General features: G+C 38.0%; 1 protein-coding gene across 23 annotated transcripts; it reads left to right on the forward strand.

Annotated features, from left to right (window-relative positions):
- Positions 1 to 24,690: 24,690 nt before the first annotated feature.
- Positions 24,691 to 237,973, forward strand: Baz2b (bromodomain adjacent to zinc finger domain 2B). Of its 23 annotated transcripts, none has more exons than XM_051184605.1 (38): positions 24,691 to 24,834; positions 72,468 to 72,510; positions 132,387 to 132,530; positions 136,599 to 136,649; positions 153,985 to 154,173; positions 159,115 to 159,279; positions 160,256 to 160,449; positions 167,500 to 167,712; positions 168,297 to 168,692; positions 172,910 to 173,507; positions 175,473 to 175,760; positions 176,801 to 176,861; positions 177,582 to 177,690; positions 188,912 to 189,122; positions 193,910 to 194,002; positions 194,113 to 194,174; positions 199,540 to 199,605; positions 201,327 to 201,392; positions 202,927 to 202,971; positions 203,207 to 203,239; positions 204,471 to 204,536; positions 206,864 to 207,004; positions 210,047 to 210,301; positions 211,184 to 211,398; positions 212,637 to 212,711; positions 214,086 to 214,329; positions 217,316 to 217,378; positions 218,418 to 218,562; positions 222,289 to 222,941; positions 223,451 to 223,724; positions 223,899 to 224,054; positions 224,835 to 224,995; positions 228,993 to 229,303; positions 229,723 to 229,858; positions 233,213 to 233,359; positions 236,557 to 236,822; positions 236,921 to 237,064; positions 237,690 to 237,973. In XM_051184605.1, exons 3-38 carry the CDS (start codon positions 132,389 to 132,391, stop codon positions 237,841 to 237,843), a joined length of 6,588 nt encoding a protein of 2,195 aa, XP_051040562.1. In that variant the 5' UTR covers positions 24,691 to 24,834; positions 72,468 to 72,510; positions 132,387 to 132,388; the 3' UTR covers positions 237,844 to 237,973. The 23 variants fall into 23 exon arrangements, with proteins under 23 accessions (XP_051040562.1, XP_051040574.1, XP_051040566.1 ...); XM_051184617.1 differs by having other exon boundaries at positions 228,993 to 229,198; XM_051184609.1 differs by having other exon boundaries at positions 159,121 to 159,279.
- Positions 237,974 to 247,146: the final 9,173 nt, after the last annotated feature.

Here is a 247,146-nt window from a genome sequence, read left to right on the forward strand (position 1 = left end):
ACAGTTTTTTTTTCCTCAGAAAAATGTAGATGCCAGAAGACAATAGACCATCATCTTAAAAGCTGCCAGAATAGATAAGTTATCCCTGGAGTCCAGTCTGTGTCCAATGGTAGTATCCTTCAGGAATAATGACAGAATTAAGACAATTTTATAAATGGAAAACTAAGAAAAGTTTGTCTTCAGCAGACCTGTGCTACCTGAAAGGATAATGGAAGTTCCTCGTGTGAAAAGGAGAGGATATTAACAGAAACGCTTGGATCCTCGGGAGCAAATGAAGGACAGCAGACATGGTAAATATCTGGTTAAATAAAAGACTTTTTATCTTTCTATGTTCTTTTAAAAGATATATGCATCATTAAAGCATAATAGCGCTCTGGAATTTTCAATGTAATTATTACCTAAATATATAATAAAGATAATACATAAAACAGCTATAAGAAGTTGGGTGTGGTGGTTCATACCTCTAACCCAGCACTCAGGAGACAGACACAGGAGGATCTCTGGGAGTTTGATGCAGGCCTGGTCTATGTATTGAGTTCCAGGACAGCCAAGACTACACAGTGAGACCTTGTCTCAAAACAAAACAAACAACCCCCCCCCAAACAAACAAACAACCACAATAAAAAAAACTGCTGTTAAGTCAGAAGAAAGTATACCATATTGGAGAAAGTAAGAAGAGAGATCTATACATTTTCATGATGGTATCCATATTTTATATTAAAAGGACAGTGTTTCATTTGAGCTCTGAAAGAATGAGACACAGGGACTGGAGAGATGACTCAATGGTTAATAGCATTTGCTATTTTTTCAGAGGACCCAGGTTGGGTTCCCAGCACTCACATGGTGGCTCACAGCCATTGGTAACTCTAGTTCTAGGAAATCTATGCCTTCTTCTGACCTCCATGAACATGCACAGTCATGAATGTGGTAAGCATACATATATGTATCATACACACAAAATAAATCAAAACATTTTTTAAAGACCTTAGAGAAACTACTAAATAATACAAAGAACTATAGTTAATGAAGCAATGAGAATGTTAGAATGAGCTGGGCATTCAGAGAGTCAGAGGCAGGAGGATTGCTGAGTTCAAGGGCCAGTCTGGTCTACAGTTCCAGACATACAGGACAGTTACACAGAGAAGCCCTGTCTCAAAAAAGAAAAAAATCCAAAAAATATTTGAATTATCTTTTAAAATGGTATGAGGAGGAAGAACAATTACAACAAAGATTTAAAAAAGAATAGAACCAAATGGTAAAATTACATTAAATATTATATATTATATAGAGAAATTGTCAGCACAGATATGAAGAACATCAGACTGTACTTTCTGTAAGAATTAGTGTGAGGGCTGGAGAGATGGCTCAGAGGTTAAGAGCACTGACTGCTCTTTCAGAGGTCTAGAAGTCAATTCCCAGCAACCACATGTTAACTCACAACCATCTATAATAAGATCCAGTGCCCTCTTCTGATGTGCAGACAAACATGCAGATAGAATACTATATACAGGGGCTGGAGAGATGTCTCAGAGGTTAAGAGCATTGGCTGTTCTTCCAGAGGACACAGGTTCAATTCCCAGCACACATGGCAGGTCACAACTGTCTGTAATTCTGGTCTCAGGGGATCTGACACTTCCATACCAATGCAAATATAATAAAGTTAAATAAATTATTAAAAAAGAACACTATATATATGTATATATATAATAAATAAATCTTAATAAATCTTAAAAAAAAGAATTAGTATGAACCAGCTGGTGGAGGGTGGAGGTGGCATTGACAGCCCCAGCTTTAATTCCAGCACTCAGGAGGCAGATGCAGGTTGATCTCTGTGAGTTCAAGGCCAGCCTTGTCTACAGAGTGAGTTCCAGGACATATTTCAAAGCAACAGAGAAACCCTCGAAAAATAAAAACAAACAAAAAGAAAACAAAAAACCAGACTATGTTCTCTTAATGTAATAACAGTAAATGTATCCAACAATAGTGTTATAAAATATAGCAAATATTTTTAAATGTAACAACATATTCCTAAAGAAATTAGTGAAAAAAGGAAAATTAGAAAATACTTCTAGCCAGAGGACATGAAAATACAGTGCACCAAAATTTTGAGAAGCGAGGCAATGTTTGCCGCTGACAAAGGTCTATTTACTTACATTAGGAAAGAAGGAAGCTGGTTGTGTAGCTGAGTATGCTCAGCATTTTCTAGAACCTGGGTTAGATCCCTCTCAGAAAATAAAATTAAAAATGTCTAAAATAGACAGTCCAAAATTAAATCATAAGAAGCTACATGAGAAAAGACAAAGCACATCCAATAATGAAAGACAGAGAAGAGCAGACATCAGCTATCCAAAACCAGAAAGTAAATAACCCAAAGTCGGACTCTTTGAAAAAACAAAACTTCTGAGCCACATATGATCACACGTGTAACCCAGTCTGGTGAGACTGGGGCAGGAGAGACCAGCCTGAACTATGGGGAAACCCTTCTTCAGAAAAGCAAAAACATGCAACAAAAAACATAAGCAAAACCTTCACAGTATTGGCCAAAAATAATCCTAATTTCTTCTCTCTCTTTCTCACCTTCCCTCCCTTTCTCTCTTTCTTTCTCTCTTTTTTTTCAAGACAGGGTTTCTCTGTGTAGCTTTGAAGCATTTCCTGGAGCTAGCTCTTGTAGATGAGGCTGGCCTCGAACTCAAAGAGATCTGCCTGCCTCTGCCTCCCAAGTACTAGGATTAAAGGCCTGTGCCACCAACACTCTGCTTGAAAACTACTAATTTCAGATGTTCACAACCATTTTAGAAAACAGAAGTGCTTGAAAACACAGTGGAGTATAAAGTTAGTTATAACATCAAAACCTTACAGACATTGCCAAAACAATTACTTCAGGGTAGTATCTGTTATGCCGAAATATAAAATAGTACATAGTGCAGTATCTGTCATGCAGAAATATAAAATAGATCAACCTAAGTATAGATCATGAGCACAGTGGACTTAGTACAGCAATGTAAGGTTCAAAGTCAGCATGCAACACTGCTGATAAAACTTTATGCTAAAAGAAAGACTACATGATTTCAAAATGTGCAAAAATGACTGACAAATATTTAACATATGTTTGTAATAAAAACATGATATATCAGAAATACAAAAACTTTCTTCCTCTTCTTTGAAAACCCTCAGTTAATATCATACAGTTAGAAAAAGACCAAAGATAATAAACATGGAAAGAGTGACTAATGTTACTACTCACATTTACTGTTGGACAAATTAATATTGATACACTGGAAGATCACAAATGAGGAAGTAACATCATGGCTTTTCAAATGATGTTTTACTAAAAAAAAAAAAAAAAAAACTTAAATAACCTACAAAATAAATACTATAACAAATGAGAGAATTAATACAATGGGTATAAGATTAAGATTTAAAATTTTTATTTTGTTTTTCGAGACAGGGTCTCTCTGTATTGCTTTGGAGCCTGTACTGGAACTAGCTCCGTAGACCAGGCTGGCCTTGAACTCACAGAGATCCTCCTGCCTATGTATGCTTCCCGAGTGCTGGGATTAAAGGCATGTGCCACCAACGCCCAGCTCATTTGTATTTTTTATACACTGGTAGCAACCCTTTTTTTTTTTTTTTTTTTCAGGTGAGAGGTCCTGGGGATTGAATCCAAGCTCTCATATGCATACTAAGTGTATGCTATATTCCAACTGCTAGATTTTGTTTTTTAAAATTTTGCTAGATAAATAGTTTTTAAGAATAAGACAAAAGCATGCTTGCTACCTGAAAAATTTGAACCATTGGTCACAGACTTTTACTGTATGTGCTGCTGAAGAGAGCATAAGTAGAAATTTTTAAATAACTTGAAATAGCAGATACAATACAAACTACATTTATGTGTTACAATACTCAAGATTCTTGAGATGCTACTTCTAACCATATTGATCACTATAACAAAAACAGTTTCAAAATTCCAGTAGGGGATTTGAGAGAACATGATAACCGGATCAAAAATGAATCTGGAAATTAAAGACCAAAACCAAGAGTAGGCTATGCACTTTTTAAATCATATGTGCACATGTAATGATTTGTCACCAAGGGTGCCTAGGTAATTCATTGAGGACATAAGTAGAGTCTCTTCGATAAATGTTGTTGACACAAACTGTCCAGTCCACACAGCATAAAAAATAGCTTTTCCCTCACTGAGTGAACAGAAATGCAAACATAGACTTAAAATTTAAACTTAACATCTCCTAAGTTAAAACAAACAAAGTGCTGGACAGTGGTGGTGCACACCTTTAATTCCAGCACTCAGGAGGCAGAGGCAAGAAGATCTCTGAGTTTGAGACCATCCTAGTCTACAAAGTGAGTTCCAGGACCATCAGGGCTACACAGAGAAACCCTGTCTCTAAAAACTAAACAAAAACAATAAAAAGATACCTGACAAAAACAACTTAAGGGGAATAATTATTTTTTCAGTTTTCCTTTTTTAAATTTAATTTAAATTTTTTTTTAATTTGTTCAGTCTTCAAGCATTTAGTACATGAGGTTGCTTGGCCCCATGGATTTGGGCAGAATGTCACAACCTTAGGAATATAGTTGATGAAGACTTTTACCCTGTGGTAGACAGAATGCAAAGAGAAGGAGCCCAGGACAAGATGTATACTCCAAGGACACACCACCAGTGACCTACTTCCTCCAGCTAGTTCCTACCTGAGTTTCAGGAACCTTGCAAGAGTAGAACCAGCTGCAGATCAACCCTTAATATATAATATAGAAAGCTGTTGGGAGATACTTCATATCAAAGTATAATGAAACTTAAAACAGGTATGTAAATCTTTTTTGTTTGTTTGTTGTTTGTTTTTCAAGACAGGGTTTCTCTGTAGCTTTGGAGCCTGTCCTGAACTTGCTCTGTAGATCAGGCTGGCTTCAAAGTCACAGAGATCCACCAGCCTCTGGCTTCTGGGTGCTGGGATTAAAGGCATGTGCCACCAATAACAGGCTAGTTGTGTAAATTCTTGTACAGCCACACTCTTCATAGTAGCCACAAGACGAAAACAAGCTACATACCCTTTACTACATGAATATGTGAACAAATGGTGATGTGTTCATATGGTAAAATAGTAGTCAGCAAACAGAAAAGGAAGAAATGCTGATAAGTGCCACAACACAAAAGAGCCTTGATAATATCATGCTAAGTGAAAGAAGCAAGATATGAAAGGCCACAATTGTTAGCTCTGTTTACATAAAGTATACAGAATAAGTACAAAATAGATCGGCAATTTCCAGTTTTTAGGAAAAGAATGAATAACATATCTGTTTCATAGGTATGATATTTATCTATATTATAATAAAATGTTTGTTATTATGATTGCTAGTACATTATAAATGTATTAGATGTCACCAACTTGTTCTCTTTAAAACAGTCTATTTAATTTTTACCTGTGTGTGCACATGTGTTCTTGTGTTTGGCCCTGCATATCTAAACACAGAGCCTATGTACACTAAAATGTGTGTTCTCCCACTGAGATGTATCCCCAAGCCTAACATGGATTATTTTATATTGCATGAATTCCTACATTAAAATGCACTCAGAAAGACAAGCTCACAAGGACACACCTTTGCAGTGAACTAGATATAATTTAGAAGCCCAGTTACCCTTGCAGAGGAACTGAAATATTTGTTTGCTGCTGACAGGAATATAAAATTTTAAAATCACTTCAGTAAACAGCTTGTCAATTACATAAAAAAATTGGATGTAGGCCTGAGGAGATGGCTCAGTATGTAACATACTCAGTATGAAACAACATACACCCACCCCCCACCCCCCTCCCCCCCACACACACTTGAGAAACAACTAACAATAACAAAAATACTGGCTCAGTGCATCTATTCCCAGCCTGGAGGGTGGGGATGGGTAAGTACAGGGGGTTTTCCACTGACTAATCACTAAGCTCTAGGTTCAGTAAGAGACACTGTCTCAAAAAAAAAAAAAGGTGGAGAGTGATTGAGGGAGATATATGTGACATTAACCACTGACCTTCACATGTACATACACATACGTGCACATGCACCCATCTACAGATGCACAGACACATGTAAACATGCACCCCAGATTTCAACACAAATAAACCACATGACCCCCAGCCATTCTTCTTTTAGAAATTTGCCCATGAATAAAGAGTGTTTGTCCATGCAGACTCCTGTAACTGTAATACAGTGATTTACATAGAAGCTTTATACTTTCTCAAATTGGGAACATTTAAACTGTTTAGTAGTGAGTACATGAATAAAGAAATTATAGACAAACCCGTGCAATACAAACTTGATACAATAACGTTGAAGCATAAAACAATTCTGCTAAATGGAGAAACCCACCCGTTTTTATTGTATGATTTCATTCCTAAATAATGTGTGTCTGTAATTCCAGCACAATAATCCTGCTGCAGAAAACATAACTGACTAAATGACTAAATAAATACTTTTTGAAAACAGAGAGTAGCCCAGCATTTGAGGTACACACCTTTAATCCCAGTATCAGGAGTCAGAGGCAGGCAGATTTTTGTGAGTTTGGGGCCATTATGGTCTACAAAGCAAGTTCCAGGATAGTCAAAGCTACACAGAGAAGTCCTGTCTTAAAAAAAAAAAAAAAAAAAAAAAAAAAAACTTAAAAAAAAAAAAAAAGGTAAGTGAAACACATTCATTCTACTTGCTGTATCCATATGTCAAAACAGGCTACTTTCTTATCATTATTGATCTGTTTTTTTGGTTTGTTTAAGAAAGTGTCTCATGGAACCCAGGCTAGTCTTGAACTCATTATACAGTCAAAATGAACCTTGAACTCTTAATTCTACTGTTTGTACTTTGCAAGTGCTGGCATTACAGGCATGTTCTTCCATGTCCACCTCATAATGTTAATTTAAAATTAAATATTAGAGAAGATATGGAGTAATTGAAACCACCAAACAATACTCACTGGAGTAAAAATGTATAATTGCCTTGTACAATCAATTTTGCCATCCCTTAAAAGACTAGCCATAGGGTTATCATATAATCCATCAATTTTATAGTTAAATGTATAGTTAAGAAAATGAAAATGTGACTGGGCATGGAGGTTCCATGCCTTTAATCCCAGCACTTTGGAGGCAGAGGCAGGAGAATCTGTGAGTTCAGTGCTAGCCTGAGCCACAAAGAGACTGTCTCAGAACAACAACAACAAAACACCCAAAATGAAAAAGTAACAATATAATATTCATAGCAGAATAGTTTGTAATGGACAAAAGGTAGGAACAATCTAAGTATTACCAAATGAAGAAAAAAAAATAAATGTGTTCTACACATACATGAGGATGAATTAAGAACTGATAAAAAAAAAAAAAAAAAAGCAGTAGTGGCAAGCACTCAGCACTCAGCATTCAGAAGGCGGAGGCAGGCAGATCTCTGTGAGTTCGAGGCCAGCCTGGTCTACCTGGTCTACAGAGCAAGTTTCAGGACAGCCATGGCTACATAATGAAACTCTGCCTTGAGAAAAATAAATGAATGAAGCAACTGACTATTCTGCTTCACAACAAAACATTGAGAAAATTATCATTCCTTAAAAACAACCATAGTTGGAGCAATTATGTTGGGAGTCTATGGTATACTTACGTCTGTTCCCAGGAACCTAGTGAACCAGATGTGAGCTGTAGACATATAAGTGCTACAGCTGAGCAAGTGCTCAGGGGTGGGGTACTTGCTAAGCCTGTGTCAGGGTCTGACCAGTTCCTAAGGCCAGCTAAGAACAGGATGAAGGGTCTTCTTTTGGTCTGAGTGTCATCGTCTTCTCCAGGCTCATGTATTGGTGTGCAGTTAGTGAGAGGTGGAACTTTCCAGAAGCAATTACATCATAATGGCTCACTTAATGAATGGATTGATCCAATAATGGACTTAAAGTTTGATGGTATTGAGAGGTAGGGCCTGATTGCAGGACGGGGATCACTGGATTTTGAAGGCAATTTCTTTTCTTTTTTTCTTTCTTTCTTTCTTTCTTTCTTTTTTTCTTTTCTTTTTTTTTTTTTTTTTTTTTTTTTTTTGTCTCTTCCTTTCCATGTACCTCTCTTTGCTTCTCAGTATTAGAAGGTGAACAACTTTGCACACCTTCTAAATGCTCTGTATTGACTGAAAATACCAAAATGACCTGTACGTGTTGAAAAAAAGACCTCTAATCCCAGCACCTGGGAGGTGAAGCAGGAGTATCTCAGGTTCATGGGCAGCCTGGGCTATGTAGTGAGAGCTTGTCTCAACAAATCAACAACAAATAGTGCCACTAAAACAAAAAACATTCACCAAAACAATAAAAACACATTTTATAGATAAAAAATTTTATGATGAATAAGCTACATTGCACTAATTAAAAGGCAAAAATAATATATTCTTACCAATCCTGTTAGCTGATCTTACAAATGTACTTGGGAAAAGAGAAATACACAAAAATCTACAGTACTGAAAAGAGTAAACAAAGGGTATGGGAGCTCAGCAAAGGAGTGCCTGTAAGAATGCAGCAAGGATTTTCACTAAGGAGAAAGAAGGTAGAGTAAGAAGTGTAAATCACATGTTCCTTAGGGACACAAACAGTTCTAGTCATTAGATAAAGGATGATTTGCAGTTGGTGAGGTGACTCAGTAGGTAAAGGTGTTTGCCACCAAGCCTGATGACTTGAGTTCAATTCCTAGTTCTCAATGGTGGAAAGAGGGAACTGACCTCTGCAAGCTGTCACTGTCCTGTGACAATACATATGTGCTACACACACACACACACACACACACACAATAAATTAAGTTAAATGGTAATGTAAACTCTTTTTTTAAAGGACCAACATTTTCTTGTGCTCCTAGTACTCTGTCTGATTGAAATGAGTTTTGCATTATGCATAAAGGTTCCTAAATGTCCCATTAGTCCCTTCTCAGATAGCTATTACATGCAGCAGCCCATTCTCACTTTTCTATATTCATACTCTATATTCGTAAGAGCAATGATGAAATAAGTAATTACATACTTGAGTATTATTTATTAGAGGAGCTTATAGGCTGGGAGTCTGACTATTGCAACAATGGTTATTTTCTGACAGAAAGACAAGAATTCAGTAGTTTTTCAGTCCATGAAACTGTATATCTCAGTTTGTCTTTGACTTATTTTGGAATCTCAAAGAGGTGGATCTGTACTGGTTTGAATCAAAATGGCCCCCATAGGCTCATATAGTCACACCATTAGGAAGCGTGGCCTTGTTGAATAGAGTAGTTATGGCCTTGTTGGAGGAAGTGCATCACTGCAGTGGGCTTTGAAGCTTCATATGCTTAAGCCAGGCCTAGTGGTTCTCCCTGCAGCATGCTTATCCTAATGTGTAACTCTCTGCTACCTCTCCAGTACCTTGTCTGCATGCTGCCATGCTTCATGCCATGACAACATGGATTAAGCATCTGAACGATAAGCCAGATCAAGAGTTGCTATGATTATGGCATCTCTTCAAGGTAATAGAAACTCTGACTTAGACAGGGTCCTAATACCAGGGAAGGAATGCCTCAGCAGCAGGGTAGATGAACTTGCCAGTGAGAATGTGGGCAAGCAAAATGCAGAAGCTTCTTCCAATGCCCTGTTATATGGGCTGTCACCAGAAGGTGTGGCCCAGATATAGGATGGGTTTTCCCACTTAAAATAATCCAATTAAGAAAAGTCCCCACAGGTTCACAGACACACTGTAGCAAGTGCTCAGCCCTTGGGTTTCAGTTGATTCAGGTGTAGTTGACAACCAAGACTAGCCAAAATATTAGATACAGTTTGAATCCCTTAAGCAGGACCATCCAGGTCAGTTGGGTAACCTGGAGGGTTGGGCCCACATGATGAAAGGAAAGAACCTATCCCTGCAAATTGTCCTCTGGCCTATACACATATGCCACAGTATGATCACCTACAAATATGTATACACCAATAAAGAATAAATGGAATTTAAAAAACATCTAAAAATCTGGTGTCTGATGGGAGATGTCATTCTGTAAATATGCTTCTCTTATTGGGTGATGAATAAAGCACTGTTGGCCAATAGAAAAGCAAGATAGGTGGGACTAGGAGAGATGGAAGATTCTGGGAAATGTAGTAGAGTCATGATGTGATCTCAGGAGGAGAGGAAGCGAGTCTGGCATTCTTGGTACGATAAGACCATATAGAAATACACATATTAGTAACTATGGCTTAATAATGTATACAGAGCTAGCCAATGACCAGGCTGAACTCTTAACTCACAGATTATCTGCCTGCCTCTGCCTCCCAAGTGCTGAGATTAAAGGCATGTGCCACCACTCCAAGGCCTGAAATATGATTTTAAAAAATAATTATCATGATCTCTTTTTTTTTTCAAAATGAAGGAGTAGGCTAGTCCCCAGAAAACTTCTATATACTTACTAGGGTTTGTAAGAATGTACCCAGGTAGTGTTTCTTTGTCTTAAATCTTCGAGGAAAAAGAGAGGATGGAGCCAACTGGGTTTTCCTTCAGGCCCTAGGTATGCCTCTCTCCACTAAAGGAGCTAGATCTAGGGAGTTGTGGGTTTGGGTTCCCCTGAAAATATTTCTTGTATTGCTACGATCTGTTCCATGAATCTGGCGAAGGCCTAGAAATTGAAATAAAGAGACAAGACAGCAGGTCATTCGTTCAATGGCAATGTTGGAACGCCGAATGCCGTTTATTGAGGGGATGGAAAGGGCTTAAATACTGACTGACAGCACAAAGGAAAATTACAGGATTTTTAGGTTTAGCTCCTCCCCTCGAGGTGTGTGGTATCACGAGGTGTGTACCAACAACAGCCTTGGGGCAAGGAGTTCCAGTCAACAGCTTCAGGCTTGCTCAAGGTGCCTCAGGGGTCCATGCAGGGCCCTAAATTTCCTACCTCACCTTTTGGACAACTTCTCTGCCTAGGAGGTAGAATTAAAGTTTCTGGAGTAAGCTGTAATTATAGATAGCTTGGGTTTATGAATCCATGTGGCATTTTTGACATAAAACAGGTTTATCATCACTCAAAGCAAAGAAAGCTTGCACATAAGAAACCTCAGATCTTCCCCTTCCTGACAGCAAAACAAGTATAATTGTAAAATAATATGATGTTTAATGCTTCCCTCATGGGGCCACTTTTCTCCATCTGCCAACTGATATTCAGGCCAAACTTGATGGGAGAAAAATATCTAGGAGGTGAGGGTTTGGGGTCAGTAGTAAGTATTCTCAAGGATACACTGCAAAGGAGAACTCGGGGTTGTTCATCAGTAAAATAGCAAAAGAGAAAACACATCCTTGATTTCTTTTCTATTAGTTGCATCCCTTCACTTCCCTCATTTTTAACCACAAGAGGGCCTTCTCCTTTGTCTTTAGAGACCTCATTAGGGGTCCTAGGCTTGGGATTGCTGCTGGCCTTGTCCTGCTGAAGGTCAGAAGGCATGGGCCTTATGCTCAGATTTTCTAATTATATCTGGGTGAAAGTATCCTTTAAAATGTCCTGGGCCAGATGGTTGTTGGTAGCGCACACCTTTAGTTCCAGCACTCAAGAGGCAGAAACAGGTGGATCTCTTGTGAGTTTGAGACCATCCTGGTCTACAGAGATAGTGCCAGGATAGGCTACAATGCTACACAAAGAAACCCTGTCTTGAAAACAAAAATAAAAAAAAAAAAAAAAAAAAAAAAAAAAATGTCCTGAGCCAGTAAAAAGGATCTCTGTAGGAGGCTCTTCAGGATTACTCCTAGCAAGGAGGGGCATTTGGCCTAAGAGATGTTCAAATGGGAAGTCAGTCTTTAAGAGTTGAAGAGGGACAAACATTTGTTGTGACATTTTGTTTATGATCTAACAAATAAAACTTGCCTGAGGATCACAGCGAAGAGTTAACCACACTAGTTAGCCATAAAAGCCAGGCACTGGGGGCACTCAGCTTTAATCCCAGCACTCAGAAGACAGAGGCAGACAGATCCCTGTGAGTTCAAGACCACCCTGGGTTACATGAGATTGAATCTTTGTAAAAGAGAAACAGAGCTCACACAAAGGTGATCATAGCACTTGGGATCACAGTGCCTTTAATCCTAGCAGTAGGGAGGTAGAAACAGGAGTGATATGGCTGGGAGGAGAGAGGAATATAAGGCAGGAGGAAACAAGAGATAAGCAATGTGAGGGAGCAGTCTGAGGAGCAGTGTAGTCTGAGGATGCAGTCTGAAGACAGGATCGCCTCTTTGGTTTGAGCATTGGTAGAGGTAAGAACTCTAGTGTGGATGGCTGCTTTGCTTCTCCAATTCTTCAGTTTCACCCCCTGATAGCTGACTCTGAGTTTTTATTATTAAGACCAATTCGAATTCAATCTACACATGAATATCAAGTTAAAAAAAGGAAGAAAAGAAAAAGAAGTGCCACTCCCAGAAACTTGTGAGTGTAGGGCAGAAGCCTGCCTTATCTTCCCTGGTCCACATTATGCCATTATATAGTAGAGGGTCCCAGCTAAGATTTGGAGTCCCCATTGGCAGAGCAGCAAGTGGGTAAGTAGTGCATTTTCCTTTGAAGTCTGAGGGTAGATCTGGCCATTCTGCCTGTCTGAATGAATTAATGGGACCCAGAGTCAGATTTCCTCCCTATAAGTTTGGGCCTGATAGTTGTCCTGTTTTCCATTGCCCTTGGAACAGGAGGGAGCGTTTGGGTGTTTCCCATCAAGAATCTTTTGAGGAATTCAATTCCTTCGATTCTTTCCTATTGTTAGAGATTTTTTCCTGCCAAGCATCTACTGTTTCATATTGTAAATTGCTGTGAGCATTGTCTACCCTGTAGGACTCCACAGGTAATTCATCTGAGCTTATGCAGGCCATCCAGGACAGAGGGATTTGACTTGTGCCCCAGGGGAGAGCCCTTCAGAAGGAGAGTGACCTCCCCTCAAATGCCCATTCAGGCAGCCATGGATGGCCTTTCACCAGGGAACTTTCAGGATTGCGTCCAATTATTGAAACTTAGGGAGATCCTGCAAGCTTTTATCAGTCAGGAGAGACTTCAAATGTTAGACAAAGAGTTGAGAGAATGCTTTTATTATAAGGGAAAGCCCCTGCTCACTGGTGATCACAGGCATTCTCGGCACTGGACTTCCACCAAGTTTGGGGAGCACATCTCGTGGGCACACTTAGTCTTTTATTGGGGAGAAAGGGTAACCTGTAAAGAGGATCTCTGGTGCAAAAGTGGAGCCTACTGTCTGCCTAGTAGCTGGGGCTCTTAAACTGGAGAAAGAGGTGGGTAGGAAGGAGATTAAAAAGTTTCTTTTTTGGAGCCTGCTGTTGGCCATTTCTAGGGGTAACCAAGGCATATTAAGTTAAAGATCCTTGGATGATATAGACATCTCTCCTGGCCTATATACCATTACTGGGAGTTGATAGCACAGAGAAGACAACAATCCAGAGAACAAATTATTTTTAGGAGATAATTTCCTTTAGGTTTTGTAATTGTCAGACCAAACTGGAGGGGCTTTACAAGATGTCAAAGCCATGGTTAACAACAGGGAGTTTTCATCCCTTTCTCTTAACAAATGAAGAAAGGTACAAGTCTAGTTCTGAAATCTTTTCTTCCTTGGGAGTGGAAATCTTAGGCGCATGATGTAGGAAGGCCAGATGCACTATGTGTGTCTCTTAAATTAGAAACTGGAAAACGTGTAGGGCTATCATTTTAGTGTGGCTATTGGAGTATGGAAGCTGTACATTTACAGACAGGTTAAAAGTGAAAGAACTGCTGGGCGGTGGTGGCTCACACCTTTAATTCCAGCACTTGGGAGGCAGAGGCAGCTGGATCTCTGTGAGTTCGAGGCCAGCCTGGTCTACAGAGCTAGTTCCAGGACAACTAAGACTACACAGAGAAACCCTGTCTCAAAAACAAACAACAACAAAAGAGTAGGTATGAGGGGTGGAAGAGTCCTTACCAGTTGGTTAGGTTGACTTAAGTGTGGCTTAAACTGAGCATTCCATTGGCTTTTCTTACTCTAATGGAGCAATTGAGGTTTGTTGTATGGCTTTTGTACCTCTTCCTGTGTCTGACTTGTAATGTTAATGAACATACAGCAGGAAGTACTAACAAGGACACAGCCTCTGCTCACTTAGAAAGGACCCAGGGCAAAGTGGTTGTCCAAAGTTCATTAATCAATCACATGACCTGCAGTGCTTTGAAGTCACTACCTGAAGGTTCATATAATGGCATCGACGCCGTGACAGTCTGTGACGACCAGCATCGTATGCTGTTCCTCCAACTGTCCCACTCAGTGGCATGGGGTGGATTACAACTCTGTTTATTCCAAAAAGATGGGGGAGTAGTAGTGAGAATTGGGGCTTATAAATAATTATGCTCTCATGTAAACTTTATATACCCCAACCTTACCCTGGCTGGAATTGATTAAGAAACATCAAGGTCATTTGAAGCAGAAGAAGCCATTCTCTAGAACTAAGTTTCACTTGGAGATAAGGTGGGCTTTTGAGAGAAGATAAGGAATCCAGGAACAGGCTGCTGAGAGTGTGCCTTGATGAGGGGCTATGGTTTTGGTCCAGTTGAGCCACCTGTTAGGGGCTTCTCAGTGTAATGTAAGTATGTTTTGATACAGGACAGTGTAATGGGAAGCTTGATCACACATACCTGGGTACCGTGAAGGGAAGAAATATGTAACACATCTGAGAATTATGGGATTCCTGAGGACTTCGTATATGAGAAGGGCTCAGGTCTCCTGGTGTTGTCTGTGTAACATGAGCTCTTTTACATTAATGGGTCTCTAGTGATACTGAAGTTAGCTCCAACATTAGCATCTGAAATAGAGTGTTTAAGTTGGAAACAAAAGGAACCCTTATCCCCTTTGTTGGTATAAGGGATAGTGTATCATTATTATGAGGAAAGTTTGCTTGACTACTGTCCAAGAAGACATCTCTTATGGTTTGCAAGGGTTCCAAGAACAGATGGCCAGATTCCCAGTTGTGGTTGCTGGTTGTGTTATAGGTGTGGATTTGAGTCCCAGGGTACCCATTGGAGTTTCCAGGCTCTTGTGTCTAAGGACAAAGAATTGCACCAGAGACATGATTAGAAGAAGAAATAGAGACAGTTTATTAAGAAAGGAACACACTCCGGAGAAATGGGAGTGAGCTAGTAAGTTGAAAAGAAACCTGTTCAAAAGACCACAACCCCTTATAGGTCATTTATATAGCACTACCGGTCCTGTGTTTGTGTACTGTAGGCCTTTCTAAAGTTTATTGTCGCTTGTATGTAGCCCAGGTTGTGGAGGGTTTCCAGTCTTTCTCTGCCAATTGTTTTCTTTTTCTTTCATGTTAATGATGGTGTCTCTTTTTCCAACCTCAAAAAAACTGGTCATATTTGGCCCCTAAGTATAGTTTGGGAAAGGAGGACACAGATATTACTCCTTTGCCTTTGTGTTTGGAAGACCTGGGGTAACATGAATAAGTAAAACATTAGTTGAGAAACCTTAATGAAAGGGGTCATGAGTGTAGACTGGGCAAGGTGGGCAATAGGAAAATCAGTTAAAGCACCAGAAACAAGTCAAGTTGTCAGCAGTGATGATACAAGGACTTCCAGCTGGGTGCTGTTGAAAACATCTGCATTCTAAATGTTTGCTTTTATGGTCCTTCATAAAGAGAAGGCTTAGATATCTAAAGTTATAGGTCCTGGCAGAGGTGTTTTCTGTTCTCTGAGACCCTCAAAGAGATAGGTTTTATTTTAGAAAGGCAAATCCAGACACTTTCCACTTAACTTGACAACAGAGACTGTATTTAAAGAACCTGGTATGGCTGGGCAGTATGGCTCATGCCTTTCATCCCAGCAGGATGGTGGTGGTCCATGAGAAACCCTGTCTCGAAAAACCAAAACCCAAACAAACAACAAAACCATCCAACAAACCTGGTATGGCCCTATACATCAGGGTTATCAGAAGATGTGACTTTTCTCTGTTGAAGATCTAAATCAGAAGTTCCTGAGGAGCTGTTTATAGCCTTGCAAAAGTAGTCTGAGTGAAGGCTATTTGCCATTTCTCACTTAAGTAGGTATATCTCCTTTGGACTGAATTAAAATCAGTAGCAGACTTTCTTCTTTTTTTCTCTCTCTACCTCCCTCTTCTTCCTCTCTCCTCTTCTGTTCTCTGGTTCTCTGTGTGTGTGTCTGTCTCCCTCTTTCTGGTTTTTGGAGACAGGGTTTTTCTTTGTAGCCCTGGCTGTCCTGGAACTTACTATGTAGAGCAGTTTGACCTCAAACTCACAGAGATCCACCTGCCTCTGCTTCCCAAGTGTTGGAATTAAAGGCATGCACCACCACTGTCCTGCTCTGTTTATTTGTTCATCCTGCCTGTCCCGTCTGTTCCCCCCCACCCCCTGTCCCCCAGACAAGGTTTTACTATGTAACCCTGGTTAGCCTGGCACTCAGTCACCTGAGTACTATCTTCCTGTTTCAGATTCCTAAATGTTGGGATTACGGGTGTGAGTATGGACCTTCTTTCCATATTATATTGTAGCTCCCTGAATCTTTCCTAGATTCTCTTCCATAATTGCCAATCTCTTGGTTCTCTTGGTCAAAAAGTAAACATTTACTTTTTGTCATTTTGTAAATGTTTACTTTTTGACTCAGCATATCAAAAAAGCTAAATTGTAAGGGATCTTTAGGAGCTCTTATTCTGGGAAGGGCTGTGGGTAGCAATTATAGCCAGGACTAGAAGCTCACTGACAAGGTCTTTTAAAGTGTATGATTAGCTTTTTCCATGCTGAAGGTGACAAGTGATACCAAGTGCAGTGGCGCCTGTCCTGTTACAGTTTCTGTTGGGAAGGAAGATTGCTCAACACTCTATAGGAATGATCTCTTTCAGTAACAGCCTTAGAAACTTCATGTACCTCTTCAGTTCTGTAGAACTCAGTCTACCAGGTGAAGGTGCCTGTGAAGTATAACTGTGTACATATAGCCTTGCACTATTTGAAAGTATTAGAATGATTAGGAGGTGTGGCCTTGTTGGAGGAAGTGTGTCATGGGGTTGGGAAGTGGAGGGTAGGGTTTGAGGTTTCAAAAGCCCATGTCAAGCTCAAAGTCTCTTTCTTTCCACTGCCCCAGTCCCTGCCTGCATGCTGCCATCCTCCCCTCCATGATAATGGACTAAACCTCTGAACTGTAAGCCAGCCCCAAATTCAGTGCTTTCTCTTATGTCATGTGGTCACATTGTCTCTTTAGGAAGTGTCTAAGGCATTTGTTTTGTTTACAAATAACCTCAAGTACAGGGACCACAGAGGAATAAGAAATGATGAGTTCTGAAGTTTGTTTGTAAGATATTGACTTTTAAGTTTGAAAATACTAGTTTTTTTAGTAGTAAATTTAGTAAACATCTTACAAGGATTGTGAAAATTTTAGCATTTCAATAGCTAACCCTAGTTTCCATAGAAGATTGCTTTAGTAAACATAATTAATGTCTATGTATATACTATAAAATTGCTTAAAATTTGTCTTCTAATGTTACTTGTATTTTCAAAGTTTATTGTAATGAACCAATAAGGTTTTCATGTTTACCACATAAAGAGAATGGCATTATAGTGCCTTTACGCTGTCCACCTTAAAACTCACAGATACACTGTGGGGGCACACTGACCTGGAACTGTTAGTTTAGGCCAGTGATATTTTAATTTTTCAATGATATTTTTAAACTTCTTTGAAAATCTATTCTATTTTGTAATGTGATATATATGTATATGTTTATACACGAACACAGACTTATATGCATATACATTTATGCAATTTCAGATTTGCCTTTCTGTCAACATATATTAGGGAATTATTTTCTTTATTTACCAATTCTTAAAATAATGACTTGGGGCTGGGCTTTGTAATGGAAGAGCACTTCCGTATTATGCATATGAAGCTGTAAATGCTGTAGACTCCACCCCCAGCATTGCAAAAGAAAATCAGTGGGCTGCTCTTTCAAAAGACCACATGACAGGTCACAACTGTCTGTAACTGCAGTCCCAAGGGATTTAACACCCTCTTCTGCCCTTCTCTGGTACCAGGCACAACTTTGGTGCACAGACATACATTCAGGCAAAACACCCATACACATAAAAGAAGCAAACAGATAAAAGAACAGCAACAACAAAACCCTAAGGAACAAATAATCACTGGTTCCTCTTATACTTGCGTTAGAAATGTCCCCTTAGGCTCATGTGTTTGAACTGTTGGTGTCCAGCTAGCAGAGTGTTTTAGGAGACTGTACTCTTAGGAGGTGGTGCCAGTTTGAAGAAGTAGGTCTCTTGGTGGCAGGCCGTGAGTGTTATATCCTGGTGCTACTTCCTGTCCTCTCCTTGCTTCCTGCTCTGCTGAAGTGCCTGCAGCTACCATGTACTCTGGCCTCTACCATGCCTTCCCTGCCATGCTAGACAGGCTGTGTCTTCATCCAGAGCCAAAGCCCACTTCCTGATGTTGCCTCTTGCCAGGAATTTGATCAGTGCAACAGAAGTAACTAATAGAGACCTTTCCCTAGCTAAAAATCTGAGTTGCTTTTTTTTTTTTTTTTAATATTATGATTTGTTCTAGTACAGTTAATTTTAACTATGCACATTATTTTCTGTGGCCAATGGGACATTGGTCCCATCAAATTGGCTTCCAAGTCCTTTTGACAATTGTTAATGGTTTCCATACTTAGTATGGCAGGATATTCCAAATTCGTCCTAAGTATTTCTTCTCTCTCTCTCTCTCTCTCTCTCTCTCTCTCTCTCTCTCTCTCTCTCTCTCTCCCTCCCTCTCCCTCTCCCTCTCCCTCTCTCTCTCTGTCTCTCTCGTTTGTTTGTTTTTCGAGACAGGGTTTTCCTGTAGCTTTGGAGCCTGCCCTGGAACTCCCTCTGTAGACCGGGCTGGCCTCGAACTCACAGAGATCTGCTTGCCTCTTCTTCCCGAGTGCTGGCATTTAAGCCGTGCACCACTACCACCCAGTCATCCTAAGTATTTTGCCCCAAACTTGGAATTAGCTCTTACTCCTGGGAATTCTCATAGGCAGATGTTTTTTAAAACGAGAGTGAGTACTATGCGTGTGTGCTGGTTGAATTCTCACCAGTCCTTGCTTCTAGATATTTTCAGTGGGCAATGCTAAGAAATAGTTTTAAATATAACTATAGAATGAGTTCATTTTACTGTATAACTGTTTTTCATGTTTCTCATTTGTACCACACCAAAAGTTAAATTTTCCCTGAACACCAATTCATTTGTTTACTTATTTTCTATGCTTGAAGAACCCCTCTGGACAGCAGTGATATTGTTACTGATAACAGAGTTGTTTCTGTTGTTTCCTTGAAATTCTTTCTTTTAGGTATTGCAGGAGGATTGTATTGTTAGAGAAGATGACTCAGTTTTGTTTTCTTGGTGGCTGCTGCGAACTGGATGTAGGCTTTCTCACATGTTGAGCATATGTTCCACATTGAGCCACACCCCCAACTCTCATTATAATTATTTAAAAAGGATACGGCTCATTCTTCTCTATACAGAGCTGTGCCACCAAACACAAATTCATTAGTTCATGTGGGTGTTTTAAGTACTCGAGTCTTTTAGAATATTTTATATAGTTTGCCGACCATGTCTACTGAACAGATTTTATAAGAAAGTCACAAACGAATTCTGTTTCTCTCATTGCCCTGCTCATTGCCCACATTCTCTCATAGGTAACTTGCTGTTGTTTTAATGTATCATCTCACTTGACAAAAACCTAGGTAAAATACAGATTGTAGATAATGTACACGTCTTTCCTCTAACCTGCTTCATTTAAATGCTGTATTATCCTAAATTTACAAAACAATATTAAGCACAAGCACTCCCTTTCATGGTCATTATCATTCCTGTGCATAGTATTCTGCTGTGTGGGTGTGCCATGAGTCACTCATCCATTATCCTACAGCAGACACTTGGTTTATTCCTAAGCTTTTTCTATAATGAGAATGCTTCTCTGAATAATTTCCTATATACCTATTTTCATCATTTTGAGTCAGATTTTTGAAAGTGAGATTTTACTATCCCAGAAGTACATACATATATAACTTTGTTAGAAACTGTCAAATTCTCCCATGTTGGGATTTTCTTTTCCATTTTGTATTCCAGTAAGCTAAATGTAAAAATGGGATGTGGGCTACTCCATTTCTCATAAGAGCTGTTCAGTGAAAGTTAGATTTTTGCCAAACTACTGGATGAGAAATGTAATTTTTTTTTTGTTTGTTTGAGACAGGGTTCCTCTGTTTTCCTTTGGACCCTGTCCTGGAACTAGCTCTGTAGACCAGGCTGGCCTCAAACTCACAAAGATCTGCCTGCCTCTGCTTCCCAAGTTCTGGGATTAAAGGCGTGTGCCACCAACGCCCAGCTTCAAATGTCATCTTTGATAAAGCTTTTGAAAGTCTTGTAGTCAGAACTATAACTCCATTTTTATTCTCATAAAACTTTGTCATTTGTGTCTTTATAAAATGGTTTGTCTCCCAGGCATTCCACACTTACAACATCAAACAGAAAGTGAATTCTTCATATTTCTGCAGCTTCTAGCACAGTGCATAGTATACAGCAAGCACTCAAATGTTTGTTCAATGAGTGAAAACAAATAAAGCTTCATTAGTGATTGAGACAGAATCAAGATATGACTTTGGACAGCTCAGCACACTATATAGAGCAGTGGTTCTCAAGCTTCTTGATGCTTCCTTTGACCTTTAATACAGTTCCTCATAAAATTATTTTGTTGAATCTGGCAGTGGTGATGCAGGGAGATCTCTGTGAGTTCCTGGTCTACAAGAGCTAGTTCCAGCACCAGCTCCAAAGAAATATAGAGAAACCCTGTCTCAAAAAATAAAATCCTTTATTTTATTATTTATCATCTATCTATCTTTTCATTTTTGTTTTTTGAGTCAGGGTTTCTCTGTATAGTTTTGGAGCCTGTCCTATAGACCAGGCTAGCTTTGAAGTCAGAGAGCCTCCTGCCTCTGCCTCTGGAGTGCTGGGATTAAAGGAGTGTACAACAATTGCCTGGCTTATTGGCTTATTTTGCTACTTTTATGAGTAGTAAAGTAAATATCTGATATTCTACCCCAGAGAGGTCATAACCCACAGGCTGGGAACCTCTGCTGTAGTGTTTTTCTTTGCTCAAACAGAATTCTTACTTGTTTGAGAACCACTGACAATATTTATTCACAGTAGTAAATTGGATCTCTCCATGTCTCTGTCTGCCTAGGTCCTAAAAACAGATGCTGCTTTATGGAAACAAGTACCATGCACTAGTTCACAGTAGTGGCATAATTAGTCTGTAGGGCAGGCAGATTGTACATACAAGTTCAGAATTATCATAAGATTAGGAAAGATGGCGCCATCATTAAATCCTCTCACAACTGTGCACATGGTTTAGGGCTAAACTTGAGCAGAAGACAAAGTGCTGTGGAAGCTGACTTATTGTATACCTAATTTTATTTGATTTTTCTCAGCTCTATGAACTAATCAATGGTTGAATTTGTAAACATGAAAAAGGAACCACATGATCTCAACAAGACATGAAGCATAGCTTTGTAAGGTGTCAAGTACTTGGAGTAATAGTAATGCACCTTACGATTCCTATTACATCATTACTTTAAACTATCAGTTTAAAAATAGAGGCTAAGTTCCGGTGTGGTGGCCCACATCTTTAATTCTCACACTCAGAGGCTGAGGCAGGTGGATCACTGTGAGTTTCAAACAATCAAAACAAAAAATATATATAGGTTATGTTGGATAAGTAATTCATTTCAATGACCAAATAATATGAAAGGCCCAAAATGTATTTTAATATTAAAATGTTTTTTACTATTGATATGAAAATATAGAAATTTGTTTATAATAATTTTGGGTGTCATTTACTGATTTCCATCAAACTTTGTCTTTGAAAATGCCACAAAAATATTTTCAAGATTAGACAGAAAACTCTTGATAAGTTTTCAAATGTTCTGAGTAGACATTAAAAGTAAAATTCTTCACTATAACACTTTACTCTTGTGTTCAAATCTTTTCTGGATGACAAGGCTCATTTTACTTTTTGTTGCTGGTGGCATCAACTTAAATTGCATGTACATACTTTTAAGACATTTTGAACTCTGATTCCATAATCATCCAAAGGAATGATACTCTTTTACAGTAACTAATTGATTATATGTATATTTATTAGCTATGTTTCCACAATTTATTATTAAAAAAGTTACTATACTTTCCCCCCATGAGTTTTTCTTCCCTAAAAGCCAAGCAATGTAAATTACATATCCTTATGAAACCCATTATTTGGGGACCAACTTAGCACCTATAGACCAAATTTTACTTTAAGTAGACTAACACTCTGGGCTGTATAAGTCATGGTCCACCACTCCTCTGAATTTAAGGAGAACTGCATCCTGAGTCAACTCAGTAAACGAAGACAACTGGAAATCATCCTAAACCGATGTTAACTAGGCAAAGTGTCAGTAACATTTACTAAAATAGCAACATTGAACTTTATGTACAGAAATATTGCTAAATTCCATTTGAGTAATGACCACCATCCCAGAATAATACAAGAACTTGTATGAATTTGATTTAGGATCATAGTCCACGTATTTACATTTATTCTGCTTTTCATGTGGACATTATTAGTAAATTTTGAAATGGTGGGATTGTTGACCTAGTCATACATGTCTAAAGCTTGGCCTCCGAGTTAATTAAATATGAGTTAATAATATATTGTAAGGAAATTATTGTCTTTATTACAGTTATTAGGTAGTTACTGAAATTATAGTTGGAAATGAATGCAGGGCATGGAAAACTCAGGATTAAATTATGCATTTGAACCTTAGGCCAGCTTTTACTATAGAGACAGTTTTCTGCTAAAAGAGAAATTGTATGTCATTGAAATTAAATGCTTTTCTGGGGATGGAAGATTCCAGTTTTTAATGAAATTACTGAGTGTGGTGTAGTGAAATGATTAAAATCTGTATTCCGGGAATGTGGCAGGGAAAAAAAATCAATAAGTGCTAGCACAGCTTTGCTGCTCAATGTGAATCCTAGGATTGAAATAAACTACTACAAAAATAATAATTAAAAACATATCAGCACATTAATTTATTTAGCATCAGTCTCCCGAGACATCATCTTCACTAATTTTTAGCATACATTACTATGTAATGAGCAGCGTCTTTTCAGATGCCCCTATTAGACAGGCAGTATCTCTGCCCCTCCCCCAGGCTCCTGCCTGCAATCATTGTACTTGCGCTTATTATGTTACAAATGACCGAGGTAAGGCTGACATTCTCCGCGCTTGCAGAAAGACCTAGTCTGCCAGCTTTTTTTCTTCCTAATGAAGGAGCTTTGTGAAATCTCCCCATGTGTTAATACTAATGAAGATCCTCCAGCACAATTAAAATCACAGCCAGTGGTTGAGGAGGAAACATAAAACAATAGCATCTTTTAAGATACATCTAGCCACATATGTATGCATAAAATAATATATGGTCAAATTATTCTCCAATAACTAAATTTTTACTTGGTCTTCTTCCTGAAAACCAAATTACCTAATTTGAAATTATATAAACTTCAAGACTTTATTGTGTTCTTAAGGGAGTAAAACACCTTAATGAATATTTTTTAAAAATTACCTTTCTTGCCGGGTAATAAAGTGTATCATGGTTATGAATTTTTTAAATCGTTTTTAGTAGGCTGCTGGTACACTGTTGAAGAGGACGGGCTGCACTTTACCTTTGGTTTAATTTGATTGGTTGAAGGGAATTGGGGAGTGGAAGGTTAAAAACTCAATCAGCTCGCTGAAATTCTGGGGATCAGATAGTACACAGCGTGTTTAGTTGGTAATGGGCAACTGGTCTTTTAAAGTGTTTTTAGTTCTTACAGTTAAACTAGTTCTTTGTTTTGTATTTTTCCCCTAACAGAAACTAGAAAAAAAAAATTGAGATTACGGCTTACAATTTATACCAGTAACTGCAAAAGAACTTTCTGTTTGAATGTCTTTAATTTGAATCTTAATTTTGACTCAAAGCATAAATATTACAACCAGTTTAACTCCATGGAAAAACAGTGGTATACCTTGAGATCGCCTTGCGCTCTGGTTTTTGAGTCCTAGCATGCACAAATTCTTGGCACATTAATTTAGCTTGTAGGCTCAACATAATTTCTAGTTTACAAACATAAAAGTTGGTGGAGATGGCTAATCTATGTTCCTTAATGTCGGTTTACGTTTTTTAAAAAAAATTTAAATATTCAATTCTGCCCCCTCCCCCTTTGAAAAGCAAAACAAAACATTTAAGTTTCTTAACTTTTTCCTGGGACCAGGAGCGGTGCAAACTCAAAAGATACAGTATTCTTGGAATGAAGAAGCAGCCCCCTCCCTTGGCTCCTTTTAGAGCTGATAGGTCATTTATTATTGGAACTGAAATGGTATAAACAATTCTCTCGCTCTTTTTCCCCTTGTTAACAGCAACTTTCATTGTTAGAGAGAGGAGAGAGAGAGAAGCCTTGTTGGTTGACGTCACTTGGTTCATGAAGCCTTCGCCTAGAAGTGAAGCTGCTGAACAAACCTTGAGAAGAATCATCTGCTTCAATCTGCTGCTGGATAGGAACTAATCAGAGAGCGAGCGGCGGAAGACGGGGACGGAGGGAACCAGGGCTTTCGCGATCACGGATCTCACCTCCACTCCAACTCCCTAGACTTTCTTGCAGAAATTATAAGAGAAATAAGGAGGCGGTGGGGATTCCGAAAAGCTTAATCTGCACCCGGGAAGGGCGAAAATCCCTTCCACCGCAACTCAGTTCGAAAGTGAAGGTGAGTTTGAGAGCCAGGGTGCGGGGGTGCGGGAGAGGTGGGATCCGGGCGGAGAGCGGCGGCTGCGGGCTGGAGCCTTCCCGAGGCGCCCGCCGCTGTTTACCCGCGCCGCCTGGTGTGTCCCTTTGTTGTGCGGGCAGCGACGCCGCGGTGGCTCTGGGGTCCCGAGTAGAGTTCCGGGCGTTGGGCGCAGGGCGCAGGGACCTGGTCCCGGGCGGGGTGGGGGTGCGGGCTCGGCGGAACGGAAACTTTGCTGGGAGTGCGGGCGCGGGACCGGGCGGCCGGGCCTCGTCCCTCCATTGTGCCAGCCGCCCTCGCCGCCGGCCTCGCGGCGTTCTCCTGCCCGGCCCGCTGCGACGCCCCGCGGGGCGGTTGGCGAGGCCAGGGCCCTGCCCGCCTCCGCCCCCGGCCCGCAGCCTCGCGCCCGCGCCGCCGGCCCGCGCCAGGCCGCCGGGTCTCCGGAGCCGGGTGGGGGTGGGGCTGCGGCCCCGGGCGCCGGGAACCTGGCAGACCGGGTCGAGCGGGCTCCCCGCGTCCCGGGTCCCCGGCGGCCTGGCCAGCAGGTCCCGCCGCGGCGGGCTGGCCTCCCTGCACTCGGTCCCCGCGCCCTCCCCCGCGACGCCCCACTCCCCTCCCCTAAAGTAGTTCGGCGAACCCCAGAATTGGGATCTGGGAAGGCTAGGAAGTGTGCGGAGACTCGGAGCCGGCCCTGGGGGTGGGGGCTGGCTCCTCTGCCCCTCTCCCTCCTCGGTATTTATCTTTTGTGTGTTGTTTCCTTGTAAAGAGAGAAGCAGCTGCAGCCCGTGGCCGAGTTGTTGAAATTTATCCCTTTGTGTATATTACAATATCCTCCATTTTTCCCCCTGTCCTCTAAACAACAAGCGTTTCGCCATCTTGGGCAATTTTTATTCCCAAGTCTGTCTCTCTCTCTTTTAATTTTTGAGGAAGGTAAAGAAGCCATAGAAATGCAAACAGTGTGTCTGGATAAGGCTCAAAGTTTAGGAACGGTTCAGGGGGCCATGTGACGTCATGTAAACTTTATCAAGAAAATTTCCCCAAAGTGTGTGTGTGTGTGTGTGTTTTGTTTTGTGTTTTCCTCATTTTTTTCTCGTTTTATGGAATCGTGTAACTTAGAGCCTACTGATAAATTATTGGTTTATTTTTTTTATTTTGCATTCAGAACGCATCGCAAAATCCGTACATTAAATGTTTGGTAGCAATAGGAAGATTATTTTTAAAAATTATCGGAACTTTTATTGTGCCACTTAATATTCACCTAATTCTGAGCATTCAGATTTTATTTAAATTGTCAAATGTGTTTGTACCAATATATTTCTTTTCTTATGTGGTATCATAGATTTAACAAATTTAGTTTAGTTGATATTTACGTATCTTGGGTTATGTACCTTCCCTTTTGTAATTGTACTAATCTTTCGTGTTTTTGTTTTTGTTTTTTTTTTTTTAATTTTAAAAGACCTATTCAGAATATCATGAGACTCTTGATGCTTTTAGTAGTAAATATTAAAGTCAAAAATGTTAGCAAAAAAACCGTAGTTTAGCATATAAAAGGCAGAATTAACTTTAAAAGATAATTTGTACTCTTTTCCTGTAAACTTTATCAACCATCATAAAAATGATTAAAAAGTACTATTAAATTTTCTCTAAAATAGTTTTTCACCTTACAAAAAAAAGTTGAGCTGGTCACATGACCTCACTTAATGATACACTCAGTGAGGAGTATATAAATAGGCACAGTAAATTGAATGGGAAAGTGTAATTCTGTCTCCAGTAGTCATTTTCAGTCAGCATATTTACATCTCTTCTAACAAGGACATGAAACTGTCTGTATTTAATTTGCATTCCCTTTGTCTTCTGTGTTGGGGAAAAAACATTGCTACAGTGAACTTAAAAAAAAAGCTAATAGAAAAAATTCTAAATGCATTAAGATTTTCTAATGTGTGAAATTTTACATTGTGAATGGTATGTTTTACATTTCTGTAACTATATTCTTTGCTGTCTTCTGTTACTTATCCAGAAATTTGCTATATGTAAAATGTTACATAGAAATCTTGACTGAATTGAATGTCTGCTATTTAATGAATTGTAGGTAGGTGAAAAATGTTTAAATAGTTAAAAGCACATAGAACAGATGGTTCTAAATTATACATGCAACAAAGGACCAGAAGATTTGGCAGATTATAAATGGAAGCAACAGAGGATAAGCAGTTTAAGAAAATGGTAGTTAAGTACGGTGATGTCTCACACCTATTGTAAACACTGCGGCACAATCAATAATTTAGATGGCATTACAAATTTGTGTGCTTCAGTAGAAAAGTAAGATTTTACAAGTATTTGAAGCAAATGTTAAATGTAAAATTTTCTAAAGCTACGATGACAAAGAATTTTTTTTTTAGGATATCAGATTGTATGCTTTTAAAACAAGAATTTATAAGAACTTACTATGTTCATATAATGGTTTCCAGAGAAATAAGGATAGGTACATATTTTTAAATCTAGATAATAGTATCTGCACTGTTGTGGGTTAAACTAATAACATTGACTATGTTAGCTTGTGCATTCACTTTTTTTACTAGTGAAAAATGGTATCTTAGCTGCTCAGTCTTGGGAAATGCATTGAGTACAATGCTGTCTGCTCTCATTTACTAAACAGTATGGAGTGAAGGGATGTGTTTTAATTTTGATATTTGAATTTTTTTGTACATATACTGACTTGACGAATATAGTTTGCTATTTATAAATGTAAATATTTTGTGTAATGCTGCTCTTTTTGGAAGAATGTAAGTGTATTTTTTGCTTTTCCAGAAAACAGAATATTCCAGAATATTTTAAAAAGTATTGAACTTTGCAGAAATTTGTTTTTAGCCACACATTTAAAATACATATAAGCTGTAATGGAAAGCTTGGGTTTCTGATTCTATTTCCCTTTCTCTATTTCTTTGTTTGCATGTTTGTTATAGAATTGCAGTGTAAAGGAGCAGATGTTTTGCCAAACATCCTGATGTGTTGCTTTTTCTTATGGGAGTGCATAGCTGCTCCTTCTGATGCATCAACTTGACAGCTGGTTGATTTCATGGAGCTGCTAAGAAGCCATTAGTGGTGTCATTGAATTGAAACAGAGCAGTCACTCCCAGCTTGAACTGCAATTGTTAATGTCTTTGTTGCTACTTTTGTGTTACTATACAAGATGTGGGATACCACAGTTGCACTGAATGAAGTTCAAGGTTTTTGTCTTATCTCCTTGAATTAGTGGAAGGTGGTGCATTAGACCTTGGTGACTCATAGATTTAAAGTTTTCATGAAAGAAAGGGTGAGTGTTTGAACTAGTCCTTCTTAGAAACTACTAAAAATAGAAACAGCATAGTACAAACAAAATCATAAGGTGGTATTGACCCCTGTAAGGAATTATGTAATCAGGGTTCAGTGGTTTTTAATATACTTAATTTCCTGAGGGATTAATCAAATTGTCTAGTAAGTATTTTAGGAGGTTTTTTAATTACATAAAATTAAATATTTTGAGTACTAAAGTCTTAAAACATTGTGGTTTATTTAGTAAATATTGGCTCATTTGGCTTAATGTTTCTTTAAACTTTTACTGTGGGAAATGATTAGAAAAGAAATAATTATTGGCAAATAGACCATTTTGCTTGTAATTTTCTGATGAGGCCAAAATGCTGTTTAAAAATTCATAATGTTGTTCTAAATTATTCTCCTAGTAGTTATTTAATGATTTTCTTAAGCTAAAATCATGTTTTTATTGTAGAAATACCATTGTTTGTTAAGAGGCAAGGTCCTTAACTGTAGCTCTTGCCAGCTTTCATTGAAGTCTATCCTTGGCTTCCCGAGGGCTGGCATCACATGCTTGTATCATTTCTACCTGTAGCTTCAGTTCTTCTAGAACTCAGTATTCCAACCATGTCTTTATCCTAGTGGTGCCTGAGCTTTGTACTTTTTAAAAATTATTTGCACTATTTTGTAGGAGGAGAAATAAGATGGAGAAAAGGGTAAGAATAAATACAAATGGTCTCAGTAGATAGCAGTATATACTGTAAAAAACTGGAAAGAAAACAAAACTTTAGGATGACACGGTGCCTGAATGCAGTGTATTTATTATTTTGTCAAGAACTTTTTTAGTCTCAGTATTTTTTCAAAGTTTTAGATCTTAAAATAGAAAAAAAATTTAACAACTCTTCAAAGAGCATAGCTTCCTTTAAAAAAATACTTAAAATGCAAAAGTGATCATTGGAATATGTAATTTGCTGAAATAAGTTTTATTGAAGAAGCTTTCCTTATAATATGAGCAAATTTTCAGTTTGTATAAGATACCCCTGACTGATTCTGGGATTATTTCTGGAATCATGAATGTATGGAGTCTTTGATTTTAGGGAAGTCAGGCATTACTGTCATTAAAGCTAGATGTTGTATTGAGACAATGCAACATTTGAGCCTTTTCATATTGTAGCCATAAAATTTCTTAAAAAGAAAGTCATTCTACTGCCTTAGACTGTGTGTGACTCATTTTTGAGAAAGATTTATTTGTATTATTTTAAATTGTGTGTGTGTGTGCGTTCGTGCATGTGTGTTGTGGGCATGATGGACAGGTTTTGTGTGAATTAGTACAGGTGCTCCCAGTGGCTGGAAGAGTCAGAGAAGCCAGATGTCCTGGAGCTGGAGTACAGGTTTTGTGAGCCACCTAATGTGAGTGCTGGGAACTGAACTCATGTCCTCTGAATAGCTGAGACATCTCTCCAGCTCTGTGACTTAACTTTGAAGAAACATAAGTCTTTGTATCAAGGCAGATAGTTACACAAACTAAATTAGGTAAATAAACTATTAATTTTAAAGAAGCATGGAAGTTTAGCTCAGTGTTAGAGGCAGTATAGTAGTTCCAGTAGATGCCCTGCTATTTCAGTAGAATTTTCAGCATGTTGTTAAGGGAGGGCAATGGTGGACCAGTCTGTATGAGTTTGAACTTGAATTCACATGTTTTTCTGTTGCCCATGTGACTTTGAAACTATGACTAGCTGGGTATGATGGCACACATCTTTAATCTCAGTACTTGGGAAGCAGAGGAAGGCAGACCTCTGAATTTGAGGTCAGCTTGGTCAACAGAGCGAGTTCTGTAGGACAGCCAAAAAGCTAGTGCTACAGAGAAACCCTGTCTTGAAAAAGCAAAAGAAAGAAAGAAACTATGATTAATAAATACATTTATTTCATTTGCAAAAACAGAGACTGTTATAAAATATTGGGAACAGTTGCTGAAAGTAGGGAAATTAAATGAATATATATGATTTTTAAATCTGCCCTGAGTGTTGTTTGATTTGTAATAACTCAGAGATTGAGATGTACAATACTTATTAATAGTCCAGATAAATTAAACTTACAATATGTTATTCATTATGAAGTCTTTGTTGTCAGTTAAGCATCCAGTTCTTAAAATTAATAGGCTTTTATGAGAGTATAAAGTGAAATAGTTTTATCACACATACTTTGTTTTTGTTACATAGTTTTGAAAATAGTTCTTACATAAAATTTGGCATGTAATTTGGCCTCTGAATGATTTTCATTCAAATAAAAATTGCTTGGCAATGAGGATAATAACTATGAAGGTAAGGTGACGATATGAACCCTTAATTTTGTTTGTGTAATGATAAGTGTAATAGTGTAAGAAAGTATAATAATAAGTGTAATAAGTAATAATGTAAGAAAGAGGCGCATATGGTTTGAAGACAGTTTCTGCCCTGGTACCTTCCTATATGTCTACATAATTATGTATTTTTTTTCCCCCTCTTTCTGTTTTCTCCTCTTAACACTTTTCTACAAACATGCACTCATTAATCAAAGACCGTGCACTCCTGCTGAGGGCAGAGAGGTTCATCAAATTGGCAGTCAGCTTGGTGTAAAGAACGGTGTACTGAAGCTCTTAACTCACTGGGACATAAATAAATCTAAGGTCTTTGTATGCAAACCCTGGAGGTTAATACTGTATAATTCAATGTCCTGTCTTTGTTTTTATGATTGATGTTTTTAAATGTTTCAAGCTTAGTGCAAGTCTTCTAGTGGATCAGGTCTGCCTATCTGATTGGCTATAGTGAGAAAGCATTAGGTTGTCAGAGGACTTCGGAGTATGCTGCAGAGATTTTGATTTTTCCCCCTGCAAGATCATTGTCATATTGCATGAGCTGTTATAGGAATGTACTGATGATTGACATTCCCTGCTGTGATAATGGACCCAGTGCATGAAATGCCAATAGTTTGGTTCTATTTGTTCGGAAGCTTACTGCTATTTGTATCCTTAACAGAGCTAACATGGAGAACAAGCAGAACTACTGGGATTTCTCTGCAGAAACAGTGCTGGGATTTGACTTTAACATGAATTGGTTGCATATTCATAATTTAAGAACAGCTGGTTACAGCAAGCACATAGTCATTTGCAAGCTATTATAAACCATTCCACTCACATGGAGCCTGTGCTTGGTGATTTTTTTTTTTTTATTGATCTACCTGCATTTAAAATCTAGTCACTGCTGCTATAGAAACTCTTCATTTTAGCTGTGCTTGCAACACAGAACAGCTTCAATTTTAAATAATCTACTTAAGTTGGATTTTGAATAAAACAAAGGACCTTAGAATAAAACAAGTATAAAAGGTTGTATCTTATCTGCAAAATATTTAATCTTGACTAAAAACCCAGTCAGTCACCTAACAAAACCTAAACTATACAACCATTACAATTTTTGGACAGTAAGATTTTATAATTTTGTTCAGATAAATATCTGAATTGTCTTTAGTTGAGAATTTAATTATTAATTATATTTTACTAGTTAAATATAATTTGAGAAACAATAGATTGATATTAATTACTTTGTAAAATAATGTCTTATGTAGAAAAGATGTAGTACTTTTAGCTTATGGCTAGTGTAAAAACCAGATAGAGAGATGACAGGACTTTGCAACTGGATTAGAATAATGTAAAAACTATATAGCCACCCCGGTTTTTGCAAGTACTCAGATAAGTAAGTTTTTCTGTATTGAGGGTATCTTACACATTTTAAAAGGTACCCATTTATCCAGCTATCATAGCTTCCTCAGTATTCCAAGCTTCCAGTAAGAGTAGGGGAGAACTGGGAAATGCTATTTTATATACCCTTTTAGGAATGACAGGGAAGAACACATTTCTTTGTATATGTGGTATCATGATTATGCTGGTATCCAGAGCCATCATCTACACAGCATGGTAGACACTTGTGCTTGCCTGTGTTTGTCCCTATACTGGAATGATGAAGTAGTTCTCACACCTCAAGGTTGAGAAATAGTCCTAAGAGTGCATTTTGCTCTTTCTTGGCTTCACAAATGACTGGATATGTTGGTAATATAACAGAATATATGGCCAGTTTTAATCCGGTTGATAGTAGGTTGTCCTTTTTTCTAAATAATAAATTCAAAGGGTATTAAAGGACAAGGTGTTACATTTTAGTTTTTGGTTGCAGAGGATCACGATTTTGTGTACTTAAACTGCCATTATTTAGATTAGTCATTTTGTGAACTATTCTAATGTCCTTTCCCCTTGGACGACTGTCCATTCAGATAGTTCTCTGTTCCACAGAATTTCATCAAAGAATAAACAGAGGAAATAAAATGATTTTGTTGTTGTTTTGTTTTGCCCTGGGGATTGAACCCAGGGCCCCAGGTGAAGTAAAGGCTCAGTAAGCCTGGCTTGCTTTACCAAAATGGATAGCTGGGTGAAATTAGAGGTGGCATACGCCTCTAATCCCAGCACAGATGCAGGGGCAGAGGGATCTTCAACTCCTAGGACAGCCAGGGCTATACACCCTGTCTTAAAAAACAAAACAACAACAGAAGACATTAAGATGGAGAATGTTCCTTAGTATTTCACTAAAATGAAGGATTGGGATTTTGCCTTCCAGTTCTTATCACACAGGTAATTGAATGGAGAGAAGAAGCATGCGGTAAATCAGTAAAGCATAAATTTTAGCATTTGTTTGAAAAATGAGTGGACTCAACATCAGCCACAAGAAAAATTTTAGATACTTAATGTACTTTTATTGTTGTAGTAATAACAGAGGGAAGAGAGGCAGTGACATTAATTCTCCATGTTTATTTGAACCCTTAGTCTAAGCATGCATTTGGAGAGCTGTGGATAAAAGTTTAATGTAAGTTCAGAGTAGAAGCCAGGGAGATATCTAAGGGAGTGAAAATGCTTGCTGTGTATGTCTGACCATCTCAGTGGGGACTGAATTCTGATCTATGCCATGTAAAAAGCATGATACAGTGTCCTACAGCCAGACAGGTCGTGGAGACTAGAGAATTGGCCAGAAGAATGAGGATACAGCTGAGTGACAGAAACAATAGACCCTGCCTCAAGAACAAGGTGGAAGGAGGGAACTAGCTCCTCCAAGTTGCTGCTGACCTCACATTGATGCAGTGGCACACATTTGACTACATTCATACACCCAATAAATCTTTCTGATTTTTGGTTTTCTGTGTAGCCCTGGCTATTCTGGAGCTCACTACTTAGACCAGGTTGGCATTGAATTCAGAGATCCACCTGCTTCTGCCTCTCCCAAGTGCTGGGATTAGAGGTGTGCAACACTACTGGTTGATTACACACAATAAATCTTTGAAAGATCAAAACAGGAGAGAGGTGGCTTCTGCTTGGAGTAATTAAGTCTCTTTGTTTGGGTAGCACTGAATTAGTCAAGAAAACTGAATGAATTTTTAGTACTCTGTGGTAAGGAGGGATCCAACAAACAAATGACAGTAGGAGCTGAGCCTCTGTTTAAGCCCGTTAAAGCTATCCCACTGGGAACCTTGGAAGGGTTCTGCAACTTATTTTGAGATGATCTCAAACCCTTTTCACCAGAAAGATGATATCATGGGAACTTTTCCTTCCTCCCTTGCTTTCAGAGTTGACTGGCTTTCTCTGAAGAAAGTGGGTTAATGAGTCAGGCTATTCAGTGGTAGGCTTGGCTTGACTCTGCAGACCAGGTTAAAAGCCTCTGAGCAGCAGCCTTTTCTGGTTAGAGGTATTTTGGCCTTTTTATGATTATTATGATTTTGTTCTCTGTGTTTGTGATTTTTTTTTCTTTCTCATCTGCTATTCATATCTGCTATGAACAGGCAGCATAGTGAAGAATGGCGACTTAATTCTAAGAGAATTTGATAGCACTAACTTGAGAAACATTTCTCTTTCTTTTAGGAAGACCAGCTGAGCAGCCCATCATAGCTACCTATAAGGACAAAAGGCAACAATGCATATCCCTTACTTTCATTAGCGCCAATATGGAGTTTCAGTAAAACCAGAAATCTCATTACAAATAGAGATCATAAGGGCCAGAGAGATGGCTGAAGGTGCCTGTCATTAAGCCTGATGACCTTAGTTTGATCCTCAGAACTGACTTCAAAGTTGTCCTTTGACCTCTACCTATGTACATATATACAATGTACATATATACAATGTACATATATATATGTACATTCATACAAAATAAAATAGGTAACATAATAAAAATTTAAGATAGCATTGAGAACAAAAGGAGTAATCAAATACTTTTCACACACAAAGGTGTGAAAAGGTCTTGTGTATAGTCTTGGTGGTCGGTAGAGGAGAGGAGAATGGAGCATGGGTGGTGGGACGACAGCTGTCTTCAGCCCTTCCTTCCAAAAGGCCTCTCAGTAGGTGTACTTGCCAAAACTAGTAAACTGCAGGAGTGTTTGGGAGCATAGGCAAATGTTTCTATATTATGTGGGAAATGGGAGGTAGGAAAAAAGGCCCAATAGAATGTGTCTAGAACATCACGTTTTAATTTTTGGTAGTTCAGGCTAGTCTAAAATTTGCCATTTTTCTGCCTCACCCTTGAGTATAGAGCTTTTTTTTTTTTTCAGATGAAGTATGTAAGGACTTCAGTATCTTGCATTTGAGCTTTTCATTTTAATCTGAGAAACCTTTGTGAAATTTTTCATCGTCATACAAATTTTCAGGTTTTTTTTTTAAAGAAATGGATATGTTCATGTGTTTGTATATTTGAGTATATGTACACATGTACCACACGTGGAGGCCAGAGAACAAACACAAACGTCTCATATCTTGACCAACACACGCATAGCCTAGCACAGTTTAGCATATGAAGACAGGAGCTCTTGTTTGCTGCTCCAAGTGCTAGGCTAGCCTGCTCCAAGCTTCCAGGAGGTGCTGGAGTCCAACTCTTAGCTGCCCATGGGAGCGCTAGGACCAGAGAATACTGTGAATAGGGCAGCAAGAACTGGAATATAAAGTCACTTGGAAAAGAATAAACACAGTAAAGAGACTATTGCAGTTATGATACTGGATACTCAGCCTTAATCCCAGATACACTTAGTGAATCTACTGAGGAAATTCCCAGTTCAGACATACATAATTGACAGGTGTGAAGTATACTTATTAGAAAGATCTGTATTGGAATTAACAGGTTTGTTTTCACTTAATTTTTTTTTATTAATATGAGTTCTATAAAACTCATAAACATGTATGAAGTTTAATGATCTTCATACATGTATATGATACACCTTGATCATCTCACCATGTATATTACCCTCATCATTCTGACCTCCCGCTGGCTCTTTCCCTCTCACACACACTCAGTCCCCTTCTGCTTCCATGCCTTACTTAAGGTAAGGAGCGCCCAGAAGTTACTCTTCAGGTCATGCTGTCCTCAGATTTGCAGTCCTCCTGTTTACTGGCATTACATAGGCATGCATCATTCACAGTTGTGTCTCATGTCTTGTTTTTGTCTAGATTCTGTATATGAATTACAATATGATAATTCTTCTGAATATAGTTTATTTAGCTTAATATAGACTCAGTTCTATTCACTTTTCTGTAAATGGCATGATTTTGTTCTTTATGTAACTAAATACATCAGTGTGTATGTGTGTGTGTGTGTGTGTGTGCGCACACGCACGCACGCACGCGCGCGTGTGTGTACGTGTACGGGGGTGGGGAACAGAGGACAGCCATGGATGCTATTTCTCAAGCATTGTTCACCTTATTTTATGAAAAAAGATCTTTCACTGGGACCCGTGGCTCAACAACAGACTAGACTGCCTGGTCAGTGAGTCCAAGGGTTCTGCCTGCCTCTGGCTCTCTAGTGTTGTGCTACTGGCACACACTGTCATAACCAGCTTTTCATGCTGGTTCTAGGTCCTCATGCATGTAGGGCCAGTATTTTACCATCTGAATTGTCCCCACAGCTCCTTTTTGTCCGTCTATTAATTGTGTTATCCTTTTTCTAATACTCTTCTTTTTATTAAATACTTAATATTCTAATGTGCATATGAGTTTGGATTCATCCCCCCCCCCTTTCCTCCAATTCCTCTCCTATACTCCTCCAATTTCCTCGAAACACTTTATGTGGTCTCTCTCTCTCTCTCTCTCTCTCTTTTTTTTTTTTAAATGAATACCGACTGTGTTTATTTACTTCTGCCTGTATGTATGTGGGTGTGGAACTATTCATAGAAACATTGGTAGGCTCTCAGGGATTATATCATCCAGAAAAAGCAACTTTTCCTCCCATTAACTAGTAGTCATTGACTTCCAGTGGCCCCTCTGGGTGGGGAGGGGGGAGTCAGCTTGATAAGCCCTTCCTCCAACCATGCTGGGATTTTGGCTGGTTTAAATCATGTGTAGGTCTGGTGCATGCAGCCCGGGTCTCTATGAATTCAAGTGTGCCACTGTGCTGTCAAGTCCTACAAAACTGTTTCTCTAGAACATCCACTCTCTGACTCCTCCAATCATTCTGTCCCCCATTCTAAGATGATATCTGAACCTTGTGGGTAGAGTGGGCTATAGACATTCTGTTGAGAGCCGAGAGTCCAGTCTCATTTTCTGTACACTGACTAGTTTTTCTCTTTATACATTGTTATCTGCTATAAAAAGCAGCTTCTCTGATGACTGCTAAGACACAACAACTGTGTATTCAAGAGCTTAGGGACAGTTTGCTACTGTGTCCATTTAGCAGGGTGGGAGTTCTAGGGTCTCCCTATGGTCTATAGCTGTGGGGTTTAGCCTGTTATGGAGTGGGCTTCATCTTATGGAGTGGCCTTTTCTGAATTCCTTATGTATTGTGGTTACTAATTCCCAGCCAGGTAAGTAGTTGACAAGGAGTCTCTCATATTTTGTGGCTCAGTCTCTTCTGTTGATTGGTTTCTTTACTATGCAGAATTATTTTTAATTTGATGGATCTCCAATGCTAATTTTTATTATTTCCAGAACTGTTGGAGTCATTTATAAAGCAGTTGTTTTCCTGTAGTAGCTTCAAAGCTCCAGCTTTATGTTAAGGTTGCTAAGGTTGTTATGTTTTGAATTGATTTTTGTTCATGGAGGAGGGCAGTAGGAACCTGATTTCATTTGTTTTTATGTGGATATCAATCTTTTCCAGCACCAGTTTTCTCCCTGACACAGGGTTTCTCTGTGTAGCTCAGTAGACCAGGCTGGCCTCAAAATCAGAGATTGCCTGCTTCTGCCTCTCAAGAGCTGGGATTAAAGGCGTGTGTCACCACCCATTGCCTGTGTCCAGTACCCATTGTTAAAAGCTCTCCACCATGTGTCTAACATGTTTTGTGAAGAAAATGGCTGTAGCTATGAGTTTCTTTGTCCTCTGCTGTATTCTGCTGGGTCTGTATTTCTGTATCTGTACCATGCTCCCATTGTTACTATGCATGTAGCATAATATGAAATCAGGGATTATGATAACTGCAGCGTGATTCTTTATGTTCACGATTACTTTGGCTATTTGGGACCTTTTGTGCTTCTGTATGATTATTAAGACTTTTTTCTATTTCTACAAGAGATGTCATTAGTGTTTTGATGGGATTGCAATGTTTCTATAGATCACCTTTGGTAATATGGCAATTTTTTGCAATATTAATTCTGCCTGCACATGATTATGTTAGGTCCTTTCATCCTGTGGTGATTTCTTTGTTTTCTTTCAGTGTTCTAGAATTTTCATTTTCAGTGCCTTTTATCTGCTTGGTTATATTTGTTTCTAGTTTTCTTGAGGCTAAAGTAAATAGGATCATTTTCCTGAGTTCTTTCTTGGCATGCTCAGTATTGCTATATAGAAAAGGTATTGATTCTTCTATGTTGACTTTGTATTCTCTTACTTTGCTGAAAGTTATTTCTGAAATCCAAGAGTTTTCTGGTGGAGTCTTCAGAGACTTTTTATTTTAGTATGGAACACTCATGCAAATAGGGATAATTTGATTTATTCCTTTATTTATTTGTATCCCCTTTGCCTCTTCTTCTTGCTTTATTGCTCTAAAACAGTAACACCTATGTAGACTAAGAATGGCAAGAATAGATCCTTTTCTTGTTTTGAATTAAGAATTTTCACCCTGGTTATGGTGGCCCACACCTTTAATCCCAGCACTTGAGAGGCAGCTAGATCTTTGTGAGTTCAAGGCCAGCCTGGTCTACAAAATGAGTTCCAGGACAGCTAGGGTGGTTACACAGAGAAACGCTGTCTTGAAAAATCAAAAAAACAAAAAAACTTTATTTTTTTATATGACTTTTATGATGTTGACATAATATTCCTATATTCTTCGTAGATTTTTTTCTTAACTATTAAAAGCTATGGAATTTTATTGAAGCCTTTTCTGTATTTATAAGATGATTGTGTGATTTTTTTTTTTTTTATATCACTGGAATAAAAACCACCTGGCTCACTTTTTAAATTTAATTTTGGCATTTTTCCATTTGGTAAATGTGTATGGTATGTGTGTGTGGGGGGGGGGGTGAGGGACACATGCCAGGGTGCATGTATGGAGATCTGAGGACAGTTTGTGGGTGTCCATTCTCTCCTTCACTAAGTGGATTCCAGAGATTGAATTTAGGCCTCCAGGCTTTGGAACAAATGTCTTTACCTGAAAAGTCATCGAACTGTTCCCATTTGTCTTTTTTTCATGAACTGGCCTTGTTTTTATGAGTAGATGATTAACAGTAAATTTTTCTTGTGAGGTGCTGTTTTCTTTAAGTCGTATTTGCTGTAAAATTTCAGAAATTTGGGGTCGAAAAGATGGTTTAGTGGTTTAGAGTCCTCACTGCTCTTGCAGAGGACCAGGCTCTCACAGCTGCCTGTAACTCCAGTTCCAGGGATCTGATGCAGTCAGTCCTCTGGTCTTTGCAGGCACCTGTGTATATGTGGTGCACACACATACACACTAAAAGTTCCTTACAAGATTTCAGAAATTTTTTCACTTGTGGGATTGATTTTTTTTTTTTTTTTTTTTTTTTGTGTGTGTGTGTGTGTGTGTGTGTGTGTGTGTGTGTGTGTGCGCGCAATGGGATTGAATCAAGATCTTTGAACATGTGTTGCATGTGTTGTTGGTCTGGGCTACATCCTCGACTTATCAAATCTTGTAAAATGATCTCTTTTTGGACTAGATTATGCTTTCTTGTTAGAAAGATGCTTTGGAGTATAGATTGTCATCATAGGTATATTTGCTTATAAATTGAATAAATTTACTATATTCTAGCAATTGATTTGTGGCTATACTATACACACAGAATAGCCACAAGTATAAGACAGGATAGGATAGGTGTGATACATAATGCGTTGAGACAGTAAGAGAGTTTGCAAAGTTTGTTGTTGCTTTTGGACAGGATCTCTTTGTGTAGCCATGCCTATTCTCTCTCTCTCTTCACCATGTGGGTCCTAAGGATCAGAATTAGGTCAACAGCTTTGGCAACAAGTGGCTTTACTCACTGAGCCATCTCACCAGTACAACTAGAAGGTGTTTTTGTTTGTTTGGTTTGGTTTATTCAGAGGCAGGGTTTCTCTGTGTAGCCTTGGCTGTCATGGAACTTACTTTGTAGACCAGGCTAGCCTTGAATTGAGAGATCTGCCTCCCTCCCAAGTGCTGGGATTAAAGGTGTGTGCCACCACACCCAGCAACTAGAAATACTTTAAATTCTTGGGTTCCCCTCCCCTCCCATAATCTTTAAAGTCCTTTTTTTCTTTTTCTTTCTTTCTTTCTTTCTTTCTTTCTTTCTTTCTTTCTTTCTTTCTTCCTCTTCTTTTTTTTTAATGAAAATTGTCTTAAGTTATTTTAACTTAAAAATTTACCTCATATATTTTGATTCTAGGCGAGTAGGAACACCTCTTGGGTTTCTGTGTAGTATGACCCATACTTTTTGCATCAATAGCTCTTGTATGCATATGAAACATAAGCTGTTTGACATTCAACTCTGTAGTGGTTGTGGTCTCAGTCTACACATGGTACATTCACAGCACAATTTTCTCTAAATCATGATAAGATTTGGCCTCCATGATTTGATTTCATCTGACACTAAAAGCTGCCTTTACTATTCCAATTTTACAAAATATTATTTTATTTATTATTATTTTATGTCTATATGTGTGTACTAACTACATGCAGTGCATGTGTGGAAGCCAGAGAACAATTTTTAGAAGTTGATTTTTCTCCTTCCATTTTAACAGTGGAACTCAGGTCATTAACCTAGGGGTTCTACCTACTGAATTATCTCACCAGGTCCAATATATCACTTTTGAATGTAGACTTTAACTTCCCAAGAACATTAAAAACATTTTTTTTTTCTAGATTTTGCTGCTTTAGCCCAGTTTTATTGTTTGGTTGTCCATGTGAATCTCAGAAATGCCATTTCTTAGTAATGAACTTCAGACATGTAAGCTTTAAGGAGAGCGTTGGCAAGATATATCAGTTGGTAACAGCACTTGTTGCTGTGCAGGCAAGAGGACCTGAGTTCAAATCCCCAGAGCCTGCTAAAAAGTGAGGCATGATCACAATGTGCCTTTTAACTCTAGTGCTGGGGTAGATGGAGATGGAGGGTCTCCAGGGCTCATGGCGGCTCAAAACCATCTGTAACTCTTGTTCTGTTGGCACCAGGCATTTTACACAAATAAACATTCAGGGAAAACATTTAGACACGGAAAATTATAATGAATCTTGCAAAAGAAAAAAAAAAATCCTATTCTAAGTTCAAAGCCTAAGTAGATGCTGTTTTTAAAGATAGGCAGTTTTATGCCAGGCCTTGGTGGCATAGGACTTTAATCCCTGCACCACCACCACTACCACCCAGCTCAAGACAAAGGTTTTAAGCTGATACAATAACTGTTTGTTTGTTTTTTTGTGTGTTTGTTTTTCAAGATAAGGTTTCTTTGTGTAGCCCTGGCTGTCCTGGAACTCACTCTGTATACCTTGAACTTGTAGAGATCCACCTGCCTTTGCCTCCTGAGTGCTGGGGCTAAAGGTGTGCGCTGCCACTGTGTGAGTTCCTTTAGGATTAGAAGACTGGATGTGGCCCCTTTCATTCTCTGTTTTCTCTGAACTTCACTGTTTGTTTATAGAGACGCTCTGGCTAAGTGTTCCTGGCTGGCCTCAAACTTGCTGTTCTACCCCCTCAGTCTCTTTTGTGCTAGGATTGCAATCAAGAGTCACCATGTCCAGCTTTACATGCTTTCATAATGCTTCATCTGGTTGACTTGGCCAGCTAGACTAGCTTCTTGGTTTGTTGGGTCAAATTTCAGACATACTCTTGGCCTAAGTTATTTGCATTCACTGTTCTTTCATTGCCTTTAAGCCCTTGCTCATATATCCTTCAGTGTGACTTTCCCTTAACAAAAATTTCAGAGTCTCCATCTTGCTTGCCTCTGTGCCTTTTTCCACTTTAATTTTTCCCCAAATATATTGTGCTTGTCTGTTTCCATAAAGAAGGCAAAATTTTCTTTTGTCACATAATAGTTTTCATACATTTTTTAATGGAATAAATGAGTCAAATCTTACTAATTTTTTTTTTAATTGTTTTTTTGAAACCAGGTCTCTCTATATAGCCTGACTATCTTGGAACTCAATATGTAGAACAAGCTGGTCTCTAACTCAGATCCGCCTGCCTCTGCCTCCTGAGTGCTGGGATTAAAGGTGTGGATCGCCAAGCCCAGCCAGTAAAATCTCTTATTATCTTTATTTTACTTGATACTATCCTAGGGAATCTTCTCCTATTTCATTAGACACTATCTAGCTAGGCTAGCCTGGAGCTCAGTATCTCTCAGCCTCAGCCTCCTCAGTGCTGACATTACAAGAATGTATCACTCTGGCCAGCAATGCTAAGATTCTTTGTTTGTTTGTTTTTGAGACAAGGTTTCTCTGTAGCTTTGGATCCTGCCCTGGAACTCACTCTGTAGATTAGGCTGGCCTCCTAAGCACTGGGATTAAAGGTATATGCTACTACCACCTGGCTAATGCTATAACTCTTAGTGTGTGCGTGTGCGTGTGTGTGGTTTTTTGAGACAGGGTTTCTCTGTGGTTTTGAAGGCTGCCCTGGAACTAGCTCTTGTAGACCAGGCTAGTCTCAAACTTACAGAGATCCACCTGCCACAGTGACAAAGGCTGTGTTTTTGTTTTTGTTTTGTTTTGCCTTTTTTTTTTCCCCTTCAGTCTGTTCCTTCAGTGTTTAGCACATGTGGTTTGCATTGTACATCTGCAGTTTATGAGAGAATATACTTTTGTTTTATACACATCAGTCATAACAACTTGTCGGAATTTTTTTCTTTTATGTGTTTAAGTGTTTTTGGTATTGTTGCTATATATTCTATGTAATTGTACTTAATATGTTGAGTTTTCAAATTAGGTGGTTCATGAGAAAATTAGATAATATTGAAAAATTCTCTTAGATTGAAGTTTAGTTATTTAACTATTTTTATGAGTATATTCATTTTGCTGATTGTTTCTTGTTACAAATAAGAATTAATAGGTGTCTTAGGAAGTCTTTATTCCCGTCAATCACAGTTCCAGTCATAAGGAATGCAGATAATAGGCTACATATGTAGCTCAGTGGTATAAGTCTAGCCTAACAAGAAAAGACTTAGATTTCATCTCCAGGACTTCAGCGGAGAAAGAAAATGTAAGTGAATGTTTACAGTGCATTTACTCCTTGTTCTTATTACAAAAGTTGCATTTTTATTGGAATACTCAATCAAATATATCCATTGATGAAGTCAACTGCTGTTGCTGAATTGTTTTTACTAGTGTGCTAGGCTAGGGATGTCTTTGTAAGTTATGTGCTTGCTGCAAACATAGCCTATGTGGGTGGCTGTGTCTGGAATCTCACAGCTGGGAGGTGGGGGTGTGAGCATCTCTTGGGTTCACTGGCCCTCCATTCTAGCCAGTGTGTGAGCTCCAGCTTCATAAAAAGACCTTGTGTCAACTAATGAGGTGAGAAGGATGGAGGAAGTGACATTGACCTCTGACCACACATATCTTAATGGGTGTGTGCACGCACATCAAGTTTACCATAGGTCCTTTTACACTTTAAAAATTTGGATAATATATGTATTAATTTGTAGTGTATTTTTTCTACTTGTGTTACAAAATGTCAGTATGTTTAAAAACAATTTCCTCATAAAAGTACACAGTAGCACATAAATATTTTTTGAGCATTCCTTTATAGAGAGCCATTAAATTTGTCTCTACGTTTGGGAAACCAGAGGCTAATACAGAATTAAATATGTTCTTTTTTGTGCATTATGGTCCTCCAAAGAGGATAAATGGTACATATAATTTTCTGAGCATATTTCACCATAGGAACCTCCCCTCCTTTAATGGACTGTGTAATCTTTACAAAGAACAGACTGTACCATTGATATACCCCCTCCCAAGACAGGGTTTCTCTGTGTAGCCCTGACTGTCCTGGAACTCACTTTGTAGACCATGCTAGCCTTGAACTTCCAGAGATGCCTGCCTGTTTCAGGAGTGCTGAGACGAAAGGTATACACCACGACACACACCTTTACAAGTAGGAGCTGTCATCAATAATTTTACCTATGAGAGTAAGACCAAGTTAGTAGAAAGAGCCATATTCCTGGCATCCTGAAAACTGTTCTTTTTAAACCTTTATTACATTTGTTTGTTTATGTTTGTGGAGCTTGAGGGAGTAGGTGTATCTTCATGTGCAGTGGCACATGTATGCACTTCAGAGGACAGCTTTCAGGAGCCCATCTCTCTTTCCACCATGTGAATGAGTGCCAGGGCCAGATGCAAAACATCAAGTTTGAATGTTGGGTAATAAGGAACTTAGAACCCAAATGTCCTCCTTGTTGGTTTTGGTCTATTCCAATTTTTGTTTTATCTTGTTCATTAGAGATCTAGAGTTCATATTTTTCATTTTATAGTTTAATATTTTTTTGTGTTTTTTGTAGTTTTTTGTTTGTTTGTTTTTTCGAGAAAGGGTTTCTCTGCCTGCCACTGCCTCCTGAGTGCTGGGATCAAAGGCGTGTGCCACCATTGCCAGGCTACTTTAAGATCTTTAGACACAGAGAAGTTCAGTAATTAATTAATTAGTGACAAATCTTTTTCTTCTTTAAACAGTAATTTTACATATTTTATTTTGGGCTTTGTGGTATTTGCCAGTTGGTGAGGCAGATTGCTAAGCCTTGACAACTTAATGAACTGTCTATTCTATTTACTTTTATTTTAGTGCATGATTCTGTCTAGAATAAGCAGTTGGCTACTGTCTGCTGGATTAAATTCACTTCTATTTTTCCTTATTTTTATTTGAACTATTCATTCTGTGAATTCTCAGTTTTTGTTGGTGTGTGTGTGTGTGTGTGTGTGTGTGTGTGTGTGTGTGTGTGTATTTGAGGTCTGAGGCAGGGTCTTGCTGGATAGCCAGGTGGCCTTGAACTTGAGACCTCCTCCTAGTCCCATCTCCTGAGTGTTTAGATTAAAGGCTTGAGCCATTTGCTTGTCCGTTGCACCTTTCCACTTTTCCCCCTGCCATTATTTCTGTAGGTCTTCAGTTCTAACTAATAGCTAGCTGTGTAGTGAAAAGTATTCTTGAGTTCATTGCCTTCCAGAATTCATGCTGAAGTTATAAATGCAGGTAAAAGTAAATCATAAATATATAGAGAATATGAACTAAGATGCTAATTTAATTTAAATTTAAAGAGCAGTACAAGATACATATTGCGGTTAAATACAGATCAAGATAAACAAATAAGCAGAATAGATGCTTATTCAGGAGAAATAACTTACAACCTAGACAGATGAACACCAGCAAGTTCCACCGGATGCTCTCCTCTCCCTGTCCGGCCAGCAAGAGACCATTTCCTGGCCTCCTCCTCAGACCTCCTTCCACAGGTCACTTCTGCCCCTGGCTCCACCTCCAGTGGGCGTGGTCAGTGCCACAGATAACAAAAGTTTTAACATTAATTCAATAACTATATAGTTTATATCCAAAGGAAAAATTTAAAAATCCCAATGGTTTAGTCTTGCCCGAAGCAGCAAAGCTATTTGCAATTCTTACTTACTTTTATAAAGATCTATACTGATAGTTTGGATACTTGACACACTAATGCTAGAGTAAAACATAAAATCAAATTAAATGATTTTCAGTAGTTTTTTTCATTTTTCTTTTTAATGTACTCTTTCTCTGTCTCCCCCCTCTTTTTTTTTTTTTTTTTTTTTTTTTTTAAAGTATGAGTGTTCTGCCTACATGTATGCCTGCAGGCCATGGTTGTGAGCACCCATATGATTGCTGGGTATTGAACTCAGAACCTCTAGAAGAGTAGCCAGTGCTCTTAACCACTGAGCCATCTCTCCAGCCCCCAGTAGTTTATTTTTAATGTTCAAGATTAGGTGGGGTACAGAGTCCCTAAACCATATGTCAGTCAACATTCATTTTTGGTTAATTTTTTTAGTTTCATTGCCAAGTCATGCATGGTATTGATTAAGCTTCTAAGAATAATCAAAATACTGAAATACTCAAAGTCAATCATGGAGATACATTATCTCCCTGTAGATTATTTTGAAACAGAAAGTGATGTCCATAGGGAGACATAGCTTTCTCCTGTTTAGATCTTTTGACATTCATTTTCTTAATTTATTTCTCAATTTTAGAGGCATTGAGATTTATTATAGTTACTTAGGATATTTTAAGTAAATGCAAAGTGACAGGAAGCTCTCTAAGTGCCTGAATTCTATCCATGACACTGTACTAAAAATCCCGATGGCTGTGAGTATAGCTAGGTTGTAGGGCACTTGCCAACCAGACTTTCTTGGAGCTCTAGGTTCTATCCTGAGCACTGAAGAGAGGGGGCAGGGAGAGAGGAAAGAAGGGAGGGAGGGAAGGAGGGAAGGCAGGGAGGGAGAGAAAAAGAGCTGTGTTTGATAGTAAGACTTATATATAACATGATGGATTATGGAAATGCTGGCTACATGGGGCTAGAGAGACAGCTGCCAGTAGACTTGCCTTGTGAGCACAAGGACAGAGGCTCCGCCCCTAGAACCCATGTCGAAATGCCAAATGTGGTGTATGCACCTGCAGTCCCAGCACTAGGGAGGCCTCCATAGGAGGTCACCTGGGACTTGACCAGCACTTCCTGCCTAATTGGTGAGCTCCAGGCCAGTGAGAGACTTTTTCCTCAAAGGAGATGGATGACGTCCTGAAGGAAGACACTGAAGGTGGTCCTTTGGTCTCCAGATGCACATGTACAGACATGTATATACAACTACACATACATATTCACATATACACACACTCAAATATACGCATACAGGATTTAACAAAAAAGCAAAAGGAGCATACCAGGGATGTGTTATATTAAGATAAATAGGAATGATTTCCATAATAATTATGTAGACATATAAACTACTGTGGGAACTCTGTTAGGGACAGATGAGCAGGTCTTGTAGGTAAGATGGGAGTCTGGATGAATCTTGAAATTACGTTCACTGTTTTATCCAGTTGTGGCTTAGGCAGGTGTTTAAGGATGGAAGTCTGCATTCTACTGTAGCTTGTCTTGTACATCCTTGCTGTGCTGTCAGGTAGTTCTTAGGAAAGGACGTATGGCTAGCTGTGTGAGAAAATTTTAGTTCTCATGTGAGCTTTCTTTGCAGAAATTGGCATATTGATGCCCTCCTTTTGTGTTACTGTTTATAAAGGAAATGACTCCTCCCACCTGACTTTCACACAATGCTGTGGGAATTGGCATATAGCTAAATTGTACAGTGGGTTTAAAATATCTAGAACAGCCGGGTGGGTCTACACCTTTAATCCCAGTACTTGTGAGGCAGAGGCAGGTGGATCTCTGTGAGTTCGAGACCAGCATGGTCTGCAGAGCTAGTTCCAGGACAGGCTCCAAAGCCACAGAGAAACCCTGTCTTAGAAAAAAAAAATAAAATTCTAGAACTGCTACAGACATGTACATTTTCTTTACTTTGTGACGCATTGACTTAACCTAGAGGCCTAGGTGCATCTAGGCTACCTTTATTGTGGAAGTATTCCCAGCTTTTAAAGTGTACCAAGCAGATTCACAGGCTCTTCATGGTCCTTTCTTAATTGCTACTCCTTCTCCTTTAAAAAAAGAAAAATTATTTTTATTTTATGTGCATTGGTATTTTGCTTGCGTGTATGTCTATACAAAGGTGTTGTATCCCCTGGAACTGCAGTTACAGACAGTTGTGAGCTGCCATGTGGGTGCTGGGAATTGAACCCAGGTCCTCCAGAAGAATGGCCAGTGCTTTTAATCACTGAGCCATCACTGTAGCCCTTCTAAATTGCTTCTTGATCATCTTGTTATTCCTCAGTAGCACATGATTCACTGCTAACTCTGTGGACTTTGCTTTTGCTTATAGACTGCCATCTTTACACACTTATTTCAGCAAGTTTTTGGTTCATATATTTTTGCATGTTTTGATCATTTCGTAAGATTGCAGAATTTATCTAAAGTTTAATTAGGACTGGGTTAAATGTACAAATTTTGCTTTGTACTACTGTGTTATTTAGTTTGTAACAATAAAATAGTCTTAGGTCATCTGGGCGCTGGTGGTGCACACCTTTAATTCCAACCCTCGGGAGGTAGAAGCAGGCAGATTTCTGTGAGTTCAAGGCCAGCCTGGTCTAGAATGAGTTCCGGGACAGCAAGGGCTACACAGAAAAACCCTGTCTTGATCTCCCCAACCCCTACCCCCAAAACTATTACGTCTTCGTTATTTTCCAGGTATTGTCATTGTTTCATGCTTCTTTATCATTGTGTGTGTGCATATACATGTGTGCACACATAATGTATACATGTGGAGGGCAGAGGACAACTTTTTCTTCTGTGTTTAGGTGGCATCCAGGGATTTAGCTGAGGACCAGGTTTTCATGAGAAGTGCTTTTACCTGCTGAACCACCTTGTCAGCCCCATGTCATACCTTTTAATGACAGAATTTTTGTTCGGCTTCCTTTTTTTCATGTGAGTGTGGGGAGGTTAACTCGCCTGCAGATAAGAGTATATAGGCCATGGAATAGTTTGAATGACAATGGCACCATAGGCATATATGTTTGAGTAATTGGGCCCCATTTGGTGGAACTGTTTGGAAAGCAGTAGGAGGTGTGACCTTGTTGGAGGATATGTGTCACCAGGGTGGGTTGTGAGACTTCAGAAGCAAGCCTCTTGCCATCCCCAGTGTGCTCTCTGCCTTCTTGTGGTTTGAGATGTAAGCCCTAACTTAACTGTTCCTGCCACCAGGAGCCTTTGCTCTGCCATTGTGGACTTGAACCCTCTGAAAGTGTAAGCCCAGTTAAATGCTCCTTTTAATAAGTTGCCTTGGTCGTGGTGTTTTATCGCAGCAATAGAAAAGTAATACAGACCTAAGAATATGCTTATGAATACTCTTCAGCTTTCTGCCTCTTTATCTGCAGTCCTTGTTGGTATAATTCTATAGTTGTGAAGTAACTCCTCAGAAGATTGACATATATTTGTATTTCTTCTCTTTTTCTCTTCCTTCCTTCCTTCCTTCCTTCCTTCCTTTCTTTCTTTCTTTCTTTTTTTTTTTTTTTTTTTTTTTTTTTTTTGAGACAGGATTTCTCTGTGGCTTTTGAGCCTGTCCTGGAACTAGCTCTTGTAGACTAGGCTGGTCTCAAACTCACAGAGATCCACCTGCCTCTGCCTCCCGAGTGCTGGGACTAAAGGTGTGCACCACTACTGCCCGGCCATAACTATTTTTTAATTTTAAGTTTTAGGTTTATTTTTCATTTTAAAATTGTGTGTTGGTGTGTGTCTAGGCACACATAAGTTTGGGTACACTCAGGGACCGGAAAAGGATGTTAGATTCCTTGAAGCTGGAGTTATAGGTGATTGTAAATTGCCATGTGGGTGCTGGAAACTGGACCTGTTTCAATTTGTAGCATCCACATTGCACCTTATATCCATTTGTCCCTCCAGGGAATCCAATTCCTCTGAAGGCACAGACATATATGCAGTCAGAACATCCATACAGATAAACTAGAATAATAAAAGTAAATTTAAAAATAAGAGGAAAATATGTGGTAGGTACATTTATGTTCGCTGTATTATTCACACACAAATATATATTTGCAATGTCTTTGCAAGAACAGCAATAAGAATAAACTGTAAGCACTAATCAGAATAAAGTTAGAGATAAATGCTAAGAAACTGCTAGGTTCATTTTCTTCCAGCCAAGCTTCTGCAACAGTGAATGTTTTGGATCCACAGCAAGGGGAAGACTGGCAGGCCATCCCTTTTTGGCTCCATGATAATGATAGTGGTGCGAGCTAAAACTTGTCAGTCAAGAGCTTTCCCAGAAGATGCGGAGCTGATGTCTGTTATATTGGGCAATACCTACTACTTGCCTTCCTATCGATTTTCATGTGTGTGCTCCCAAACAGTGTGCTTGTTTTTCAAATCGCCATTTAATTCAGAATCTTCTTACACAGTACACTTTTACAAGTGAAACATATATTTTTTGCAGAATGGTACAAAATGCAGTGCCAAAGCATATGTGGTGCCATGAGGTGGCTAGGCAATATTGCAGAAATAAATGTATTGATTTAGATCTTCAGGATAGTGCTGGAGGTTTGCTTTTTGCTTCCTCCCTCCCTCCCTCCCTCCCCTTCCTTCTTTTCTTCTTCTTCTTCTTTTTTTTTTCTTTTTGAGACAATCACTGGTTGTCCTGGAACTCACTCTGTAGATCAGACTGACCTGGAACTCACAGAGATCTACCTGGCACTGGCTCCCAAGCGCTGGGAATTAAGGCGTGCGTCACCATTGCCTGGCTCAAGTCAAATGTTTTATAAACATACAATATTAAGTACAGTATGGGGAATCTAGAATAAGTAATTTTATAGTTTAATGTTGTTTCTGAGAACCTTTGTTAAAAGCTTAAAAGACATTGCAAATATATATGTGTGTGTGAATAATACAGCGAACGTAAATGTACCTACCACATATTTTCCTCCTATTTTTAAATTTACTTTTATTATTCTAGTTTATCTGTATGGATGTTCTGACTGCAGAGGGATTGGATTCCCTGGAACTGGAGGGACAAATAGATGTAAGGTGCAATGTGGATGCTACAAATTGAAACTGGGTCTTTTGTAAGAGCAGCAAATAATACTCTTAACTGAGTGAATCTCTCCTAATCCATTTCATCTTTTTTTTTTTTTTAATAAATAACAAATAGAGTTGACCTTAGATACCACCTTCTCAGTCTCCTGAGATATCTATTAATTGCTTTGATGCAAGTATTTCTGCATCCTTGTACTACATGAGTAAATAATCTGCAGGATTACTTGGCATATGGTAAAACTGTACAAGTTGAATATCTCTTATACAAGTGCAAATATTTCAGATTCCTTTTACTTTTACATTTTAATGCGTCTAGCTATATACAATGAACTGTCAGGTTCAGGACCCAGCTCTAAGCCTGGAATGCATTTATGTTTCTGCTATACCTTAATCACATAAACTTAAGATAGTATGTATACAGTTGTTTGGTTTTTTGTTTGTTTTTTCCAAATGCCTACATTTTGATTCCAACCTGTTACATAAAGTCAGTCAGGTGTAGAATTAACAATTTGTGGATTCACACTGATGCTCAAATGTTCTAGAATTGGGAGCATTTCAGATTTTGGTTTTTTTAAAGATAGGGGATGCTTACTTTGTATAGCATTTTATTGTCTGCACTATTTCCACCTTACCCTTTTCATAGTCTTTGCTCTTCATATTTATGTAGTTTATGGCTGGTGATTTTTCACTATTATGGTGTGTCTTATTCACTGTTTTATTTCTCTGAAGATGCACTATGACCAAGGCCACTCTAAAGAAAGAAAGCATTTAATTAGGGACTTGCTTACAGTTTCAGAGGCTTAGTTCATTATCATCATGGCAGAAAGCATGCCAGGTGGCAAGAAGGCAAGTAAGTGAGCAATACATCCTGTTCTGTAAGCATAGAGGTGGTGGTTGGTAGGGGAAAAGAGGAGGGGAGGGGAGGGGAGGAAAGGAGAGGGGGCTTAGCATAGGCTTTTGAAACTTCAGAGCCCATCCCCAGTGACACAAGGAGAGGGGGCTTAGCATAGGCTTTTGAAACTTCAGAGCCCATCCCCAGTGACACACTTCCTCCTTCTAATCCTTTTGAACAGTTACACCTCTGGTGAGTAAGCATTCAAGCATATGATTCTACTGGGGGTCATTTTTATATAAACCACCATATGGTGAAAGGGATATTCTTTTTTAAAAATTCATAAAATATGTATTGATCATGTTTTTCCCTTCCCCCAATTTATCCCAGATCCTCCCCATCCAATTTTATGTTCTTTTTCTTTAAAAAAAGAACAAAGAAAAAAAAAAAAAAAAAAGGCAAGAACGACCCCCCCCCCCATACATTCAAAGTAAAATAGGTTGGTGGTGGCAGTGATGGTGTACGTCTTTATTCCCAGCACTTGGGAGGCAGAGGAAGTCGGATCTCTGAGTTTTATGCCAGTATGGTCTACCAAGTGAAAGCCAGGCTGTTACACAGAGAACCCTGTCTTTAAAACAAACAAACAAACAAACGTCTACAAAAAATATCATTCAATGCATTTCGTGTTGGCAACTACTTCTAGGCATGGGATGCCCTGCAGTATGGTTGATATACCCAGTGACACTCCATTGGAAAAAACAGACATTTTTTTTGCCAGTGTGTGTCAGTTGTAGGTAGCTCTTGGTTAGGGGTGGAACCCCATGGCTACACCCCCATCTCAGTGCAGGGACCCTATCTGGCTTGAACCTGTATAGGTCTTGTGTGTATTGCCATAGTCTCTCAGTTTATATGTGCATGAGACCTGATGAGTTTGGAAAAGGGATATTATTGAACTTGTCTTTTGCAATAACTAAAGGGTATTTATCGCAAATTTAGTTTGTACCCTGCAATGATTTGCTGTTGACAAGTTGATTTCTTCAATAGTTGAGCAGTTAACTATTTATTAAAAGTACATGAAAGTTTTAATTTCTTTTTGGTTTTTTTTGAGACAAGGTTTCTCTGTGTAGCCCTTGCTGTCCTATAACTTGCTCTGTAGACCAAGCTGGCCTCGAACTCAAAGATAGGCCTGCCTCTGCCTCCCTAGTGCTGGGATTAAAGGTGTGCAACACCACCATCTGACCAAGTTTTAATTTCTGAAGGAATCCTAAATGAATAATTTAATAATATTAAAATTATTAAAATTTGAATTTGATTACAAACTGGGAGCTGATTATTTTTATTTCTCATCACCTGATTATCTTTCATATATTTAGTAATTTATTTGACAACTGTTTGCTCACATGCTCTTGATCTATATTTTTCAGTTGGTTTGTTTCTCGTATAGTAGAATATTCATTGGAGAAGTCTTTTCTCATATCATGTTCTTTCATTTTGTTTAGAGTGTTTTTGTTGTATGTTAGTTTTATTCCATTAGGTTCAGTGAATGGCTTGGTGGCTAAAAGCACTGGCCCTGAGATATGATGGCTTGAGTTTGATTTCTAGTACTCAGGGTAGAAAGGGAGAATTAACTTGGGAAAGTTGTCCTCTGACCTCCAGTACAGACCAAACTCATACTTGTGTGTCTTTGTCTCTGTTTCCATCTCTCTCTCTCTCTCTCTCTCTCTCTCTCTCACACACACACACACACACACACACACACACCCACACACACACACCCACACACTCTTAAACATTACAATTATTCATTTAGTTAAAGTTACAAGTTTTTACTATGATAATGCTTACACACATGGGGGCTTCATACATTAGTTATGATTTTTATGTTTTGTTTTTAAAATATTTATTAGTTTGCGAGTAAACAAAAATCTTAATGGCTTGAAACAATGATTTTATTATATGTCATGGTTTCTAGGTGTTAGGAATTCAGAGCTGGCCTTGCAAGGCTGCTTTGTGTCTGTTCTGCAGAGCTCAGATTGGGGTGGGGTGGCGGGTGGACAGCTGTGTCACGTGGTCGATGCTGGTGTGATTAGACTTCAGCTGGGCTTCCAGCCAGAAATCCTACATACTTGTCCATATTGAGTAGCAAGTCAAAGGCCATGCTGAACAGAATTGATGGTAATAAACACGTAGTTTTTTTTTTTTTCTTGCCCATAATGGGAAAGCTCCTTAAATTCATCATTCATGACTGCTAATATGTTGTCACATTGAGTTTCCTGCTCCTAATCCTACTCGCCTCCTTTCTGTTACCCTAAATTGGATAAGAATTTTTAATCACGACTTGAATTTTTGCATATTTTGAAAGGATAATATAATTTTCCCACTTCCATTCATTAATGTGATCAGGGTTTATAGTTTTAAAAACATATTTGTCCTTGAATTCTTCTAGTAATGTTTTCATATTTTGATGGATTTGACCTACCAAAATAGTTAGGTTTTATAACTAAAATTGAATTTGATTTGAAATTGTCCTAGCTTAATACAATGTCTTGCCTTTGCTTTTTCTCTTTTTATAATAATTCCAAAAGAATGATAGAGAAAAGAAAGAAAAAAGAACACATATAACAGAAAATGATGGTAAATTAAATCCAACTGTATCTCCAGTTAAATAAAATGTTAATGTCTTACATTTACCAATTAAGAGGAAATTGATTGTCAACTTGGATGAAATATAAGACATAACTTTGTGTTATCAAAAAAGAAGCCCATTGAAAATATCAAATATAAGTAGACTGAAAGTAAAGACTTCAAGATATGCTCTGCACGTATTAGTAACAGGAAACATGAGTGGCGGTGGTAATTTCAGACAAAGCAGACATTAGAATATTACAATAGAAGATACGCATTAATGATAATGAATACCATCAGAAATTTCCAAGAAATGACACATGTACTTACAAAGTATATAAAATCATCAACTGTCTTAGTAAACTAAAAGTCTGACCTAAAATGGATAATTTCCAAGAAATATATAAGAATATAAGTAAGCAAAATTATTTCAGGATTTAAAATCCCTATTAAATGCATAACCACTAAATAACTGGAGCAGGAGGTGTGGCCAACTCATGGTAGAGCTTTTCATGCATGTACAAGGCTCTGGGTTCAGTTCCCAGCACTGAAAGAAAAGTGATGTAATCAAGGCTGTACAGGTTAACAAAATAAACACCACCAATTTGTATCTGTTACTTTTCACTCTTAATTCTCTAGTTGTATAATATCAACTGTGTCCTGCCATGAAAATCATTTCTGACAGTCTAAGTTTAGGTCTCTTTCTAAAAAGTCTGCCTCCAACACAGGTGTCAGCCACAAATGGACATCTTGTGCCATTTCATTTCTACATGGATGGCTACCATTGCAGGTTCCCAAAATCTCCTCGTATTCCATTATTTGATAGATCTACACATTGCATTTTGGAAGGTGCTATAGTTATTGGCAGTATTTTGAACGGATATAAGTGAACATCTAGATGAAGAGGTATATAGGGCCCAGTCCAAAAGGGTCTTCAGCACAGGGGCCTCTCCTCTCCATGGAGTCAAGGTGTGCTTCCCTCTCAGTAATGGATCTTTTACCGATGGAGAAGCTCCCTGGCTTCCTTCCTTTGGTTTTTAAATGTGTTTCATTGCGCAAGCATAACTGGTTAAATTATGAGCTCCCAATCCAGTCCCCCTTCAGTCTCCTGCTGTTGGCCTTTCCAGAGTCTCACCACATTGTGACAGCATTAGCCCTTCCACCCTGTAAAAGATTAAGTCATCTCAAGGTTGCAAAAGATGATAGATGTGAGGGTTTTAGGAGCTATCGGTTAGAAACAGAGGCCAAAGACTTCTGGGTAACATCTCGTGCATCCCGTTTTTCCAGATTCCTCCAGCTTAAAGCGCTGAGTGTGCCAGGGGTTTTATAGCAGGCGCTGAACTCTGTCCATAGCAAGATAATTCTTACTACTGAGGAACCTGGGAGTCTAATGAAAGGGAACAAACCGGCTTCACTATTAGTGGGTTTGTTTTTGTTTGCTGGCTTTGATGCTGGGGCTGGAACCCAAGCCTTGGGCATAGAAGACAAGCACCTTATTGCTGAGCTATATTCCCACCATTTAAAGGAAAATAAAACAAATTGTTAAAGGAACATTCTAGCTGGGCTTGGTGATAAATCCCTTATTTAGTGATAATACTAATATTTAGTGGTTGGAGGCAGAATATTATGAGTTTGAGTAAAGCCAGTTCTACATAGTAAGACTATCTCAAAAATGAAAACAGAAACGAGTAGAAAGTTCTGATAACATTAAATTAGTGACTCAGTGGTTATGTTGGGTCAGCCAGGACACAGGAGATGCAGTCAAGTGTAGCTGGGGTCAGAGGCTGCAAGGCAGAGGTTAAAGAGATTTTTCTGGAGGACACTGCTCTTCACAGAGGGAGGAAATGGTGGGGGAAGAGGGGAGAGGGAAATAGAATGTTCTGGGATATAGATGGCAGGAAAAGGTCAGTAAAGGTAGGGGAAGTCACTCCTAGGGTAGATTTTCAAATTGAGTACACCCTACTTTTTGTCTCTTACCGTTTCTGTATAGTGGAATTTCATTAAAATACTGGATTGAAACTGTCAGTTTTGAAGAATGAAATTGTGTTTTAAATAAGAGGACTCTGAAGTTTTATTTAAACCAAGGATAAGAGTCCATTTCCACACATTGGGTTACACCACAGAGGAAACTATTGACAACATCCTGCATGTTAGACAGCATACATAGAGTTTCTATTTGTATTTTAATGTATTGAGTTAACATTTCGATGTAGGCAGACAAATAGAAACATCTCCTAAGTGAATTGACTGCTAATAATGGTCATTTTTAAAAATAGACATTAAAAAAAAAATAGTAGATCTGCCTGCCTCTGTCTCCTGATTGCTGTGATTAAAGACTTGTGCTACCACAGTGCAGCCCTGCTTTCCTTTATAGTAAGTCCTCTCTCAATTATTTTAGAAACTGAAGGTGGCTATTTTTTTTTTTTTCTGGAGAATCCCAGCTTTTTTGTTCATTTAGTTTACTAGCAATTTGAAGACAGTAGTAGCCTTCTTTTCACTTCTTCATCTCCTTATACTTAGATGGGGAAAGGCTTTATATCATGTAAGTATATAATGTTTCTGTGGCATGGATAGTATAATAAATACATGTGAAATTAGAGGTCAAGACATAATAAGGGTGGGTGGAGAGATGGCTCAGTGGCTGAGAGCATTAAGAGGGCTTCCTGCTCAATTATGAGGACCAATGTTTGGATCCCAGCTCTCATATTAAGTGCTTATGACTGTCTATAATTCCAGCTTCAAAGGATCTAATGTTGTCTTCTGACCTCCCTGGGTACCTAAACATAGGGCATCCATCACATAGACACAAACCCATAAATAAAATAAAAATAAATCTTTAAGAAAAAGATATAATATGACTAGGTGGTTGTAGTCAGAGTTTCTTGTCAGATTTTCTTTGGACTGCCAACTGGCAAATAATGACGTGGAGTCTTATTAATGAAAGCTTGTGCTCAACTAGCTCTTAAAACTTAAACTAACCCATTTCCATTAACCTACTTTTTGCTACATGGCTCTTTACCTCTCTTCTGTATGTCCTACTCTCTCCCTGTCTTAATGGCTTAGTCCTGAGTGCCTCAGATTCTTCCCAAGTTCTTTTCTATGGAAGTCCCTCCTATTCTCTTCTGCATGGTTTTTGGCTATTCCACTCTTCAATGAAACAATCAGAAGGTGCCTTAGGCAGAGGCACATCTTCACAGTATACAAAATGATTGTCCCACAACAGGCAGTGATGGCTCATGCCTTTGATTCCACTACTTGAGAGGCAGAGGCAGGTGGATCTCTTGAGTTTGAGGCCAGCCTGGTCTACAGAGTGAGTTCCAGGACGGCCAGGGCTGCACAGAAAAATTCTGTCTCAAACAACAACAAAACAAAAAGAAAAAAGACAGACAGAAAGACAGACAAAAAGAAAAAAGACAGAAAGAAAGAAAGGAAGGAAGGAAGGAAGGAAGGAAGGAAGGAAGGAAGGAAGGAAAGAGAGAGAAGGGAAAAAAAAGACACAATAGAGAAGAAAAGATATGGCCAGTATGATGCCACATGACTGTAATTACAGCAGTTGGGAGACTGAGGCAGGAGGATTGTCATGAGTTTGAGGCCAGTCTAGGCTGCACAGCAAGATTGTCTCAGCAGACAAAAAGATTAGTTTGCTGTGCAGAATTTGACATTGGTGTGTTCTTGAATAAATGCTGCTTATGCATCTAATGGTAGACTAGGTGCAGGTAATATGGGGACATCATAGAAACATGCATGTGATTGAACATTCTAAGTGGGATAAGAAAACTCACGTGTTTATTTACAACGACAGCAGTGAATTTAAAATGACATCTAGTAAAGTTTAGATACTCATCTAAAAGTGTCAACCCGTCATTATCTCTCCTCTTCTGTCATAAATCAAATCATATAATTTTAAATTCTACTCTTAGAGCAATTAGGACACTCAGAAATCAAAGTAAGAACTTTTAAACTCATCAGTCTGCATGGAGAATTCTTTCTCATACATGACAGCTTAATTCACTCAGCTAACTTACAGTTAGCTTTATATAAATAAAAGTGTTTTCAGATTTATCAGCATTTTTTTGCCCTCTTTCATTATGTGAGGATGAATAAATGATGCTATTGTTTCTCAATCTGTAAACTGATTTTGGTAGTTTCTCATGTGATGCAGGCTATTTTAATATCTATTTTCTTACTGACAGTTTTAAGTTTCTGTTGAGTGCTAAACAATATGCCTTTCTGAAAATATCCTTTGATCCATAGGGCAATAGATCTTATGTGTGAGGGGAAGAGAATTCACCAGGGGCAATACAAAGAGAAGGGGACTGGACTGCTTTAGAGATGTGTTTCTTTTGGTGAGGAGTAGTGATACATATTCTGGAATTAGCCATGATGGTTACACATGAATGTGTATAACTGAATCACACTTTGAACTGATTAAAAGTTGAATTTTTATCTCAGTAAAAGGCCCTGTAATTTTAAAAATTGAGTATTTCAGATCTTATTGATTTATAGTGATGGGCATAATAGCTGCTAACATGCTCAAGCATTTGACTTACTGACAGAAGTTGTTCTTCAGAATGCATGACTGTATCTTGTGCTTTTAAGATGATTTTCCCTCATGAACATTGTAGATAACATTAAAATTAAAACTGAAGACAGCTCTTATTTTTTATTGATTATAGTAAATATAAAAGCACATGCCACTCTCCAAGTCATAAGTTATTGTAACATTGTCTTTGATTACAAAATTATGGGCTTTATTTTATTTTCAACTTACTCAGTTCTCCTTTTATTTTGTATATTATATTGCATATTATATTCCTTTATAAAATATCTCCCATCAGATAGACTAAGGCAAATTGTAAAGAATAGACTAAGGCAAATTATAAAGATACACCAAATGCAAAAGGGTCTTTTAATTACAAGGAAAACATTTCCCTGTAATTTTAGTAGTGTGCCTAAATTAATTCTATACCAATGTGTAATTAATTGATAGTTTTTATAACTTAACTGTTTTTTGAGACAAGAAAACATGGTGGGGATCATGGGTAGAGGAAAAGGAGCTTGGAAGATGATGAAGACTTGCATGAATGATGGATGAACCGTTTCCTCTTTGAGTGTTTGATGATTTACAGAGTAAGGGGACGAGGAAAATCGAAATGTAGAAATGGGTCAATAAGAGGAGCACAAAGAAGGAGGATTGTGGAGATGCTTCTTATTCTTAATTGCTGCCATCACTCTTTGTCTAGTGTTGATCCTATTTAAATCCCACTGTATGCAATCAAATAAAAGCTGTGCATGGCATTATTTTTATTCTCCACAGCTGCATGCAAGTCGTTTAGAAGGGCATTGTTGTCGTATCATGAGATACATCATTACACAATATTTTCAACATGACAGCCTCTATTATAAGATAATGTTTCTAAAGAAATTTTAATTTAGTTATCTATATGTGGTATATTCTCTCCAGATTCTCGATAGTTTTCAAATAACCCTTTTAACTATTATATCTTATGTTCATTTATTTTATAATAGTAAGAAAAATTTTATGCATTTGTTAGGTATTTATTAATAATTAATCATGCTTCTGTAGTTTTTGCATTTTCCCTGTAGATCAGATGTGCTGTCCTGGTCTTCTAAATGCAGGCCTTTTAGATCATTCCCTTTTGCAGGTTACAGTCCCACCTGTGTGCCCTTCATGGGAAAATCCCTTGCAGAGTTTCGTGTATGCTGCTTCATCCTTATCTTTTCTGCTTTGTTTACCGTGCTCATTCTTTGTCCTCTTGATTCCAGGAAAAACTATGGTCATGGGTGCCATTAAAATTTACCTTGCTAAATTCAGCCGTCAGGTGTTTTCCTAGCCGCATTTTTAAAAAACAAGTTTGTCAAGCTGCTTTTCCTGTAAGTCTTCATTTTATTATTTAGCTTTATGAAAACTAGAGTCTTGATTTCTTACTCCATCCCCAGGAGCATCATTTCCAGTGCTGTGATGCTCCTCCAGTATTCTTCATCTTATTGTTGGACAATGTAATTCACTCAGTTCTTACCCCTTTCCTCCAGTTCTGACCATTGAGCCCTGAGCCTCATACATGTGCTTAAGTTATTCTGGTCTATGAGCCCTTCATTTTGTCTGTCAGCAACCAGGTCCCTGCCATTTGTCAACATCAGAGATAGTTCTGTGAGAGACATTTTCTGTGTCCCTTAGTCTGTGTTTTGGTTTTTCTCTTCCACCCCCACCCCCAACTCCAAGGTTATTTGACAGTGGTTAGTGATTTTGAAAGAAAAAAAAAGACAAGCTCAGACCTTACCACTCTTAGTGAGAACATCCTATGTGGCTTCCAGTGTCTTTGGGAATCTATTCCAAACTATTTACTGTGGCTTTCCAGGCCTTCTGTGATCTCTGCTTGCTTTTCCTACCCTTGGTTTGTGTATTTGTTTGTTTTAAACACCAAGATTTCCCACTTGAAAGTCTTGGCAGTTGTTAGTCTCCTCACCTGGAGTATTCCTTCTGACTTCATTCTCAGGATGCTTCATTGTCATCCCGAGATGACATCTCTGACCTTGCTCTTCAGTATTATAACTATAAATTCTGTGAAGATAGACACTTGTCTTGTACACTGTTCCAGTTCCAGGTCTAGAAAGTACTCAGTAAAGTTAGGGGTGGTGGTGCACACCTGCAATCCCAGCACGCACAACGATTGTGTTTCAACATTTACTTGGCACATATTTGTCTCAAAACAAAAAGAAACACCCAACAAATATCTACTACACCAAAGACAAAGAATTATTTGATTGTTTCCAGGAGCAAATGAATAAATTAGAAAATTGTCTTAGTTTGCTTTCAATTACTATGATAAACACCAAGATGAAAAGCAACTTAAGGAGGAAAGTATTAGTTTTGTGTTAAAATTCCAGGGAAAAGTTCATTGCTGAAGTACATCGGGGCAGAAAACTGGAGGCAGAAACCGAAGCAGAACCATTGAGGAGTGCTGCTTACTGGCTTGCTTCCTGTGACTTGCTTAGTTTGCTTCCTTTTATAACCCAGAACCACCTGTCGAGAGGTGGCAAGGCAGGCTAGTTCCTCCCACACCCACATCTATCATTAATCAAGAAAATATCTCCAACAGATCTGCCTAATGGCTAGTCTGTTTGAGTTAATCCTCAAATGATGTTCCTTCTTCCCAGATAACTAGTTTGTGTCAGGTGGACAAAAAATTAACCACCACAATTGATTCCTTGGCCCTCTTACACACAAATGCATCACTGTTGAACATAATCTTTTCATACGTATTTGACCCCAGTATTCTGCCCATCTATTTCTGCCCTCTTAAGCCCATGCAACTTATCTGGAAGGCTCAGGCTGACTCCATTTACTAATGGCCTCTTCTGACCCTGCCTTATGGTGCCAAGCCTCAGCTACTCTCTATGATGCCCTCAAATCCAGCACAGTGTGGAAGACGCTTACCCAGTACCACGCTTGGCTGCTAGCTTGAGATTCAGCCATGCCCTCCCCTGTCCTTCCCTACTCCATCCTGATTCTGTGTGCTGATATTGAAGAAATACTTCCCAGAAGATTTCACCTCACCGATTCTAATTTATTAGTGATCACAGCTGGTTTTTCAGCTCCAGCTAACCATCCTCTGTTGTCCTAGGGAAGGAGTTTTCACCTCGGTGCTGCTGGATGCCTGTTAACCATAGCTGATTCTTCAGCCCCGATTAACCAGAAACTATGGATTCTTAATTCAAATGTATCACATGGGTCCCCACTAGAGTCTACTTCCTTTTGAAACAAGCCAGCTCTACCTCATCTCTAGTATTTCTTTCAGCACTTTTATCTTCTCAGCTCCCACAAAACTGCGCATTAATGGAGTGTTCAATGATTTTTCCAGCTCAAAGTTTCAAACACTTTCACAAGATGGTCAGGTTTGTCACAGCAGCACCCCAGTCCTGGTACCAGTTTCTGACCTAGTTTGCTTCCCATTGTTGCCACACACTGCATGACCAAAAGTGACTTGGGGAGGGAAGTGTTTATTTCATGTTACAGTGATAGGAAGAGGGCACAAACTCAAGGCAGGAAGTGAAGCAGAACCACAGAGGATGCTGCTGCCTGCTTTGCTTCCCCTGGCTTGCTAAGTTTGCCATCTTCTACAATTGAGGACCACCTGCCTTGAGTGGCACTGCCCACAATGGGCTTGGTTCACCCACATTCGTCATAATCAAGAAAATGCCCCCACAGACTTGTCTAACCAGATCCTAACCTGATGTTTCCTTTAATTTGTGTAAAGTTGAAAAAAAAAAAAAAAAAGTAGCATAATGGTTTCTCATATATATCCTGATTTTCATACATTAAAATGTGTGTTATAACACATTAAATTTAATATTTTAGGTTGGGTGGTGGTGGTGCACACCTTTAATCCCACCACTTGCTAGGCAGAGACAGGTGGATCTCTGTGAATTCCAAGCCAGACTGCTCTACAGAGTGAGGTTCAGGACTGGCTCCAAAGCTACACAGAAACCCTGTCTTGAAAAGTCAAAAGAAAAAAAAAAATAAATAAAATTAGCCATTTAAATATGTATTAGTGATTTTAAGCATATTCCTATATCTGCACAACCAGTTACCCCTGTTTTTTCCCAGGACATTTTCATATTCTCAGCTGAAATTCTGTACCCATTAAATATATCCAGCTGTTTATTTTCAGTATCTATGAGTTTGACTTTCATAGTACGCTTGTCTTTTGGGACTGGCTTATTCCAGTGGTCGTAATGTCGTTAAGGTTCACCTACATTTTTGTTGTTGGTTGTGTTTTATTTAGTAGCATGTTTCATCAGGTACACAGCAATTAATTGCATGTAGGTACACAGTTCTTTCATCTGTTTAACTCAATTTTTATAATTCTGGTTAACTAAATTTCACAATTTCCCTGTGAAGCTAGTAATTCTAATATAGTAAACTGAAGTACTGATAGACAAACTTGAACAGGAGTCTACTCATAAGTAAGGACCAGAGTTACATAGTTCCTTGTTAGCCAGAAGCGTTAAGTGTGAGTTCTTATATAGCATAGCATCATTCTAAAAGTCCTAAGTGGAGAAAGAGAAAACCCAAGCCTGTAGAAGTAATAATTGTTTAATATTCCCAATTAATCATAACAATTAATTTTAATAGAAAAATGTTTAAATGTCCCACAATCTAGTTCAGCTTAGTTCTAAGTGTATATTTCTTTGACCCATGTGTTGTTACATTGCATAATTGCCTTACTAGTCCTCCTAGCCACCTTCTGAAGTAGATTTTTCATTGAAGTTGGAATAGCATCATTTCATTTTCTTAGCTATGGTACTTAAGTCTTTATAAAATTGTGAGCATATGTTTGCCTTGTTTCTGGCTTCTACTGTTATTGCCTAAGATGTTTAGTTCTGAGGGCCTTGTGCATGGGAGGCAAGTACTCTGTTCCTGAGCTAGCCTTCCAGCTGGGGGTCTTATAAACGGAAATAACTGTAGACCTGATATCTGTTGAAGGGACTATGATGAGTTTAGTTTGTTAAAATAAATGGATTTTTCATATTCAGATATTGTGATTTAATTTAAAGTGGTTCTTGGATTATAAAGTTTCTGTGTTGCTACAATTTGAATTCCCTGAAGAACCTGTTGTTATAGAAATAAAGGTATAGCTGAAACAGCATATACTTGTCCTCAAATGAAATGCTCATTACTTCACCCAAGCGATTGGCTCACATTTGGATGTAACCTCTGCAGTGTTTCGGCACCCCTTGGCAGTGCTCCCACCTCCTTCCTCTAACGGATGTCCATTTGTGCTCACAAGTGGAACTGTGAACAAGGGAGTCAAGGTTTTTGGGACGTGCTAGTTTGTGTTGAAAGAACAGAGTGGAAAAGTTTGGGAAGGCAGGCAGTTTGTATGCACTTTTTAAAGAAGGTTGCCAGTTCAGCAGACAGTTCTGCCTTGTGTGTTTTATGAACAAGAGAAGGAAGCTGTCATTTGACTTCTAGCCAAAAGTATTGTGCAGCAACTGAGGGGAACTGTATTCTAGAGAGGCTTTGGCCACATAAAGCAGAAGGTAAAGATATGTACTTGAAGATTCTGATACATTTTGAGAGAGTGCTGTGTGTGTATGTCCCAAAAGAGTAGTGAGAGAGATTTTTTTTTTTTCATACAGTTTAGCAATTTGAGGATAGAACCAATAGTTTTATTCAAAGCAAATTGCTTAGTTTGAAGAAGTGGTCAAGAAAAACCACCTCTGTTGCTATATCTTTCACTTCTGGAGGAAGCAGATGTGTTTCCCACATTAAGCCCCTCTTAAGTCTGGATGTCAGCAACATTTGTTGCTTAGATTTGGTCTCAGATCCCACAAGTTAAGGACTCATTGCCACAATATTGCCTCCTCTTCAGATGCCAAATTCTGATCAATAAGCAGTGAATTAGGGGTTCTCCTTATGTATGGTTCATGTAATTTGAAGGAATGATTTACAGAACTCAGAATCATTTTACTTACATTTGCCAGCTTTTTAGAAAAATATTTATGTGTAAGTACATGAGTCTGTGTGTGTATGTGTGTGTGTGTTTGGGGAGAGAGGATACCTTCGGAGATCAGAAGAGAGTTTTGGGTTCCCAGGAGCTGAGTTATTATAGGTGCTTGTAAGTCACCTAATGTGAATGCTTGGAATAGAACTCCAGCATCCTGCTGGGCAGCAAGCACTCTTAACCACTAAGCCATCCTGCCCAGTCTATGTTTGCCAGTTTTTATAAAAGATTGTTTTAAGGGATGCAGATAGTCTGTCAAAGGAAAAGGTGATGGGAGATGCCATTATGTATATGTTTCTCATACTGGTTAATGAATAAAACACTGTTGGCCAATAGGAAAGGAAGATAGGAGGGACTAGGAGACAAGGAGGAAAGAGGAAGTAGTAAGGAGGAGTCAAGATGGAGAGTCTGGAGAAAGCAGAATGCCGGTCAGCTCCCTGGTAAGAGAAGACCACGTGGAAATACATAGAAATGGGTTAATATTTAAAAGACAGAGCTAGCCGATAAGAAACAAGTAACTGGTCAACAGAATTATATCAAATACAGAGTCTCTGTGTATTAATTGGGGCTTGCGCAGCGGCGGCACAAGACCAGGCGGCAGGAGGAAAAACTTTACTCCTTACAAAAAAGGTGCATGGGACAATGTTTTGTGCATGTCTAAAAGTGTTTGTTTCTCCTTGGAGTAAGGGCTGAAGTACCCTCCTGGTGACTTTATTTAGAAGTGAATCAAATCATGTAAGTCACATTGAGTAATCCCTGGAGCATTTAATCTCTAGCACCCACATTTTACTCCCTGAGATTAGTGAGTGAGCTAAAAGTTCAGACTCTTGTTCTTTGACCTCTCTGGCGACTGGCCCCATTCATTCTGAGGCTATCTTTGGTGCTCTGCCCAGCCCTCTAATTAGCATAAACTCAAAAATGATTAACAGAGGCTAGTAATGAACAAGAAAAGACTGGAACGTTTATGAATTTTGAGATTTTTAAAGAATGGGGAGAATAGCAAGTATATTTGTCATTTTACCAGTGAGAATTAGAATCTTGATAATGCATTGATTTTCATTTTTAAAGAGATTATATTTATGCTTCTCTATTTTTCCACCTTTGATTTTACTACTGAAGAATTTTTATTCTTAAGAAAACAGTCTCAGGTTGTAATTTGACAATCTGGGAGTGGTTAAATAAGACTATCATTTGATTTATTTGTAGATTTTTCAAGAAAGGCTAGCTTTTTGAACAGCTCCAAATAGTTGTATTTATTTATTTATTTATTTATTTATTTATTTATTTATTTGGAGACAAGGTTTCTCTGTGTAACAGTCCTGGCTGTCCTCCAAATAGTGGTCCCTATCTATCTGTCTGTCTGTCTGTCTATCTATCTATCTATCTATCTATCTATCTATCTATCTATCTGGAGACAAGGTTTCTCTGTGTAACAGTCCTGGCTGTCCTTCAAATAGTGATCCTTATTTATTTATTTATTTATTTATTTATTTATTTATTTATTTATTTGGAGACAAGGTTTCTCTGTGTAACAGTCCTGGTTTCTCTGTGTAACAGTCCTGGCTGTCCTTCAAATAGTGATCATTCATTCATTCATTCATTCATTCATTCATTCATTTATTTATTTATTTGGAGACAAGGTTTCTCTGTGTAACAGTCCTGGCTGTCCTGGAATGCACTTTGTAGACCAGGCTGGCCTGGAACTCCCAGAGATCCTCTCCTTGACTCAGTCTCCCGGGCGCTGGGATTAAAGGTGTGCCACCACTGCTGGGCTATAATCAGGGACAGATGCTGAATTAGAGGTCTAGTTATCCCGTTATAAAAGCCCACAGGGATCTCCAAAGCCATAGAATACCCAACACATATTGATATTCTTGCTTTTGTTGATAAGGAATTGTCAACTGGCTGCTCTTGCAGAGGATCTGGATTGTGTTCCTAGCATACACGATGGCTCACAAACATCTATAACTCCAGTTCCTAGAGTTCTGACACTCATTTGACCTCCATGGGTACCAGGCATACAGACACATGCAGTCAAAATAATCTTACATGTTTAAAAAAATGATAACTTTGTATTGTTTTAACTCACAGATTCAGTAATTCACAGCTTTAAGGCATATTCTCTTATTGATTTTATTGTAGTTTAACAGGTATTCACTTGCAACATCAGGAATCTTTGAAAGTGTTGCCTTTACACCCTCTGTGAATCTTAAGGAGAAATCCTATTTTAATTTTGCCCTTTCTTGTTAAATCACCCAGTACATTCTTGTACTATAGTGCAGGCTTAGAATTAGAACCCTACTCATGCAACCTGGCTATTTCCCTTCTCTTTCTATTTTGGATGTGTTAATGGTTCTGTTTGTTTTGTAAATTAGGAAGGCAGCTCCAGCTCTTTAAATAAGGCCCCCACCCCCACCAGCAGATGCTCTGTATTAAAAAGTAGGCATCAGAAACTGGAGGCTTTCTAGTCAGACTCCAAGTGCCTTAACCCTGGACCAGTTCATCCAAATTAGGTACATGCATCTTGTCTTCTTTCACGTTTGTCTTGGATCTTGTCATTACTGCAGAGCCATTAGAACCTCTTGATTCTGAGTGCAGCTTGCTTCATGAATTCTTTGTTCACATGGCTTCTGTTAATGCTTTACAAAATAGTCTATTTTTATTTTGTTTATGTTTGGTGCTGGAATTGAATGTGTGGTCTCATGTATGCTTAGCTCTGTCTACCTCATGAGTAAGCCTACCACTGACTTCCACTGATACAATAGCCCTAATAACTTTCATTTTATGCTTGTTTTCTTCTTACCCACATGCTAATCTTGCAGTTAAAGCTCTGCCTGAAGTGGGTGAGTCGGAAAGCTGTAGTCCTAGCTCTTGGAAAGCTGAAGATGGTTGAGTTCAAGGCCAGCTTGCGTTATATAGGGTAATTGTCCCTAACAATAAAAACCCACAAAACTAACAACTAATCTCCAACTTTGTCTTGCTGTTAAAGCTGCTTACTTTTTTTCTGCTATTATTATACAGAAACAGGAAGTATTTTCTAGCAATTGAGGTTCCCAATAGCCAAAAAACTATTCAAAGTGTTACTAAAATCACCTTATTGCTTTCTGTTGAGATTTTAGACCTTAGCATTGCTTAGAGAGGTAAAGAATTACATATAGCAAGTTCACCTAGCTGAATACAGTAAAGTGAACTGAAATTTAAGTGTCATGCAACAGTGTTGCAATCTGAAGAATTTTAAAACACAGTTCAACCTGGGTGTGGTGGCATACTTTTCTGTCATCCCAGCAATTAGGAAGATCACTTGAGCCTTTGCTAGTTTGGCAACATATTGAGGTGCCCATCCTCAAAATTAAAACAAACAGCAACAAAAAGCCTTGGTACTCCAAAACAAAGAATGTTTCCTTTATAGGCACTATTTTATATTATGGATTCCTTGACAAAAATACATGTTTTATTTTTTCCCCTAAAGGTAAACTCGATAATTGTTTGAAGATAAGATAGTTCCTTTTTTGGAGCATGGAGACTTGGCTCAAAGTTTTAAGAGTACTTGCTGCTCTTACAGAGGACCTGGGTTCAGTTCCCATCACCCAGTGGGTGGTTCACAACTGCCCCAGAGTCCAGTTCTGACCTAGTGGGTACCCGAATGCTCATGATATACATACATTCAGGTACTTACACATACACATGGATTAAGCACAAATAAAAATTTAAAAAGATAAAGTCGTTTTTTCTAAATTTGGAACTATTGTACTGAAGTGAACAAATTCTATCCCATAGAGTGCTTTTTCTCTGCCTTATTAGAAATGGGGAAATTTGTTAGTTCTGGAGCTTGAGCTCAGTGCATTGTTTTTATTGAGCATATACTGAGACTTGCCCTCAGTGCCTAGAAGAAATAAAAGTGCAAATGATTAAGAACATGATTTTAATTTGATATTGGTATGCTATTAATAGATTCAGAAATGCATTATTATTATTCCTCAGAAATAAGTGATTATTTGTATCTCTTCTGGGATTCAAAAACAGACTGTATACATGTTAGGCAAACATACAACTACAGAGGTATTTTCAGCCATAGTTTTCTTCATTTAATAACTACCTCTTAGAGTGTATAACACAGGAAAGCAAAACAAAACAAACAAACAAAAAACAGTAACTATTGCTAACTATTGTGATCAATGTTTATTTTCGTGTTGAATTGGTTGGTGAATAAAATAAGTAGGTTTATTTCTTTCAGTCCTTTCAGTAGACATAGATAGTCTTTATATATATGGTTACAGAACATTGTCAAGTTCAAGTTAAGATAGCATACTAAAACTGATTACATGGGAAAGGCCTGGGCAGGTGAGATGGTTTAGTGGGTAAACATGCTTGCTGCTAAAACTAATGACCTAAATTCAGTTTCCAGATTGGTAGAAGGAGAGAACTGATTGATGTCCAAAAATTGTTCTCTGACTTCCACACATATGCTGTAACCACCCCCCCCCACACAATGATATTATATAAAACATTCTTAAGAATGTCCTTCTGATTTGAGGCAGAGCAAGAGAAAATGAGTGGGGTGGTAGTGGTGCAGTCTTTAATCCCAGCACTCAGGAGGCAGATGCAGTCCTATCTCTGTGAGTTCAAGGCCAGCCTGGTCTACAGAGTGAGTTCCAGGACAGCCACACTGTTATATAGAGAAACCTTGTCTGAAAACAAAGCAAAACGAGTAAGCTGAAAGAGTAAAGATGAAGGTGGTACATGCTAATTTCTTGAAAGTTGCTCATTATGTTATAACAAAAAAAATGTTCTCTCATATCTGTAGGTGGGGACATTGGTATGTATTTTCCGAAGCTAAGCATAGTTAAAGGATCTCTGTGTATACTATAATGGTGACTTGTAGAGCAATGGTACATAACCAATATATTAGTTGAATTATATTTTCATAAAATCAAACATTAATTTTTATATGTGTAAATTGAATACATTTGCAAGTTTTAACATGATTTAAAAGAGTTATCTATTGCTTATGAAAGCCACTTGATTTTTATGGAAAGTTTTAGTATTTGGCTTTATTATCTGGAGTCAGTTCAGTTATGCACAGTTTTTTTTCTCCCATGCAATTACCCGTTAAGTTGTGTGTAAAAAAATTGCTACGACCAGGGAGGAATGATTTAACTTATTTATAATACTATGAGCTTAGCATTTTAGTAAAGCATATATATTTAACTATATATTTTAAATAAAGTATGTATATTTTAATACAGTCATAATTTATTAAAAATAAAAATGGAGCATGTTATCTTTATCCAGTTATGAATATTCTTTCAATCTGTTTACACTAATTTTAATACCTCTTCAAAATTACAGAATTTTTCTTGAAATTACAAAATTACAGTAATTTTCTTGAACTGACTCTTACCACTTACTGTATTGATTAAGGGGAGACCATATTGTTTCATGGGTACAGAAGAAGGATACCATGTCTACTGAACTCCCTGGAAGTACAGAGAGAAATGATGAATACCTGCTTGTTTTATTCATCACCTAGTTCAATATGGAAACAAATGTTTACACCTGAAATTCATTCCAAATAGTAGTCACCTTTTCTATTTGAAAGGCATGGTGTTCCTTGGGGGCAGTCCTTTGAGTACAGACAGTACAGTGATGTGTTCCATCTGTGAAGCCTCTTTTGATATGCTTTGTTGGTATAAGGTGGTTTAGAGGGAAATGTGTTCATTCCCTGACTCCTGTCTACATTGCTTGAAGCTACTCAGTCCTCTCTGCTCATCAGAGATGGCTCTTCACTTGTCTTTGCAGTCTTTCGCATTTTTCTGTTGGAGTCAGCAAGCCTAATGATGCCCTTCTTTGTCACTCATGAGCCTCATGTACAAAAATCCCTCAAATTCCGCTTCATATTCTGCCCTTTCTCCAGTCACCTTAGTGACACATCTTCACTCTTGATTTGAGCTATAATTTCATATCATTGATTTTCAAATCCTGGGTTATTTAAAAAACAATTAAGTAAGGGCTGGAGAGATGATTCAGAGGTTAAAAGCACTGGCTGCTCTTCTAGAGGACCTGAGTTCAATTCCTAGCAACCACATGGTGCCTCACAGCCTTCTATAATGAGATCTAGTGCCCTCTTTTGGTGTGGAGGTGTACATGCAGGCAGAACACTGCATACATAATAAATAAATAAATCTTTAAAAATATTTTTAAGTAAACTTTTGTAACAAAGGCTTACAAGGAATAAAAATGCTACATACTAAAATTAATCATACTCAAAAGTGTAGACAGCTTAATGAACTTCTATATTGAAATGGAAGCTATGACTGTTTTGCCTGTATGTATGCCTGTGTACCACATGCGTACATGATGCCCACAGAGGTCATGAGAGTGTATCAGATGCCCTGAAACTGGAGTTATGGGGGGTTTTGAGCTGCCTTGTAGGTGCTGGGAACTGAACCTGCATCCTCTGGGAAAGTGGTGCCAGCGCTCTAACTGGTGAGCCGTCTCCCCAGCCTGTTTGTTTTATTACCTGGCTGAAGTGAGAGGATCCATTTTCTAACACTGTAGAGATCAGTTCTTCAGGTCAAGGGACTGGCAAATGTCAAGGTTTTGAAATGAGACGTTTCTTATGTTTGGGGGTGTGTCACTCATGGTCATTGTGACTAGTGTGAGAGAGTGGCAGAGACATAGTGGAGGTCGAGTTGTCAGAAACACTCATAAGCCTAACAAGTATTGTGAGAATTCTTTCTCCTAAGCAATGGTAGAATTCTGGCATGGTTGGAAAGACTAAGGGTGCATCTCAGTGGTAGACCACTTAGCTATTAAGAATGTCGCACTGGGTTAGATCTCCCACAACTGAAAACAAATCAAAAAAACCTGATAAAAAAGAAATTGTTCAGTTTTCAGTGATGCAGTGATATGAGATATCAAGAATGGGAGCAGGAAGATTCTACATGATAATGTAGGTAAACAATATCTTTTAAACCTGTATTTATTGGTTTTATGTGTTGTGTGTGTTTGTATGGGGGTGGGGAGCACATGCATGCTATGTTGTGTCATGGCGTGAGGTGAGGGTAGAGGTCAGAGTACTACATGCATGAGTCTTCTCCTGCTAACATGTAGTTCCTGGCTCTTGAACTGGGGTCCTCGTGCTTGGCAGCAAGTATCTTTACCTCCTGAGCCGAGCCATCCGTTGGCCATTGAGCAGTATCTTGAACTAGTGGGATAGCAGTGATAGGTTTTATGTTAAAGACAGATGAGGAAAAGGAGTGGGATGAATTGTGTGGAAAGAGTGTAAGGGCAAGGGCAGCTCCCTTCTGTGTAATGAAGATTACTCATCTTCTGTTTCTTTGAAGGGATTATTATGAGGATTTGTTAAAACAACACATGAAAGCTATTAACCTTAAAACATTGAAGTGTGTGTGTGTGTTTAAATACTAAACCATTTGAGAGATGTCTTCAATAAAGCCTTGTTAATGAAGAAGTTTCTAGAAGGTCAGATTTCTCAGGGATAAACTAAGTCATTAATAGCTTAGGAAGTGGCTTAGTGTACAGGTTCCCTTGGGTTCATGGCTTACACTGGATCTGTCCCAAAGATACTTTTAATCTTTGATAAGGATTGATGTGTAGCTATTTCTCTGTTTTCAGTAAATGACATTTTGACTCTAGGTAAGATTGCTAATCATAGGGAAAGTATGTATAATCAGTCCCTCATTGTGATATATTTAAGACATAGAATTCTTTTTTTATATATATAATTTTTTTATTTAATTTTATATAACAAAGTCCAATTAAATGAAAACAAACATTTATACACAATATTTGGGAATTTGGGCGTCGTTCTTTCTAAACTACTTCCTGCTGGTAAGGGGCGCTGTCTTGGGGGATTCGAAGAAGATTCAGATATCCTAGCTGTAGTCTATAGGGCTGTTTTGTCCAGCTGTTTTGAATGTAGGATCAGCTTGTACTCAAGACATAGAATTCTTTCCTTGGTAAATATCTCAAAATAAACAAGACCTGTAACTCAGATGTCCTATAGTTTATTTTTAAGTATGTAGTGTTGCTGAGTCTGAACAAGCCCACCTGCCACACTAATAAGCATCAGGCATTTTGTGCTTATTGTGTCTTGCCAGTTTCATGCTTCCTTCACTTTAGGTTAACGTGAGTAGAATACAAAGTTCTAAAGACGTTGTTTCTGAAATGACTTATTCAAATGAGATTCAGCTGATTGCTAATTCTGCTTTCCTGTTGCAGGTGTGTCGACAGTGATGTCACAAGACTGACCACATTGATCACAGTAAGACCAAATGACAGTGCAGCTTCAAAGCATGCTGTGTTTTCCTCGAGAATAAGAATTGAGCTGGGAGATATTTATGACATAAGCTATTGTAATTTCTCCAGCCAGTCCATTGAATGCTTACATTTTTAGCGACTCACATTTCATATTTCTAGTTACTTAATACTTGTAAAATGCTTTGAAGGACTTTAAAGTCATTTAATATGAAAATTTATAACTAAAATTATTACATACATATTTCACTGTGAATCATGCTGTCATCTCTTTTCATTTCTTTTTTTACCAAAATGTGGCAAAAGGTTTAAGGTTATTCCATATTAGGGAAAAATTAGAAAAATAAAATGACTTGAGGCCATTATGGATTATTAAGGACTGGTTATGGAAGCATAGCAACTTCAAGGAATTCTCAGGCGTCTTCCTTCAAGCCTTACTGATACCCAGATACTCTTATACAGCCTCCCCCATGGGAGTGTATAGAGAAAATGCTTCTTCTGTTTAGTTTTATTTGTAGGTCAAGGAAATGTGTTGCCTAAACGTAGCCCCTTAGCAACACCTTGCTCCACAAGTGTTGGTTTTTGGTTTGTTTGTGGTGCTGAGATTGAACACAGGCTTATACACAGGAAAACATGAATTCTAAGACATGCCCCAGGCCTGGCACAGGATTCTCAACTAGTAAAGGCTACATTATAGTCATTAAAAAGGTGTCTTCATAAGTAACGAAGGAATGAGCTTTGAGTAAATTATAAATTGGTTGAGGCTACTTTAAGCATGCTTTAATTGTTAACTAAGCATAGAAACAGTAGTAAAGAGGTATTTCAGTTATGTGTAAGGCAAAAGCCATGTGTGGATGATCTTTGTAGTAATGTTCAGAATTTCTTTTGGAAATTGTTTTAAATTTGCTGTTTTGCACTGACTAGAGAATTTTTATTGTATCTGGAAAGGTTTTGTGATTATTTTGTTTCACTGAGGCTTATGGAAGCTGTTTTACTTTGTCCCCCGCCCTTTCTCTTCCTCTTTCCTTCCACCCTCAGTCGACATTCTTTGTTGTGATAGGGATGGAATCCTGGAAAGACATATTAGGCAAATGCTGTATCCTTGAGTTATGTCTTCAGGTTTCTTTGCTTGTTTTTTTGTTTTTTAATAATCAGAACTTTATTGATATAATAGAATATGTTACTACAGCATACTAAAGCATTCCATGTAGCATGTCCTGCTACACAGTAATCAAGTTAAAATTATCAAGTAGCTAATTGCAGTTGTTCTAAATCCAAGAATTTCACAGTGAGGTGATGTTCAGTGTTGTTAGATATTAAATAAAGACAAGATGTGTTCCTTTGCAGTTAAGTAACTGCAGTTAGAAATGAACTTTGTGATGATGGCAGGGTTGTGAGCCTTTCTTCACACTCTCCAGTCAGGAGAGGAGGATGCATGTCAACCCTGACTCATGGGGAGTGCTAGTGAAAGGGTAGTTCACCACCGCTGTCTTAGTTCAGGGTTTCTGTTGCTGTGAGGACACCATGACCATGGCAGTTTTCAGAGGCTCAGTCCTTTACCATCAGGCAAGGAGCATGGCTTTGTGCAGGCAGAAGTGCTGGAGGGGTAGCTGAGAGTCCTGTATCTTGTGGGCAACAGGCAACAGGAAGTCAACTGAGATACTCAGCAGTATCCTGAGCATAGGAAACCCCAAAGCCTGCCCCCACAGTGACATTCTTCCTCTCCAATAAAGCCACACTTCCTAATAGTGCCACTCCCTATGAGATTATGAAGGCCAATTACATTCAAACTACCATAGCTGCTAAGCCTAGGCCTGAGGTATGGTACTATTAGAAAAAGGCTGATTTATTACAAGGCAATGAGAAGCCAAGGGCATAGTCAGAGATCCATAAGCTGGTGTCATAGATGACATAGTCATTAAAGTTGTAGACTTTAACTATTCAAGATCTAAAGTGATAGGCAACATTAATATTGTCTATAATATGTAAATATATTTTAATTTAAAACATTTTAGTGATTTTTAGACAAGACAGAATTTACAATTACTATTCTTTCCTCTATACCACAATCCACACAGATAACAAAACTGTTTCACTGAACATTGGGGGGGTGGGGAGATTGGGCATTGTCAATTCCATCAAAACTTGTACATGATCCTCAGTTTAGTCTTAGTAAAAGATTTTCTTATTAGAAGACGTTTGGTGACTTCCTGGTTTTTTTTATTATTTCAGACCCCATACTCTAATTTGATGTTCTAATTGGCTCCTGTATACATTACAATATCCAAGAATAATAGCTTTATATTATACTCAGTATAAACTGCATATGCTATATTAAATGGTCTTATGCCATTCTTATATCACTATTTTTACATAGAATCTTCTTCTATCTTTAAAAACATTACTGTGAGGAAAGCAGTTAGTTCTCCCTTCTAATGCTCTGTCTATATTTAGTCATCTCTCTGAGGTATTCTGTAATCATCCTAAGTGAAAGCGATTCTTCCTCTCTAATAGTTTGGTAACAATTTTTATTAGTCTTATGTCACTGATCATTGACTTTAATAGTTTGGATTGATTTTAAGTACCTAAACCTTTCTACAGTACTTAGCAAGTATTGGTAGTCATAAACATACTAAAAGTGTCAAATTACTTAGTATCTAAGTTTTGCCTGTATTAGAATTGAAATCAGGATTTTAGCATATGCAATTGAACATTATGGTACAGGGTGAATAGGAAGGAAGGTAGGTTTTAGGCCCATGTAGAATGCAGTTAATGAGGGCATTCTGGGCTATTTTGCAACTTCATGTCTTGTTATAGTCAACTATGAAGTGATGCATTGCATCTGTTTGAAAGGATTGGACTAATATTTAAATAGGATGTCGTGTCTTTCTTGCCTGTTACTTGTGTTTACTGTAGCTTGCTCTTTTATAGATTGTATACCATCAACTATAAAAACCTCCTAAATTTATGCTATTCATTGTAGCCCTTTGATGTATGTTTCTATAGATTTCTACCTTCTGTGTGTGTTTGTGCATATTCCTGTCTGTATGTGCACAAGTGTGTTCAGGTGCCAGCCTTGGTATCATTTCTCAGGATCCATTCATTTTCCTTTTTGAGTCAGGGTCTGTCCCTGGGACCTGAGGCTCTTTGATTAGGTTAGGCTGGGTAGACAATGAGTCCTATTTCCTTAGTAGTGGATTACAGTTATGTCTACCACACACACCTTTTTATATGGTTTTTGGGATTGAATTTGAGTCTTCATGCTTGAATGGCAAGCTCTTTACCAACTAGTTTTATCTCCCAGCATCCAGATTTCTACTTTTTGATATGGATTCATGTACGATTATTACAATCACACCTCAACCTTCCAAATTCTTTGATTTCTAGCCAAGAGGCATTCAATTAGAGTTACTGATGTTATGTACTTTTATCTGGGAGAAAGCAGTCATACTTGGCTGGAATGATAATCTCTTAAAAGACCAGAATGAACTTTAGACAGTTCTGACTGGATACTGTAGTATGGGTAGAGATTGAGGGGTGGTACTGTGGACTGTAGTTTAGGAACATGGACATGGGTCAGAAAATTGTTGTTTTCCCTCTGCAGTTTATATAATAGTTTCAGTCTCTGCTAATTATTAAAGATCCAGGTTTCCTTCTCTAGGACTTAGATCTTAGGAGTGTTGTGAATATTAGAAGTACTATTCACACAGCACTTAGCACCAAGGACAACACTTACAAACTTCTTTTGACTCTCATACTTGTTACCTGCAAAGTTACTTCCCTAAGATATTATGTAGTTTTGTCTTGTGCTATAAAATTTGTATTGTATTACTGTTTTATGATTATCTCTTATTTGATTAAACATCTCTACATAGCATCTATACAAAGCATAATAGAATTTCATTAAAAATTGTGTGTGTGTGTGTGGGGGGTCTTGTGCAGGGGGTGGGGGTTATGCTACAGTGAGCATAAGGAAGCTATAAGACAACATGCAGGACGGGGTCAGTCCTCTCCTTCTACCACGTGTGTCCCAGTGATGGAAGGAACTCAGGTCATCTTGCTTGGTGATAGCACTGTTACCTATTGTGCCATCTCACTGGTTCAGGATACTTCTATTTTTTCTCATCTCCCAATCTTTTTCTGTAAGAAAATATATACATTTAATTTACATCCAATTTTATATGCACTGAATTGCACTGAATTTTATTTCAATGACTATTACTATAGTGTTAATTTGTATTTAAAAACAATCCTATTTAATATTTTGCTATATACATAATGTTATAAACAATCTTTAAATAACTAAAGTAGTCATTCCTATCTGATTAAAATTATATTTTTCTTTTTGATTATTTTATTATGAATATTACTTCAGTTTTGTAGAATAGTTAACATCATAATTGATACTTAGAATAATATAATTTTGTAGTGCCCATGATTAGAAATGTCAGTGTTAGGTTGTAAATTTTAATGTTAGTTAGGTTATCTATCCCCAGGTAAAACATCATCAGATATAACAATAACTGATAACTTTCCTAACACTTTTGCCTTTCTAACTTATGTCCATAGCACACCACTACCTGGAATAAGAAACATTCATTCTCCTTGCAGCTAAATGTAATGAGTAACTGGCTTTCCTGTTGTGTGTCTGCTGTTTAGACAGGAGGAATCTCTGTGTGGGGCTTTAGTGGGCCTGGAACTCAATGTGGAAGGCCTGGTTCTCTTGTGTCTGAGACATGGGGTGGTAGGCTCCATGTGCCCAACTGAGTAGAAAGCATCCCACAGGAAGAGGTGGGGCACAGTGTCTTCCTCCTTTCTTGTTGAAATGTAGCTATGGTAACTGAACCCTGGCTGGAGGCCATGTACTGAGAAGGGGGAAACAAAAACAGTCTCCAGATCTTTATGATGCCACCTGGCTTATTCTGGCTTTTCACATCTACACTTCTTTTTTTATATGACAGAGTTAAATTTATGTGTTCCATAAACTACTGGTTTTGTGTTACCATTCATGGCTTAAACTGGCTTTGATAACAACACTAAGATGGTTTGTTGTTTGTTTTTTGATTGGTTTTTCAAGACAGGGTTTCTCTGTGTAACGTCCCTGGCTGTCCTGAAACTCGCTTTGTAGACCAGGCTGGCCTCGAACTCAGACGTCCACCTGTCTCTGCCTCCCCATTGCTGGGATTCAAGGTGTGCAGTGCCACCACCAAGCAACACTAAGATAATTTTAGGGGATTATATACATATACATATGTACATATATATACATATGTGTGTATGTGTATGTGTGTATATATAGTTGTAGGGTTTGTTTTTCACTTTTCACTTCTTTGAACTCTGCTGTTATTTTTTGGTGGTTTTAGTTTTAGGATATTAGAGAAATGATGAGTCACTTTTTAAAAGAGAGGATCAAGCTGTTTCCTGGAGGTTTGTTTAGTCTGTAATCCCAGCTACCCAGGAGGCTGAGGCTATTGAGGGCCTCAAGTTCAAGGCCAGATTCCCAAGTTTTGTGATCTCTCTCAAAATAAAAAAGGAAAAAGAGCTATACATGTAGCTTACTGCTAGTTCTTAGTAATCATGCGTGGAGAGAGGTTGAGATTTACAGATGCAGGTATTTTATTATAATACTGTTGAAATACAAAGTTTTGTTAGTGAGAGATGAAATTGTCAGGAAGGAGATCAGTGTCTAGTGAGTTCTTTTAATGTTGACAATTTCAGTATTATTTACTGTTTTTCTGTTAAATATTTTAAGTAAATATATCCATGTGTGCATCAAAGCTCATTCTGTTTGAACCTTTAACAATTTAGAGGACATAGTATTACATTTTACAGTTGAATAAGTTGAGATGTCCCCAGCAGTCTAGTGGTTGTTAAATCAACCATTTCCATAACAGTTATCTGATAACTATTTCCCCCTTCTAACACCAAAACTAGAGTAAGTACAGTTTAGTTAAGTCTACACAGGAATTTCAGTCTTTATGTAAATCAATACATCTAACATTCTAAAAATGTCAATAATATAAAATAAATTTAAATAAAGTATAAAGCAGTGTATAGTATATAGTAGCTATAAAATATCTTAGATATTTTGATATCTAAAATCTGAACATTTTGAAAAAGATCTTCAAAATTACTACATAGCAGCCATTTAAATTACTTGATATAAAGCCCTTTCCATTCACTAGTGCAGTGTCTTCTAAAGTTTTGCACTGTTTTATCATTTACAATTGAAGGAGATGGAAAACAAATGAGGTATTCTGCAGTTGAATAACTGCAGCCATAAATGATGTCATGTTTCACAGACTCAAGTTAATACCCTTGATTGTTTTTAAAACTAGGATCTCTCTAAGTAGTCCAAGTTTACCTCAAACCCGTGATCCTCGCACGCGTCCGAAATGCTGAGATTACAAGGGTATGCCACCACATCTGTCATCTTTTGAAAATGTGAAAGTGTACAAAGTTAAAACATCAGTTGATTTAAGGACACTTTCTTATTTATATGCCTGCCCAGAAAAGGAAAAAAAATTAACAGATCTAGGAATAATCACAGACGTATTAGGGAATGTAAAAGAAGAACATTTGGATGATGATGATGATTATAGGGCAGAGACAAGCACCTAAATCATATAAGTATTTTTAAATTCAGGCTGCATGGAATTTTATTTGGTTAGCATTTTATTGTCTTCTTTAACACTTTGTAGGACACCAAGATGTATTGTACTACATGGGTCTGTACAGGGAAGCATAGGGAAGTCTATCAAAATGATGTAGTGCTACATACTGAGTTATGGGATTTTGGTGTTTCACATTTTGGTTCTTTTCCTATAAACAAGAATAATCTGTAGTAATGAAAGCATTTTGATAAAAATGGAGGAAAGCTTTTTATTGCATAGTCACCATCTAAGTTAGCATGGTATGACTGCTAAAAAGCTCAACACAAATATTGCTGATGTTTCTTTAAAAAAAAAAAAATCACATCCAAAGGTATATTTACATGGCATGTAAGACAGTATGTTTAAACTTTGCAGTCCATAAAGAGCACCACATCTAATGATTGCAGTTATGTTCCCTAATTTTTAATGTTCGAGACCCCTGAACTTGTCATAATAAAATTCATAATTTTTGTTTCTTCATTGCTCTTATCAAATATCCCCCCCCTGTGTGTGTGTGTGTACGCGCGTATGTGTGTGTGAGCGTGAGTGCGTGCACATATTTTCTCTAATAGCTTCATATTTTTTGTGTTAGTTTTGTGGAAAGAAAAATTAGAAAACATACAATTGGCATTAATGCTATATACTTATTTCAAATTTCATTGTTTCCGTAGATCCTCTTATCCTCAGAGTTAGAACTGATCTCTCCATCATGTGTTTCTTTCTAGTATTTGTTGTTTCTCTTATAGTAGTGTTCTTCTGTGTTGGCGTTCTGGAAATATGGACTAAATAAGCCCTTTCTCCCTTAAGTTGCATTTGGACAAGAAACTAGGACAGAAAGTAGAGGAGGGTATCAGTAAGTGCCCTATTTATAATGAGTGTAATGGTTAATTTTTGTAAAGCCATCATGTGATACCAAGTTGAATCTACATTCCTAGCTTTTGTGAACACAGTCATTCATTTATTATGGTATTATATTTGGATAAGATCCTGGTACCAAAGGAACATTTCACCCCATCCAGTTTTACCTTTCTACCTCTCATGATTGCAAGAATCTAATTAAGTCGGTACAGGCCATTGTAGGGTTTTTTTCCTTTCTGCAAAAAGGGTTTGTGTACAAGTTTTGTAACATTATTATTAGTATTCTTAGATGCCTTGGGTGTTCAGCTATTTCCTGTATTAATTGTTGATCTTTTCCAGCCTAGTGAAGACATAGATGGGTAAGGGGCCCATGCTAAGTGTGATATAGAGAGAATTTATGGACCCCTTGCTTTCTCAGTGTGCTGATAAATCTGTCACATTTAAATATGGAGAAGAGAGAAGGATGGGGGAGGGGAAGACGGGAAGGAGGGAAGACCAGAAGGAGGGAAGACCTGTATTGCTGTAGAGTTCAAACTCTGGGCCTTGCACATGCTAGGTGAGTGTAAAGTTAAACATCTGTTAGGGTTTTGATCACGAATATTTTGCTGTTTTCATTTAAACTGAGATAAATTCATCTTACTGTGATACACAGGTTCTGTTTCAGACTACTCTAAGAACACAAATATTATAATAAAACAAGTAACCCAACTTTTGGGGGTTTCTCAGTGCTTATAGGTCATATTTACATTATTATGTGGTCTGTTTGTTCTATTAGTAGCACTATCTGTACCAAAAAATAAATACATTTTAGTTAAAAGTACTTCATTACTCTTTTAGGGTTGGGGTGGGGAGGAGAGACAAGGTTTTTCTGTGTAGCCCTGGTTATCCTAGTACTTGTTTCTGTAGACCAGGTTGGCCTTGAACTCACAGATCCATCTCCCTCTACCTCTTCAGAGTGTAGGGATTAAAAATGTGTGTCAGTTAGTACTTAAAAAAATGCCATCATCTAAGCTTCAGGCATACTTATCTTCCTTCTGTCAGAGGGTCTTACCCTGACAAAATCTAATGGGTGCTGACTGGCTACTGAAGTTGTCTGTGGCAGCTTTTTCAACTAAGATAATGAATTTGAAACAGATTTCTCTGTAGCATCTGTTGCTATTTGATGGCATTTTATCCATAGTAGAACTTTGAAAATTATAGTTGTCTAAGCCCTGCCCTGCTTTATCATTAAGTTGATGTCGTATATTCTGTATCTTCCTTGACATTTTATCGCTGTCAGTAGTATCTTTACCAGGAGGGGATTCAATCTCACTTTCTATTATTTGCTCATGCATTAAAAACAGCTCGTCACATTTTATGACAGTATTATAGCATTTGAGTCACATTTTCATGTTCTACTTAAAACCCCTTTGCCAGCTTCACCAGACACCTGTGTTTGTTTCCTTCATTGAAATCGCAAAACCGTAAAGTCACCCCTGACAGCTGTAATCAACCTCTTCCAAATTCTTGGATTTGCTGATATTTTGAATTCTTACCATGAATCATGGATGTTCTTAGTGATATATAAAATGGGGAATCTTTCAAGAATTTTTCCCCCTTTTTTTTGAGACATAGCCCAGCATGGCTCCAAGCTTGGGATCTTTGTCAGCCTTCTCATTGCTGGGATTAGAGGCATATGCTACCATGCCCTGCTCCTTTATAGGTTTTCAATTTTCTTTATCAAAAATTCATTATTTGGGACTGTAGAGATGGCTCGGCAGTTAAGAGCAGGGCTGCTCTTCCAGGGGACCTGGGTTTCATTCCCATCACCCACATGGCAGCTCACAACCGTCTGTAACTCCAGTTCCAGGAGATAATGTTGTTTTCTTCTGGCCTCTTCAGGCACAAAGAATGCACATGGCCCGTAGATACATATGCAGGTAAGACACCATACACATAAAATAAAATAAAATTAATTAATTATAGAAGTTATTATCTATGGCAGGTTTGGCTCCACTGAATGTATTTCTTCCATAGTGATGCTTCAAAGTTAAAAACACTACTCTATCATAGGTTACAGAGTGGATGTTATTTTGATAGATATGAAAGTAACACTGACCTTATTTTGTATTTCACTGGGTAACTAGTATCAATGAGCAGTAATACTCTTGTGTGGTATATATGCATACATGTGAAAATGTGTATGCGGTGTGCCTGTCTGGATGTAGAATCCAGAGGCAGATCAGGTTCTGTTTTCTATCATTCTTCACTTTATTTTTTTGAGACAGGGCCTCCTAGTGAAACTAGAGAGCACATCTAAGCTGGACTTGCTGGTGAGTGAGATGGGTGGGACAAGTTCCCACCCATGTCTACCTGTTTTGCACTGCTCTGCAGTATTGGAGTTACAGGTGTGAGTTACAGGTGTGGCTGGCTTTTATGTAGGTGCTGGGGACCTGAACTCAGACCCTTATGTTTTCACATACTTTACCCACTGAGTTGTTTTCCCTACCTAAGTAGTATTATGATGAAAGGAGTCATTTTCTGTGAGCAATAGGTCTCAACAGTGGCCTTATTCATTAAACCTTTCAAATAGATGTATTGTTATCCAGGCCTTTCCATAGACAGACGTAGCTTTAAGGCTCTAGGATTTCAGACTGGTAAATTAGCATTGGCTCCAACTAGTTAGTTTAGTCTGCAGTAAGAGAGTTGGCCTGAACTTTTAGGCTGGCATTAGGCATTGCCCTCTCTTGAGGGGAATGTCTAGTGGAAGGCTGTTATGTGGACAGCTGTGCAGGATAGGTTTTGTTTTTTTGGTCATCTTGACACAAGTTAAAGTTATCCAGGAAGAAGAAAACTTAGTTTAACAAAAAATCCTCCTTCCAGTTGGCCTATAGGCAAGTCTGTGGGGTCATTTTCTTGATTAATATTTGATGTGGGAGGGCCCAGCACTGATAGGACTTTGAAGTTGGTACAAGATACCCCAAGACCAAGTTCTCAGCATAAAGGAGATATTTATTTGCCCTGGAGGGACAAAAGACAGGGAATAACAAAGACAGGAGATGGGGGGCATCAGTGGATACAAGAGTGAAGAGGATGGGGGGTATTTGCCTGTGGACACAGAGGTGATGTGGCCCATAGGCAAGTGACAGTTTATAAAGGGGAAAAAAAAAGAAACTCAGGTTAGGATGAGTTGGTTTTTGCTAAGTAGAGTAGCCAAGAGGGGGCTTTGATTGCTGGACTCCAGACCTTTGATAGCTGGATCCTGGTTGTCAGCCTCAGGAGGAGGAAGTGGCCAAGCAAAGGAATGGCCCTTGGTGGCTAGCTTTAGGGATATAATCTTATGTTTTAATGAGGCAGAGGGGATGGGGGTGAAGGGTAAGGCAAAAACTGCTGGTACCATGTTTGTTATGCTTGGGTCAGCTAGAATCCTTCATCACCCTGGGCAGGTGGTCAGGGCTGTCTAAAAAAGCTGTCTGAGTAAGCCATGGAAAAAAAGCCGGTAAGCAGTGTCCTTCATGGCATCTATTCCAGGTGTTGCCTCAATCAAGTTGACTTCCCTTTGTGACCGATTGGGAGCTGTAAACAAAAGTAAACTCTTTTCTCTCTAAGTTGCTTTTGGTTGTGTTCCTTATCACTGCACTAGGAAGCAAGTGATGCCAAGTTACAACTTAATGTTTTGAATGGCACCTTCTTCAGTTATCTTAGTTGATCTGGAAAAATGGACTGTACTTTCTAGATCTGTGTTTGTTGCTTCACTTTTGTACTATAGAGACAAAGTCTTTCCTTAAGCCTCACGAGTCATTCTCTCTCTGTAGCTTCAGACTTTGTATAAGTTTGCCATACACCTTCATCCACTCTTGGGCATCATGACATTGAAGCTAGTTAGGGCTTTGCTGTGGGTTAGGTTTGTCTCAGCGAGTGTGGCTGGAATAAGACCATATTATTACTGATTCACCATCTTAATCTCCTTCAAGAACTTTCTTCTAGATTTATAACTTGGCTATTTGACACAAAAAGCTTAGCTTTTTGCACGTGCGTGTGCGCACACACATACACACCTATTGTCTATGAATTATAGAAAAGCAAAGTACAGTAAAATAAAATATGCCTGAATAGATGGTATCAGAAAAGTATACATTTCATAGCAGTCTTAAAGTTGATCATGGAATATATAACTTATCATGGAATAAGGCAATATTTCATTGCAAAATATGTAGGTCTGTAAGCTTTATATTTATGGCAGCTTGAGAAGCATTGGTTCCTAGGAAAGAGGAGAGACATGAGATGGGGCTGGAAGTGAGTATGGGAAAGAACTGCAGACACCTTTGAGGTATTGACCAAAATCACAGTACCCAAGTAACATCATCCCCTTTCACATAGAAGTGAAACTGGCATAAATTAAAACCCCGCACAGTGGCATTATTACAAGTATATTTTCTACCTTTCCAAGTCTGTTTTCACAGACTTTATTTTGCTCAGTTTTAGGGACAGGTTCTTAATTTGAACCTGCTCATCTTTGCCCTGAGAGGTAGAATTCCTGGCATGTGCTACAATACTCAATCATAGAGGGGTGTGTGTGTGTGTGTGTGTGTGTGTATGTGTGTGTGTGTGTGTGTGCTGGCATGTGCTACAATACTCAATTTATCATAGAGGTGTGTGTATGTGTGTGTCTGTGTGTGTGTAGAGAGAGAGAACCTAGAGTTGGGGGAATGAATGAAAAAATTTAAATGAAAGATTAATTTAAAAATTATTTTATGCTGGGTGGTGGTGGCACATACTTTTAATCCCCAGAACTCAGGAGGCAGAGACGTGTGGATCTCTGTGAGTTTGAGGCCAGCCTGGTCTACAAAGTGAGGTCCAGCCCAGCCAAAGTCTTCAGAGTCTTACATAGAGAAACCCTGCCTTTTTTTTTTTTCTTCATAATTTATTTAAATTTATTTTGTGTGCATTGCTGTGAATGTGTGAGATCCTCTGGAACTGCAGTTACATACAGTGCTGAGCTGCCAGGTAGGTTCTGGGAATTGAACTCTGGTCCTCTGGAAGAGCAGCCAGGGCTTTTAACTGCTGAGCCATTTCTTCCCCAAGAAACCCTGTTTAAAAAAAAATAGAAAGAAAAATAAATTATATATAAAAATAACTTTACAGTGTTTATATCTGAAGCAAAAGTCTGTATTACAAAAGGGTGAGTAATCAATCTTGAGGACAAAGAAAAAAATTTTTATTTTATAACATTTCTCATAAAAGAGAATTTCCTAATAGAGGTGATAGAACATTGACAGAACCATTCCTAAGATACAGTTTCCTGAAAGTGAAACAAAAACTTACTTGTGATTATTATAACTTCCCCACTGCTATGTTTTTTTTTTTTTTTAAATAAAGCCAAGCATTATGCTTGCTTTTCCTAACACATATACTAAGCCTTTCTAAACACAAATTAGTTGTACATTGAATGCATTATAGTAGAAACATCACTGTCTCTGGTTAAAAACTATGAATGTAAACCTTAGCTATAACCCTTCTGAAGTGTGTAAAATTGGAATTGTTACTTTATAAATTAATAAATATATTCTAGCTGTTTAAATGACAAATAGTATTATAGAAAATTATAGATAATTTCTTATGGTTTATCTGTCTCCTCCAAAATTTATCTTATAGATTAATTGCCACTGTGACAGTGTTAAAATGTGCAGACTTTGGGAGAGGTTTAGGTTGTAGAGCAGCACCCTCTGAAATTAAGGCCTTTATTATGATAATAACAGTGTGTGGGGGGGAATGTTGATCTCTCCCCTTCCCATACACATTTAACTCTGTCATACATATGTGGTGCTTTCTTCCATGCTATGTTGCAACAAAAAGAACGACAGGACTCTTTCACTTTCAGCCTCCAGAACTGTGAACCAAATACACTCATTCATCATTCATGATTGACCAATTCTGTTGATCAGAAGAAACAGATAAGACATACAATGGCTACTGAGGTAATTTTGAGTCACATAAATAGACCAGTTTATACTCTACTAATCTCTGTTTTACTTAGCTTTATTTTTGTGGAGCTCTGTTACACTATAAATACTAATAAAAAAGATATAAAGCTAGATGCCAATGGAAAATTGCTTGTTCTCAAATAGTCCCCAGGGAAAAATTATGAGCCTTCATTAATTTAGTCACAACTCTTTGTGTGCTAACAGTCATTCATTCATGCATTTTTTCATTGTACAAATATCTACAGTGTTGATCTGTGTTTTCCTTGTCCATGTGCTTGAAATGCTATGATCAATAAGACAGAGTTCTTTTGTCATTAAGTTTACCTTGGAGTGTGGGAGAAGAGAAGAACAATTGTTGATAAGTATTTCAAAGGTGAGAGAAAGGAAGGTGGTCCTGCTTACTAGGGTTGGTGTTAAACCTAGGGCAGTATACACCTGAAAGATAGGAGTGGTCCCCTTGGTAATGTGTTATTGTGTTGAGAAATGAATTCCCATGAGGGTCCAGCCACGTGAAGAACCAAGGGAATAGGGGCTGTAGAAGCAATAAGGCCGGATGCTGTAAGCAAGGAGAATAGAGGTGGGTGGAACATTGACCTAGAGTCTGAAGCCTTAGGGTCAGTCCCTAGTGCCACATCCTTCACATGTGACGTAAAGCCATTATTTTAAGGTTTCCTTTCATTAGATTTCTACTGCCTCCCTGGTTAATATTTAATGAGATTGTTTTATAGTCAACATTATTCATATTTGATATTTTTAAAGAATGCAACTATGTTTAATTCACTAGTGACATTATTATTATAATGTCATTATAAATCCTCAGGCTTTGTTTGAATTTCTATTTTTGTCAATATTTTATGATTTTTTTGTAAGTTATACTTGTAGCTCATTTAGGAAAATTCAGTCATCTTGATTTAATAAATACTGTAGTCTTTTTAGCTTGCTAAACTTATAAAAGTAGAAAATACACTGTTTTATTCTTTCCAAGTTTACAGTCTAGTGAAAAATAACTTGTAAAATGATTGTTGTATTTGCTGTATCCACGAGAAACACATATGTAATGTGTCTTGTGAACATGAAAAGATGGATGAAGGGGTGAGTTGATGGCTCAGCGGTTAAATGCTCAAGCATTGGAACTAGAGCTCAGATTCCCAGAATGCCATGTAAATGCCAGATGGGTGTGGTTGCTTGCTTATAGTTTTACCCTGGCAAGGTAGAAACCGGAACTGAGAAGAAACGGCTAACAAAGCCAGCCAAATCGGGGTGCTTTGGTTTCTGTTGAGAGACCCTGCCTCAACTAATAAGATAAACGTACCACCAAAGGTCTACCTTGGGCCTCCACATGTGTGTACATGTGTGTGCTTTTTGAAGCAGAGCAGCAAGAGTTAGTATCGTTTAAGCCAAGGATGCTGATATTGTAACCTGTATTTGAAAGAGCTTATGATTTCTAGATTTCATCAATTTCTACAGGTGTATACTACAACTTTATATATACAGAAATTGAATTGCTTTTCTAAGCTAAGGGTAGAAAAGCATATGTCATTGTGTTACAGACAGTCCTGGACCTAGCATGGTTCCATTACAGTTTTCCAAGATATTGTACAAGTAGCATGCATTAAAGAGATGGTACTTGTGATTTGAACTGTGATCTCTTCCCAGCCTGCTGATATTCTTATAATGCTAGACAATGGCAGTGAGTGCAGCTAGTTCATCAGTTGTGCATTTACACCACACTGCAAAATTATGATACTCTATATCTTACATATATTAACTGTACATTTTATTTAACATATTGTCAACTTATTCTGGGTTTGTAACTGCACAGGATGCTGATTGTTCATATTACCCTTCTCCTCCCCCCCCCTCTTTTCTTTCCCCCCTGAGATAGGGTTTCTCTGTATAGTCCTGACTGTCCTGGAGCTCCCTTTGTAGACCAGGCTGGCCTCAAACTCACAGAGATGGCTTGGTGGATAAGAACACATAATACCTGTATTCATGTTTCTCAACATCTATAATAGGTGTCTTCCAGCCTCTGTAAGTCCAGCTCCAAAATTGTCTGATGATTCTGGCCTTGTGGGCATATATACACATATGCAGAAACCCCTTTAACTGCCCTCCCCTTCCACACATAAATAATTAAAAGTAAAAAAGAAATCTTAATGCATATCACAGCTTATGAGAGCTCCGTCCTAAAACTTTCTTCCCCACTATGCCTGTCCCTGGTGTTGGGATAGAAGCCCTCAATCTTTTCTTCCAAGTTGCTCAATTGACTAACTTTTAAAATGTATCTTTGTAGGCATTGCTTATGTGCTTAACCGATGTTTATACAACATTATTGTACAATACTGTAACTCAATTATTTTTGGTTTCTAAAGTGCCATTTAGAGATATTAATAAATTTAGACTTAGGGACTAATAGTAGCTTACCATAAACAAAGAGTCTCTTACATCCTTGCCATACATACATACATACATTAAACACTGGCCAAAGAATTATAAATTACAATATAGTTCTAGATGTTGACTTCTCCTTTTCCTCCCCCTTCTCCTCATTGTTCTTCTCCTCCTTCCTCTTCTGTTTTTCAAGAAAGGGTTTCTCTGTGTAGCTCTAGCTGTCCTGGAACTTGCTTTGTAGCCCAGACTGGACTCTCATTCAGAAATCCGTGTGTCTCTGTCTCCTGAGTGCTGGGATTAAAGGCTTGTACCATCACTACCTTGCTCGAGACCACTTCTTGATGTGGGACTTGTATGAAAGTTAATGTAAAGAGAATGTTGGAATTGTCATCTAAAGTCGTACTTGCATTTTTGATAGCTAACACGATATTTTTAGCTAAATTACTGTACTGTGATCATTTTTACAACAGGAATATTAACTTATTAGTTGTTTTGGCTACTTTTGCATTGGTATGGCCAAAATACCCAACACAAACAATGCAAGGGAGAAAAGGCTTATGGTTTAATCTGGTAGGAAAAGTACAGTGGAGTATGTGACAATAGGAGCATATATATGACAGACTTCTTATGTGGATGCAGGTAAGAAGATGAGGGCCAGAGCAGAACCAAGACACTTGTAACCTGTGGTCCTGCCACCTGGTGCATACTGCTGTGCAAAGATCCCAGAGCTCTCTGTACTGCCCTCAGAAGCCTTTGGGGGAACTTTAGATTCACACCTTAATACTAGTTACCCTATTTTCGCATAAAACAAAGGCATATTTCAATCAGAAAGAAATGATTTGAGAGGTCAAAGACCTTAAATAGAAGGACATATTTTCTTCCCAGAGAATAAGAATTTATCATGCTTGAATGGGTGTAGCACTTGCCAATTTAATTATGTCCTGGGTTGAGTATAATTTTAATGGCAGATAAGTATTAAGGAATTAAAAAGCTCTGGAATATAATTTTATTTATTATCATACTCTTTAAATGAAATAAAACAAGTTACTTGAAGTTAACCCCCACTTTGTATGTTTCTTAAAATTAATTAAATTCCTATCAAAATTAAAATCACTGATTTAAAGATATGTTTGGAGTAAAAGTCATTTCAGAATGTTATTTAAATTCTAACTTCACTTGTAATAAAAATAATTATGTCACTTCTTTATACTTCTGTCTAGGAATAAACATCATATCATGGGAACAAATGAAGTTTTAAAGAAGTTTTTATTTTATGTGTATGGGTGTTATGCATATATCATTATTATACCACATGCATGTCTGGTACCTCCTGAGACCAGAGGGGAGTGTTGTGCCCCCAGTAACTGGCATTACAGATTGTTATGAGTCACCATGTAGGTGTTGGAAAGTGAGCCCAGGTCCTCTGCAAGAACACATGCTTTTAACCATTAAGCCAACTTTTCAGCTCCCCAAATATGAACTTTGTATTTGAAATTATGAGGAATCATTGTGCATACTGTAAAACATTAGTACAATTTTAATTTAACCACACCCCCCTTATTAAAAGATGCACTTTGCTGATATTTTCATTGACAAGTCTTCATATGACCATTTTCCTGATTGCAGCTCAGATGCAGTCTCTCCTTGGAAGTGATAACAGATTCCTTGGCATTGAAATACATTTTTATAAAGCAGTTTTTATTATCTTACATGCCGCCCTGCCCCCTCTTTTTTCTTCTTCCTTTTTAAATCTTGCCAGTCAAATTATGTTTAAACTCAAAGACAGTATCTCTCATCGCTTTCTCTTTTTCCTACCAAGGGGTATGTAGAAAGTGTCTCTCTTCATGGCTGAGAGAACAACAATGCAGGGGTCATTTTCAAAGTGCTGACTTGGCCGTCGGTGTCTGGGTAGTTGTGTAACTGTGTGTACCTGTTGGAGAAAAGCCACTAAGTTTCCCTTTGTTCTGTTTGATAGAGTGCTTTTTCTTGAGTCTTAAATCTGTCAGAATTAAGATCTTTAAAAGATGGGCCACACCTCCATAGCTTCTAATCTGTAGGGAAGGAAGGCAATGCATTACATACACCTAAAGCTGAAAGGTCTCAAAATGCATTGTTAAATCCAGTGTCCTCAGTTTGGAGAAAAGGAACCTCAGAGTGACATTGTGTGACAGTAGTATGGTACAGATTGTGGCATTAGTGTCTTAATTCTGTATTTAGTATCCTTTTCTGAATGTTAGGTGACTTTCTTTTTGGTGTGTTCTCTCTCTCCTGTCTCATTGTTTTAACAAAAATTCTGTTTCAGGTCTTCTTTTGTGATTAAAGTTGCCAGTTTCTACATCAGATAGGAGATCTGATCTTGGCATCTCTGGATCACTCTCTTCTGACTCCAGGAAGTGAAACCTTAAAAGGATTTGTGATCTAGCCCCAATGTCACATAAGTCCTTTGTTTTCCTTCAGTCCCCACCACAGCCATTTCCAGCTCATGCTGAGATAGCTCTGTTTGTTCATTTAGCATTTTCTGTTTCCAAGGCCATGTTGTCTCTTCTCACACTGTGGATAACATTGCCACATTAACATATCTGAAGTCATGATTTCTTTTTCTCACACTTATTTATGCTATCCTTATTTTGTGGAAAAATCATTTCCCACCTCTGTGTAGTCAAATGCTGCACATCCTGGAATATCCAACTCAGATTTCATTTCCTTCTGGGTTCTGGCCCAAAGGGAGTGTGAATTGCAAAATCTGGAGTCAAGTGGCTGTTTTATCATTTGACGTCTGGACACTTGGTGTTCTCTTATCATGGAATGCTGGAGCAGGAAGTCTGTAGACGTCATCTCTCCCACTCACTTTACTTTCTGGTGAGTAAGGGCCTTTCCTGGACCAGAGCTCTAAACATATGCAGCTCTCCTAATCACAACTCCAGAATGCTTTCTTTTGTCTTTGACTTCCTCCCACTGTAAAGAACCTTGTCATTTTAGATGACTTTTCAAGAGAGAATTTATTATTTGCTTAGCTAGAAACCAAGAACTTTGTTTTCAACTCTTTCATATTCCTCATAATAGTTTGCATAAGTAGAGAATACTTAGCTTTTCAGATAAGAGCAATAGTTTAAGCCCGATGTGGTTGATTATACTTGTTGTCTCAGCCTTTAGGAACCTGTGCAAGAAGCTACTGACTTCAAAGCCAGCCTAGGTTACTTAGTGAATGAAACATGTCTCAAAATAAATACATAAAGTAGACTAAAATTTTAAATCAAAATGTGAAATGTGTGTCCATTTGTAAAGATACCAATGATCAAATGTTATGGTATATTTGTTTAAAAGGGGATCAAGGGAGTATATATATATATATATATATATATATATATTTGAGTCAGGATCTCATATATTCCAAGCTGGCCTTGAATTCATCATGTAACTAAGGGTAGCCTTAAACTCCTGATTATCATTGTAATGTCATTCTAAGGAGATGAGCTATTTTATTAAAAAAATAAGTTTTGAGTGGCTAAGAATTTATTGCAGTATAAGCAAGTATAAGCAAGTATAAGCAAGGAAGGCACTTGTCTCCTCCCCCCCATAGCAGGTTTTATTAACTGGAAATGTGACATAATTCTTTAAATTATTTATTATTTTGTGTGTGTATGTGTATGCTTGAATGTGGGCAGTGTGGGCATATACATGTCATACTATGTGTGGAGGTCAGAGGACAACTTGTGGGAATTGGTTTCTCCTTCTACCATGTGAGTCCAGAGGATCAAACTCAGACGGCTTGGTGACAAGAGCCTTTACCCACTGAGCGATCTCACCAGCAGAAAAATATGATGACATCCTGTTGTTTTGGTTCATAAGCCATTGTTGAGAACTGCCTTGTGAATATGCTTGTTTTAAAGTGTGTAGGTAAAGCAACTCGAATCGTAGGACATAGATGCACCCTCTAATTCCTTTGTGACCCAGAATGAATGAAAATGGGCGTTAGAGGGCAACTAAATACCTCTTGGGTGACTAAAGCACAGGCTTCATGTTTGTAGTCGAGAGGATTCATCATCTGCTGTAGCTGTATTACAGAGGTGACATCAAGGTGAAAGCAGGCTTGCAGAATGGTCGGAAATCATTGATATTCTAACTTGGAGGCTGTAAATGGCTCAGTGGCAGATGGAGTCTTTGTCAAGGAAGAAAAATGGCAGCTTTCTCGTGTGTAGATGCTTTGCTAGCACCTCAGCACACAGGCTGTGACCTTCTCGGATTCAGAGCCTCTTCTGCTGCTAATAAATTGTCCTCGCTTTTATTCACCAAAAGTAGATAAATAGCAGTCATTACATTTGAGTACAAATTGAGGTGTTTCATTATGAAGAAACATAAACCTGTTTTATTGTTTACTCTGTAAGGAAGTAAGCTTTTAAGGGAATTTGCATTTCTTATCATTAGAAACCCAGAGTTTCTCAGTTGATTTGCTAGATTAAAAGCACCTAGTATAATTTCAAAATCTTTGTTTTAAGATAAAAAGGCATTACAGTTTGAAAGTATTAGGAAGTCCTAGATCGACACACTCAGTTTACAGATGAAGAAACCAAGACTCAGGCTGATGTATTCAGGACCCATTTTACCAGTTCATTGTTAGGTCTCAGACCCAGGACAAATGGCTAACTAAGGTGCCTATGCCAAGTTATCCCAGCATTCCTCAGTCCCTACCTGTTATAGGGTATGGCTGGCAAACACTGCCCCCTACCCTAAATTTCTTCAGTCCAGGGACTGGACTGCCTCTACCCTAGCCACCCTTCCTTATGCAATCCAACCATTTTGGTTATCCACACCTTTTTGTCTACCCTCTATCCTCCTGGCCTCTTGGTCTCCTGGCTCTCCCCTCCCCTCATGAGTCCCTGCCCATGGTCATGTCCACTCTGGACTCTGTCAGGTGTCTGTGTCTCTGTCTGTGCTCTCCCTCATGTCTATAATAAACTTTCTCCTCCACCAGACCAAGAATAGTCATATTCTTCTTCTTTTTTTCTTTCTCTCTTTGATTCATGGCTCACAGATTGATTGATTGATTGATTGATTGATTATGATTTGTTGTACTTACAAGTTATTTTTAATTTTAGAGATAGTACTTTAAGTAAAATTAAAAACTACCATAGAAGGCAAACACTTATTTAAAATAGCTGCAAAATAAAAGCAATTGCAGAATCTTTCATTAATTATTCAGTTCCAGGTATTTTATTAGAAATAATTCCAGCTTTTATTCTAATCTGATCACTAGAGTGAATAACAGCTTTGTAGTTGTCTATCCATGGAATATGAAGTGATGTAGCTTTGTTTTTGTTTTTGTTTTCTTCCTTTTGGTTTCCCTGTGGCTGTACTGGAACTAGATCTGTAGACCAGGCTAGTCTCGAACTCACAGAGATCTGCCTGCCTCTGCCTCCCAAGTGCTGGGAATAAAGGCGTACAACACAGATGCCTGGCTAGAATCAGCTTTGTTATCTCCTAATAAATACTTGTTTGTGTCTTAACCAGCTGAATCATACAGACAAGTCTCAAGCCTAAAATGGCTCACCCTACTACTTACTACTTTCTAATGCTGTGGGAGCACTGTACATTCAGCAGTTACTGCACTTTGAAGTTTGATCTCTTGCTGTGCTAGCAGTACATGGGAAGATACTATTGGTGTCAAAGAGCCAGAAGTGACCCACAGCTCTGTCAGCTGTGAAGTTACAAGGCTAAACAGCTGTAATCTGTGATACTGTGTTGCTAACTTTTGATATCATCGGTGAGACAATAAAGTACATTTCCACTCACAACATTTCTACCTTTTACTGGATTTATTGAGCTATAACCTGATTAAAAATTGAGCAGTATTTGTTTTGTATTGTGAATTTTAGAAATTTTAGAACTGCTTCATTTGATATTAAAACACTTAAGAGTTTTATAGGTATTCTGAAATTTGTATTCTGAAATATTTTTGAAAAATGGTCATATGTGTCAGTGAGAACTTACTTTGACTTTTAGTGGAATAGGTACCTATAAGAGTATATTATCATATAGAGTATGTTCAGTTGAACAACTAACCTAATGAAAAATGGAAACACCACACCCCTGGAATCTACTCCAACACTTGGAAGTCTCTAGAGCAGCAGTTCTCAACCTTCCTGATGCTGTGACCCTTTAACGCAGTTCCTCCTATTGTGACCCCAACTAGAAAATTATTTTCCTTGCTACTTCATAACTGCATCTTTGCTACTGTTATGAATTATAATGTTAATATCCATGTTTTCTGATGGTCTTAGGTGATCCTTGTGACAGGGTTGTTCAACTCCTAAGGGGTCATAACCCACATGTTGTGAACAGCTGCTCTAGAGCTAGAGAAGGGAGTCATGAATATCAGTGAAGAAAAAGGCCCCTAGCTTTAGCGGGTCCATGCTTTTCCAATCAGACCTTCAGAGGCAGACTTGTCCTGTCCTGTCTACAAAAAGTGCAGCTACAGGAGGGAGACGCACTGACATGCTGTCTGTACACTTACAAAGCAAAGGTTATAAGCCTTAAAATTGGTTTGAATAAGAGAAAATGAGTTCAAGCTAAAAGTTTCCAAAATCCTGAAATGACTTTTTAAAAACAAATCCCAATCCTGTGTTTTACAAAGAATGGAGGCATGAAATATGAACCAGAATATCCTGATGTAACCACTCCTTGGGAATATGCCGATAAGTAGCTGTTTGACCTGTTAACTACTTTACTATTAAATCATTATACTCAGACATTAAATGAGTTATTCAACAACTGATTGGTGAGTACCTATTTATAGAAAGCGGCAAGGTTAATGACTGGACAACACAAAGATTTACTCATGTGACTTATCCTATGGGTGAAAGACGAAATGAGCTTTAATGTACTGCTTGACAGTCAGCACTGCGGAGAAAAACAAGGTGAATTAAGGGCCCTAAGTGTAGGGTGTAAGTTGACACCTGTTAGAGATGTGCCCAACAAGGCTTCTCTGATGGAACACCAGCCTAGCTGCATGAGCAGCACTAAAGGGAACTGTTTGGCACTGTCCCAGAAGGGGAAGTGAGCTGGGTGGCTGGCATTCTGTGAGTGACTCTGAGTAAAATGCTAGTGCAGAGGTTGTGTATTACTTGGGTCTTTTTGTTTTGCTTTGCGACAGGGTTTCACATTGTTTCTCAGGCTGTCCTAGAGCTCATGATGTAGCCTAGGCTGCCTCCAAATTTTTGACACTCTTCCTGCCTCTTGAATGTTTCGATTACAGGCATGAGTCCACCGTACCTGATCCTTGGTGTCAAGTCCATGTTTTGTCAGAACATTGGTTGTGTGGAGCATTACAAAAAAAGAAGGTGACATGGTTAAATGGACATGGGAGGTGTAAGATTAACACTAAGCCAGGCACACAGGTACTACTTTCTGGTGGTAATGGCAGTTTAGGAATTTCAGATGGGAAGATTGTGAGTTGGATGCCAAGATACTGTCTCAAAGGAGTGGAGGGTTGGAACTAGGAAGGGAGAGCAGAGTGGTGGAGGGAGGGGAAAAATGAAAGAAGAGTTGTTAAACAGGCTCTATTTTATTTAGCAGCTGTTTCTGGGCATCTTTTAAAGCATTAATGTGTTTATGAATTACAACATATTTGACCCTTCAAAGAATATCCGATTAAACTGCATCCTTCATGCTGTGGCAAATGCATACTAGGCAGTGCTAGAGGCTAACTAAAGGTCAGTAAAATAGTCCCCAAGCTTGCAGTTGCAGTGTCTCTGTACTCCCTTGGCAATCCTTCTGGTCTGTGCTCTCATTTAGACATTCCTCTTTTTTTCACTTTTTCTTTTCCTTTCTGAATATTTCTCAAATGCATTTTTCTTATATGTTTATGATACTTAAAACCTCTGACAAATCTCTCTCTCTCTCTCTCTCTCTCTCTCTCTCTCTCTCTCTCTCTCTCTCTCTCTCTCTCTCTCTCTCTCTCTCTCGTCAGGGTCTTATTCTGTAGTCCAGACTGGCCTCAAACTTATGAAAATCCTCCTGCCGTAATCTCCCAAGTTTGGAGTTCAGGGGTGAACACCCATGCCCAGCTGGATACCTAAGTATTCATGTCAATTGATGTCTCATTCGGTCTGTAGCAATAAGCTGAGTAACTGGTGCCTCTTGCCATGCCCTGTTCATCCTTGTCTTAGTGATGATTTAATTGATACCACCGATCTAACCAGGTCATTCACATACTCAAATCCTGCACTGACTTGCAGTCACTGTAGATAGAGTTCATGTCACTCAAGTCTCATGAAATCATTCATAAACTGTTCCTTTTATGTGAAGTTATACCTCTACCTCTTGTACTTATTGGTCCCTACATTTAAAACCATTTAACTGTACCAGAGCAAGTGCTGTGTATGCAGTCCCCCTCCCCCTTATTCAGATCAGGGAGCACAATTTGTTTAACCCCCCCCCCCATCACGCCCCTACCCCTTTGTTTTTTTTTTTTTTTTTCTGAGATATAGTTTCATATATAGCTCCGGCTATCTTGGAACTCACTATGTAGGATAGACTGGCTCCAAACTTACAGACATCCACCTGCCTCTGCCTTTGAGTCCTTGGAATTAAAAGTGTACACCATCACACCAGGGTACTTTTTTTATTTTTAAAAGTTTTAGAGTGAATATCATCTACAAAAACTTCCCAGATCTTCCTGGGTAAAGCAGGTACTCATGCATACATTGCATCAGAACACTGAGTGTGATGAAATAAAAGTTCAAATCTGGGTTTCCCCACCTACATGTACTGCACTTTGTAATTGTGTTTAATGTGTAATCACATGAGCAGATACTGTAAGAGTTGAGATTGACTAACTAATGGAAAGCATTCTGGTGGAAAGACCTCAAGTCCTCTTTCTCTACTCATAAAACTGATGGATTATAGATTCAGATATCTAACTGGAAAATTATGAGCCCAAACTCGGGAATGAATTCCCATACGTGATACACAAAATATGTTGTCTCTATAGGATAACAGTAAATTGGTTCCTTTGTGGAAGATCCTATCACAATTGTAAAAGATCCAGTGTGGATGGAGGGAGGGCAAGTCCCCACCTATAGTTGAGCGTCGGCCAACAGGAAAGAAGAAAGAGTGTTTGTGGCCACTCCAAGCCTCCCTGCCCCCAACCTATGATACTTCTAGTATGTAGATAAGGACAGTAACAAATGGACTCTGTGTGTTTAAAAAAAAAAAAAGGTGTATAATTTTTTTAAAAAGATGATAAAACTATGAGGAAGTTTTTGAGAATAGCTATGGTATGAAAAAGTATACAAATAATACTGAGAATGAATATTAACTGTGCAATTAAGAATGGACAAAAGACAAAAACAGTTTATCCTGTAGATACTTTGAGTCTGTGGAGAAATGATTAATTTTGCTAGGCATGGAAAACCCCAAGATGACCTTTCGTTCCCCACTAATGAGAGCAGTTATGACAAAATTTAGGGGCTGTAAAAATGGTTCAATGAGTAAGAACGCAGGACCTGAGTTCAAATCCCTCAAATCATGTTTAAAGCCTTAGCATTGGAGAGCATGGAAGACAAGGGAATGGATACCTGGGGCTTGCTGGCCCTCAGCCAAGCTCCAGGTCAGTGAGTGACTGGTCTCAAAAGAATGAAGCACTGATAGAGGGCCCAGCATCCTCCTGGCCTCTACACGCATGCATTCCAGGATACACATGACCGTATACTGCACTTGTATACCACACACACAAATCAAAAATGTTTTATTGTAGTGGTAATACCACATGCTGCCAAGAATGTTGAGAAACTGAGTTCCAAAAACATTACTGGTGAGAAAGTAAACTGATACAACTATTCTGAAAAACAGATTTGTTAGTTTATCTCTCCATCTTTCTCTCTGTGTCTCTGTCTCTGTCTTTCTCTCACATGCACACACACCTAACACATGCTATTATATACGTAGTAGCAGTCACATTTCTGAGCATTTATTTATTCCACAAAGTAAAGCTTATGTACACATAGGAACTTGAACATGTCCATAGTAACTTTATTTGTAATACACCCAAGCTAGAAACAACCAAAATGGCTTTCAACACATGAATAAATGTAATATGGTACATCCTACATGGAATACGACTAAGCAGTAAACAGCCTTTACCAGCTGATGCATCCAACAGCTTGGATCCATGTCAAGTGTATTTGAGTAAAGGAAATGAGCCAGTCATAAAAGGCGAGTGTATGAGTCCATTACTGCCCTGTCTCAAAAGGGCAAATATGATTGCAATATATAAGCCAAGAAAAAAAAAAGTGTGGTTATTAGGGGTTAGAGATGTCAGAGGGAAAGGGCTTGAGTGTAACTTAAGAGTACAATGCGAGGCCTTTCTGGTAGTGTTGGTTATAGGATGTACAGAAATGACAGTTGTAGCTGGGTTCATGGCTCTGAAGTGCAGGCAGCATATACAAAGTGTGGTTATTAGGGAAACAGCGTCTGATATGTGGGACTTCATTGTGTCATCTTGTCATTTTCTACAAACATGGTTATTTAAAAAGACAATGCTTTTTAAAATTGCTGTTCTATGTATTGAACCTAGAGCCTTATACGTGTTAGGCAAACAGTCAACTATTACTGATCTACCTTTAATTTTTTTTTTTTTTTTTTGTTAAGACTCTCAGTAAATTGCTTCATCTGACCTTGCTATCATTCTTTGTCCAGGTAGCCTTTGAACTTGGAGCCTTCCTGTCCCAGTCTTGTTATAGGCCTCTGTTGCCACACTGGGTCTTCCCCTTTTTGTTCACCCCTGAGAAGAACAAAAGTATTTTACTTCCTCACTCAAGCCCATACTTTTTATGTTTTTGAAGCATTTTTCTTTATTTTCATTCTTTAAATCTGTTTGTCAGGTGTACAATAGCCACCTATTATATGTGCTATAAATAGCATTGTATTGACTTTCTTCTAATTTATTTTATTTTTAAATTTTACGTATCAATTCCAGTTCTCTTTGTCCCCCAATTCTGCTCCTTCCACTTTCCCCTACCCCCCCCCCCACTTTTCTCTACCCCCCAACAGCTGCTCAGAGAGGATATGGCCTTCCGTGGGAGTCAAGGAAGTCTGTCCAAGATGAGGCCTGACCAAGGCCCTCTCCATTGTGTCTAGGCTGAGCAAGGTATCTCTCCATAGGAAATGTGCTCCAAAAGGCAGGTCATGTACCAGGGATAGATTCTGGACCTACTGCCAGTGGCCTCATAAACTGCCCAAGCCACCCACCAACACCTGCATTCAGGGGGTCTATTCCGTCCTTTTCAGGTTCCACAGTCAAGCCGAGACTTTATCCACTTCATGATTTGTGTAGCCTCCTACCTCCTCCAGAGATTTTGTTCACTGATAGACATAACACATATCTACTGTTTCCCTCTTGAGTACCGTTTCTTCATTGTCAGCTGTTGATTGCTCTGTCCTAAACAAGGTGATAAACGGAAACATAAGGGTTATTCTATCCCTAACATCTCTCGATGAGTTGGCATAGAAAAAATACCAATCTCAATCTTTTTAACTGCGTGTGCTATTTCATAATAGAAACATCATAATATTTTAACTTATTCACAACATTTCTAGCCTTTTCACTCTACCTTTAACCCACAATCTTAGTACGATTCTTTCTGTTCACAATTTCTGAACTTTCCTTACTTATGTATCTGTTAGTAGAATTACCATGTTATAGGTTTTGTGCAGTTTTTACTTTATAGCATGGCTGCTAGCTTTGTATTGTCTGATAGCTTTCTATATTTATTTTACCAGGTTATACCACCTATATCAAAGGGTTTCTGGCTCTGCGTGTTAGGTGTTTTCTTAGTTCTTCCTAGAACTGTTATGAAGTCTAACAGATGTGATTCTATGGCCATATGACTGAATTTGCCCAGTCTTGTCTGATATTGGAAGATAAGCAGAGTTTTGTTTGCTTAGTGTTGGATAAGAGGTTTTACTACATCTGTATATTTATAATTTCTTCTACTCTGATCAGTCAAAATATTAAAAAATGCATTATTTTTGTAGCTTTGGTATTCATCTGTTTATGTTTTTTTAAGACTCTAATTACAGAATCCTATTAAACTAGCTCAATAGACAAAAATATCACAATATCCTCAGAAATTCATTCCTGGCCTGGTGCACGCCTTTCATCCCAGCACTTGGGAGGCAGGGGCAGATGGATCTTTGAGCTCCAGGCCAGCCTAGTCAACAGAGTGAATTCCAGGACAGCTATGGCTTTATACAGAGAAACCCTGTCTTGAATTGTCCCCCCAAAAACAAAAAAAAAAAAAAAAAAAAGGTAAAAGAAATGTATCCCTGTTCCAGTTTGTTTTACTTAAAACCATTGGGTCTGTTTTTGCATGTGTGGGTATGCATATGCCATGGCCCTATTTGCAGCCATCACAGGATGTGGTGGCTGGCCCTCTTCTCCCTCTGTGCGGGTTCTTGGATCTCACAGATTGTTTGCTGCAGCACCTTTACTCACTGGCCACTTGGCTGGTCCTTGCTTTTAGAACCTTTATCCATTTCCTTATTCTAAAAGCAAACTAAAAAACCTTACTTGTACTCTTGAATTACCTTTATTATTATTTTTTTTCTGTACATGACATTTTATTTAAAGAAAGGACTCTCCTGATCAAACCATTTAAAATTGTTGCATTTAGCTACCTAACATTTCCCAATCTATTAGAGAAGGGTTTTTAGTCATTTCCTCCATGCATGACTAAAAATTTCCAAAGAGAAATCCATATGAATGAGACTTTTAAATAATTAAGCAGGAAGTAGTCAGTAGATTAGGGTACCACAAATGATTTATTTGCTGAGTATTCTGTGTTTCAGTATGGATTTTAGGAGCTGTTAGAGTATCAAAATGACTGAAGTTGGTGTGTAGATTGTTGAGTACATTATTTTTCCCTCCCTCCCCTACCTCTTGGTTTTTCAAGACAGGCTTTCTCTGTGTAGCTCTGGCTGTCTTGGAATTTGCTCTGTATACAGACTGGTCTTGAACTCAGAAAAATCACCTGCCACTGCCTCCCACCTGCTGGGATTAAAGGTGTGTGTGCCATCACTTCTAAGCCATAGATTAGTTTAACAATCTTTAATGCACAGAAGATTCTGGTTGGTAAGTGTGGGATAAGTCTGAGATTTTGCATTTCGCAAAAGTCCTTACAGAGGTTTTTGGCTTGTGGCCTATGTTTGATTAGTTAAGAGCCCAAAGAACTCCTGAGTAGTCACACTTAGAGTTGTTCCTTGTACCCCAAATAAAAGCAGTGTTTTCACATTTCTATCGCCATCTGTTTTCTTTAATTCTGTATAGCTTGATATTTTGCTATATTAATGGAAATTTACATAATTCAATAAATACATTGATTATGGGTTAGTTTTTGCTCTGAGGTTTTTCACATCATCTGTTTAAAACCACCCTTCAAGGTCATCATCGTCATCATTTTGCTTGAACCCTATAGATTAACTGAGGGCATCACTGTTGAGTGACCCTGTCAGTCCCCAGAATTTATAGTGGCCCCAGCAGCTATGAGAAAATCAGAGGCAGCTCCCAGAAAATTGAGCTTAATAAGTATTTCATGTATTTTTCTGGTAGAACTAGAATTCATAATTGCTTTTTGTTATTTTTAGGACATTGTTCTAATTTAGACATTAATATGTTACTAAAGTGAGAATAGGAAACAATTTTCCTTAATTTAACTTTGGCCATTTGTGGCTGTAGGCATTACCTTCTCCCCCCCCCCCCAAAAAAAAAAAAAGGTATGAGGTAGTAGAAATCATACAGCAGAGGCCCCCAGACAGCCTTGTCTGCACTGGAGGTGAACGGAGACTAGTAGTACATCTGAGAGGACCGTCAAAGGAAAGGGATGGATTGCTCTGCACTTAAATAGATCTTACTTCCAAGGGTGGAAATTGATTGGGGAGTTCATACTTCAAGGTTAATAATACCAAATATTCTACTCTACTCACAACAAAACTATAAATTTTTGAGTAAAGTGTTCAGAATTACCTAATTTTTGACAAATGGAATTAGTAATCAACATATATAGACCCCAAAGTAAAACATTTTGGGAGAAACAAGGTTTTTATTTAAAAGTGTTAGACTAATTTTCATGTTCATAGTTAATATACAGCCCTATATTATTGCATTTAGTAATTGTCGGTAGTAGAAAGCTCTAGAGGACTTATTTAAAAGTGACTTAAAATTTACTTCCTGTTTCCTAATTCTTACTCATCATTCACACTGCACTGAAAGTATGCATGTGGAATTTACATCAAATGTTGATAAAATTTTCTGATCAGGTCTAACACTTGTCTTTAGAAGTAACCCTTCTTTGATTCTCTTGGTTGCAGCCATTGATTTTCTTTTTAAAGGTACATTAATAGTGCTGATGAAGCAGTACAGTTAGAATTTGCATTAAAAATAAATGGGAATAAAAAGCAGTGCTGTACAATATTAGAGTCTTGGTTTTCCTTTCCCAGTAAGTTCTTCAATCTAAAGGACAAAAATATTGAAGAGGTCAGGGGGTAAAAGGCCAGAGAAGGAACAAATGGAAAAAAAAAAAAAAAGACACTGAGGTCCCGGTTTAATACATATGTATTTCAGGTTGATAGTTGCTTTCATTAGCAGATCTCATTGTTATGCAATGTCTGTTCCTCTGCAGCAAAATGGATCTTGTACTCACAGACCCTGTGTTTGTCTCTTCTGTAATAGTTACTGGGATGTACATCTATCTTTGGTTTACATTTACCATTTTGTTAAGGAAAAGAAAGAAAATTGAGTTCTATTTTGATGCTAAATTTGTTTTTAAAAGCCCTTTAAATTTGTATTATAGATGTTTTCTATTTTTGTTCTATGGTGTAAGCAATTAAACAATGGTTAGTAATGTAAACATATTAATTATTGTATAATTTTTAAGTGAGCAACAAACTCAGTTGATTTTTATTAGCTACGTAAGAATATGTTCTAACCTTTTTAAATATTGGGAAATTTTTTTTTTTTTTTAAATTGCAACAAAATGTGGTAAGCAATATCTGAAAGCTGCTACCCTTTTGGCAACAGCAAAAATTGTACATAGAGATCAGCACAGCTTTGTTTTCATAAAATAGACTCTGAAATAAACTATTTCAGTGGTATTACATTTGAAACAAACACTTGACAGCAGTGCAGACAGGCTGAGTGACTAAAGCCAGTGAAACAGGCATGGATCAAACTAGAGAGGACACAATTGTCTTTTTAGTCACTTTGTGGCTTGATAGTACTTTACAAAAGTTGGTTGGTTTGGTGTAATGTTCTCAAAAATTGGCCCCACGTGAAAATTTGGGTTTGTATAAGTACAAATTAGTTTTATCACATGCAAAAATACATGTGGTAATAATTGACCTTTTGGTTCACTGAATGCAGTCCTAACAATATCTTGGCTATATTGATGAAACAGGTTCTGATATAATATGTACAGCAGGTTATTAATGCATCATGTTCAGTTAATTTGTACTGAGGGTGTTTGCTGCATATTGAGTTATGTAAATAAAGAATTTCTAAGTTATGCTAGAGTTAAATAACAAGACTCCAAGAGAGGGTTACCCTGGGTCTGATGAAACATGAACTGATAATGAATGGATTGATGGAAGCTATGGAAAACAAAAGAATAATCTGGGAAGAAATAGGACATAAAGTTAGCATCTTTACAACATAGAAAGACCTACCCCACTGTGACTGTTTGACTTGCCATTACCTATTTAATTAACATGAAAACCAGAGTGTAGCATTGATAAATTTCAATTGTATTCAGTCCAGCCACATAGCAATTAACATATTAGGGAGTAATGTTTGAGGGTTTTCTTTTTATTGTAGTGGGGTTTAGTGTAGTGTAGTGTATTGTAGTTTCCTTATTCTTTGTTTCGTTGTCTTTCCTTGGACTAGTAACATAAAAAGTAAGCTCTACAAGTTCAAACACAAATGTTAATCTGGTCAGGCTCAATGTGGAGATGGATTTGTCACCCAAAGTTAGGAGTGCCAGACTGAATAGGAATAAAATTCATCATAGGTTTTCTCACAGGCAAACAAGCCCATGAAAGGCCACAGTCAAAGAGGATGGAGAGAGAGAGGACCTAAAATCCTGACTTTCTGAAACCACACATTTTCCTGAATGCCTAAGGAATCAACCTGCAGGAGAGGCTAAATTTAGAAAAAAGACTGAATTTGGAATGAAACCGTGAATTTAACAAAGATATTTAAGGATTCATATTAGATAAATTAGAATTCCTGGTTACGTGACTTACTGGTTAAGTCATCTTTTTTTGTACTATGATTATGGCCTTTGGTGAGAAAATAATAAAAGAAGATGACATAGGAAATTAATTGTTCTAAGTTCTGTAAATAAGCTGAGAAATCTGTTGAAAATATAAAAGAAACTTGTCTTCATAGTGGGAACTAGGTAAAGCTTTGGGTTTGTGAGTCAGTATTTTATGGATAAGCGCATGGATTTGGAAATTATCCTACTGCTTCCCCTGCTGGCTAGACTCAGAGCTATAAGCCTAGTATCATGATGTGTATGAACCTAGCAAACAGCATTTCTGTATTCAACTTAACTTGTGTTTTGTTTCTGCTGCTTTTTAAAATTTCTTGAGACAGTGTCTATATGAGCCAGGTGGGTCTCCAACTCATGATCCTCCTGTAGCTTCCTGAGTGTTAGGACTGCAAGTGTGTCTCCACATCTGGATATCATCTTTTATTTATGTAAACTTACATTTAAAAGACACTCTTTCCTACTAGTAGTAAGCCACTTTGTGTTCTTTTGATACAAGATGGGAGATAAGTATTGTTTATTACAGACTAATTTTACAGTTATGTGTGATTGTGAATGTGAGATGGGTGTGTGCTTGAGGGCAGTGATAGGCCACTGTGCATGTGTGAAGATGAGAGGACCAACCTGAAGAATCTGTTCTTCTCTCATGAGTTCCAGGGATCAAACCGAGGCCATTTATTCTGGGTGGCAGAGCCTTTTATTCACCAAGCCATCCCATTGGCCCTTTCAGGTATCTGTTAAATCTCTTTAGTGTGGTTAGACTTTCCAGGGAGTGGGGCATCTTTCTAAGGCCTTTTGTCTTTATAGCCCCCATAATTACAGTCCGCTATGTTAAATGTACCCTATACAAGTGTCTGAGTGAGAAGATGGAAAAGTGAGAGAAAGGAAAAAAGCCTTTTGTCACAGTGCCATGTATATCAACTGTCCCTTTTGTCTAAACTATAAGCTCTCTTCAAAAATTACGTTCATTTATTTCTGTGCATGTGTGTGCGCGCATAGTCAGAGAACAGCTTGTAGGAATTAGTTCTCTTCTACCATGTTGGTTCTGAGGGGTCAAATTCAGGTTGTCTGTGATGGCAGCAAGCACATTTGCCCACTGAGCCTTCTTTTGAGCCCAGAACTATAAACTCTTAACAGTAAAAATCTCACTGACTTTTGCTGTAAGAGCCACTTTGAATGACCAAAGTGTCACACTTATTTTCTGATCCTCTTCACAGTTTTCTTTATCATTTTCGAAATGTGAGCTGTGCTGGAACCTAATGTAGTCATGGACCTTTGAAACAGTTGAAATAATAACTTATAATTTAAAACTTGACTCTTTTTGTCTCGGTATATGAACACATAGCCCAAAGCTACCTGTATAGTCAGAATTACATTTACCATTTTCTCTGATGGAATAAGGACCGTGTTTGCATGCTAGGTGAAAACAGGATATTTGTGTTACTGAATTTGACCATTCTGAAAATTGACAGTTTCATTGTAGTAAAAGCATTGGTCATGTTAGCAACGGTGTTAATGTGACTCAGTACTCTTTTGTAATAACACAGTTGGCATTTATGACCAGACTTCTGAGAGCCTGTCCATCTGGCCCAGAATTTGGAATTGGTTTTTTTGTATTGATTTTTGTTGTTTTCTGTTTTTCCTATTTTAGTACATAAAAATGTTATTTTGCATAGTGTGTTAATATGAGCTTAATTTAATCAACATGACATGTTTGATTGATATGCTTATATTGTAAAATGGTCTTTAATAACTTTGCATTAAAATTATTGAATGTTGTATTCATGAGTACAAATATAATGTTAGTAATATGTTTTTAGCAAATAGATTTTTAAAGGTAAGTACAAGTTTTACAGAGTTTTAAAAATCACCTTAGATGCTTTGAAAGTAGTAATGTGTTTTTCATTTTGAGGAAGCTGAGGATTTTAGATTTTGTAGTGATAATTTAAATCAACCTCTATCCAACTGTATTACAAATCTCATTAAAAAAAAGGGGAAAAAGCAAATTTGGGAGGAAGAAACTAAGAAATGCAGTTTTCAAATTAGTAATTAGATTTTTTAGTGCTCAGGTGAATATTTTAAATTTTTGAAAAAGAACCTTAAAATGTAGGCAGTCATTCTACCTAATGTAAACTTTTTGATACATACCATTTTTTCAAAGATTGATACATATTTATACAGTAGTCTAATTGCCCTAAGAAAAATAGACTCGTGCTTTGACTATGATTTTAATCTTTTATTCTAACTTGGAAATTTCTTGTAGTTTCTTTCTTAAAGCAGTTGAAATTTAAGGGTAATTCTTTAGCAGGTTCTTGAGCTGTTATTTTCTTGTATTTAAAAAAAGAAATCTTGTTAGCAATACCTTATTTACAATTTGTTTGCAAAACCAATGTTTGAAAGCTCCTTAAGGCTGTGTGAGTTTGCTTTATTGTAAGTTGAGTTCATGCGTGTCAGAAATAAATCCTCCTTCAAAAGGAAGGAGAGGATTCTTCTCTTTATTGTAAGGTTTGACCTCAACTGAATTTAGAAGAGAACAATTACCTGAGCCGTCCTTTTACCTGGCTTAGTTTCATCACGTGAGCATTCCGGTTACCGGTGAGCTAAATGCTCCACCTGCCTCTTAGTTTGTTTACCAGGAAATCAAGATGTGTAAACTGCAGGAAGTACTATTTGACCCTCTCCGACAGTATCTCATTACAATAATTGCTAATCTCTGAATAAGACAGCCATGTTTTGTGAGAGAGAGGTTCTGTTAGGTAGATTTGAGGTGTTTCAGCGAACAGAGCATTGCAAATGCTAACTTGAATTGTGTTTTCATTATAGCGCTTGATAAAAGACATTGTGACCTTTGGGGTCAGCAGAGCTAGGATACAATAGTAAGTATTCTTTCAAGCCTTTCAACCGAGAATATCGTGGCTTGTTGTGGAGTGCTGCCTCTGCTCTGAATCGAAAGGATAATGGCTACTTCCTGATTAAACCCTCTCCACAGTAAGCTGCGAGTGTTGTGCTTAATGTCTTTCTGCTAACGAGAGCAGTTGCTGCTTTCTTTATTATGTATCACCGTGTTTTCGTTGACGAGTCTTTTATAAGTATTGCCTGAACTTAAACTTACATTTTGAGTAGAAACTACTGTTTTAAGTTTGGAGGATTTTTTTAAAAATTCGAAAGTATTTCTGTTTTGTGTCTCATAACCAACCATCTCATATGTATACTAACTGTATTTTGGGTAAAGAAGCAAGCTTTAAAAAAAAAAAGCATGGTAAGTTAAGCTGCCACTTGCATAGTGCTCTCAGTAAAATCCTGGAATAACATGAAATAAATCAGGTTGTTTTCAGACTCAGGAAGAGATTCTAATTTATTTTTTTCTGTAAGAAATTCTATTTCCATACTGTGGTAATGTATTGATAATTGTTTTAATTCTGTATTAAATTGTTTTCTTACGTTAATTACAAGAGCCTGTGCTATAAAAATGAATGTTAAGTACTCAAAGCATAAGAAGGAATAAAGAACCGCTTAGCTTTAATCCTGGAGCTGGCAGCCACCCCCATCTGTGGCCTTGGGACATTGTTTAAACTGCTTACCTCCTTTTCTTGTCACCTACCCAGGTGCTTAAGTAAAATGTGTTTGTTTGTTTATTTATTGCAGTATGGAGTATAAAGGGAACAGGTTTTACAAGCGTGTTTTATAAAATAGAGAATTAGCTTTACAGATAGGATCGTTAGTACTATTAGTATATAAAAAAGCAGAAGATTCGCAGCTTTACAATGAAATGATCATACAATTTAAACAGAATCCTGTTTTTCTTAAGCCTCCCTTACCAAAGAATTATGACTGTTGTTGGGCCCAAGGCTAAATAAGTTAATTCAGTAGGGTCACAAGGCATGCTTCTGGCCTTTCTAAGCATGAGCTTGTTCACAGACCAGAGAAGAATGCCTGTGTTATATGCTGGGAAGTGTAGGTTATTTAAATATTATCATCTTTAATATTCAAGCTCCAGTTATAGGTATTTTGTTTATGTGAGATAGTATTTTAAAATTATTAAAAATTAAATGAAGTTCCTGAAGAAGGCCATAGGATCTAAAATAGGCAAACATTCAAGAGTATTATTCTGGGGAACTATAATCATCTAGCTTGTTTTGTGAGAATTGAGGTTCCTCATTTTCAAAATGCTATTAAGTTCATTTTGACTCAGCAGTTTTTAATGTTATTGTTGTATCTCAAGAAGGTTCTAAATATTATGTTTAATGTCAAGTTATCAAAATAAAATTCACAGCAGTGCCTCTCTCATTTTGTAATGTTGAGTAATAGATACCATTTATTGTTACATAGAAACCAGTGAGCAAGCTCACTTACCTTTTTATGGTCATGTTGATCATACTAGGCACACAGTATCATTGCTTCCATTTTTGTTCCTGAAGAAATAATTGTAGAGAATTTAAATAATGTGATTAAGGTCTTTTTTTGTCAGAGTCAGGTGAGAAACTCTAACAGAACCCAGAATCCAGAACTCCAGAGTCATACAGAGTGTTAAGGAAAGATACTTTGTATTTGGCTGATTATAAGGGGTTCACACCTTTGGTTTAGATGGATTTATTTATCAGATATTATGGAGTACCCCCAAGCTGTCAGGCACTGTAAGAAATACAATTACTAACATTAGGAAGCCAAACAAAACCCTTGTCTCAAAAAGTTTAGTTTTATGTAAGAAGCAAAACCGTAGCAGGCTGAGATGGTACAGCGTGGTAAGTGGTAAGTGCAGGTAAACACACACTGCTAAGTGCTGTATAAAGCTATAGCCAATACATTGTTTTCACTGAAGATTTTTATTGTTACTCTTACTATTTTTGACATTCTGATGATAGGCCCTTAGAGAGTGTTAGACAGGAACTCCACCACTGAGCTGTTTCAGCCCACTGACTTCATTTACACATTGAATTTGCATGGCTTCTGGAGTATTCTAGATACCTTGGAAGTAGCAGTAAATAAACCTTCCACAGTTTACTTTTGTGTAACATAGTTCAGGTGGATATAAATTATAATGAATGATTTGTAAAACATAGAGCATGTTAGACTCTAAATGTTAATCAAAAATAAAACTAAAGAAAATGGAACAGGATAAATTTTTGTGGCTGTTCTGGGCTCTGACCAAGGAAATCTATGTACTTTCCAGGCAGAAAGCCTTTGGCAGGAACATGCCTGTTAAGACCTTAGTAAATAAATGGAGGCCATTGTGATTGGCCCTCTGAGTAAGGAAGAGGGGAGAGTAGGAAGGGGTGTCTCAGAAAGAGGCAGGAGAGGAGAGGCTGTTCACAGGAGACCTTTCAAGTCCCCTGTTAGGACATAGTGGAACTCGGGCCTTTGTATAAATCTAGTTTGTATTTTTAAAGGATCATTCTATTGACTATGTTGAGAATAGACTGTAGTCATGGAACATTGTTACAGAGTTCTTTAACAGAAGGAAGTGGTTTGGTAGAATTTAAACTGGATGTTTTGAAAGGTAAATCTGAAAAGATTTCTTGGTGATGCTCAGAGGTAAGAGGGAGAAAGGATGGCTGGAAGGATGAAGTTGCCATCAGCTGTGAGATACAGTGGTTTTCCAGGTGAACCAGGCTGGGTAGGGATAAGGAATTCGGACTTTTTCTATGTGGTACATTTGAAGTACCTATTAGAAGTGCAAAGAGATGTAGGAAGACGTCACCACAGAGCTAACAATCTACATTGATATTGAGGAATGGATTTGACTTATCCCAGCATAAGAGATGTTTATTGATAAAACTCAGACATGGTCCCTGTAAAACACCTTGGCATTGTCATCTTTACTTACTAACTAGAGTAGCATCCAACCATTTGGAAAGTACTGTTATTATTGTAAAATTATTTTATATGCATTTGTGTCTTGCCTGCATGTGAGGGTGTCACATCCCCCAAAACTGAAGTCACAGGTGTGAGCTGCCAAGTGGGTGCTGAGATATTAATTGAACCTGGGTTCTATGGAAGAGTAGCCAGTACTTTCAACCACTGAGCCCTCTCTCCAGCCCCAAGTATTATTATTTTAAATGTAATAAAATTGTTTTTCAAAGAACTAAGTAAGTACCTTGGCTAGTTAAGTTTTCATAGCATTTCAGTGGCTAATCATGTGCTGTATCTGAGTACATTAGCTGTTGATTCTCAATACAGTGCCAAGACAAATATTATTCTCATTCTACTTGGTGAGAAAATGAGGACAACAGAATTTAATTGTCTAGAGTCCTTGATGGTTAGTTAGGCCATTGATAGATATCATTCACTGTGCCCCATATTTTAAAAATGTGTACTCTTAACCAAAAACCTTGTTTGAGGACCCAAGAAGGTTTTTTTGGAAACATCAGTTCCCATCCTGTATTCTAATACAGTGATACTCTACAGAACAAGCTTGTGCATTCTTGGTCATTGAGTCAAGCCATCTGTCAGTCCTTTAAACATTTTTATGATTTCACTACCCTCCCCATTACAGACGTGCCCTCCTCTCCTGCCCACAGTAACCCCTTAGAGTGCTCAATAGAGTAGCTGACAATTTCAGCTGCTATCATCATCTTCATTTTTTCCCCTAATACATTGTGACCTTAGAAATTCACCATTCTGTGAAAAGTGGTAAGATAGTGGAGATTAAAAGGATATAAGGACTTTCTAGTTAATAAAGAATGAATTTTAATTTCTGTCTTGTCAGTTTACAGACTAGCTCTGTTTGCCTCCCCTTTAGCTTCTGTGGTGTTTTTCTTCATTGACTGTACCTAAGTTCCAAGATGCCAATAGGTGTGTTCATGGCCTGCCATTGTTGTATTTCAGTGCAGACTGGTACTCCACCTGGCCATCGGAATGGGTTTGTTTTATGTCTAGAAGTACATGCCTTTAACTTTTGATACAGTGCTGATTTTTTCAAAGGAATAGAAATAGTTCATTCAAACTTCTTAACATCTTTTTTTAAAGTCTTCTATTTTATTGTCATACTCAACAAGTTTTGTAAGTAATTTATTTAAATGTCATAATCATTTAATCTATTTAAATTATTTGGTTGCTCTGCAAAATATCTTTAAAGTAATTGTACCTAAACTATCTGTAATTTTCAGATTTTAAATAGCCCTGCTAAGAATTAGAATTATATATGTTGACTATTTATATAGGCATAGAAAATGTTAGCATATACATTGTCAGTGTGTTACTCATTTTAAGAGTATGTATTTGCCAGGCAGTGGTGGCACACTCCTTTAACCTCAGCACTTTGGAGGCAGAGGCAGGTGGATCATAGTGAGTTCAAGGCCAGCCTGGTCTACAGAGCCAGTTCAAGGAGAGGCTCCAAAGCAAAGAAACCCTGTCTCAAAAAAAAAAAAAAAAAAAAAAAAAAAAGCAAAATCTTATGTATTTTTCTGGAATGCTTTTCCTTACCATTTGTTATTGAAATTTTCACTTACTGTGTTTGTGCAACTGTAGGACTGAATTTCGTGTTGCTTTTACATGTAGTGTGTTATTAGATCCTGTTTTGACAGCCCGAGCCACCGTGAACATATTTTAGCAAATAAAATCCAAACAAATATTAAGTATGAGTATTGATTTGATAACTTAAGTAATTTTCTTGGTGTTATAAGCAATGCATAATCAAACATTAAATGTGTTACAGAAATTTTAAAACATTAGGCATCTCAGAAATTTATTAATTGCTAAATGAGTGAGCTATAGAAATAAATCACTTTGGCAGGAAGGGAAACCTGGTAAGTAGAATGCCAAAGGAGACATTTTCATTAAACAGACTAGAGCACTAAAAAAAGCTTCAAACACTAGTTTAAGAAATAAATTTCCTGAGACAGAATTAACTGTCTAGCAAATCACCCTATAGTACACAATTCAATAATTACTTGCCATTTGGACTATTTCTTTGGGGACAGAGCTTCACTGTAGTGCCCTGAGTAGCTGGAATTCGCTGTGTAGACCAAGCTACTTTAGAACTCACAGAGAGAACTGTGTCTCTGCTTCCCAAGTGCTTTAGTTAAAGCCTGTCCAACTGTGCCTGGTTCCTTGACCATTTGAATGTATATAATTCAGTAGCATTTGTCATATTCAGTATTGTGCAGGTATTTCTTATTTCCAAAATGTTCTCACCATCTCAAAATTCTGTAGTCGTCAAATGAGTAGAGTCCTACTCACTCTAATCTGTTTTTAGTCCTGTAAATATCTCATATTCACACAATATTTATGGTTTTATCGGGCAGGTTTATTCTCCTTATCACAAAGTTTTCAAGGATTGTCCCTCTTGTAGAATCTTTGGAACTTCATTGCTTTACATAACTCAATTATGTAAATAAAAGAAGCATGATCTATACTTGTATAGCATCCATTTATATGTTTTGTTTTATCTTTTGTTTTTTTTGGGGGGGGGCGTTGTTTTGTTTTCAAGACAGGATTTCTCTGTATAACAACCCTAGCCATCCTAGAATTAGTACTGTAGATCAGGCTGGCCTCAAACTCACAGAGATCTAACTGTCTCTGCCTCCCAAGTGCTAAGATTAAAGGTGTGTGCCACAATTGCCCAACCCATTTATCTGATCCGCCTTTAGTTCCTGTGGTAATATCATGCTTAGCCTTAGAGAATTGTCATGCTTCAGTTGAAGGAAACATTCACTTTGTGAACCTAGTATTATATAGAAAGCATGGAGGGTATGGAGACAAGGCTCAACAGTTAAAAGTGCTTGCTACTCTTGCAAAGGACCAGTGTTCCATCCTTGGCACCCAGGTCAGGGCTCACAGCTAGCTCCAGGGCATCTGACATCCTCCTTTGACCTCCCTTGGCACCCACATGAGCATGCTCAGACATGTAAGCATACATAAGTGATATAGTAAAATTTAAAAAGAAATTATGGAAAAGATTAGGTGAAATCATTAATGCTTTCCACATATATCTTGGAAACAAGAAAAGGAAAAACAACCATATATATTGTGTGTGAGAATGTGTTTGGGTATAAAGGATTGCTGCTTATAGTGAAGCTATCAAAAACGAAGCATTCTGGTTGTACAGGATCCCGGTCTGCATGAAGCATTTTACAGGCTGGATTACTCATTCCTTAGGAACTCTTTATAAACAAATATGTGTTGATGTTTCTATAGGTAATTCTTATAACTTAGTGTTTCTGTTTTGAAGATTGTTTATGTTTAGTTGCTTACTACTGAAATGAAGAGCAAGAAGAAGCCTTTTGCTCTAAGAACAAATTTCCCTAAGAGGAATATTATATATATATATCCTCAAAGCACAAACAGTGAGCCACACATGTGGGTTCAGAAGGATCTGGACAACACTGACTGATAGTGAGTTATCCAGGTCTGGGTATTGTTGGGATGGTGGGTTATTCAGTTTGGGATAGTGGATTATCCAGTTATGGGTATTGTTGGGGATAGTGGGTTAACTAGGCATGGGTATGATTGGGATATTGGGAGTATTTTCTGAAAATCAAAAGAAAAACTAATTAGAAACATCTTGTCAAAGATAGAAATGAAAATATATATCCTTCATCGAAAATATATATCCTTGAAAATATAATCCTTTGATGCACAAGCAACTTGAAACCACTAATAATTTTGAGAAACTTGACAGATAATTCATGAATTCTTTTTAGTGCTGATTACAACTCTAAGGCAAGTTGCTTTATCCAGATTTAAGGCTACTTGATTTTTGTTCTGCCTAAGCACTGTAATGTGATTATCAAAGGTTGGATTGGAAAACTCATGGGAAGTGAGTTTATACTTGGTTAAAACAAAAGTCTTTGCTGGGTCTGGTGGCACATGGGGAGGAATAGGCAGATGGATACTTTGAGTTCAGGGTCAGCATGGTCTACATAGTGAGTTCCAGGCTAGCCAGATCAGTGAAGTGAGACCTTGTCTCAAACAATAATAACAGAAGAACTGTTTATCGAGCACAGAATTGTATTAGTCAGAATACTTTGAATAACCTACAAAATACATTAAAATAACTAGATAAAATGTTTACACATTTTCTTACTGAGAGATTGTTGATCTGGCAAGAAAATAAGGATTTGGAGCTGGAGAGAGAACTCACTGGTTAAGAGCCATTGCCGCTCTTCCAGAGTACCCAAATTTGTTTCCCAGCATCCAGGTCAGGCAGTTCACAACCTCCTGTAACTCCAGCTCTGCCCTCTTCTGGCCTGGTACACATGTGGAATACACACAGAGACACATGTATATACACATAAAAATAAAATAAGCCGTTAAAAAATAAAATCAGAAAATGAGTCAGTGTAGCCAAAATTAAAAGAAGTTACCTTTCTTTCTCTTTTTCTCCTTTCCCCCTCCCTCCCTCCTCTTTTCCAGAAAATGTTGAGGGCAATAACATCAGAGGGTATATGTGCGTGCGTGCGTGCTTGCGTGCATGTCTGTGTGTGTGTGTGTGTGAGTGCACACGCGTATGTTAGAGAACAATATTGGGCATCATCACGAATGGCATCCATTTCCTTTTAAGACAGCCTCTCATTGGTCTGGAGCTAACCAATTAGATCACACTGGCTGGGCAGTAAGCCCCAGATGTTCTCCTGTTTCCATCTTCCCAGTGCTGGGGCATATGTAGCCACTTTTGGGTTCGGGGCTCAAATTTAGGTCCTCATGCCTATAAGGTAGTTGCATTACCAAGCAAAGCCATCTTTCTTGTCCCCTTTTAGGTCAAAGAACCTGCAAAACCTCAAGGTTTGAGTACCTATTTATATGGCTTTATTTATATCCCATAACAGTCTTAATGTATATATTCACACCACACACATGTAGTGTTTTTATTTCAAAGCATATGTACTTTGAGTTGGAAATTGGTGCGTTTTATTTAATTATCTTGTATATTACATTTAACTAGGTTGTGAGATGATTCTTAAGTCTGGCAAACATGTATCATTTTAAATCAAATCTTATCTACTAAAGTGAATTTTTGAAAGATCATTGTACGTTGTACGTTGGCCTAAGTTAAGTTATATTTCCAAGTTGATAAACAAACAAACAAACAAAAAACAAATAAATGGTGAGAAACTAACAAACTAGACTTGAGCTTTGGTGTATTCTATGTATTTAACGCAGGAGAAGTAGGTGTGGTAGCACATGCCTATGACCTTGGCACTTAGGAAGCTGAAGGGAAGTTGTGAGTTTGAGACTACCCTATATATTGTACAATAAGACTGCATCTCACAAATTAAACCAAAACTAAATTTCATAAAAGGTAGTGACATATGTTCCTAGAGAGATGGTTTGACAGTTAAGTGCACTGGCTGCTCTTCCAGAGGACCAGAACTTGATTCCTAGCATCCACATGGCAGTTCACAGGCATCTGTAAACTCCAATTCCAAGGTATTTGATGCCTTCTTGTGGTCTCTGAGGGCACCAGGCATTTAAGTGATGCACAGACATACATGCAGGCAAAACACCCACATAAATAAGACAATAAAATTAGATAGGATTTCTGTGTGGAGTGCTGGCTGTCCCAGAACTTACTATGTAGGTCAGATTGGCAGGTCTGCCTGCCTCTGCCTTCCAAGTGCTGGGATGCTGGGGTTAAAGGCATATGCTGCCACCACCCATAGAATTTTAATTTCTTAAATAAAAATTTAAATTCATAGAAAAGGCTTTTGTTCCAGCAAGAAGTTGTCATCAGAAAATTTTATATGATATACTTTGTAAGTCAGGTTAATTGAGCAATAGGACAAATATACACATATCTTTGTCTTAATGACCATGTACAGTATATTTGCAGAGACCAAACAAATATGGGTGTTTGGCTCATCTTGTTAAAGTCACTTGATTAGTTTATGGTAAGACCTGGCTTTCGTAGGTTAATGACTTTGGAAATGAAATGTTTGTAGCATGTCAGCTCTTGTGGATGATCATTCATTCATTCAATTCATTCTTCCAGTGAAAGTTTGTAATTGGGTCATGGTCTTCTAAAGCGGACAAAATAGATACAGTATTTAACATCTTACTTGCAGGAGACAGACAATAAATAATAAAATTTGTATAATGCATAGAATAACATTGTAAGTTCTAAGAAGTGCTGGTGGTGATGGTATCCACATGATGAGTAGGAAAAAAAAAATCTAATAAAGAATGATGTGACAGGACAGTTGGCCACTCTATACTAACCCTATAGAGGAGTCCAAACCCTTGTATTGTGCAGAGTTGAGTTGCCGTGATAGAGGGCGTAGGTTTAAGATGTTAGATGTGCTCAGCATCACGTTTGTAATTAGCACTGTAGCTGGACAGGGAATCCAGGCTTCCATTCCCCAGTGCTCCTTGTTGTATTTAGTTTGTTTGAGATAGGGCCTCTCACAGGTTCAAGGTAGGGCTCAGTGGCAGAGCACTTACTTGTCTATCCTGTGTTGGATCCCAGTTTTAATTCCAAAATATGCTTTTTTCAAAAGTAAGACTGGGTCTCATGTCACCTAGGCTGGGCTCAGACTCCCTAGCTAAGGCTAGCCTTGCACTTCTGATCGTCTAGATTCTCCTGCCTCCTGAGTGCTCAACTGATTTTCATCCTTTTGTGTTGCTTTTTGTTGCTTTTGTTTTTATTTGTGGAAAGTCCTTACTATGTAGGCTAGGCTAGCTTGGAACTTGTTATCTAGCCCAAACTGACCTCCAACTTGCAGTTTTTCTGCCTCATAGAGATCTGCTCATAGAGATCTGCTTGCCTCTGCCTCCTGAGTGCTAGGATCAAAGGCGTGAGCCACCACCACCTGGCCTGGAAGAATCATATTGCATGAGCTAATACTTATGACAGCAACCATCACTTCAGCTTAAATAATTTGTTCGTTTGTTTGTGTTTTACTAGTATGGTTATGTGATTGTGTTAACAGATGAAAGAATAATTGAAATGCAGGATTTCATCTGATTACTATCTTTAGCAAAGCCTTTAACAAAGCAACCAGAAGCACTGAAATTAGTGAATATCAAAAGATCATTCAGAGAAGCCAGGGTCTTATATAAATAACAAAATGAAATCTTCAAATAGAAAAAAATAAGGAAAAAAAAAAACCACAACATAGACACGGTGGCTCATGTCTGCAATCCCAGTACTTGGGAGACTGAAGCAGGAGGACTGTAAGTTTGAGACCACCCTGGGCTAGAGTGGGAGCTGGTCTCAAAGCAAAAACACCAAAAAAATTTAAAAACGGCCAGAGTAGGATGGAATGGATATGGGAGGCATCATTATGGGCAAGCACATACAAGTGTCTCAGGCCCTTTAACATTCATCATTGAGCTTTGAATGATAAAGTGGAATGTGTGGACTTAGCTAGTCGTATTTCACCCCACCCCAAACTTTGTTTTAAAGGCCTTAAAGATTTGTGACATTTGGTCTGCTTTTAAACAGTGATAAAATTGGTGTATGTGAAAAAAGCTCAACTGAGGACAATACATTCCCTCCCTTTTTGAAGGGTTAGGGTTTGTCATGGTCACCTAGTCTGTTACTGGTAAAGAGTTTTGAGATAGTTCCTTCGTTCAAGAGCAATGTGATCATGTTAGGAGTAAGAATCACTGCCCTCAGAGCCTTCTGGACAGACCTGGTGATTAAAATTGCCAGATCCAACACCCACATAGTCACAGTCACTGCCTGTTTCCTATCATAAACAGCAAGATAACTCACAGGAGGCCAGTCAGAGAGTTACATGCTGGGTACCATGTCCACAATGCTATCACCCCACCCTCACCCCCCACCCGCATGTTATCACTACCAGGCCTACTACTTCACACCCCAGCACTCAAGAACCTGAAACAAGAGGCCAGCCTTATCTACATAGAAAATTCTAGGCTAACTAGGGCTATATAATGAGACCATGAACCAAAAAATTAAAAACAAAAACAAACAAACAAACAAAAAACCAATAATTTAGAAATGCTTCCCAGCTTCTTTCCTCAAACACCAATTAGCCTTCTCTTTTAGTTGAGCAAATCTGTAAAGGATGGGAGCTCTGTGTCCAGTTATAGGAGTGTAGCCAGCACTGGCCAGTTTCAGGATAAGTGCCGGGCCATGTCTACTATTACCAGCAATATTGCTGTCATGAATGAAAGCAAGAATTGCTCATCTGAAAACTGGAATAATAATATCCTATTTGTTGTTAGGCAAGTGAGAATATATGTGTATACATTTAAATTTCAATTTTGGTGATTGTCATGTATTTTCATTCAAGCCTTCAAATTTTATGAGCTCGAGACTCTAAGGAAGACAGTAGTGTCTACTGGTAAAGGTCTCAGCGTGGTAGAAAGCCACATATCTGAACACTGCCATGTGGCTTAATTAGAATTTAATTAGAAATATACAAGAGTAAGAAGAGGGGAACCAGGTTTGCTTGTGAGTCAGAATGCTTCTCCAGTTCTTGGAAGGCCTGGAATGTGAGGACAAATTCAGCAAGGAATGAAAGGACTTTGCAAGCCTGTGAGTGCCTAACATCTAACACATGGTGTGGATTAAAGGGGGATTCATCAATCTGGAAGAGGAAGACATTTTGTCTTCTGATATCAGAGTGAGAAAGTTTTCTATTTTTAGCAAGGACCTGGAATATTTATTTATATTGCAGAGAGTGACAGCGACACTTGAAGAGCTTAAACAAGAGGGTGGCAGAATCAGTTTTCTGTCAAGGGTTACTGCTTTGAAAAAGTCAGGATCACGACTGATTACATAGAAGACAAAAGGAGAGGTGGGGATTAGAGCTCTGCAGGTGATAGCAGTGTTTACAGTAGATAGTGAGTGATGCTGCAGACAGAAAGATGCCCAGTAGCATCCTTAGAATCTGGGGCTTGCAGCTCTCTTTGTAGCAGCATGGCCAGTCATGTGACTGTTGAAATGAGGCCAAGAAACAAGTCTGGCCCATGCTTGGTTCAAACTAGTTAGTCCCTAAACTGGGCTCATGTGGCTGTAGCAGGGCGGCTTTTGTTTTGTTGTTTGAATACTTACAACATGATGATGGAAGATTAATTAGAGTGAGTACTTGAGAGTTACTTGAATCCCTGGCCTATTATTTCCCCCTATCACACATGAGCAGTTATAGGCATTCTATATTCAGTCTTGAACAGAGTCCAAAATCAGGAATCAATAAAATCAAATAATATTCTATCAGAGAGAGAGAGATCCAAAATGTTGTTTTCCTCAGCTTTATGGAAATCTGATTATATATCATATACTTTATTTACCATTTCATATATCATTCAGTTTTTAGTTATTCATAAATTCATGCATTTGCCACCACAATTAAAATATCTTATCGTCACCCAGAGTACCCCAGTTCCTCATTTCCTCCCAACCCACACCCAGCTCTAAGGACTGCTACAATGATCTGAGGTAGGAATGGGTGTTTGTAACTTCTTGACCTCTTATCTATGGAACTGAAAATAGGGGCTCACACGGATCGCAGAACTGGCAAGACACCTGTATTTTTAAAGTAAAGAATTAGGACAGGGTACGGGCTCAAGACTGACAGTAGCTCACATGAGTGAGGGTTCTTGACCTCTAGTGTTTGGAACTTCCTTTTATGAGGTACAAAAGAGGAGTTTTGTTCTTCCCTTTTAGACATTGATAATTTTCACATGAACTATAAATTTTAATATGATTTAACTTATCATTTGAAATACATTCCTTCTCCTTTTATTATTTTATGAATTTCATACTTTTGCCCCTGACTGATATCCTCAAGTATTAGAATATCATTAGGTTGTATTTGGAAGGATCAAGACCAAATGTAATAATGCTCAGGAGTATAATGTGAGGTCCTAGAAGGGATATGGTACTTGCCTAACATGCCCAACGCCTTGAGTTCAGTCCTGAGCATCACAAACAAAATAACACACTTCATATGTCTTGATAAGACCTACACTGAATGTGTGGACCATTGCTTGACAGAAAAATACAGGGATATAATGGGTATTAACTATGAGCCAAAATGTCTAGTGTATTTCAGTAAAGTAAAACAAAGTACTAACCAACAGTAAACTATTCTAAAAGTGAGCCGTGTAGTAATTGTGACGACTCTGAAAGTATCCTTTAGAAACATTTTATTAAATGATTAAACTTAATACAATTATCAAGAGATTAATGTTAATGTGATCTGATGACAGTACACCTACTGCAACTCCAAACTAGTTGGAACTGTAAATGCTTCACTGCAAATCTTCAAAGGTTAGTTTATATTTGTGCTCCTCAGAAGGCTAAACATAAGAGTTACCATGTGACCCAGCAATTCTGTTCTTAACATGCCAATCTATTTCTAATAGGAACTGAACTATGTATCTACATAAGCACTGTATGCCCATGTTAATATCCACTGTTTGTAAACTCTAAAAGTAAAAATAGCCCAGGTGATCATTAACTGGTAAATGTATGCGATAAGGTACAAAATGAAATGCTATTTACCAATAAAAAGGAATGAAGTATTATATATGCTATAACATGGAATAACTTTGAAACATGGTTTTAGGTGTCACTGCATGATTCTTTTTTGCAAATTATATAGAATAGTCAAATTCATCGAGACTGGAAGCTGATTATAATTCTAACACAATGGATCAGGATAATTTAGTAATTTGGACTATACTTGGTTTCAGTCACCCAGTCCTTCTTCTGATAATGTACTTAACTGCCCAGCTCCTTGCCTTCACATGTATGTCTCTCTCTCTCTCTCTCTCGATAGCAGGGTAAGGGCCTCTGTCCTTAATAACCATTCAATTGAGACAGTTTTTAGTCAAATTTCCCATCTGTATATGAAGGAAACCCAAGCCCATCTGAGTTGTTTTAGGGTGAATATGAATTAAGACCAACTTCTGTCTTCAAAAACACTTAGGGGAAATCTCCTATTTATCATCTTATATCTATATATAATTGGGTATGCATATGATTTAAATCTGATGCATTGTGGAGAAAGACATGCATAATATAAAGTTAGTAGAAGTTAATGTATGAATTATCAGTGTCTCAACAGAAAGAACTTGGTCCCTAAAGTACTGAAAAAGGGAACACTGCAGTCTGAACCAAGTTCACTTTTGATTTGTGAACTTACAAAATTAAGCATAAACATATAAGGAAAAAGCAACACAGTTGCCTAAGAACAAACTAAAACTTTGTAATTACCTGAAGTCCACACAAGATTGTTCTCTCTGGAGGGCAGTGTTGGCAAGGTGTGGGTAATGTATTGATAAGCATGTGTGCAGGCTTACCTGTGAGAGAGATGTACTTGCTGTTGTAAATCCCCTGCACATTTCAGTTACCTTTAGTCACGTTTAATTGATGAAGAACAGGTATTGACTTATTGAGCTTTCCTCTTCCTATATCTTTCCTTTGGCAAACTAAAGCAGTTTTCTTCTCTATTGTGACTAAGAACAACTACCCAGAAGTGTGCTGGGACCTCCCTCTTATGATTAGCCCCATTTTATTGATACAGAAACTAAGGCTCAACAGACATACTGCTGTGTGTTGTAGAACACAGTGAATTTGGGAACTACCGAACAATAAAAAGTCAATGTAACTAGCAGCCTCCTGGGTAGATGCTGAAGCTCTCTATAATTCAAAGACTGGGAGTTGTGACCTGGAATTAGTCAGATGCAGTTAAGGATACAGTGACTCTTGGACTTTTTAGCTTTTGTCTCAGAAGAGGCTAAGATGCAGCCTTTCTTCAGTCATCCTGGATCTGGTTCCTCAGACACCAGTTGCCTCCACCGTGCCACCCAGGTTCGAAGGTGTACCTGAGGCGAGCTAAGTGCCACGTCTGCCTTGGCTTCCAAGATTGGTGTGTCGTGTTCCCATGTCATCCATGCCTTCCCTGCCCCCTTCCTCCCCACCCCCAAGTCTTGTCACCAGAAAAGTTGGTGATGACATCGTCAAATCACCCAGTAACTGGAAAGGTCTGAGGATTATTGTGAAGCCGACCATCCAGAACAGACAGGCCCAGATGAGGTGGTGTTCCCTGCCTCCACCTGGTCATCGGAGCCACCAAGACACAGAAAGAAGCAGACAAACATTAAACAGTGGAAATACCACTTTTGTTGAGATTGTCAGGTGCTGCCCAGCAGATGCGGCACTCAGTCTTTACCCAGAGAACTTCCTGGAATATTAAGGAGATCCTGGGTACTGCACAGTCTGTAGGCTGCAGTATGACTGGCCTCCATCCTCATCTCATCATAGATGACATCAGTGATGCAGTAGAATGCTTAGCTAATTAAGAAGCAACAACTACAGTTAAAGACAAATAAGAAAAGACTCTTGGGTCTGTGTTTACTGGAATGCAGTGTTTGGACTATGGAAGGGAAACCTATCTCAGGCATATAGATAGCCTGAGCAGTGATGAGAAGTAAGTGTGGCATGATATTTGTTCAGGAAATTTCTACTAGCCTTTTTAGGTTGCAAGGAAGATAGCTCACAGAAACACAAACAAAAAGATGGGTATGTATCCAAACATTTTGGAGAATGAAAGGAACTCAGAAGGATAGGTCTAAGGAGAAGAATCTGGGCTTAACTGCACTCTTACCCATGAAGTTCACTCACTCCTTTTCTCTGTGCATGTGCTCTGTCATTGTCCCAGCCAATTGTTTACTGGTTAATTTTTGTCACCTCAGCACAAACTAGAGACACCAGGAAAGAAGGAACCTCTGTTAAGGAATTGTCAGGGGGCAAGTCTGTAGGACATTTTCTTGATCAGTGATGGATGTGGGAGGTTCCATCCCTGGGCAGGTGGGACTGGTCTGTTTTTAAGAAAGTTGGAGCCAGGCAGTGGTGGCGGCACACCATTAATTAATCTCAGCACTCAGGAGGCAGAGGCAGGCAGATCTTGGTGAGTTTGAGGCCAGCCTGGTCTATAAAGCAAGTTCCAGGATTGCCAGGGATATAGAGAGAAACCCTGTCTTGAAAAAACAAAAACAAAACAGCAAAAAGTAAATTAAATTAAGTTTCATGGGCATGCCAGGATAAGTCAGTAAGCAGGGTTCCTTCATGGTTTCTGCCTCCAAGTTTCTTCCCCAACTTATATGATGATGGCCTGGCTATAAACTGAAATAAACCTTTCCTTTCCAAGTTGCTTTTGGTCGATGTTGTAGCACACTGTTCTTTGTCTGTCTCTCTGTCCATCTATCCACTCACCTATCTTCCTTCCTTCCATCCATCCATCCATCCATCCATCCATCCATCCATCCATCCATCCCTGTTGTACCTGGTTCTACCCTGAGTCTCAGGGTTATTTAGATAGTGCAGGACATGGGCTCCCTTTAATGGCATGGGCCTCATGTTCAAGGAGAGCTTAACACTCTTGTTTAACTTAAATTTCTAGTTTACAGTTCATATCAGAGAACTTGATTAGATTTTAGCATCTTTTAAAAGTAAATAACATATGTGATTTCTGGGCCAGCTATTATTTCTGTGAGTCATACCTACTTAAGGTTTTTTATATTAGTGTAGGGGAGTAATGACTTCTGGGAATTAAAGCTGGAGTCTTTTACATATCAAAACACTAAGTTACATGCCAGTCCCTGTGTTTTCAACAGCATAATGATGGAGCTGGGTGGAAGCTATAAACTGGTTTTCTGAAATTTTTATCACTTAAAAGTTTTATAAAAGAGCCAGGTGGTGGTGGTGCACGCCTTTATTCCTAGCACTCAGGAGGCAGAGGCAGGTGAATCTCTATGAGTCCGAGGTCAGCCTGGTCTACAGAGTAAGTTCCAGGATATCCAGGGCAACACAGAGAAATCTGTCTTGAAAAACCAAACAAACAGCAACCCCGTCCCTCAAACAATTATATTACAGCAAAAGATTTTTTTTCTCTTGTCTGTAAAACAACAATCAAACAACAGAAACAAGTAAAACGTATTTATCACAGTAAAAGATTTTCTTCTTCCTGGTAAAAAACACAAATTACTGGGAATCCATAGACAGATGAATATTTTCCAGTGGTCTTTAGCAATGCCCAAGAATATATTGATGCTTTTTAAAAAAATGGTCCCACTATGTAGATTTTATGATTTCTAAGGGGTTAAAGCTTTAAAAAAAAAAAAAAAAAAAAAAGCTGTTGTTTGTTCAAACATGAATAGTTTTTATTGATAGACATATATTGTTTACTCATTTGCGGTTGTAACATGCCAATGACTATTCTTTATATGTTATCCGTTTGTTTCTGTAAGTACGTTTTAGATAAGTGCCTTTGACGATTCTGAGCAGGGAAGTTGTAATATTAGAAAGACAAACCTGTTGTTAGGTTGATGAGGACAAAGCCAAAATTTTAAATATGCTGTTCATTATTTTTAATCGTTTGTTCTTTAGAAGCGTTTCTCCCTCTATCATGTATGTCCTGCCTCTTCTTCCTGAGAGGAGCACAGTATTTATTTCTTAAACTGTGTGTATGCTGTATATAGGGCAGATCCACTTTTAGATGATAAGTTGTTTCCTACCGTGGTTGCTGCTGTTTTCAGAGCAGCCAGTACAGTTTCTATTAGAATGTTAATTGTCTTCTTTTTAGTCGAACAATGCTCCCTGTCTCCTGCTTGTCCTTTGCATTGCCTTGTGTTTGGGTTAATCAGACATTGTCAGTCTTTATCTTTCAAATCTTTGTATCCTTGTTAGGCATCTCTAAGCTTAGTCAGTAGTTAAAGCCATAGATTATACCTATGGTTTAGTTGATCTACAGACATTAAGTCTTGTTCAGACCCTCTGTTAATATTCCCACATATCTATTTTGTGTGTCTAGGATAACCTCTTCCTTACAAATATTTCATTTCAAAGAAATAGTTAATCTTTTGAATAGAAAAGGAAACTCCCTGGATAGATTATTTACTGAGTAGTATAAAAACCAGTGCTTTGCTTTTGGATTATTTTCTCATGTTCAGTCCTCTTGAGGTCTCAAGAGCAAATTTTTAAAAGATTTAAATTACAGAACCTGTAATTTAGCATGGTGTGTATTTGAAAATGGGGGGGGGGGGAATACAACCAAAAAGGCAGGGGGGAATACAACCAAAAAGGCAACACTGGGCCATGGAGAAAGCTCAGTTGGCAGAGTGTGAAAATGCTGGTCCTCAAAACCTGTGTCTGTAACTCCAGAGTGAGGCTGGGGTCAAGAGACAAGGACAAAGACAGATTCTCAGAGCTCACTGGCCAACTTACACACACACACACACACACACACACACACACACACACACACACAGAGAGAGAGAGAGAGAGAGAGAGAGAGAGAGAGAGAGAGAGATTCTTACTCTATAACCTAGGCTGACCGGGAATTGCTCTGTGGCTCAGGCTGGCCCCACATTTGTGGTAGTCTTTCTGCTTCCCAGGTGCTGGGATGACAGGCATGGGCCAGCACACCTGGTTTGGGAATTTTGTTTAGGAGAGGGCTGTTCTGTTTTTGAACTACCAAGTTTGTAAAAACTCTTTTAGACTTGAGGGATAGTTTACTTCAGTCTTCAGGCACAGAAGCTAACATTTAGGGGAATCCAAGACTGTCCAAATTAGACTGAGCACAGAGTGCCTGATCACCAAATACCTTCTTTTGAGGATGTACTTGGTCATCCTATAATTGAAAGTGTGAAGTGACAAAGGGATAAATTATTTCATGTATTTGTATTTGAAATTGTCAGCCTACCTAGTAACTTGAAATGATAACATTTTTTTTGTTTTACTTCATTTGCTTCAGTTCTTTCTTTTTTTTATTATTATTATTCTATTTTATTTTATATAACAAAGTCCAATTAAATGAAAACAAACATTCATACACAATATTTGGGAATTTGGGCGTCGTTCTTTCCAAACTACTTCCTGCTGGTAAGGGGCGCTGTCATGGGGGATTCTAAGGAGATGCAGAAATCCTGGCTGTAGTCTGTAAGGCTGCTTTGTTCAGCTGTTTTGAATGTAGGATCACCTTGTACTCTGTTTCAGGCGGTCTGGCGTGATCAAACCACATTAGTCTGGAAGGAATCCACATCTTTTCATTTTCTGTGGAAACAAAAATAGAAATCCTTTTCCCCAGTAACTTGTCCTTCAATTTAAATTTTGGAGTTAAAGCATTTTTTAAAATTTAATTTATTATTTTACATGTCGATCCCAGTTCCCTCTCCCTCCCTCTCTCCCTCCTCCACCCCTCCCTCCCTCCTTCCCTCCCTTTTACCCTCTCTGCCCTCTCACATGCACTCTAAACACCCTCCCCTCCTATCCCCCTACTCCAATTTCATATGTAGGGGAATGCCATCCAGTTGGGGTCATGTAGATCTGACAGGTCATGTGAAGTAGGGACTAGGGCTTCTCTCCTGTCTCTAGATTAAGGCAGTTATCCCTCCATGGGGGATGTGTTCACAAAGTCCTTTTGTGCACCAGGGATACATCCTGGCTCCACTGTCTGAGGTCTCTTAGACTGCTCAGTCCTTCTGGCTAAGACCCATATTCAGGGGGGCCTGAGTCAGTCCCATGCTGGCTTCCCAGCAATGATAACATTTTTTAACTTAAGTAGATGTCTTGGTTTTTTGAGACAGGGGTTCTCTGTGTTGCTCTGGCAGTCCTGGAACTTGCTTTGTAGACCAGTCTGGCCTCAAACTCTAAATCTATTGCCTTTACCTTCCAAGTACTGGGGTTGAAGGTGTGCATCACCACCACCCCGCTGGTAAATGTTTCTAATTATTTGCCTATGCATATATTTTATTCATAGTCATGTTGTCTGCTGTTCAATCAGTAAGATCTTTTTGCCACATATTTCCCTCACTCTCTTAATAGAAACACTTTTGTTTGCTGTTTGGTCATAGTTTCTGTCTCCTTTCTGATGTTTTGGAGTTTTATCTATCCAACTGTTTAATTTAAAAAATTTAAAACTTTTATTGTTGTGTGTGCACACACAGAACACAAATACGGAGTTTAAAGGACAGTGTTGTGGAGTCAGTTCTCTTCTTCCGCCTTATGTGGGTTGCAGGGATCCCAGGCTCCCTGCTTGGTGGCTGTAGAAGAAATACTTGAATTAAAAGCATTTGTCAGAAACTATGGAAAACCATGAGCTTGTAGCATGCTAGTGTTTGTGGATCTACCAAGGTAAAAGAAGCAGTGGACTGACCGTCTCCTGGTAATCTTCCTAATTGGCATTATATAAAAAAGGAAGGGCTCACTAAGTCTGCTTCTGCCTTTGGATTCCCACAGAGAACTCTTGGAGTATTAGTATCACTGTTGAATAAGCATTTCCTTAGAGAACCATCAACGCCTGTTCCTTTATAGATGGCTGTCTAACTAGTGCTGCCTACACACGCCTGGGATCAAGTGATTCCCTCCCAAAGTTAAGTTTGTGGGTACTTGCCATAACAACTGCCTTTAAAAAGCTCCTCATACCCCCAGTGAGGAGATGAAACCCAGGGCCCCTCACATGCTGTGAAAGCACCCCACCCTGAGTTACAGCCCCAGACCATACAGTTCCATTTTTTAATAGTAGAATATTGGTATATATGAAAGAAGGAAGATAGATGACAACATTTATAAGTTTTAGTCAACAGGTCTCCCTTCCCTATTGTGCCTGTTCAGGTTTATCACTACCAGATGTCAGCATTCATAAATCCTGTAGCTACACAAAGAATATTTAGTGTACATGAATTTGAACAAGAGTGTCTGATGGTTGATTTCGTCTTCATTTTTTGTACATAAAATCATCCTACAGGGAGAAATGTTTTCGTGGCCTTCACGAATTCTGATTTTAACATGTCTTCATGATTGTTATAAAGATCATTTTAGTGAAATGAAGTAAATTTATCTTTTGTCTTATGAGTATTATGATGAAAATCGATTGCATGCCATTTATTATAATTTCATATAATTTGGAAAAATTAAAAATATTAGACTCGAGCCTGGTTTTGGTGGTTCATGCCTTTAATCTTAACACTCAGGAGGCAGAAACAGGTGGATCTCTGTGAGTTCGAGTCCAGCCTGGTCTACAGAGCTAGTTCCAGGGTAGCTCCAAAGCAATACAGAGAAACCCTTTCTCAAGAAAACAAACAAACAAACAAACAAACAAACAAAAATGTTATTGTTGTTTGGAGTTATTCCATCAAAGAAGAGCCACCTGATTTGGGTGCTGGGAACCAAGCTCAGGTCCCCAGAAGAGCAGAAAGTGCGAAAGTGCACTTAACCACTGACTCATCCCTTCAGTCCCCAATTTTATACTACATTATCATATGTTAAGATTTTGGTTATAAGCCGGGTAGTGGTGCACTCCTGTAATCCCAGTACTTGGGATGCAGAGGCAGGTGGATCGGTAAGTTCGATGCCAGCCTGGTCTACAAATTGAGTTCCAGGACAGCCAGAACTGTTTCACAGAGAAACCCTGTCTCCAAAGAAACAACAACAACAAAAATGTTATCAGTTTTAGTAATTTTTATCTCAGTTTAATTCCTCCCTCCCTTCCTCCCTCCCTCCCTTCCTCCCTCCCTCCCTTCCTCCCTCCTATTTCAGCCTTCCATCTTGGTATGTTGCTTAAAGTATACCTGAATTTCTGGGTCTTAACTCTCTGAGCGCAGCCTTCCGGGCAGGTGGTACTGTAAACACACATCACTGGACCTGGTTAAATTTCTAAATAAAGTCTTAAGTTATATCTTAGAAACTATGTAATTTTATGTATAGATAGCCTCAAATTAAAAGACCTACCTATATTTTATAGTCTACCAAAGGAGAATATGGTATGGAAGGGAAATCCTGTTATTATAGTGTACTCATTTTAATCTTGTCATAATATGGGCTAGTTTTGAAGACACAGTCGATGTATCGGGTGGTGATGATTTGGATCCCAAGGAGAAGGACGTTCTTAAAGCACAGGGTCAGAATGAGAGGCATTTACAGAAGCAAGGATGTCACATGGACTCTCTGCCCCAGTAAAATCTGAAGTAGGTTGTTCTTAGACGTCCAAATGATTTTTTCCTAATAGTTTTTTTCTTAAATTTTTAATCTTAAATACTGTATTTGACTAGTGGCTTACAACAACAGACTATCATCTGAATTTGTATTATAACTTATTTGAATAGTTTCATGATTAAATTCCACATAAAAAGGTAGTTATGAGTTGAAGGGAAAGTGAAGTCACCACAGAAAAGCACAACAGGTTCTCATTGTTGGAAAGAAGCTGGCTATCCTGTGGGTAACACAGGATCTATCTGGTTAAACAACATAAGATCTTGACAAGGACTTATGGAACCTATAAATACTAATAGGCACTTTAAAACAATCTATATATTCCTTTGGTTTCTTTTACTACCACCTATATCCACTGGTAATCATATAAACCAATACTTGCTTATTAAGACAAGTTAGGCTGGGCATGATGGCTCATATCCATAATCTCAGCCCTTGGAAGGCTGAGGCAGGAAGATTGCCCTGAGTTAAAGTCAGCCTGGTCTCCACTGTGAGGCCTTATCTAAAACAACAATAACTAGATGCTAGCTGTTAGTGAATGCTAGACCCTCAGTATTTTATGTGTATTTTCTCCTTTGATCTCAACTACATCTTCACATTATTTCTTAGAAAGTACTTCAGAGATACTATGTGATTTTTCTCAATATCCCACCTAAGGAACTCCAAGTCCTAGTGTTCTACACAGATAAGAGTTGTCATCAGATATCTCATTGGTTCAGAGTAATGTGTTTCATTACTACGAAGTCATTCTAGGTGAACAATTCATGTTTGTCTTTTTATTTATTTATTTATTTATTTATTTATTTATTTATTTATTTAGAGAATTGATGAAAGTTATTCATGAAGAAGCTGCCGGCAAAGGCCTTGGCTGCATGTTTTAGAGGTCATTTGCTTCTGTAGCTGATCCAAACCAGTCCTTAAACATTAGTCTATTCAACCATCAGTAGCACCTCTGTCCTTTCCCTAGGCAAAGACTGATAGAGATTCTATAATACATGGACATATTTGCCATAGTACTGTCATCTAAAGAGGTGATTGACTGGGAAAATTAGAGTAGTTACTGAATTCTAAAGACATGTCATGAAGTGGTCTCACTCAAGATGCTTAGAGCATCACAAGATTACCCTTCCCTGTATGATTACTCCATCAGGAAGTGTGTGCTTTTCGTATTCACATGGTACTTTACGTTGTCTTAAGTAGTCTAAGTGTTAATATATAAATGAACTGAAGATATGTATCAGTGTTAATTCACTGTGGTATATTATACAGAAACCTTTTTGTAACAAGATTATTGAAATGGTGAGAGCTTACATGAGACTAATCATAAATTGACTAATAGATGAGCACTGTCTTTCTTTTTTCTTGTAACTTGTACTTCTTAAAGCATGATAAACTTTGTGATTTCTTTGCTTAATTGTGAGATCAATACATGCATTTAAGTGACCATAGTACGTTAGGTCCTCAAATTTGTATATCACATCACAATGAAAATGAAACCTATGAAAGATTGAAACTACAGCAGCCAAGTACATTAATACAGATACTAAGAAGTGATTTGGTCATTCATCATAAACATGGCACACTAAGGCTATTTTGAAATCATAATGGGAACTTGGCTGTGATAAAACTCTAAACAGGATCTGTCTGTCTTTCTCTCTGTGTCTCTGTCTTTGATGTCTCTCTGTGTGTCTCAGTTTCTGCATCTCTTTCTCTCTCCCCCTACCCCCCCCAGGGTAATAAGGAAGGCTTATTACACTGGAAATGACTGAGGCATCCTGAATGTAAGACATACAAATATGCATCTATCTAGATTTAGAGGATAAAGATACACTTTGTTCAAATTGGTGTTTTCTTTCTGCTCTTACTCTCTCCCTCCTTTCTATCTTCTTCTCCTACTCGCCTTTCCTTTCTTTTAAAAAGGGATTTCCCTGTTCAAATTTGCCTTTCACTAGTGGACCTTCCCCCTCAGCCTCCCAAGTAGCTTCCACACTCAGTCTGTGATGCCTTCATCCTTTACTACAGTGGGTCTCACCCTTCCTAATGCTGCGACCCTTTAATACAGTTCCTCATGTTTTGTTGCTACTTCATAACTGTAACTGTGCTACTGTTATGAATCATAAATATCTGACATTTGATCCCCAGGTTGAGAACTGCTGCTTTATGATAATACAGAATTTGGTTGCACTTGAGATTATGAAGAACTCTGAAAAGAATATGAATATAAAATTAATTTTCCCAAGTTGATGGCCTTACACAGTTGTATAAAATTAGGCTAATTTTAGACACACAAACTGTGTGATTCATTAAAGGAATTTGTTTCCAGATGAGTTGCAGGGACACACACTTGTAGTCCCAGCTGTGGGAATATTTGAGCTTGAGCACAGCCCCATTTCAAACATGAAATAACTTGCTTCCTAGTGTCCATCTTCTTTCACTTTCTATTACTACAACAGCATCTAGGACAGAATGATTTATAGGAGTTCTGAAGCTTGAGAAGTAGATAGGCAGTCTGAGCAGCTTGCCATGTAAGGTGTCCTCCATGCAAAGCTACCCACTTCACAAAACATGGATGGGAGAATCATCCTGGTGCTGCCCAGCCCCATGGGAAAGGCTCTATCTCTTCTGCTCACACTGAGCACTCAAGCTATATGAGTTTGGGCAGGGTTACTCTATTTTCAAGCCATAGGAGTATTTTGTCCATGTTTTACCTTATACTTAAAAAATAAGCAAAATGCACTAACATGTCTAATTTTTTGAGTAGTTGTGACTAATGGAGCGTTTTCCTTCTGTTGTAGACATGGAGTCTGGAGAGCGGCTGCCATCCTCACCAGCCTCCTCTGCTACAGCAACATCATCTGCTCCTTCTGTGGCTTCAGCAGTTTCCAAAAGCGGCCTTTGCGTGGGAGCCGCTTCACTGAGCTCTACGGTCAACCCATGTGGTGAATATCTTTTTAATTTCGATTTTAGAGCACAGTTATTGCAGGGTTTTGTATTTGTAACCTTGAGCTATGAATAGCATGTTGTTCTCTTGACTTGTTGAATGCTCTCTGGGTTAAATGTGTAATCTTTTTGCTTTTCCTGGATTTTACTCTGGGAAAGCATTGCTTAATCCTGGTTGCACACTTGTAACTCTTCCCAGAGAGTGTTGTCTTATTTCTTGATAACCATATAACCAATATGTTGGTAAATGTAGAATCATAGGCATAAGAAAGAGGAAAGAAACAGAGATGTCCTTGATGCTAATTATTCTTTGTTTTTTAACATTTATAATATTTTACTTCATATTTAAAATGAAGTGTTTTAGATTGGGTACTATATCTTAGAGGTAGAGATCATGCTTAATGTTCACAAGGCCTTTCCTTCAACTCCAGCATGGCTAAGTACATGTATGTACCGATCGATTTTTTTCTTGTCTTCAAACACAAAGATGCCTGAGAAGACTCCTTCTTAATATGATTTCGTCAATTCTGTTTTCCTGTCTTACTTGGTTCATTGTTTTTGGCCTATGTATTATCTGATAATGTTTTTCCATTTAAAGGTAAAATCACGGAGTAACAAGGGGTCTAACATGTATCATGTAACAGTTGACCTCAATAGTTTGATCTATAGAGAACAATAAAACAGAACTTCCATCTATAAAATACTAAAAAACCTCAAGAAATCTTTCATTCTTCTTTTTAAAAAGTTAATCTAAAGTTTAATTTCCTATGGTCTTAACTGATGGTAGTGCTTATAGGAATCCCTTTATGATCTGAGGAGTCTATGTTGAGTTTGCTTTCAGACCTTCAACGATGCCCAATTGTTTTCTGTTGAATCAATTCCTTCCCTAGGTCTGAAATTATACTCATTCCTAAATTAGGCTATTGCTATCGTGGGTACTGACAGATCATGTGAGACTCCTGCGCAGAGGCACAGTAAACTGCAAGAGCTTTGTGTGGCACAGGTGTCCTCTGTAGTAAGTCCAGGTCAGCATTGTGGATCAATGATGCAGTAGGTTCAGGAGTGTCAAGGCCTGCCCTCTTGGCATATGCAGCAATAACATTTGTGGACGTTTAGCACCCATGGAACATTGCTCTCTAGAACGTACCTTTGGTTTTATTGCCATATTTGATATGGCAGTAAGAATAGTTAGGGCTATCAGCATATGGGTTTTATTGATTTTGTGAAAAGAAAAATACTTCTTTTCTCATAAAGAATGATTTTTTTTAAAAAAAAGAAAGCACCACCTGTTCCTAAAAAATAATTTTGAACAAATGTATTGCATAAATTATGTGCATTAAATAAGGACAGTTAACTAAGGCATTAAAAGATGGACTCTAAAACATGAAAAGCTCTTCCCTGAAGATTTTTTTTACAACATTGTCTAATGACGTTAATGATGTAGCCTAGACTCCTTCACCTTGGTTTAAGTACTGGGATTCCTGGCATGAGCCATCACATCTAACAAGCCATGGGTATGAAACAAAAACTGTAATGAATAAGAGGCAAGCCAACAGGAGGACTCAGCTCACTCATCCAAGTGCCTATAAGGATATTTGTTGGTCAGGAATTGAAGCAAAGCCAAACTACCTGTTCTCTGCCCTGAGTGTGGCAGGTACTTGTCATTGCAGCCTTTGTATAGAACAGCAATTGATGCACACCATACCAGGGTTACAGATAGTCACATCCTTACCTACATATTGGCTCCAAGTTAAAGCTGAGAGAATGACATTTAACATGATTGAATAAATCAACATTATAGTGTATTTGTTTGAGATTTTTGGATATTTGACCTAATACCGTGATAAATCTTTAAGAAATTTAAGTAATAGTTAATTTGTGCCATATTCTGCTGGTTTTCTGTAGGCAGTGGGTGTCCTTGTTGGAGATAGATTCCTTCAAATGGTAAATCACAGGCAGAATCTGTAAAGACTGCTATGGTTAAGGCTACAGTAGGCATGCTTATCTTTAAAATTAATGTGTATATCATTATTGCTATTCTCTGCAAATGTGTGCCGGGTCAGTGTACACTGAGGAAATGGCAAGGCGATTAAGGTCTCAGTGCTAACAGGATATATGTTAGATATAGCAATGATTAACTATGACAGGAAATCATGGGAAATATACTACTCACAGATGGGCACCAGGAATGTCATAAGATCCTGAGGCTCCAGGTTTTAAACCTGTCTCCTGTAGTGGGAGGCTTTTCTTCTCACATTGTACCTCAAAGCTTCATGAGGGATGGTATGTGTAGAACAGCTCTTCAGAGGAGGCCAGGGGGAGGAGGTAAGCCAGGGTTTCTTGTCAATAGAATGAGTGCTTTCCCCCAGAAACCCCACCTAGAGATTTCCATTTGATCTCTTAAATCAGAATTATGTGAGTGATAGTCTTGGCTTCAAAGGACAGGAAGTATGGGTTTTAACAGACCATATTACAGCCTTGAATAAAATGGAGTTCTATTAGGAAGGAAGGAAAGCTGGCTTGTAAAGAGAGAGAGAAAAGAAGGACCCCAAGCGAGGGAGTAGTCCGTGACAGAACATTTAGAACTAAATATGATGTGCATAAGAATTTATGCAGAATAATGTAATGATTAAAAGCAAGGGCACCAAAAGATCAAACCTTGGTTTGTCCACCTTTTGGCTCCATGACTTACGTTACTTTTTCTTCCTTCCTTTTTTTTTTTAATTTATTTATTATGTGTACAGTGTTCTAGAGAGCGCCAGATCTTATTAGAGATGATTGTGAGCCACCATGTGGTTGCTAGGAATTGAACTCAGGACCTCTGGAAGAGCAGCCAGTGCTCTTAACCTCTGAGCCATCTCTCCAGCCCCAACTTACTTTTTCTTAAGGTTCAGTTGCCTCGTGTATAAGGCAAGAGTAACAGCTGCTTTCAATATTGTTATAAATGAAGTAATGAGCAGCACATAGTTGATGGTTTGTAAATTGTAGCCATTAATTTTCTCACTCTGCTTCTCCCTCCCAACCCCCAATCAGTTTCTCTGTGTAGCCCTAGCTGTCCTGGAACTCACTCTGGAGACTAGTCTGGTGTGAAACTCACAGCGGTCCTTGTGGGGAATAAAGACGTGTGCCACCACCGCACACTTTTCTTACCCTGACTGATAAGAATGGTTGGGTGTAGTGGCAGTGCTCTCAGATGACACTTGTGTTAGTGCGTGTGGCATCAGTGTGACGATGACCTAAAATTTATTCATTTTTATAGTCGGATGTTTACATTTATCCATATGAAAGTGAGGGCCCAGGGAGTACTGGAAATGGGGTAAGAAACAAGGCTCCAGAGACATTTGGCCTTAAATCTCAGCGTTCAGGAGGTAGAGGCAGGCAGATCTCTGGTTTATAGAACAAGTTCCAGGACAGGAACTACACAAAGAAACCATACCTCAAAACACAAACAAACAAACAAATAAAAGAAAAATAAAGAATTCCAGTTCTTGTCGGTGATAAATACTGCCATTAGGGGCATCATTGTGTATAGATGCTGATGTATGGGAGCACACACTTCTGGTACCCATTATATATCCTTCTCTGCAGTCTTGTTTTATAACCCTGACCTACGCAGCATCTGGCACTGTCAGATGTCAGGTGTTTTTGCCAGTAAAGTAGTGCTTCTTTGAGGTGGCTTTAGTTTTTTGTGAGATTTTTTTAGCTTTCAGCACTTATTTTCAGTGCCTGTTTAGGGCTTTGGTCATATTTCTAATGAGTCACTCTATTTCACTATTTATGAATAATCTTATATATGAGATGCTTTTCAATTATACGTATGTAGACAACTTTTCACACTCCGATGTGTGTATATGTTTGTTTGTTTGTTGCATTATCTTTTGGTAATAAAACCTCCACCTTTGATGGAACCAATTTAAATAGTTTTATTTCTGGTTGCTTTTTGAAAAATATCCTGCTTTGCATCTGAAGTTAAGCATTTCTACACTTAAAATTTTGCTAACCTCTTGACTTAATGAAGTATCACAGAGTCAGTAATTTATAAGTATTAAAATTTTTTTTTTTCACAGTTCTGGAAGCTGGGAAGTCCAAGATGAAGGGGCCTCCCGACTCAGTGTCTGGTAAGTGTTTCACACCTGTTTTGTGTTAGTATCACAGAATCCTAGCTCAGTACTTACCAAGTCCTTTATATGAAAAGAGACTTATATGGCATTTCACTCTGATGATAAAAAGTCTAAACATTACTATGTAATAGGTGAATGATCCCTGGCTTAAACGTGGCTGGGAAGTAGAAAGGGAAGTAGTTGTTTGGAGAAGGGACCAAGGGCATTGCTTTATATTTGTCTACTGTCCATGAAAACTACATTAATCACTTATGATGGAGGTACTCTGTGACCAAGCAGTCTTCCATTAGCCTCTACATCTTAGAGATCCAATGCCGTTGAACATACTGAGGTCTGAGCTTCCAACCCATGACATTTCAGGGGACAAACCATATCCAACCCACAGCATTGGAAACCTTTTTCCTCAGAGATTGCATCATCTTGCTGCGTGATCTCTCACGTTGTAGAAATGGGAACAAAACATTTTGTTGTATAGCTTTTTCAGTGGGATAAGGGTCACACCCTCAAGAAATCACTGCAAAACTGGAAAGGTAAGAAGGTGGCAGTGTGTGACTTTTCCTGGGGAGAAATAGCAAACATCTATTCACTCCAGATAGGGCAGCAACAGCAGACCAAAGAAACAGTTCACCCAATGCTCACCTAGTGGGCTATATTTGGGTTACTTGTAGGAATGTGGGTAAAGTATTATTATAGGAGCTTGGGTGACTCAATTGCAGCTGCATCATCAAAGTCCCACGCTGGAATGGGTGATAACTCTTGAAAGCCACACGCATCCCTGAAGCTCTGTCCGTAACTTGTGGGTAGCTTTGCATGTTGGAGCATCCAGTCTCCCAAATAGTCATTACTGATTTTATTATCTTCCAGAGGAGTTTTATGAATCCTGTAAGTTTCAGGAGACATCTGAGCCCTGTGAATTTCCTTTGCTTCTTGAGTCTACAGGAGGGGATGTGTGAGTTGGGAGGCAAAAGCTACAGAACATAGTTCTTTTAACCTTTTCTTATAAGAACATTAGTCTATTGGTAAGATTAATAGCTCTTCCAACTTAGTTCTCAAATGCCCTACCTCACAATACTGTCTCATTGCTGTTCTAACATAAGCACTCTCATTTCTACTACTTAGAAAAGCACATGGTTGTTAGGTGTCAGGTTGTTTGTTGTGAAAGGCTGAATTTAGCCTTTGGGTTTTGGGATTCTTACCCATTAGACTTTGGTTATAATATCTGTCAAGTCAGTTAAAGATAACATAAATCACTAAAAGTATATTAAGTAGAATGAAATTTAAACTAATTGAGTACTTAGAAAACTACAGCATAACTGGCTCTGATTCCTATGACCAACTTCAGAATATTGCTGCCTAACTGACCTGTTAAGGAAGTCATCTCTGGTCCAATTCTAGCCACACATAACTGCTGACTTCAGGGTTGTACCATTTACTTGCAATCTAGACTCCAACCCTCCCTCCTGCCCTTTCCTAAATAAATAAGTGGCTGGCCTGGGGTTTGAGGCAGAAAGATGACAAAGTAGAGGCCTGCCTGTAATACATAGTAAGTTCCAGAAAATCAGCTCAGACAACTTGGCAGCTGTCTAAATTCCAAAGGGCTAGTAAAGTATTTCATGGATAGAATGCATGCTTAGAAAATATTTGATTTCAACCCCAGTAGTGAAATGGAAAAGGTGAGAGGCAGAGAAGAGAAGGAGAGAAGCAAAATGAGAAGAAGGCTGTCCATTTCCCTATATACTCTTTGAGTAATAAAATAATTAAGTACAATAAAAGCCTTAAAGAAATACAGCCTTTAACTCTTACAGGAAACGTAAATACTAATTGTTCCCTTTATAAGATTATTACTAATTTTTCTATACTGGGTCGTGTTTGGGAGTCTGAGAAGGTGCTCCTATGTCACCTGTCCTAAAAGGAGGACATTCCCAAAGCCTTCTTTTTTCCAAACACTCTTCTGACTCCTGCTGTGTTTCCTGCTCAAGGTTTCACAATCCTGCTTTCTCAAAGGGATAGCATCATGTGCTTTCTGTCTCCTTGCCTTGTGCATATTCCAGCCCACAGTAGAACCTGCCTTCCACACATCCCCTCACTTAGCAGTTGACAACTGACCAATCTTTTCTCGTAGGTTCCAGGATACCACTCTAAGTTTTTTTTTTTTTTAATTATTTCTCTAGCTCCTGCTTCTTAAGATTTTTATTCATTTGTTTGATTGGTTTGTTTTATTTTACTTTGATTTGAATTTAGTTTCCTTATGGATTACTTCATTCATAAATGTGAATTTTCCTAGGTCTTGGTTCTGAGGTCTTTTATCTCTTGGCTGTTTCTTCATTTAAATGTACCTGAATGAAAACTCTGAGCTTTGTTAGATCCTCATTGTACGCATTTTGTATGAATGTTTTATAGACATCTCAACAACCTTATCATACTGAACAAACCCAAACCAAAAGTTTTCCTTTTCTACTAAAATCAGTTTTTCTTACATTCACCCTTCAACCATATTTTTTTTCTTTTACTCTCACATATCAATTCCAGTTGAAGCTTTCAAAATAATGCTTCAGCTGCTGCTTTCTTTGTGGCCTACTGTCACCTGCATAGGTGTCCCAGAGCCCCCTTCTGCGTCATTGCAGTCCGCCCTGAGTGCTCACTCCACTTCCTTGCTTGATCTGTCATTTTTAATTCATTCCTCTCATAAAGCAGTGAAGGTAACAAACAAAGCTTCTCACTCCTGGTCTTTTCCTTAGTTATAGTTTACATACAGTAATAATTTCCACATTTGCTTGCAGTTGTTGTGAAGCCATGTGATGGGTAGGGAACTGGTGGGTGGATCTGGGAAGAATTGCTGGAGGGGAAGTCAATATGATCAAAACACATTGTACAAAACTTTAAAGAATTAATTTCTTAGAAAGCCTGCAAGGCCTTTAGGTTGTTTTGAATGATTTGGGCATTTGGGGAAATAAACTCTTGCTTTGTCTTGGAGTTTACTCACCGTAGTGGGGAAAAGGGAAAAAAAAAAAAAAAACTCCAGAATTCTGAGACCACACAGTCTATTAACACTGGAATGTGATAAGCAGACAGGTTTAGATTGTCCCCTGCAGTTCATGATGAAAGTGTAAATACGCACAAGGAAAACTGTGTGTACTCATGTAGCCCCCACATTCTATCCAACCCTTCACAGCTTTTGGCCACTTCTTATTAATTCTGGACTTTAATGAAAATTATGTAAAGTCATGTGTACTTTTGTGGCTTGTGTCTTTCATAATTCTTTTTAAGTAGTTCTATTATTGCTTATATAGTAGCTCATTCTTTTATGTTAACAATTAAATTGTTTTATAACTCTGCCAGAATTTGTGTAATCGTTCACCTGATGATAATAGACTTTACAGTGTTTTAGCTTGAGACAGTTTTGAGTGTTCTAGTTACAAGACCTTGTGTTTACATGTGTTTTTATTTCTCTTGGGTAAATCCCAGGATTGGGATTGCTAGAGATTATTCTAAGTATATGCTAATATATTTTATCCAGATATTCACTAATTTGTGGTAGGGTAGTCTTTCTTTCCAATCTGTGTAATTTTTGTTTCTTTCTTTCTTCATGAACTTTTGCTGTTTGGTACAATATTGAATAGAACTGATAATAAAAGACATTGACTTTTGAGTATTTTTTTATTTAATTTAGTATAGATTTAGTCACATGGTTGTATCTGGTGAGATGCTGACACAGCCTTGATTTTTAACTCACTAACAAGGTGAAATAATTGACTAATTTTTTATATGATAAATTATTATAGCATCCAGGGACCAATTTCCAATTAATCATGCTCTATTGGTCTTTTAAAACATTGCTGATATGATTTGTTGAAATTCTATTAGGCAGCCTACACGAGTGCTCACCAGGGTTATTGCTCCATTTTTCTCTTCCTGTCACTCTCCGTTGGAAATTGTTTGTGACAGTCCCCATTCCTACTGTTTTGGATGAGTATGCAATTGTTTTTACTTTCCTAAATGTTTGATAGGATTAGCAATAAAATCATCTAAGCTTTGAGACTGTTGTTTATGTTTAAACTTTTGTTGTTATAAGATACTGAGTCATAGCTTTACCTTGGATGGGCTCATTGGTTGGTCACTTTTCTACATTCCAGATGCCCTGGTGTTGCTATCTAGTATCAAATACGCAGACTCCGCAGGCTACTTTTGTGTTTGGTTGGTATCTTTGAAGGAATTCATCTGTTGTTTTATGAGCCCGAAATGTGATGCTTTCTTTTTATTGTTAATAATCACAGTTATGCCTTTTGTAGAGGTATACTGATTTCATTGATCTTTTTAAAGCATCAAGTGTAGGTCTGATTGAATTTCCTTAAGCCTTTGTTTTCTGTTCCAATGATTTATGTCTTATCTTTATTATTTGTCTTTTTTTTAATTAGTGTGATTTCCTTTTCTTTTTTCTCTTTTTGTTGGTGTTATTCCTATCATCTACCTGTCTGTCTATCTATCTATCTATCTATCTATCTATCTATCTATCTATCTATCTATCTATCTATCTATCTATCTATCCTGAGACAGGGTTTCTCTCTGTAGCTCTGGCTTTCTTGAACTCTATAGACCAGGCTGGCCTCTAACTCAGAGATACACCTGCTTTTGATTCCCAAATGCTGGGATTAAAGGTGTGTATCACCACCACCTGGTCTTTTCATATATATGGGACCTTTGTCCTTTTAAATATGTATTAAATGCTATGCATTTCCTTGTATAGTATGGCCATAGCTGCAACCCTGTGCATTTTAAAATATTGTCTTTTTCCATTAAAAATATATTTTGAACATGTGCATTTAAAAAACGTTGGCTTGCTTGGTTTTATTGTGATCAGAAACTTTGTTGCTGTTGTCATATTCTGGTCACTGCATGCTGATCTTTGCAGACAAGCTCCCTTTGGTCTCTCTGCATTTGCAAGTGCTTGGGTCGGTCAGCAAATGTTTTAAGAGGAAATGAGTCTCGTGTTTGTGGTTTCCCTGCTTCTATGTTTACCCCTCCCTTCTGCTGTTCTGCCCGCTTTGGACTCTGTCGTATGACTTGTGAGACTGCTTCCTGAGCCATGCTGGAAAGTGTGGACAGCAAAGCAGTGTCCAGTTCAACAGATCTGCAGGGCACGGGTTTGCCTTTCAAGAGTAGATTTCTGCATGCTCTTTGCCAGCTGCTCTTCCATTCATGGGGAGGACTCACAGCTAGGCATTTGTGCTTTTGTTGTTTGTGGTTACTCATCACCACCATTTTACTCCTCCAGATTCCCAGATCTTTAGCTCTCAATTCTGACTTCTGTACCTCATGTACCTAGGCTTGTTTTCATTTAGTTCCACTATTTTCTGTAGCAGCTGGGAGATTTATGCAGCATGATTGGATAGGGAACCACCAATGCACACTTCTTACCCCCTTTTTGTTACCATTTTTCACATACTCTCCTTTGGCTTTTCTCTGCTTTTGGATGCTTTCTGATAGCTTGTGTGTGTGTGTATGTGTGTGTGTGTGTGTGTGTGTGTGTGTACTAGTGTGCACGAGTGTGCATGTGGGTTGGTGTGTGAAGCTTACAAGAGAAAGCTGAAGGTCACTTCAAATGACATTCCCCAGGGGCTGTCTACTTTGTCTTTTGAGGCAGGGTGTCTCACCTGGGGCTTGCTAAATTGGTATGCTGGCTGACCAGCAAGCCTGCTGGGAGCTTCCTTTCTTTTTCAGACACACAGCACTACACCTAGAGCTAGGAATCTAATTCAGGTCTTCAAGCAAGCACTTTGCTGACTGAGCAGCTGCATCCCCAGCCTCTGTGTTGTTACTGTTCTTTTATAAAGTTGGTTCTTGCCTAGTCCAGGCTGGCCTTGAAACCTGCTGTGTAGTAGAGATTGATCTTGAACTCAGGATCTTCCTACCTCTATCTTTCAAGTGCTGGGATTAGAATGGTACACTACCTGACCTGTCCAGTGTTTTTCCTTCCTAAGTTCAGTTAAAATCTTGTTAGAAAAAAATTACCACTGTGTGTAGGAGACTGTGGCGGCCTCAGTCCTCTTCCAGTATTGGAAGTTGTTTCCTCAAAAGTAAAGTACTTTTTTCAAAAAAAAAATTTTTTTTTTTTAAAACCTGAGGTCCCAGATTCCAGAGACTCTGTGTGATATAGGTAATGTAAGCATCAAAATGCTGTCACTTATGGAAATGATACAAACCAGACTATTCAACACTAAGATTTTAATGGGGATTTTTATTGGCACTAAAATATTGAAAGGAAAGACCCATCTGAGGGAGTAGAAGTCAAGGAAAGGAAAGAAGCTGCATATTAACTAGTCTTTAAATATAGCTTCTTCACCTGAAGCAAGTCTTTCCCAAGAGCTTTTGAGGCATGAAAGTCATCAAATTAACCTTTTCACATAGCCAGGTTGAATAAGATGTTTTGTGTATTTCAAACTGCAAAATACATAAGGTTGGGTCCTTCACCCAACCTTCCCTATTTCATCACATTTATCTGGTGCTTCTCATTCTGATCCATTATATTTCAGCCTCTTGACCTTTCACTTCTTCAAGTATAAAGTTCTCTTTTTCAAGATCAGTATCTTGAAAGGATGTGCCCATCTTGTCTGAAAAATCTTCCTGTGGCTGTTTATTTCTCATGTATTGTGTCAGTTATCCGGACACAGTATGATGGTACAGTTTGTGTCCCCCTTGGCTGGGGATGTAGGATGCCTCGAATTAAACATTATTTCTGAATGAGTCTTCAAGGTTTTCTTTGAGATTAGCATTTGAATCTGTGGATTGAGTAGAGAAAATTGCCCTCCCTAGTTTAGGTGAGTGTCATTCAATTCCTCAAGACCTAGACAGAGTGAAAAGATAAAAAACTTGTTTTTACTGCCTAGCTGTTTCATCTGAGGTGTAAGCTTCTCCCTTGACTCAAATCCATCAGCTTGTTCTCCCCCTCCCCCTCCCTCCCTCCCCCCCCTCTCTTCCACCAGCTTTTCTCTTGGGCCACCCTAATTTTATTTGCTGATTCGTCATAATAAATCATTGGTTCCTGCAGGTTCCATGTCTCTGAAGACTGTTGACTAATACTGACCTTAATTATAGATGACTCCACTGATCATAGTGCCTAGGTAATTGCTCTGCTATTATCTGCCCCTGCACCTATTAATTTCCTCCATAGAACTCTTCACAATGTGTAATTATACATTTGATGTTGTTTATCATCCTTTCCCTATGTCTAAAGGGCAAGGACTCTATCTGCTTCCTTCTATAGTATGTGTCCAGTTAATACCTGGCACAGAATGCATAAGAAATCATTATGGAGGAAAGAGAAGGAGTGGTGAACTTCGTGGGACTAGGACTTGAATTAGATAGCTAATAGTTTTCTGATTCTTTCCACCATCTTCCATGGTTCTAATATAGCGATGTGTTGGATGTCCTGGCTGATGTCTTCACACATCAGCAATGCCCCAAAGACACTAAATGCCAGGTTCCTGTTAGGTCTGCTTCATACATTCTTAGGCTGTGTGAGGATAAATCTTGTTACATTGCTAGGTCTGGAGAGATGGCATAGCTGTTAAAGGCCAGGCCCACAACCAAAGGTGTTAAACTTGTTACATTACTCAATGGAATCATGGAGGTTCACAGAACTGGTGGGTGGTGTTGTGATTCCCACAGGCAGGGTAGACATGGAGTGATCAACCCAGATTGATGTGCAGTGCAAAAAGGCCCAGGAAGTACAAAACAGTGTGTTTGTTTACTTTGGTTTCATTGTACTGACCATCTTATCAGGGAAACCCTCAGGTTTCCTAAGGACATAACACAAAGATGTAAATAAAATACTTCAGTGGTGGTGGTGGTGGTGTTAGGGATCTACAAATTTTCTAAGCTATGCTATGGACTTTTTTGGCAATATGAAATGACTATGCAAATTTCAGTTGGAGACTTAAGCTTTAAGAGTGACATTGTAAGGAACTGTGAAAAAAATCAGCTGACCAGCCATATACAGCTTTGAAAAAAACCATATTTATCTCCAGCCATCTGGTCATTTGCAAGAAAACTTTTAAGTGGCTTCCCTTATTTATAAAGGCTTGAGGCACTCTAGTATTTCCTTTCTCATTTGTTCCCAATCAGAAACAAGTGCTCAGTGTGCTTGCTTTATGGAGGAGGATGTGGCATTTTACAAAGGTGAAAGGGAAGATTCGGAATGGCTTCCAATTCCTGCAGTTCGTAAAGTGCTTTCAGAGGCTCCCACCGTGAGGACAGTGGGTCTTTCATCATCTGAGGTCCAAGGGGCTGAGAACTCTGTCTGCAACAGTAGAATGTCACACAACAAGCCAGTGTCATCCCTCTTGCCTGTCCCAGCTCACTAACACATCCATGTGAAATCCTTAACTGTGAGGAGCAGCTAGAGGAGGCACAGACAGTGTTCAGGTCACTGGGCTGTCAGCAGAGGCTGGGGAGTCTCTTGGGCCTTGTCTGTTTAATACCGGAGGTGAGGTGTTGATTTCAGCATCTTCACTCCAGCTCTCTAAGCCAGTGATGAATTGTACAGCTATGTCTTGGCTTTTCAGGTCTACATCTGTCCTCTGTTTCTGCCAGGGCATATTCTTCAAGTAAATAGAAAATCTAAAGGGATATTTGATGGAAGTATCCCAAATGTAGCAAAAAGAGGGCGTCTCTTCTCAGATATTTTGAAACTATAGAGGAGGTGACCCACCCCCAAAAAAAAATCAGGGTCAGATCATGTGCTTCAAATCTGTTGACACCGTGAAACATAAGCGAACCTTACAAAAGAGCATGGACACCACAAAGGAGTCCTGCTGGCTATGTGCATGAACAGCACTGACAAACTGAATGACTTCATGAAGCTGCATCAAATCCCAGTAAATAACCCGCAGGTCTGATGCAGACTGACCAGTGACCTCATCAAATTCATGAGCAATCTGTCACCAAGACTTGTTCCAAGGAAGCAAGAGAGACACTAGAGAGCATCATTTGAATTTTAAAAACCTTTAAATCTATTAATGTTTAACATTGTTTATATGGAAAATATGCATTTAGTTGAATTAGAAGTATTTATAATAGCAACTTTTAGGATATGGAAATGAATGTCCATTAATATGTTTCTTATTGAGAATTCCTGTGACCTGTTTCACTTGAGCCTTAGTCAATTAGGCAAGACTGTGTGTTTGCAGGGCTTAATCTCAGGGGCTAGCTAAGCAGCTGACGTAAGTCAGATCCCAATGATTATGCATGTATTTCACTGGACAGTACAAGGAACACATAGCTGAAATGATACCATCGGGTGTTGCCTGTTGGCGCACGTGTCAGCATTAATGTATGACATACTTCTTCAGTGTGTCAGGTGGTAGGGCCAGCCCCCAATAAAAACAGCATCCTAGAGAGTTCATAGCTGGTGTTTCTGAATATTGTTGAAAACTATGACTGCACCCAAGTGGAAAGTAACTTGTTTGTGTGTAGTTTAGCACTATTTAATACATATGAATAGAGCACTTACTCCTTTTCAACTGGTGACAAATATCAGTTGACTATGCTGAAGAGGCAGAGTTAAAAACCAACTCTGAATGAAGCACATTTAAAAAGCAACCCGGTTTTACATTTACAGTCAGAGGCTAGATGTTTCGTAGATAAAGCCAATTTCAAGATTTATATCACACACTGAGAATTTGTATATTACTATTCTCTGCAGTTGCTTTGTTAATTTTGTTAATTTCTGAAAATCTTCGATGAAGGCTTTCCATTTTTCAGCTTTCATTTCTTCATTTTGTCGTGCACAATCACATAGAACACATGTTGGGAGTCAGTTCTTGCCTTTTACCCGTTTTTCTGCTCCAGCACAGGGCACTGCAGGTGTGCACCTCTCGTCATCTGTCTTCCTCATGGGTTCTAGTGACACACTCAGCTCACTACCACACTTGCCCCGCAAGCATGTTTACTCGCTGAACCATCTTCTCAGCCCCTTTCTACCACTTCTTAAATGAAGTACATTTAATGAGAGGTTCAACCCAAGGACCTAAGCATTTTTGAAATATTATTTTAATGTCTACCAGAAGAACTTTGTAATTTTTGTTTGAGACTTTAGTAAAAAGTTATTGAAGAAAAAAGTATGTCCAAGTAATTTTGATAACTTAAGTGGTACGGGTTAGATCGTCCTGTCCTGTTACAAAGGAAAAATGAAGTGTCAGAGCACAGCTCACAGTGCTCCAGAACATGAGCTTACTTGGAGCTGGGCTCTTACAGAGGTCATCCAGTTAAAATGAAGTTAGTGAGTAGTTAGTTCTACTGTGACTGTCCTTTGCCATTTGCTCACTGAGGACAAAGCAACCACCAGAGCCTAGGAGACAAGCATGGAACACATGTTTCCTAGTGCATCAGAGCTAGCCAGGGTGCATGACCCTGCCATCATCTTGACCTTGGACCTCTAGCAGTCGTTTCTGTTCTAATCCACCTAATCATGTAAGCCGTTATGACAGCCTTAGTAAAGAACACGTCCTGTGTTCTTTCTACAAAGCCGATATTAACAGTTTCTGTTCAGTGTGGGGAAACTGGTTTTCTTGATTATTGAAGAGACATTTTAAAATTATTCCTAATTATTTTATTTTTTATAATACCATACAATCATATTTGAATTTTAAAATACATATTGTGTGTTTGGGGAAACTGGTTTTCTTGATTATTGAAGAGACAACATTTTAAAATTAATCCTAGTTATTTTTTTTATAATACCATACAATCATATTTGAATTTTAAAATATATATTGTGTGCTTTTTAGTATTTTAAATGAATTCTAAGTTCTTTCAGTAGATTTAACAAAAATGTTTATTACAGAGAAGGGATTAACTTTTAAAGATAGGAGTGGTACAAATTAATAGCTTTTGTTCCCAAAGCAACCTCTGCTTTTAATGACTTGTTTCCTCATAAAAATAATGCTTGAAAAGAAATAGTTAACTTCACATGGAGAATCCTAGCAGGCATCAGTTTAACAAGTGATCAAAATTAATATCACCTATGCTACATAGGAATACCCTGGGCCTTGAGCGTCTCATTCTGAGAAGGGTCCATTGAGTACCATTCTCAGTGATGTAGAATTTCTTCTGATCATTACAGAGCATTAGACACACTCAGATCTCTTTGGTTTATCCATCATGAAACACGGGACAGAAATTGTAACAAACTGAAGGAAGTTAAAAGCACAAAATTTAATGTAATGTGGGATTCTGGAATATTGGGAAAAGGAATAGTGTTAGTGGGAAATCTGATTAAAGCTGGTTTTTTTTTCCCCCCCAGTTAATTAAGGTTAATTTCTTGGCTTTGAAGACTGATCTATGGTCATGTAAGATGTTAGCATAGGAGGGGCTAGAGAAGCATCTACAGGAACTTGCTATTAATTTTGCAATGTTTTTCAATATAAAATAATCTCAAAATAAATAGTTGAAAAATAAAAATAAACTAGGTTAGTTGTACATTCGTATAATCCCAGCATTGAGACACTGAAGCAGAAAGACCTCAAGTCCAATGCCAATCTAAGCCACATAGTGAGTTTGAGGCTAGCCTGTGCCTCATTATGAATCCCTGTCTCAAGAAAAACAAAAGCCTGGCGGTGATCACTTTAATTCGAGCACCAAGGAGGCAGAAGCAGGTGAATCTCGGAGTTAGAGGCCAGCCAGGACTATACAGAAGAACCCTATAAACCCTGAAAAATCTGTAAACCCTGAAAAATAAACAAATAAACAAATGACTAAGTTTATTTGATTTCATCTATCTTTCTACACACGAAAACATAAAGCTTAATGTCTCTAAATAAGAGAATATACTAATGAAATAATTATTTGGGGAGAAATATTGAATCCATATTAACTATAGATTTTTTTTGTTTATACATTGCTCATTTATACATTTATACATTGCTCATTTTGAGTTTCAAAATACTTAAACTTTGATATCATTAAGAATTTCACCTATTAACTGATAATTACTCAGTTTACAGGGGTTTTAGTTGTGTTTGTTTAGATTGATATATGCCATTTTTACAAGAGAGCTGTATTGGAATGACCTACCATTTTTTATGATTAGCCATGCTTTACAGGTTACAACTCAGAGGCTAATTTTGCAATGGTGTGAAATCATGTTGGCAGTTTTAAAGAACTGAGGACATGGTGCAGCAACTTTGTAGCATTGAAAGATTAACAACATTTTTTTTTTTTTTTTTTGCATACAAAAAGCAGCCTATATAGCATCTTTGATTTGGTTTGTTTTCTGATTTTAAAGATTATATGTTTTGCCTACTTGTTCCTTATATTGATTATGTTTACAGTGACTTCTGGAATTTTCCATAACACTGCTGTTTTAGTTTTAGGACATTAGTTCTGATTATGCATCGTTCCTTGCTTCATGTGAGGTAGAAACTTTTTCATTACCGTTTACTAAGATTAACAAAGGTTAGTGACTGACACATTGGTGTTTGTCTCCTGCTTTTAATGCATTAATGTGTATCAACTGGTAGACTTGGAAATGTTGTGATAAAGTTTCCAGCATATCATTTGAGAATCTTAGCATTGCCATTGTAGATAAGTTTTCATTATCTAAGTTATCCATGGACACCTATCATCAGTTAAAGGAAAAGCTTAATTAAAATAATAATTGCATTCATAGTATGGAAATGGAACATCTCCCAGTTAAAGGAATCAATATTGCTTTAGTCATCAAAGTTTGCAGATACTTTCCCTGAGAATACTTATTTTTAATCAATATATTTTTATTTGGGAGCATATGTTGACATTAGGTATATATTAATGTAGGGAAAATTTACTGTTCCCAAAGCAGAACTTTCTAATATTTAGTAATCTTGTTTTATATTTAAGAAACTAATAGATCCCACTTGACTTAAGTTTTGTTTCATGTCCTGCTGTTTTGTTAATACAGAACAAGCTTCATTTTAAATTTATATTTTTAACTGTATTGATGATAATAGGAGCCATCCTGCCATTCCTAGTGTATGATGAATTTAAAATTTCCATGGGCGGCTCGAGAGATGCCTCAATAGTATGAGAACTTTGATTGTGCTCTCTTATTACTCATTTAACAAAAACAGGTATGCTAACACACATTTGCGGTCTCAGCGCTTGGGAGCGGAGTTTATTGGCCTCTAGTCCGTGAGGAAAACCGTAGAGTTTTAGGTTCAATGAGAGAATTTGTCTCAAAAGTATGTTGGAAAGTGATGTGAAAACAAAACAAAACAACTCAATGTTGACCATATACATGTGCATGTGTACCCAGCCCGCCTCCCCACACTACAGTATACACAGATGAGAAAAATAATTCCCTTTGAGCAATAGTTTCACATTTTAAGATAGCTTACAATGAGGGGACCTTCTTGGCCTTGGAATATGAACTTTAGTGAATGTCTCTTACAACTAGAGCAGAGAAAAAGGGCATAAACTTTTACAGGACTGGGGGTTGAAAAGGTGTTATATTTTTAGTCATTTTAAGAATGACTCTTGATTAGTTTACCCTTTTAAAGGACAAAAGATTTAAAACTTTTTTTACGTTTTCCACAGTAGGTACTGAGATATTTACTTTGTTTAGTGTTTTAGACAGAGTAAAATTTAAGAAACGGGGGGGGGGGGGGGCTGGAGAGGTGGCTCAGCTGTTAAGAGCATTTTCCGCTCTTCCAGAGAACTTGGGTTCTATTCTCAGCACCCACATGGTATCTCACAACTGTCTATAACTACAGTTCCAGAAGACCTGACACCCATGGCAAAACACCAATGCGCGCGCGCACACACACACACACACAAAAAAAATATTAAGAAAAAAAATTAAGAAAAAAGGATTTTTCTTTCTTAACTTTATATCAAAGTCATGGTATGATATAAACAGGTGTTTAATAATATGAATATTCCAAAGCATATTTGGAAATGTTTGGAGACCTTTCTTGGACAATGAGCAGTAAAGAATAGACATGATTATATAAATAAAACAGAAGTCACAGAGCAGAGTATATTGGCTTGGAGGTTCTGAAGTGGAAGGAGGAGTGTGACAAAGATGTGCAACAATGGGAAACATACTTCAAGTTCCCATTGTGCTCAGATTATACTGGGACAGAGGGTACTAGTACAGTGAATTCAGTTTCAGTTCTCATGGAACCAAGGTCCTGGCACAGAATCCATTTGCCCTGAGATGTTAAACAGTTACAGTGTGGAGGGAGGAAGGGGAAACAAGCTTACAACTGTAGGAAGTAAAAGAAACCCAATAAAGACATCACACCTTCAGATTCTGCTTATATATCACTTTTTTTTTTATAGTTAAACATTCTTTATTATGGTCAGATATCTTGCTGAGTGTTAAGTGCTGCTCCAGGAATACGAAGCACTCAGATGTTATATGTTTTCTACCCACGAGACTCTAAGATTTAGCCCTTTTGCTTCTTAATGTGTAATTGCATATTTCTGAATGTTGTTTTGCTGCTAATTCATTAGTTCTTAATAGAATTTTCCAGTCAGTTTTCAAACATCAATAATTTCAGCACCTCCAAATTTTTATAATATTTTGTGTAGTTTTGGAAGTTTAAATTTGCCCCATAGGATTTTTTTTTTAATTAAGCTGTGGGTACATACATATAGTTGGCAAGTACAATCGAATATTACTTACTTTTCAAAGTATAAATGAGATAGAGCTTGAAAGATAGCTCTGTCAGTAAAGGACTTGCAAACATAAGGACCTGAGTTTAGACCAGCCTGGTCCATAAGAATTGGTTCCAGGACAGCCTCCAGAGCCACAGAGAAACCCTGTCTCAAAAAGCAAAAACAAACAAAGGACCTGAGTTTAAGCGTCCAAACTCATACAGAAAAGGAGAAATCCAAAACCAAAAGCTGAGTGTAGTTGTTCACATGTATAATTCCAGTCCTGAGGAAATGGAAACAAGTGGGGCCCTAGTCCCTGGCCAGCCTGTCTATTCAGTGAGCTGCAGAACAGTGAGAGACTCTATCTCAAGGGAAAAGGTGGACAGTGTGGGAGACTGACACTAAAGTTGCCCTCTAGCATCCACATGCGTGCACGTGTGCATGTGCGTGCGCACACGCACACATACACACACACACACACAAATGCATACTTGTTATATCTTTACTTATATGTACATGATGACTATATAGTCTATACAACTGGAATTTTGAGTTTATCTCATTTGTTAGAAACAGCCAGAGAGGGAAGTGTATATATTGTATGTTGTTAAATCAAATGTTTGTTTAGTACAACTGAGTGAAGAAGTTGGTTTAGTTGATGAGAACCAGAGACTGTGATAGTTTACATAACTGTATTTGTCCCTGTCTTATCTGATCTCAGCTTCGAAGCTAATGTCTAGAGTCCTAATAATTCAAAAGTACATTGAGATTTTTTAAAATTTCTAATTTTCTGTCTTTAAAGAATAAAAGCAGATTGATTAGAGTGGACACACAAGGTTGTATTCTTTGCCGGGAATGGAGCCACACCTTCCATTCCAGCACTCAGGAGCTAGAGGCAGGCAGGCCTTTGTGAGTTGGAGACCACCCAGCTTCAAGTTCTAAGGTAGACAGGGCTACATAGAGAACCCCTATCTTAACAACAAGCAAGCAAACAAACAAAACACCCTACCAAACTAAAAAACAAAAATAAGCCCCGGGGGAGGGAAGGGCAAAACAACCTTGTGGCCTTTTCTTGTTCTCTGGTCTCAGAGATTTTTGTACACCGTCCTTATAAACAGCCTCTGAAGGCTTTGTCTTTGAGAGGGGTTAGTGCTCCCCTGTATGGGGTACCTCCTTGAATCCAGACTTCTTCCTATCAAAGATATACTTGATGCAACCATTTGAATATTCGTACTTTAATAAAAATATTAGCATTGTCTCATTTAAAAGCATAAGGTTTTTTAAAAATCAGCTTACGCGGGTCGTTAGGTCTTGTTTTCTTAATGACCAGAAAAACAGAGTTAACATTTGATAGCTAACTGATAAACAAAAGTATTCTCATTCATAACTCAACTTTTTCATTTACCTCAGACATGCTATGTAAAATTTATGAAATTGCCATCCATTATCACAATTGACATAGGCCAAAGATAATTTGTAAGATAACAAAGAAACAGTAAGATAATTAAACAGTAGACTGCAGTATTTCACAAAATAGATGGGCTTTTCCCCTAAAGTACTCGAGATTCTGCCCTACCATTCTGCTGCATCTACATCCCCAGTCCTAGCACAGGCTAGTCAGGCCTCCTCGTGCAGCCCAGGCTGGTTTAGAACTTTGAGTCCTCTGGCCTTAACCTTCTGAGTGCTGGATTACAGGTGTATATCACCATCTCCATATTCAAAGTAAATAGGCTTGCTCTATCTGTCTGTCTATCTATCTATCTATCTATCTATCTATCTATCTATCTATCTATCTATCTATCTATCTATCTGAGGTGTCATTATGTAGTCCTGGCTGTCCTGGAACTAATTGTACAGCTAAGGCTGTCCTCCACTCATGGAGATTTTCCTAGCTCTGTCTCCTGAATACTGGGATTCAAGGCATAACTTACCATTTAAAGTAAAATCTTTAAGGAGCTTAGCGTACTAGGCTGTTTCATAATATTTCAAAACAGAATAATATTCTGTTTTCATAGCAGGAAGCTGGTGTCCTAGTTATTTCCTGTAAGTAAAGGAAAGATTTTTTTCTTGTTCTGCAGCTGACTACAAATGTATTTGTGGATCCATTTAGAAATGCCATAGTAAGTGTATTAATTGTGCTGTCTTTGGCACTATTTGACTACAGTGGCATAAGCTGTCTTTTGGGAATCAGGACTCTGTTCTCAACAAAATGTTAGATGGGGAACAGAGCTTTGGCTGTGCATGTGAAAACCACGGCTCTTTGCATCCAGTCTGATCATTTGAATGATGACTTGGTAATGGAGTTGGGATCTGTGTCATTAGTTTTCAAGGTTTGGTTCATAGGATGTTTTTTAATTGTTCTCAAGAACAAAAGAATGTATTGTGACATCAATGCACATGTATTGACAAAAAACCAACTTCACTTCCTCAGGTCAGACATGAGAGTTAGTTATTGGCATTTGTTCTGAGATCTGAAATTCAAGCTAGTAATGGTCTTCTAGTTGTTTTGATTAATCTTAAAATGCTTTTGTGTTTCTAGAAACATTTTATAGGGTTTGAAGAGTAGAAATTACAGAAGAAAATATAAAATAAAAATTTAATATAGAAGATATTGTTGTAAACCTCATAAATGCTGAAACCAGGTAAATCTTATCTGTTTTATCTAAACAACTTTAAGTGTGTTTTTTTCCCCTCCCAGGACATTTATTCAGACCAGCTGGGGATCAGCCGTTTAACCTGTCCACAGTGTCGAGTGCCTTCCCAATGGTCAGCCACCCAGTCTTTGGTCTACATTCAGCCAGCTCAGGGCATTCAGAATTTGGTGGTTTGGGGACACTTGGTACACCCACAGCCTTAGCCGCACATCCCCAACTAACATCTTTTCCAGGTAAACATCTCCTATGGTGTTCAAGGAAAGGAGGAAAGCCTGCAAATGCTCAAGCAGTAATTGTTTACTAAATTGAACAGCAAAGCATAGTGTACTAAATTCACAGGCAAGAATTGGCCTGGTTTTATCACTTACAGATGAGTGTAAGGGGCTACAGCACATCGGGTATTCAGATGTTTGCTTACCTAATAAACACTTGTCATAGAACAGAATATTTAAGGCAAGTGTTTATGATGCATTTTACCAAATTCGTGTGTTTATAAAAATGTGAATGTACAGTTTTAATTTTTATCAGCTTTGGTTTTCTTTGGGGTAGCTATGTGGGTGTGTGCATATGTGTGCATGTTAATGTGTCTTTCTGTGTGTATATTGTGCTATGTGCTAGGTACACACGTGGGAACACATTTCTGGAAGGTCAAAGGTTGAAGTCAGTTGTCCTCAATCAGGATACGCCTTCATTTTGTTTTCACTGAACTTGGAGCTCACTGGTTCCCTAGGCTGGCAGCCTGCCAGCTCTGGAATCTCTGTTTTCTGTTCCCAAATATGTGCTTGGCTTTTTACACTTGCTACATAGGATTGCTCTCTAGTCCTCATGCTCTGTGGCAAGTGATTTATTGACTAAACTTTCTCCCTAGCCTCCTTTATCTAATATTTAAATCAAGTATGTAGTTTGTCTTGAAATGTGCTCGGGTTAGAGCACTTGCCTAGCATATGTGAGGCCCTGGGTTAGACACCCAGCACTGGGGAAAATTACCCTAGGAGTCTAGCTTTTCTAACAACTACTTTAGGTCTTCATTTTCTCTACTTTGCTGGGAAAATGAGGCTGAATCTTACGTTTCTATATGGTCTTCTATTTGAAAACTGTTTCCAAAGCATGTTTGGAATACATGTTTCCACAGCAGTTATGCAGCTGGTTTATGTGCCTGGTCAGGGCTAGTGTGACATGCAATTCTATAGACTTGGCCACATAGTTGCATTCACACACATTTAAGTCCAAATGTAACATTAATGTGCATAATACATTTCAGTTTTAATAAGGAAGCTTGGTTTCCTGGGACACTGTTTAAAACAGCAGAGCTTAGTTCTAGCTAGAAATTTACCTTCATTTACATCTGTCTTGGACAAATCTCTGACCTCTCACCCCCAGATTTTTAAACCTGTAAACTGAAAACTGTAAAATCCCCTGCTTTCTAGGGCTCTGTGAAAGTTCCAGTAGACAAGCATGTCTGTTGCTGTGTGCAGTGTCTGACATGTATAATTAGTCCAGAATGACTAAGTATTGTTATTTTTTCCTGCCCACTTTAGTGGCAGACAAAGTATCTACTGGTTCTTTATAAAGAATCAAGTGTCTTTTGAAACATGGAAAACAGAAAATGGTTACAAATGTGTTTCAAGTATTTTACCTTGAGTCACATTAATTTCATTGTCTTGGAGAGGGGGTGGTGGGAAATTTTATGAATAGACATTATTGACCAAGTCTGAATATTTCTTTTAATATATTAACAGGGACTTAAAAAAATTAATTGAAGCAGAGTCTCACTGTAAACCTGGCTTGCCTGGGACTCTTCTGTGTAGATCAGGCTGGCCTCAAACTTACCTGCCTCTGCCTTGTGAGCAGTGCCATGCCTTGTTCATTCTGTTTTTAACATGGTTCTTTAGTACCATATATCAAAAGCTAACTCCTGAAGTACCCAAATCATATCTAAATAGTTAATGTACGTAGTTCCTGATATCTTCAGTACTTTCAGTTTTGTGATAATTTATAGTACTCCTTTTGAACATTTCTAAACAACAGTATATAATATTTAATTTAAATACTGAAAAGTTAGTTGGTTAATGAGTAGTAAAAATAACTTTTTACTTTAATAATAGTATCTTCAATATATAAAAACCAGCCTAAGGCCAGTGAGACAACTCAGTGGGAAAAGGCACTTGTTCCCAAGCGTTAGGACTGAGTTCAGTTTGTGGGACCCACATGATTCGAGGAGAGAAATTATTCTCTCTAGTTTCCTTCTGACTTCTACATGCACTGTGACATTCATGCACATACATGTGAATGAACACACACAGCAAATAAACAAAAATATTGAAGAAATTCTACATACACAATTAACATAATTCTTGAACCTGCATAAGGTTTATTGATTTTGTTATGTCATGTAGGAACACATCCGTACAATGTATTTTGGGGCTTACTAGAGAGAGATGATTATAAGGCAGAAGCATTAGTGATAAAAACATGCATATGTGTGTGTACTTCCTTGCCAAATGGGTAGAGATTATGACTGATTTTAGAGAAATCACTTTGTTTAAATTACACTTTGGTGCAATAATTTAAATAGATAAATTCTCTTTATTTCAGAAGGGTAACAAAATGGCAACTTTAGGAAAAAAAAGTCTCTCATAAACATAAGGAATTCACAAGAAGATAGTAGCAATTTTAAGTTTATTTATATTTAAAGTATCTTACATTTCAAACAGCAAATTAACCTTGTGTCATGGATAGTATAATACAATCAAAGTTTAATTTTACATTGAAATAGTATTTTAAGAAGTTTATTTAAAAATACTTACAATTTTTGTTGTTTACATGTTAATACTATAATTTTGGGATGTTTTCCATATATGAGAGATGTTTAAATTCTGTCATATCAGAGCCAGGCATGCAGGCACATGGCTAGTATTCTAGAGCTTGGCAGGCAGAATATCACACGCTTGGTGCCAGCCTGGGCTAAACTGAGATACCCTGGTGCCAACAATCAAAGAACAAGAAACCTACAAAGAAATGAACTGCATGGTCAGATTGAGATTCAGTGTATACTCTAAACTGGAAATGGTTGTTGTGACTGCTGTAGTGTTTCTTAGGGACTTTGCATTTGCTTAGGCTTTCAACCTGAACCTAACTGTTATTTTTCATTTGATAAGTTAGCTTGTGACTGAATTTATTTCCTCAATGTGAAAACTACATAAACTCTTCAGTGAAAAGTTGTAATTTCCTGTGTAATAATATTAGAGATTTATCATCACTAAAGGCCATTTTCTTTATCTAACTGATCTTGTATGTTTGTCTCTGGGGTGCCTCATCACTGTGAGCATACGGTTTTCCTATTATTCTCTAGTACCTACTATGTATTTGATTACTGTTAACATTCTGAGGTATGTTTTAAGTACGTTTTAATGTTGTTTTTCTGAATTTGATTATATCTATCACACTTAAAATTTTAAGCTTTGACAACTTTATTGGCTTCTTAGTTCTTTTTCTCTAACCTTAAGACTTTGGTCACAAGTTCAATGAAACAGTTATTGCTGGGAAACTGCAGTCTGTCAACTAAGTGGAGACTAAGTTATAAACCTGCAAGAAGGAATGGCTTGTGCAGATAGCCCCTCCCCGAAAACATACTCCTTATCCAACTAAATGCAATCTAGAGAATGGTTGAGTGACTGATTAACTGCAATTTTCAGTTTTTCCTGCTTTAAGTCCTAGCATTCAGGCTACAGTTCACTAGCTACTCCATCTTGGAGGGCCACCAAGGGCCTTTGCAGTGTTTTGCCTACATTGTCTCTGGGAATGGTAATGACCCTGAAACATTTCATACACATACCTGGGTTCCTCTGTGTAACAACTCTGTCCTAGAACTCACTCTTTGTACCAGGCTGGCTTCAAACTCAGAGATCTGCCTGCCTTTGCCTCCTGAGTGCTGGGATTAAAGGCATGTGCCACCACTGCCCAGTTGAACAAATACCACCTTTACATAATGAAGGCATACTCCTAGAACTTTCTAAAGATATGGTAGTACAATCTCCTGATATTATTATGTTTTCCTCTAATTTTCTGTGTTTATTCCAGTCAAAGAAACAATGCCATATTGTTTAGGAGACCGGTATGTAAGCTTACTTTGAAATTTAGTGGATTATCCAGTTGAAGATTGTTTCCAGGATGTGATATGAGGCAATACAAGAGGTTCTTTAGATAAAATCCAAATCTCTTTTAAATATCCACTCTTCCTAAAAAATTGGCTTTCCCCACTAAGAGTCTTAATGAAGAAGTACTGAATTGTATTCCATGATTTTCTCCAATTTAGTTGTTTGATATGTATTAAAAAAATCACTCTCATCTATAATTTATGAAAAGCATAAAGGAAAACTCAAGCTTTCCATATCAGTTTTAAAGCTAGAAGCTTTGTAAGCCCTTTTTCTTTGTTTCTTTGTTTTTGGATTTTTGAGACACGGTTTCTCTGTGCAGCCCTGGCTGTCTTGGAATTCACTTTATAGACCAGGCTGGCTTTGAACTCCTCCTTCTTCTGCCTCTTGAGTGCTGGGATTAAAGTCATGTGCCACTACTACCTGGCTTTTAAACCTAATATTTTAATGAAAAAGTTACTAGTTTTGAAATTTTTCTTTGAGAACTTATTTCTTAGTCTAAAACCAAAAGGGATTATTAGAGTTCTATATTTTTGTTTTTATTTGACTCAGAAATACTTCATCCATAAATGCATTTGAGATGCTTATCTGATATTACCCACCCCCTAGGTTTATATTGTATATAATTGGAGGAAAATCTTAAGAGACTGCCAATGTGAGCTTCAAATCTAAAATCTTGAAATAGACGAATACAGACTTTGTTCTTTTCCTTATTGACTTAGTAAATAGATGGTATAGATTATTAAGTCAAGTGGTTCTTTTCCTGTTTCATGTTTTTATCAGTTTTTAAGTTGTGAAAACCATTCTTTTTTAGCTTGAATGTAGGAAACTGTTAATGGAAGATTCTTGAATAAGAGAGGATTATACAAATTACCCAATTACAGTGGGGGGGGAGGGGAAGATCAGAACTATCAGTTCTATCCCAGGAGAAACTTGAAACATTGTTTCTGGAATAAAATGTAAAAGTAGTCCCTATGTGAGTTTGGAAGTTAATTCAATTTGTTTTTGCTTGGTTTTGAGGTGCAGAATGGTGGCGAACCACAGACGTTCACGCTCGTGCGGGAGCGCCCTTCTTTCCACCGTTACTGGGAATTCCGCCACTGTTTGCTCCTCCAGCCCAGAATCACGATTCTTCATTCCATTCAAGGACTTCTGGAAAGAGTAATCGAAACGGTCCTGAGAAAGGTACTCTCGTGAGCATGAGTGAAAGACGGGAACCTCTGCCAGCGCTCTGTGGCAGTTTGCTTTTAGGATCACTTTTAGAGCCCTTTGCTGGATGCTTCTATGTCATCTTGCTTGGTCCTCTAATAATCTTTTCAGATTACACATGTTCTGATTTGCAGCCAAGGCAAATAAACACTTGTGCTAGGAAAAACTGCTTATTACATTGATGTGGGTTAGGCTGGATCTGAACCCAGTCTTCCTCCTCTCCCCTCTGTATGTCATTATCTTCATGTACCGGACTGGATAGATTGCTGCTTCTTCTCCACTTAAGTATTAGTTTTGTCCCTGCTAGTCCCCTACTACTGTGTTGTTCTTTAAATAATCAGCATTTCTGCCGTTTCTAAGTATCGTTATGATAGTGTTTAGAAGTTACAGTGTTTTAGATAGTCCATTGGTTTGTTTTTTTTTTTTTTTTTTTTTTAATGTACATTGGTGTTTTGCCTGCATGTGTGTCTGTGTGAGCATGTAGGGTACCCTGGAACTAGAAGAGCAGTCTGTGCTCGAAACCACTGGGCATCACTCTAGCCCTGCCCATTGCTCTTTTAAATTGAGTGTTTCTAAAAGCACAATACTTACATGTGATATATTTCCTAAACATGTTTGTTTAACTTAAGTGATATTCACAGAGCTTAATGCCAGTGAAGAATTCAGTTGATTTAATATGTTCATAATGTTGCATGATGGCCGTTCTCTATCAATCATATTCTAAAATTCTACCTAACTACCTTCCCTGGCCCAGCACATCTGTTGCTTGTACCTTGTCTCTGTAGTACTCGTCATTAATTGTTCACATAGAGGAATCATATGTAACTCTTAGTGTCTGTCCTCTTTTTAACAAACACTGTTTGTCAGCTTCATCCACATCACACATACCAGGTATTCTATTCCTTGTTCTGACCAAATAATGTCCCATTACATAAACATGTTTATTTTCAAGGTATAAATGGGTCAGTTAATGGAAACAGTGCACCATCTGTACTTGGTGTCAGTACATCTGTACTGTCCACTCCGGCTTCAAGTTCCATGGGACAGAATCAAAGCACAAGCTCAGGTGGAGGAACCCTAAAATGTCATCAGGAACAAAGCAAAAGTCAGCCTTTGGATGCCAGAGCCGACAAAATCAAAGATAAGGTGAGTGGTCTCTTTAAGAACAAGTACATTCTGGATCAGTTTATATGGGAAATACTTGACAAGTCAGGACCCCAGAATGTGTGGATTAATTTCCTGTTGGCAACCCCTGTTTTTGCAGGTGTATATTTTTATTAGAATAGATATCTGGGACAATTAAAACTCAGTACCTGTACAAATAATATATTTTGTAGTAATAGTTATGAGTTGTGCTTTTATTTCTTTTAGTTCTTCAGCTGCAGGAATTGAACCTAGGAGCTAAACTTGCATTGTACTACTGAGCTACGTTCCCAGGCCCAAGAGAACTTGATGGAGAAATACTAGATGTTAGCTCTATTCTAATTGCTTTGCATATGCATTTCAATTTATCCTGTACGCTACATTTGGTGGTTATTAGTAAAAACTGGAAATTAACACTGAAATAGTTACCCACTAAGTGGCTGAGTCAGAATTTGAAGCCAAAAATGTTACCTCCATCGTCTATAGTTTAAGGGAACAAAACTAAGCCATCTTTTATTATGGGGAAATCTTAGATAATCTCAATAGACTAATACTTCCATTATGCATATTGAACAGTTAACCACATTGAGCCAGTTCTGTTTCTATATGCGAGTTGTCATTTTATTGTCTCTGAGTACTAAATACATTCTTTTTGCCTTTGACAAAAGAGTAGGCCTTTTTAAGGGAGAGTCCTCAGCTGGGCATGGTGGCTGACATCTTTAATCCCAGCTGAGGCAAGCTGACTTCAGGCTGTTAGAGAGATCCTGCCAAAAATAGAGCCATAAAAACCCAAGAGATGGCAGGCATTGACCTACCTATAAGAGGGCTTTTTGCTGCCTATTTAGTATTCCTTTCTCTTTATGTCTGTTTCTGTGTCTCTATGTATGTAGGTGTTTTTGCCTCCATTATGTCTGTGGAGTGTGCTGTGCCCACGGAGGTCAGAAGAGGGAGTTGAATCTTCCAGGCCTGGTGTTATAGACAGTTGTGAGCTGCCTTGTTTGTACTGGGAATTGAACCTGAGTCTTTTGAAAGAGCAGCCTTTGCGCTTACTTACTGAGCCATCTCACTATGCTATCAGTGAATTACTTCCATGTCAACTGACAGGCTCTTGGCTGGTAGTGTCCTTATGTAGACAGTGGTGTACAGGGAACTCAGATGGTATGTGCCATCTTGAGAATTGCAATGCCTTCACAACAGTTTTATTGTTTTTCAGCCACCACAGTGGCTGCATCTGAATCTGCTAGCCAGTATCTGCTAATCCACCATTACTGGCCTACTTCTCAGGCAGTGGCCTGGCAGGACTTCGTCTTCCTGGATTCACCTCCTAACCCTGCCACCAAATGCAGTTTTTAGCTAAATCTCTATCTTTCTGTTTAGCACTAAAGACTCAGGAGTCAGAGGCTGCGGTGAAAACCTGCTCCTTAGAGAGGCTGAGGAGCAGCTGTCTGACCTCCCCTCCTCTTCAGTGTCCCAGAAAGGAGTGTCTCTTCTGTGGTGCCAACCCAGAAAAGGCCACCACATTCAGAGTCCCTCCCCCTCCCTCTACTTCCTGTGCTGTGCACCTCTCTGTCTTCTACACTTCCTCTGACTCTCTGTCATTGCTTTCTGTCATCTAGTTGCAGGCTCCGCCTTCTGACCCAAGGTTGCTTTTATTTATTTAACACAAACTCTGGCTTCACAGTGTGATCATATATCCCGCAACACAGTTTATAAGCAAATTTTGCTGAAAAATTAATGGGTGCCCTGCTAGATAATTTTCCTGCTAGCCAGCTGGCAGTATTCCCTGTGTGCCAGTTTCATTTACCCAAGACACCTTTAGCTGTGTTTTTACCTTTGTTCCTTTTCTTGATCTCTGTTTTCTCAGCAGGAAGTGGATATTTCCCAAACATAGTACACCTTTATAAGAGCTTGGGGAAGGTGTCCTGGTGTGTCTAACTCATTGACTATCTCAACAGCCCTGTCAAAGGTCCCAAACAAACATTTTCTTTCTGCTTCAGACACTGAGCCCCTGAGAGAACCTGAGGAAAGAGCCTTAGCTCCCCCCCCCCACCCCACCCCGTGACCCAGGGTCGGGTGCGCCTCCCACCTGCTGCTCTTCAGCTGCTCCCAGGGCTCCCTTAGGATGTGTTTCCAAGGGCAGGCCCATCAGTGTAAGCAACAAGACCTTGTTTCTCAGCTTGTGCTAGCTCCTTTGTGTGACACACCACCTGCTCCTACCTCCCTTGCTTTGTGAAGCTAACCCAATGCATTGTGTCATTGGATATACGTCTATTGTATTTCTGAAAGCCAAGTGCCTGTCCTTTCAGACTGTCATCCTACCTCGTGGTAGTAGTGATGGAAATCTAGAGAAACTTGAAGTGTCTGCAGGTTCAAGGCATTGCACAAAAACCTTGGACGGCATGAATGTGAAGCAGCCCTAACTTTGTTTTTTTTAGTGAGGAACCAGCACTTCTCACTAAACCCTCTCTCCAGGGGCACATGTTCAAAACTTACCTCTCTGTCCCCCCCAACCCCCAGGTTGTACAGACAGATCAGTACCATATTGGTGCTTATAAACAACTCAGTAAAAGTAATAGTATACAGAGACTGACTGTTAAGCAAAGTTTTAATTAAAGTAGAATTTAATCACAATGTAAAATTTATGATTTCATATAATCTTAAGCACTTTTGAGTAATACATGTGCCAACATGTATTATGGTAACAGATTGCTTAAATAAAATGAACATAAAATCCTGTATTTTTATTCATTTTTCAAGATTAAAAGCTTTGTTAAAAAAAATTGCCTCATTAACACTTTCCCGTGTAGTTAGTTTGAAAGAAATCTCTTCAGATAATTTGTGTGTCTTTCCTCAGGGATAGAGTCATTGATGAGTAATTTCCTCGTATTGCTTGCTTAGAATGTAGTGCAGACCAGAGTATATAGACAGACAGCTGGTTTTGAAAATAAGACTACTTAACATTGAAAGTATTTTATTCTTGCAATTATATAAATTTCTGTCCTGTGCAGCCAATGAGATTATTTGTCTGTTTATTTATGAATTAAAGAAAATTTTAAGGAACATAAAAACCAATGTGTTGCCATGGATAACATATACAGTGAACCCAAAAATTTAAATTATAATTTAAGTATAAATTACAGAATTATAATATGGTCCAGCACATCCATTTGTGGTTATGTGCCCCAAAGATTTGAATGAAGAGTCTCAAATATATAAACGTGTAGTTTCATTATTCATGGTAGCTAAAAAAGAACAGTACGATTCCTCCTAAGATAGATTTACGTTTATGCACATGTGTGCTAGCATACATTTCACAGCACAAGTGTGGAGGTCAGGGCATAACTTGGGAGCATCCTTTCTCTCTCTCCTCCATATGTGTTGTTAGGCTCAGTTTAGTCTCTGACCATCTCCCTGGCCCAGGGTTTAGTGTTCCCATCTCACAAGATGAAAATAGTTTTGAAGGTATATTCTGATAGTTACGTGCCAAATGGGGTGTATTTAATAGTACTGAGCTCTGAATTTAAAAAGGCTTAAATGTTTAAATTAGAAGTGCAGGTTTTCTGTGGACCTTAAGGAGGCTCTTCTATATTATCACTCTGACAGGCAGTATCTGCTGCTCCCACAACAAAATGCACTTGCCCTTTCCTCTTAAGAGCCCTCTAAGCTGAGGTCTGTTGGCCCATCCCCCCCTTATCTCCTGCCGCTTTGCTCTGACTGGCCCAGCTGGCTTTCCATTTTGAATAGAGTCCAGTTAGGGGCTGTTTTCATTGCCATTCCTTGTCTTGCAGAGCTCCTATCTTACATCTGCATAAGGGTGCTTGTCAGCCCTTGGGCCTCAGCTCACAAGGTTCTCATGCCTGCAACACAGCCTTGCTTTCACCCTCTAGCACATGTCGTACTCTAATGCTCCTGTTTTATAAATGATACTTAGCACTCAAAATTTTATGTCCCAAGTTAATTTGTGTCTCCTGTTCTCACTAGCAGATTTTAAGTCCTTTTCTCATATCCTGAATCCCCAGATTTAGGCACCAATACTATGTTTAGGCACATAACCTGCCTTTGTTTTGTTACTGAAAAAAAAAAAAAATAGCATACAGTGAAACGAAAGTTCAAGAGAGTTCTAAGAAACTCTGTGATCAGATGGGATGAATTTAAGCACCTCTCATTTGATCATTTTTATGAATTCTAGATGACTTTTTAAAAGTTTTCATGAAAGTAAGAGACATTAGCTAATTAATTTACAAATACCACACACACACCATTCCTAGAACTTTGGAAATAAAATTGTTGATATCCAAACTTACTTCTGCCTTTCTTGAGTGCCACTATAGTTCTGACGCTTGTCTGCTAGCTTCCCTGGGGTTGGTTGTCACACACATGCTTTTCAGAGACCACCTCCCTCAGTATCGCATTAACTGTTTATGAGTGATGATCTCTCCTCTTTGTTATTGAATGGATTCTTACCTACCCTCAAGCTTGAGAACCTGCACCACCAGATGTATATACCTGGGAGGGGAGTAGAGTCCCTGTTCTCATGTCATCTTTAAAAAAATCAAATTATGTACAGGTGGTATGAGCATTGAAGTAGTTTTTTCTCTGCCAAATTATTTTCGAGGCCACACTCCTTGCCTTCCAGCATCTGCTAAGCCAGAAGTGGTCATTTTAGGTTAGATGCCCATTATTAACAGACCCTGACTGCAAAGGAGTTGATTCCATCCTAGTGGTAGATGTAACATTAACTTTGTTCTTTCCCATTGGCTTCTACCTGTCATCTTTCTCACCCTGCTGTTTCCGCAGCACTGATGCTCTGAGAGAAGGAGATAGATGCCACAGGGAATGACGAAGCAGGTAGTCTCTCTTGTTGGGGACTCTATCTGTGGAGGAGAGTGGAGACTTGAAAGCTGTAACTGCAGCTTCAATTTGCCTTCTCATTGTAGAGGTGCCTTACTATCCTTCATTCCTAAATCCCCAGTGGTTGTGAAATCTGTGTTTTAATGAGGACTGACACTTGGGTAATTTATATTTTTTCTCAATATTGTATTCTTTATCTGTCAGCGCATGCTACTGAAATGATTGGGAGTTCTACTTAATTGTATTGTCCTATCTTTTCAACATTTCTTCTTTTCAGTCTTCCTAACAGTTGACTTTTATTATTGTTACATAACAAAGTTTTATGGTCATCTCATGATTTATCTTTTTAATATTCATACATTCACATAATGTGTTTGGATACAATCCATCTTCTTTATTCCTTAGTCTTCCAATTTCTTCTATATTTCCTTCCCTCTCTCCCAACTTCATGTGTGTGCTGATGTGTGCTCTTCCCCGTCACCCTACTCCCCCATTACCCACTGAGTAGATTCATTGTTGCCTGTATGTACATTGGTGTAGGGCATCTATTGGAGCATGAGTAACCCGTCATTGCATCTCTAAGAAAAGTGGTTTTCCCTCTCCCAGTGGCCATCAGTTGTCAGTTGCTTCTCAGATATGGGTTGATCTTCAGGAGCCCTTTCCCATTCTTTCTGGGATTTTGGCTGGCTTGTTCTTCTTCAGGTCTTATAAAATCACTACCACTTTGTGTGCCGCTATACTTTCATGTCCTGAAAATATTCTATCACTACAGGAGTCCATGCCTTCTGGCTATTTCTTAAACATATGCCTACTTTTTGGTTTGTCAAGAAAGGATTTCTCTGTGTAGCCCAGTCTGTCCTGGAACTCACTCTGTAGACTAGGTTGGCCTTGAACTCACAGAAAAAGGCATGAACCACTATTGCCTGGCAACATAAACACACTTTTTAAATATGAACTATTATCCCTTTCTGTTACCTTCTGTATTTTCCCAATAAAGTCTTATATGGATTTCTTTGAAAGGCTATAAGTTTCACTGTATAGCCCTGGATGGCCTGAATTCACTATTTAGACCAGGGTAGTCTGAAACTGATAGAGATATTTGTGCCTCTGCTTTCTGACTACTGAGTTGATATGAAATACCATTATAAGGGATTACATTTCTTTTAACATAGCTCCATAAATCTTTTGCTGTCTACTGTATCTATCTTCCATGTACTAGTCAATACTGAATGCAATAGTTTGCTTTCATATTAAAAATAGGTTTCTCTCCACCATTAGATTGAGGTTCCTGTGTACAAAGAGTCACTGTGGCACACTGTTATAGTAGACACCTCAAAAGTTTGTTTGGCACATCTTAGATAAAGGTTTGTGTGCTTATAATATAGAGACAACTCATATTAAATCTGTGTAATTTTTGTGAACTACAGTTTTGAACATTGCACTGTTTGAACTATAGCTCTGATGTAGGTAAATCTACATATGTATGATATTTAAACTGTCTTACATGGAACAGTGTCTACTGTTAAAAGCCATTCTTTATGCTTTGTGAATAGTAATATAATTTATACAGTAAGTAATATAATAGAATTATTTAATACAGTTTAAAAATAGGAGAATCTCTAGGGAATTTTTTCAGGCTACAACCTGAAACCTGTCCCCACCCCATAACAATATTTTAAATCATTTTTTTTTTTCTAAGCAGATTAATGGGCAAATGCATTAAGTGACAAGCCATGTCAATACTTTACTTTTCTTCTTCTTCTCCTCCTCCTCTTCTTCTTCTCCTCCTCCTCTGCTTCTCCTCCTCCTCTTCTTCTTCCTCCTCATCCTCCTCCTTCTCCTCTTCCTCCTCCTCTTCTTCTTCCTCCTTCTCATATTCCTCCTCTCCTCTGTATAACTCTGGCTGTCCTGCAACTCTCTCTGTAGACCAGGCTAGCTTCGAACTCACAGAAAACTGCCTGCCTCTACCTCCCAAGTGTCGGGATTAAAGGTGTGTGCCACCACTACCGCCCAACTAGAAATTACAATCTCTATTAAGATTTTCTGTCTGATTAGTTAGTTAGTTAATAATAACCCTTATGATATATCGTTTATCTTTCCTAAAATGGTGTTTTGGTATTGAAGGTATCATTTGACAATTAGAAGAGAATGTCTTTTACTGGAACCTGAATTTCTTCACAAGGATAACTTACCAAATAACAGTTCTTTCTCCAGAAACCTAGGAAGAAAGCTATGGAAAGTTCTAGCAACAGTGATAGCGATTCAGGAACATCATCAGACACCTCAAGTGAAGGCATTAGTAGTAGTGACTCAGATGATCTCGAGGAGGAAGAGGAAGAGGATCAAAGTATTGAGGAGAGTGAAGAGGAGGACTCTGACTCGGAGACTGAAGCACAACACAAAAGCAACAACCAGGTATTGATTGTTCTGCACATGTCTAGACCCCATCCACAGTTAGGAATTAGAGCCTGCATCTCATGTCTAGACCTCATCCACAGTTAGGAGTTAGAGCCTGCATCTCATGTCTAGACCCCATCCACAGTTAGGAGTTAGAGCCTGCATCTCATGTCTAGACCCCCTCCACAGTTAGGAGTTAGAGCCTGCATCTCATGTCTAGACCTCATCCACAGTTAGGAGTTAGAGCCTACATCTCATGTCTAGACCCCCTCCACAGTTAGGAGTTAGAGCCTGCATCTCATGTCTAGACCTCATCCACAGTCAGGAGTTAGAGCCTACATCTCATGTCTAGACCCCATCCACAGTTAGGAGTTAGAGCCAGCATCTCGAAGCATACCCTGTTCACATTGATTAATTCAGTTCTGTCATATAGAAAACAATTTTTAAAGGGTGTTTGGTTATGTTTTAGTGAGCATGAATGTTGTGTTATGTCTGTTGTAAGTGGTTAACAATACTTTCTAAAACATTCTCTTTCTCCAAGTTTTACCACTTGATCCTCTTAATGGATTCCAAGATAACTACCTTTGCAATTTTATTTCTAGGTGCTACTACATGGCATTTCAGACCCAAAAGCAGATGGACAGAAAGCAACAGAAAAAGCCCAGGAAAAAAGAATACACCAGCCATTACCTCTAGTGTCTGAATCCCAGACTCACTCATCATTCCAATCCCAGCAGAAGCAGCCTCAGGTTTCGTCACAGCAGCTTCCATTTATTTTCCAAAGCTCTCAGGCAAAGGAGGAATCTGTGAACAAACACACCAGTGTAATACAGTCTACGGGATTGGTGGCCAATGTGAAACCTTTGTCTTTGGTAAATCAAGCCAAAAAGGAAACTTACAGGAAACTCATAGTTCCTTCTCCTGATGTACTTAAAGCAGGGAATAAAAATACCTCTGAAGAATCTAGTTCTTTGACCAGTGAACTGCGATCCAAACGGGTAAGTCGAATATTATGTACACAAGAATCTTATTACTAGAGTTTTATTACAGATGGGGCTAAGGTCTAGCTGAAATATGGAACACAGCCCTGGGCTTGATTCTCAACTTCAGGAGAGGAAAAAAGATTTTATGTTGTGAATGTAGCTTAGTGGTAGAGTAAGACCTACCAACACCCCCTGCTCCCCCCCCCCATTTCATATCCTCTGACAAAACTATTGTGTCATTCCACCCCCTTCTACCCTTCTGTCTACTATTTTGGCAGTAAAAGTATATTATAGTTGAATAAGATGTGTTTTATATTTGCTTTTGTTAATAATTTCTCTTTATTGTATTATAAATATGGTCTCTGTTGAAGAAATGAATTTTCATGTACATTAACCTTTACTCCTAGAATGTAAAATCTCTTATTAGAAAATTCTTTCTCAGTACTAGCACAGTAGCATATACCTATATTTTTGTCTACTCTAAAACCCAAAGCAACCATTGTTTTGTTGCTTTTTATTTTTTAATTTTATATTTGTGTGCATTCTAATTAAAAGTTTTAATGTTCATACTGTCTAGAAATCATTCCGTAAGTATACACAAATTATTGAAATAATAATAATTAATTGCAAGTATTTTATGTAAACAGACATTTCTTTAATGTGCAAAGATGTCGTGTGCATGCGTACATGCCTCTGTGTGTGTGTCTGTGTCTGCACATGTGTGCATGCATGCACGTGTGCTTACCTGCAGCCTGTGGAAGCATCATATCATCTAGAAGTGTAGTTACAGATGGTTGCAAGCTACATGTCTTTGCTGGGAACCAAACCTGGGTCCCCTGGCAGAGGAGCAGGAAGAGGAGCAAGTGCTCTTAACCACTGAGCCATCTCTTAGCCATTTCTCCAGGCCTGTGAATAGATATTTGTATTAGTTTGATTCAACTCTAAATGGTATTATCCACATGTATTACAGAATATTTTATGAATTCTTCTTTTGACATAGTTTTCTTTATAGAGCACTGTAACATATTGAATTTTGTTTATTTTTCATGACAATCTCTTCTTTTTGTTCCACACTATCTGCTATTTATTCATCAGTCTTTTCATTAGTGTATGAATTTCTGATTTATCATTGATTCCTACGATGTTTACATCATGTTCCTGTAATTTAAATGAGAAAGACACACATACACACACACACACACACACACACACACACACACACACACACACACCCAGGAGTAGAATTTGATATATCTATGTCAGTCAAGTCAGACCTGGAGTATTTTTGCATTTGTAGAAAATGAGATAAGGGACAATAAAATAAGGCCTTAGAAGTAGGACTGGCTACACTTCAAACCCCTCTCTCACCACACACTGCCATATAGGTAGTTGATGCTCTAAAACAGCAATAGATTTTCTACTTGTAAACACCATTTTTAGATAATTTCCCTAACATTCAAGTTGGTAATATGTGTAGTCTTAAGGTTACCTGACTTGCCTTGAAGTTAAAAATATAATAACCTTTTTTATTCCTGAGAAATGGGTATAAACATATGGTATGAGATTCTTTAGAGTTAAAGCAAGAGGCAGTTGCTGAAAAATTAATCAACGTACAGTGAAAACTAGGAAACATATATTACTTACTACAAGGTTTAGTATATGATATCCTTTTTTGGTTTTTCAAGACAGGGTTTCTCTATATGGTTTTGGAGCCTGTCCTGGAACTCGATGGCTACGTTCTTAAGAGATAAAACACATTAAGTTTTTCTCCAGTAAATTATATCTTGGATTTATAAAAGTATTAGATCTGAGAATTATAGTATTCAAATTCCTTTCACAAAAGGAACAAAGCAAATAAATACTAATTAAAAAGAGTGGTGGCTTGCATTTAGTATGAATATAGTGGCATTTGTTTTCCAAAAAGTATTAGAAGAATTTCATTTTTTTTTCTGTGTGAGCTTTTTGCCTGTGTTGATATAGTTTGTGTACCACATGTGTGCCTGATAACTGAGAAGATCAGAAGAGGGAGTGAGAGCCTCTCAAAGTGGAGTTTTGGGTGGTTAAGAGCCACCATATAGGTTCTGGGAACTGGACTCTGGTCCTATGCAAGAACAAGTACTCTAAACCACTGAGTCCTCTCCAGTCCCCTACTTTTAAAATTAACATAATATATTTTACTAATTCTATATCATTATGTATTAGGTCAATAATACTAATATATTTCATATATTTTTTTAAATTTTCAAGTTTTTGTTTGTTTTGTTTTGATTTGCTTCTTTGAGACATGGTTTCTCTGTGTAATAGCTCTAGTTCTGGCTGTCTATAATTCACTCTGTTGACCAGGTTGGCCTCTAACTCACAGAGATCTGTCTCTCTGACTCCCAAGTGCTGGGAAAAGACATGTGCCACCACTGCCCAGCTCAAGTAGTCTTGTTAAAGATGTAATATTTTCTTCTTTTATATGTATGGGTGTTTTGCCTGCATGTATGTCTGGGTACTCCTTATGTGCATGATACCCTTGGAGGCTAGAAGAGGTCATGGGAACCTCTGTATTTGAGTTGCAGACAGTTGTGAGTTTCCCTGTGGCTCCTGGGAATTGAACCTGGTTCCTCTGAAAGAGCTGCTAGTGTTGTTTAGCACTGAGCCATAACTCCAATCCCTAAAGTAGTTTCTAATATCTGGTTTCCATTTTTATCCATGGAAGTAAATTTTATGGTTTGGTTGTCTATAAAACTTTCCTAAGATAATTGCTATTCTTCTGAAAGTTTGTTTTCCTCTCATGGTGGACGTTGAACCCACGGCCGTGTGCAAATTCTCAGCTGCTAATCCTAGCACCCAATTCCCCTTTGGCCTCCCAATATCTTATAATTTTATTTTGAGAACCTTTTCTAACTGGATATGATGTCTCGTACTATAATGCCAGCTGAAGCTAAAACAAGAGACTTATAGTGGGTTGGAGGACAATTTCAGCGACACTGAGTCCCAGGGTGACCTGAACTATAAAATGAGACTTTTATCTCAAAAGGCAAAAAGACTTTTCTTCCTCATAAAGTCAGTTGATAATCTAGTATTGGTCTCAGGTGTGTTTCAAGTACAGGGCTATAGGTAATGTTCTAGGAAGACAGTTTTTGCTATAGAAATTTATAAACAATGAAAGGAATCTTAGCTCTTTAGAGCATTATATATTCTGACCTGTATAATCAAAACAAAATTAGAGAATCACATGTTTGGGGCGAATGCTGTAATCCAATAACTTGGGACTTACAGGCATGAAGACCAGGAGTTCAGGACTAGCCTAGCTATATGAATGGCACTTTGTCTCAAAAGAGGAAGAAACAACAACTAGTATGCTGTTGGATAGCTGTCAGATAGATCACTCTGGGGATAGAGTGAAAAAAAATATTTTTACTGAGACAATTGTGGAAAGTTGCTTTGTTGGAGCATGAAGCCATGGCAGTATTTTATCTGTCTGAAACATTTCATTAGACAAGTGATTTTAGCAAACTGTAGGAGGAGTTAAAGTGTGATATGGTACTGGCCTTCAAAATAGTCCAGTCTAGCTAGAATGGTAGGTTTGTGACTCATTAAGAAGTAATTTCCATGTTACCTCATTCAGAAGGGTGGCAGTGCTCCCTGAAGCTAATAAAAGAAAACTAAGCCAGGCGTTGGTGGCACACTAGGGAGGCAGAGGCAGTGGCAGGCAGATCTCTGAGTTTGAGGCCAGCCTGGTCTACAGTGCTAGTTCCAGGACAGGCTCCAAAACAATACAGAGAAACCCTGTCTCAGAGAGAAAGGGAGGGGGGGGGGGAAGAAAAGAAAATTAATGTAACTTAAAAGTTTCTTTGTATTTGTTGGGAGTTGGGTAGGAAGAAATGACAATATGTCCCAAGACATTTAATGAATGAATTCACATACTTGGTAAGAGACAGGCAAGGGCCTCAGGACTGGATTTTTGTGAAAATGAGGGCAACAGTAAAGAGAGGGGGGCAGTCAGAAAGCACATGTGTTTTGAGTGGTTAAATGAATAAAAGTGTAAACATATTGAGTAGTCTAGCCAAGATTCAGCAGCCAATTGTCATTGTCGATAGTCATTCCCCAGCCCCTGTCTGTCACACTTTAAGGTTCTCTGTGAAGCTATATTCTGATGCTGACGAATGGAAGCAGTCTTTGTTTTCTGGCCTGTCTCATTGGTTTTTTTGTTTTGTTTTGTTTTATTTCTTGTGTTTCATCAGGAACAATATAAGCAGACATTCCCATCACAAGTAAAGAAGCAGGAGTCGTCGAAGAGCCTGAAGAAAGTTATTGCAGCTTTGTCAGATACAAAAGCAACCTCTAGTTCACCAGCACTTCCCAAACAACCAATAGAAAACAACCACCCTAACCCATTTTTGGCAAATGCACTTTTAGGTAATCACCAACCAAATGGAGTTATTCAAAGTGTCATTCAAGAAGCTCCCTTAGCACTCACTACCAAAACTAAAATGCAGAGTAAGATGAGCGACAGTGTTGCCAGTAGCACCCCGTTTTCCTCACCTGTCAACCTGAGCACAGGAGGGAGAAGAGCTGCCAGTCAGACCCCTGTCCTGCCCTCTGCCTCTCCCCTACTGCACAGTCAAGGGAAGGAGAAAGTGATGAGCAATAACGCGACCCCGGTGAAAACACAGCATCACCCCCATCCCTCAAAGTCTTTGGTGGAACAGTTTCGAGGAACGGATTCAGACATTCCCAGTAGTAAAGACTCTGAAGATTCAAATGAGGATGAAGAGGAAGATGATGAGGAAGAAGACGAAGAGGATGATGAAGATGATGAGTCTGATGACAGTCAATCAGGTTAATTTCTGTTTTAAAATTTAAAGTTTATGTACCAAAATGCTTGAAAAAAAAATCTTAATTTGCATAGTTGAAAGTCATTCACTATTTCTTATAGCTGATATAATATAAAAGCAATTGATATTGAAATTCTGAGTTAACTAGTGGGTATGATGATGCATGAATCAAACAGTTTCATAGACTTGCTGAATTTGCATTTCATTCCAGACCATTTTTTCCACAGTATAATTGTTATTTTTTTTAAAAAATATTTTTTGGACAGTTGGTGGTAGCAAATGCCTTTTGCCTTTAAAACCAACACATGAGAGACAGAAGCAGGCAGAACTCTGAGTTCGACATAGATAAACTCTCCTTAAAGACAATAATAATAATAATAATAATAATAATAATAATAATAATAATAATAATAATAAATTTTGAGCCTTGCATAGTTGTTCATACCTTTAATCCCAGCACTTGGAAGGCAAAGGGAATTCAAAGACAGCCATACACAGAGGAACCCTGTGCTGGGGAGAAGAAAAACTATTAGGTCCTTGAGAATACCATTCAGTATATTTTGAATATAGTCAACCTGTCCTTTCTCTTCCCTCATTATGTTCCTTCCCTTCTTCCCAACCTTTTTGGTTTTTTTTTTTTTTTCCTTTTCATACCAAGGCCATTTTTTACTTCCAAATATTCTAGGATGTATTTTATAATCTCCTGCTACTTATAAAACCTTTACTGGATATCTTCAAAATGGAAATTATTCACCATGGTCAGTCAAAAAGAACCGAAACGTTAAGTCCTTTCTGATATCAGAATTTATTAAGTAACATGGGGTCAGGAACTTAAGCCTTTATTAAATTTTCATTTATTCTGTAGTGTTCCCTCCCTCCCTACTTCCCTTCTTGCCTTTCTCCCTCCCTTAATCTCTCCCTTCTTCCCTGTCTCCCTCCCTTATGTATGTTTGTACATAAATACAAACTATTTATGTAATCTCTGTACTTAAATTTTAAGTTGTTTTGCAATTTATGTAAAACAACTTAAAATTTAAGTTCAGAGATTACATAAATATGTTTGTATGTGGATTTGTCAGTAACCAATGTGAATAGGGAAATAGTCATTATATCATTTAATGTCCTAAGAGTGTAAAATCTTGAAAGGTGCTGACGCTCAGTAGTCAGAGCTTTTAAAAACTAGGTTTTTATTGATCCTTGGTGCAGGCAGTGGTACCACAGCTAACCCTGCCATCTGGATGCCGTTCTGAAAATCTTTATGGTATAGTCCTGTGTTTATATAGAGTTTATTCCATTCTTGTTTGTTGCATGTCTAGAGGAGTATGTACTAACATATGTAACATGTTGGACTGTACAGCCAGAACAGACCTACCTCCCCCAGCCTGTCTTTCATCTCCTCACAGTTATTTCTGTGAGCATTGTTTGTGAATCTCAAGAAGCCTGATGAGGTCTTTGCATAACTAGAAAAACTACAGCTATAAATACAGAACACCTGATCAAAACTCTTCCTAGAAGATGGTTTTCTTTTGTGCAGAATCTCACATGACAGGCTGATGGTTTTTCCAGGACAGTGAGGTTCATGCAGGAGACTGTGTAAACACTGGCATCTGTCAGTTTGCTCATCAATGATATCTCTCTTTTTAACCTAAGTTTCTCTATTAGGTTGAAATTAATTTGAAAGCATTAAGCTGAAGTGAAATGTGAGTAATGTCATGTGGGAATTATTTTATAATTCAAATGTTAAGTAAAACGGATCAGTTTAAGAGAAATGTGAGGAGCCATAGTCTACATATACTTTACTTAAATAGCTGATGAGATGATAATTTTTACATTTACACTTACTCTTGGGAATTTGCTTCCTTGAATTCTCAGTTGCAAATACTGGTTCTGAAATAGTCCCTTTAGGTGTGAAATGCAGGTGATTGGTTGTGACCCAGTTGTAATATCCAAGTGCTTCTTTACTTCCCAGAATCAGATAGTAATTCAGAATCAGATACAGAAGGCTCAGAAGACGACGATGAGAAAGACCAGGAAGAATCAGATAGTGACACTGAAGGAGAGAAAGCTGCCTCGAACCTGAACCAGACAACTTCCTCTGCCAAAAGCCCTCCCATCAGTCTCACAGCTCACTCAACACCTCACAACCTGCACATAGGAAGCGCCCCAGGCTCTGCTCCTGCTGCCCTGTGCTCTGAGTCCCAGTCTCCTGCTTTTCTTGGCACTTCTTCTTCCACACTCACTTCGAGTCCACACTCTGGTACCTACAGTTTATTTCTATCAATGTGAAGTCAGTCATACTGCAGCAAGACTACCAGTTACCCAGTTTTCGGGAGATGATCTCACTGTAATCATATATTGCATCTAGATGTTAGAGTGCCTAGGAAGAAACATGCATTTTGAAAAGATGTAATCCATTGCCTGCTACTTTAATTTTTTTCCCCCTGTGGTTTTTATTTTAAGAATCTAATTGATGATCTCTCTTGATTTCCTGTTTTATGTTTATCCTTTAGTGTGGAATTCAATTTAGACTTAGATTTTTCTTTTTTAGTTTAAGTGAATAGCAGTCTTAGTCCATAGATTCCATGTTTGATTTCTTATAAACTTCTAGGCATTTTCATTTTAAAAGTTCCTACATTTAACAATCCAAAGCTACTTTGTATTCTCATCCAATAACTAAAAGAAATTTGGGTCTGTATAGTACAGTATTTTGCTACTGTTTTTACTTTACTTCCATTGGCACTTTCTAATTTTTGCTTTTGTTTACAACAAACAAGCATGATATCCTACTAATTTTATATTTATCTGTATTTGTCTTAAAAATGTACATATAACCACAGTTCCTGTGTGGTTTTGATTAATTAAAGGACTGGTACTGTCTTGGGCCATGGATATAAATGTCCATAGAACTTAAGTTGTCTTTAAATATTTGAGCCAGCATTTAAAATTTATAGCATCTATCTGAAAAACTGTAGACTTCCAAAGAGGACAATGAGTTGGTTTTGAAACCTGTCAGCTGTGTCCTTCCTGACTGATGCTTCTACTAATGACAAGGTGCTTCTACTAATGACTATGCAGTTTTGTTCGTGAGAAATCTAGCATCTGTCATTAGGTCAAAAGGGGTAAATACTTCTGTCATATGTAGTGTGCTTTGTAAAAACAAACCTAGAAATAATGAAGTTTTGATGAATATACTAATAATCTGTCACTAAATTATTTTATAAGAAAAAACTCTGAACTATCAGGAAGCTGTCATCTGTCCATTTCAACATTTCATGTCCTGGTTGACTTTTCTTAAAGGTACATCCAAGAGAAGAAGAGTGACAGATGAACGTGAGCTGCGTGTCCCTCTGGAATATGGGTATGCCACACAAAGCTTTCCTCCATTAGTTTATGCATGTTTAATGTATACTTAATTTCCTATTCTCTCCTTTCTACATAATTGTTGATTAGAACAGAAGAGCCCGTAACAAAGGGAAAATGTTGACTTACCAGAAAACCCAAAGTGCACCAATGTCGCATGGAGGCAACAAAGATGTTGCAGTGTGGGGATGGGCTCATGTGACTGGAATGAACCAACAGCCAGTCACATGTCAAAGAGCAGGAGCAATGCTATCAGAAGGCTTTGCCAAGACTGAAATAAAGGACAGTGAAAGATGTCATGGCAGAGGCTAAAGTACTTGAATTGGTTCTAGTTACAAGTATCAGTTCAGCCTGGGTGTTCAGGGCCCCAGGCATAGGGGAAGGCATGTGTATGCTCTTTGTACTTGGAGCTTCCTGCTGTTAAAAGAAACAATCCATGTGCAATGATAAATTACTCAAATATGTAAGTCCTCAAAGTAATTCCAGCTGTGATTTCTATAAAACTTGATAGTTTAATGTTTTCAAGTTGTCTTTACTTTGTAGATGAACTAGCTAGCTAAAAATCAAAATCATTTTAATAATACATGCATTTGGGTTAAATTATTACATATATACATATATATGTAGAAGAAGAAGAGCATGTTTACTTTTTTCAACTTTCTAAAAGTTTTTGTAATAAAATTAAGTATCTTCTAATGCTCTTTTCTGTTACATGTAGCTGGCCAAGAGAGACAAGGGTAAGAAACTTTGGTGGGCGCCTTCAAGGAGAAGTGGCATATTATGCTCCATGTGGGAAGAAACTTAGGCAGTACCCTGAAATGATGAAGGTAAACACTTTCCTCTACCTTTTGTACATTTGGTTCTGTTAAAGCATTCTAATGCAGAGAGGAAATGCACTTCTTTCTCAGGTGAATTTCTTTGGTACACAATATTCTCTTGTATGGGTCTAATGTGCTTAACCTAAATTGCTCTCCTAAATATAGCTTCTTTATGAAATATGCAAGACATTACTGCCTTGAAAGCTAGCTGCACATCAAAGCTGGCTTGTAATTATTATAACCTGAAGTGGAAAAACATGTGATTTTTTTTTTTCACTATCTCAGCAGAAATGGAATGGTAGCTATCATAAAGGGCAATTTCAGCTTCAGTGCAAAAGTAAGAGTGGGTAGCTTCTATGAAACCAGAGACAGACCATAGCATCTCCCTTTTAAAGTCGTCTTTGAACCAAAAAATAATACTATAACTTAAAGAAGTAAATACACTGCTTCTTGAGGATTACCTTTGTTAGTTTCTCATATAGTTAGGCATAAAGTGTTCTGATGATTGCTCCCGAGGAACTCGGTGCACTGTTCCAGCAGCTTTGATGTAATCGATGTCTTTCCTATTTAATTAACTCTTGTCTGCTCAGCAATGGTATCAACCATTTTGTCCTTTATAGAGGTATAAAAATGTTTGTTTTGTTAGTGGGAAGTCTTACCCCAAATAGGTTAAACAGTTTTAGAAAAACCAATTTGAACAGGCAGTTCATGAGACAGTGCAAAAAGTTTGGGACAGCACATGGTTTAGGGACAGGAGCTTGTCATCTGATCACATCACATTGTGTGATCCATTGTTTATGTGTTTGTTTGTTTTTATCTTGGTTAGTAGGGATCCTTAATATTAGCTGAGTGGAGATTCTATTGTTTTGCCAGAATTGGGCTTTAAATTAATTATGCACATTTCTGAACATACCACCACAGTTACCTTTGAACTTGTAGATTAAATATACAACCTTACACTTACTCCCAAAAAAATGCTTCCCAAGGTGTCATTTCTGTGGTTTCCTTGGAAATCACCCCTTTGCCTGCAAATACTTATTGAATTCCTGTTCACCTTACCAGCCCCCTTGGAAACATTTCTAGTTTAGGGAGTGATGACATGTAGATTCTTGTTACTCATGCATGGTTTTGTCATTGCAAATAATAAAAAAGAATGTCCATTTTCCTTCAGTTTCTTCATCTATCATATAAAGAAAGAATAATAATATTTCTACCTTGAGATTATGGCTAAGTTAAAATGAGAGAATATGGAAGACAATGTTTCAGATAGGTTCAGATGCTCAGCGAAGTACAGTAAGCACTTGTTTTTTTGATTGACCTTCTTCCTCTTGGGGCCAGTTATAAGGCACAGAAATGTTTTGGTTTTTGCTTATTCATTTTGGTTTTTCATTTTTTCCTGAAAGTAACTTTCTTTGTGAAAAGTCACACATTGCTATATTGTCTTATACTTTTAGTTTAGGAAGTTAGATTGCTCAGAAGACTAAGCAGATCCCAAGGTCACATAGCCTTAGTAAGGCAGAGCTGTGAATGAATGATGAGTGGGTGAATGAATAAAACAATGTATGAGTGAACCAATAAGGTGAAGCTGAAGGTTCTGCAAATATGTCCTCTGCATACGTCATACAAGCCTCTTCCTGTTGTCCCCCGAGGACCGTGCTGTGTCTCCTTACTGCTACATTACCTAAAAATCTTGATTTTTTTTTTTTTATTCAACTATTTCTTCATAGGAATACATTATAGAGTTTTCCTTATTTTGACTATATTTTTAGTTAAAATATTTTATTTGTCACCCTATTTTTTTTTTAATCTGAGTGAGCCATAATGTTTAAGTAAACTTTCTACATACTTGTTTAGTTTTTATTTTTTTTAGCCATAAACATTTTGGAAGAACTTGTAGAAATTCTTATTTTTAACTTTTTGGCTCATGTTTCAGATCTTTATAACAGAATCATCTTCATGTTTTTAAATTCAACATACTTTTGCTCTGAGAGGAAAGCTAATTGCTATTCAATAAATACATGAAGGATTTTTGGTATTGTATCAATAACAGACTGAATCTATAAAGCCTCGTTACACAGAGCAGAATGTTCTTTGACATTCTTTCACTTTTTATTAAAGACATTGTTCTTCCAAATGCATAATGTGTTGTTGAAGTCATTGCAGTTAAGTACTTAGATGAGTCATTGGAACTATGACATGCCAAGCAACCAACCTTTCAGAGTACACAGGGAAGATAGCATGAATTCTGACCTCATTTTTCAGTTAGTAGTAAGTTAAATGCATTTCAAGGCACTTTTAGTTAGCTATGGTTAAAGGTACCCAAGAAAATGTTACACTTCATAAATTAGAAATGTTCATGCTTTCAAAATTCTTATAGGGGCAAAGCTATATATATTTCTATGTATTATATCATTTATATGTGTAAGCATAGAATTAATCAGAAATTTATATAATTGTGTAAGAAGCTTCTATAAAAATTAACAGGTTATCCTTTTATTAAAGTAACTGATGTAGAAGAATTGTTTTTCTTTTTGTGATTAAAACAAAACAAACAATAATCTAAGTCAGAAGCTGTCTTGCAGCACGTCTCAGGCTTTCCCTAGTTTGCCCAACCCTTCTTGTACACTAGAACTAGGTCTCTGTAGACATCCCTGTCGACCACAGTTTTGTCCCTGGGTATCCATTGAGTACCTTTTGGGCTTTCATCAAGGACTTCATCTTTGACCTTTTGGTGATTGATTTACTTTTTGGTCCCAATGGTCACCTTTCGGTCACCTTTGTTAGTTCCAGGCACCACAGCATGGCATAGGAACGATCTGAGGTGCCATCACTGATGTCCTTTGTGATGAAGGCTTTGCACTGGAAGAGCATCCAGCCAGGACCAACACCACTTTCCTAGGTTTCCCCAACTTTTCCAATTCAGCAGCTGCCAGCAAGCACAAAGCAGGAAGGAAATGTGATGAGCTAAAATTTTGGAGGTTATAAAATACTGTTTGCCACAAATGCATTATTGTCACACAATACTTTTCTCTGTGCATACAGTATTTCTAACAATTATACAAATTGTATGTTAATTTGGTGACTAACCATATATTAAACACAAAATTGTGAATATTAAAAGGAGCCTAACTAGTATGGTGTTGTGTGCCTTTAATCCCAGAAGTAGGTGGCAAAGGAGGGAAGATTAGAAATTTGAGGCCCTCCTGGGTCTGTGTTTTAAAGTATAATAACAACAAAAATCCAAAAAGGAGGAGGAGAACCCAAATATATCAAAATTGATAATGGCTTTAGTTGGTCATGGTGTAGAATAGGTTGTTTTATTCTTCTCTATTGTGTTCTTTCTGTGTTCTGAAATTTACTTGAATCAAGTAGAGAATGTGGAAAACTTTTGTTTTTCAAAATAAGGCTTCTCTACTTTGTAATGCAATGAAGCTAAGAAATTTTTGTTTTTCAAATGCAATAAAATTGAACATGAGGATTTCAGTTGCTCCACATGTAATGTGTATTTAATGTTTAAGAGGAAATAAATACTTTTTGTATAAATTTACTGGCATTTTAACTACTCTCAAATTGATAGCTTTCATTGAGAATATATTTTCCTTTTCTCATTTTTATTCTTCCTTTCATAACATGCCAGGGAAACACCAATTGTTAATTCTAATTTTACTTAAAGCAGTTATTAATTAAAAATATTCCAAAACACTATCAGATAGGGAGTAATTTCTGCCATAAGGCAATGTTCAAAGTGGCAACAACATCATTTTGTACAAGATAATCGCCATTTTCATTCTCTGTTCAGTGACTTAAGGTATGTATTTGACCATAGCAAACTTTGGTTGAAAATAGTGATTGTATATGTTACAGCAAGATAAATGAGACCATTTTAAGTGTGTCAAAGTGCAAGTGAAGAGCAACAGTATAATGGTTATCTTTCAGACAATTAAAGTTGATGCCCTTAATTCAAGAGAGTAGGCTCTATATAGGGAAGGAGGCCAAGCAAACTTTAATTCATGAAGTGTTTCGTTTGAGTTCACAGATGTGGTGTGAGCTCTGTAGGATCAGTGGATGGTTAGCATTGCTGCTAGCTAGATTTCAAATGCTCTTACAGTTTCCATAAAACACCCTCATCTTAGATGAATGACTTTGTGAAACAAGCTGCTGTACTCTGAAGGCCTCGCTCTGCCAGCCATCTGTCTCCAGTTGGAACTCTGTTACTATGGCCTCTTTGCAGCTCTGTGGAAAGGATGCAAATAGATGATGCCTTTACAGAATTCTGTTCCATTGCATCATAAAAAAAACTTGTTGATCCTTATGTTTGTCATCGTTTTTATTTTATTTTACTGTTTTTTGTTAACAAAGTAATAGAAAATATGTTTGTGCTGGCTCATTGTTGGTAAGTTTGAGAGAGTTATTTCCTTTATCTACATTTGCCTCTGGGAATATAAGAAGGCATCCAGTGAGTAGCTGATGATAGGGGTTGTTTTTAAGTGTCTCTCCATGCACTCTGTTAAGTGTTGTGTAACTTGTAGTAGGTAAAATATTTAATTATAACTTTTAAAAACAATTCTGTATTCTTCACTTAAGTAACTTCAGAGCTATTTAGGACATTGGAGGTCTACATTAACTCGGTCTAAGAAAGAAACAAAACAAAAGACAGCAAGGAGATCCCCAAAGAGGGGGTAAAAGAAGAAAGATGTACAAAGGAGAAGTGTGTTACACACCATTCAGAAACTTTCTGAGATGGGTTTTGAAGGATTCTGTTTAATGGCATTATGCCATAAGAAAAGTAAAATGGTTTCTTTCAGTAAATAGCCTTTTTTAAAAAGCCACTTTATAAATATTTATGACAAATAATGTTTCCAGATTTTCCCCAAAGACATTTTCCCCCCACAAAGAAAATTGTGAACATGCCTGTTGCTGTAGAAGTGAAGTTTAAAGTCTAAATTTAGAGAAAAACTAATATGAATGGAGAAACCAGTTAATATGGAAGTTACAAACAAGTGTATTACCTGGTGAATTTCATATCAGTCTGTTGCTGTCCAGCTAAAATGAAAGGGCTTTTTGGATGGAAACTGAAAGGAACAATCAATATAATTTGGACCGCACGTTGTCTCAGCACAGTTACAGTGCTCGTGATTAAGAACAAAAGGTTAGGAGTCAACAACCAGAGTTCTACACCAGCTCTGCTGTTAACTGCCACACCTGTGCAACCTGGCTCTGGCACATATGGACTCTGGGAACATGAGTGATCAGCTCAGACAGGGGAGGAGTCTGGAGATTCATGTCTCTCATTTACCAGGTAGGATTTTAGTGCCTAAAAGAGCCCTGTACCAGGCTGCCTACCTACCATGCAAGCCCAAGGGTAGATCTATCGAAGGTCATTCTGAGGCATTTTAAAGGCTTTTCTTCCCTTCACATCCTCTGTCTTCTGGAATAAGCACAGAAGTCACTTAGTCCTCTAAAATTATGGTCTTAGGGACTACGTATTTGATCAGTTGAACAGCATAATCAACGTTGTGGAGATAATGATATCAAGCCATCCCTTTCTCCACCATGTTTCATGGGTGACAGCCTTGTTCTCCCAGAGAAAGCTATTTTGGTCTTTTATACCTGTTAAATGCTACTCAAAATAGTATGTGGCACTAATGAGCTGTGTAACTGGAGAGAAGAGTGCCCAGTGCCCTTCATGTGAAGTACATTGAGCTCTGTGCTGCTCTGAAGGTAGAAGTCAGTGGGAAGTAGACACCAGGCCTAGGAAAGCCCAACAGAATCCCACTTTCCTTCATATTTATTTTTATTAGATTGTAAGTTGTCAAAGTCTTTGAAAAGATATTTGATACAAATGCTTTGCTCTTGCTCTACGGTTTTTCTAAGACTTTTAACCCTTGTAACTCAGCATCCCATGTCACTTGAAGCACTAAGGCTTATGTAATTACCTTGCCTGGAATGGAATTGCAGATCATCTGGTCTTTCCTATCTGTCGTCTTCTTCGTTAGAGAGACGGCTCAGCAGTTAGGAACACTTGCTGCTCTTGCAGAGCCCTGGGCTCACTTCTTAGCATCCACATGGCAGCTCACAATCACAGATGACTCAATTTCCAGAGGATCCACACAATCACAGATAACCTATGTTCCAAGGTGTCTAGCATCTTCTGGCCTCTGTGTCCACCAGGCACAGAGGTGAATAATCTAATGAATAAATGACTATGAGATATAAAATTATCATAATAAATGCATTAATTTAGACTTGAACCATAGAACACAGTTATTTTACTTCCTAGAGACACAGATATTAGATGATAAAGATCCCATCCATGCAGGTGTAGTGACACACACCTTTGATCTAAGCAGAGACAGGTGCATCTCTTTGAGTGTAAACCCAGCCTGGTCTACAAAACAAGTTCTAGGCCAAGCAAGAGTAGTAAGACCCTGTCTCAAATTAAAAAAAGAAAAGAAACAAGGAATCCCTCATTTTTTTTTCAAGAGTGCCACCCTCTCAAGTGTTAACTTGAAAAAAATGGGCCATAGGGATGGAGTTGTAGCTCCACACCAGCCTTAGTGACACACCGAGAAAATCGACTCTAAGAAATTTGGCAGATGGACCACTTAGGTTACTCAGCCCCTATGTACTCATTTATTTTGGGGACACAATATGAAGCAGGATTGAGATGTGGGAGCACACCCATGCCTCTCTAAGTTTGATGATTCCTGTTCAGTTTTCCTTCTGGCTTTCCTTTTCATATCCTGATAGTCTTCCGCTTTTGTTTTTTCTCTTGTAAGACTGAAGCATTTACTCTTCTTTCTGGTTTTAACCCCATTCCCAGAGTCCATAATGTGTATATGGTTCATTGAGACAATTTGCTCTGTCCAGACTTCTAAACCTTTCAGTTTGTTACTGTTGGTGATGTAGCCCTGAGTCACTTACACTAGATTAGCCTGAGTTTGAGGTACATTGTTATACTTGCTGTGGCTTTGGAGCTGGAGATATGCCTCCACAGAAAGATCACTGTTTGCTTCCTGGCTCCCAACTGGTGGCTACAACCACTCGGAGTAGAGTTCCAGGGGATCCAGTGCCCTTTCTGGACTTCACAAGTACCATATGTTGTGCACGTAAATACACTCAAACAAGAAACCCATAAGTACACATAAGAAATGTTGTGATATATTATTTATGATGTATTTCTCACCACCAAAGTCAGCCTCAGGTTATAGAGGTCAGCCAGTGGTGATACACATCTTTAATCCAGCAGCCAGATACTAGGAGGTATCTGGATTTAACCCTAGGATTAGAATTAAGGGATAGATAGATCTCTGTGAGTTCAAGGCTACCCAGAACTACACAAGAGTGAATCATTCTAAAATAAAATTATAGCTCACACCTTTAATCCTGGCACTAGAGGAGTATAAAAGACAAGAGCAAGTATTCAGGAGGCTATACCGAGGAGAGGCAGCAGTTTGAGGCTTGGTGAGGTGCTCATTCATGGATCGATCAGCCCTTTCAGCCTGAGCTTGAGGTGAGAGCTAGTGACCAGCTGCTTTGCTTCCCTGATCTTCAGCTTGAACCCCAATATCTGTCTTTAGGTCATTTATTTTTACATTACAAAATAATCTTTTAAAAGCTTTATTAATTTTTATTTTATGTGTGTTGGTGTTTTGCCAGCATCCCCTGGAACAGGAGTTACAGACAGTTGTGAGCTGCCATGTGGGTGCTGGGAATGGAACCTGGGTCCTTTGGAAGAGTAGTTAGTGTTCTTAACTGCTGAGCCATCTCTCCAGCCCCTAAAACTACTTTTAATGTTTTATTCTGTACTGGAGAGATGACATACTGGGTGCAGGGTCTAAGGAAACTAGGTTATGGTAGTTGATGAGAACAGGTCCCATAAAGTTGTTTTTGATTATCACATATTTAAGGAGTTAGGTTTTTCCCCTGCTGGCCTGGACCCCCTGCTGTGCCAGCCCCAATTAACACATAGAGACTCTGTATTTGATATAATACTGTTGGCCAGGTACTAGTTTCTTATCGGCTAGCTCTGTCTTAATTATTAACCCATTTCTGTTAATCTAAGTTATTTCCATGTGGTCTCATCTTACTGGAGAGTCTGCTCTCCCCCGTCTCTCCATGTTGACTCCTCTCTACTACTTCTTCTTTCCTCCTTGTCTCCTAGTCCCTCCTATCTTCCTTTCCAATTGACCAACAGTGCTTTTTTCATTAACCAGTATGAGAAACATATTTACAGAATGACATCTCCCATCACACATACAAACACATTAGTTAGTAAGAAAAATTTAAAAACTTAGAAATACTGTCTTTTCTTTCAGGGAAGAATTCTAGATCACCTTTTGATATTGTACCAAATAACTTCAAAAAATAATACATTGTGTCTTACAGTATAGTTTTACTTATCTCATATATCTTTTTTTTTTGTTACATTTTTTTAGTCTTCTTAAATGAAATGTAAAAGGATATAAATTAATAGTTCTTCAAAAAGGACTTTAAAATAATGAATATAATCTTTGATCTTCTCCATAATGTCTCTTTTTATATATGTCTTTTAAATCTTAGTCAAGAAATATTATTTCTAGGAAACATTTTTTTCCCCCTAAACCTTGGGGTATCTCTGAGTTCGAGGCCAGCCTGGTCTACAGAGCTCGTTCCAGGATATCCAGGGCTAACCCAGAAAAACCCTGTTTCAAAACAAGAAAGGGTGAGGGGAAGAAGGAAAGAAAGAAAAAGAAAGGAAGAAAGGAAGAAAGAAAGAAAGAGAACAAACAATAAATATTTCCCACTAATGCTGGGGAACCCAAGCTAGCCTCACACATAAACTAACCTTTAACATGTAAGTTATGACTCACAAGAGCTAGCCAAGTGTTATGAATTCAATTCACTTTTCAAGAGATGGCTACTTATAGCTGGACTGTATGCCCCTACCCACATTAATTTGACTATCTAATGAATTAAAGTTGTAATATAAACCTGAGATTTCCTAACCGTCTTTTCTTGATTTCTGAAATCAAAGAATTAGATGATAGTATGTCAAACCCATTATACGCAATCCTCTTAAAAAGTATTTGCTTTCTAAATGCCATGGGCACCAATGTCATTTATGATGGCACTGTTGTCTGGTAGTTGTCAACACTCCAACAGGAAGTTTTCCTAAGTGACTGTGAAATTACTATATAAAAATCGTATTTAATATGAAAAGGTACTCATATAAGACCCTCAAATATTGACTTGAAATAGGTTTTCCTAAAAATAAGATACTTTAAAAACAGAATGCAGGTTTTTTTTTTTTTTTACAGACTCCTTATTCTCTCTTGTCACTGAGTCACAAATGTCACCTTTGCTTATTTGATCTGTATTATACATGCAGCTTTGATGCCTAAAGTCATAACAAAGGAGTGAAAAAAATAATAAGAAACTTCCCTTAATGGTGAGCACCGCTTATTCTAACCTATCTGTACTGATGGCTTTCTTCTGAAATAGAATGTGGCCTGAAATGTGCTTGTTGGTGCAACTGTTGATTCTATTGATTTTAATCTTAATCTTTAGAGGAAACAAGTTTTTCTCAAAGTAGATTTAATTATTTTCACATGCAAATCACTGAGTAGCTAGTCTTAGGTTTTTACTCTCAGTAAGCACAGGTGGAATACATGCACTAGTTTTTCAGCCACAAATTTTGATTGAAATAGTCCTAAAAGTTGTGTTTAAAAGATATAAGACTATCCTTGTAGCCTCTGATACAAAATCAAGAGCTCATTATATTGAAGTGTGACAGTTGTTTTCAAACTGAATGACAACTTTCTTTCTTGCTTTCTTGGTACCCCTAAAACAATAAACACTGTCATATGAGTTAGAAATGTTATGAAGATCAAAGTGTATGACTTCAGAGTACCTGAACAAAAATAGGACTTCTACTGTGAATTTGTACCTATTTTCTATTCCCTTCTCAAGTGTATTTGTAATTAACATGTCCCTTCAGTGTTCTCCAATGGTTGCTTTTTTATTTGGTGCTTTCAAATATCAGTGTTTGTTTCAATTTTCAATTTTTAAATTTTCTCAATAGTTTCTTTAGATCAGTTGCCAAGTAACACTGATGAATTAGGATTAATACATCTTTTAAAGTGTACTTAATTTTCCTGTACTGTTGGTTAAGCTTGTCACAATTTATTTAAGAGGCCAAATCACTTGTTGATTCCTACAGACTGGGTTTTGCATGTATTTTAAAGAGATGCTTTTCACCCAGTCTTGCTATTAGTATTCAGGCATCTGTACTGACCTGTCTTTGGGGTTCTGACAGGATATGCCTTCAGCTGCTGCCACTAAGAGCACCTGTGAACATTCACTACTTTTCCCTTTAAAAGGGCGCTGCCCAGCTCCCATCTTCCTGTCTCTCTCTGCTTCTCTGCCTTTCTCTCTGTTATTCCTTCTCTCTCCCACTCTCTGACTCTCTCTTCTCTTCTGGGGCTCCTTTCCCCAGGGCCTGGCCCCCCTGTCCCCTTTTTCCATTCACTTTCTCCCAATATAAACCCCTCCACCCAAGCTCTGTCACATGGTGTCTTTCTCTCTTTGCTGATTTTTAAAAATTATAATACTTGCTTTTAAAATTACAGTGATTAGATCTCAAATTTTGATAAAGTCCATGTTTGCCTTGGGATAGGAATAAAATGACTTTACAGATAATGTGAACCTCCATCAGGAGGCGAGTATTGGCCTGATTGTCTCTTTTTTGATGAAATGCATCCTGTTCAAGGGCAACATCATTAGTGATTACAAAAGACTAAAATTTTACCTTTCTCTTTCATGTATTAACTATAATATTCATCTAAGAAAAAAGTTTATAGCCTTGGTAGCCTAATATTTTTGTTGAACTATTAACACACAAGAATAACCCATAGGGAATTAATCACACAACTGACACTTTCCAATGCCTCCGAACTTTGTCATAACTGTATTCAGAAATGATTGTTATGTCACTCTGTGTATGCTTATAGTTATAGATAAAAATCTGTCTATGTACTTAAGAAAGGAATAAATAGTGACTTAGAATATTTATTAAAGGTTTATCATAGAAAAATTACTCAACTAAATTTAGTTTTTTAAAAAGTTAAAACTAGTACCAGCCTTATATATTTTTTTAAAAACTATGATTGTAACTAGAACTTTCTGTTATCTCAATCCCTTGTTTTTATTTTGTTTGTAATATTTATTTGTGTAATTTGTTAATTAAAAGGGAATGCAGTGGTGTCTTTTGAAAGAAGAGGATGTCATTCCTCGTATCAGGGCAATGGATGGCCGAAGGGGAAGACCATCCAATCCAGATAGACCAAGAGCAAGAGAGGAATCCAGGATGAAACGCCGAAAGGGCCGCCCTCCCAATGTCGGCAGTGCGGAATTCCTAGATAACACAGATGCAAAATTACTAAGGAAACTGCAGGCTCAAGGTGAGATGCACTAACTAACAGTCATGGAGACCCCATAGTTATCTTGTAGTTTTGATTTGGAAGTATTTGACGCTGCTCTCAGACGAGGAATTCCTTGAATGTATAACTGTATGTTGAGTCATGCTTACAGACACCATCCTCTCCTGTGTGTGGCCGTTGAGATTTGCACAGAAGGATCAGCCACCACTTGGCACATGCCCTAAGGTTGTGCCTACCTGGGATTCCCCTGTTAACAGCTCCTCATTCCTGGAAGTGTACATGAGAATAACTCCAAAATATGTGGGTCTGTAGGTCAATTTTCAAACAGAGAACTCTAGTTACTGGTGACTAACCGCAGTGATTTAGTTTAGAGACTCCTGAAGTCTGGGTATGCAATTTCAGAATGCCGATGGTATGTTTTAGGTATGGCAAGGGCACCAAAGAGCAGGATTATTAAGTTCAAAGTACTTCCAGTGATCAGAGATGTACTTATTATTCAAAATTATACATAAGTTACCTCAGAGCTGTTCCTGTGACACAGGATAACTCATGGCTTAAATTTTTAATAATTAAGTTATATTCAAAGGGCTCTCAGAATTTTATGTCATTTCAAGAATTCTTTAGCTCTATGAATATAAGATCTAGAGGAAAATATGCAAAGTGTATTTCTGTTCATTGCAAATAAATCATAATCCATAGAATAAAGCTCATAGAAGAAAATACTTTAAAAGCTTTCCCACTCATCAGTGGAGTCATAACAAGTTTTTGTTAATCTCTCTAGAAATGTGCACACACATATCCACATTGAAAGCTTCCCATGTGTGCCTTATTCCCCTTATACTTTGTCAGCTTGACCTCAGTCATCTTTCTGTGTTAGCTAGCACCTAGGGACCAACCTTCCAGTGGCCCTGCAGTCAGTGATGACACATGTTTCTCTGACATCCTCATTAGAACACCAGTCTCTTTTGATGAATCTTTACCATCACAAATAGTGTAATAATAAATATGTTATACATTTGCAAGTATATATTTCCTATAGACCACACCCATCTTTTACAGGCAAATCAGCACTGTTTCTAAAATGGTTGTTCCAATTTGTACTTCATCCAGTAATCATTTAAAGCAACTACTGACTACCATTTAACAATATAGATTCAGTCTTTCTCTGCCTTAACATTATTTTCTTTATCTTAAAACTTTCATCTTCCAAATTACTTATTAATGATTAAAAGCAAAATAGTAAATGTCTTAAAAGATGTGCATGCGTTTCAAAAATTAGTTTAAAGTTTTTATGTTTTTTTTTGGTTTTTGGTGATTTTTCAAGACAGGGTTTCTCTGTGTAACCCTGGCTGTCCTGGAACTAACGCTGTAGACCAGGCTGGCCTCCTGAATGCTTGAATTAAAGGTGCACACCACCATACCAGCTATAGTGTGCCCAGCATTAAACTTTTTTAAATTGCATTTTCAGTTATTGTTTTTCCTCAGTGTGTGTGCACATGTGCACGTATATGTATAGGTGCACATACCACAACATGTGTGGAGGTCAGAAGGGAGCTTTCATGCATCAGTCCTCTCCTCCCACCATGTGGGCTGTGGGGATAAACACAGGTTGTCAGTCTTGGTAGGAATCCCCTTCACCCACTGAACCATCTTGCCAGCCCTGATTTTAAAACTTATCAGTAAAGCCCTGTGTGTGTGTGTGTGTTTGTGTGTGTGTACACACACATTTTCTTTACATGAAAACAAGTACTTAGTGTCTTTTTTATGTTTATTAATTTGTTAAAGAGAGTAGGGGACACTTGTGTCCCCATAAATTGTGGAGGTCATTGGACAAATTGCAGATAGCAGCTCTCTCCTTTCACTATGTTGGTTGTAGGGATCAAGTTCTGGTTTTTAGGCTTGGTGGTAACAGTCCTCATGCCCTAAAGCATTCAGTATTTAACAATAAGTGATTACTACATTTGGGCTCGCAAGGTAACTCAGTGGTAAAGTTACTTTCTGCCCAGTCCTTGTGATCAGAGTTTTGTCCCTGGACCCCCTCACATCAAGGCAGAACAGTCAATGGTTCGTCCAAGTTGTCCTCTGAGCTCTACATAGCTGCTGTGGCCTACACACCTACATGCATACCTCATACACGATAATAAATAAATAATGTTTTTATATTTACAAGTATAAGAATTTTTATGTGCCCCTTTTGTAGAGATTAAGCAACAATGAATTGTTTGATGATTGTTTAACTGTTTCAAACAATTTAAAGGGGTTATTTGAGAGGATTCTAGAAGTTTCTGATATATATTATTCTACTAGGATTAAACTATGCAGAAAAATTGGGTTACATTCACAGAATAGATAAGAAAATGATAAATGCACATCTTAAATTTATTTCCCAAACACTGTCAGATGGAGAGCTCCAAGTTATCACAGAATAAAGATTAAAATCTGACAGTTTGGATGTGATAATGGTTTTCAGTGCGTGTAAATGAAAGCTGCATGTTTATTGACCGACACTAATACCTCAGGCTGTGGACAGCAGAGAATTGCAGCTAGCACTGGTCACAGAACAGCAAATGTGGGGACAGAGCTTTCTCCAATGCCTTCCTTCTCAGAAGGAGTGCTCACAGCTGTCTGACATCTGCAGATTTTAGTCATGCTGCAATGCTGCGGAATGTCATGTCTAAAGAAATGACTTGTGTCTGAAAGATCACTAATTCTATATGGTTTGGGTTTATTTGGACTAAATACTTATCTTTGAAATTAAGGCAGTCATATTTTTGAATATTTTATTAACATCTTCTTATTGGGAAAGTTACTGATTTCATTATGACTTACTCAGAATTTATAAAGCCCCTGCTTCTATTAGAGAAATAATTTAACTTATAGTGAAAGGTAAACTTATGTAACTTTTTTCAGAAACTTTTCTAATCATGTGCCTTTCAGCTGAAGACAAAGTCAAGTCTTAAAAATTAGAGTTCAACAAAAACAAAACAAAAAAATCCACATTAAATTCTTAAATATTAATATTTAAATATTGAAAATGTGTTATTTTTCATTATTATGATAGTCTTCTAGAATATTCTTAGCAGAGGTTGCTTTCTCTGCATGCCAGTTTTTGTGATGTTTATTTCTAAGGTATTTACTATATAAGAGATCTTTTTCATAACTCAGAAAGTTTTAATGATTACTATGATTTTCAAATAGTGAACACTATTAGAAGTTCGAAATGTATTTTAATAGCATTAGCTTTCATTTTATCTTTCAGTAGTATCTATAGTTTGCTACATAAATTAGACTTTGTTTTCAAAATTGTTACAATAGAAAATTAGTGACCACCAATTCATGACCTATGTCATGACTACTATGTCATGACCTACTAGGACTTTGAATCATTCAAATGCTGCTTCAAGGTTTTTCTCATAGTGAAATGTAGATGGGCAGTATAGAAAGATAGGAGTTTGTGCTTTGACTGCTCTGTAACATCTATGGGACTTGCATGTTTTATTTATATACTGTGTATAAGATTGTTTACCTCACAAAATTGCTGTGAAGATTAAATAAAATAATGTAAATTTAATACATGACTCACATTCAATAAATGGTAGACATACATAATCATTGTCAGTTAATATAGTTTATAGGTTCCTTACATCTTCATCGGCTACAAAATTTAGAACTGTTGTTCTTTGTTGTAAAGTGTTACTTTCTAAAATTATTTTTCAAGTAATATTATGATACATCCCTTTTAGAGTTAATAGCATTCAGATCACACTTGCCATTGAGGAGAATAATGACATTATATGGTTTCTGTATCCATTAGACCCATTTCCACACTAACAAGCAATCACTAAATCCCAGTGATTCAGGGTACTACAAGCTAAAGACTCTTCCAGGGGGAGTCAGAGAGAGCATCTTCATAGGTCTTGGCTGAGATTGTTCATGTGTGGGCTCAGTTGGCTCCATGTGTTCAATACCGAGCAGCCTGTGTCCTGGGTTGGTGGACAAGGCGCAGGAGCAGTAGAGAGAGAACACATGTACCCTTGAAAGCTCTGCTTTCTTTTCAGCTAACGTCCTCTCGACCATGGACAGTTATGCATGTCCTGAATTCAGAATCTAGGGCAGAGTGTATTCCATCTCTCAATGAGAGGGACTCCAAAGTCACATGGTAAATGACCTGGGTCAAGGGAGGCATGAAGGATAGGACTGTTAAGTCTTTTTTCCCCAGATCCTTCTGTCTATCCTTTACAATCATAAGAACTTTGCTGTCCTTAAAACTCTTGAATATTCTTCATTCTGCCTTGTAAGTGAGAATGTCATTAGATTCAAGGATTGAAATACAAATTTGGTTAGAAGTCTCTTCCTTTGCATATGTGTGTGCGCGCGCGTGCACATGCACACACGTGCATGTTTATTGAAGCTAAACTGAAATGTCTCAGCAGCTTCTTAGCTACCAAGGAAGCATTGCTTGTAATGTAAAGAGGGTGCTTATGTGAGTTCTGTGATGGGGATCACATTTATGCAGTTGGTTTTTTGTTCATATTTGATTAAATAGTTTGGCAATTATTTTCTAACTTTTTGGGGCTTTAAAATTCATGATTTGTTTGTTTTAGCCACCCACGTGCTGGGATTACAACCTTGAGTTACCACAGTAGGCTAATCTGGCCATTTCTAAGGGGAGAATGAGCATGGCATGCTGGTCTAAATCTACCCTTTGGCATTCGTGGTGACTCAGCACCCATTTCACAGTTACTCTTTAACATTTATGAGATATGCAAAGTTGTCAATGATACCCTTTGAAATTTTATGTTTTTCAGAAATAGCCAGACAAGCAGCACAAATAAAGCTTTTGAGAAAACTTCAAAAGCAGGAGCAAGCACGGGTTGCCAAAGAAGCTAAAAAACAACAAGGTGGGTGACATACATGCATGGATTTGAAAGGTAGGAACTGGGGGGGGGTGCATATGGGCTACCCTTCCTGTGTTTCTGTGATGGCAGACATGCTTATTTTCTCTTAACAGCAATAATGGCTGCTGAAGAGAAGCGGAAGCAGAAAGAACAGATGAAGATTATGAAGCAGCAGGTATGTCCATGAGCTGGCACGGACTTCCAGTGTGGGTCTGCATGTACACGGGATGGGCATGGTTCCCACTTAGATTACCATATAGATAGCCACTGTCCTGTGTGAATGTCTTTGTCTGTTTAGGAAGCTGCCATCTTAAACATCTTTTTTCCTATTTCAAGAGATATTTATTTTTATTTTATATGAATGAGTGTTTGTCTACTTATGTCTTTGTACCACATCTATGCCTGGTACTCATGGAGGCCAGAAGAGGGCATTGGATCATCCAAAACTGTTCTAGATGGTTAAGAGCCACCATGTGGGTACTGGGAAATGAACTGAAGTCCTCAGCAAAAACAACCAGTGTTCTTAACTGCTGAGTCATCTTTCAAGACCTGGCCTTTTTTTCCCCCGTAAATGTATGCTCTGATATTGGAACTCAGGTCCTGTGTATGTTCGTTCGAGTATTTGAGCTGCACCCTCCTGAGTCCAACTAGTATTGCTCATATGTACCTGGGTGTAGGGCTATCAAGGGGACTCACCCCGAAGAAAATCTTTCCCTGCTCGCGAAGCCTTTGGCTGCCTGTAGCTCTTACTAGAGGTAAGACCTTGTGACCTCTTTCCCTACCTATGATGGCATATCTGCTGCTATGGTCTTGTAGGCAAAAATTGTTGAGTTTATATTTGCAACATTCCTGTCATTTGCAATAGACACTGTTTCCCAGCAGTTCGCTAGCCGTCTAGCTCTTATAGTTTTTGTGATCCCTCTTCCATGATGTCTCTGAGTCTTGAGATTGTCCAAGAGATGGAGATGGGTACTCTACAGTCCTTTTTCCTGCAGTTTGACCAACTTTGGTTCTCTGTTACATCCTCCATCTAATGCTAATAGAAACTTGTTTATGAGGGAGCTGCACTTCTTTGTTTAAGCATAAATACTTAGAAGTCAGTTGCATACCGTATCAATTAGCAAAATGGCAAAGAGTGGCCAGTCTGGCAAGAGGTTCCCTGTGGTGCAGCTGCTGCACTAGTCTTGGAAGTGGCTAACATCTGTCTGATTGGACCTAAGACCCATTAGTAAGGGGCAGCTCTGGTCTAGTACTAAAAACCCAGCCAAGAACCTGTTGATGGAAAGATCACAGGTCCTAGAGGAAAACCTATAAGAACTTCCCTCATTTTAAAATCAAGTTCTTTTTCTTAAAGTTCTTTAAAAAGTAAAATTTCATATAAGGCATTATATATTTCATACTTATGAATATTTTAATATTCTTGTACTTTGAATTCAAGTTGGTACTCTGAGACTGTTTTCAAACTTTAAATTGGTGTATCAGTGGATAGGGGATATTACTTGAAGCTCCAAGTTTTAATAAGGAAATTTGGCACTTTAAAACATGCATAGTATACGCCTCACCTGAGTTTAGTCCTTTGAAGCCACATAGTAGTAGAAGGAAAGAACCAACTTCACAAGTGGTCATCTGACTGCCTCGGGTGCAGTATGGCACATGTGCACCCCACATCTATGGTAATTCAATTAATTAAATTTAAGCAAATGATATATGTACCCGATTGGTTAAAAAAAAAAAAAAACTTTATCTAGCTGTTTTAGAAGACAGTTTGCCCTCATTACTTCTGAATATTTTCAGAGTATTATTCACCTTATCCAGAGTTCTCTCTTATTTCTATATTACCCTTCTTATTTCTACTTTTGAAGTTAATTTTAGTAAAGTGAAGTAATTAAAAAAAAATAGACAAAATAGCCAGGCGGTGGTGTCGTCCGTCTTTAATCCCAGCACTCAGGAGGCAGAAATAGGAGCATCTCTGAGTTCAAGGCCGGCCTGGTCTACAAGAGCTAGTTACAGGATAGCTAAGGCTATTACACAGAGAAACCCTGTCTCAAACAAACAAAACAAACAAACAAGCAAAAAATGAACAAAATTTTAATTGACAAGGTGTGTGAGCTGTTTCCTATCTCCACATGCTTATCCAACACCAAAACAAGGAAAAGGGGAGAAAGTGTATTGTTTTAAATGAAATCACTGTGTTGTTATATAAATAGCTGCTAGCTAAATTGCTTGGCTTGGAATCCATGTCATTATCTCTGATGTTTCTTCCATAATTAACTAAAGATATGTGACCAGAGTGAATTCTTATAGAGTGGAATTTCTAAGCAGGCAGCCTAGAGTTAAATGTGGGCTCAACTGCTTAATGATTTTATGACCTTGAAGGACTAATGTTTCATGACTCTATTTCCTTTGTTGTAAAGGAAGGTGACTATGGGGGCTGATGATTAAATGAGATAAGGCCTTCCACAGCCCTTGACAAAAAATAAATACTGTTCTTGAAAGAGGTTTATAAAATATACCTTCTACCATAATTTAAAACACAATATGTAAACTTGTGAGTTTGACTTAAAATAAGTATGCTTATTAATGCATTTGTTAAAGTGTTGTAAATCTTTAATGAATAGTGTGTGTTTTTATACTTCATTTTAGAGAAACATACTGTCATTTTGTTGCACTTTTTGTAGCTTCTTTGATTTTATGTTGACATATCAGATTATCTTACTACATTAAATTCAGCTTTGTGATCTTAAAGTCAAGTGCCTGCAACTTTCGCAATCTTTATTACTAATTGAAACAGCATTAGGCTTCAGAGCGTTCAGCAACATTAACCAGGTGAATTAGTCTTATATATTTATCCCAACACTTATGGCACTACTCAGACTTTTTGTTAAATAATGACCATTTTATTTTCTCTTACTTTCTTTTTGAGACTAAGATGTCTCTTCCTACTTGTGATTCTCCTGCATCAGTTACCAGAGTTGTTGGGGTTACAGGTGTGTGTCATCTAGCCCTGAAATGATCTAGAATCAGATAGAATCACATTCTTCTCATTCTTTGGATATTTTTTTCTATCTCTGTTTGTTTTTTAATGACAGGGTCTTTCTGTGTAGCCTGGAACTCTATACTAGGCTGTCCTCGAACTCACAGAGATACACCTGCCTGTACTTCCCAAGTGCTGGCATTTTAGGATACTTTTAACACAAAATTTGAGAAAAAATATCATCATAGTATTTTTTCATACTTTTTTAAACATAATTTTTATTGAATTTTTTTCTTTTGCAATTTCATACATGTATCTTAACAACAGTAACTCCTCTCTATCTCACACATTCTTTCTAATTTACCTCCTATCCCGATTACCCCAACTCTGTTCCATATAAGTCACTTTCTCACATTCATGTTTTTGTTTTGTTGTTGTTGTTGTTTTGTTTTGTTTTGTTTTGAGTCCCCTGAATTTAACCAGGCTCACCTGTGTGACTCTGGGTTTGGAACTATCTATTGGAACCTGGTGGATTTCTCAGTGGTTACACAGTTAACAACAATGACTGCCTCTTTCCCAGAATCCACAGCAGTCAGGAGCCCAGTATGGAGGGGCAGGCCCTGTGATCCCTTCCCTGATTCACAGCTGACTGCTGAGTAAAATACCATCTTGTGTAGGCACAATACAGGCAGCCACAGCTCCTGTGGGGTCATTACTGCACCGACTCTGCCATGTGCAGAACACCACAGTTTGCAAACTCCCAACCCCATTCCCTCCTTGCCACTGCTGGGGATTGAACCCAGGACTTAGAGGATGCTCCATAAGTACTTAACCAGTGTGGGAGCTTTGTGTTCCCATACACAACAAGGATCCTCAAAGCAATTTTACAGGGTTGTGGGAGCATCACACTGAAGTAGGGTGAGCACAGTGTAAGTCAAGTTATGACTCTGTGAACTAAATGTTAGCATTATAGCAAAATATTTCTGTGTAAGAACTCAGGGCCTTTACTTAGAAAAACAATATAATTCCAACCATTAAGACTCTTTGATGATAAATAAGATACTGTATATAAAGTATCATCTTAGTAGATAGCTACATAATAGTATAAAAAATTTATAAAAACTTTAAATGTTAGTTTTCATGTTGATGATATTGTCTCCAATCATCTAGTTTGTGTGTGTGTACGTACGTATGTACATACATACGATTGTAAGATAAAGATTTAAGGTAAAGTTAAGATAAAGATTTAAACTGAATATATTTAAGCCCAGATTACTTTAGTCTAAGAGTCTATATCTGCACATGAGAGAATGGTAGAATGCTTTGGCTAATTTAAAGTCATACCCCTTTTAAAGTCTTATGATTAACAAAAACAGAAAATTTTCATCAAGAATATGGTCCTCATGTCTTAACTTCTAAGTAAATAATTTAAAATGGTTTCTTCAGTGCATTGCTTAGAAATAACGTAAGAATAAAAGCTTGGGTTTTTATTTCTGGTAAGCTGCAGGTAATATTCAGTACCATGAAAGGATCACCAGTAGCAAAATCATAGAGTGACAAGTCTTCTGAAGTAGATTGTTGAGTACTCCGATCTCTTGATTGTATTATACACCTCACTTATACAGAATGACTGAAAAGTTAGTAATGCACAGTTAATGCTACCTCTGGAAACTGAAAGACAAGCACAGTGGTGTTTGATTATGAATAAAGTGTGTTTGATATAGAAGTTCTAGAACAAATCTAATTATAAGTAAAAAAAATGTCAGTTATGTTATTGTTGTTAGGAATTTATTCCTATCCAGGCCAGTTTGAAACTTTCTGAAAGCGCATTTAAAAAAAAATTTCTTTGCTATGATTATAGCATATGAAGTCAACTTTAAAACTCAGAATGTATGTTCTTATCATAACTTAGATGATTGCTAAATTATAAAGTATAACCAAATTTAGATATTTTTTCATGGGAGTTACCTAATGTAAGTAATTTCCTAGATTATAAATTTAAATTAATTCATTGTAAAATCTTGTGGCTTTATTCTTGTGGTTAAAAGGATTGTTCATATCATGTTGTCAACATGTGAAATACATTTTAGAATTGGAGATTATTTTTAATAATGATCTTATAGCTGTGTAATGACTATATAGTTGTGATTTTAAAGTATTCTTTAACTTTATTGACAATCTGACAAAGGCATGCATGTAAATTATTTTATAGAAATAGTGTTCTTTGTTCAAATTCATTCAGTAAGTATTAACAATCTATCAGTCATTTTATGTATTTATGTTTTCTGTTTTATTTGAACTTGCAGAATACTGTCTGGATATATAACTTTAATCAGCTTTGTTATTTCTTCTGTATGTTCACTAAATATTTATAGTTTACCATTATGAGAATTTCTAAACTCATGCAAATATATAAATCACTGTACAACAAGTAACTGAATTTCAGATCCAGTATGGATAGTGTTTGATAATTTGGTACTCATGTCTTAAATTGTCTGACTCCAGTTAAAACTTTTAACCTAAATATTTATTTCATTATCTCAAATTTTCATAATGTTTCTTACAGGAAAAAATTAAGAGAATACAGCAAATCAGAATGGAAAAAGAACTCCGAGCTCAGCAAATTCTTGAGGTAGAATTCTTAATTTAACATAATTAAGATAAATACCCCTAAAATGCAAGAACCTTTAGAATGCTTTATTGTTCCCACATTTATTCAGATCAATATGTTCACTAGTGTATTGAGGTATTCCTTGAACTTTTTTTCAAGTTCATCCATCCTAGCAGTAAATGCCAGAAAGTAAAATAAAAACAAACAACAGGAAAACAAAAAGAAGAAAAGAAAGGGAAGAAAACAGCCCATAGGTTTGTCAGGGTGTTCTGGTGTACCCTCTGGAACACCCTTAGGGTATCATATAGTTAGACATTTTCTTTTCAGTTAGAAACCAGTGTTTATAAACAGAAACTCAAATGCAGAAAATGGTATTGCTAACATATTCCTAGTGTACCTCCCTTCCCTGTGAGCAGCCTAGAATTAGGGATTCAGGGTGTGTTAGACTCCAATTAGTAGGTAGAAATCAGCAGGAGGAAATACCGAAGAAGTGAGGTTAGCACATACAGGCCTCAACTCATGCAAAAGTTTGGAACTTTTTATATGAATGGCAGTTGTCAACAGCTTGTGCCACTGTCACATTATGAGATCACAACTGATGCTAGAAAGAAGTGTCCCATTGTCAAGATAAGGGCAAATTATGTGTCATGTTCTGTATCAAAAATGGCATATGTCTTGAAATTATTTCCTTCAAATATAGTGAAAATACAGTTTTTTTTTGGGAGGGACGGTGGAGTGAGACAGGGTTTCCCTGTGTAGCCGGGCTGTACTGTAACTAATTCTGTAAACCAGGCTGCTCTTGAACTCACAGAGATCCCCCTGCCTCTGCCTTCCATGTTGCCGAGATTAAATTCATGTGCCAACACTGCCCAGCAAAATAAACGTTTAATACTTGCAATTCTTTTACCCTTAGGTAGCTGTTCATGACCTGTTGCTCTATGGAACAGTGTATGGCCTGAGGTCCAAAGCGACTTGGGCTTTCTTGTGTTATAGTTATTTTCTCATAGGAATATACACATATTCCCTCACTCAGTTTAAGCTAACCTCTATCCCCCAAATTCAAAACATTTCTTTTTAAAAAACAAATAAACAATAACTAGCAGGTAGATGGAAACTCACAGATGGTAAGTAACTTCAGGTGGTATACTGTGATGCTGGTTGTCAGAGTGCAGGCTCTGTCCTATTAAACAACAAACCCTAAATCAAGACCCATTGTACAGTGGTAGTGAAAATCAGATTTACTAAAAGTGCCCACGACCAAATAATGGATTTCCTTATCTAAAATATCAAGGATTAAAGGAAATTCCAAAAGGTAGATATGTACTTTAAATGTTAGTGATCAATTTTTAAGTTCTTTTTATCCATTAATATTAATTCTTTCTAAAACTTTTTCAGAAAGTAAATTTTCTTTTAAAACCCTCCAAAATGTAATACATGGCAATCAATCTTTTATCTCAAGTGTCAAGGTAAAATAATGTTATCTCAGAAGTTTGTCAAAGGAAAAAAATGTTGTCTTGTGACTTTTTTTTTTTTTTTTTTTTTTTTTGAGGGTGTTCATATATGTTTTAGCACTGATCTGCTGATTGGAAACAGTGCATTGTGGGGTGGGGATATTTGTAATTGTCTGCATATGTGTTACATGATTGTTTTGTACCTTGTGAGGCATGTAGCTTCGAGTCTGAGGTTATTTGCAAGTCCTAGCGGTGCTGTTGCATGACTTGAGACCTGTTTTGCATGCACAGGCTAAAAAGAAAAAGAAGGAAGAAGCGGCAAATGCCAAATTATTGGAGGCCGAGAAACGAACAAAGGTTAGTTTAGCTGGGAATCAAGAGTTTTTATTTTCAAAAATAAAAACTTAATTTGCACAACACTGATGATGAAAAAAATAGTTTTTCTCAAAACTACCATTGTAAAATATGTGTGTAAATGTGTGCTTTTATTTTTATGTATATTTTTGTATGTTTTTTTTTATTTCTTACTGTAGGTTTTATGTGCTTTTTTTGATATGTGTAAATGGAAGACATCAAATCAGAAATGTAAACTATTGCATGGCATCTGGATTTTAAGTTTTGCTTGATAAGAATGACTACCAGGACTAGCTTATGTGTCATTTATGTTTATGCTTCAAACCATGCCCCAAACCTGACTGTCCCCTCATAACTCTCTCTTTGTTAGTGTCCAGTAAATGTTCTTCTTATTTAAAAACAAAGTGCATAATCCTGTCATTGTGATGCATACCTGCCATGCTTACGGTCATGAGGCAGACATAAGAGGCTTGGAAGTTAAGTCCAGTGCCATAGCAGGACCCAGTCTATAAACCAACAAATAAATAAGTGGGAAGAACTGGACTGTGGTTACATAATAATAAAGTCAGTCCATTATATAACTGTAGCAAAATTGTTGAGGTGTTTTGACCACAATTCCCTGGCATGAAGCACAGAGAGATGTTCTGTTCACTCTATTGCTTCTCTACTTAGCTTTTCCCTTCCCCTGAATTCTGAATGGCAGCAGCTGAATGAACCTGCTGGAGCTCTAGTTGGCAGCACAGCTCTTCCAAATAGAGCCAAGAGAATGCTTTGCAGTTTGCTCATTGGTTTTTGTTTGGGGGCACCATGGGAGTGCTTGGAATGAACCAGAGTTTACGCAACTGAGCAAGGCTCTGCTTCTAAGTTCAGCCCTAGCTCTAGCTTGCAGTCTTTTCAACATACACTCCTGTACTTTGTTCTCTAGAATAAGGAAGTCTTAATTCTTCTATATTCCTTCATGTTTACCCTTAATATTAATTTCTCTTAGATTTTACCTTGCTAAGCAATAGTCAATAGGCAACAAACTTATATACTTGTTTTGCATTATGTCCCATCCCCTTGGATGGTAATGTGAACTGCTGGTGGATAGACAGACAGACAGACAGACAGACAGACAGACACACACACACACACACACACACACACACACACACATGAGTATATTTGGAACTTTAGAATGGGGAAGGGCTTTGATAAGCTAGTTTTAAGGCTTCAATCATAAATTGTTAAAATGCATGTACTGTTTTTAATGTGCTATATTTGAATTTGCCATTGAAGTATGTTTTTCAGTTTTCCATTGAATTTTACGTTGAAATGACTTAACGGGAAAACATCTTTGCTACTGATTATGCCGTACAGTTTGTGATAGCTATCTGCATTAAGTGAGCCTTATCAAGTTAAGAAAGATTGAATAGTGAACTTTTTCTGTGATTAAGCCTATTAGAAGGCTAAAATTTATCAGAAAATGCAATTTGTATTACTTAATGTACTTTAATCTCTCCAAAAACCCATATATTAAAAGCTTCTTATTTTTAAGGAAAAGGAACTGAGAAGACAGCAGGCCGTCCTTCTGAAGCACCAGGTCTGTATGCACAGAACCGTAACTGTGCAAAGTACTTATCATTTTGCTTAACGATTTGGGGGGTGGGAATCTTCAAAATACATTCTTTAAAATTTCTTGTTAATTCTTGCTTAGGTTTTCTCCTTGTCTTACAGTTTATTGCCTTGCCTTGGTATTGGTGTCTTTGGGGGGTTAAAATTGGTTTTATGACTCTGTGATTTCTGTTTCATAATGTTGTGCCAACTCTTTCTACCAGGAGTTGGAGAGGCATAGACTAGATATGGTATGGGTATGTTTATTTTTGTACATCTAACACCGCATTGTGATTTGGTTGTGATATGGTTGTCATAGCAATGCATAAAGTGTAGCACTGGCTGCTGTCATATTACATACTGCTGCATGGCTTTACAGCACAGTGCATTGCATACATCTGCTTGTCTGTCTATAAAGAAGTGTGATACATCTCCAAGATTTTTCATTGAATTGCATAAAACCTCTCTCTAAAAATGTATATTACTGATGTCACAGGGAAAGTTGACTCATTATACATTTAGATAAAATTATGACCCATATTCTCCCATCCTTGTAGATGCAAAACTGCCATTAAGTACAATGGTAATTTTGAATTTGCGTGATGAGAGAATATGAAATATATCCTGGTTTTATAGTTAAATTTTGGATTACCCCTTTGGGGGATCAAATATATTAAATCTAAAATGTTGATTAAATATTAATAATAACTGCAATTTTTACATTAAAAGTAGCTACCAAATTAAGGTATTGCTTACCTTATTGCTATACTGGGCATTTTAGACTACTCTTATTTGCCCATGGTACAGCATTTATACCTTTAAATAGTGCATCAAGCATCAGACATCAGTAAATAGGAATATCACATTTCATTGGTATATGTGTATGAACCATGACTAGTTTAACTTTTAATTGGTATAAACACTTTTTAAAAATCTTCCTAATTTATTGGTGGACTATTGGATTTAAAAATGATTTTATACTTGAAATTAACTTAATCAATTCTAAAACCACGATGTGAAAGTGATTATGGATTAATTTCTGCCTGATCTTAAATTTTAAGAACACTATAACCTTGTAAATTTGGCTATAGCATTTTGTGGTTTTTCTAATAGCAGATGTAAGGTAACTGACCTGTTCCAGCCAACCATTATGCTTTTTTGTTCTGGCAGCTTTTGAAGGAGCATCACAGCTGACCATAAGTAAACCTTGTATGCTCTGTTTACACTGTCCTCATGCTCTCATTGCTTCACCTTTTTGCTGTTGATTGCTCTTGTATTTGCTTTCTAAACCTGAACTAAAACATGCACAGAATGGCCATTCTTGTCTTATATTTAGTATTTACTGTGACCTGTCTATAAATGCTAAACATGCTATATTGAGTTGTTGTTGTTGTTGTTGTTTTGTTGGTGTTGTTGTTGTTTTTCATCTGAAAGCCAAACAGTTAAACTGTGGTTGAGTTGTTCTCCTAATTTCATCTGGCCTAATAGGAACGGGAACGCAGGCGACAACATATGATGCTTATGAAAGCTATGGAAGCTCGTAAGAAAGCAGAAGTAAGTATGTATTTCTAGAATATTACCTTAGAAATTACATGTTTGTTTCCCTGAAACAGGAGCTATTGTATTCTTTTCAGAGTACAGGTTTGTCATGATTTTGTGTGTTGAGTGGTGTGGTTTAGCTAGCTGTAGCTCTTTATTACTCTAACCGGTACGTCACAAAACTAATATTATAGCATGTGTAGAGGTCCCGAGCACCTTCATTCAAATACTAAACGTGCCAACCACAGACTTCTTAAGCATGTTTTGTGTCTGAACTCAGACACACCAGGCGTGTCTAGAGATTGAACCCAGGGCCTCTGGAAGAGCAGCCAGGGCTCTCACCTGATGAACCATCTCTAGATGACCATAAGAATTGGTGAGAGAAAAAGATGTTTAACATTTCCTTGTGCTAGACAGAGCCAACACATTAGAAAGGAAATAACATCATACATTGTGGATATAATATAGTTTGACATTCAATTTAAAAGTGAGAGATATGGTTCAGAAGGAAGGGAATTCAGAAGTTAAGACTAAGACATTATTTATTTTATAAGAGAATAAAAAGGCTTTTCATTCAGAAAGATGCATTGGCCTTGCATGTCTTTACTTGCAGTTAGTCTATAAGGTTTATGGAATTGTCTGGATCTTAAAAATCTTGTGTGCATAAGTGCTTGCTAACATGCAGAGGTCAGAGGACAGTCTTAGAGGTTGATCCTTGTCCCATACATGGGTCTTATGATGGGGATTTTTTACTTTTAGTTGTTTTGGGGTATTTTTCTATTATATATACCAGACTAGCTGGCCATGAGCTGTTAGGGGTTCTACTGTCTCTGCCTCCCATCTCCCAGTAGGTGTGCTGAGGTTAAAAACACTGCATACACTACCACGTCTGGCTTCACATTGATCCCTAGGATTTGAACTCAAATTCTCACATTACACAAGTGCTTTTCTCACTCAGCCAATTCCCTAACCTTCAGCTGTTATTTCTCCTCAGAGTGAAGGAATCTTATATTTGATATGTGATATTAAAGTAATGATAGTATAAATAGAAAATTTCTCCTTTTTTCCTGACAGTTTATTCCCTGCATCAAATACAGTCATTTCTCTGTTGTCATTACCTAAACATTGCAGTGCTTTTGGCATTACCTCCAACATTGTTGTTTTAGATTGTCGTTCCTGTTTACAATGTTAGCTAATATATCATCACAGGTGCTCTGAGACTGAGATGTTTCTACAAGTGTGTACTTTGGTCCACTTCTCCTCCTCCTTCCTTTATTTTGTTTTTTAGAGACAGGATTTCTCTATGTAGCTCTGGCTGTCCTGGAACTTGCTCAGAAGGCCAGGCTGATCTTTTGTTTTTGTTTTTGTTATTTTTGTTTTTGTTTTTCAAGACAGGGTTTCCCTGTATTGTTTTGGAGCCTGTCCTGGAACTAGCTCTTGTAGACCAGCTGTCCTCGAACTCACAGAGATCCTCCTGCCTCTGCTTCCTGAGGGCTAGGATTAAAGGAGTACACCACCAATACCTGGCTGCCAGGCTGGTCTTGAATTCACCAAAATCTGCCTTCCTCTGCAAGATTTCCAAACTACTATTAAAAATTTGGGACTAACCTAGACTTTTTAATGATGTGCACAGCGGCAGTTACTAATGTAGCAACTAAGAATGCACTTCATTCATACTTGCAAATTGTTATTAGCAAAAAGGTGTATGTTACCATGTCTCAACTTTTGGTACACTTAAGGTAGACTTTCTGTCCCATCCAGCGACCACACACTTATCTGTGTTGATACCAGGTCTCTTAGCTTGTTGTCCATGTGCCTTGAGTAACAATGGTTTTCATCCAAAGACAAAGGATCAAACAAATTTTGAGTAATAGATGTCTACACTGAGTCTAATATTAAGTGTACATAGTCCTAAGATTTAAAAGTTTTTGGTTACATAGTAAAGATATATAATGTGACTACCAACCATACAATTATTTTAAAATCCAGTAGCTGACTGTGTTGAAGAAATAGCGTAGTTGCAGAGGACCCAGGTTCAATTCCCAGGACCCATGTCAGGCAGCTCACAAATGCTCAGAACTCAGTTCCAGGGATCTGAAGCTTGTGACCTCAGTGAACAGTGCAGTCAGATGCATAGTGTCACACATAGTCGTGCACACATGCACAGACACTTGTTAAGAAATTCAAACATTGAAATATTAAAGGAAGTCCTCATTTCTACACAATTCCTAGATGATTTTGTTGAAATAATAATAGTTTGATCACTTTGGAAATATATCTATTAGAGTGTTTTCAGACATTTGTTGGGATTAAGCATCCGTGTGCATTATTTTCTCTTTAAGGAAAAAGAGCGGTTGAAACAAGAGAAACGCGATGAGAAGAGATTGAATAAGGAACGCAAACTAGAGCAGCGGAGATTGGAATTAGAAATGGCAAAGGAACTGAAGAAACCTCATGAAGATATGTGCTTGGCAGACCAAAAGGTGACTCTTGCCTGAGCCGTGTCACTGACAAACCTGATTTCTCCTTTTCTCTCACCAGATTGCTTGTCCCCAATTACCACAAGTTTCCAAGCCCACGTTAGTCTTGCCTGGATTGTCAGCCATCCTTGTGGTCCTTGCATCACTCCATTTTCATAGATAACCCCACAGAAATACACAAGGGAAAGTCAGAGAAGCAGATGTGTCCCACTGGCTGTCTTGTAGTCTTGTACTGTCCAATAATTGAGGCATAGAAAGTCTCGATATTTACCTAAATTAGGTTTATCTGTGAGCTCCTTTAGTTCATTAGCCGATCTTTACTGAATGTGTCCCTGTATGCCTGGCCCTGTGCTGGGTGCCTATATGAATCCCTTGAATTATATGTTTTGATCTAGTCTTCCATAAAGTCCCATGGCTGTAGTATAGAATTGTCTCCAATTATTGATGGAAAGGCTGAAACTAAAGAAGAGACCTGCCCCGACCACACAGCTGACGAACAGTATATTGAAGCCAGTTTGTCTGCTGTTAGAGGCCTTGTTCTTTATCACCTTGAAATCCACAAGGTTCCATCCAGCCGTGCATGGGACCTGAGGCTGTCTCTTCCAGTCTGCATCCGTCAGACACAAGAGTAGCTATTTGGAAAGATCAGAATTACCTTAGAAACAACATGGTATGCTGGATTTTGGAGGAGAAATAAGTGTAGTTTTGAATATAGCTCAGAGCATGGTGCTTGTAGAAAGTGTTATCAGTAATGCATGCAGTTTCTAACTACCCTGTAATATATCACCATGCATGGTCCCTGACAGCTGCAAGTTTCTGCCACGTCCATCTGTTGTGTAGTGTGCTTAACACAAATATTTAGTGTCTCAGTAGGGGTTGTATTGTATTAACGTTCAATTTGTTTTCCTTAGCATAACTGCCCTAACATAAAAATTAATGTATATTTTACCAGTTCTACTTGTTTGGATCTTGACATTTTCCTAAGCAGAATGTTTTTCTCTGTAAGTTAGCTGACACATTTGACAAACTTATAGTGAGCAGACAGACTGTTTAAATTCTAAATGTACTTTATTATTGTGCATCTTCTCTATCCCCTTCTCCCCCCCACCCTCTTTCGAGACAGGGTTTCTCTGTGTGCTGTCCTGGAACTCACTCTGTAGACCAGGCCAGTCTTGAACTCTCAGAGATCCACCTATCTCTGCCTCCTCATTGCTGGGATTAAAAGTGTGTGCCACCACTGCCTGGCTATCTTACATCTTTTATTTGCACTTACTTAAACCATGTGGATTGTCTTGTCAAATATGTATTTATTTTAAGCCATACTCTTTTTTTTTTTAGCTTTGTTTTATAAATTTTTAGAATTATGTAGAAGTGTGTGTATCATATGGTTCAGGGAAAAGGAAGACTCGTAATTAACTGGCTTTCAAATAGAGCATTAACTGTTATGCATAGTTTATTGTTTTTCAAACAGTATTAAAAAGAACCTCTTCAGTGAGTTACCTAAGTAAGTGCAGAGCAAAGGGCTTATTTAGATAATATTTGTAAGTCACCTTTTCCATATAAAATTTAAATTGTTATTTAAAGAAATCCATACATGGGCAAAATATCCCTAATTTACATTACCTATTGACTGAATTTTTAATGTTTGTGATAAATGTAGTGTAGCTTAATTATTAAAGAGTTACCTTGTGTGGGTATTTGAGAAACATCAAAGAGATTTCTCTCTAATTTTAATACTAAAACTCATATTGATGATTCATTAAACACAGAGAAACCTAAAGCCCTAGAGTTGCATTGTAATCAGACTCCTGAGTGCCTACAGTGTGGATCAATTGACATATTTCAGCCATTAGCTGTAGATGGTACCACTCTTCCCAACCGGAATGCCCAGGGCTCACACTCATAACAATTCTGAGCAACCATTAAACAGTGGGGATTTCAGCATCTCTATCATTAAAGCTCAGTGCACATTTGTGAATTATGTAGTGGCACGGTACTTTTGAAACACTTATTTATTTTGTTATGCTTGGTTTGTTTGTTTTTTTGTTTTGGTTGTTTGATTGGTTCTGCATTTTTATTTTTTTATTTTTATTTATTTATTTATTTATTTATTTATTTATTGAGACAGGATTTTGTGTAGCTCAGGCTGGTGTTGAATTCACTGTATGTCAAGGTTGGCCTTGAGGTCTTCAGTACCTCACCTGTTTATTGAATGCTGGTATTTCAGGCGTGTACCGTAAAATGTGACTGGTATGAGTGTTCGGGTTATTTAATTTAAATAACCTTATTTTATCAATATATATAAGCATATTTAAATTCATGTTTCTGCTGTCAAAAATTTGAGTTCCTATTGAGCTCAACCCAGATTGCTTGCCTTCAAGCCACTTTACTTAGTACCATGGGATCTGTAGAAATGTCCACAGGAAATCTACCCTCTAGTACAAAAGAAAGAAATATAGCAGCTTTAGTTACTTTTAAGTGACAGGAAAAAGTGTAATTTGGGGGACTGGAGAGATGACTCATTCAGTGAAGTGCCTACCACACAAGCATCAGAACCAGAATGAGCATCCCCAACACCCACACGAAAAGCTAGGCAGAGGCGTGTCCACATGTGTCTGTAAATCCAGAACACAGGGGGAAGACATTCCCTGGTCAACCAGTCTAGCCAAATTGATGATCCCTGAGGGTCTTGATGAGAGACACTTTTAAAACTAATTGGTGCTTGGAGGATGGCTGATAGCTTTGCTAGATGGGTAAAGTGTTTGCTGCTCAAGCCTGATGACTTCACAGCCCATATGGTAGAAGGAGAAAACTTACTCCTACAGGTTGTTCCCAGACCTCCACAGGCACACTGTTGTATGCACATACAACACAGACACACACACACACATAAATAAATAATAAATGCTTAATAAGCAATTGAGGAAGACACTCAATGTCGACATGTATTCGTACGTGTAAATGCATACATAACCCTGTTTACACAAATAAAGCCCCACTTTAACTCTTACAGGTATTTTAATTTTCCCTGTGTTTTGTTTGCAGCCCTTGCCAGAGTGGCCTCGCATCCCGGGACTTGTCCTCTCTGGAACCACATTTTCAGACTGTCTCATGGTGGTACAGTTCTTACGAAACTTTGGTAAAGTTCTGGGCTTTGATGTGAATATTGATGTTCCCAACCTCAGTGTCCTTCAAGAGGGATTGCTAAATGTAGGGGACAGCATGGGTGAAGTACAAGACTTGCTTGTGAGACTCCTCTCAGCTGCTGTGTGTGATCCAGGTCTGATTACAGGATACAAGGTAAAAAACCAAAATCTAACCAATTGCTTTAAGTTTGTACTCTCTGTGCATTGCTGGTTTACTTTTCCATGATAGCAGAAGATTGTGTAGAGAGACTCCTTTTTATCTCACTGCTCACATATATCTCCCGGAGTTGTATATAGATTTATACTAGGTTACAATTGGGCCAAATGTAGAGAAATCTTATTAAACTGAGAAATATGGACCAGTCTCTTGGTTATTCTTTATTGCTCTAGCTGTAGGCAAAGTCCAAGTCTATTACAGGCCCGTGGTATCTATCAAAAACAGTTGTTATTTCTAAAGGATTTAGAACTTGCATGCTTATTCTGAACTTCTCCTTTTTCAATTGTCCTGAACATCAGGCTAATGAATCACACATAGGTCACTGTGTTGATTCTGTATTGGTCAGTAGATAGTCCATTTGTTCACATTTGTCTTTCCTCATACTCAGATATGTTTTGTTTTGTTTTGTTTTTGTTTTTCTCCATGTGCCTACTCGCTGTTCTGACCTATAAAACGTGTCATAACTAAAGGTAGAAAATAGTAACAGTGCTTTTGATCATCCCTACTCTCCATTGCTTAGAAAATCTCTTTACAGACAAAGACGACTTGGTCAACTACTTAAATCTGTCTCCTGCCAATATTCAAGCTCCTGTCCCTACCTCAGTTCAGTGAGGGTTTAGCAAGGGGGTAGAACAGGATAGACACTCGAGTTATCTGTCTATCATGATGTCTTTTTTTTTTTTTAATCTCTGCTCCAATTCTGTGATTAAATAAAGTCCTTATCAGCAACATCTAGAGCATTATATATAAGCCAATATTTTGTCCTTATTTTCAAATGAATGAATATGGTAAACACTGATAAAATGCCAAACTTTATAGGCCAAAACCGCTCTGGGAGAGCATTTGCTGAATGTTGGCGTGAATCGAGACAATGTGTCCGAGGTTTTGCAGATTTTCATGGAAGCGCACTGTGGACAGACAGAGCTGACTGAGAGCCTGAAGACTAAAGCTTTTCAGGCTCATACTCCAGCCCAGAAAGCTTCAGTCCTTGCCTTCCTCATCAATGAACTGGCGTGTAGCAAGAGCGTGGTGAGGTAAGTTAGTCCTTCCCTCTTTGGAATGTGTCTAATCATAGGTGATGCAAATTGCTTATAGAAAAATTTTGGACTTTAGAAACTAGCACCAAGAAGAGAATGAAAATCTTAAATCCCATTTAGAGATAGCCACTAAAAGTATTTCAGTTTATTTCTGTGTTCCATTGACAATAACGATCTTTCTGTATAATCTGTAGTCTTTGTTACCTGTGTTATTTCATCATTTTTGCTCCTTCTTCATGTGGTGGAGATCTTTATTGTTTGCTACTGTGCTAGAATTTAGAACCATTATAGCAACCCATAACAACTTTGCTTTTCTTGATATATTTGAGGATCTGATTTTCTTTAGCAATTCATAAGATCGTCCAGCTACTTATTTGGTTGTATGCTAATATAACCTTAGATTACTAGTTTGTCAGTGAAGTAGTTTATACTATTTTTCAATAGTACTTAATCTCATTTAAGATTCCAAGTTCACCTGGCACTTCAGTATTTACTATGAACAAGAGTTAGCTAGTATTCTAGCATTTCAGGTTCACCATTTATGCTTTGCTTATTCTTAGTTTGTCTAAAATTTTGTGTTACTTTTAGTCTTTTACATTTTCATAAAAAAGGATTTGTGAATTTATTTCTACCATTGGTAGGCATATCTTAGCTATGATATATTGATACGATTGTTATTATTTTTTGCATTCTTTTCAAATGTCTCCAAGAATATAATAATACCTTTTGAATCAGGAAATTATTGCATTATGCATAAGTGTGCTAACATATAGGAATGCTGAGTGGTTCTTTAAAATATTTGTGCATACATGTAAACTCAATATACAGAGAACAATAATGTTTTTTGTTTTAGAAGAGTAAACATATACATGGACAGAGATATTATCTGTACATAAGTTATGTATATATATACTTATGTAAATATCCATGTACACCTTAATTTCCCATTTGAATTTGAAATGGTTACTCCCTAAATATATGCCAGTCACACCAGAATACTGTTTTTATAAGTAATTGTGAGAATGTATTACAGCTCTCTTGGCTTAAAGTAGAAACAAAAGTAATAGTAACATTATAGCCAGTGAAGAAATGATTGCTTCTTCAAGTAAATGTCCTTGAATAAAGCCATGTGGATGGATGTGAAACTTATTTTATCTTCTAAAATATAAGATGTTAAATACTAAATGAATGCATTGCAATGGATTATATCTTTTAATAAATTTTTGTATTGGCAGTGAGATTGACAAGAACATTGAGTATATGTCAAACTTGAGGAGAGATAAATGGGTAGTTGAAGGTAAACTCCGCAAGTAAGTCCTATTCCTATTTTGTTTATCTAATGTGTTGTCTCCTTTTAGTTCAAGTCTCTAATAAGGCATGTGGGCTGGAAAGACAGTTTACAATGTTACTCTTTCTACAGGGAAACTACTACTTAATCAGGAGTCCGAAATGATTGATGGAATCTAAAATTAATAAAACTTTGGGTCAGAGTCTGTAGCAGACAAGAAAAATAGAATTAGATTCATTGAACTCATGCTTCAGACTTAAAGATAAATTTCCTCTTTTTTCTCTCAGTGAAATCAGGCAACCATGTTTTCTGCTATTGTTGTTGTTACTAGATTGCTTTTGTCTTAGTTAATATCTGAGACCATCCTCTCCAAATGACTTTTTTTTTTTAATTAAAATCCTCTTCTACAAAATCTAATAAAAATTATTCAACATTGAAATGTAATTATCTTCCTTCTAGGAAATAAATAACAGTATAGATATTCAAGTGCTGTGTTAAAATGGTATATAGTCCTCCAAGCAGATGGCTCACACCTGTAATCTCAGCATTTGGGAAACTGAAGCAGGAAGGTGTAGAGTTTAAGACCAGAGTTACATGGTGATCTCCTTTCTAAAATGAAAGTAAATAAATGCACAAAAAGAACAGTTTGTAGGCTGCACAGATGGCTCAGTTGTTGGGAGTGCTCATTGCACTTCCAAAGGACCTGGGTTTAATTCCTAGCACCTACATGGTAGTTCAAAGACCTGACATCCTCTTCTGTCCTTTGTGGGCACCAGGCACTCACATGGTACACATACATGCATGCAAGTAAATTCATAAAATAAAAATGAATAAGTATAATTTTTAAAATGTTATGAGGTTAGTTTCTTTGCAGTAATTGAATTGGAATTTAGTTAAGCACATAGTATATAGAAATCAGGAAGTCTCGTTTGATCATTGTTAGAATTACTCATCTCAGCTTTCATGATTTTTTTTTTTTTGTCAAATTACCAAAATACAATTCATAGAACTTTATATCTTCTATAACTTGTGGAAATACATGTCTTAAATTTCCTTAATTGAATTTGTTACTGCCATTGATATATTGCTTACTACACAAGTGTAAGATATTGTTGCTTAAGACTCACATTACGATTGGGTTGTGGTAGTGCACACCTGTAATCGTAGCACATAGGAGGTGAAAGCTTGAGCTACAAAGTAAGACTCAGCTTTAGATGGTGAGTGCTGGGTGGGAGAATATAGCTTAGCAGTAGATGATTACCTAGGAAACACTGCATTGAGTCCTCTGCCCTGACAAAGAGGGGGAAAAGAAAACCTAGCGTTGTGCTCATAAACATTAGGGTTTTAAAAGTCACAAGAGTAGCTTCTTATTCTGTCTTTCTTTTAATATTTAAAGGCTCAGGATTATTCATGCTAAGAAAACAGGCAAGAGAGACAGTGCAGGGGGTATTGATCTTGGGGAAGAGCACCATCCCTTGGGCACACCCACTCCAGGACGCAAGCGGAGAAGGAAGGGAGGAGACAGTGATTATGACGACGACGACGATGATGACAGTGATGACCAAGCTGATGAGGATGATGAAGATGAAGAAGATAAAGATGACAAGAAAGGCAAGAAGGCCGATATCTGTGAAGATGAGGTAATCAAGTTCAGTTTCATGTATATGATTTAATAAGAGCTGTGCAGCTTGCCAAAATTCAAAACGATATTTAAGGCCAAGGGTCTGTGATTTGAATTCAGTCTGTGCCATTTACTTGTCCCAGTTTCTTCATCTGAAAATTACTTCCTCCTCCTCCTTCCTTTTCTTTGTCCTCTCTTCCCCCACCAGTCTTGCCTGTGCTGTGCTCCCAGCCTGAAGGTAGTGTATTTGTCTCTTAAAGTGTTTTGTGATAATTAAGGAAGCACTCGGTGGCATGGCTGAGCGTGGAAAGAAACTTGCTCTGCATGTGCAGACATTCTACTTACAGATGTGTGACAGTGGTCCCCTAAGCTTCTATCACCTGCTGACATTGTTGCCACCTTGTTTTGTTTCAGCGTTCTCTGTGATGTTCAAGTAATGAAATCACTAACAGTGTGTTGCTCTGAAAGTTTCCATCTTGATAAGTGACACATGACTGTCTTCATCCTTGGAATCGTCTTCAGAGCTGTATAGATTCTGTTTCTCAGGGTTATGTCATTTAACATAGCTACAGTATGAGTAATCAAAGTTAGAATGTTGATCTTATTACAGCTGTGTTTCTTCTTATTGACACAAGAAAATGGTATAAAACTCATAAAAGTAATAGATATTGGGGTCTTAAAAACCCAGCTTATGTTTCCATTAGCTGGACAGAGTGGCACATGCTTGTATTGCAGCACTTGGGAGACTAAGAGGAGGGGAATAAGGAGGCCACCGCTAGTCCTGGATGCATACCAAGGCCCCATTTTACAAAATAAGTTGCAGCAGGAGTGGCTCATACTCTGCACCCTGGAGGCCAAGATGCAGAGCATGTCTGTGAGCTCAAGGCTGGCTTAGTCTGCAAAGAGAGTTCCAGGCCAGCCAATGCTGCAGTGCAAAGCTTTGTCTTAAAAAGTTTGTTTTTTTTTTTTTTTTTCCTGTCCCATTTATTTTTATTTTTTATGTCACTATTATTTTTTCCATATTATCTTTTCCCCCCTTTCCTTTCTTCCCTTGAAAACTCCAATATACCCCTCTTGCTCTCACATTTATGGCCTCTTTTCTCATTAATTGTTGTGCACGTGCATGCATATTGAATAATTTTTTTAAAGGAAAAACAAGTCTTTTCCCCCTTGAAATGATTTGAGGGAGTCTTTATAATAATAAAGACGTGGTAGACGTGAATTAAATAAAGTACTGATGATATCCAAGAACAGCCTTGGCTTCTAATTCTAGTTAGTGTGTCAGGACAATAGTTATAGCCCTTGAAGGATTAATTACTGGGAGTTTTTCCACTAAGGCCCAAGTGATCCCTCCAATTAGAAGATTCGGCCCTCTTATACAGTTTGTCTCAGTCAATTCCCTTTTGTTCCACTCTTACTCCTCCAACCGACCCCTCTAATTGTTGGTCTTGTGTTGAGCCTTAGTTCAGCTGTGCCCTCATTAGGTGATGTGCACGCGGTTGTGTTGAACATTAAACTTTAGCACAAAGGTGTTGGATTAAGAAGCAGTATAGAACCGTGGTGAGGGTAATTTCTGTCTTCAGTTTATTATGTACGTCCTTTCTCTTGCACCTCCCTCTCTGATCTTCCTATTTCTTGTGTATTACTTAAAATTATGGGGTTTTGTTTTATTGTTTGCCTGTTTTGTTTTCTGTTTTGGTGTTTTTCCAGACAGGGTTTCTCTGTGTAGCCTTGGATGTCCTGAAACATGCTCTGTAGACCAGGCTGGCCTCAAAGTCAGAGAGGTCCGTCTCCCTCTGCTTTCCAAGTCCTGGAATTAAAGGTGTGCACTACCACACCCTGGCTTTTGGTACACTTCTTTTTTTGTTTTTGTTTGTTTTGCTTTTGAAACAGGGTTATCTCTGTGTAGCCTTGGGTGCTCTAGAACTCACTCTTGTAGACCAGGGTGGCCTCAAACTCACAGATGTCTGCCTGCCTCTATATTCCAAGTGAGGGATTAAAGATGAACACAACCACCACCCAACTCAAATTATGATGAATCAAAATTCCATTAACTAAAACTTAGTAGACTATTATTTCTTTCTCATCCTGAGAGAAATCTTAAAAATTACATTTTGTAGGTCACGGTATTCCACAGTTGTAGAAATTTGCCTTGTTTTTGCCAGGCCCTAGAACAAAACAAGTGGAAAGGTGATTGGTTGATTTGGCTGGTGCATTGCTACTTTGTTACCTTATTCCAATTATCTATTGATTGGAATGTAATTCTTTCTTTGTAAATTCTCATTTGCCCCGCTTATCAAAAGATCACTTTACATCAATATGTAAGTATCTAGTTGAATGTTTGGGAGCCTATTGTCTTTTTGAGGTTTATTTTATCAAGTTAGAATTCATGTTACTTTTAGCTCAAACAATTTATATAAAACCCAGAATACTGCTGTCCCCGACTGTGGATAAGATTTGGGTAACTAATACGTGATGGTAAAACTAGGAAAGTCTTTCCTCCCTTCACTTCTCTTCACTAGGTATAAGTCTCTTTTCTCATGTACATGAACGAGTAGTTGTGACTTCAGGAAAAAGTGCTGCTTTGTGGATGGGAATGTCAGAAAAAAAATTGATCAGGGGAATATCCAAAATTAAAGGGCTGAGGATGTAGCTCAATGATTGAATGTTCATGTGTCATGCACAAGGCCCTCACTTGAAGCACTCCCCTTAAAAAGTGGGTCTGAGGGTACAGCTCGGTGTTAAAACCTTAGGTTGCATATATGAAGCCTCAGCACTGAAATTCAGAAATTCAACCCTCAGCACTGACAAAAGAGAAACAAAACATCCTCAAGAGCCCCCTGGAGAGACCACCATGCTTCTTCTACTGCTCTATATACTTTATATATAAAATCGTGTGTGTGTGTGTGTGTGTGTGTGTGTGTGTGTTGCACTCATGCAGTATTTGATGATTAAACAATGAAACTTTCAAGCAGATGAATAAGCCTGTGTTTTGTTGCACCTAGGATGAAGGTGACCAGGCAGCAAGTGTTGAAGAGCTAGAAAAGCAGATTGAAAAACTGAGCAAAGTAAGTATGTTCTGATGTGTGTTCTAAAATCTATGTTTGCGGGATTTGTTTTTCTTACTTCTAAGTAACAGACAACTTTCTATAAGTAATTAAACAGAAGAACTCTAGAAACACTTTCACACTTAAACCTCACCGTAGCTCAATGCTACGGTTAGAAACCTCTGAAGGCATTGTACTTATGCAAATCTGTGAAGAAGGAGTTCTAGAGTCCTCAGTTGTACCTTTGAATTAATGTATCAGTAAAATATAATCTCTTGAAACTAGCCAACTCAAAAATTTTCTGAGTTTATAGTAATAGTTTAAATATTCATGTTTCATTTTTTTACTTGTGAATGCATTTATTGTACTTACATTAAACTGTATATACTTAGGTATTTATCATTAAAATTTATATTCTGCTTTCAGTGTCATTAATAAAATTTAAGAGGAGTCTTTTCAAGAAAAAAAATAAGTTGTTTTGTTTTTTAGATTATAATGTAATTATAGCATTTCTTCTTTCCCTCTCTTTAAACCCCAAGCTTTCCCTAGACACTTCTTACTCTCCTTCAGATTCATGGCAGCAAAATTAGTTTTTAAGCAGTATTCCTTAATATTATTGTATTAATGTTCAGTCCCTAGCTGTATGTCAGAATTTAGGCATGTGTTGACAAGGCATAGAACATGTGTACAAAGCCAAGCAAATGCAGGTGTGGTTAACTATATGCAGAAGTATTGGCAACGCACCGAAATCAACCAATTTGTTTTGGCTTAGTAATGTGTTTGATGGCATATACAATCATGTTTTTATGTCCTTAAGAAGATCCTGGTAAAATAAAACTTACCTTTTAAGCTCTTGCTTGAATCTAAGATCTTTCTTATTATCCTCATTTGTTTTGAAATTATCCTTAATTTTTGTCATCAGTGTGACTAGAATTGTATTGTGTATGTAACATTTAGTCCTTTTGCTGTGCAGTATAATGACACAGTAAACAGAGAACCTTTGTTAACTTTTAAGGCACTTAGTGTCTGTGATGTAATCCTATGGATGGCCTTTTAACAGCAACAGAGCCAGTACAGGCGAAAGCTCTTTGATGCTTCTCACTCATTACGCTCGATGATGTTTGGTCAAGATCGTTACCGACGCAGATACTGGGTTCTTCCTCAGTGTGGAGGGATTTTTGTAGAAGGCATGGAAAGTGGTGAAGGTAAGAACTACTAGTCTCCTAAGTGGGATATTGTATTTGCTGTTGTTGCTGTTGTTTGTTTGGTTTTATATTTTGAGACATGATTTCTCTGTGTAACAGCACTGGCTGTCCTGGCACTCTCTCTGTAGACCAGGCTGGCCTCGAACTCACAGACATTCACTTGCCTCCCAAGTGCTGGGATTAAAGGTGTGGCCCACCACCATCCACCAGGATATTGTATTTTTGAAAAGCTTATTGCTACTGCTGTGTCCTGTGTCCTTTTATAATCAGTTGTCCTTTTTTACTGGGCATTGTGCATGCTCCACTCTCATCCTGTTAAATCCTCTTACACTGATGAATGCTTCTTTCATGCCTGTGACTTTTCTTCTGCTGCCCATCTCATGTGGGTCTTCTGCACTGTGGGCAGTGGTCCTCACTGTGTCCCCTTGTGACTCTGCTGCACGGTGTCTTTTCTCCCTGTCAGACTTTGAGACCTGTTTCTTATGCTCTCCCTTTCAGCAAGCACAGTCATGACAGAACGGCAGAAGATTAACTCTGATATCCTTCTCAAATCTTTGTTTCAGTTTGAAGTCTTGTTCACATTGGAAATTTGTGAGCACCTAAACCCGTCAAACTTGTTTCTTGTCACCACTAATTTTTGATATTTTATCTTTAAACACCCCATTCCATTTAATCTATGATAAATCTTAAACTTTTGTGTTGAGTAAAGCATATTTAGCTTAGCCTTTCATTTCAGAACTCTGTAACTGAGTGTTACTGCATGTCAGAATTCCTTTCTTTAATTATTTTTTTAAATTGAGCTATACATTTTCCCCACTTTTTCCCTCCTTCCCTTTCCCCTTTAACCACCACCACCACCACCACCACCAACACACTCCCAATTTACTCAGTAGATCTTGTCTTTTCTCCTTCCTAGGTGGATCCATGTATGTCTCTCTTAGGGTCCTCTTTGTTATCTAGGTTCTCTGGTGTTGTGGCCTGTACGCTGGTTGTCCTTTGCTTTAAGTCTAATATCCACTTATGAGTGTGTACATATATTTGTCTTTCTGGGTCTGGCTTGCCTCATTCATGATGGCATACTCTAGTGCCTGCAAATTTCAAGATGTCATTGTTTTTTTACTACTGAGTAGTACTGCATTATGTAAATGTACATTTTTCTTATCCATTCTTTGGTATCTAGGTTGTTTTCAGATTCTGACTATTATGAATAACACTGCAATGAACATAGTGGACAGATGTCCTTGTGGTGTGATTGTGTGTCCTTTGGATATGTGCTAAAAAGTGGTATTGATGAGGTAGATCAATTCCCAATTTTCTAATAAGCTGCCATATTAATTTCCAAAGTGGCTGTACAAGTTTGCACTCCCACCAGCAGTGGAGGAGTGTTCCCCTTTTTCCATATCCTCTTCAGCATAAGCTGTCATCAGAGTTTTTGATTTTGACCATTCTGACAGGTGTAAAATGGTATCTCAGAATTGTTTTGATTTGCATTTCCCTGATGACTAAGGATCCTTAAGTGTCTTTCGTCCATTTTGAGATTCTCTATTTAGATCTGAACCCCATTTTTTAACTGGATTATTTGGTTTGTTGATGTCTAGTTTCTTGAGTTCTTTGTATATTTTGGAGATCAGTCCTCTGTCAGATGAGGGGTTGGTGAAGATCTTTTCCCATTCTGTACACTGCTGTTTTGTCTTGTTGACCTTGTTCTTTGCTTTACAGAAGCTTCTCAATGTCTGTGCTACTGGTGTTGCATTTAGTAAGTGGTCTCCTGTGCCAGTATGTTCAAGGTTACTTCTATGAGGTTCCGCGTGGTTGACAAATGGTGCCAGCATAACTGGATGTCGACATGTAGAAAACTGCAAATAGACCCATATCTATTGTGCACAAAACTCAAGTCCAAATGGAACTAAGACCTCTACATAAATGTCAGAATTCCAATAGGATGGAAAGGTTGTATCAGGACTTGTGAATCCCAGGACATGGCTCTTGACCCTAGATGGTACATAGAATCCAGAACTTCTTTCAGCACATGTCTTCTCAATGTGTAGGTTCTGTAGAGGCACAAGCTTATACGAAGAACAAACTATAGCTAGGCACTAGCCTCATTTCTGTAATTCCATCACATCCGAGGGTGAGGGTTTGAGATCACCTTGGGCTATATCATAGCAGGAGCTTTTTAGGAAGGAGAAGGGTCTGTTTTCCTATAGAAAAATTTACTACTGCAACAGGGAGAGATTTGGGTAATTATATGAAGATAGTAGAAATTGTAACGAAAGCATTTGGTTTTATGCTTTTGTTTTAGGAATAGAACCACCATTCTTTTTTTGGTTTTTCAGGACAGGGTTTCTCTGTGTAGCTTTGGAGCCTGTCCTGGAATTATCTCTGTATACCAGTTTGACCTCAAATTCACAGAGATTCCCCCTGCCTCTGCCTCCTGAGTGCTGGGATTAAAGGTGTGTGCCACCAACACCCAGCTTAGAAACACTATTCCTAAAGGAAAACTTTATGTGAGCTCTCAGCATCTTTTAAAAACAGAGAGAGGGAAAAAGCAGAATTGTGATCAGTCTCTTTGGAGGAGACTGCCTTTCCAGACACATCCTCGGGGTGACTCCTGTGACTATTAGACCCTGGGATTTGAAGGTCCAGCAAAGACTCGGGCGAATAAGCTGCTTATAGTTATTTGACAAATTAGTCCTGGTGTCTAACTTCCTCAGGAGAATTAATGTGATATATAGTATTAATTCTAATTGGGGGTTAATTCAAGAGAAGGGTGTGAGAGCTTTCAAATGTTAATCTAGAATTGTCTAGATGCGGTATACTGAGTATCATGTGTATGGTCGAAATGAGGTTCAGTGATGTGTTTTGCCATGGTAAGCTCTCAGAGTAGAGCTTCAGGGAAAATCAAATGCATCCTTCCACCACTGAAGCCATGGGCCTTGTGCATGCCACACTAGGGTTCTGTTACTGTCTATCTCCAGCTTTAACGGCGTCCTTTATTTTACAGCAGCCACCATGTTAAGGAGAGCTTGTTAGCTGGAATTTCATTACCATATAAGTGAGAGGATTAAAAATATTTCTGTGTTCAGTGGTGAACTCTATAAAGGAAATAATATAGAATGACATTCCAAGACGAGTGGGAAGAAACTGATTACACTTAGGATGGTCAGAGATGACGCTTTGAGAAAATGATATTTAACCTGAGACATGAAGACTAAGAAACAATAAACAGAGTGCTATCCTGCAGGAGAACAGCAAGCAAGCACAGAGGCCCTGAAGAAAAGTCCTCATACATTTGACAAGCAGAAGGCGGGGGGGGGGGGGGGTGGGGAGGATAGGAACAGTGTTTTCCAGGGCCAAGAGTGCAGAGATAATAGGGGGTTTGTTAGATCTTGTAGAGTGCTGAGGCCTTAGTAAGGCATTGGGATTTTATCCTATGTTGCAGAAGAGTGTACAGGATCCTATTTACAAGGTATTCTAAGCCATAAGTTGTATACACAAACCAAAACACAGGCACAAAGGTTGTGAACAGATATGTCTCCAAAGGAGCTACGCAGGTGGGAAATAAATACATGGAAAAAATGGTGAATGCCAGAAGCTACGTAGTGTATGTGTGGGTAGTGTAACTCCTGAGAGGAGGTTACACGTATTAAACATGATTAGTCTTGAGCAGAAGTAAAGATGGAGGAGTGGCAGGATGCGCTTACTCTGCATCTTTCACTCTTGTAGGCCTAGAAGAGATTGCAAAGGAAAAAGAAAAGCTTAAAAAGGCAGAAAATCTCCAGGTCAAAGAAGAAGTTTTTGAGACGCCTACGGACACCTTAAACTGTTCAGTTCCAGACCATTGTGAGCAAAAGGACGACCTTAAAGAAAAAGATAACACAAATCTTTTTCTTCAGAAACCTGGCTCTTTCTCCAAGTTAAGCAAGCTTTTGGAAGTAGCTAAAATGCCTCCTGACTCCGATGTTATGACCCCCCCAAAAGGGAATGTTAGTACAAATGGATGCACATTGTCTCATCAGAATGGCGGGAAGCATTCACTGGGGAGCCTTCCCTTGGCAGCAGCACAGAGCAGCATGGAAAAGACAGACACTGGTCTGTTTAGCACCGCCCCAGGTAGCTGTGGGAAGATGTATAGCCCTCTCCCCAACGACCAGTTGCTGAAAACACTGACTGAAAAGAACAGACAGTGGTTTAGCCTTTTGCCCAGAACACCTTGTGATGACACCTCCCTGACGCATGCTGACATGTCCGCCGCTTTAGTAACTCCTTCGTCTCAGCCACCTTCTAAGTCGCCTTCACCTGCTCCCGCTCCGCTCCTTGGATCAACTTCTGTTCAGAGCCCTGCTGGATTGAATCCATTTGCATTATCTCCTCTTCAGGTGAGTAGTGCTAATAAAACACATTGTGACTGTACTAGAGATCTTCACTTCAGAGTTGAAGTGTCCTAACACAGTCTGAAAACCAAAGCAGTCAGAATGTCTGTCACCAAATTCATTAGCACTGCTAACATCTAACCTCTGTCTAAATTGGCCCTAAGTTTCAGATTGTTGCAGTTGCAGTGTAAGTAAATGTAATTACTCTTGGGGACTAATAGCATGAAAGTTAACATTGTGCCTAATGTATTTGGTTTTTTCCTGGTAAATAGGCATTGTTTTAGAACTTGAAACATAGTTTCAGTTTCTAAACATTCCCCCAACTCCTTAGATAATGGATATTTTGTTTGTGTTTTGTGGACATTTTTTAAAATCACATTAAGTAACTGAAGATCAGAGGGCAGGTTGCAGGAGCTATTCTGCTACTTCCCTTCCAGCATTGGAGTCTAGGGACTGAACTCTGGAGTCTTTACTCTCTGAGCTGTAATCTGAGTTTAACATGTTTTGTTTTGCAGGTGAAAAGTGGCGTGTCTATGATGGGACTTCAGTTCTGTGGGTGGCCTGCTGGTGTACTCACTTCCAATGTCCCATTTACATCACCTTTGCCCTGTCTGGGCTCAGGGTTGGGACTGCCAGAAGGAAATGGTAGTTCATTCTTGGCCTCCAGTGTTGCTTCAAGTAAAAGTGAATCTCCAGTCCCTCCACTAGAAAAGGCCTCCACAGCTCAGCCAACAGCTATTGAAGTAGCAAAACCAGCAGATTTCCCTAGTCCGAAACCTATCCCAGAAGGTAGGTAGAAAGCGGTGGCTTGCAGTCACTTACCATATCTCATTGTGACAATTTCTCTTTTGTAAAGGTATCTTGATGGATTTTTGTGTGGCTAACAAATCTTGAGATTTGCTGTGTTCCATTATTTCTGACTCAATACAATGTAAACTATGTATATAACTTGTCCTAACTTAGAAATGCAGTTTGGTTGGTGGAGAATTATTGACCCAGAGGACCTAAAAACATTGCTCAAAGTGCTGCATCTCAGAGGAATAAGGGAAAAGGCATTACAAAAACAAATACAGAAGCACTTGGATTACATTACTCAAGCCTGTATCAAGAATAAGGACGGTACGTGCCCAAGAGACTTCTGTTCTTTATTTTATTATTATTAAAAAAAAATTAACTCTCATTCTTTTTATTTGTATTTATTGGGTTGTTTGTTTTATGTGCACACTTGCCTGTGTGAGGGTTTCAAATCCCCTGAAACTGGAGTTACAGTGTGATGCTGGAAATTGAATCCAGGTCCCCTGAAAAAGCAGCCAGTTAGCCATTTCTCTAGCCCTGAAAATTCGTCTTTTAACCTATAACATTTTTATTGTATTAATTCTTCATTACTTTTATTTATTTTCAAATTCTTATTATTTTTAATTGTAGATATCTATGCAAAGGTGAAAGGTATTAGATCCCCTGGAGCTTGAGTTATAGGTGATTGTGAGCCATGTAATGTGTGTGCTGGGAATCAAGCTGGAGTCCTGGATGAACAGTACATGCTTTTGTTCACTGAGCCATCTCTCCAACACACACACACACACACACACACACACACACACACACACACACACACACACACAAATTATTTTAAGTGTTGCTCAACAGTGACTAGTTGCTTTTCTCAAATTGCATTACTTTCAATCACTCTTTGTACCTATACAATATAGTTTTGTGTGTCTTAGATGATTTCTTATTCAGCAATGAACTGTCTGCGTGTGCTTGAACATTTATATATGTTAAGAAATTTGATGAACGTAGTGTCCCTAGCACTTTTCTCATTTAGGGGAAAAAAAAATCATCATGGGGTAGTGGTTAGAAATGAAACAGATATAAAAACTGCTTTCTTTCCAAATATAGTTGCTATTATTGAATTGAGTGAAAATGAGGAAAATCAGGTAACCCGAGATATCGTGGAAAACTGGTCGGTAGAGGAGCAAGCTATGGAACTGGATCTGAACATTCTCCAGCAAGTAGAGGACCTGGAAAGGAGGGTAGCATCAGCAAGTTTGCAAGTGAAGGTAAAGCTGACTTGGCATAAAATCTGTTTTTAGGGTAATGGAAGGTAATTTGTATTATATGCTTTGTATAACCTAATTATTGTACTAAATGTTTTCACACTGTTTCATTTAATTCTCAAAGCAGCCCAGAGTTAATCTCTCCTGTTTTACAGGTAAGGAAACAGGCTCAATATAAACAACCTAGCAGTCATCATTTAAGTGACAAGGAATGTGTACAAGCCAAGCCTATTTGACTGGGTAGCCTGTGTGTTTTTTACATCTTGCTGCTTCCCTAATGGTATTCACAGAAATCAATTTTTGTTTTCACCATGATAAGTACAGTTTTCTCATATAAATCTTAGTGTTTCATGGAAGATCAAGAACCCCCCCCCCCTTGTAACTATTGTATGTCAGACTTTGACTTTGTATAGTCTAAATTGGAAGGACATTCAGACACAATAAGATGTAGTTCTAACGGCAGGCAGACACCTGGTGGGTGTGATATGTCACAGGCAAAGTTCAGAACTGATTTCTGCTGGAGAGGCAGAAGGAGAGTCTTAAGTACTACACAAGGTACGTAGGCGTGGAAAGAGGATAAGTGGCGCAGTTGGGCTGGTAAGTAGTTAAGCTGGGTGCTGACTAAGCAGAGAAACCTGCAGAGGGTTAGAAAACCGGGCGTCTTATGTCATTCCATTTGATATTTATATTTTATTCAGAAAGAAAATTATGGCATAATCCTGTGCTGCCCAATAACTTAAATTTTGCTTCATAATTAGTTTTGAAGGTCTCTTAAAAACTACCATTTTCCAGAGCTAATATAATATCCATTTTTTGCCACAAATATAATTACTAACATTAGAAAACAAAATTTATTACTTCCTAAATCTATTGTGCTATAAAACTGTGTATTTCCTCCCCCAGCCCATGCACTGTCCACATGCCTCATTTACTGGCATCTTCACCAAAGGAACTCTTCCACACAAGTTAATTTTCTGGAGAAATGAAAATTATTCCATTTAGTGCCATAATTTTTTAAAGATGTTTGTTGGATCTCGTGGTTTATGCATTAAATTGAGAATAATGAGTGTAATTTAAATTGTCTTGGTGACACATTATCTTTAGCACGAAGACCAATTAACAGACTGTAGCCTATAGGAAATGTGGAAGGGTTTTATACTGAATAGTTGGCATGCTTTCTCACACTGCATCCCCTTCCCCTACTCTGATTTTGTCCTCCGAGTCTGTTGGTCACTTGTTACTGCTTGTTGCTTTACAGGGTTTTAATTTTCCTTCAACTTACTCCATCCAATTTGCCAGTGCTAACTGACCACCTGTTGGGAAAATATGCCAATTGTTTATATAGAGTGTGGCCCAAAACAGTCACACTTGGATGTCTTGATCCCACCGCATTGCTGGCTTCCGTGCCCTTGCTAGTGTACTCAGTAGCTAAAATAAGTGGAATTTGCTTTTGAGTGGAGTGCCTTAGCATCCTGTCATTAAGTTACTTGTAAATTGTGCTGTATTATTCTGAGAACTGAATTATAATTTTATTAGTCTTGAATTGTCTTAACGGGATGGAAAAGTGGTAAGAAAATGATAAAATGTTTTACTACCTACAGAAGACTTAATCATATTTTTTTCTTAAAAAGAAATACTTTTAGCCTGAGGAGCTTGCCATTATGAAAGCACATTAAAGTTGTGCTTTTGATCTGTTAGATATATTCATTTGCATTTTTAATATTGCTAGTAATGTCGGTTTTCTTTGTATATTGTAGGAAAATCTGACCCTAGTCTTGGTTATTGGGCGTATACTAAAGTCCTGTTACTCGCCACTCCCAAGGGACAGCTCTGTGCCTCTCGGCTGTGTTTTCTTTTGTGAGCTGACTAATCCCTTAAGCCATGAGCCCTATGAAATGGCTTCCAAACTCTTCGTGTTTTCTGAAAAGCATGGAGGTCTATGGCCTCTTTCAAATACAGAATCTGCAATTATATATGAAGATGTCCACATGTTTTTGTGGGATTTTACTTTCGTTACTCTAACCATATGTGTCCATTGCCACTGTCTGAACTGGTGGCACTCTTTAATACCCACACCATCCCATGACTGTTCTAAGTACGAGCCAGGGTAGAACTTCCTGAACCTCTTTCACGTATGCATTTTTCTGGTTCATCACTGAAATGGCAAAGCTAAAATTTGCATTTATGTTTATTATATTATTTTTAGCTTTATTTGAGTGTACTTTTCATCGTACAGAGCCACTTTTTATCGTTGTCTGTTACCCAAATGGTTTTCTTCCTAGTTTTAAATATTATGGATTTATAGCAACCAACTAAATTATTCATTCATACATGTATTAACAGAACAAATCAAATGAAGAGCCTTTGGACCCTAGCCCTAAGGACCTTTCCTAAAGTAACATGTTTTGGATAGAGTGCAGCCATCTGGCTTTTGATTTCCTAATTCTAATTTAGTTCTTTTTTTGTTGTCTTGACGGATACTTTGCAGAAATCAAAGTATCTGGTTTGCAAAGTTTCTGCTATTTAGCTGGCTTGGTTCCCTTTTTAGAATGTGGGAAGATTTCTTTGATATAAGTTGTTACTGGGCCTATATGTGTACCCTAAGTATTTATCCCTTACCCACATCCTCATGCTTGCTAGCAGCCCACAAACTCACGATCCATTCCGTGTGGCACTGTGCCTGGTTTCCTGTGCTTCCTTTCTAGATACAAATATTCTGTTGAGATAAAGGAATAAAAATAATAATTTCTAGAGAGATTTAATTAGGAAAGAATTCCTTTTCATACTTAATATGCTTTGCTCAGTAGCTTTTTAAAAATCCAACAATAGACACTAGAAATTGGATAACATATGCATCTAATTCCCAGAAAGTTTGCTTAATAATATGTGGGCACATGGGTGAAGAATCTAGTGACTAACAATAAAGAAATACAGTTTAGTGTCTGAATTTTAAAAAGTAGACTGATGGGTATTTAGGAGAACTGTCCAAACTATGTAGAGTTGAGACATATTCTGTTGGAAGAAAATGAGTGATGTTTTGACTGATAGGAACCAAATAAATAGTACACTAAGAAGATGAGCATAGGACCAGGGACTGAAACTTGCCGTGTTTAGAGAGGAGCAAGTCATGCAACCTGAACGCAGCATTGATGTCTGAATAGAATGTGAGAATGATGGTAGATTGAGGTCCTTGAATGTCAAAGATTGAGAACTTGTTTAAAACAGGCCAAACTTTGGTTTGTGGACAAAGATCACTGTGAACAAGCTTGGTTACAAAATTATTCATTGAGAGAGAAAGAGACAGAGAAAGAAAGAGCCCATTATTTTACCTTCACTGTGCTGGAAATAAATGAGTAAAGGCCAGCATGATATTTCGAGGGAGAAGAATGTTAATCCAATCATCATGCTGTTGTAAAAGTACAACTGTGGCAAGGCTAGGGAGCATTTTAGGATCCTAGGAAAGCCTATAGCAGGACGACTTAGCCTCCTAAGGAGTTCAGGGGAAGAGTTACTTCAGGAAATGCTATCATGGCATGAGCACTGTGAGATGAAAGGATGACTTTGTAGGCGAAAACAGGAAAGCATTTCATGGGCAAGGATAATAGCACATGCTGAGTTTTGCAGCCAAATGGAAAGTACTGGGTATGAGCACTTGCATGGGGGAGCAGTGGAAGGCATAAGGATAGAAATCAAGAGCACAGTTCACAGGCCACCAAGACATTCCCTTTCCATCCATGTATAGCAACAACGAGCCTGTTAGTCTAACCTTTATAGTCGTTTGCTGAATTTTGCTGCTTATGGAATCAGTGTTATTTTTCACACACTTTCTTACCAACTGCTTTTCCGTTTTTCACTCTTGTTTTACTAGAATTAGGAAGTGCAAGGTAAAACCTTATAGTAAATATACTTAAGATCTGCTGGTGGTCACAGAGTAAAGGTAACTCACCAATCTAACGTTTTTTGGAAGAAACTGTAATGACATTATTCTCTTGATGTATAGGGTTGGATGTGTCCAGAGCCTGCGTCAGAAAGGGAGGACTTGGTATATTTTGAACATAAGTCATTTACTAAGCTGTACCAGGAGCATGATGGAGAACTCACTGGTGAAGAAGAAAACAGTGCACATGCACTGTCACGGAAGAGTGACAACCCCCTAGATATAGCTGTAACCAGGCTGGCTGATTTGGAGCGGAACATTGAGAGAAGGTATCTGAAGAGCCCCTTAAGTACCACCATTCAGATCAAACTGGATAATGTGGGCACAGTTACTGTCCCTGCTCCTGCACCATCCATTAGTGGTGATGGTGACGGGTAGGTTATTGAGATTAACTTGACAAATTATTGTGCTTCTTTGCTAATTGGAGCCTATTTTCTATTGCCTGTTATCTATGTATCTTCTTGTATGTCTGTGATCCATGTGGATCATGCTATTGCATGGTGCTTTGTAAAACTTCTTCTTTTTTTGTTTTTGTTTTGTTTGGTTTGGTTGTTTGTTTTGTTATGTGCATTGATAATCCTGCAAAGTGATCTTACATTTATCTGGTTGTGACTAAGCTTCAAGGCACGTAGCCACAGTCTGTGCACTACATCAAATTTAGTTGCTTAAACTTTATACTTATTGGCTGTTACATGTTTTTGTCATTGCTTGGCTTTCAGTGTGATGATTGTTTCACATTCAGTGACCATAAATGTGGCCATGACCTACTCAGTTTCTCTATATCTCAATGCAGAGTTGAAGAGGATATTGCTCCAGGGCTCAGGGTCTGGAGAAGGGCGTTAGCGGAAGCTCGCAGTGCTGCTCAGGTAGCCCTGTGCATCCAGCAGTTACAGAGATCAATAGCATGGGAAAAATCAATTATGAAAGTTGTAAGTGCTTTTATTTCAGAAATACTATGACTGATTTCCTCTGTCTTGTTTTTTCCCAACCACCAGATCTTTCTTTACTATGTATTACCATGTTGTTACAATAATGTATACTCTACTTGGGAGTGTGTCTAGCTAACTCTTAAATACCATATAATCTATACTTTTTCCTTATCTTGAACTTTTTGTAGCAACCGGCCAAATATGTTGTCTTCTTTTTGCTCAACTTTTGTTTTTGTCTTTGAATACTTGTTTATAGTCATAACAAGTTGCCTCCTGTACTATATCAGCATAATGGTTGTTAATGGAAATATTTTAAAGGCTGTTCACTCCTGTAAGTACTATACATGCTGACATTATCTGTTCCATTATGCCTTAATTGTTTTACTTTTCTGTCACTAATCAGAATACCAAATACAAAACAGAAACTTTAGACTTATGTATTTGTATCAGATAAGGTTGTCCATAAGAACTTTTAGTTTTTCTCCTGATAATTAAAACTGACTTTTCATCTTTGGAAACCTGCAGGTGGTTATTGCATAGCAAGCATTCATTTGAGCATCAAAATGCCACATATTTAAAATAACAACTATAGTTCACATACTTTCAAAAAGACGGTTTTAAATCATGTTTTAAATCATGTACAGAGTGCTCTATTACCTATTTGTACTCCATGCATGGAAGTACCTTGTATATAGACCCTTATGAATTACTTTTCTATTTGCTTCTGAATTAAAGAGCAGCTTTAAAGTTCAAGTTTTGTTTTCATGAAGAGCTAAAGATGAAGAAGAGATCCTCATAGTTAAGCTCCTTTCTTCAGTTTACCCTGGTGCTTATACTGCTTAAGAAGGCCTTGTCTGCAGTTTACACAAATACATTTCGTGTCTTCTGCTTTGTCATTTCATCCTAAAGATGCCTGTAGAATCAGAATCTGCAGCTTTTTACAGAATGATCAAACTTAAGTCTTTTTTTCAACTCATTAATTTGCTATAAGCCTGAGAGTGTTGTGCAGTTCTTTTGGGAGCATTTTCTTAAGATTTCTTAGATTATTAAAAAATATAATTCTCCTGAAAGTATTAAAGCAAGTTTAATAATTTCCTTAGGCAAATATATTTGTTGGAATCTAGACTGCATTAAATAATGACATCATAGTTTTATATTAATTAAAGTTTATAGTTATTTTTCTTATCCTCTAAAGTCATAATAATGGTCATTTTGCTATAAACCTAAACAAAGAAACCTCTGAACTGGCCAGGAATTGGTGGTACATGCCTTTAATCTCAGCACCTGGGAGGCAGAGGCAGGAGGATCTCTGTGAATTGTAAGCCACCCAACTCAAAGAAACCCTGTCTTTAAAAAAAAAAACAAAACAAAACAAAAAAAAAAAACTTCATGGAAAACATGTTTTTGTACTGGTATACTTGCTTGTAGCCCAGGCTGTCCTCACACTCACAGTTCAACTCCTGTGCCTCCCAGGAGCTAAATGGTAGCCAGGTACCACTACACAATAGTCATTTTAAAAATATTTACTAACACATTATTTGTAGCCGAGCACATAGCTCAACAGTGGACCACTTGCCTAGCAAGCATAATGCTTGTGGGTTCCTTTCTCAGCATGGGAATAGTGGTGGTGGAGGCAGAGGCAGAGGCAGTGGTGGTGATGGTGGTGGCGGTGATGGCGGTGATAGTGACATGACTTGATACTCATAGTTTAAGACTTATTTTGTAACTTACCCTTAATAAACCTCATAATAAATCCAAATAAAATGTTAAAGTGCTCAGTAGCTTTAAAAATGCCATGTTAGCCAAATAGCAAGCTTTATAAGGAAGGAAAGGGGAATCTGCCAGTTTGCTTTCAGGTAATTCTCTGCGTAAATATTCTTGCTTTTGTAGTAAAGGAGTTTAAAGTCAACATTAATGTACATGCTCTCATCTAATAATTGTGAGCTTTTATTCTGATTTTTTTCAAAAGTACTAAAAATTTGATATTTCTCACCTTTTCTCTAAAAAGATAAGAAAATATTTATTTTAAATTGGAAATGAAGTGTCAAATAACTTTGTAGTATTTCTAGTGTTTTTCCAATAAAGAGAAAATTATGTTAAATATAACCTTGCACAGGTTGTTTGTGAATAAATGTTTTTACAATAGTTTTTAAAGGTGGAGTTATATGGGGTTATTAAACTCTATTGCTTTTACATTTACATAATGACAATTTTAATATTACATATGTCTGATGTATTTAATAGATAAGTATCTTATCTGTTCCTTTGAATAGTATCTATCTCCAACTTGGATTACATTTTTAAACTACCTTGGTATATAAAGTTATATAAGATGGTTTTAGAGTTTCCTAGACTAGCATTTATTGTACTGAAGTTAAATGAAGAACTTTTGAATTGTTGAACCATTCTTTTTTAAGATTATACATACCTAACTTTACTGTGAGTGAATTTCCATGTAATTATTGTCACTTTTGAAACAGTGATTAGAGGGTATTTTTTATTGTGACTGGACTGTGCCCTGAATTCAGATGAAGTTAGTACACGCTGTTCTCACAGCCACCTTGGATGCTGTGCAACTTTTCCTCTTCTCTTTCTGAAACTTGTTATACTAACCATGTCCATACAGGGAAATACTTTCTCTCTTCATACTTGAAATAATTAATGATATTATACATTTTTCAATAAAGAAGAAATTTTTAGTCATGGAAAATAAATCATGATTATAAACTTTTTAAGTTACTGTTTTCCTTGGAGATAATTTGTAAGATGAATTTTCTTTATTTGTGGAAGAAAATTGACTTGGGTTCATTTTCAGAGTTTCCTATTTTGGACATATTTAAGTCAATCATAAATTGTGGATGGATAATGTACAATTTAGGAATATCTTATTAATATAATAATTACACTAAGACAAGTTTCTGAATTTCCATATTAAAATATTCTAACTCTTATTTCTTTCTCAGAATATCATAAGGACAATAAGATAAGCAAAAGATGAAACATTAAAAGTCCCATGTATTAAAGCTATTCATTGCTTCATGTGCTCTGATGTCATGTTGATGACTTCATATGTTGATGTGTACATGCTTCTGAAGTGTGTGAAGGCATTCAACCTCTAGCTTTGTTCTATGCAGTGTATCTGAAATGTGCATTTACCCCAAAAGAATTGGCTCACCCGTCATGTGGTCCATATCTGTGTAATGAGAGATACATAGATGTGTGTGGCTATTATATATTTGTTACCAAGTGGAATGCTCATTATTAATATACTCTAGGAATTATGGCTTGTTAACATTCCAACAGCTAGTACCCATAGCAGAAGATTGACTTTAAGTGGTTTTCATGTATTTGTAGTACTGCCAAATCTGTCGAAAGGGAGATAATGAGGAACTGCTTCTACTCTGTGACGGTTGTGACAAAGGCTGCCACACCTACTGCCATCGGCCCAAGATTACAACTATTCCAGATGGGGACTGGTTTTGTCCTGCTTGCATCGCTAAGGTAAGAATGGTGGGAAACTGAATTTTGTGGCTTGTTTTGTTTAAAGATTTAAATTGCAGTTTATAAAATTCATCTTTTTTAACAGTCCATTGTTAATGCAGTCACAAAATTGTGCAACATCATCACTATTTAATTCCAGAACATTTTCATAATATCAAAAGCCTTTTTACATATATACAATGTATCTAACTTCTTTTCTGACACAAAATACTTTGAAAGTTCATGTTCTAGCATATTTCTGTACTTTTTATAGTCAAATAAAACTCTCTTACATAGACAGTACATTTTGCTTATTCAGCCATCAGTTGATAAACATCTGAGTTGTTTCTTCCTTCCAGATATTGTGAGTGATTCTCTTATCTTGTGGGCCAGTTTTCGTAAGAACTGTGTTTGGTTCTCTTTTATATGTGGCTTGCAAAAGAATGCCTAACTTAAGTGATAATGAACACCTGTATTTTTAGTCACTTTTCCAATCATATTTAAAGTAGAAACCTGTGAAGCAAATTTTAAGAGGAGTAAATAGGCCAGGCAGTGGTGGCACATGCCTTTAATCCCAGTATTCAGGAGGCAGAGGCAGGAGGATCTCTGTGAGTTCGAGGCCAGCCTGGTCTACAGAGTGAGTTCCAGTCTTCAAAGTTACAGAGGGAAACTTTGTCTTAGAAAAACTGAAAGAGAGAGACAGAGACAGGAAAGAGAAGAGAGAAAGATAATAAATTAAGAAGAAATGACTTGGGTGTGATGACACACCCATAATCCCAGCACTCTGGAACTATTGACAGGAAGATGATGAACTTGGGGCCACCCTAAGCTACATAAATAGCCAAACTATCCAGTCCTTTTGTGTCATTTTCAAGCCCTAAGTTCAGTCCTTAACACCACAATAAAATAAAATAGGAAGGAAGAAATTTAGCTCTAGAATTAAAAAGGTAAGGACTAAAAAGTGTGTAGAGATCAGAGTGTATTGAAGACCTGACTCTTCAGTAGGCATCCCTTACATCTCACAGGCTTCTAACTTTGTACTTGACCTAATGCTAGCCAGCACCTACCTCCTATTCATAGGCTCAGTTCTAAATTTTTGTTTTCCGGGTTCCTCCTTCTGTCACTCCAATGTTCCTCTGTTCCTCCCAGGTCCTTCAGTTATAGTCACTGTTTCCCTCCCTTCGACTCAACATGTCAGTCACACCCATCATTAGAATGATGCATTATGTCAGGTCCTTTGCCTCCCTCAGTAGGTTATTGTAGTTATCCCATTATTCTGGCTATTCCAACCTTCTGTTCTTTTCAGTGCCTTTATCTTTGTTTGTGTCTGTGAACAATTCCTTTCCTTTTCATTCAAAACACAAATTGAACCATTAGTCACGCATGGTGATTTACTTCCTGCCTGTCCCTTCCGTCCTCACTCTAGCTTATCCTACTCTCATTCCACTGAGAAAAGGCTTTCAGAGTCTGTGTATATGCAGTATCAGGCAACTGAGGCAGCATTCAGTGAGGAACCCGCATCGTTGTTCTTTTTTGCCATTTCATTGTCTATTTTCTTGGTGCAAAGGATAATTTGCTAGAAAATGATCCTAAGTCAGAAAGAAAATGGTGCCAGGTGATCTATGAGTTCAAACAAAAACTAGAGATATTCACTCATCATTCATGAACTGTTATTTCTTATTTTTATTTACTCTTTGAAGTAGGGGCTAAGTCTATAGACCAAGCAGACCTGGAATTCACTTAGTAGCCCAGATTGGCCCGAGGCTCAAGGCAGTCCTCCTGCATCAGCCTCCTAAGTACTAAAGCCATAGGTTCAAGCCACTACTCCCAGTTTGGAATGTTTTAAAATAACACAGTTATCTCACTTGGTCATCACTAAGTGAATCGCTTTATTGTAAGTGCTTTTCTTTTCTAAGGGGACATCTGATTGTTTAAGTTCAGTGTATTAAGAACACTCAAAAGGAAACTAAAAGGGGAAAAGACTAAATTAAACATTAAATTATTTCAGTTAATGACAGTATTAATTCTTCAGTAAGCTGTAGGAAAGTGTTGCATTTGCATTTTTTTTTCATTTTAGTGAATTGGATTAAAATAACTTTTTAACTTTTCTCACAACCTGTTAACAGAACCAATTTTAACTCTTTAAGTACCTTCTAATAATATTATTGGTCAAGGTAATTTTATCCTCAATGAAATTACTTTAAAATAATTTTTAAAAAATGTTTGCATTTGGCTGAGTTATTGTCAGAGTGGTCATATCATTCTGCAATGTGGGATTTCTGGGCAAGAGAGTGAGTGTTCTGAAAGACATTGTAAGTCTCTTTGCATTGGCAAAGCAAAAACTGTACATTTCTAGTACATTACAAGTATCTTTTATGACATATTATATGTAGCTTAACTTTCAATCCTCAAAAGAAACTATTCCCTATTTCTGAATGCAGGGCCCAGGATCTCGCTGTAGTCTGTGGTTGGATGTGTAGTGTGGAATAACCTTAGTAGATATGTGACTGCTTTTACAGAAGAGAAAACAAACCACTTAGAGATTTAACTCAACATTACTTATTTAGTAAATAAAGCAACACCTTCATTTAAGATACATTTTATTTTACTTTGCTGTTCTCAAAAAGAGACACTTTTCTCCTCGTCTTTGTCTGTGCTTTAAACCACAACTTGTAAAACTCTTCTCATCACAGACACATTTTATTATTTATCTAAAAAATAATTGATTTTTAGTAGCTTTGATCACTTTACAATCTGATTTTCCACCTGGTGCTTCTTGAGCTCATTTTCCTGTTTGTTTTCGCTTTCTATTTCTTCTTTAGCGTTATTGTTAGTCACCTGCATGGTTTTCTTTACAGACTTGTTTGTTCCAAGTTGTGCAGGGCTCTGAAAGAACCTGTGTACCTCACTTGCTTCACAGCCTCCACTGCAGGAACACTGGCAAGTCAGGTCTACACTGGTGGATCTGCATCTCCAGTTTTAAGAATTTTTCAAATAGTTTTTCCCCATGCTTTACTAGGTGTCACTCATATTATAGGAGATGAAATCCCCAAATCTCTGTAAAAGAATAGAATTACCAATCTTGTAAAGCAGCAGAGTTGGTATTTCTTGTTGGTCCTGTCAAACACTTGTGATTTAACATAATAGAAAGCTTATAAACAGTTGTTTTCTTATACCCCATCTACTGTTTTTTTGTTTTGTTTTGTTTTTAATTAAAGGCAAGTGGTCAGACTATAAAAATAAAAAAAATTCATGTCAAAGGAAAAAAGACAAATGAGTCTAAGAAAAGCCGGAAAGGGAATGTTGCTGGGGACACTGAAGATGAAGACTCCGCCTCCACAAGCAGCTCATTAAAAAGAGGAAGCAAGGATCTCAAAAAAAGGAAAATGGAGGAAAACCTTTCCATCAACTTGTCAAAAATAGAAAGTGCTACTTCTGTTAAGAAGCCCAAGAAAGATGACTCCAAGGACCTGGCTCTTTGCAGGTACTCTTTTTTTTTTTTTTTTTTTTTTTTAAATTTATTTATATTCAGTTAGGGGAATCACAGTCTATAGTTAACAATTTCAAACATGTTTGCTTTAGTGTGATCCTGACTGAAATGGAAACTCATGAGGATGCCTGGCCTTTTCTACTTCCTGTAAACTTGAAACTTGTACCTGGCTATAAGAAAGTCATTAAGAAGCCTATGGATTTTTCTACAATCAGAGAAAAACTAAATAATGGACAGTAAGTAAATCATCTCTGTTCAGCAGATACTGAGTACTGAGATTGAAGGTTTAACATGGTGACTTATCATGATGGATTTGTAGAAGCTGTGGAAGCATAATTTTTGTAGTGCATAAGAAATGTTTCCCATCTCTTGACTGCTGTAACACTTTTTGGATGAGGATCATGGGGTGGCCGACGGTTAGGGAAGCCACGGAGTTGGAAAGTCCTGCAGCAGAATTGTAAGAAGTCATGGGGTATGGGAAACACATGCAGGTGAAAACAATCTTTTGGCTTTGTTTCTGTTTTTGCTTCGAGATAAAGTCTTACTCTGTAGCCGAGGCTGGTCTCAACCTTGCAATCCTCCTGTTTCCACCAACCAGGTACTGGGATTATAGTTAGTGGTAGCATGCCTGTCCTGGAAATTACCTTAGTTTTGTAACCAAGAAAACGGTTTGTTTTTCTACTGACCTTCTTTGATCCGGGGCAGTGAATGTTTGGGATGTTGCTTTCCCAAGAGGACTTAGACATGGTCAAGTGTGTTTCTCCTGGTCTTTCCTTCCCCTTCATCTTTGTTCTTCACTTCTCTAAGTTTGTTACAAGTTCTGCCAGTGAAACCAGCCTGTAATGATGTGTTTCATTTCAGGTATACCAACTTTGAAACCTTTGCTCTAGATGTCAGGCTTGTGTTTGACAACTGTGAAACATTCAATGAAGATGACTCCGACATAGGCAGAGCCGGCCACAGTATGAGGAAGTACTTTGAAAAAAAGTGGACAGATACCTTCAAAGTGAGCTGAAGTTATAATCTGCTTTTTCTCCTTTTCCCTTTAAATAAGGACAAATAAGACCAGCAATGTGAACTGCATTTACACAGATGTGCAAGGCACATACATATTAACTTTTTTCCTTGAAATAAGTGTGTGTGTATATATATATATATATATATACACACACACACACACACACACACACACACATATATATATATATACATATATATATATATATATACATATATATATTTAAAAAAAAGATGAGAAGAATGATACCAGTTTTAGAGGGTTCACTCCACCAGCCAAGACCGTTGGTCACTGGTCTGTGTGATTTATCAGCTATCTTAGGTAGAACAGGGAGGCACACCCAAAGAATGTTCTCAAGAAAGGGTGTTCTAGTGCAATAGCAATTAAACTCTATCAAATCGCACTGAATAGGCAACACCAGAGCTCTAACATGGGAAATGGTTCTCCTTTCCCTCTCAATAAATATCTATTTTTCATTTTTTTACTTTGTAGTTTATTTTTTAGTGAATGTATTTAATTTTATGAATTATTTATGATTAAACCACATCCAGAATCTTCGTTTTCTGTGAAAAGGAAGAACTAGAAAATTGCTTTAAATCTTGAAAATACAACAAGGAATGTTTTAAAATATAAAACAAAGCCAAGTTAAACTGTTTACACTGATGTGCTCTGAAAGCACCAAAAATAAACTTTACTGTAGAGTTACAAGTACATTTATATATATATATATATATATATGTTGCGCATCACTTGTGTAGTAAAATTGTATTTCAAGCCAGTGGAAATTGACGTGTATATATTGTTCATTATTGTTTATATTGAGTCTTGTTTTAATATGTACTATGTGTATATATTGTTCGGAGACATTATTGTTTATGCCTTAGAAGGACTGTAGCATTTGATCGGAGTCTAAAGGTATTTACAGCTCTACAGCTTGTACAGTAGTTATCCTCTACCGACACTGTGGCGTCTCCCTAATCTTGGTAGTGCCTGCCTTTGAAACAGGGTGTAGGGGATAGTAGTTTTCCATTTTTCTATTTTGTTATATAATTTTAAGCCACCAGGGCCTAAATTAAAGTATAATCATTTGTATCCATGTGGAATAAAATTGTGACAATTTCCTACACACACAGTATTTTTTCATAGAGACACTTCCTTCCCATCTGCCTTGCCTCAGAAATAAATTTAAAAGACATTTGTAACCACTGTGTTTTATCTACTGTGTGTTGTGGCCTGTTGGAGGCGAATAGATCAGAGTTTTTTTGTACCTATGTAAAAGTACTTGAAGTTTTATTTAAAATAAATTGTTGTGGAAAAGGTAGCATTCTTTTTTTTTTTTTTTAAAGGGGTGTTATTTGTTACTGCCATATGTGTCACAGATTCAATAAAAGAGTTTACAAACCAGGTAAACTCTTTTCTTGTTGTTTTATCAATGTACCAGACCATGTGTTCTGTTCAAAGTGCAGTTAATTTAAAGTTGATTGTTGTAGAGTCTTAGCAGTGTATGTTTGCTGACTTGGAGAGCAGTGGGCTGAGTGCAAAGCCTGGGTTAAAGTCAGGTCTCTGAGCTAATTTATGATCACGTAAATTTCTCTGGACCTCATCTCCTTTCCCATTTTCCATATGAAAGCATTAGGATACTTCTCTCCATATGAGAGATACCTGTTTATAGATGCATAACCAAGTTCTCATAAGGGAAATTAATCATGTACATTAAGCCATGAGAGTCATAGTTACAGGTTTCGATGGGCCAAAGCTGGGTGTTCCGGATAGACAGTGGTAAAGTTGCTCAAGCCTAAAGTTGCTAAGCGCCTGTGTTCAGATCCCCCACCCCCACATGAAAACCAAGCACAGTGGTGCTTTTGTAACCCTCACTACAGAGTGACATCAGAGGGTCCTAGGGCTTGCTGAACAGCCAGCAAGTGGTGAGCTCCCCTTTTTAGGAGATGTAAGAAGTAAGATAAAGGATGAGTCTTAACATCAACCTCAGACACTCTCCTCTGACAAGGGTGGAGTGAGCAGTCATACCCACAATGACATAGGCATATCTTCCCACCCCCACCCCACACACAGAATAGGTAATAAGAGGCCAGGTGTGGTAGTGTACATCCCTAATGGCAGCACTCAGGAGGTAGAAACAAGATGATGTCTGTGAGTTGGAGGCCAGCCTGATCTAGGTGGTGAGAGACACACAGAGAGAAGCAATGAGGGGGAAAGGGATGGAGGGAGGAAAAGGAAGAAAAACAAGCCTGGCATACACAGAGTAATACACACAGAGGGGAGAGGGGAGACAGACCACGATGCTATTTGCAGATGTGTGTGCCTGGGTGGGGCAGGCATGAGGGGGTAATGGCAATCGAACTCAAGGCTTTGTTCATGGTAGGCAGATTGGGGGCAGGTGGTTTTAGCGTGGGCTTTTTGTTTGTTTTGTTTTTTTGAGACAGGGTTTCTCTGTGTAGCCCTGGCTGTCCTGGAACTCACTCTGTAGACCAGTCTGCCCTCAAACTCAGAGATCCACCTGCCTCTGCCTCCCAAGTGATGGAGTTAAAGGTGTGCGTCACCACTGCCTGGCTATATGAAGATATTTTACTGCTGAGCTATGTCCATGCCCACTGATTTTCATAGTGAAGGGAAAATTAAAAATTTCCCAAGAAAATAACTCTTGCTCAAAGTACTTTGAGCCAAAATAAACAAAAAAAAAAAAAAAAAAAAAACACTTTGAGCCCTAAGTACTTTCTAGAATCTGTAATTGTTTGTAGGGCTGCCTGTGAACATCACCTGTTATGTAAACATGCCTGCCTCTGTTTAGCAGGTATTGCAACTACTCTCTGGGAGCTTGATCAAAAATAGACTCATGAAAAGAGAGTAAAGTGATGTGGGCTGGGCAGAGGGGCTTTCTGAGAAGTCTCCCTCCCTGCCTTGTCTGCAGGTTAATCTGTATGAGGTGACAACACCTCCAGTGTTTAGGGCTCTCATAAATGAGAAAACACTTAAATCTGTATGCACAAAACAGTTTTCTAAAAAGCAACCATTTCCTTTTAAAAATGCAACATGGGTACTTGGAGGCACACACCTGTAATCCTAATAGTGCTGAGACAGGATTGTGACTTAGAGGCCCAGCTCCAGCTGCATTTGGAGACTCAAAATGAACAAGCAGATAAGTAAGATGAGTAAACAAGCACTCCCCGGGAAAGGAAGGTTTGACTAATATTGGCTACCTCCGACTGGTGTCTTCGTTGTTGTAACTAGGCAGCGACAGCCACTGAAGTCAACAGTGGCTGATATCCTAGAAGGATTGCTAGCAGGGGACATCTTTAGGTGTGTACTTCTTTTATAAGTGACTCAGGACTCACACTGCTCAATCTCAATAAAACCATCTTCATAGTTCTCAGATATTAAAAAAATTATCCCAGCCCAGTGCTGTCACCTAAACACAGCACACTTCCAGTGTAAGACAAGTTAGGATTGACCTTTGACCTTTTCTTAGTACTAAATGTCCTGTGCATTTTAATTAAGTAGCTTGCCTTCAAGTCCAGATTCAAGAGAGTCATTCAAATAGTGGCTAGCCAAAGATAACCTATGAATCCACCATTACTAGACCCAGGTAATACCATCAGAGTGAAACAGTCTGCAGACAGCAAACCAATCATCATTGAATTGCCAGCAGTAAAGATTTAGTTGGGAAATGAGTGCATGTGCAAACTGATCTTTGTCTTTTGACTCCAATATAAAATGTTCTACAAACATTCAAGATTGTGAAGGATCAGTTTTGGTGTTTTGGTTTTAATATAAGTACCCGTGCTGTCCTTATGTCCTCTTGCCTCAGCCTCCCGAGTGCTGGAATTATGACTGTGTGCCTCCACACCTAACTTCATTCTTTCCCTATCCCTTCCACTCCCTTCGTCCTTGCAGAAAACTCAGTCCTAACCCTTTAGTCTTCTCCCAGCCAGGAAACCTAAGATGAATCATTTGTTCATTATTATGCATTTAATTTCTAGGCTACTCTTTTCTCCAAGTTATTTACATTTTGAAGATCTCCATTTGAGAAATACAAGAGATCTGTGAGGTGAGAAGATGAGGAAGGTGCTCTATGAGAAATGAACTTTCTCTTTGATACACAGCAGAGGGAAACGAGTAGAGCCTTCATGCTAAGAGTCTCGAATCCTACAATCTCTTGATATGGTTGGACCACTTTACAACGCTACCAGCAAAAGGGGTTTAAGCCTCAACTGAGGTGATAAGTTGTCATGTCATGACCTATTTTTCACATTGTTGAATATCTTTGTTTTTTCTTCGCTTATCATTTCCTCTCTGATTCCCCTATCCACCGTGTATAACAACTTTTAATGTTTTTCTAGCCATTTTATGCACTTAGCAATTTGTATATCTTCAAAAATATATCATGTGGAATGTGTGTGTGTGTTTGTGTAATTTATACAACTTTAAAAACACACCAGTTAGGTTCTGTTGTAACTCTTATTTATGTTTTGATCTTTCTGTTTCTTCTTACTTGAAAGTAACTATTAATCCCTGAAAAGTATTCCATCATAGGTAACCCAAGTTTTACCAATTAATTCCTGTAGGGGTAAAAACCTACACTGTCTGCCGCTCTCTCTGTGCAAATGAGTCTGCTGTGATTGGGAATACAGGACCCTCTACAGCAGCCAGCTTCCAGGATGACCCAAGCACTCCTCGACTTCTGGGTTCATGCTTGCATAGAATCCTTTCCCATGGGGTAGTCTTTAGTACCAACGTTATATGGAATGGCGCCAGAAGAGTTCCCAAACCAAGTCATACAATCCATTCCTGCTTCTGTCTTGGATCATTTGCCCTGGAGAAGCCCCATGAGACTTTGTAAATGCCAATCCCACAGCCAAAGTGAAATCCCAGCCAGTATCCCGATACCCTCGTGAGAGACCCTGAGCCAGAATTTCCACCTCAGCTGTTTCTGAACTCATGACCCACGTAAACTATGACATGATGTTGTGTTTGTTTTCATTTAAGTCATTCATTGTATTCTGTTGCAGTATACAGAAAAATAGAAGAGACACACATACAATTAATTAATGAGAACTCATTCATATCTATGGAAGGTGACAAGTCCTTTCAAGTTTACACCCTAAGGTTGCCAGTTTGTCATAGAATCAATTAGGTGCTAATGTCCCTGTTGGAAAGCTTTGAGGGAGGAGATTCTGTTTTACTAAAGATGAAGTCATCTTTTTGTTCTGTTCAGACATCAATTGATTTGATGACATTCACCCACAATTTCAAAGTCTGTCTATTCTATATAGTGACCTGATATTAATCACATGAAAAACTCTTAAAAAAAAAAAAACTCAGTCAAATATTTGGAGCACTGTCAGGTTCACAGATGAAGTTAAACTATATCAAACCTACACATGTGTTCTTTTAGGGTATATCCAAGTTTTCCCTCCTTTTTAAAAATTTTAAATTAGAAACAATCTTATTCTATATATCAATTCCATCTTCTCCCTCCCATTCTCCCATGACTCCCAGCAACCCCCCATCCCTTCCCTCTTCTACTCCATAGAAAGGGTGAGGCCTTTCGGGGGGGAGTTACCAAAATCTGTCCCCTCATTTAGGACAGGGCTGAGGTCCCCATTTGTCTAGGCTGAGAGGGTACCCCTCTATGGAGAATGGTCTCCCAATGTTCATTTGTACACTAGGAATAAATGCTGATCCATTACCAGATGCTCCATAGACTGCCCAGGCATCCGCGTGCAGGGAGCCTGGTTCTGTCCTATGCTGGTTTCCAAGCTGTCAGTCTGGGGTCCATGAGCTCCCCCTTGTTCAAGTCAGCTGTTTCTATGGGTTTCCCCAGCATGGTCTTGACCCTTTTGTTCATCACTCCTCCTTCTCTACAACTGGCTTCCAGGAATTTGGCTCAGTGTTTAGATGTGTCTGCTTTTGTTTCCATTAGCTACTTTATGAAGGCTTATGATAGCATGTAAGGTAGTCATCAATCTCATTATCAGGGAAGGGCATTTAAGATAGCCTCCCTCCTATTGCTTAGATTGTTAGTTGGGGTCATCCTAGTATATCTCTGGACATTTTCCTATTGTGAGATTTCTCTTTAAACCTATAATGGTTCCCTCTATTAAAGTATCTCTTTTCCCCTTCTCCTCTATTCTTTCCCTGAATCATCTTCCTGGTCCTTCATGTCTTCCTCCCCTCCTCCCCTTCTTCCCTTGTCTTTCTCCTTACTCCTCCCCTCCCCCCATGCTCCCAATTTGCTCAGGAGACCTTGTCCCTTTCCCCCTATCAGGGGGACCATATATGTCTGTCTTAGGGCCCTCCTTGTTTCCTAGTTTCAATGGTAATCATTTGCTCTGTGTATAATATGCATGTATGGGTGAGTACATACCATGTTTGTCTTTTTGTAACTGGGTTACCTTGCTCAGGATGGTTTCTTTTAGCTCCATCTATTTGCCTGCGAATTTCAAGATTCCATTGTTTTTTGTTTGTTTGTTTGTTTTTGTTTTTTGTTTTTTTTTCCCTGAGTAATACTCTATTGTGTAAATGTACCACTTTCTCTTTATGCATTCTTCATTTGAGGGGCATCTAGGTTGCTTCCAGGTTCTGGTTATTACAAGTAATGCTGCTATGAACAGATGTCCCTGTTGTTTGAATGTGCATCCTTTGAGTATATGCCTCAGAGTGGAATTGCCAGGTCCTGTGGTAGACTGATTCCTGTTTTCCTGAGGAACCACCATACTGATCTTAAATGGCTGTACAAGTTTGCACTCCCACCAGCAGTGGAGGAGTGTTCCCCTTTCTCCACACCCTCTCCAGCATAAACTGTCATTGGTGTTTTTGATTTTAGCCATTCTGACAGATACAAGATGGTATCTCAGAGTTGTTTTGATTTGCATTTCCCTGATGCTTAAGGATGTTGAGCACTTTCTTAAGTGTCTTTCAGCCATTTTGGATTCCTCTATTGAGAATTTTCTATTTAGTTCTCTACCCAACTTTTTGATTGGAATGTTTGGTAGTCAGGTGACTAGCTTCTTGAGTGTTACGAGTAAGATTCCTTATTAAATCGCAATACTTGAGTTCTTTGTATAGTTTGGAAATCAACCCTCTCTGTCAGATGTGGGGTTGGGGAAGATTTTTTATCACTAGATGCTGGTGTGTAGAAGACTGCAGATAGATCCATATCTATTGTCATGCACAAAACTTGAGTCCAAATGGATCAAAGACCTCAACACAAATCCAGCCACACTGAACTTCCTAGAAGAGAAAGTGGTAGATACCCTTGAACGAATTGGTACAGGAGACCGCTTCCTGAACATAACACCAGTAGCACAGACAATTAATAAAAGGGATCTCCTGATATTGAAAAGCTTCTGTAAGGCAAAGGACACAGTCAACAAGACAAAATATCCAAGTTTTGTGATGATTTAAATCTTTACAAACATTGGGCTCCCTCTCAATAAGTGCATGGCATTCTGTATTAAAAAGTACTTACATGATTCCTTAGATACTTGCCTATTGTATTTTTCTTTAGTTTTAAAATTTATGTCATGAGCTAGAGAGTGGTTAAGAGCACCAGCTACTTTCCCAGAGATCTTGAGTTCAATTCCCAGCAACCACAAGGTGGCTTACAAACCATCTATAATGGGATCTACTGCCCTCTTCTGGCTGCAGGTATATGTGCCAATACAGCACGCATATATATAAAATAATCTTTAAAAAAAATTATATCATTTCTCTTCCTCTCTTCTTCCCCTCCCATGTGCAACCCCACTTTAAAATTGACAGCATCATCTTTCCCATTGTTGTTACATATACATATAAATGATTAAACATAAATGTAGTCTGTCAAATATATTTAGTGTTGCTTGCGTTATATATTTTTATGGCTGTCCAATCAGATGGCTCATCCCTGGGAAAGAATGATTTTCCCTCTCTCGGACATTTCCCCTATCTCTGTTGGGTCATCAGCTGTTGCACTGTCTGGATATTGGGTAGAGATGACTGTGTTGTTGAGATTCCATGGGCCTAGCTTTCCTGTTAGAGCAGGAAGGCCCACTCTCACAACAGACATCTTAGTCCTCTAGGTCTTAACAATCTTCCTAACAATCTTACATGCTGGTCCTGAAGCCCTAGGTGCCAAGGTTTTGTTTTCCTTTTATCAGTTTGGGCTGGCATCCCCACAGTCAGTCCCCTCTCTGTGTTTTGACTAGTGTGGCTCTCTGTAATGTCTCCTGCTGCTGCACACAGAAGCTGCTTTGGTGAAGGCAGAGCTCCGCCCATGCTGGGCCAGCGCACAGGATGTCCCATCCTGGCTGGACCCAGAGGATGTTTATAAGGGCCAACTGGGGAAGCTGCTATGTTTGTGATTTACCTTTATGTGGTTTGTTACTTTGCAATAAATAACTAGTACATGTTTAAAGTTCCTCTGGGACTGATTCCCATGGAAGAATCCACAAGTAGTGTGTGTGTGCTTCCCACAACCTTGCCACGCTGCTCTGTGTGATGAATGCCCCAGTGTGCCCTCCTCCTAGCCATGGAAGAGAATGGTAGTCCTGCCTTCAGACCAGTCCCTAATATCTGGAAGTTTTTCATTAATAAACGCTCACAGATTTTGAGTTTTGAAATGAGGCTGATGTTCTAACCATCTGAGCATGAGAAGTTCCAATATTCACTTGTTCTCTCACAGCTTTTGTCCAGTGTGGGAAGCAAACCCAAGTGTAGCTGCTCTTAGAACTCTGGAAGCTGTCTCTGATGCCTCCATCCCCCTCCCCCCATGGCCAGTCATGCTTAGCATGCGTTCTGGTAGCATGTGTCTGGTAACAAGGTGAGTTCCAGTTAGGTGATGAGACTGGCATTGCTAAGATCAATGCAAGGATTCACAGGCTTCTGGGAGGGACAGAAAAGTGAAAGGAGTTAAGAGTTTTAAGTAACAGTAATAAAATGGCATCCAGAAGTGTGTTGGTGACCACTCGCTACAGCCACTTATAGGAGGACATCCTTTGGGAGAGAATTCTGCACTTAATAGTATTTAACCTGGGGGAGCCACTTACTGATACCAAGAGAATTGATAGCTGCTGCCCTTGAGCTTCTGATCAGCGTGTAGCTTGTTCTTCTTGCCAGATGCCCAAAGAACATTGTGCAGAGCAAGACAGACATCAGATGTTGGTCTCGGCCTCCATACATGCATGTTCAGGGCTGCACAGCTCTGCTCCAGTACATGAAAAAGGCATCTCTGAGACATGTCCACATTCACTTTCCTGATTATTTCAAATATCCCAGTGCCCTTTTCTACAAGAACTATGT

This window comes from Phodopus roborovskii, unplaced genomic scaffold, assembly GCF_943737965.1.
Source record: "Phodopus roborovskii unplaced genomic scaffold, PHOROB, whole genome shotgun sequence".
Lineage (NCBI taxonomy): Eukaryota > Metazoa > Chordata > Mammalia > Rodentia > Cricetidae > Phodopus > Phodopus roborovskii.

Bases quoted from the DNA above. Each gene is read 5' to 3' on its own strand.
- Baz2b (XM_051184605.1), top strand. From the start codon at position 132,389: ATGGAGTCTGGAGAGCGGCTGCCATCCTCACCAGCCTCCTCTGCTACA. The intron at 132,531-136,598 runs GTGAATATCTTT...TTTTTTTCACAG, and splicing joins CTCTACGGTCAACCCATGTG to TTCTGGAAGCTGGGAAGTCC. The intron at 222,942-223,450 runs GTGAGTAGTGCT...TTTGTTTTGCAG, and splicing joins TTGCATTATCTCCTCTTCAG to GTGAAAAGTGGCGTGTCTAT.